This window comes from Girardinichthys multiradiatus, chromosome 7, assembly GCF_021462225.1.
Source record: "Girardinichthys multiradiatus isolate DD_20200921_A chromosome 7, DD_fGirMul_XY1, whole genome shotgun sequence".
Taxonomy (NCBI): Eukaryota; Metazoa; Chordata; class Actinopteri; order Cyprinodontiformes; family Goodeidae; genus Girardinichthys; species Girardinichthys multiradiatus.
This window is the reverse complement of record NC_061800.1, coordinates 31,080,159-31,294,640: the sequence shown is the minus strand read 5'-3', so window position 1 is coordinate 31,294,640 and position 214,482 is coordinate 31,080,159. Positions and strand designations below refer to the sequence as shown.

The following is a 214,482-nucleotide window of genomic DNA, read 5'->3' as shown; positions in this document are numbered from 1 at the left end:
GAAATCTCCTCTCCAATACCCAGTTGTAGGCCTTATCAGGGAGGCTGAGGAGTGTGATCCCCCTATAGTTGGAACAAACCCCCAGGCCACCCTTCTTATGAAGGGGGACCAACATCCCAGTCTACCAGTCCAGAGGCACTGTCAACCATGACAGCCCCACAACATCCAGACTTAAGATACTCAGGGCAGATCTAATCCACCCCCAAAGCCCTGCCACCGTGGAGCTTTTTAAACACCTCGGTGACTTCAGCCTGGGTGATGAAAGAGTCCAACCCAGAGTCCCCAGCCTCTGTGTGGTGGGAATGCATGACGGCAGGATTGAGGAAATCCTCGAAGTACTCCTTCCACCGCCTTAAGGGCTGGCGAAGCATTGGTTCCCCCTCCTGAGGTGCTGGACCTGTTTGCCTTCGAGGCCAACCGGTAGTCCTTCTCCATGGACTCACCGAACTCCTCCCAGGCCTGGGTTTTTGCCTCTGCCACACCCCGGGCCACAGCACGCTTGGTTTTACGGTACCCGTCAGCCGCCTCAGGAGTCCCACAAGCCAACCACAGCTTATAGGACTCCTTCTTCAGCTTGACAGCATCCCTTACTGCCGGTCTCCACCACCACGTTTGGGGATTGCCACCACGACATGCACCGCAGACCTTACGGCCACAGCTACGGGCAGCAGCATCGACAATAAATGCGGAGAACATGGTCCACTCTATGTCTCCAACATCCCCCGGAATCTGGTCAATGCTCTCCCGGAGGTGGGAGTTGAATTCATCCCTGGGCAAGGGCTCTGCCAAACATGCGGCCGAAGGTCTGATGACAAGAAAACAAACTCCTGCCTAGGGTGTCCTGGTGCCAAGTGCACTGATGAACACCCTCCTGCTTGAACACGGTGTTCATTATGGACAATCCGTGACTAGCACAGATGTCCAGTAACAAAACACCACTCGGATTCAGATCGGGGAGGCCATTCCTCCCAATCACGCCTCTCCAGGTGTCACTTTCATTTCTCACGTGGGCGTTGAAGTCCCCCAACAGAATAAAGGAGTACCCCGGGAGGCACTCCTGCTCGTCCCGTAGGCCGAAACGACAGTCAGAGACCTGACTGCCTTCGAGTCCCTAACCCGAAGGCGCAGGGATGCGACCTTCTCATCCACTGTGGTAAACCCCAACACCAGACACAGGCAAACCCACCCCAGCCCGCATTCTCCCCCCGTGGGCCACTCCAGAGTAAAAGCGAGTCCAGCCCCTCTCAAGGAGATGGGTTCCACAGCCCACACTGTGCGGTGAGCCCGACTATTTCTAGTCAATATCTCTCGACCTCCCACACAAGCTCAGACTCCTTCTCCCCCAGCAAGGTGACATTCCACTTCCCTAGAGCCAGCCTAAGCATTCAGAGATCAAGCCGCCGAGGACTCCACCTTCATTCACTGCCCAATCTTCTTTGCAGCAGTCCCTCATGGTTCCCCCTGCAGGTGGTGACCCACTGGGGGATGGGCTCTCGTCTCCCATTCACACTTGGCCCGGATGGGTCCCGCGAGGAGCAACCCAGCCACCAGGCACTCTCCGACGAGTCCTGACCCCAGGCCTTGCTCCAGGGTGGGAACCCGGCTCCACCATACCGGGCAATGTTACGTGGAGACCCTGCCAGGGGCATTTAAGCCCCAGACAACATAGCCTCTAGGATCACTCGAGCACTCAAACCCCTCCACCACGTTAAGGTGGTGGTTCAAGGAGGGGGCATGTCACACTCCTTTCTTGGAAATGATTTGACCATACATGAGATTCATAAAACATCTTCAAACCCATACCATCATTTAATGAACGCCTGCATTATAGATACATTTTGAGTAGATAACTCTTTAAAAACAGGTTTTATTTTTGGGGGGAATGTATTCAAATTACTCAGATGTCAGAGACACCTTGATTTCTTCTGACCTAGGGAGATTTTGGGAGACCTTGGGAGATTTTGATTCTGATTTGCCAGATGTTCAGCCTAGTTGCTTTTAAAAGTGTTGTCTGGGCCATGTATTGTAATTCCTTTTCTATTTTGTATCTGTGTTTTTTTTCTGTTTGTTTTTTTTGTTTGTTTTTGTTTTTCTTTTCTTTTTTGTATGGTTGAAAATTTCACCTAAAAATGTGTATAAAAGTAAAGTATTTAAAAAAGCTGCTCAGCGGTGATAGAAAGGTTTGATTGCTGTAATGCCAATAAAAATGTTTCCATTGAATATTGTAGTAGGGTATAAATAACTTTTAAGATGCCATATTGTATTAAATGTAAATAAATACATAATTGTTTTTCTTTTTTGAAAACGATACCCTTTTTTTAATTTATTATCATTTAAGAGATGCCATTCTCAATTCCTATCAGAAACTGACTACTTGGTTGAATGAAAATAATTTCAAATCCAAATTTGCCAGAGGTATGAGACATTTTTGGCTTAATTCTACATTTATTTGATTCAGGTGTGTTGGTGAAGGGATGCATCTAAATGTTGCAGGATCATAGTTCTCCAGGACTGGAACTGGTCATCCCTGGTTCAGATTATTACCAGACACCTTACTTTTCTTCCAGTGTTATCCATGCAGTCAGTGGATCATTTTCACTGTTCATGTAATACATAAGAATAATATTAAGGTAACTGCAGCATCATGTGAACATGTTGTAAATGTCTAAAGATTTTATACAATTTAAGAAAACGGCTCCATTCTGCATTACAGATCATACACTTTTACAGATTTGAGAGAGAATTCATTGATTCAGTATGTTGGGGAAAATCACTTTAAAAATCATGTCTTCTGCTCATTGTTCTTTAAACCAGCTATCAGGATAAAAATTATGAATTATTTCATCTTTTCGTAGTTCCTGGTCACCGGTGCTGATATGCATAAGCTGAGACCGTAATTCTATGGAAACTGAATGGTCATCATGATTAATATGTCTGAACACTAGAAATGCAATTAGAAATACTCTTCTTCTTGTCAGCTTTATTTCAGTTCTTACTCCAGCTGAAATATTGCCTTTTTAACATACGTTTAAAATTCTCATCTCAACAAGTCTTTAGTTAGTCATTTTAACAAAGTAAGGTAGAAATATGCTGAAAGCTAACCTGAGACTGTAGCTCAGAGATGGCGGCATTGTGTTTTTTGAACTATAGGATACGTTGACATTATCTTTCCATTCTAAACCTAACAGCTATGAACTAAAGTAATTTAAAATAAGTTTCTATAACAATCATATAAATAGAGAGAGCTTTATCAGCATCAGTTTAGATATAAATGTACTAATGATATGGAAGAAATTGTCTATATCTGCCACTAAGTGACACAAACACACTATACCATTTTATACTCATACCTTCTTTCATACAGTGGAGACCAGTCATAGTCTGTGCTCTGGAAATATTATTCACATATCATATGTTGGTATGTTTTACAGCATAGATATACCAACATTTGGATTTGGATGAAAATAAACAAGGTACTGTATTTCCTTACTGTGTCTGCAGATGAGGGTGTCATGACCTTAGATTTGCTTGGATATAGGCTGCTTTTATTGAAGAGAAACAATTGAATATTCCTGTATTGTTATATGACAAACATACTCTGGCCTTTAGAGAAAGAAGGACTTTTTTGGTGAAATATTTGTGACCAACTCAAGCGATCCTTTAATTACTGCACCAACAAATCTTACTGGTCATTGATGAGAAGCATATGCCATATGTTCAGAGGGCAGAAGCATCAGACATTTTAACTTAAAAGTATTTTTTGTGTGTTTTACTTTTATTAACAAATCATGTTATGAAAATAATGACAACTAACCATCATCTTAGACATTTTTATCTTTCTATACATTAACCCAAAACATTGCTCTGAATTCTGCATCATCTGTGCAGTCTCAGAGTACAACTCTTCTCATTGTGCTGGAGTTATAGTCTTTTCATCTTTGAAGTGTCCATTCCCACCATAAAAACCTTTACAAGTGTTCCCATATGGGATAACATCTTTCTACATGAAATTCACAGAAATAGCAGAATTAGTCTTTATTTGGAGCCTCCTGTTCTGTTAATCAAAAATAATTTACACAAAATCTGTACATACTTACAAGGCTGGAGTTTGTCTGTATCATTTGTTAAAAACAAACAAAAAAATGAAACCATGAAAGGTTTGAGGACATTGGATGCTGAATTTATATGGTACGTTTGCAGCTCAAACTCTCATTCAACCTTAGGTTAATACAACACCACCCATACCTACTGGAAATTGTTTCAGCCTATTTCTATACAACCCACTTTCAATCATAGAAATGTTCATGGAGTGTGTTTGCAGGAGCTGATGTTTATATCAAGTATATTTATGCTAACCTAAAACATGAAACGCCTGCAATCAAACCCAACTGCAATCTGCATCATCACACTGCTAACAAACTGAGCTGGAATAGAAACAGGCATCTTAAAAACACTTAAGACTTAATTTATACTGTATCCTTTAGCTCACAGCTAACAGACATCAACAATCATAATCCTATTTCTGTCCGTCGTTTGACTTAAACTGATCAGCACTTAAGTGTGTGGAGTCATTCAAATCTACGTCTTTCACATCACATGTATCGCATGTTAAAACGATACAGTTACTATTTTACTCATTAAGAAGTAGAAAACTATGAGATGGAATCAAGATGCCCTCAACAAACTGTTATTACCTGATGTGAGTTGCTGTTCAATGTAAGTCACACATGGCTAACTGAATCCCAATGTGAGCAGAACATATAATAGTACACTGAGCATGGGACACGGAAACTATTGTGTTGGACCCACATTTGCCTTCAGAACTGCCTTAATTTTGTGTGACATAGAGTCAACACGGTGTCTGAAACATTTCACAAAGATTTCGGTCCATATTTACATGACTGCATCTTGCAGGAACTTCAGATTTGCACATTCCAAGGTGCCCTTATGTATTTGGATCGGGTAACTGCGGTGATTTTAATGTCATGATCGGGGAGCCAGTTTGAGATGATTGGAGCTTCGTAAGGTGGTGCATTATCCTGCCGGAGCTAGCCGTTAGTTGATGGGTATACTGTGATAATAAATGGATGTACATCATAATAGGTAGGCTGCAGCATTTAAACGATGCTCTGTTGGGACTAATGAGTCCAAAACTGTGCCAATAAAATATCACCTGCATCTTTACATCACCTGCAGCAGCCTGAACCATTCATATAAAGCTGAATGGATCCATGCTTTCATGTTATTAATACCAAGTTCAGACCCTACCATCTGAATGAAATAGAAACTTAACAGATCAGGCAATGTTTTTCCAATCTGTTATTGTCCCATTTTGATAAGCCTGTGTGAATTTGAGCTTCAATTTACTGTTCTTAGCTGACAGAAGGTGTGGTAATCGGTGGGGTCATCTGCTTCAAGGATTGGCGTCTTGTGCATTTAGCAACAGTATTCTGTAAACCTTGGTTGTAATGACAGTATGATCTTGAACCTATTCTCTTCTGACCTCTGTTATTAAAATTGGATTTCTATTCCAACTGTTACTCTCTGGATATTTTCTCCATTTATGAGATATAATAATGTGTGAAAATCCCAGCAGATCAGCAGTTCCTGAAATAGCCAGCACTGAATGTATTCTATTTGACACAACCACTCATTGGCAACCTTATAAAGTTGACAATGAGTGTATGTAGATATATGGATCTTAGGTGTAACTACTGCTATTATTCCTAAGTATAAATTGTTGTCTGATGGGGATAACTCATTTACAAAAGTATTTCTAATCATAGGATCAATTAGAATCACATCATTATCCCCTTTTAAAAGCTGTTGGTCCTCAATTTGCACCATTCTTTACTTTTGATATTCATAAAATCCTGATTTAAATTAAATAAGACCCTTTACTGGCTTGGAGGCCCCAAGCAGGAGCTTACGTTGAGTATCTCTGGCAATTGCTGGTGAAATGCTAGGTGAAATGTCAGCTCGTTCCTTAACAGGAAGTAAAAATGTGGTTTCCGCTGTACTATTTTTATGTTTTACCTTCTCTACCCAGAGGTGGTACCAAGTCCTTCTTCTGCAAGTCACAAGTAAGCATCAAGTCTTTCCTGCCAAGTCTCAAGTCCTGTGTAAAGTCCAAGTCCGACACTTTAAATTTTGAATCAGGGGGAAATAATTATTATTGTGAAAAATGTAAAATTTCTTTTAAAAGATGCATTTGTTTGCCAGAATAACCAGCAGGAGGAGGTGAACTTCACCAATTTCAGACAAGACAGTGCTGACGTTGAAACATAACTGAAACAAACAAAACAGCCATTAAACCTCCGTGTTAACAAGCTACAACAGGACACACCCACTTTAACAATATTACATCAGATCATTAGAACAACAAATCGAATTATTTATACAATTGTATAAAAGTGAACTTTCTCTGCAAGTTGATTTTCACAAGACATGATTATGATGCCGCTATCGGTCAACTTGGATGAATTGATTGTGTTTTAGATCACGTTCACCGAGACTGGATGTTAAACTAACATTAACAATCTATTAGTGATTAATAGTCACAAATAGATTGTTAATGTTAGTTTAATTAGTGACTAATAGTCAGTAATTAGTGACTTTTAGCTTGGACTCTTCATTCTTTGTGTAAATTCAAATGTCACGTTATTACATCTCTGTTCATAGTTTTCAGCTCATGTTTTACATAAATTCATTTATTTTTGGTCACCTTCTAAGTTATGGAAGCAAATTATATTCTATGTATTTTTTCTCTTTTAGATGCTCTGCAACATCTCTTCTTGTTTGGATGTTGCTTTCGGCCTGGAGATGTTTTGAAAAATATAAACATTTACCTGATTAAAGAAATGTACTATATACGAAACCCTTGTTTAAAGTAAAAATGTCTTAATGAATTTCAGGAAATTTGTATCCTCAGTACTCAAAATCGTGGTCATTTTCAGCATAATAGTGTGATTATTCCTGAAAAATAATGCTAGAATCCTAGAACCCTGGGAGCATTACCCCACTGGATGCCCACACATTTTGGCACCACTGGCCTCCAGTAAACAAAGCCGACACAACCACTGGGCAGCACTGGCCTATCCGTCTCTAGACTTGAAATTGAGCAGAAATTGGTCCTTGGACACCTACATCTGCCTGTGGTTAAAATGTTTCTAAAAGCAGCTCGACGTTATTGGACAGATTGAGGCTTTGTTTGGGTGATCCCAAGCACAGCTTTTTATGCCATCTTTGCCCACATCTCTTAGATAGAGCTGGAAGAGAGCATCTCTCCACCAAAGTCAGCTTCTTTGCTGTCTTTTTACATTGCAGAAGAAATGTAGGAAAAACGCATTCATTTTTCAGCAGCACATGGAGGAAATATTAAACCACAAAGGTCAAAACTGCACAGCGGGTTGGCTTACACAACAGGTATGTTTCCATTGTAACACACATCAGCATTTTCAAGTCAAAAAGCTCAAGTCCAATTGAAGTCCCAAGTCTCATTTGGTTTCATCAAGTCAAAAGTCATAAATGTGTGACTTGAGTCATGATTCGATTCCAAGACTTAAAACCAAGTCATGACACCTTTGCCTGTCACAACTCACTTGCCTTTATCACAAAGCTATTTTTAAGATAAATATTTAGAATATTTTCCTATTAAAATTGAAAATGTTCTTTGCTCCTGGTTTATTTTTAGTGTAGTTTCTGCTGAGATAAGCTGCTACATCCCCCAGCCACCACAAGGGAGAGCTACAGCCTCCCTCATCATATACAGGTCCTTCTCAAAATATTAGCATATTGTGATAAAGTTAATTATTTTCCATAATGTCATGATGAAAATTTAACATTCATATATTTTAGATTAATTGCACACTAACTGAAATATTTCAGGTCTTTTATTGTCTTAATACGGATGATTTTGGCATACAGCTCATGAAAACCCAAAATTCCTATCTCACAAAATTAGCATATCATTAAAAGGGTCTCTAAACGAGCTATGAACCTAATCATCTGAATCAACGAGTTAACTCTAAACACCTGCAAAAGATTCCTGAGGCCTTTAAAACTCCCAGCCTGGTTCATCACTCAAAACCCCAATCATGGGTAAGACTGCCGACCTGACTGCTGTCCAGAAGGCCACTATTGACACCCTCAAGCAAGAGGGTAAGACACAGAAAGAAATTTCTGAACGAATAGGCTGTTCCCAGAGTGCTGTATCAAGGCACCTCAGTGGGAAGTTTGTGGGAAGGAAAAAGTGTGTCAGAAAACGCTGCACAACGAGAAGAGGTGACCGGACCCAGAGGAAGATTGTGGAGAAGGGCCGATTCCAGACCTTGGGGGACCTGCGGAAGCAGTGGACTGAGTCTGGAGTAGAAACATCCAGAGCCACCGTGCACAGGCGTGTGCAGGAAATGGGCTACAGGTGCCGCATTCCCCAGGTCAAGCCACTTTTGAACCAGAAACAGCGGCAGAAGCACCTGACCTGGGCTACTGAGAAGCAGCACTGGACTGTTGCTCAGTGGTCCAAAGTACTTTTTTCGGATGAAAGCAAATTCTGCATGTCATTCGGAAATCAAGGTGCCAGAGTCTGGAGGAAGACTGGGGAGAAGGAAATGCCAAAATGCCAGAAGTCCAGTGTCAAGTACCCACAGTCAGTGATGGTCTGGGGTGCCGTGTCAGCTGCTGGTGTTGGTCCACTGTGTTTTATCAAGGGCAGGGTCAATGCAGCTAGCTATCAGGAGATTTTGGAGCACTTCATGCTTCCATCTGCTGAAAAGCTTTATGAAGATGAAGATTTTGTTTTTCAGCACGACCTGGCACCTGCTCACAGTGCCAAAACCACTGGTAAATGGTTTACTGACCATGGTATCACTGTGCTCAATTGGCCTGCCAACTCTCCTGACCTGAACCCCATAGAGAATCTGTGGGATATTGTGAAGAGAACGTTGAGAGACTCAAGACCCAACACTCTGGATGAGCTAAAGGCCGCTATCGAAGCATCCTGGGCCTCCATAAGACCTCAGCAGTGCCACAGGCTGATTGCCTCCATGCCACGACGCATTGAAGCAGTCATTTCTGCAAAAGTATTCCCGACCAAGTATTGAGTGCATAACTGTACATGATTATTTGAAGGTTGACGTTTTTTGTATTAAAAACACTTTTCTTTTATTGGTCGGATGAAATATGCTAATTTTGTGAGATAGGAATTTTGGGTTTTCATGAGCTGTATGCCAAAATCATCCGTATTAAGACAATAAAAGACCTGAAATATTTCAGTAGTGTGCAATGAATCTAAAATATATGAATGTTAAATTTTCATCATTACATTATGGAAAATAATGAACTTTATCACAATATGCTAATATTTTGAGAAGGACCTGTATAATGTTAAAAAGTTCTCTTTGATATTTCCTGTTTTTAACAATAAACCAAAGTGTAATTTGTTGTACCACAATCCAATAAAATGACTAGCAAACTGTATATTTGTTGCATAAAAAAGCACAGTGTCTTGGTTTTTATACGTCTATTCATGGTTATGGAGTGTGTAAAACCTCCAGCACAAGTCACATTATGTGTGTTTGACTCACATCGTGCAATAACAGAAAATAACAATCCTAACCCATCCTACCATTGCTGTGTGCTACTTCATCAGTGCATAATCATGGTGTGGACTGAAATTAAGGGTGCAGCTGTAATGTCGGGACCTGCTCGTAAAATGTGTGTTTTCCATGAAAAATGTTGGACCTGTAACATGCAAAGCTCTGAACATAACTGTTGTTTTAATCAGGTTTGGTGCACTGGCACAAACGCACACTGAACATTCATCCTTTTTTAGCGTAACAAAATAAATTACATTTATTGGCACTGTGTAGTATCATACTATAACACTCTTGCTGTGCTGCACTTGGGTTTAAAGAGCCCAGAGTTATGTCATATATTCAAGAGTCACATCAGTAAAAGAAAAATGCCCTATAAAATATTACTTGCTGATACACACAATCCACAAAGGAAACAGATGTGAGATTTCTGTCAGTCTTATACCTGTTGGGCATTTTCTACATTTTTTAGAATTCTTGTATCCATGTTTTGGTCTGTTTCCTTGTGTGCTGAGGAGCAAGACTCTTTCAATCAAGGCCATGCTCATACAAGACATTTCTATCCCGCTGGCTCCAGGAGTGGCAAAAAAACAAAAAAAACAGGAGACGGGGTTTCCCTCCTTTAGACGGACCCTCACATGTTGTAAGCCACATAAATGGGGTCCAGCTGGTCAGCCAGGAATCCATCTCTGAGGTGCATCCGCTGCTTCTCCCCTCTGGAGTTGATGGGGATCACACCAGGGTCCACCACAACCACTACTCCCACGATGAGGTAGTGCTCCTCCAGGACAACGTTTGTCACCAAGGCCACCAGGTCCAGCGCCTCCTGCTCGGATCCCTCCAGCTCCACCACAACAACCAGGAGGTTGGTCCATGTGAACACCGCACTAAAGGGAGGAGGAAGGAGAGAAAACATTTCACTCCATAATAAATATTTGATTTAAGATTATAATGTCAGTACTTGGAGCTGTTGCCGGTTTCTCACCATTCAGCTATGCTCTTGTGGGAACGGATAACTGAGGTCTCAATGTCGATGGGGTGATACCTCATTCCCCTCAGCTCCAGAGTTTCATCAAGAGAGCCCACCACATAGAGGGCATCATGGCGCTCTGACACAAGAACACATATTGAGTTTGAGAATGCATATTTACAGATGTAACAATAGAGATGTACTGACTAATCTTTCCATAGTGAAACATATTAAAACAATACTGATCACACTCACCTCCACTGGCATCAGTGAGGTCAGTGCGTCGCAGGAAGCCCAGATAACCGGTCCTTGCCCAGACCGTCTGGGTGTCTCCAAAGCTAAGCTTGGTGTTAAAGTGGTCAGCATGCAGCACCTCTTCACCATAAACTGTGTAGTAGCCAGTGGCGTTGTGAGGACTGCTCACCCAGATCTGTCACACATATAAATGATGATGGTTACACTAAGGATTGCACATGCTTCTGGTGGACATTTTAGATCTAACGCAGAGCCTCGCTCATTGTATACAATGTCCACTTTTTTAAAGGGTTTTAATTATATCAATACAACAGCAGTGTAACCAATTCTGCTAAAAAGCTGTTTTAGGCCTCGGGTCTGAACAGGCAGAGAACACAGGCATGAAAATGAAGGTGATGGCTCTGGTTTAGTTCACCTCCTGCCAATTTGTACTGTACTTATAATCCAACCCTTTTGTTCCTTCCTTCTTCCCTTTTGTACCTGTAAACAATATGTGCACAACTATTCCATTTTTCTCTCAAGCTAAGAAATTTAGCAAATAATTGAGACATAATGTCTTAAAAATACTCCATCTCACATTAAGTTTAACTGTACATTATTGTTTAAAGATCTTTTATGTATTTTGGATCTGATCCAAGGTGACTTTTATGAAACATGACAGATTATGACTCCAGATCCAACCAAAATCACTCTAAATAAACTCATGGTAGACAATTATATTTATTGGAATCACAGAACCATATTTCAGAACATCCCACTGATGGGAATAATTTGACGCATCGTCAGTAGAAAACCTTACTTAGCAGACTTGGCAGGCTTCATTTTGTAGCTGAAAAAGTTCGGCATTAAACAGACAAAAAAAAAACACAAAAGGTACTAAATGGTGGAATAACTAAATAACATGGATCTATAAAAACACTGAATTTTAAATTTCAATTCTAAAGCAAATAAGGTGATTCACCAACAAAATATCAAAATTTAATGTCATTTCTTTTTGGACCTAGGCTTTAGTAAACTACATTTATGTTAACTGTTCTGGAACTGCAAGTATTCCGGTTAATTTGTCAAACTATAAACATTTATAGTTGTTTTGTATTTTCTTAGAGCTTGATTTTCCATTCCTATCCTGTTTGTTTAATTTAGTACAAGTCTGGGACTCACCTCTCCTAGATGACAGTCTCCTAAAGGTCCTTTGGTCTCTGTGTTGGCAATGATCACTTTCACTCCAGGAAGGATCTACGCAAGCAGACAGCCACACCTCAGTTTTACAGCACAGTTACTGATCAAGAAAAGTAAATCATTCCGACCGCATAAAAATGCCTCCGTTTCTTTTGTGCATTTCATGTTTTACCTTCCCAGACTCCATGAGGGGCAGACTGTGAGGGGATCCTCTCTCAACAAGACGAACCCTGAGGAGGCAAACAAAAAGAAAATAAGCAATTACTTACATTAAATAAATAGCAAAAATATCTTTATTATATTATATTATATTATATTATAATATAATTTGGTTGCTCTGACAGTGTAGCAATGCTGCCTCCTACCTGTCATGTCGTAAAGCTCTCATATCCACATAAACAGTGGTGGGATCTGGTCCAGATGTTCCCTGGAATAAAACAAACAAAACCGGACATTATTAAGCCGGTTCAGTCCTAATATGACCTCTGTGTGCTGTTTGTGTGAGGAGAAGGTGGAAGCTGGATATGAAACAGCTGCAGAAAAAGCCGGGGGCAGCCAGAAGCCGACCAGAAGCAAGGCTACAGGAGTTAGGACTGAACCAGGTACAGGAAAATATTTTCTCCATCAGATCCTCTGACACCAACTATTGTAGGAGGGGTGGAGAAATCTACAGCTGATTTTCCTGGAACTCCACCAGAAAAATATTAATTAGTTTTAGTGAACTCCCTCTTGTAAACGTCTATGAATCTAAAGCTCTGAGAACTATTTGTTGTGATTAAACCCCGCCATGCAGCTGGATTTTAACTGAACCATTATGCCAGCAGAAATGGATCCCATCTGTGGTGGTATTTGTTATCTTAACTGCAGTCAATCCAGCCACAACAAATTATATTTTCCAGTACTCCTTTGCCAATGTATGGGCAGCGCCAAAGCTAGCAGTCACTGTTTAGAGTGAGGTCTGTGAGGTGAAGAAAACGCAGAAAGAGGCTGATTTAGCTCAATGAGTCGTTTGACGCCAATCCATGGAGCATAGCAGCCGTTTCTGCAGCAGATCATTGTTGGAAAATATCAGCGAGACTCAATCAGTGTGTGCCGGGAAACAAAAACCGTTAACACTGTAAATACATCTACATACCATCTACATACCATCTGTATCTGTATCTGTACAATATATAGTTTCTTATTAAGGATCATTTTTCAAAACTATGTTTAAAAGGGTACAAATCCTTTCTTTAGAAAAAAATTACAAAATATTTCCTGTTTAAATTTTTACCACAGTCTGAAAAATACTAGTAAATCCTGCCGTCAATCAGTATAATGTAATGAACCACACCTAATAGAAGGTTGAATGAGAATCCAGTGATACAAGGAAAACTGGCTAAAACAAAAATGAAGCCAAGCCTCATTGCATCAAAAATAAAAGCCAATGAAGACCAATGTGAACCGAAGCAAAGCATGTTCAGACATCATGCAAGAGAACCAACGAATGGCCACATAAACACACAGACTGAGTTGCAGAGCAAACAGCCACTCTCATCCCACAGTACCTGCTCAGCCAGTTTCCCTAACCTGTTGGGCTGACAGGACAGGGCAGGACAGATAGAGATATAGACGCATGTGTTCATATATATATATATATATATGTGGGACAGACACAAATAAACTTTCACAGAAAAACAGGAAAAATTGACCAGGGTTTGAAAAACAAATTTTAATTAGCAACCATACTGAGAAGAAGTGTTTTAAGAAATATTTTATCTTTCTTTACCAAAAAAAATAAATAAATAAAATTAACTCAAAATGTTCTGATTAAACCCATCTTTAGAACTTCGGATTTGAGAGAAAAGTTTTAATTTAATTTAGATCTATGTTTGACATTTACATTAACAATTTTTCATTTAAATAGGAAAAATGAACTTGGTTTCTCCTATTTTAATCTCAATGTTTAACAACTTTTAAATAACACAAAGCTTCTACTGTGGCAATGTGATAAAAGGGTATTTCACAGCTTTATTGGCATCTGAACACACCAACTTAATTGTCTGTAAAATCTGGAATGTATAATCCAAAATTAAATAAAGATTCTTTGAAGCAGAGCTCGTGTTCGGTGGTACTTTTGTTTTGTTTGTACAAAACCCAAAAAATGTTAAGAGTTAGACTAAAATTATCTCAGTAGAGTAAACACATGTTCAGTTCAAAACCAGGATCTTAGGTGGTTAAGGGACCGTAAAAATGTGAAAAGGTCCATTTTCCATTTGACTGAATGGGCATTTATCTGTGGTTTCTGTATTAACATTAAAAATCAAAACTATCAATGAATGTGACAAAAATTGAAGTTGTGATATGGTAAATCAAAGAGAAATGGTTAGGGTTATATTTATTAAAATATAAATCACTGTTAAAGGCACATTTTTCCAGATATTTAGACTTCTATCTTTCAGATAAAAGAATAATTAAGGCTTTAAATTAAAATGTATTTTCATTTAGAATTTTGTTTCTCAGACTTATCCCCACCTGGAAAATGATTAATCAAATTTCATACTTTTCTAGACTTTTGAAGACTGTGTAAGGAACCTCGTTAAATGTCAAATTAAATTCATTCAAAGAACAAAAAAAATTACTGATAATCTGGTAGCATAGCACAAATTAGACCAATTTTATGAATAATGGACTAAAGGTTAATATAAAATAACTTTTATCAGTTTTCTGACTCCAAGTGCATAAACTCTTATAATTTACAGACATTTCATCATTCTTCTGTTCCAATTTACTCTTTTGCTGTAGCATTAAGAGAACAAACGGCAACAAAAATCAAGCAACATGTGCCTAAAAACCCACCAATAGTAAAAACTGAGAAATATTGTTTTTCATGTATTTGGAAGTGTTGTCCTTTAGCTGCTGCTTACCTGCAAACAGATTGCTATGTTCACTCTGCATCCGAAGGTGGTGCTGACGGCTCGTGGTGAGAGCCCCAAGTCTTTGAAGATCTTCGAGAATGACTGAGTGAGGGTGATTCGAGGCCTTTCCTCGGCCACCACCATGCACGTTCGCACACAAGACAGATTCACATTTCGCAACTGGATGAAGGATAAGAAAGAGCAGTGACATTAACATAAGCTATTTACTTAGATAAATGTATTAATGTAAAAACTAAACTGCATGAACTGCATATGAACTAGAATTCAAACTGAAAAATATAACCTTTATGGACTTCATCTTTGCAAAGCAGCAGCATGTTTTACACGGAGCTCTCTGGCAATTCTCATTATTTGATTATTTTTTAGAGCATTTATGTACCTGAAAGCCTCATCAAGGGACAGATCTTGCAAGTTAACTTAAGGTAAAAATATTGTGTGCAGTATTTATCATTAAAAACATGCTCCCTTCACATTACAGACAAGTCATTTATATACCATATGTAGTGCAGGAGTAAACAGCAGTTCATGTCTGAACAGTTTGTAGAGTAAACTGACCCGTAGAGCTTCTGTCTGTGAGCCCAGACCCTTGGTGCACATCTCCATGACTGAATACGAGCAGAAGGTGACGCGGACTTTGTACTGGCTGACAGCAGTGAGCCAGAGAGATGCATTACTCTCCAACTCCAGAGGAGGAACGAGGATTGACTGGTGGCCGGAGTAAACACTAAAACAAAAACACAAAACTGAACCGAGTGGGGTCGCACAGGTGATTGGATTCTCATTCAGCTGGTTAGATCTGCTGGTTTACCTGCACAGGCACCAGAGAGCCAAGCCCAGGCCGCAGTAGGGGTCCAGACAGATGGCGATCTGCCTGGAAGGGTAGAGCTCACACTGCAGCTTAATGGAGCGACACAAGGCACTGGTGGCAGAATGAGACATCTAGGAAAGACAAGACAAAGTGATGAAAATAAGGAAGAAAACTTTGTCAACTTAGAAAGGAGAGAGAAAAGTAAGAGATGGGTATCACCCCAGCACGACATTTGTACTGTAATTAAATCTGTGAAAGTTTTTATGTGCTTCAACATACTTTGACCCCTGCCAGGATCCCAGTTGTGGAAACACTGAAATCCAGGTAAGCCAACATCTCTGGTGTGGGGGGCTTGTACATCTGAGGACACTTTTTCCTGGGGAGGTCATCTGCAGAACCACAGACACATTTTACAGCAGAGAAAACTGATCATGTAGTTAAAGGAAATCGCTTTGTAACAACATGAGAATGCTAACGGAACCACTAAGATAAAACTGAGCGTTTGTTTAAATAATTTACCCGTGTCCATCACTGTGGGCCAGCTCTTGATGTCCACCGCTGCAGTAGCCTCTTTGGATTTCAGTAGCTTCACTATTGCTTGGGAGGTCAGGATACACACCGACTTACTGACCTGCAACCCAGAAAAACTACAATTTGCAACAGAAAGAACATACAACACTACTGACACTATTTGCATAAATTTCTTTAGATAAAAAAAACCAATGCAAGTTAAATTTACCCTCTTTGTGATTTATTTCAATAGGAATCAGTTGGATCACATAAAGGTTTTGGAAGTTTGAGCAGGAAACAAATGGTTTTACCTCAACAATCATTTTGACAGTAGGTAGGGTGGTGGCCAGGTTCTGTGGGTGTGGAGGTCTAACAGTGACAGGGACACACCCAGCATACAGGCAGCCGTAGAAGGTTGCAATCAGGTCGATTCCTGCGCGCACACACACAGGTTGATGAAATGATTAAATGCTGAAGTGAGAAAACATCCACAAAGCTCTGCTGAAATTAACTGAAGAGAAATGTTAATTGGTAGGACATTTTACCCGGTGGGTAGACAAGTGCTACATGGTCCCCGGTGTTGAGGCGTCCCATCAGAGCTGCTGCCACTCGCTCTGCTCGCTTGTGCAGCTGCACGCAGGAAGCTGTGCTGGCCACTGTGCCCTGAAGGGAAATCCCAAATAACTTTAGTCCACGGCATCTTATATCGTTTATTCAGAGTTAAAGAGAGATCTTTAATTAACCCTGATTTTAATAAATTTGAGCTAAACAAATGCAACAGATGCTACAAAATCACTTGGCGTGGCCATGTTGTATGTGGAAAATTTATTTTACATTACATGTAAATATACATAATTCAGAAAACAGTAAAAACAAGATGTTTTAAAAGGGTCTTGTTGCTTTTGCAGTTTTAATAGCAAAGCCTTATTTGACTGTCCACCATAATGTCTATGTGTTTAGCGTGATTAAGCAAACTGAAGCTATTATTCTTAAAAACAGCAAAATGGTCTCCAAACTGAGCAAACTACTTTACCGGGGTTCATACATATTCTTAATTCAAGAATTCAAGACTTTTCCACAGTTCCCAGTTCTTAATATTCATTTTAAATCATGCAATACTAAAGTTAATAATGAATCTATGAGGGATATCTATACAGTGGGCAGGCTTCACATATAGAACATGCAAAAGATTGTCAACAAATAAATAAACAACAACTGCATGATGATTGTAAGGTAGGATGCTTGGGAATAAGGAAAGAGGGAAAAGAGGAAGGACAGAAAAGAATGAAAAAAGGGAACTGAGATGGGACAGAAATAAGGAAAGAAGGTGGAATACAAGGAAGAAAAGACAGAAGGAAAAGAAGGACACAATACAAAAATAGAGGTACAAAGCCAGGAAGGAAAGAAAGAGGAAAATGAGGTAAGACACAAGCAATTAAGGAAAGTATAAAAAAAAAGGAAGGAAGAAAAAGATGTTGGACACAATGATGGAAGAATGGGAAGGAAGCAGACAAAGAATGGAAGAAACAAAAGCAGGAGGAACACAAGGATGCAAGAAAGGAAACAAAGCCTAAAGGAGAGATGCAATGAAGGTAGGAAACATGGAAGAAATGAAGGACAAGAAAGGAATGGTGGAAACAAGCAAGAAAATATAGAAAGAAATTTGAAGGTTTTTATATCACAACATAGCAGTCAACTAAATCTGTTAGATTTATGTAGATTTATGTGTTTCACCGAGTTACTGAAATAAATAAACTTTTCATAAATATTCACATTTATTGAATATGACTGCACAATACTGTCAGAAATCATACAGTTAGTATGATTGGCTTAAGGTGTTTACTTTAGAATTGAGAACGAGGAACAGCGGATGATCTGGAGTGGCCTGAGCTCTCCACTGTAGCACATCCTGGATGTAGAGGAACTGTTGGTAAAACACAGTAACACACATTTAATTTAAACACAGTGGGACTCAGATAATAACTGAAAATAAAGATAAAAATAAACTAGTTTCTTTGGGTTCACCACTATCACAAACTTGTAAAACTCAGGTGCTGGATGATGGCAATGAGTGACAGCAGAACAATCTGAGATATGCAACAAATGCTTGCGTTCTAGCGGGGTAAAGTCATCTTTACTAAAAGTTTACATCCGATTAAATACTCATGTGCAACAGTTTACAGTTGAGGCAAAAGTATTACTCCCCTGCTGCAGCAGCTGAACATCTGAACACCAGCTGATAGCAACATAAAACTAACCTAACATTGTTTGTTATAGCCTCAGGGCTCCAAACTGCAGCTACTTCATAGCAGTTTGTAATGCTCGATTGAGAAGAAGGCAAACAACAATTTGACCCTCCAGAAAAGAATATGTTGAATATGTTGCTCTTAACTTTTTTATTTAAAAATTAAGTGATACCAGTGGAAAAAGTATTGTGAAAAAAAAATCTATGCTTCTCAGCCTTCTTCATTTTATTTTAACCAGTCTTCAGGTGAAGAATTTGAGAAATTTATGCACGGGTGTATATCCCAGATTTTACTCCCTCAGATTGAGCCCTTACCTGTGTGATGAGCAGCATGAATGAAATGAGGGTGACTTTCTACCTTACGTGCCTGGTCATTGTCCTCGAGCTGCCCCAGGTCTCTCCCACAGGCTTGTGCTATCCTCTTTCCTGCCACCAAGTTTCCCACTATCATAGAAGCAGGACCAACCTCTGTCCAGCACAAGCAGTCAATCATAACACAAGTCAGCATAAGTAACCATATGGATATAAATTCAACATCATTGCAGAGGATCTTTAACGTTTTCCTTAGGGTCTAAAGTCGACATAGTTGAGAGGAAAAAAAATGATCTACCTGGTTGTTTTTGTCTCGGTTTGGGTAGGTTGGTGACACATGTATGAGGGCACATAAGGACATTGCAGGGGTGCAGGGCACCCTCCAGGAAGCGCTGCTTGGTCTCAGATATGTGGATGCCACCCAAAGGAGCTTTAGGAAGAGTGTTGGCAGGCACCAGAGCCAGGCAGTAAACCCCAACCTGGTGGATGCTGTCGATGGCCTGAAAAACACACAAGGACTGGTTAAACACATAAAAAAAACTAGACAAACAGAATCGTCTGTTAATTTATTTCAAATTTAAGATGAACCTCAAGCTAAACATAGAAAGACTAAAACATTAATAAAAGGACTACAACATTAATCTACACTCTGATTACATGCAAACCATGTTTTATGGTTGATTTAGCATTTCCCAGAGCGCAAACAAAAAAATCTGGACATGTATTGTATTTTCTGGCATAGTATATTAGTGGTTGTAGCCATAGTCCAGCACATTAGCTGCCAAACAAAATGCAAGCGCAATGTCCAAAATTAGAAACTATAACATCCTTTCCTTACTCATGAAAAAGTGAATTAAACAGATGATGTCTGCACCTGAAGGACACGGCTCATCCACTGGAAGCTGTCCTCCTCTGAGGCATCAGGCCTCTGCTCGGCGACCACAACGATTCTCTCATCGTGCAGGACCGACACTGAAAACACTGCTATCCTGGAGCCAAAAGCACAAAATCAAACGACTGCAGCTACACCAATACGGCCACTGGAGTCGGTAAATGATGCCAGACAGTACAGAAATATGAAATGAAGGGTTTGAACTGCTTCCTCTTTTACCTTCCCCTGTACACAAACTTCATGGGCTCTACAGCCAGTGCCGTGGCAACCACATCATCGGCATTGTGTCTCCGGCCACTGACGACCATGAGGCCATCCATCTTCCCAACAACAAACACAAGGTTGTCCTTAAAAGGAAAATCAGGTGAATATGGTTAAATGGACAGCCAGTGAGAGTGACTTACTTAAAGTTCGCAGGCATGCAACAAGAACTCGGGCACAAAAGTTTAAATTACATTAAGTTATGTAATGTAAAATCACATGCAAACTGAAATAAACAAAAGCAGGTCCAGAACGAGAGGGAAAAAAGTCTTATTTTAGTTTAAGAAAAAAGAAAATTATTCATTATTTTAAATTGGTGCAGAAAACATCAATTAATATTTATTTTTCTTACCGCTTTTTAGTCCTGAAAGAATTCCTCACTGGTTTCTTACAGGTTAAATGTAATTCTTTGTGTCTCTAATTTAAATGCATAGTTATGAACAGCTAACAAAATAACACATAAAATAATTTTCTTTTTTTTCACTGGAAGTATAAACTATGGAAATTGTTAATAAAGAATGAAAACATCTCACAAGCAAGTCAATAGTTTATTGTTTTTCTTCTTTTAAAAAATCATTTCAGGACTAAAACCGAACAAGATATTAATAAGATGATCGATTTTATGATTTGACTTAACTGACTATAATATTGTTCCAAGACATATATTTATGGATAAAAAGATAAATGAACAATACAATCTGTAAGCTACTTATCTAAATATTTGTTTATGGATTAATTATGACAAATACGTATTTAGTTTGAGTTATTTTAACAGTTTTTTGGACTAAGCAAAGATTGAAGTTAAAAAGGCATAACATTCACCCAGTTTAATGATGCAAAACTTACTGGTCCCACAAAGCCAAGCAGTGAGGTTCTGGTGAAAGGCCTGTCACTGATGGGAACGCCAGATGGTTTTACTGGGATAGTCTGCAACAAGACGCTTCAAGTTTATATAAGTGAAACACACACACAAGAAGAGTCATCAGCGTAACAAGAGACATGTAAAATATGATGGTTTGGGAAAGAGTTTGAGTTTTAACTTTCATCAAAACATTTCAAAAGGATTTCTAAAGTCACTGTAATGCTAAAATACATTATGTGCATTTTATGAAGCATTTGAAAAGGGGGTTCCTAACCTCAAAGATGTTCTTGGTCATGCCTGGCAGACCGTAGTACGCTAAACCAGAACTGCCTGAGGTAACGCATATCTCTCCAACCTCATCTGTCTGACAGAGAAAAGGTGTTCCCTCCACTCGCACCACGCAAACAACAGCTGGGGATGGAAAATGGAAACTGAATTAGAAGCTAAAGCATCTTAAGCAAAGAAGATTTTTAAATGTTAGATTCGATGACTCAAACCTATATAATAATAATCACACAGTAAACCAACAAGATTTATAAAATAGCTTTAACGTTTCAGCTCAATATTTAAACACGTACACAGAACAAAATACAAACAATGTATTCTTGTTGTTTTTCAGCAATAGGAAAAATCCTTGCCCTGCTTTACCTTGAGGCATGACCTGTCCTACATCCTGCACTGTGAGGACAGAGAGTTTCTCCTCCGTGTCCACTCGGATCACACTGTGACTCAGCCCGCTCATGGACAACACTGCTTTGCCTGGGGGAGGAACACCCATCTCTGGAGGTCTGTAGAACATGCATAGAAACACGTTACTGTAGGTAAAGAACAATTGCTTCTGACCATAACAAACACACATGGAGAGACTTGAAGAGCCACCAGGACATCCAAAGTTGTAACAGATAAACATGCTCACTTCAAAGCAAGCCTATTAGGCTTGCTTTGCTTTGCTGTGAGTAATTTAATCTCGGCTCAAGCGCTGGTGTTCTGTGAAGGCCTCTGAGATTTGCAAGTGAATATTAGTGCACTTTACAAATCTATTCTTTATGCAAGAATGGTAGGAAGAAAGCCATTATTAAAAGGAAGCCATAAGAAGCTTCAGTTTGCCAGAAGACCTAAAGGAGACACAGCAAACATGTGGAAGAAGATGCTCAAGCCAGATGAGAGCACATTTTTTGGCCAAATTGCAAAAATGCTTCTTGTGAAGCCTGAACACATCATCCCAAGAGCTTAACATGGTGGCAGCATCATGCTGTGGGGATACTCTTCTCCAGAGGGGACAGTGAAGCTGGAGTTGATAAAGGACAATTGTTATGGGCTTCAGAAGACATGGTGAATGAGTGCATCATTCTGTTGGACGACAACCCTAAACATTCAGCCACAGCTACAATATAAAATAGAATAAATGTAGAATAAATAAAAACTTGGTTTTCTTCCAGCAGAATACAACTAATGCCACAGACAGCTCAACTCAGAGGTGACATGCTTTCATTCTGTGTAGTGACGAACATTCACCTCCGGATGGCGACAGTCATTGCTTCTGAGGAGCTGGCACATGGGCAGATCACCTCAGGTCGCAGCCCACGTGCCTGAAACACATTGAGGAAGGCGTCGCAGGAGGATATCGACCCTACGGTAACACACACACAGTCAGTCTGATACATACCCAAACCAACATTAATGTCTCGTAGCTCTGGGACAAATCTGAGCAGATGCACTCACATGGGTTAGCTCCATCAGCCACGATCAGCATCCGCAGTGAGCTCAGACTGATGTCTCTCTGGTCTCTCTGGGCCAGCAGGGACCAGTGCATGTCCCTCGACTTCACCACTGCTACCCGTGCTGGACAGGTGATGCAAACACAAAGAGAATCAGTGGTGCAGGCCCCCCTTTCATCCAACCTGACAGCCAATCGCATGTCATAAAACCTGACAGGAGACCGACTGACGCCAACAGGTAACCCAATAAAGGTCAAATCACAATAGAGGGTTTTTCTTTCATCCATCATCACTGGGAGGATAAAACTAAAGCAACACACTTTACTGAAGTAAAAGTAAACAACAGTAACAGTTTACTTTTATAAGTTAGAAAAATTAGCTAAATCTAGTAGACTGAATTAAGACAAGTTTTAAATTAGATAATACGCTTACCTTTGTACATGTGAACCTTCTGTATCCAGGACAGAGGGTTGACTTTCATCAGGGAGTAGGGAATGCTGATCACGTGCATCCGATTCATGACGCTCTGCCAGGAGAGCAGAATGGCAACAGATAAGCTACAACAAATTTACCAGGTGCATCAAAAATAACTGAAACATGATGTCATTGTAAACACAATTTTATCACTCAAAGCACAAGAACTGTGTGTTGGTGATTGTGCTGCGTCTCAGAAAGAATCCACACGTTGCAGCAAGCCAACTATATATAGAGTGCATGAAACCAATCAAAGCTGTGCCAGTGTGTTAAAGGAAGCAGATTTTTTATGAGATAAGATGGTATTCTCCTTTAGGACTATTAGCCTGAAGTATTTGCATGCTGATAAGGTTCTCAAAGGGCAGTCAGGTGGACATATCACATCTTTCTTTAGAGTTTGAGAAAATACTCATTTTGTTCACCCTTACGCTAAATCTATTATTGCTGATCTATTTTAGAAGCTTAAGAAATTATATTGAAGCAGGTAGGGCCTGTTAGGCTTTAATTTCATGTTGATCAGATGTGAACATGAAGACGAGTGTTTTGCTGTATGAAAAAATCTGATTTGAATGGGCAATCAATATCACTGGACAATGACTGCAAAAGGTTTTTAAGCAGATAAAAACAAAATGTAGTGTCTTTCAGCTAATGAAAATCCAACACTGATTTCATGAGAAAATTAGAATATCACATAAGACCAATAAAGAAAGGTTTTTTAATACAGATACGCTGACCTGTCCAGTGGATGTACTCAGTATTTGGTCTGGGCTAGTTTTGCATGAATTACAGCATCAATGCAGCGTTGCATGGAAGTGATAAACCTGTGGAAATGCTAAGGTGTAATGGAAGCCCAGGTTGCTGTGATAGCGGCCTTCAAATCATCTGTATTAAGGTCGAGTCGAATCTGCTGGCCGGTCAAGCACACCATGGTCATTGAACCAGCTTTTGTACTTTTGGCACTGTGGACAGGTACCGAGTATTGCTGGAAAATGAAATCAGCAATGCCATAAAAACTTATCAGCAGAGGGAAGCACGGAGTGCTCTAAAATCTCCGGATGGACGGTTGCTCTGACTTTAGGATATACACACCTTGGGAATCTCCCCTCTTGAATGGACCATGCTTTACAGTCCTCTCAAGGCTGTGGTTATCTCTGTTACTAGTGCACCTTGTTCAAACAAACATTTTCCTTCCACTCAACTTCCCTTTAATATGCCTGCTTAGAGAACTCTTCCAGCTTCTTTGGTTGCTTACCATCCTTGCGGCGGTTGACAGTGACTATCTGTTGGACAACTGTCAAACAGCAGTCTTTTTCATAATTGTGTAGGTCATAATGTAACACCTCTGTATTAAAATCCTTTTTCAATTACCGAATAAAATATTTTATTTTTTGGAAAACAGAATTTGGTGTTTTCACTAGCTAAAGTTATAGTGATCAAAATTAACAGGAATAAACACCCAAAATATATCAGTATATGTGTACTGAATCTATATAAGAGTTTCCCTTTTTGATTTGAATTACAGAAATAAATTAACTCCTCAATAATATTCTAATTTATTAGGATGCACTACTCATATTTTGTATACATATTTTGTTTTGACATTTTGAAAAACCTTACCGTGAGGACACCATGCCATAATCCTACTTCTCGTTTAAAGTCCAGAACATTGGTAATGGTTTCACCTATAAATCAAAACAATTTAGTCCAAATAATGAGGATAAACAATACTGGTGACATTTAATCTAACATGCTCCCCCTTACATGCATCACAACCAAAAAGTTCTGCAATAAAGAGGAGGTACTGAAACAGAAGAGAGACGAACGAACGGAGGAATTAACTCTGAGAAACAAATCTGGAAAATGACTTCAGGCTACTGGTGTGGTTCTGAGTTATTTAGAGCAAAACTGGGACGCTGGAAGAAAAGGAAATGATTCATGTTCTTGTTTTTTTCAAGCAGACCTGATGCAGGTCTAACAGACTAAAACACAACGAGCTGAAAGCAGCATAAATCAAACTGTAATTACACCACAGAGGGTATGTGAGCTGCTGTATTTGGTATTTTATGATACCAATAATACAATACAATATGTATTCAGTGACTATAATCAGTTATATCTGACCTGCTGTGTCTATAAGAAAAAGGTAGAGCAGTCACAGCCTCCCTACAGCAATCTGCAACTTATTTTTCACAATATTTTCCTTCAACATAATCAGAATTGCTTTAGCTGGTTTCATGGTGTGCTTTTGCACCTCGTGACTCCATTACCTAAAACATCCTTGTCACAGTAATGAATAAATGATAAAGAAAGAAGAGGGACCAAATAAAGCGAAGTAACTCATATTAAGCAGAGTCCTCCCCACCTTCTGTGTAGCCGCAGGCCTGTGTCAGGGCTTGACAATGAGCCAGCATGGCTGAATGGGACACGGTTATTCCCATGGTGCTTCCCTCTTTGCTGGTTTTATACTGGGTTTAGATAAAAAGGAAAAACATTTAGAAATGTGTTGACATTTAGAAAGTATAGTTACTTAAAAATTGTAATTAGTCGCATTATGTAAAAAAAATGTTTTTCAAATACTTCAGGAAATAATAATAATGTGCTAAATCCGTGATATGAGACGTATAAAATGCAATGGCCTCAATTATTTTGTTAACCTGCACTTACTTCTATATAAGCGATATCATTGCTGGCTTCCTGTATTGGCGGGTGCCAGTCTTTTGGAGGCTTCACAACATGTTTCCCATCTGTCACAAACCAAAGCAGCCGCGGCCAGCCTGCAGAGACGGAGACACAAAGAGCTTTTTTGCCAAATGAAACTATCGTCTTAAAGCAAATAGAAACAAGAATAAAACGAGTCGTACCTTTGAAAGTGGCTACCTCCCCTGTTTGTGCTTTGGGCAGACCTTTCTGACAAGCATCAGTGGTCAGTGCTAACGTGACCCCGCAGCTGCCCAACAGAAAGCCAATCTGCTGACTGCCTGCATCCTGGGATAACAAATTGAGAGCTAATTTCCAACAGCTTAGCTTTGCCTAACATTACAATAGACTATTAGGAAAGTCAATGCATCTCAATCTTTGAAAAATTACAGCACATTTTCACATTTCTCATATTAAAACAGTGCATTTCAATGTATTTTATTGGGATTTTATGTGACAGACCAACACAAAAAGATCAAAAATGTAAGAAAAATAAACAAATACAAATAAAACAGAGCAGTGTCCATTAGTACTGAGGCCCCTTTACTCTATTACCCTTAAATAAAATCTAATGCAAACAACTGCCTTGAGAACTCATCTAATTATTAAACAAAGTCCTACTGTGTGTAATTTGATCTCAGGATAACTCCAGCTGTTCTGTGAAATTATCATAAAGACCCAAGGATCACAGTAAAGAGGTCAGTGAGTAAGCTGTAGAGGAGGTTAAAGCAGGGTTAGGTTCTAAAACAAGGTCCCAAACCTTGAACATCTCACAGAGTTCAGGTATTGCACAACTGCAAACCTACCAAGATATAGCTGTCCATCTACACAAATAAGCCAGGCAAGGAAAGTATGAGTCAAGAGAAGCAGCCAAGAGGCTCACCCTAACTGTGGAGGAGCTGCAGCTCGGGTGGGAGAATATTTTAAAAGGGAAAAATTCTAGTAGATAACTTCACAAATTGACCTTATGGGACAGTGGCAAGATAAAAGACGCTGTTGAAAAAGTCATTTGAAGTCCCTTTTGCAGTTTACAACAAGCCATTTGGGGAGTGGTGTCAACATGCTGTGGGGATGGTTTTCTTCAGCAGGGACAGGATTGTTGGCCAGAGTTGATGGGAAAATCGATATAAGCCTGGAAGAAATCCTCCTAGAGGCTCCAAAAGACTTGAGACTGGGGTAGACGTTCACTTTCCAGCAAACACATAGCATGTGAAGTGGTTTAGAACAAAGCTTATTCACATGTTAGAATTTCAAAGTCAAAGTCCAGACCTAAACCCAACACAGAATCTGTGGCAGCGACTTGGAAATGGATCTTCAAAGAAGCTCTGCATTAAATCTGACAGAGATTGAGCACTTTTGCAAAGAAGAAAGATAAAAAAAACTTTCTGTCCCTAGATGTGCAAAGCTGGTAGAGAGATACGCCAAAAGACCTGCAGTTCTAATTACAAAGAAACATGTTTCTACATCTACAGTATTACCGCAGGCAAGTTGAATACATATGCAACTCACTATTTTTCTCTCATTTTGCACTACTTTGTATCAAATAAAATCCCAACAACACAGATTGAAGATGCGGTTTTCTTTCGGCAAAAAAACCCCAAAAAGGTTCAAGAGGTATAAATACTTTGACAAAACATTGCATGCATTAAGCAGAATGCTAAATGTTCCTGAATGGAGGGAAGGGCTTTAACTCAAAAAGAAGAAACCCTAGAACGTCTCACATAAAAACAGCAGCAGGTATGCAGGCAGAGTGACAGCCACTCACCATTAAAAAACCCCACTGCTGTGTATCAGACACAGACTGGGGCAAGAACGAAGCCCGTGATCTGACACACACTTACTCATATTAGATTGGCTCTGCGAATTATCTTAGAGCAAGACTCATGCTGGGGAAACTACACAGCTCAGAGGAGGTGAAGGAGTGGTAGAGAGAGGGAGATATGGAAACGAGAAGAGGGAGGATAATAATCAAAAAAAGAGTGATGACAGAAGAAAACAACGAGAGGAGGAAGAGTGATCGGTGCTGTTACAATGAGCCAATGAGGTTCTGACTCCTGAGAACAGTTAGCCCAGGAACTAATATTTTCACTGTAATTACTTGTCTTCTCACCCTAAGCATCTTCCATTGATTACGGCACAGTGTGTGCCGACAGCATGCTTATAAAAGCAATCAAGAACACCAATTACTATTCAGCCAACGTGACTAATGTGGATGAATTTGGTATGGTATGTGCTGATGAGTCTGCTGAAATGGCAGCGTATTATGGCAATCTGTAAGCAAACATGTCAGACAGCGCTGCTCCTGTGGTGATATAATGATACATAACTATAAACTACATGCTCTTTAGCCGTACTTAATAATCAAATAAATCAGAAATGATTCCTGTGAAGCACTGTAACTGCAGGGCAGTGTACATTAAACTTCTTTATGTCCAGCAGGGGTCAGTGCTGATTCGTAATGATAGAAAGGAAAAACAGAAAGCCAAGAGGTCGGGGTTTGTATTTGGCTTTACCTTTCTGGTCAGCGGTACTTCAATAGGCACAGGTACAAGCTCTGCCAGGAGACAGCCGTAGAAGGCCACCATGAACATCACTGGGTCATTGTTGGGGCAAACGAGTGCAACCTGATGGGGTGTCAAACACGGTGTGGAAAACATGGGAGGGTTAGGGCTTAAATGTACAAGTTATTTAGTATCACCCCATCTGTATCACAGTGCCTTGCTAAAGTATTCACACTCCATTCACTTTTTCAACTTCTGTCACCACAAACCTCAATGAATTTAGTGGAATTTTATTTAAAAGACCAGCACAAAGTACTGCATAATTGTCAAGTGGAAGGAAAATGATACGTGAATTTAATTGTGTTAACAATTTCAAAAGTGTTCAGTACTCCTAAGTCAATAATCTGCAGAGTTAGCTTTTGCTGCAAATTATAGCTTCAAATCTTTTTGGGTATACCTCTGTCAGCTTTGCACATCTAGAGGCTGAAATTTCTGCTCCTTTTTCATGCAGGTTGTCTTCCAGGATTGTCCTGGATTTAGGTCATTCCATCTTATCAAATTTGAACAGAGGCCCTGGTTCCTGGTGAATGATGATGCTGCCACTACTTAATTTCTTGTGTGAAGATGGTGTGTTCAGCATTTGTTTTCCACCACATGGTGTTTTGATGAAGGCTAAAAAGTTAAGTTTTTGCTGTGTTCTTGCCATGGCTTATGGCAAACTGCAAGCAGGACTTATTACTCTTTCAACAAGGGCTTTCTTCTTGCCACTCTTCTATAAAGACCACATTTGTGGCATATCCTACTGACAAATCCTGTCAATAGATTGTCCCACCAGAGCTGGGAATCTCTGCAGCACCTCCAGAGTTACCATGGCCCTCTTGGCTGCATCTCTGATCAATGCTCCCCTTGCCTGGTGGTTTAGGTAGACGGCAGGTAGGTTTGAAGGTGTCCTATACAGTTTCCACTTTCAGATAATCAGTTAAACAGAACTCAATGAAATCATCCAAGCTTGAGATATCATTTAATAACCTAACCCTGCTTTAAACTTTCACAACTTAATCCCTAACCTGTATGCTGTGTTCCTTGGTCTGAATTATGCAGTTATTTCTGCATAACAAACCTCTGAGGCCTTCACATAACAGCTGCATTCATACTGAGTTGACTGTAATGGATTTTATTTAGGGGTAATAAAGTAAAGTGTATGTCACACAGATCTTTCCTATAAAAACACATCTTTTTCCACTTCACAAGTGTGTGCTACTTTGCCTTGACCAATCACCTAAAATCCCAATAAACTTTGGTATTGTCATATGACAAATTTTGAGAAAGTTAAAAGGGGTGTGAATACTTTTGCCAGGCACTGTACAGCACAGACATTTCATCTGTATTTAACAACTGAAATCGACTTGTTTTCTCTCAGCTAAGGAATAGCTGATGTCATAAATTTATAATTTAGATTAGGTTACAGTTGGCAACCGATTTGCTTAGTTAAACACAAAGATTGGAAACAGGAGAGACACCAAACCAGTGTTTTTGTTTTAGGTTTGGCATCTTTTTCTGCCTAAACCCCAGAAATGCTATCTTTCCAACACTACATTCAGTTTGGAGTTTTATAGATGCTGAAATGTGTCTCTGCCTGCAAAGATTAGTCATGACATTTTGAGCATTTTAGGTGCATCTACTACATTAGTTATTTCAAGTAGATGTGATAGGATAAATATCATCACGTCCCATTTAGAAATGTGCAAACACTTGGATCTCATAACTTACTCTGTCTCCAGGCATTAGCAAAGGCTCATTTCTGCTGCTCAGTTTGTTTAGCAAAGTGTAGGCCAGTTTCTGACTGCGGGTCCACAGTTTACCTGCATACATTAATGCACACCATCAAATATATCCAAAGAATCATTTTATAAGAGCTGATACAGTTCTACATTCCCTGTTGCACTGCTGGGCCCACTCTCCGCAGGATTATACCTACCATAAGTGAGTGTGTAGACGGGTTTGCCGGCATTGTCAAGTGCTGTCAGACAGGGGCTCTTTGGATGAGTGGTGCCCCACCTTTGCAGGGCTGCTGGCAAAGAAGTAGGCCAGTTGGTGACCACCCCGAGAGGCTCTCCTTCTAGAGGGCTCATCTGCTGGCCTTCTGGCCTGGGCTGGTTGGGATCTGGCTGCTGGACTAAAAACAGAGAAAGGAGCATCTTTCTGAGTGGGAGGATCAGTGGGTATTCTAAGTATCAGAGCAGAACTAGGCCTTGAGCTGTTTTTAAATCTAACAACCATTTTAAGTGAAAGTGACATAAAAGCAGATGGGATTAAAAGACAATGTGAGGAGGGAATGGAGGATGAGAAGGTTTAATGACCATTTTTCTATCTTCATATGGTTTACTGAAAAACTGCTTAATGAAAAATAGTAATACCAGGTAAATTCAATCTTACTGGCAAGTAAAATTTAGAGCTTTTAAACAGACCTCGCAGGTTAGATTCTTGCCAAATAAAACACTTTTGTTGGGAAGAAAATGTGTTCAGTCTACTGCTGTTTCACCTCTCTGTGTTTTTCTGCTCACAGCAAGCAGACCACCACAGCCTCTGTGCCAGAACCTGCCGGGCTTTACAAAAACCTGCTGATGAGTTGCTGCTCCTGCTACATTTTCAAGACATGTTGATTAAAAATGGCAGAGGACCACCCAAAACACACCATGCCAGGCTGGAATGTAGGAAATAGTTGGACAGGACTGGTCAGCTGTGTTCACTCATTTTTTGCCTAATAAATCCTTTGTGCAGGGTGATCTCAACTGCAAATACAGTCTAAAGACCAGTCAAAAGTCCATCCTGAGCCCTAATTTGAGAGTCATAAGGCATGACTCTACCTCAGAAACCTTTTCCAGAAACTTGGGTAGATTTCCACTGCATCCACCAGGATAAAAAAAATAGAAATAGAATAGAAATTTACCCCAGAAACTGCAGCGGTAAGCAGTAATACTTTTATTGCTACTCTGAAACGTTTGGGTGCAAATCTCTGACAATAACCAGATAACTAATTCTTTCTTTGACAAAAACACCTTTTAACACGAATACTTTATGTTGAATGGATGCATGGCCGCTTTTTGGTGACCAAGAAAAGAATAGAGTGAGCCCTTTTGTTCACAAAAGATAATCTCTGAAGAAAAGGAACAACACAAACCTAAAGGAGAGGGACACAAGATGGTTCATGCCACTACTGGAAGAGATATGTAACTCAAGCAGGGAGTAAACAGCCAGACCACAAAAAGAAGCTGTTTGTGAGCATACGTTTTATAAGGTAAAAAATGCTTTCTTTTACCTTTTGTGTCCTCAATCAATACTAAATCTCTGCTGGTGTCAACAATGTTAAAATAATCCCCCCTCTCTGCAGACAGTCCTGCTTGTTTTGTCATTGCAATTAGCTTCAGCAGCGCAATCTATTTTTTCGTTTCTAAACCAAATGAAGTATGTGTTCGGTGGCAGCTACAGTCTGACTGTAGGTCAGTATTTGTGCCATACAGTTTTGGGGAGGAATGTGCTGATGAATTCCTGTTTACATTAGAGTAACAATGCTGGTCAGAACTGGAGCAGAAATTATGTCTATGTGAATGCCGCCATAATCTTTGTTTGAAATTACAGTTTTTGTCAAAAGTCATCATTTGCCTCTGCTGTGAATTACAGTCAGACCGGGTTAGCAACAGAGCGCTTTTAAATCAGTCCATCGAATGCTGATTTGCAGGGTCTCCAGGCTACTGCTCTACGGCAACATTTCTCCCGACTTCCTGCTTCTCACTGGACAAAAACAATAAAAATCTTCACATTATGAACTATGATTTAAGATGGAGACTTTACTCCAAATACTTTGTCTCCTACATTTTAAGCAGTGATGTCCTAGCTCATCATTTTAAACTCAATGCAACCACTTGTTGCTGCATTTATAGATGTTTTGAGCTAGATTCTTTTCATTCTTTTTATGTATTTCTGCAAGCAGTAGCAACAGGAGGAGCAATGCTCTAAGAGTAATTGGTTCTCAATGGCTCTGAAGGATAAATTGTCAGCGAAGAAGGATGGAAATAAATCTGACGTGAGTTAACTCTGTGAGCTATGGATGCAAAGCTTGAAGAGTTAGAGATTAAGAGTCAAATTAATACGCTGGAAAAAATAGTTTTTCAAGATGATTTGGTTAGTATTGGAAACAATTACTTTTAGGTCATCTTACCATCTAAAAGCTCCTCGAAGTCATCAACAAAGAATTCACGCAATGGTGGACGCTTTGGTCTCTTTAATGTATTGAGCAGCTGCTGGATTTTGTTGGAGACACGACTGTTGACAGGAACACCTATAAAATGAGTTTGGAGGGAGTGAAACGTAAGAAGTGAGCGGAGACATAAACAAGGCAAAAGAGAGATGTGAGGGAGAACAAGCATGAGAAACAAACACGGAGGGCATCACGGTGGATGCGTGTGTAGATGGGGAGATTGATGAGGTAATGAGAAGAGCACAGAAAGGAGAAAAGGTCAGCGTGGTGGTATGGGGCAATTTAGAGGACAATGAGCAGTCACACTGTGGCATGACAACAAAACCAAATAGTCCTCTACAGAAACCTGGAGGTCAGAAATTCAGCCAGGATTCTCTAAAGATCACAAATAAACCTCACAAAAATAAATATGTAAAGAGCGAGCCACCTCGCCTGCTGCCTAGCAACAAAGATGTCCTCTCTGTGGCATGTAAATTATAAAATATCTGCAAAGGTGTCCTTATCACACACACTGAAACAGATCAGAATCAGCAGAGGATAAGATTGTGACTTTAAATATGTATAAATAAATTCACATGCATGCTTTTTCTACTGTATACATGACAGCACATTGCAACATAATGAAAGGGCAGAAAAAGCAGAGAATAAGAGAAACTACAGACAAAAATGAAGACCGATCCTCTCAGATTTCCTTCATACACTGCTTGGTGTCAGACTAGATTTACCAGACAATATATTCACCATTCCATTTCACTCTTAAATTATGAAAAGGGGGCCTTTGTCAGACATTCCAGACAGCCACAGGAGCTGAAAGCCACAGCTGTACGCAGCATGCAACACCTTTTTTATAATAAAAGGCCTGAGTAAGACAGATGCTGCCTCCTTATGTGGGCAAAGATGTACTGGGAGTTAATGTGTGGGGGTCAGCAAACCCTGATTGGCTAATTAGAAAGTCCCTGGACGCTCAAGGGACATAAATCCCATCAATTAATGAGCCCTGATTACTAATATCACAGCCAACTAGGACCCATCTTCTAAAGCACTATAATTAATTGGTATATGATCTTTCCTCTAAGACTGGTTTGGTCTTAAAGTAAAGAAAAATGTCACACATTTTTACAACAAACACACCCAAGGTATAATAAAGATACATTTAAGGAATAAAGCATGTGTTCTGCTATATTTAATTTACTGCTAACAAACCCCAGACCTAAACCAACATGTGTTACTTCCATCTATCAAACTTTCCAAGTTCCTGACCCAGTCTGCGGGTCTGAGCCACAAAACTGTTCCAGCCTCTTCTAACACAAAGATGGCTCATAATCACATAGTTTAATTTTCTCTAAATGTGTTGCTGCAGTTAAGTTGAAGTTGTCACAGTCTATTCAAACAGAAATTGATGTACTTTCGTAGGTGTATTTGATGTAGGCTATTTTCAGCCAAGGATTATAATAATTAGGTTGGACGTTGTACATATTAGAATAACTGCAGTAGTTACAACACATTGTTCTAATTTTGACATTAAGGACAAAAGGAAAATAGCATCAGTTTGTTTGCCAAAAAGGACAGCGCTTAGTTTTCACAAGTTGGGGCACACAAAGAGAGGGATCTTTGAACATTTCACTTAGCACAATCCCTCTGGTTCATCAGGAGTCCTGTCTTCTCTTCAGCTCTCTTCACTGCAGCTCAACCCAGAGGTTTTCTATAGGATTTAGGTATGAGGACCAAGATGGACATGGAAAAAGGTTGATTTTGCACTTTGCTAACCATTTCTGTGTCGTTTTGTCTAAATTTTTTGAGGCATTATTTTACTGCAAGAACCCACATTAATCAATTTTCTGTTTTTTGGCAGGGTACAACAGATTTATATTGAAAATGTCCAGGTATTTCAAACAAGTTTATGAAGCCATGGATTCTAAGGTTTAATAACAGGCCCACAGCATTATATGTTTTCCATGATACTTAACAACAGGGAAGAAGCATTTTTCCATAAAGCTATTTGTTGTTTCAGGCTAACCCATCTGGAGTGTTTGTTGCTGAAAAGATCAAACTTATGGTGTGGATCCTGGTAGCCAGAGCTCTGATCTATGAATGACGTCACACCCAAGTTAAGTCTGTTGTAGTTGTAAGTTGGAAATCCAGAAGATTTGTTGTGGTGCTAAGCATTATCAGTAGTATAGGCTGATTGTGGTATACCAATTTCTTTCAGTATGTGTTAAAGGCCACTGGCTTAACTTAGTATTAACTGCCAGAAGTGCTAATAAACAGTTTAAATCTGCAACTTTCCTTACGTTTTTATATGCACAAGAGCCACTTTGGATTCTGAACCCGAGGCTTTATTTATGACTGGGAGCTGGGAAAATCCGAAGAGAATGCACCGTTAGTCTCTTGTGTCTCAAGCTAATGGTGCCAGTTAATCTCCCAGCAGAACTAAACAAATTTCACATGTTTATGTTTGTGATGTTAGGACGGAAAAGGCTTCTCTCTGGCTTTAGCACCGAACAACGGCCTGGCTCAGATAGCATCTAAAGGTTGTTAATGGAGACTTGGTGATCCAAAGATGCTGCTTTTTGCTGATTTCTCTGATAGTGAGTTGTGAGGATTTTATCTACCTCCCTTATCATCCTGCTCACTGGAACTATAAACATAAATATGGTTCCTCGTCCAGTGTAGTGGTGAATAGAAATGAGACAAAAGTCATATTTAAACCAAAGAGGCACAAAAGCTACTGAAATCTAATGAGTTTCCTAGAAAGTCAACCTAAAAATTAAAGTATATGTGGAAAAACTAAATGCTTGGTAATATTCATAAAAATGGATTATTAGGGGTACTAATAATTGTGCCACATATGATTTCATTCAAAATTATTTTGTGCCACTGAAAACATTTTTTTTTGTTTTAAATGATGCAACTGCAATAAAAGATTGACTTCATTTTTCGCTGTTTACAAATTTTTTTACCAGGGATGCAGACAGATTTGACTGTGTCTGTAGATATAACTCAACTCACTGTGTGACTGGTGAATGAGTCAGTTTTAAAAATGGAAGCAGGGATTGACATCCACCGTCGATGAAGCATCTGTGTAGCTACAGGCTAACCGGTTGGTGTCACAGTGCAGTGAGAAACATAAACTGACAGCTCTGAGTTTTCTCACTTTCAGATTAGAAACAAGAATGTCGACATGTTAAATATTTACAGGGCCAGATGAGCAGTTACACCTGTTTACATTGTCTTCTTCAACAGAAATCAATTCTGTGAACAGTCGGGTTAGACGAGGCCAAAAACACACTCAAGCGAGCAGACTGTATACCTAACATCTCTGTAGGTATTCAAATACTTTTACAAAACAAAGCAGCGAACCTAACAGCAGAGGCGTAGGCAGGACCACAAAAATACACACACACACAAATGCACACGCAGCATAGTGCACAGACACCAGACTGCCACAGAACCAGAGGAACATTTATAAATACCATCAGTTAAAGTCAGGCATCCTTCACCTCCATACTCACAGCCTGGAGGAGAGACATATCAGTGCATCAATGAAACAATCCCACCCAGCTTCTGTGTTTGAATGTGTGAGAAATCTATCAGCTGCTTCACAGAGGTCAGACTGAGTTACCAAACCACAGAAGGAGAAACCATGGCAGCAAATGCATCTTATAAATCCATTGATTGAACAACTGCCTTCACTGTTAAGCGTCAGGTAGGCGGATTGTTTAGTATTTGGTAGCAGATATTCTGCGTCATTACAGATAGGCTCAACTGAGTCTGTGCTGCAGTTTTTTTAGGTTGCCATGTAATTAAAATGTTGATGAATGACTAACGGAAAAAAGAAAATAATGACAGGAGGATGACAGACCCACTTTTACTGTCTGACAGGGTTGGCATTTTCAACAGAAAATCTTGTTTTCAATTTCTAATCTCCTTGCTTTTTTTTTTAAAAGGTGGGTAAACCTAGTTATGTTATATTAATATAAATCCCAAAAACACTAATAACATTAGGTATACCGCTTGCAAATAAAAACAATATTTTATTCATTATAAAGAAACCATTTTAATAGGATCTTTATTGATAGACCAAAGCAAATTAGTGAATAATTGTGCAGTTGAAGAAAAATTATACACTTTTCAATATTTTAACAAACGTAAAAATCTGAAAAATTTGTTAAGTTTTTGTATTCAGCCCCTTTTACTGCTATAACCCTAAAGAAAAACTAGACCAACCAGTTGCCTTCAGAGGTCACCTGATTACTTACAGGGCCCATTGTAATTCTGGAGGAGCTCCAGAGATCCACAACTTAGGTAAGACAATCTACCAGCAGGAAACTACTGGCCATTGTTGAAAGAAAGAAATGAGAATTCCACTATGTACTTTGCTATAATCCATGTAGGCTATGCAAACATATAAATGGAGGTGCTCTGGTCAGATGACACAAAACTTTACAAAACTATACAAAAAAACAATGTGTCTGGTAGAAAACTAGCAAGGCAGACAACCCTGAACAAACCCTCACCATTGTGAAACATAGTGGTGACAGCATCATGCTGTGGGGATGCATTTCTTCTGCATAGACTGAAATGCTGGAAGGAGGGAATGTAGTTAATTCAGGAAGAGAAAATGCCGGAGGCAGCAAGAAGGTCTAGAGCGGGCCGAAGGTTTACCTTCTAGCAGGACAACAACATTCAACCTGCAGCCAGAGTTAAAAAATCTTCAGTCTCCAGTTTGGTAAAAGTGGCTGTACAAAGCATTGACTCAGGGGGGCTGAATGCACGACACACTTTTTAGGTTATTGCGAAAAAAAAAATGATAATAATAATCAGAAAATAATTTATAATTGTTCTTTTACTTCACAATTATGCTCTACTTTATGTGGGTCTGTCATAAATGCTTTTGCATGCCACTGTATATTTATTCAACAAATCTAAAAATTCACATTAACATTGCTTAGTGCACAGAAGACTAATCTGAATAATTACCTACTCTTGTATCATGTTTTTTTTTTTTTTTTAAGCGGTGACTCAATACTAATTGACAAAGACTTTGAACAAAATCCCTTAATTGTTTGTTGAGAGGAATTATTTCCTCCCTCTAATAATCGTAAATACTGTATCTCTGCTGAGTCATTAGGAACAATATTTGCAGGTAAAGACACTGACTTTTTCAGACGGGTTGGAGAGGCTGTTACCATGATAAAGTGAGTGGGTCAATTAGTGGGGTCAGTTGTGTCTGTCAGAAAGGTGATGGATCAAGGACTTGACAGAGTGACAGAAAGCAGGAAGGAGGAGCTTTGTGTGTGTGTGTGTGTGTGTGTGTGTGTGTGTGTGGCTGAGGAGAAGGAAACTCACCATCTGCAGTCTCCATCATGCTGGCGTGGTGGTTGTAGCTGCGGGATATGCCTCGCACCGAGCCCACCTGGGGCCGCTCCAGGTAAATTGAGGAGCGCTCGGACAGCCCTGTCACATCGGGGGGCGCTGAATGGTTATCTCTGATGAGCGGGGTGTCTGGGGTTAAAAGGTCAGGCCTTACTGTGGGCTCTCGTTATAAAAACATTCTGCCCAAAACTTCTTTGGTTTTGATTGGGCCTAGTAGCTATAATGATGATTCACTGCATGTAACATCAGAGAAGATCAAGAGAGGATGACAGCTTTATTGAAGGATTGTTTAATTGAATGTTTAGGCTGAACAGAACACAAAGAACATGAACATTGAATGTTCAACTAACTCTTGTTAACGGATGCCTTATATTCAGTAAACATTTGCTTGACAAAGGACCTCTGATTATGAATATACTGGTGAGTTGTGATGCACCAAGCTGTCAGTCAGTAATTGAAATAGGCCAGTCTTTTCTTGACCAAATCCTGAAAATTCTTTTAATGGGTGTCAACTAAAGGCACCGAAACATAAAACTCCTACTTTATTTTGAGCTGCAAAATCATCAACAGCATGTTGATTGATGTGTCAATCTAAAAACGGAATAAAGGCTAGGGACAGATGCTTTGATGCATAAACGGGGACAGATTTTAAAATGGCTGCATCCCACAAAGAATATGCAGCAAACATTTGTCCTTGTATGGTCAATCTTTGTTACATTACATTACGTTATTGAATCCAAACCCATTAACACCAATGATATTTTAAGTGATGTAGTTCTTAGGGAGAAAAATGCAATCTGCATTTCAGACTTTTATAATCCAGCTACACTATTGTGTATCTAAATTTCAGTGGTTTATGTAGTAATGTCCCGCTATACAACGCAGACACTCTGTCTGCACTGATGAAGGTTCACCAACCTAGGCATGCAGAATGCTTGGAGTGGCTGACATGGCAAGGGGTTGGACAAATTTTCTGATTAACTCTGCAAATAATAATTTGAACATATGAAGGCACTAATATGCTGTGTGTAGAAAACTGAACCTTCAGAATGAGATGATCAGGGGATCATAAAGTATGGACCTACATAACAAGACTTGATGCTTCATAAAATGCACTTCATCTCTTCATATTTAGACCCACGTAAAACCACAGACATGGCAAGATGGGAAACAATGTAACTGTAGCTAAAAGCATTCAGGGAATCTGATTCTGATAACATTCTGAAGCCAAGGGATAAAAGTGGACCCAATTCTATGAGCGCTCCTGTTGACCACATAGGGCCTCGTCTCCTGGTCTTCTCTGTAGATGCATCACATTGGACATTTTCATTACAGAAGCCCATATGTCGTTTAGAGAGTGCGGCTTTTATCTACAGAATAACTTATTTTGTTTTAACGCAGATTCATATTTTACTTTCATTTTATTAATATCTACCTGCCATGATATACCAGATATAAACAAATATACCTAAAACCTAAACCTGTGGACATTGTTATGACCTTAATTTGCTGGTAATTTTGTTAGATTCTACTAGATTCCATTTCAATAAGTTTTGCAGCTTGGTTAACATCACAATACTTTTTACCTAAATAAGTAAACCCAACCGTACCTACTTAAGATGATCGATACAACAAATCTACCACTATTTCTAGGATATTTTAACAACTAGCAGAGAAAAGGCCCTTTAAATATACAGCTTGTAATCTGCTTCCATACCACTGCGTAAATGCTATATCTTTAAAATGTTTTTACACACATGCACAGCAGTCCTGAAACATCTTAAAGATGATCCACAAAGCTGGCATGTGGGAATACACGTGGCTGCGAGATTGTCTCCAGGCCTCTTGTTGGTATTTTCCACCCAACCGCATAGAAAAATGTGTGCAAGATCAGGGGGGATGATGCAACGTGCAAACATAGCAGCAAATCTTCAGAAGAATCTACTGTAGGTGAGCAACAGTTATATGCTGGGAAAAGACACAGCTTCATGCTCTTATCTGCTGACCTATGTAGTCCATTTAGAAAAATTGTCATGAGCCTTCTGTATTTTTTTTTTAAATGAATCTTGTACTGTATCCTCTACATTTTTCTTGCTCTGTGAGGGGTCTTCAGAAGAAAAACCTCCAGCTGATGAATGCATGTGTGGTCAACCACTGCACAAAAAGCACATATCTTGTGGTCTTGTAAGGAAAAGTAGCTTAAAATGTAGTTAAATTAATGTAAGACACCTGAATAAAAAGCAGATTTTTGAGGTTGAAGTGACAAATTAAATCACGTTTTTTTCATGGGCTGTTCCGCTGTAATGAAATAAAAATAAATTGATGGTGAAGTGAATCAGTCCAAAACAACAGCTAACATCCATATTTCTATTGCAAGATGTGCCATTAAACCCACAAATCCTGTTGCTTGCTCATTTCCATCCACACAACCTTCAACTGCTGCCTTTCTATGATGCTATACCAGCAGTAAGTATCTCCTGCAAAGGTCAATGATACACACACTGAGTATTTAAGGGGGCCAAGGAGCAGCGTAACATCGGAGACGTATTTACAGCTTCACACAACAGCAGTCAATGGGGCTAATTTATGGCAACAGCAACCTTGAGATTGGAGAAAACAGCTCTATCCTGATAGGAAAAGGTCGTGCACAGACTAATGTAAGTAGACACACAGACGAGGTCAGAAAGAGACCTGATCACAACAAGACACTCAGTGATAAACAAAGTGAATCTCATTAAACAGCTTGTGACTGTTATAGCAACCAGATTTGACTGAGATAAGACACAGACCTTCCACACATGACTAAATGACAGTGGGCAGACAGTAGCAACTAATAAGAGAATGTGATTTAAAACCGCCACTGGTTTCCTTTGTCACACATTAAATCAAGAGGTTTCATGTATCTGGAGGGAGGTGAGTCCTACGAAGTGTTTGTCATTTAAAAACAGTCTGGAAAAATAATGAGACTTTAACTTTGATATGATTTTAAAAAGTGCTGACTAACTCAACAAACATCCACTGAAAGCAACACATGTAGGGAAAAAAGGGTCCTATTATGCATGTAGAGCTTTGCAAACATATTTAAACTCCTTTCCACATTCAGGTTACAACCACAAATTTCAATATGTTTTGTTGATTTTACTAGGGATTTTTGGAAATACACTAGTCTTGCAAATCTCAGCCATAGGAGAAAGTAAGTTAGATCCACAAGAAGTACCATTAGAGTTTGCCACAAGCCTAGTAGGGGGCATAGCAAACATTTGGAGGAAGGGGATCTGGTCAGATGACACAAAAATCAAACTTTATGACCTACATGTCTTGTGAAAACCCACCAATCCTGTAGTGACACATGATGGTAACAGGATTTGTGAGGGAAGTTGGTCAGAGCTCACAGTAACATGGATGGAGCTAAATACAGAGCATTCATGGAAAGAAAAACTGTTAGAAGCTGTAAGACTGGTGAAGATTCATCTTCCAAAAGTACTACAATCATAAAAATACACCTAAATCTACAATAGACTGGTTTAAATTGAAGCATATTTATGTGTTAGAATTGCTTAGTTGAAGTCCTGGCCTAAATCTAATTTAGAATCTGCAGTAAGTCTTGAAAATAGATTTTCCCAGACGCTCTCCCCCCCCATCTGACTGAGCTTGAGCTATTTTCTCAAGAACAATAGGAAAATATGTTCAGCCCCTAGTTGTGTAGAAACACTCCCATAGACTTTCAAAGGTAACTGCAGCAAAAGTTGGTTCTACAACGTACTGATTTAGAAGAGCAGAATACAAAGGCATGGCATACTTTTCAGATTATAATTTTAATCATGAAAATGTTGAGAAACCTGTTTCATTTCACAGTTATGCATTACTTTGTCTTAGTCTATTGCATAAAATACCAAACAAACACACTAAAGTTTATGGTTGCAACATGAGAGAATGTTTAAAGGTTAAAGCAATACAAATATTTTTGCAATGCATGGTATGTATGAATCACTGCATGGGCAGAAATGAATAAAAAAGCATATGTGATGCCATATGAGACTGACCTAGCCTGGTGTGTGCCATGAGGTCTGCCAGTGCAGTCGCTGCGGCGTTGGCGTTGAGGGCAGCGTGGGCAGTGCTGTTGGTAATGGATCTGCCTCCCGGGTGGGAAGAGGTTGATGAGGCTGAGGAGGAGGTGGACGAGCCCTGGATGACGCGGTTGAACCAGTGTTCGACAGCTGGGTGGCTGTGGCCCTGATAGGGTGTGGACGTGGCTAGACGTCCCTGCCGTCGAAGGGAGCCCTCATCTTCTGATGCTGAGGAGGTGTCTGTGTTGAAGATGTGAAAACAGGGCAGAGTCAGAACAGCAGGCAAGAACAAGACACTGTCTATACAGTGACAATGAGGAAGATGGAAGATTATGCATAAAGAGATACACAGAGAAATTGTTGTGTTTTCTTTAAAATCTGATGGGTTTCTACCAAAAATCTTAAAAACCAGATATAATGGGTCTCTATGTACTGCGGTGTGTAAAGCTGGAGCTCCATGTAACAGAAACAGAAACAGTCCTTTATGCAGCTGTCCTGGGTCTGATTCTTGGCCAGGGCCACTTACTGCTGATCTTTTGCTTGTCTCTATTTTCCGTTTACTGTCAAATCAAAAACCTCTAGTGCCAATAAACAGCTTTCAGAAAAATCGTTTTCCTATTAGTGAGCATTATAAGGTAACAACCTTCCGTGTGAAAGTTGTAACTGTGTAAAGAAGACTCAGTTATCCATTTCCAGTATCAGATAGGTGTGTAACGTAACTTCAGAGTAAGCACAAAGTTGAATATTGTATTTTCTATGACATTTAATGACAAGTGCTTCACCCATGCTGCAAGAGAGCAAGATTTTCAGCAGATAACAGGAAGGCTGAACTGAGTCCCACAAAGTTGCTCTGTTTTACCCCCTTTGATTTTTAAACCTCTTTCCATCATGTGACATGCTGGATGTGGAAACGTTGGCAGCCTTTCGGAAATCTCAGAGTTAAGTTTAGGATCTACATTTTCTAGACCAAGATGGTGTAAATGTGCCTTCACTGTTAGGAAAAAGTATGACTACTCAGAGCAGGAGGACAAGAAAAAATATTTTCAATCCAGTTTTTATATCTTCTAATATTACAGTCTTTATTGGAAAATATGTCTCTCATATATGACTGTTTTAATCTGACCACACAAAGATGGGTATACTGTTCCTATACAGTACAAAGTAGTCACAATAAGAGCAAGGGTTATATTATCTTTCAGGTCTGTCGAACTGCTGTTATGATATGTACAAATACTTCCTGGGGGGGTTTATTTTAAGTGTACCAATGTAGATAAACTTGCAGCACATTGTTAACGCAAAACAGTAACACTTTATTCAATCACTATATTTTTATGTGAATCTAATCAAGTTTTAAAAAAAGCTACAAGCCTTTTATGTACCTTTCGTTAGAAACAATACATTTTTTCTGCACTTCAAGAAGAGAAGGGAAAACTTTGGAAAGATGATGATAATCTTTGTATAAATGGTACATCCAGAAAGCAATCAAGTTATCGTCCAGTTCTGTGCACAAGGTTATACTATGATTAAAACTTTGTTACCATAATACAAGATTTTTCTTGTAATTCCTTAGAGTTGTCTTAATCAATTATTCTTCAGCTTTTTTGAAGGTCTTTCCTACATCCCTACAAAATAAGAAAGTAAACATGTGTTTCCAAGAAAAACATGGGTCAGGTCTTAAGTCAGTAGATGAACAGTATTTGAAAGCCATGTTTTTACAAAGTGCATTTGTGTGAAAATGAATTAAAAAGAAGCCAGAGTCCAAAGAAACGTTCTAAAGACCTTCGCAGGATCCAAAGACCCTTTAAAAATAACAAACAGGCCTGGCTTCATTCAACAGAATAGAACAGAATAAAGCAAAGCTGCTCTGTTTTATCATTTGGAACTTTCAATTTTAGTGTCATGTAACATTGTGAATGTTCATATATTGGCAACATTCTGGAAAAGATGAAGATCTACATTAATAATAATACAAAAATAGACTGCAGTTTTGTAATGTTTGCTGTACTCAATGCAATACTAAAATGAGTTGTTAAAATAAATTTAAAATATATATATTTTTTAAATGAGATTTAAATGAGAGCTCAACTTTTCCCTCCCTCCCTCCATCATACAAATACTACAAATTGGCAATGGAACACAAGATTCTGATCAGTCCCTTTAAAAAACATAATTGTGCAAAACCGGTTTTGCACTGTGCACAGGCAATATACCTGACAATTACATCCACGCACTATGGTTATGTACACCTGTTCAGAGGTTCTGGTTCCAGATATGTGAAGACTTATCAAAGAGTCAGATGTGTAATATTTCACCTCCCCCTTAGTTTGCTTGTTGGACAACTTGAAGATGTAACAATGGAAACAAATTCAGTTGCCTTATGTATCGCTAAGTAAGCTATCCTCATTAATTGGAAAAATAAAAATGTTCTTAGTATTAACCAGTATAAAAACCTTTTGCTGGATTACTTAAGTCTGGAGATAGCCTATGCCTCCACATCAGATCAATCTCAATGGGCTCTTTAATCGGCTCCATAATCCTAGTGGGGGTTGGGGACCTTTGGCTTCGTCCTGTGGGGCGTTGTTGATGATACATGGTTGTCCCTGGGTTTGGGGCATCTGGGGTGTCCCTGGGTTGGGGTCGCTGGAGTTGGGGCCTCATTGAGGGTATGGCTTTGGGCGGCTCTCGGGGGTGACATCTGGTGGCAGCATGCGATGCTTTTGGGGTGCCTACAAGTGCTCTCTCCTTCAAGGAGTGCATTCTGCTGATGGGGCGGAGGGTCTGTGGGAGGGGGTAGGGCGAAGTCAACCTGGGTGTCTAATGTCTTATGTGTTCTGGGAGTTGTTCAAATTTTAGGGTGGGTGTAGGTTTTCTTCTGGGGTGGGGATGGGTGGTTAGCCTTGGGTGGGGATAGGCTTCGTTTGGATCTGGGTGGTTCTGATTTGAATTCTGGTTCCTATTCTTGGTTCGGGTTCCTGACCGTTCTTGGTTCTGATTCTGTCTTTGCTATGGGTGCTAGGTTCTATCCTCGGCTGTATGGCATGCTGTGGTGGTGGTCCTGTACGGTGTGGCTCTGGCCGTCGTGTGTGGGTGCTGTGGGGCGGACGTTGCTGGGCTTAGCGGTTGCATCGGACTTCTCAGCCTTGTACTGGGGTGGAGTTTGCTTGTCTGCTTAGTGGTTCCTGGGGGGTGGGTGCTTGGGGTTGGTGGCTTTTACCATGTCCCTACGGGAATATGGAAGCAAGCATGGCATTGCTATTGCATTGCAGCTCCCCATGAGCCAATAGCAATATTGGCTCATGGGGAGCTGCGTCCTGGCTTGGCTCTATCGTTTTTGCTTGGCTGTCCTAGATGTTGGTGGTTTGCGGTGCGGGCTGTGGCCTTTCTGTGGAGCCCATCGGCTTGCTGGCCCATGGTGTTTCCCATGGTGTTTCCCATGGGCACGGTGGTGGGCGGGGGGTGATTGTGCCTTTGCTGGCTCCGGGTGTGCATTTGGGTGGGCCTGCTTTTTGGGTCGGGTGTGGCTTATTGGCTGCCTCGGTGTTGGTGTGGGGTGTGTTTTGTTGCTCTGCTGGCCTGGTTGTGGCTGTAGTCCAGTGCTGGGCTGGGGAACATCGAGGACTGGGCGCTCTGTTGGCTCTGCCCCGTGTGTTCGGGGGCGATTGGGCATGTTGGTTGTGTGCCCTCCTTAGTGTGGTGTATTCTTTTTGCACTGGGCTGGCTGGTCTGTTCTCTTTTTTGAAGTGGGGCCACACTCTTGGTCATTGCTGCACGCTTCTGGCTGGCTCCTCTTCATTGGTGGTTGGTGGCTTCTTCAGACGGGGGACTGGGTGTCAGGTCTGGGGTTGTTGGTCCCGGTTTTCGTTTGGTTCTTGGGGCCCGGTGCCTGTCCCTAGGCTTGGGCTGGGTGGATATGCCTTTGCCTCCCCCTCCTTTGTTGGAACTCGGCGAACGGGCGTGCCTATTGGGGTCAGCTGCGGAACTGGCTCCCTGGGAGAGCATTTTGCACTTTGTATCCTCTTTTGGATGTAGGGTCACCAGCATTTGATTCGGCTGAGCGGTGACGGTGGAGCTTAGCTGACTGGTGTTGCTCCCTGGGCTGTCGTTGCAGTGGCCATGATGTGGTGTGTTTGTGTGGTTGTGGGGACATGGTTGGGGGATCTGTTGCCGGGTGAGTTTGTCCCGTCTTGGTGTGGGGTCAGGGGGTCCCATTGTGAGCACGGTGCTCAATGGTGTCTGCTCTGTTGCGCTCGTGGGCAGAGGCTGGGGTGACGTTGCGCAGGACCCTTGCTTTGCTGTCCCTGTGCGCTGTGTGATGGGGGACAGGATGCGGGCAGGATGCAGGCAGGATGCAGGCAGGATAGGGCGCTGTGTGGATGTGTCTTCATTGGCTTTTCGAGGGTGGAGGTCATCTGTGGGAGTGTGGCCCTATGGGGAGGGTATTCATGGCATTTGGGTTCGGGGGCATGTGTCCCGGTTGGGGTTGGCCCTGTGGGGAGATTTATGTTGGGGTTCCTACTGATATTTATCATAGTAAAAATATCAATAGGGAAAATTAATAAATTTGTATCTGCTTCAGTAAAAGACTAAATAACTGAAGAAAAACAAGTATCTAAATATGTTCAAAACGCTCATAGGAACTAAAACAATGAAAGAATATCCCACTTTATGTTATTATAATACACATTTATGAACAAATTACAAAATATTATACAAGGTCAGCTTTAAAATAACATACAATGAGTTAAATTAAAGCCAATGTCTCTGTTTAGAGGCTACAGTGAACAGTTGGTCTCATTAAAAATATACCCAACATTAAAACCTTCCAAGCAACATCAGGATAACTCAGAATGAATACATTCATTTTCATCTTCCAAACATGTCTTCGACTGATGTTTAGTGGAGAACTGAGTTCAACTAGAGGATTAAGCAAAAGGGAAAAAAAAGATTTAAAATAAAGGCCAGCCTTTTTCTAGCGACCCATCTGTAAATGTAAAAACAGGCACAGGTTTTAAAGGAAAATAGATGCTACATAAAAGATTTTCAGCCTGCATAACAAAGCTTTAATGAGTTACAAAAACTACCTACAGAGAGTGGGAGACAGACATTAGGAGAACAGAGGGAATTAGAAGACGGATTTCAACCCTGTGTGTGATCAGCACATGCCAGATGGATATTTCCTCTACTAAAACGTCTTCAGATAATTATTCTTTCTAATCACCCCCAATATTAACTAGAGAAGTCCACCAGCTGAGACTATTAAAAACCGCTTCTACTTGCTTTAAGCTGATGTTTGGTTTTGTAGAGGCTGTCAGTGGAGGGATGGAGGAGGTGGAATTAGAATGAACCAATTTGATGTCTGTACGATCGCAGGGCTCATGTGGGTTATCTCACATTTATGATTCTGTTTGTTATCCCTCTGCCCGTCTCCACACTCTCTCAGACTCCAGTAACTTTGACAGTTCTGCGAGCAGGCGAGGGAAGAAGAGGATCAGGGAATAAATTTAAAGTAGAAACAGAGAAGCAGAAGGAAGGCATATATATCACCAGTAGGCATTATGTACAAACAGAAAACTGAGTCTGGGTCAGGTAGACAGGGTCGCGGAGGCAGGCATAAATACATCAGATGAAAAATGAGGTAAAAGCAGACCATAACTGAGACCTCAGTTATCTCTTCAGTGGTATATTTTTCCCAGCAAACAAACAACAGAATAATAAAGCTTCTATCGGGTGGTAAAAAATGACAGAGAGACATAAAACCGCATTTTCATAACCTTAACAAAGTGGGAGCTAGTCTGAAATCATATATGAAAATCAAAATTTTTTCCTATAATGATCAAAAGCAATTAGAAGATCTTGTTGTTATTTTCTTTTTGAAATCATTTAATCCATAATATTTTTAAGCTGTACTGTTAAAGAAGATATTCAAATTAATTCAAATTCATCCCAGAAGAAAATTAAATGTTGTAGAAAGTGGAATGATCTGAATTTCGTTAAGTCACTGCAGATTATTATGATTATTATGCTTGTGTTCAGCTGCACAATGATGCAACAATAGTACTCTGTCAGTAATAAGTAGAGTGAATTTATTTGGGCTGAATTTGTTTTTACTAAAGCGGATTTTCAGGCTTGTAGGTGGCTGCCTTAGATTTGCTAAAGATCAAGAATCTTAGGTTGTCAATGGTATGTTCTATTTTCTGCACAATAAAGTTGTGCATTAAACAGCAGGTGGGCCATGAGAGGGCTCTCTGATATTTTTGATGATCCTTAAATTATTTATATGAGTAAATACGAATTATAGCAAACACATTAAATCTCTCAAATTCATCCAACTATTTCTTATACTTTTCACTGTTTATAAAGTTGTCTGTTTTCTGAATGCTAATATCAATACATGGTAAAATTTCAGATTTTCCTGCCGTAAACTGAAATAATTGTTCAATAAAGCCTTTTAAAGTACTTTCCCAGCTGCAGCAAGAAACCTGCCTGTATACCTCCTTTGTCCCATTCTTTTTTCCTACCTGAAGCTAAATTGTAATGAATATATATACTGTCCTTGGAGTGCATTTCTGTTCTCCATATGTGCACTCTAAGTAGAGGACTTGTTTTTGGAAGACCTGTATATGGTAGGTACATGGGTCATATGCAATGGTGTTTCATGATGGCAGCGATAATGCTGAGTAATCTTGGACGCTAATGATGCTACAGCTGTCTTCCCAGTTGATGGACAGGATCTTACTCAAGAACCTTAGCAGGAATCCAGTTCTGCTCTAGGTGCTCTAGTCATTGCACCATATAGAAGTGGGCCCTGGCAAAAGCATTCAATATGGACAGGAGATCTTATGTGTGGGCTTCAATAATGTTGTCGTCTGTATATGGTAGTTCTGTCACAGATGATTAAGATAGTTTGAATCTATATTTGAAGCGTTTTAAATTCGAAATGCACCAGTAAATCATATAGTGATTTTATTCAGATGATTTTCCCCCTGATTGGCCCTGACATTGACTGGATGATCAGAAACTCAAAAACCTTTTACTGATCAGTTAGGGTACGATGTTAAACCAATAGCAGTCTTTAGTATGAAAGTTGTTATTGAGCAAAGAAGACTCAAAGTTAACCCTTTTCCAAATCAGTAAGCTGTCAAAGGGAAAAATGTCAGGAACTCTCTATAAGAGAAACTATGTTCTGCAAGATCTCCAGACATGTCTGCGGCCTATTCAGGCTTTGAGACAATGAGAGAAAGAGCATGACATAAAACAAATAACAGGAAGGCTAAACAGAGTACAGGAAAGCTGCTTAGTTGTATCCTTTTGAGCTTATACCTCCTTTTCAATGGAAAAAGCTGGAACTGGATATGGTAACAGTATTCCAGAAATCCATGCACAACAATATGCACAAAGAGTGCTGGTTTTTTTATGCTAACTTTACTAATTTAATGTTAAAATAAAGTTGTTAAGGACAGTCTAAAATGTTTTCTCTAAATTATTTTTTTAACACTGATTTCAAATATGAGGAAAAACATTGATATACAGAAACTGCCCTCTCACACAGTGGCATGACGTCACCTCTTCTCCTGATATAAATAACTATTGATCAGTCATGACAGGAAGCCTTAAAAATTAATTGATTATTTTTTGAATTATTATTATTATTAGAGGCTCAGTAGGAAGAGTAGTCGTCTTGCAATCAGAAAATTGTGGGTTCGATTCCAACTTCCTCCTGCCATATGTCGATGTGCCCCTGGGCAAGGCACTTAACCTCATGATGCCTACCGATCTACGTATCGGTGTATGAATGTGTGAGCGTTAATGAGTGCGATTGGGTGAATGTGGCTCTAGTGTAAAGCGCTTTGAGTGGTCTGTATAACTGGAAAAGCGCTATATAAGTTCAGTCCATTTACCATTTACCATTATCAATATTAATAATGCTACCTTGTTTGGATGCAATTTTCACTTCTGAAGACTTCAGACTCACTGCTACGACAGTGGCACAATCTTATAAGAACATTTAAGTGGTACAGTATACCCTTGGTTTTATAGCCTAACCCACATACCTCAGAGCGGACAATAAAAACCCTAGAGTTCAAGAAACTATGAAGACATTCAATCTTTCTTCATTCGAAACCTTGATGTTTAAGGTCTTAATCTGGTTACCTGCTCCTCACCGTGCCCTCCCTTTTAATCCAAACCTTGAGACTCTAGTTCTCCCTCACTCTCTCCACCCATACACAAAAGATAGAGGCATAGCAGCGTTTGAGACATTGTTAAGAAATCAACACAAATTATTAACTGAAGAATCAAATGAACTATAGGTGCCTTGAAAGCAGAAATAAAATTTCTAGAACTCAAATGAAGCAGCCCACACAATACAAACATTTATAAAAGTAGGCAAAAGGTTGACATTTAGAAACAAAATAAAAAATCTGATAACGCCTCCATGATGTGGCACATGTGGGTAGGTCTGCCTGGGAACACAACAAGAACTGAGTCCTTTATAGTTGCGAAGAATGAATACATTCATTAAACTACACACTTTCTTCCCAGAGGCAAATGCTTGGCAACATCTTTAATAATCAGTGAGCATATCAGATTCACAATCCCACACTGCTGTGTTCATGGGAACGTATAAAGCAAACAACAACATGGATCTCAAATGTAAGGAGAAAGCACAGGAAAAGGTGGAGGAGGAGACTTACCTGGTGGGGTGCAGGCCTCGACTGAAGATTGAACTAACACAGATCGTCTTTTAGAGGGCATGGGCATCTTTCTCTCTTTGTACTTTGCCAAAGCAGCTTGGACGGCCTCTGTGTGCAGATCTAAGGAGAGATGCTTGTTTTAGGTAATTGTAGAAGAGGAGCAGTAAATATTTCAAGTTTCTGAGAGACAGAGCTGGTTCTTACCAGATCTGAAGCGCTCATCCCGGGCATTGCCGGTCCGGGACTTGTTGTGTTTGGAAACTGGAACAACTTGGGAGGAGGACTGGATCCTGTTGTCAATTTGCAAGGATGGATCTACACCTGCAGAGAAGCAGAACCAAAGTTAATGGCCAGGAAAAAAAAACCATTATGACTGTATGTTTAGCTGCATTAATTGGTGCAACACAGCTCTTTACAGAATGTGCCTTGGATGTAAATAGGCATGCTAAATATTGCACAACCAGATCTAGTATTTACAAGATCAATGTAATCCTCTAATACTTAGCCTGTTTTCTTTGATTTTAGCAACATGGAAATAAAAGAGTATTCACTTTAATTCAACCAGCCTTTCTTACAGCTTTCTATCTCCTCTATCAAGTTTTCCAAATAAAGAAAATGCAAAAAGAGGTGATTAGGCACCATGAAGGTCAAAAAGATACAGACATTAATTATTTAGTAATTAGCATCAGAGAAGAAACCCAAGACCACCACTCTACCAGCAACCTTCCAGCCACTGGCTTCACGTCTTCTTCTGAACCACGATGGTAATACAAAGCTATGCAAACGCATTCACACTCCTTGAACCTTTTCACGCCTTGCCACACTATAATCACAATTTTAAGTGTATTTTATTGGGATTTCACTTTTATGTACGCATAGTTACACTTGTTGATGTGGAAGAAAAAGGCTAGATGGTTTCTAATTTATTTTTACAAATTAAATCCTGAAAGGTGCAAAATGACTTTAAGTGGCTTAATATGAATGCATGTCTCTACCAGATTTCTACTTCTTAGCCTTTCTAAACAACGCAAGTTCAGTAAAACTGGATGCAAATTGTGAGTAAACATCAATTTTCTAGTTTAAACATGTAGCCCAAAAAGTTTAATTTTGGTATTCTCCGTTCACATGTTTACAGTGTTCCCAACATAACTTGTGGTAAACTTTAAAAACGTTCTTCATGCCACGGTTCCCTAAAGCCCAGATTTGTGAAATTTAAAACTAATAGTTGTCTTGTCGACAGATTCTCCCACCTGAGCTGTGGATCTCTCCTGCTTTTCCAGAGTTACCACAGGGGGTCTAGGCTGCTTCTGATTAATTGTAAATGGCCATTTCTTAGTAGGTTTGCAGTTGTGTCATACTGTTTCCATTTTCAGTAATGGATTATTCTGTTCTCTGTGAGATCCTTAAAGGTTGGAATATTGTACTATAACCTAAACCTACTTTTAATGTCTCCACAGCTTCATCACTGACCTGGTTCTTTATTGTAGGGTTTATTTTTGTAACGCCTTTATAGCACATAGTTGCTCTTCCTTCAAGTAGAAAAACTATGTCACAATTAGTATCAGACACTGTTCTGGTAAACCCTTTAGCCTGCCACAAACCTGGCTGGCCTATCAGTCACCCATCCATCTAGCCAGCTATCTAACAGACAGGCTTTTCAGGGGTAGCTTGGCAAGGATCAATGAGTTTTATACAGTCAGCAACTCTCCAAAAGAGCAGCAGCAGATGTGCAGCTGTGCTGGGCAGCATTAACATAATTCGATTAAATCAACCACATCCCTGATTTCTGCAAATGAGCATTAAACATATCAGATACTGCACTAAATAAAAAAATGGTATATTTATGAGCAGATATTTGCCATGGAGTGCATGCCTTCACACATTAATATATGACGGTCCCCTTCATGGTTCTGACAGTCCAGTCACAACATTCTTCCTGCAGCTCCTGGAGGAAAACAGGTCTATAAAGCAAGCCAGGACAGTAGACCCGGTCGCTGGGCAGAACACGCCACCCAGAAACACAACACTCAGCCAATAAGGGGCCTGCTCGGTCACAACAGATGTCTTTATTGGTTCGCAGGGCACCCTGATGAATTTATATCACCTGTCTGAAGCAAGCACTTGGTTACCGCTGTGAGTCATGATGATGCAAATCTGTGCATCACCACCTACCTAACAAATATGACTGGTTTACAACAAAAAACGAGTGGAAAGTTGCACTCATTAGAAAAACCATCATTGATTAAATCTAAAGTGGTTTATGTAGCTAACTGCAAAGTGACAGTTTTTAAACTGAGCTTGAGCTTACAGTCTGAGTCATAAAGTAAATGTATGCTCATTACAGTTTATTCCTCTGTAATCAAATTGATTATTCAGCTTTATTCATGGTAGTGTCAACAGTTATTGACACCTATGAGTGGCAGGAGGAGAATTAAAAGCATCTTCTACGTCCACTACACACTAGTTTCAACCATTCACAGCTTGTTACAGATTAAAAAAAGCCTTCAGATATTTCTTTGAAATAAGTAAAAGCATATATTTGAAAGTTTTTGCAACTCAAATAGTATTTAATTTTTCAATTTTGTATTTTGTAAACATTGCAAGAGACATTTTTATGCACGCCCCAATACACCCAACATGTTTTTTACTTCAATCAATCAAAACTTTTTTCATTTATAAAGCGCTTCAACATACCACAAGGAGACTATTGGGCTGCACAGCTGAATAAAAAATACGAGAAAATCATACTAAAGAAGCAGTAAACAACACAATACAAAACAATTTAAATAAACAATAAAAGACCGTGCAATTACAGGCCTACTGATCATGCTCTTTGGAGTTAAAAGCCAGTGTAAAAAGATGAGTTTTTAGAGATTTTAAATTCCTTAAGAGTTCTGGCAGACCTCTCAGAAAGACGGAAACCATTCCAGAGTTTAGGAGCTGTGGATGAAAAGGCTCTGTCTCCCCTAGTCCAAAGTCGAGTCCTTGGAACCACCAAGAGCATTTGACCTTCAGATTTCAGAGCTCTACAAGGATGATAACTATGTAGGAGCTCCGAAAGATAAGGTGATACCAGACCATCTAAACATTTAAAGAGCAAGAGTCAAATTTTACAAACAATTCTAAAAGAAACAGGCAACCAGTTAAGAGCATGCATTATCGGGGTAATGTGCTCACATCGTCTAGTGAGACCATGGAGGAGAGACTGGTCAATCACACTATAAAGGGAGTTGCAGTAGTCCAGTCTGGAAAAGATAAAAGCATGAATAACCCTTTTATGGACATCATGAGGAAGATAACGCTTGACTGTGCTAATTAGCCTCATACGATAGAAACTAGACTGGACTATTGCACTGAGCTGTCTGTCAAATTTGAAGTTTTTATCCTGAGGTTAAAAACCCCAAGATTCCTAACAAAAGGAAAGTCAGATGAATCCAAGGCACTAGCACCACTGCTGCATCTTGTCAGCAGGTCACTTTTCCCATACCCAATGATCTCTGCTTTATTTTCATTTAAGCAAAGGAAGTTCAGCTGTATCCATGTTTTAACATCCGGTTAACACTTCCGCAAATTCTAAATACACTGGGTTCCACCAGATTTTAAAAATAAACAATAAATGACATGTTATATATTAACCCCAGTCAAAGCAAACAGAGAGAAATTAAAATAGAGCCTGAAAAGGAGCCATGGGGTATCCCACATTTAAGTGGGGCCTCTGTGAAAGTTGGACAGAAAAAGTTCTATTAGCCAAGTAGGACCCAAACCATTTAAGTGCTGTGCCTGTCACACCAACAGACTGTTCCAGTTATGATAATAAAATGTCATTGTCCATTGTGTAGAAGGCAGCAGAGTCAGTGTTGACCAGTTTAAAATAGCCCAATTTGGCCCTTTAAAGTCTTCCTTCCAAATGTTAAATATGTGCAGTAGCAGCACAAACAGTCATACAGCATGATAAACCTCCTCCGTGTTTTCTATTGGTAGACTGTTGTTTTATCTATGGGCTTTATTTGTCCAAAATGATGCAATGCATTCCCTCTAGTCACAGAAAGTTAGATTTTAAAGACAACGACTTGTTTATGTTATCAATTTCCTTTTGAGCTTTTCTAAAAATAAGTTCTACTTGGTCTTTGCTCATAAAGCAACTCAGATTTGGTTGTACACTGAAACCACCACTCTAGCTTGCTTCTTTCTTACAATTTCTAGCTAAAATCTTACAACATCCTTAAGATATGAGAAAATGATCCAACATAAAAGCTGGAGATTCATCTTGACATAATGGGATTTTTTTTCACGGTATAGCACATCTAAAAATCCCAGAAATTTAAGAAATGGTCGTCTCTCTTCCAGCAAAAGGGGAAGATACATAATATAGTTCACAAATCTGAGCTTTTGTCCCCACCAGCAGAAAAGGAGCAACAGAAGATCAACTTCCTCAGGAAGTTGAAGAATGCTTACTGCCTGTATCACATGCTGATAAACTTCTATTGGTCAGTAACAACAGAGTGTCCTGACAGCAGTTCGAACAGGAAGGTCCTGCAGTGTGTTGGTTAAGTCAGCAGAAAGTGATATCCAAACAAAGGCGGCCTCCCGTCAACCTATTTACATTGGGAAACATTAAAAGAAAACCAGCTATATTTTAAAAGCATCTAACTCATCCTGGACCCCATTTGGTAAAATATAAAAATTGGATTTGCAAAGCTTACAAAACAGCTTCTCTACAAATCAAGATAAATTCACTTCTTTCACTAAAGTAGATTTTGACCCCTAAAACTCCTGTGCATCCTTATAACCACACCGCTCTGAAAAAGTGTTTGCCCCCTTACAGAATTTGGCCAGTGTTGTTACAGTGATCTGGTGCCTAACATCTGCAGTCACTGGAAAAAAGGCAGGGTACGCTGTCCATGTATGCAAGGGGAGGAACATGCAAACTCCATGCCGAGAGATCCCAGGCCCAGATATGAACTCAGGACCTTCTTACAGCAAGGCAGCACTGCAGCCCATTTTTTTAAATTATAATATATTTTTTTTTAAGGGGCAAAAGCTATCCAAACCTACCTGGCGCTATGTGAAGAAGTTATACCCCAAAACCTGCTTTCCTTGGTGACAACAACCGCCATCATGTTTGCTGTTTTGCCATTTTTGCCCACTGTCTTCTTTATTGTTGAGGTATGATGACTAACTCTAACTGAGGCAAGTGAGGCCTGCAGTGCTTCAGATGTTGTTCTGGGTTCTTCTGTGACCTCCTGGATAAATCAACCATGCACTTTTTCTGTAATGTTGGTAGATGGATTGCTCCTGAGAAGGTTCATCCTTGTTTCATATTTTCTCCATTTGTAAACAATGGCTTTCACTGTCGTCCCAAAGCCCCTAAAAAATGTCAGATTTCGATCTCTTCTTGATTTTCTTTAGATCAGGTCATGTGTTTGTTTTTGAAATCTTTCAGCTTATGATTTTGTGTTGTCAGAGAGGCTCTGTTGAAGTGATTCCTTGATTCTTGATTTTATAAATCTGACAGTAATCAGGGTTTGGGTGTGGCTGGTGAAAATGAAATCATTTTTTTTAAATGCCTTTTGTATTTTTTAAGGTGTCTTTTTTGTTTAATATTAAAATGTGCCTGATCTGAAAAATGTACATGACAAAAAAGCCAAAACAGAAGAAATCTGTAAGGCAGCATATACATTTTCACAGCATTGTTATAGTTTTATATTACTACTTTTATTCTGTTTTTTTTCTGAATCCTCTCAGTTTTTTAAACCTTATTTTTTTCTCTAAACTGTTCTTGTTTTGTAGTTGTTTATGAATGTGTTTAGTTAGCAATCTACAAAAAAATAAAAGCTCGTTTAGTCAAGATTTCTGGTCTTATAAAACCATTCCTTTTGTAACAGACTTTCAGCTTATCTAAGATGGCTCTTCTTTTTTGCACACATGTTTTAAGACGTGATGTGTTTTCTTTTTATTTAAAACATTTAAATTAGAAGGTACTATCTATAACTACATTTTCCCTAAATGAATTCTTTTTTTCTAATTGATTTTGCATAATATATTAAAACTTAAAGGATTTATTTGGACAAATTTCTGAAAACTTGCTTTGTAAATGGATACAGAGCAACTATCTACACAAAAAATCCAAACACTGAAATATTGAAGCATAATAACATAGATCCAAAGTTAGAGCAGAACACCTTATGAGATTTTAGGAGCTTACATTATCCTGAATGTTCTCACTCTACAGCTTTTAAATCTTAACCAGATTTCTTGTGCTGAAAGCATTTCTCAAGAAATCTGAAACGTGTGCAAAGTTTTAGGACACATGCTGCTGACTTTAATTTAAACCGACTGGTTTTGGACTCAAAAGATTAAATAAAGAATCACACAAAAACAACAAAATGTGACGGAATGGGAAAATGAAGGAAATGATCCGCCCAAGCTAAATAACAGTCCTGCTAATTCCAGTGGGAAGCCTGCAGCCAGAAGCCCACAGTAAACTATGCTTTCCACTCACACCTCTGGGATCAGGCTGAACTGAAAACTATGGGGAGCAGATGGAAGATGGAGCAGCGGCAACGTTCTAGGTGTTCACTTCAAATGTTGGCAGAATCTACAAAGACTGACTGCCTCCAGCATTGAGGATAAAAATGCACTTCACTAATATATAAACACTGTGCATATTTATTATACTGACTGTGGCTACAAATCAGATATTCAACTCAAACTCAAATGTATTTCTGATTTAACTTCTTAGCATTCTGCAGGAAAAGAGAACTTACCAAATGACGTATAATTTACTTCAATAAAGCTTAACTTGTGTATTATGAAAGCTGGTGGAAATCCCTTTAAATACATAATTAGATTACATGTCAGCGAATGAAAGAAAAGCATTCTCTACCTAACACTAACTTCACCAATCATGTTTTCTTTTTAGGCATGCAAGCTCCCAAAACTCTCCTTCTGATTAAGTCATCTAATTTAAAGTGTGTTCATGAAAGACAATGAAGGTCCATCCCATATGCCAACATGTTATTTAAAAGCAAAGCACAAATGTATACTGCAGCACCAAGCTTATGGAGTCTGGATGAAACCTAAAAACATGAGCCCAACATGGACAGAACCATTTGAACCTTTCAGTTTTCAAAGTAGAAATGCTACACAACAAACAGCTTCAGTGAATTTCAAAAACACTTCGAATTTGTTGCTAATTTTCTGCAGTTCAAACAGGGTCCAAATTCCACATAAAAGTTCAAATACATACATAAACTCCCGCTAATATTTGGTTAAGTGTTTCTTAGCAAGCTGCAAATAAAAGCACAATCTTTTTTGTAGCCATTAACAAGCTTGTAGCATCAGTCTAGAGGGATTTTTGACACCTCTTTTCAGAAATGGTATTGTTTGAATAATGTAGTTAGTTTCCTGCCAAAGACCTGCTTTTTAAGAATACTTAACCTGCCTTACCTGAAGCCTGATTTGTCTACTATAAAACCAGCTTTGATGTGTCTTTAGGATCCCTGTGATGTCGGAGGACCTATTTGTGTCCATGTTTCAATCATCTCTCCCTACTTGCCACTCTGACATGAAAGGAACTTGCTTAGAATCTAAAGAAAGCACCCAGCCTCAAGGCTATCAGCTTTTGGGATGCCCCTGATACTGATACTGTCCAAAGTGAGGCAATGAAGACCCTGCTCCAAAAATCGACACCAGCATATCAGATTTATTTTGCAGCTAAATATTTTCTGGGAAAGGATTCAGCGGACAAAGACTGAAGTATTTGGCCACACTGATGAGACACATCTTGGAAGGGGTCAAGGCGAGACTTTAAAACAGCAACAACCGAGGAGCAGGGTGGTGGTATCATCATGTTAAGGGTCTGATTTGCTACCAGTTTTAGCAGTACATTTCAAAAAGTGAATAGGATAAGAAAGAACCTAACTCCAAATCCTTCATCTTCATTTCAAATCATCAACATAATGTTTGAAACTGAGCCAAATGGGGTGTTCCAACAGGACAATGATTCCAAACCCACATCTAAACTGGTTTTGGAATGGATAACACAGGCTATCATTAAGCTTCTGGAATGGTCCTTACCTCATCCCCATTGAAAATGAGTAGACTGTGGTTTAAAGCCAACCAGTTTACATGAGCTCCATCAATTCCTCCATGAAGAGTGGCCGATTACCCAGGCAAAAGCTTGCTGATGGTGACAAAGTGTGTGGTTTCTCTGCGGGCACTTAGAATTGCCAAATTATTATGACATCCATGCCAATGAAGAGGACATAAATGTTTCACAAACAGTGTAATTGCAATGCAAGCATCCCTTTGAAATATTTATATTTTATTTACCAAAACCACAATTAAATTCTGAACAAATTATGCAGCTTTCCCTTTATTTTTTAATTAGTAACACTGTTATCTCACTATTGGAGGAAATGAAGCCTCTCCGACACAGACAGACTTACAGGAAAACATGAGAAAAGCATAATTATGTTAGAATCCCCTTTATGACAAATTTAGTAGCATGTACCGTTCTATGGCTTTTGTTTGAAACAGTTTTGCATTTAGGATGCCCTTTCTCTTCACGTTACTTCATTTTTCCCCCCTAATTTTTTTAAACGGTTTGGAAAATAAAATATGTAAAACTGGTTTTGTTTTTCCAAATTTGATCAGTTACCGCGTCCCACCTGTTATTCACACATGCAGTCTGAAATTAGGTCCTTATCAAGACAGAATCCATTCAACAGGTTGGAAAGGCTTACCTTGTATCTGTGGGATGTAAGGAGCCAGCAGCTTGCTTCTTTTTTTCTCATAGCCCTTCTGAGTGATGTCTCCTGTACAGCCAGAGAAGGACGAATAGAGGAACAGACAGAGAGAGAAAAGCGAAAAAGAGACATGGAGGGGGGCAGAGAGAGAGATGAGTCATTAGCTTGGCCGTAGCTTGGTGTTCTGATTGTGTTAGTGCGCATAACGGCCTCAGGATCACGCTGCCAGGCTGGTTAGACTGGCACCACAGGGCACCAGATCCAGGTTCTGGTTAGGAAATGCTAGTGGTCTCAGACATGCACACAAACACAAGTTCTGAAGCTTTTCATTCACTTATATTCACCAGCTTTAAAAGAAACAACACTTTTTGTATGTTAGTTAACGTAGACAATATTTGAATAATGACATCAGCTGAGCAAGTTGTGTTTAAAGATAGTGTATCTTCTGTATCTGGAATAATATCCAAAAGTATAAATAGTGATGTCAGCGTGCCACAGTTGTCTCCCCACACGTGAATAAAAGACAAAAAGTTATACAAGATCCGACCAATCAAAGAATACGCTTTTAGAAATGTGTGTAAAATAAATAAAGACAGACAAAAATTAAGGAAGCATGAGGGAGTTGTGTTAAGAAAGACATATGGGCTAAAATAAGTAAGGTAAAGGCAGAGTTGTTCATAATAAATGTCAAACCTCAGGCCAGTTCACAAGACAGACGGTCAGTGAGTTCGTTGAAGGCTGGATAATACTAGATAATTCAAATTCAAAAATACTTTTTTAATGCCAAAGTATTTTCCTTTTTTGTAAAATACAATACACTTTTTATTTAAAAAGTAGTTTTCATTTTGAGTCTTGTTTCAAGCCAAAGTATGAGCATACTGTTTTTAATACACAGTATCCCCTGTAACTGTAGCTCTAACAGCGTCTAGATGGATCTACACAAAAATACTGAGATGCGAGAAGCTTTGTGGCAAAGATCTCAGCTTTTAGGAGAATCCACCACTTGATGCAGCTTTCTGCTTCAGTGTTGCTTACAGCTTCTAGAAGAAAGTTCAACCCAGTATCATGAAATCCAGCATTTATTTTCCTTTCTGAGGCCTCAGTGGGGTTCATGAGAGTTGATACAATATCACACAGAAAATAAATATACGTCAAGATTCGATTAATTTTCTCCCAGCTGACCATCTGAGAGGCATCAAATCTTTAATCAAATATATTTTTTAATTCCATTTCATACAGCGAATTCATGCCCGTTCAAAAGTTTCAGGTTTTATATCCTACAACTACTCATTTCAAGTAATTTTGGCAGGATTTTCTAATCAGCCAACAAGGAAAGAAAGAAGATGCGTGGTTTTCAATATTTTTTTTAAAGAAGACTCTGACAAGTGCAGTGTCCATTGCTTTGTAATACATTTAAGAACCATCTTTCGCTACAATTATAGCTGCAAGTCTGCTGGATTATGTCTCTGTCTGTCTCTAAAGACTGAACATTTTTCCCATTCTTCATTCTGAAGAATCTACATGGACATCAATTTTCAAGTCTTGCTTCTCTGATTAATGCCCTCCATGCCTGGCCTACTACCACCAAGTTACACCATGGGGATGGTGTGTTCAAGGTGCAGTGTTTGTTATCACGCACAAAGAGTTTTGCATGTGGACCAGGAAGTCTAATTCGGGATTCATCTGACCAGATGTTTGCTGGGTCCACATGGCTTGTAGCAGACTTTCTTTTAACAGCACATGACCTATGAAACCTCTAAATTACATACAGGTTGACAGATTGGATGATATCTGAAAGTAGATGGTTGCACTGGATTTTTTCTAAGGGTTTCAAGGTAAAGGGGGCTAAATACAAATGTACTCCACATTTTTCAGATTTTTATTTGTAAAACATTTGTGTAACCAGGTATTCTTTGTCCTCTTCTATCCTCACTCCACTTTACAATTATGCACTATTTAATGTTGTTTTTTCACATAAAGGCTCAGTAAAATGAAAGGTTTTGGTTGTAATGTAACTAAATATTTTGCAAGCCACTTTAAATGATTCTACAATCCTTCTCACAACATATATCGGGTGCGTTTTTGCTTGTTCTTTGCTCTTTAAGCCTCTTGAGCACAAAAGTGTGATAATGTGAAGGCAGGTGTTGTTTGCAGTGCAGCCCACTGGTCCTGAGTCACCAGTATCAACTGAATGCTTGCACTGTTAAATGTCCAAGAGAGATGGAGGCCAGCAACAATGTAATGCTGTCCACAGGCTAAGCCGGCTGACCTGACACTGACTCGTTCGGGTGATAAATTCTCTGTTTGTGTGTGTGTGTGAACATCAGTGAATGTTTGTGTGCGCGCCAGCGTGCCTGTTTGCACACCGCAGCAGCCGGCCAGTTTGACAAACACACAATAGAGGCCCACTACTCTCTGCGACAGCTCCAAATTCTGGCCCGTGGCCTGCGAGGCCGGGCCGCCCGGAGAACACAATGATCCATGGAATTATGTCTCTTTAAAACTAATCTTCTGATCTGAGAACAAACAGCTTTGTCATAAAATATTATGGAATAGGTTTGAATGTTACACCTCGTCACCCCTTACTCTGAGACCCTGGCTACACTACTCTAAATATTTTGCTCCCAACAGATAACTTCTCCTCAGTTTAAATAAAAAAACAAGGGTTTGTAATACATATTCTATGCCAGAAGATGGCAAAAAAATTGTATAGAAATTACAATTTTGCCAATTTGGCAACTTAGCAGCTATATTTAGCTACTTTTCAGACCTTCATAGAGCCATTTTTAACAAAAAATAAAGAAAAAAGACTCAAGGTCAAATCTAGCAACTTTTTTGGTGCCACTGAAGACTTTTGGAGACTCTGGTGAGAGAATACATGCTGTTCCTACTCTTTCTCAGCAAGCAATGGGAGCTGCCATTAACCACTCCTCAGGCCAAAAGCAATCCCAGTCCTCGCCCATCAGTCCCTCTCAGCTGCAGTCAGAGCAGGATATGTTTCCCCTCTTCCTCCAGACTACAAATGAATCAGGGCAGGATGGTTGTTGTAACTTAGAAGTACACAGAAAGGTTAAAACCAAAATCCGATTTATGAAAACTAAAATAAATAAAATATTTTATAAAATAAGTACCGGTAGATATGCTAGAGTGACTCCAAGCTTGTATAAAATAATTTAAAAAAAAGAAACTGCAGACAGGACCTAAAACGTACAGCAAAGGATTGCAAAATTTTCAATGGGAAATGTGCACATTCTTGTAAAACGGTTTGCAGATAAATGGTGTGTATCTGTGCATTACTTACTGACTAAATATTTTTCCTCTCTCTTTGAGGTTTATGTACCTCCATAAGAGAAAAACTGGAAGATTCAAAGGTCAATATATGCCCTGCCAATCAGGGAATAACGGAGGGGGTTGCTGGGAACTGTGTTGAGGGCACAGATGAAAAGATAGGTTGAGAACAACTTTGCAGTTATGGTACATTGCACAGAGAGAATTGAATGAAATTTGCAACATTTGACCACTTTTACCCATGAGCCATGTACAGAAAACTCTTTAAATCACACACTTTAGAAGATTGTAAACGCAGTACAACAAGGCGGAGAATGAATGTGGCAGAATTGGAGATCCACAAACCCTTGATAAAGCCCAAAGGGACTTTCTCATATCATCAGAGAGAATTACCAGGAGGGGCTCAGCTGAAGGACTGCATCTTCTCTCAGTTAGCATCCATCTTAATCATAAGCCTGCTTCTTTGTTCTGTTTATCCTTCCACTCAAACCTCTTTCTCCATCATCCCAGCCACTAAGTCCTCGCTGACAACACATAGCAGCCCTCCTGTCATCCACTGACCCCTAGACACTTTCTCTCTTTTCAATCACCTTCAATGTGACGAGCAGAGAAAACAAAAACAAAAGAAAAATCTCCTGTCTAACGTCTACTTCCATCCCATTCATCTGAAGTGAAAGCATCTTATTTAACAGAGGCTGGAAAAACGTTTTATTCCAGACAGTCATTTTATGTTGTTACAACCTTCTGTAATTCAGCCTTGAATTTAAATTTCCTAAACATTAAGATCAATCTTGTGACAACAGTAGATTCTTCTGTCTTCTGCTGATGCTTATTGACTCTGAAAAGGTCTGATTGCTGGTTTACTGACTGAGGCTGTTCTTCCAATGAGGTCCATTACATAATTACACTTAACACAGACCTTCAATCACAGGACAGATACTGAAACACAGCACATTCCTCTGCCAGTCAGCCCAAACACATTATTGAAAGGTAGTGACTACAGGACATAACATCTACATTTACTTTTAGACACATCAAACTAGAGTACCGAATTGTCACCTCTACTTTCCCCATTAGCACCACATGAAGCTCCAAGCAAATTTGCTAACATTAGAGGTAGAAACTAGCAGCAGTGGGTGTGTAGTATTGCAATCATATAAAGCCCTCCATCTGCGTGCATCATCTTGTACTCGTGACCAATTACAAGAGCAGAACCTGCAGGCAGAGTAGATCTGCATGCAAAAGTGTGTGTAAAGCTTGGTGTGCACATCTGATTGGCAGCAACAGATCAAAGTTGTAATACATGACAAATAATAATCCAGTTATATTAAGCTCTCACGCGAACTATATTCCAAATGTTAAAAAGGAGCGTCTTAAAAGGATTTTTTTCATAGTTACTATTCTCAAGTGGTTAATTAAAAGTCTGTTCTACATAAAAAATTGAAAGTCAAAAATCTCTTCCTGATCAGTGAACATACCATAATAATCACTGCCAGATTACAACACTCTGAAGCAGATGCTCCTACTGAGTAAAGAGACACACTTAGCCGTTTATATTATCAGTATGGTGTCGCTAATGAAGTCAAGGGATGTACAAGGATGTAAGAAACTGTATTTGTTGACATAAGAATCATGAGGTTCATTCAGGCTGTGAGAAAGCGAAAGAGAGCAAGACTTCCAGCAGATAAAAGAAGGGCTCAAGAGGGAACAATAAAGTTGTTTTATTCTTTTGATCCTTCAACTTCTGTCTGTCATGAAATATGATGGATTTGGCAGCATCTACAATCTTTAAGGAATACACCCAAAGACATAGGTTTCAGTAATGTTAGCTGTGCTAACTACATTAATTGCTAAAATAAGATGCTAAAAGGAAGTTTAAATGTTGAACTTCATATTCATTTGATCTTTGTTTTAAAATGTCCTAATACAAATTATTGACTGCTCATGGCAGTGAGGCTTTAAAAATAAACGCTGTTCTTAAATGTTTTTAATCCACAGTTATTCATCAGAAATCAGAGTCAGCTAACCTTGGCATCGAGACCAGAAATGAGCCACAAAGTACTGATTGTTGCGTCTCTAGTATTCCCTAAAGAAGTAACATCGGAATGTAAAAAAATATGTATTTAAAAAAATAGCAAATTAATTTGCCATGAACTGATGCCATAGTCTGTCATGTTCTGGGTGTGGTTCTGTTCTTTGTTTTCTTAATTTGCTTGAGTTCACCATATTATTTGACGTTTAATCTTTGTTTTGTTTCGACTTTGTTCCAAGCTTTATGTTCAGACATTATTTCTCTAGTTTCCTGTTTTATTTAGAAAGCCTAGTACCTAATCTTAAGCTTGTTTATCTTTCATGTCTTTGTTTCACACACGTTTTGTTACTGATTGCCACTCAGAGGTCTAATTGTCATCAGCTTTTCAGTATGAGTCCTGCAAAGATTATTTAGCTTTCTGCTAATTCACTGTGTTAGTTCTCTTTCTGTTTTGTTCCACATTCACCATTCTAGATACCTGCTACTTTGAAATTTCTGGATTTGCTGTTGGTGTGTTTAATTTTCAATCTCCTGTGAGTTTTATATTTAGGTCCTCTTTGTCCATGGCTCCACCTCATGAAAACTGAAGCATAAAAGGAACAATTAGTAAAACAATTTTTAGTAACTCCAATTTCCCCTCAAAAATACATAAATTGTTTCATAAAAACATATGTTGTTGCAATTATTGCAATTATAAATGTGTTCCTCTTCTGCATCCAACTGCAGCAAAGTCCCCTGAAATAAAACCTTCATGTCTGCACCAGACTCCAGCCCCCTCCTCTTGAATGACCACCAGCCAGAAAGATGGCCCCACCCTTTGTACAATGTCAGATCAAGTGCCAGTCTGACCCACAAATGTGCCAACTCCACTGCTGAGCCAGCAATCAAACTGTCTGCCCTTCAGACACAGAAAACCACAACTAAATATTTAGGCCGGGGGAGAAACTACTCTCTGGGCTTGTGCATTAATAGCAGCAGAAAAACAGATGTGACCAGCTGTCTGTCAGCATTAGCTCTGCTGCACATTTGGCAGAGCTAATGCTGTCATTTGAATCTTTGAATTTTTAGGAAAAATTTTTCAGGAAAGGAATATTGGGATACAAAGGGATCTAATTTTAGGATGCAAAGTGTTTTTCAGATTTGACCTTAACTGGATATACCTGTGCATTCACCCCTGACAAGCAGGAAAAGCAAAAATAAGAATACGAGAGAAAGGCACAACTCCAGAGGGAGAGTGTTTTTAGTCTATCTATGAACTAAAATGCTTTAATAATTAATAGCATTTTGTAAAATTGACAGAGACAAGACCTGTAAGAAACTATAAAGATAGCCATACTCACTCACAGAAGCCAGAGGATGCTGCCGAGCAGTGATGAGATGTGCTCAGCACACAGAGCTGTGATGGAAGAATGTTCAGAAGAAGAGGCTGTCAGGTCACTAGAGAATAACCGGCTAAAACAGTCTAACAAGTCCTGCTGTCATAAATCAGGACACTGCATTCTTTATTTCCTTTTAAAGTCAGAGCAGGAAAATGAACAAACCCCATCTCGCTCATCCTCCCCTCCCTCTCCCTTTAACCCACCATTCACAGCAAACCCTCTACTATCAACCTCCCCCTCCCCAACATCCTCCCACCCCTCTCTCTCTCTCTTTCTTTCACCATTTCCATCCGTCCCTTGTTCAATCCCCTCCCAGCAAAGGTCTCCACAAAGCCAAGCTTGGCTGCAGGATTAGGGTGTCAAAGCAGACCCCTGCCCCCCACCTTTCCCACATACCGATCCCACACAGCACTTACACTGTACAACTGTGAAGAGCCTTCATTAGCTTGTTACAACACATTCACACGAGTCAAGTTACAGCGTACTACGACAGCTTGTTACAAAGCAAAGTAACAAAAATAAAATCCTGAAAATTAATAAAAAAAGGAATCAGAAACATCAAGTGATAACTTTAAGATTAGTGGTGTAATTCTCCACCAATATCTACCTAAAAACGGCTTTCTTAGGAAACAGTTGAGCCTGAGGAAGCTACTGAAGGGTGAGATTAGTCTACCTTTGATGTTGAGGAAAATCCTCCCCTGTATTTAGACTGACTGGAGATAGAGTACCCCAGGAGTCCCACGGGTTTCCTCAGCCTCCTCCTCCTCCGAAGAAGGGATGGATGTCTGCGTGTGTCTGAGCAATAGAGCATCTGCATTTTATTTTAGAAATTAGCCATCTATTTGTCCTGTGGCACACACTTTCAGTGAATACTTGCATATGATTAAGCTAATTAATGATTGGGAGCACAAACGCTAATGAATATAGCCAAGCATCTCCCCAACCACGGTCAGAGAAAAAAGAACATCCTGTTTCCTTCTTTAGACCTTTCACTGCTAGGCTAATCACCTTTTATGAGCTGGTTTATGTGGAAAATCCTGTGTAATATAATGGAGTTCAATATGTTAAAAATTGGTAAATTAATAATAACCGTGTCTTTTATGGAAGAAAATACAAAGCTTTTGTGGATTTCAGCCTTGTATGTGAATAGGATGGCAAAAAGACAGATCAAAAATTATTCATACCTCTGGCAGATTTAGATTTTCATTCATGATTACTTATAATGCTGCAAGTCTCTGACTGGATGCAATCTGCTGGGTTTCCTTAGACAGAAAACCTTTTTATGCAATTTGAATAAATAACTAACTCTGACTGCACTGTTCAATGGTTAGGATTAATTGGAACGTATGTACCTGACTGTTGTGAAATGACTTGAGACGACAGATGTTGTGAATTGGCGCTTTATAAATAAACTGAATTGAATTATAGGAAATGACTCCTGAAGGAAAACAAGAAAAAGTATAAGAGGTATCATTGTTGTATATAAAATAATCTGTTTCCATTAACAGTTTAATATAAAATATCATGTCAAAAATTATTTTAAAGATTGTTAACAATCAAACCCTTCTATAATTCCTGACCAGTCTTTCGCATGTCTCTACTGGCGTTGTTTTACCATTTATCTTTAGTGATGGGCTGTTTGAGGTTGCAAGGGCCCCTTGCCATCACCCTAATTTTTAGCTCCCTCCACAGATACTACATCAGGAACATGTCTAGATTCTGGCTGGGCCACTTCAGAACGTTAATTACCTTCAATCAGAAGAAACATGGAAGTAAAATTGAAGGATCACTTTAAAATTAAACCTGCCAGGGTGTGAATCATTTCTAGCCTAACTGAGAATTGCTCAAATTAATCAAGCAAATTAAATCAGCAGATAGCATGCAAAAGGCTTGTTTCCTTTTTGAATGTTTTATTGCTAAAAAGTAGAATGAGAGCACAGTTGCATGATTTTATGAAAACATACAGTCATGAGATTATAGATAAATATTGCAGTGGAAATATCGGTGACAATTTTTCCGTAATCTTCTCTTCCTTAACTATGTCGTACCGACACCTTTGTGACCTAAACCGTGTAGATAACTAAAATCTTCATCAGATGTGGGCATCAAGGGCATAAAGTCCATCTAACTGATCAAATATATTTTTGCATGCAAGAATGCAAGGTACTTAAAAAAAATATTGTATCTCACAAAATACTCCATCCAAGCAGTCATTTGCAATTGCAATGTTGCACATGTTGATATTCTGATAACGAGTGTGATTCGATATTTTCTGCAACTCTGCATGGAAGCAATTAAACATTTAAAAAGGATCACTTTGTTTATGTCCTTATTGTCATGTGGAGCCTATATGGAAGTAAGTATGAGGATTTTACAGACATTTCAGTTAAAACGGGAATAAGAATAAAATAAATATGGATAACTCCCGTGTTTTGTTTATGCAAAATGTTATGCAATGAAAAGAGGGGGAACATTCTGATCACTGTGTTAAACGGTGCCTGTCCTAATGACATGTTAAAGAGGATGTCTGAAATACACAGGACACATTGTTGAGTCTAAACTGCTGCCTGTAAATTGCTGAAGAACAGCTTTTGGAGGGTGATGGAGCTGTGCAGAGTTAGGCATGTCATTGGAGCTGTCAGGAAGGCGCCTACAGTCCTTGCTGTTTTGCTGACTTTGCCCACAGCACCTCAGGTATGTTCACCAGCGAAATCAGGCATCCAAAAAAAACCATGCCTATGCCTGTGTTAAACTCGCATGGTCAACTTACCAGTTAGGAAATATTTATTTTCAGTCATTTACAGAAACATTCTGGCTCCTCTGGACTGGTCGGTTACAGTAATAGGCTGATATTTCTGGTTTCATGTAGGAAGACAGTATATTGAAGTGTTTAACAGTATATGATGCTTATTACACTTATGATTGAACATGGATTCCAATATAGATCAAACATGAAGGTAAAAACTAACAAATCAACCAAAATACTTGCTCAAACAAATTTGTTATTTTCCCAGTAGGACATATTAATCAGTCAGTCAGTTAATAACAGATACTCTGACCTTCAGCTTGTTTGGAGCAAAAAGCACACATCACCCCAGCCATGGGCAGAAGAAAGGAGCTGTGAAAGGACATCAGGGACAAGGTAGTAGATCTGACAAGAGTGAAAAGGGCTACAAGATCGTCACAAAGAAGCTTGGTGAAAGGTTGACAACCATTGGTGCATTTATTCATCATCCAAATGACCCTTAGTAGTCCTAAATCTGGAGCTCCAGTCTAGATCTTCACAGTTAAGATATGGGATCACATCAGCCCTCTATTAATGATCCCATAGCAGCTGCGACCACAGTCAACAAAAACCCCATTGATAACACACTGAGCTGTCGTGGATTGAAATGTTGCAGCTCCCTGGTATAGAGGACACATGTCCAGTACACACTTGTCTCAAGTTTACCTGTGAACATTCAAAACAGCAGCTCCAAAACTTTTTAGCTTTGGACCATCGTTAACAGCCGATAACTAAAACAAACTACTAAAGCACCAAAGCAGTGACAAAAGAAGAATCACATGGAGACACAGAGTGTCCTGTGAAGCGAGTTAAAGTTATAATGTGCCAAGGCCCCATTTAGGAAATCTAAAGGATGTAGAGAGTTTCTGTAGACTCTGGGACCAAATCCCTCCTGAGGCAAGCTGGTGACCAGCTACAAGAGGCATCTTACCACTGTGCTTAGCAACATAGCTTATTCTACAAAGTTGTAATTCATGTTTTTTAGTGGATCTTTGGTTTTTGGGACATTTGTTTGTTGATCTCTAGATTAAATCTCTAGATTAAAATAAAGCTACAGTTCAAAATTCTAGACTGTTTATTTGTAGGAGAACAAAAAGAAATTGCTTAGTTATAGGCTATTTCTAGTAATACCTTTGTGGTCTATCAGAAGAAAAGTATAGCTCCAGTTCTGACACACCCAGTCAACGAAGAGTTAGGTAAAAAAGAACAGAAACAGAGCCTTGAAGTAAACTATAGAGCTAAAATAAATGTGCAAACGTCAAAGTTTCATTCACCTCCAACGCATTCACATATGAGTACAGCAATCCAGTACTAGATTCAAGGCCAAAACCCTTTAGATCACATGCTGAATGTAGTGTTCTGCTTCACAAAGCAGTGCAGTGATTTTCAAAACAGGCCAAACAAATCTGGCATAATCAAGGCTACAAGAAACAAGTCTGTTTTTGCAAAGTTGAACAGAATGACATAAAGATGCATTGATGGATCATTTAAGTGACAAAAAAACAGGAGAAAGAGGGGTAAGTGTCGCAGAAAAGAGGGGTTGATTGCAGCTGATGGTGAGACTGAAACTGGGAGGCAGCTGGAGAAACGTCAGGAGGTGGAGCTCATTGGGAGAATTTCAGGCACGAAGGGAAGAAATGAGGAGAAAAAGAGGAATAAGAGGACATGATTAAAAGGTAATGACTTCCTCTTCCTCTCAATAGAAGAGTGTGCTGCTAACTCACACACACACACACACACACACACACACAAACACACACATACACAAATGCATATTATCTGATAACTCTGATCCTGAAGCGCCCTGGCGTCCTTCGGTCTCCATCCATCAACAGCTCCAATCACAGCGTTGCATCGCTTTTAATTAAGTAGTGCCAACGAATTAAGAGACTGAAGTAACCCTTCATTACTACTCTGCTAATACATAACCCCCTCATCACACACACACAAACACACACACACACACACACACAGCATGAAATCTTCTCTCTGTCCCTCAGGCTCAGTATGGCTGGTGAACAGACAGCGTGAATAATAAGACATTAAATGCAGCGTTGCTTTACACTAGGGAGCGTGCAGCTGTGCACTGTTTCAAAAAGCGAACGAGAGGGGCAGCCATAATTAACAGTCGCAAATCAACACTGTTAACATGTGCTTACATATCCGATAAACCCACACACTACTTACATCGGTTCTGGAGAGACAAAAGAGCAACATCACACAGACACAAGTGCAAGTATGCATTAAAGTGAAAACCATAAAACAAATTAAAAGTATGTGGCCTTTAAGGTAACAGGAGGAGCCGATGACCTCAGTTATTCTTTATCATTTACAGCTCCTTGCAAAAGTATTCCTTCCCCATTGAACCTTCTCAGATTTTCTAGGAACAACCTCAAATCACAATGTAATTTACTAAGATATTAGAATTAACGGAAAGGAATGTAAAATTATGAAGTGGAAGAAAAATGATACATGGGTTACATTTCTTGCTAAAAATCTGATAACACAATTCAGTACAACTAACTGTCATCCACTTGAACTGACACAACGGGAAAAGATAGCATTATTCAAAGATGTAACAAAGAGTATGGCAACTCTGGAGGAGCTGCAGAGCTCCACAGCTCATGTGGAAAAACATGTCGACAGGACAAGTCTTAGTTCTGCCCTCCACAAATCTGGCATTCATGGAAGACTGGCAAGAAGAAAGTCATTGTTGAAAGAAAGCTCTGAGAAGTAATGTTTACAGCCAATGTATGGGACACAACATACCTGTGGAAGATGAGACCAAAATACAACTTTTTTGCACATCAGCCTGAACACACAGGAGTACAGGTCCTTCTCAAAATATTAGCATATTGTGATAAAGTTCATTATTTTTCCATAATGTCATGATGAAAATTTAACATTCATATATTTTAGATTCATTGCACACTAACTGAAATATATCAGGTCTTTTATTGTCTTAATACGGATGATTTTGGCATACAGCTCATGAAAACCCAAAATTCCTATCTCACAAAATTAGCATATTATTAAAAGGGTCTCTAAACGAGCTATGAACCTAATCATCTGAATCAACAAGTTAACTCTAAACACCTGCAAAAGATTCCTGAGGCCTTTAAAACTCCCAGCCTGGTTCATCACTCAAAACCCCAATCATGGGTAAGACTGCCGACCTGACTGCTGTCCAGAAGGCCACTATTGACACCCTCAAGCAAGAGGGTAAGACACAGAAAGAAATTTCTGAAGGAATAGGCTGTTCCCAGAGTGCTGTATCAAGGCACCTCAGTGGGAAGTCTGTGGGAAGGAAAAAGTGTGGCAGAAAACGCTGCACAACGAGAAGAGGTGATCGGACCCTGAGGAAGATTGTGGAGAAGGGCCGATTCCAGACCTTGGGGGACCTGCGGAAGCAGTGGACTGAGTCTGGAGTAGAAACATCCAGAGCCACCGTGCACAGGCGTGTGCAGGAAATGGGCTACAGGTGCCGCATTCCCCAGGTCAAGCCACTTTTGAACCAGAAACAGCGGCAGAAGCGCCTGACCTGGGCTACTGAGAAGCAGCACTGGACTGTTTTTCGGATTAAAGCAAATTCTGCATGTCATTCGGAAATCAAGGTGCCAGAGTCTGGAGGAAGACTAGGGAGAAGGAAATGCCAAAATGCCAGAAGTCCAGTGTCAAGTACCCACAGTCAGTGATGGTCTGGGGTGCCGTGTCAGCTGCTGGTGTTGGTCCACTGTGTTTTATCAAGGGCAGGGTCAATGCAGCTAGCTATCAGGAGATTTTGGAGCACTTCATGCTTCCATCTGCTGAAAAGCTTTATGGAGATGAAGATTTCATTTTTCAGCACGACCTGGCACCTGCTCACAGTGCCAAAACCACTGGTAAATGGTTTACTGACCATGGTATCACTGTGCTCAATTGGCCCACCAACTCTCCTGACCTGAACCCCATAGAGAATCTGTGGGATATTGTGAAGAGAACGTTGAGAGACTCAAGACCCAACACTCTGGATGAGCTAAAGGCCGCTATTGAAGCATCCTGGGCCTCCATAAGACCTCAGCAGTGCCACAGGCTGATTGCCTCCATGCCACGCCGCATTGAAGCAGTCATTTCTGCAAAAGGATTCCCGACCAAGTATTGAGTGCATAACTGTACATGATTATTTGAAGGTTGACGTTTTTTGTATTAAAAACACTTTTCTTTTATTGGTCGGATGAAATATGCTAATTTTGTGAGATAGGAATTTTGGGTTTTCATGAGCTGTATGCCAAAGTCATCCGTATTAAGACAATAAAAGACCTGAAATATTTCATTTAGTGTGCAATGAATCTAAAATATATGAATGTTAAATTTTCATCATTACATTATGGAAAATAATGAACTTTATCACAATATGCTAATATTTTGAGAAGGACCTGTACACTGGACAGAGAAGTTGGTCAAAGTTGTTGATAAAATGGATGGAGCTAAATACAAGGTAATCATAGAAGAAAACATGTTAGGGGCTTCGGCAGACAAGGATAGATGTTCACCCTCCAGCAGGACACATCCCTGAACCTAAAGCCAGAGCTACAGTGGAATTGTTTAGATCAAATTATCTTCATAAATTAAAGTTGCCAAAGTGCAGAAATAAATTAAATCAAGAATTTGAAGAAAGACCTAAAAACTACTGTTCACTGATGCTGTCCGTCCAGTCTGACTGCACTTGAACTATGTTGTAAAGAAGAATGTGGAAAACATTCAGTCCTTTAGATCTGCAATGCTGATATACCGCAAAAGACTTGCAGCTGCAATTCCTGTAAAAGGTGATTCAACAAGGAAACTTACGGCAGAGTAGAACACAAATGCCCCAACACACTTTTTGTATTTTTTTATGTTAAAATGTCTAATTTTTCAGTCACTTTACATGGTTCAAATTTAAACTGTAACTTAAAAAAAAAACCCAAAAAAAACAAAGATTTAACATAAAGCTACTCAAATAAATGGTTTGGAATCAGGTTTGTAGTGAAGAAGGTTACAACAGGATAGAAAAACTGTCCTCGAGTATGTAAATGATGTTAACCGTTTATGCATGTGTGTCGCAATGGCCTGGCTCCGGTCCAACAGCATTCAGCTCGGTTCTATTTACACATACGACTCACAGAATGCACTGAGCTGCAGAGTAACCGCGCTGTGCTGCTATTCTGGCCCTCAGCCAGAGCTTCACAATGTGGAAACGCGTCTCACCTACATGAACAGCAGCAGCAGAGATGGCGCTAAACAATATTACACAGCACCACTGAGGGCTTTCAGAAACCACAGGAGCAATATGCAGACTTTAATTTCATACCTATTAAAAAATGATAAAATAATGACATTTTTATTGCATCTACTCGGCTAGGTTCACATTCTAATAGAAATTAAAAACAGAAAGTGAAATAATATTACTTTGAAAAACAAGACCGTCTCATTGTCTGCGTGTCTTCATGCTGCCTGTGGGGTTAGCGTGTGTTCATGTGCGTGATTTGTGGAGCGAGACATCTGTGTGACAAGCGTGACCACTGCAGGAGCCTCAGCTTTAACACACTGCCCTGAAATAGAAGAATACATTCAAAGTTGGAGAGCAGCATTCAGTCCTCAGCTGCACTGAAGTAAAATAAAGTACTCTACTCGCTTAGAGCTGCAGTGCCAAACTTGCTGGAAATTTCAGTCGTCCAGTAACATGCTTACAACGCAGCTCTGACAGTGGAGACAGCTACCAGGATCAGTCCTCAGCGGCATAAAATTGTCCAGGCCTGTGCATCTCCACTGACGCTGTTTTTACTCTGGAGGCTGAGACTAAAGAACTAAAATATGCCCAACAATGTGGAAGCTTCAGGCTTCCATGAGAAACTTCTAACGTGTTACTTTTGACATCATCAGTCCTCCCAGAAAATGACAAAAACATCCAGTAGGATTAGTTCAGGACTCAATTTGAAAATAACGGCACTACAACATGTATTGAGACATCTATAAAAACAGTAAATTATAAGTAAGTTATGTTTCAGTTAACAGGAACACGATCTGAAAGTAATTGTTCAAAAAAAGTAGAAGTCATATCACCTGATTTTAGTCCGCTTTCCTAAGACAGAAGCATTTCCATTAACTCCATCTCCCACCTACTTGGCAGAGGCACCTTGCAGCAGCTCTAGCATGCACCTCAACGAACAGAAGCCCTGCATCCCTGTACTCAGAGACATGAGTCGGCTGCTGACCCATCCGAAGCTTCCAGATCTGTGGCTTCTGCTCGCCCCTCTGCGCGGTCTCAGAGGACATGAAGCAATTTATTGTCTTTTTTCGCTGGGTTATTACCATATGAATGGTCATGTTTCGCCGGCTTGACACAAGCTCAGCCATTAAGCTCCTTGCAGATACACACACACAAACATTTCTTTTTTTTTTGTTTTTTTGCTTTAGTGAGGCACAGCAGGGTGGGGTTTTTTTGTGTGCACAAACAAAACGCTGAACATCTACACACGGACATCATGGCATTTCAGTTAACGAATGCAATCACAGATACACTTAGTTAGAGTTAGGGATGTAATGTGGATGTGTTTGTCCTTATACAGTCATGTTTTTGGACTGTGGAAGGAAGACGGAGTACCCGGTGAGAACCCACGCATGCACGGGAAGAACATGCACACTCCATGCAGAAAGACCCCCAGCCGGGAGTCAAACCCAGGAACTTCTACCTGCTACCAACTGCTCCACCGTGCAGCCTTTAAATAATTGATTAAGGTAAATTCCTGGGTCACTAATCATGTCCTGTTTTTTCTAGCACCCAGAAATATTCTCATTTTGTATATGTGCCATTAGCAGCCTTTATCAGATAGTTGCAAGACAGGGAAACAGGGCAGAGACAAAAAGGGTATAATATGCAGCAAACCTTGGCAGGGAATGTAACACAGAAGAGCAACGTTGAGGCTTTTAGCGAGCACCTGGTGCCCCCAGTCTACCCACTGACACATACTCCACATACACCTTTTTGAAACATTAACATAGAGATCATCAAATATCTACTAGGCTGGGGCTCCTTTTTGGTTAATCTAACGATATTAAAAGAAAAATTGTGTGTCGACTGCAAGATATAAGGCTGGAAGTTTTCCAAATTAACAATTCCTTACTAGTCAAATATTACAGCCTCTAGTTGTTATTCTGCTATCAATAAATAAATCACATTACCCAATTTCAGTCATTTCACCTAAACCACAAGAACGTTTCTTTGTGTTTACTCCAAGATTTACTTTCTGCTGGACAGGACGACCACAAGCTTCACCTCATTTCACACGCCATCTGTTCCTCATTTACATCTCCTGTCCTCTAATCATAAAGCTATTATTCCAACAACTAGTAATATATACAAAAGGTGTCACAAACACTTATCTAAATGCAGATTTATTACCTAAATGTCAAAGTTTACACTTTCCCTGGTTTGTTTTTATGCTTCAACTTCCAAGCTGGCAATTAAACTCAACCCTTGTTTCATTTTTAAGTACAGTACAATGCTATGCAAAAGTACTCATACTCTTTGATTTTTGACGCTTTTTTAATGTCTGACACAGGTTGAAGGAGGTGCTCTAGTAAGAATAGACAAAATTAAACTTGTCTACATGCAAAACACTATGAATGGTAGAAAACAAACAACCTGAACACACCAACCCTACCATGAAACACGGTGGTGCTAACATCATACTGTGGGGATGCTTTTCTTCAGTATGGTTGTTGGGAAGGTGGATGAAGCAAAATATAGGGTGATGCTTGAGGAAAACATGTTAGATGCTACAAAACACTTGAGACCGGGGTGAAGGTTCACCTTTCAGCTGGACAATGACCTTAAAACATTCCGCCAGAGCTACAATGGAATAAAATGGTATATCTGTCCTGTCGGGCTGAGCTTGTACTATTTTTAAATAGTGAGCAAAAAAAGAAAACGAATGTGCAAAACTGGACATATCTCAAAAGACTTATAGCTCTAATTTCAGTCAAAGGTGGTTCTACATAATATCAAATGTGAATACAAATTCATGCCAGATTCTTCTTCTTTTGCTGCAACAGTGCTAAGTTTGAATCCCAGCCAGGATTCAAACTTCTGCATGGAGTTTGCATGATCTCTATGTGCATGCGTGGGTTCTCTCCAAGTTCGCCAGCTTCCTCCCACAGTCCAAAAACATGACTGTTTGGTTAATTGGTCTCTCTAAATTGCCCCTAGGTATGAATGGATGTTTGTCCCGTGTCTTAGTGTTGCCTGTGATGGGCAGGCAGGTGACCTGTCCAGGGTGCTTCCCACCTCTCGCCCAATGACCCAATGAATGAGATAAGCACCAGCTCCCCCATGACTCTGTACAGATAAGCAGGTATACACAATGGATGGATTTTTTTACTCAATTCAGAATTTTCTCTATTATACACTATTTGTATTGGTCAATCACATAGAATGTTATTAAATAAATTGAAGTTTGTGGTTGCAACTTGACAAAAACGTATATAAGTTCAAGAAAAAAACTGTACATATGTAACTATCCAGAGGATAAAAGTTTAATACTTGTACTGTTTATCGCTTTCTCTTTCCCCTCCTTTTGTCCTTCATTGTTTCACCTTCCCAAATTATTTCTTGGATCAGTCTCTCCTAAATACTTTACATATTGTCCTGTATACCTTCTATTTCTCATCTATAATATTGCATGGTGGCTTTCTTTACTTCCTTTACAACAGAACCAGCTGAACTTTGCTCCTCTGGCTGCTCCCAATTAATTAGAATGGGCAGCAATGGTGCTCTCAAGGTCAGACTTGAGCCTTTAAAATTCTAACAACACGAATCATCAATGTTCCAGCCGATGTTTACAAGCCTATGAGTTGGCAGGAAAACATCTGGTCGCCCTCGGAGAATAGCAAAAGATTTTTTCTCTATACTGTACATTTACAGTAAGTACATTTTGGTTTTATATCAGCCAGGTGCTGAGTTCTTTAAACAAGTTGGAAAGTGAGAGTAAAGTATCTCACACAAGCACAGCACACCGTTGGCACACCTACATTCAAACGTAACCAAATTAGAGGGCAACCTCAGTCACCTACCTACGTACTCAGTGAGCTGAACATTAATGAGAGCAGAGGCTGTGAGAAGACAGCCCAGCTGGAGCACATGTGCACAGCTCCTGTTCTAATGAGTCCATTAGTCAGAGGCAAAACGGCCACAAATGCTACCGCACACAGGCTGCTGTACTCATGTTTAATGCGCACATTTTAACACATTCACATGCTCTGCTCCTCAGACACAGTCGGACCTACAGTAACATGGAACATCAGATGTGCTCTGATGAACGGATGTGGCACTCAGCCTGAAAACAGAGAGGGCAGCGTTCCTGTCAGACGGGTTTATCGTGTTACATGATATCATCATGCATGCCGAGTTAAACACTGGTTGGGCTTTTGACCAATCTGTCCAACAGAGGGCGCTGGAGAGGTGTGCAGCTTGAAGCTCTAACACTATCACTGGCCGATTTTTATTTACCAAGTTTCTTCATCAATATCTTTTCTCCGCTTTTTATCATAGCAATGAGTTTTTATGCCAACTGCAAACTGAGCAACCTTTTTTTCTTTTTGTTGTCTTTATGAGTTCATTATCCTTAATTTTGTGATCGCATCTAATTTCACGTTTGCTCTCCGAGTTAAAAATAAAAAAGCATTTCTCAGTTGCTGGAGACTAACTCTGAAACTGATGGATAATAACCCATTAGACCATTTTTTCTGCCTGTTAACAGCATATTTCTACTATAGCCTGGGGCAGATTTGGTCTCATTAATGAGGGTCTGAGATACAAGGTGCAGAATCCAAGCTCTGCAGCTTGCAGACAGACACAGAAAGGCTGGGCTGTATCACAGCATGTGAGTAAACCTGGTTTTTGAGAATCTGTCCATGAATCTGTGTGAAATGGCAGGACTTGGCCAGTGCTTATCGATCACAAAGGTTTGGCCTGTGTGTTTCCTAATGAGTGCGCTTTTAATGATGCTGAGCTCTGTGTAATCTGCTCTACTCAGCAAAGGACAACAGTGGGAAAAAAAGCAATCACTTTAACCCAGCTGCAGAAGCAAAGAGCGGCTCTTACAGTAAATAACAGCCTCTTGCCATGGACAGTAGTTGTAGCCGGGATCTGTGTGTCTACAGCTGGGTTGCACTTAAGTATTATAACAGTCTATTATTTCAAAGATATAATGGGTTAATGGCTCAGTAATCCGCAGAACGCACAGGGTATATAATTTTGTGCAAAGGTGAGCTACCAGCTAAAACTACACTACGATCATTGAGGATTTTATTCTGTTTTAGCATATTCAATTGAAAACATTTTAAAAGACTACCACGGATGATTATAAATGGTTGAGATGCACCAATTAGAATTTTTTGTTTCTGATTTCCATATTCAGTTTGTCATTATTTTTTACCTTCTGATACCTTTATAAGCCAATTCCATTTTCTCCTTAAGAACTAGTGTGATACAAGAAGACCATTCAAAAATGGTTGTTTTTGGCTTTTCTGTATAAGCAGTCATTAATGATTCGGAGTAGAAGCAATGTCATGCTATGTGTAAATCACTTTTTATGGTTTCTAAACAAAAACAACATAATTCGAAGGTCACATTTAAACTATAGCTTTATATATATATATATATATATATATATATATATATATATATATATATATCAGCAATTAGCATGGTATGTATTCCTAACTGTAAACATGAGTATCCATGTGTATTCCTGGAAAGTATAGATCCTTACCTTAACTTTGAGCTTCCCAAATAGGCTGCCAACATTCCCATATCCGTCATGTTTCATAAGAGTTTGAAAGCTCAAAAAGACGCAACAGGGCAACTAGTAGACTTCTTGTTACCTGTTAAAAATTGTAGTCTCTCTCACTTTCTTGCAACCCAAATGAACCACAGACATGTCTTAAAATACAGTTAAATAACTTTTTTAATCTCTGTGCTTTCTCTGAAATCATTGAAGGCTTTCTACACATCTTTAGCAGTGGTGCCAATACGTCTAGAGGTTGCTGTATGAAAACATCCCATTATAGTTTTTATTGCATATTATAGATTTAAAACTGTGCTTAATGTTTTTATATTTATATATACACAGATTTATAAAGCTAACATTTCCTTTTATTGATCAAAACAAAAATCCTGTCCACCTCTCAAAACGGGAGCAGTTGCTGATGCAGTTAGTTAAGCAGTTCTCAAGAAATAAGCCATATCTCTTTATACGCTACCAGGGTGCTGGGAATGCAGATGTGAAGCAGTGAGAACAGAAGGAGGGGTGGAAAAGAGGGAGGTGAGGAGGTAAGGGGAGTTTTGTAAGAGGGTGGCAGGGGAGGGTTGTAAAGGTGAGTGACAGATGTCTTCACATTGCTGTATCTACGTGAGGGCAATGCCAGCCTGTGACCGATCCTCAAAGACATTTTTAATGGTTATGCCACTGCAGAGCTTCCTTCTTGCAGTTTTCCTTCTACGTCTGAGACTGAAGGTCACCGCTAACTTAGTGTGGAAAAGAGCACTCTACCTCAGTGGATCTGTGAGAAGGTTTACTCACATATTTCTGAGTGTTTCAATGCTGTCATCAGTGAACCAGTGCACGGCAGACAAATGGACAAAATTACATACAGTTAAGAGCAACAGTGTGCAATTACTGTACCAGTTTATCGTCTATTTTGGGTTATGCTTAAAAAGGAAATTAGTTTTTTGTTGTTTTTTTTTAAATGAAAAACCGGTTTGTTAAAGCCATCTATTTTGGCTTCTGAGTGGTTCCACTTGTTTGAACTTGAGGAAGGTTTGACAAAGACGACCGAGTAGCAGAACAGGAAATTTGATAATAGTGTCATGTCATAGTAAACACCCATGGTCTAGTCTTTCAAATGAGGGATTAAAATAGATGTCTTTCAAAGCTTTTGTGTAAACATTGTGGTTTGACAGCAGTCTTTATGGTGTTTCCTTAAAAAGGAGGCACGTCTAAGAAAAAATAAGATGGAAAGTTAGAAACAGAAAGAATTATTTTATATGTCACTTCCTTGTTTGCACTTCACCAACTTTTGTTTGTACATCTATTTACACACGATAAGAGTCCCTAATATGGATATTCACCTTTCCCAGCTTCGTTTGTTATCAGATAAAGTGCAGTGTTTGGAAATGTTCTTGATACTTTTGCAAGGCACTGTATGACATACTGCCTATTTGGATCTGGACTCTTTTAGGCACTTTATCAGATAAAGTGCAGAGGGGTTTCACTCAGTTCTAGTCACTCCCTTGAGGGCACCGGGCCTTGGCATTAAGCCCACCAGCCTGCCTGGGTAAACCACTGTAACAAGAGGGGCAGACATGCCTTTGATGTCTCTGGACTGGTGGGAGGCATGTAAAGAAAGATGCTGGTGAGACTAAAAAGGGAAGGAGTGAGGGAAAGTGAAGGTGATAAGGGAGAGACAGAGAAAGACAAAGAGAAGAAGGGGGATGGGGGGCTATATTGATTGAACAACAGAAAGAGGAGCAAATAGAAATAAAGGAAGGGAGGGATTTAGAAGGTAGGGAGGAAAAACAGGAGGGTGCACGCACTTTGAAGTTATGAGCTGAGCACAGATCTGTCTCCCTTAAGTAACAGCAGGGGAGGGTTGGAGCCTGAAATCATAAGGAGTGGATCATTAAAGGGAAAAAGAGAGAGCTGATGGATTGGGATGTTGGACGAGAATTATAGTGGACCTCTGTACTCTCATTTCTCATTTGTTTTGGCCCAAAAAAATATACAGAACTGAAAAAAAACTGGAGCAAAGTCAAAGCTAAGCCTACTTCTTTGAGGTGTTTTCTGTCATTCAGCTGCTTGACCATCTGCATTACTGCTGCTCTCTTTTTGTTGTTTTATTTCCTGTAAAAGGACCTCTCCACTGCATTTTGCCAGACCAGACATGGTTAGTTAAAGGCTTTCAGAAACAGCGGTGCTTGTCCCCTGCTGTCCAACTTTGTCCCTTACAAGCAAAGGTCACCATGGTGGCAGAAGTGTTCTTATGTCTTCTGACATGCAAAGACAGAGTACTACTTAAGTTAAAAACTGAGCTAGAGTACCTTGCAAAACTATTCACACCTCTTGAACATTTCTGCAAAGCTACAACCACAACCTTTAATCTATTCTATAAAGATGTTATGCAATGGAGCAAAACAAATTTAAAAGGGCGGTGTGTATTGGTGTTCATCCCCCCAAATCAACACTTTGTTGAACCACCTTGCTCATTGGTCCATTGGGGTTCGTTTGTACCAGCATTGAACACCTAGATACTAAACATTTTGCCCATTCTTCTTTGCAAAACAGCTTCAGCTCAGTCAGATTGGATAGAGATCAATTTTTAAACCTTGCCACAATTTCTCAACTGGATTTAGTTTTGGACTTTGACTATGCTGTTCTAACACAAGCTTTGATCTAAACAATTCTTTCGCAGCTCTAGCTGTGTGCTTAGGGACATTGTCTTGCTGGAAGGTGCACTTTGGCCCCAGTCTCAAGCCTTTTTCAGCCCCTAGCAGGTTTTTTTCAGGATTGCCCTGTTCCATCAACTCTGACCACCATCCCTGTTCTTGCCGATGGGGAGCATTCCCCAAAGGATATTGTCAGCACCGTGTTTTAGGCATGGTTTGGTCATGGTGATGTACAGGGTGAGTTATTTTCCACACATATTATTTTGCATGTTTAATAAAAAGTGATATTTTTCCCCTACATAGCTTGTGGCAAACAGGTCCTTTTATGGCTTTGTATTAACAATAATGTTCTTCAGCCTGCTCCTCATAACGATAAGATTTGTGGAGGTTAGCTGTCCTGTAGACAGATTCTCCCACCTGAGCTGTGGTTCTCTGCAGCTTGTGAGGAGTTTACCTTGGGCCTAAGTGAGAGACTTCTGCATGACAACATTAGCATTTTTTTTTTATGCAATGGCTGGGATGCTTGTTTGATACTGGGGACTGGATTCGTTATCCCTCATTGGGACATTTAAATAAGAGAAGATGCCCTGCAAAAGTAAAAATTTATCATTTTCCTCTTCGGTATTATGAACTACATTGTGTTGGTCTATCACATTAAATCCCACTAAGATACATTGAAATTTGTGGTTTTAACAAACAAAATGTGACATAGCTCAAGAGGTATACATACTTTTACATAGTACTTCTTACATTTAAACTCCAGGAAAACTGTCTTAGAAATATGGAAGAGAAGGGATGTGCTTCATTGTGTTACAGGATGCCACAACAAGCAAATGAACAAAAGTGCGAGAAGCCCTGACAGATAATGTGATGGAAAATGACCTGGAAGGAGGAGCGAACACACAACACCTAATAGGACGGAGAGAGCACTTTATCATCCCTTCACACTCCCCGGCCTTCTTCACAGCTGCCAGGGTCTTCCTGCTCCATTGTGAAAAGCTCGGCCTGTATGTGTACAGGAAGTGGGCTCTTTTGTTTCCTCTCTCCTTCCTGATGGTGTCGAGCACAGCGAAGGGAGGAAAGACTGTGGATCTGGGAGGGAAGGACAACACACGGCGTGTTTGCAAGTAACCAGGAAGGATCTATTAGAGCAAACCCGTTTGGTTTTAAAAACACAGAAGTGGAATGAGGGGCGTCCCTTAAAAAATGCCATATAAAGAAGGGGGGTAGATTTAAAAGATGCACAGATGGGATACATGCGTTTAGTGCAGGCACGCATTCAGAGAAAATACCAAACATTAACCCTCCTCTGATTAGACACCTGATCCCTGACGATTATCTGATCAGTTTATTGACTCTTTAGGGAATGAACTCAATCATGAGTGGCAGACGTTTAACAACAACATATGTCATGTCAGCCAACACCATTTAATGTTCTTTATAGTTTCACACATACACAATCAGTGGTGGAAATGTGGAGCTCTTTCTAGCTTCAGATCTCTAATCTCTGCTCCATGACTGACAAAACAGGGAGTTTAAAAAGTCGTTTCATGAAAAAAAAAATAAATAAAACAATGTTTTCACCTTTCTCTCACTGGAAAGTTAAATGAATTGTTATGGGTTCAGATCTTGTTTGGTAGACCAGGATAACTTTTTTTCCATATTTTAATTATTAATCTGTGAAAACCAAAAATAACTATGAGGTTCCCAAGGGTCTATTCTTGGGCCACCTTAATATCTATATGATTTCCTATGTTCAGATTACGACAACTTCTCTCATTAAATGTATACTGATGACACATAACGTTATATCTCTGTCACTGAATGACCACAGTATACTGCAGTCACTTAGTCAGCGCGTTCATAATATCCATTACTGCATGATTCAGAAGTTTAAGACAGACGTCATTGATTTTGGTCCCAAAAATGTAAGGATGGAGAACAGCTCTCAGCTAGATTCAATAGGATCACCGATGACAGAACTTTCAAGGAACATTGGAGTTGTTTTGGACTGAGACCTAAATAATCTATAACTAAATCAGTTTAATATCATCTTGAAAACGTTGCCAGAATAACTGGTTTCCTGTCAAAACAGGATGCAAAAAAACTTGATTGTTGTAACTGTGTTATTACAAGTCTCTGTAAAAAATAAAAATCAATCAGGCAACTGCAGCTCATTCAAACTGCTGATGCCAGAGTCCTAACCAACACCAGGGAAATGCATCATATTATATCATTTCCTAAATCACTGCAATGGCTCCCTGTTTGTCAAAGGATAGAGATAGATTTTACTCGGTGTCCCCATAACAAGAACTTAACAAGGTGAGGCAGGATTTAATTTCAATGCTCCTCAGCTCTGGGACAAACTCCCTGAAAACTTGAGTGGTACAGAAATTGTTGGCTCCTTTAAATCAGCACCGAAACGTTTCTTTACAGAAGCTTTGGAATCTCTCAGTCTTCCTAATTACTGGTGAGTGACTGAAGCAAAAGATTGAAGATTAACTTTACATTTGCATTTTATGCAATGCTTTTAAGGGATTGTCATACTGAGCTATCTTTTTAAGCAGAGGTGAAAGATTTTTGTAATTTTAACACCTTTTCTTTTATTTCCTGGAAAGGACTTTGAATTGCCATGTGTACGAATGGTATAAATAACCTGCAGCATATAATGCATCAGTTGGGAACCCTTGAAGCAGTTTTCAGATTTGCATCTAGGAGTAACACACAAACATTTTCCAAAACCGCCTCTATAATCAAAATTTCCCCCGTTCCGACAACAGAAGAGACTGGTTCAAATGGTCAGATGGGTCAATGAAAGAAGCAGCACAGAGGCAGGGAAGATAGGGAAGCGTGGAGCTCAGAGAGAGAGCGAGAGAGCCAGCAGCTGCTGTGAAGATTAATTTAAGGAGAGCCGAGTAACGACAGCCGGGCATCATCCAATCAGACCCTTGTTGCACATGGCTGCTAGAGCAGGGACAGAGTGTGTTTCAGTTTGCATAGTAAGTTCTCTGAGGACAGAAACAAAAAAAACAACAACAAAAAAAGAGGGACATAAGAGGCAGTGAGAGGAAACCGTCAGTGTGATGTTGTTCTGTCAGATAACTGTGTGAGTTCGAGGATCTGTCACATCAAAGAGCAGCAATGAAGGAGGACATAGAGAGAGGCACTAAGTCCTAAATACAGCAATGTTTAAAAAGAAAAACACATAAGATGGGTTCTCTGTCAGTTTCAGCTGATTATTCTGGATTAAGAAGTTTAAAACTGAAGTTATTCTGAAGTTTGGAAATCCCCTAAAAGTAGAGCTCATGTTACAACAGACCTCCATGTATTTAACTGGGATTTTATGTGCGACAGATAGCACAAAATAGTCCAGTGGAAAGAAAAGGATGCATAGCTTTTAATATTTTCAAATAAAAGTAAAAACCTAAGAGGTATCCTTGTGCTAGGTATTTGTAGTTACCCAAATGAGTAAACTGTGGAACAACCTATGACTGCAATACAGCTGTTTAGGATTTTTCCTTATTAGCTTCATTAGCTAAGATTTGTACCCATTCTAATTTGCAACTAACCTCAACGTTTAGGGTTCCTTGGCTGTGAAACTCCACCCAGGTCTCAAGTCTGCAGCATCTAACAGGTTTGCCTCCAGGATTGTCCTGAGTTTAACTCCATCCATTTTCCATCTGGCCTTATCAGCTGCTCTTAAAAAATGGTCCCTACAACACGAGGCTGTCATGGCCATGTTTCCCATTGAGTACGGTGTTTTCAGGGTGATGTGTATTTGTGCACTTTTGCATGGAGTCAAAATGTCGTCTCATTTCACCAGAGAACCTTCTTCTACACTTGCTCAGTATAAACAAGACAGATGAAGAAAGACATTTTTGAAAGAAAGACATTAATCTTTAGGCTTTCTTCCTTCTACTTCAAAAATACGTGCTACACTGTGTTATTCAATTATATGAAATCCCGATGAAGTACATGAAAGTTTGATTTTGTAATATGACAGACTTAAAAAATTTTCAAGGGGTATAAATAATTTTGGAAAGCATTGTACTGCCTGATGTTGAGTTCTTGTTTTACTTGAGGTCTTACCTGTATTCCAATATTGACTCATTTCAAATTCCTACATAAAAGCTCTTTGGTATAAATAATGTTTTAAATGTTTAAAAATTAAACAAACATTGACCATAAAAGGAAAATAAGTGCTATTGATCAATTTTCCCTAGAAAGTAAAATTTATCAGCTTTGGTGCATTTCATCAACCCTTTTCAAAAGTACTTGTCCTGCTGATCATCAGTCAGAGAAAAGTCAGTCGAGAGAAAACAGTCCAGTTTTGATTGGCTGATTATTTATTTTATTACTTCATAAACATTGTATGAAGTAGATTATATGACTTCCCTAATATCTGAAAACTAGTAGATCTTAAATCATTTCAAGGGACACAGTAATACTCTCAATAAGACACTCCTATCATTGTCTGCATTACAATGCATGCAGTACATGTGCTATGTTTGATTGTCCTAGAAATCCAATGAGATTGGCAATAATCAGTAACATACAGCAATTACTTGATGAAGCTACTAGTCAGGTACAACATAAATCGCCTCAGATCACACTTATACTTTCTACTTTTAACAAAACTCGTCAAAATTGTCAAGATTGTGTAAGGTATCTGTATGTTTCTCCTTTAGATGAAATACTTGACACTTCCTGCTTAGTTTCAAACACTACATTAGTGCAAGTAAATGTATCACAAGTGCTCCGACCAGTCTAAAATGAGGACTTCCTTACTAACAATACAAAACAATTTCTATTTTGAATCTGTAACTGGTCAGTGATTGCACTCTTCAAAATGGGAAACACAAAAGTACAATCTTCAGCAAAGACTGTCATCTGGCTGACCAAGTCTTCATAAAAGTGTTTTACATTTTTTTAATCAGGCGTGCCAATAATTGTTGAGGGCGCTGTAAATCCACTGACCAATTCACTCAAAGAAACATCAATATTATACTTAAATGTTGTTTTTTAGCAAGTGAAATGTTCAGGTTTGTGTTAGGCTCAAAAACAAACACAACCCTAACCTGCATGACGATCTCCCTGGACTGTGTACATGTGTGTTCATGTCAGTACATGTGCTCATACTCCAAGCTGAGGCAGAAGAGTTTAATGATGAGGAGGCTGCAGGTTAGACCCACTCAGGAGACAGCTGGGGTCTTCACCTCTTGGCTATCAAAACCATTCATTGAAGTTTAATGGAGAGTGATAATATAGGCAACTAATCTGAGGAGCTGACAGGAGGTCAAGTGATCCTGATTGACTCGGGGTCAATGTGAGAAGAAAAACAGGGAGCCTGTGTGGGTGTGTGTGATGTGGGAAACACCATAAAGGCGAGGACAGAAGCACTTTGTAAATGATATCCCAGCAGAAGAGGAAAATGATCTGTAACAAAGTAAAAGCAGATCAGATACTAATGTGGCGAGTGCTGATAAAGCATGCCATTGAATATAAAAGACAACAGTCAGCTTTAGTTTACAAAAAATGCAGATGAAAAATAATTACACATATAGCAGTATCAAATACATCTCTGAGGATATGTGAGTCTTTGCCCACAAGCACAACCCATTCTGACAGCACTGACTTGGGAAACTAACCATACTGCACATCTCCACTCTTTGTAAGCTTAATTTAATCCTCAGTCCCCTACCTCTCTTTGTCCTGTTTACTGTCTTTAAATCTCTTTTTCTCTACTTGACAAGGGACACAGAATAAGTACATTTTGGTACGCAGATTCATTATCTTAATTTTAGTCAAGTCATTTTCACTATATTCTAACCGCATTGCATCTATTTTCCAGTCAAATTAACTGCATCGATCAAGCTACTTGCCTGGCTGGCTTAATACTAATAGTTAATTACATTTGATGACAGATGTCAACTACTTGTATATCTGACAAATTAATTTATTCTTCTATATTATTAAATAAGATTAAGTCCAGCTAACACAATGTTCTTAAAGTAGGTCTTTACAAACACACCTAAAACTGCAGTGTTCGTTTCTGTCAGGGCAGTTCAGAAGGATTTTAAGGACACCAACGTGTTCTCATTTTGGAGCTGTGTGGAGGGTTCCTGTGAGATAAGCAAAGCTAACCGCTGCTCAGAACAGCCACAAGAAAAGCAAAGCTTTTTGCCATCTAAAACAACTCAAACCTTGAAGTTTTTATTGCAGTTTGAGGGAAGCCTATGTTATGGATTTTTCCATGTCGTCATTTTCCATAACAGTGTTAGATGAACTGGTAAAGGTCCAGAGGACTCCATTACAACACAGATTTTTTTGAGTTGAGTTAAAAGCAATTAGATGCAAAAGAAATGTGAAAAAAAAAACTGTTGTGTTGGCCGGAGCTTTCTCTTGAAGTAAAGAGAATCGAGTGAGGTAGCACTCCTCACCTGTTGCTGCACACTGCCTGTCAGCTGTGTAAAAGAAAGCCACAGTACATTTCTCTAATTTACAAGAATGAAAAAAATGTATCTGTTGGGACATATGTTCAGTCACAATAAACAAACAGTCACAACATAGAAACTAACAGAGCACCACCCATAACTAACACCAATTAAGCTAACAGTGCTGCATGTTCTACCTAATCAAATAGCTCAACTAATAAACACGCTAAAATGAACTTGCTATACTTGTTTTTGTCTATAAACTCCAAAAAGGGATCATATTCTGTGCAGCAAGAATATGAAACCAATTCATTTCTATAATTAATTTTTTACCAAATAATCAATATGTCAGGTTGTTTTAGTAGCTGTAGAAATATTTTTTATTTTTCCAGTTAAAAGAAAAGGGAAGACACTGACAACTCTAAGCTCTTTCACAACCCCACCTAAATACTTTAAACATCTTTTAAACCTAAAACCCAAAACATTTCTCTACACACTCCATTGTAGTTGTGATCTTTCTAAATGTATCAAACATATTTTTACACTATTGACTCCAGACTGTAAATTCCCAGAAGTGCAGGATTGCCAGCTGAGTCCTGGAGCTGAAATCTATAACCCGTGTGAACTGACAGTGCAGGGTGTGGGAGTTAATCAGCAGTTGTTAAAATGAGGAAATCCTCCGATTTCCCAGCTGCCACCTGTTAGTCCACCTGACACCTGCACCGCTGGCTATGTCTCTCTGATTTCTGCCTAAACACACACATGATTTGGAGCACGCCTGTACAAAGGTCTATCCCGTATGGCAGCCTGTTTGCATATTAAACACATAGTGGGAAAGAAATACAAATAGTTTAATACACATGTACAAAGACTTTGAGCAAAGTAGCTGTCTGAACATGCTGTTAACCATGCAACACTTCAGCATTAAAAGGGATATAAAGCAAGATTACTAAATGAACACTTTAATAGACCAACACTCTTTGGGACTCTTTAGGACCTCACACACTGCAACAACTTCTATGTGACCCTAATATCTGCATGCATGACAAAAAATTGATTTTAGAAAGAGAAAGTGCAAAAATTTCAGGTAAATTTGAAATAGACACTTCTGTTTGTAGCAATACAATGATATCAAGCACATCATAGCTCTTTCAACAAAGAGGACAAACTCATTCATGCCCTGTGTACAGTCATGTTCAAAAAAATTTGAATATATCTTCCAATGAGGAATATTTGTCAGATTAAGATTATTTTTTGAAAATAATCTTTAAGCAGATATAAAACATACCTTTCAAAAAGCCCACATTTCTGTATTAAAGTTGTTTTTATTGGTCGGATGTAATATTCTAATCCTAAATGTCGTGTTTTCATTAGGCTGTAAGCATAAAATCATAATTAGCAGAAATAAAGGCTTGAAAACAGGAGTTATTGTGCAGTTAGTCAATATGTGTTTCACTTAATGAGCCAAGTTACTGAAATAAACTGAACTTTTTGACAGTACACTAATTTACAGAATGGGTCTGTACATCTGGGCAGATCTCCAGATGTACACAACTGAAAGGCTACATTTAAGGTAAACACCCATTCTCTCACCTTCTGTAACTCCCAAATACACATACCTAAAAAGTCCTAGTCCTTTGTTTCAGGTTTTCAAAATACATCCTGCACTAATCCTAATGTAGAACAATAACTCACAACCCATTTCCTTTCTTACACATTACATGAGCACTGTGTGCCATTTTTACATTGTAGCTATTCACTGACTCAGAATATCTGTGGTTTGAGCGTGTGAATCTGCAAAAGCCACATGCTTCTGCTGAAGTCTTTAAATCTGATTATTTAGAAAGTAAAATCACCAGAGTTGGAGTAGTTTAGTCTTATTTGTTGCTAAACACTAAAGTGCTTTGCAAAAGTATTCCAACTCCTTAAACATTTACATTTTGTAACATTACAACCACAACATACCCTTTTACTCTGATACCCCTAAATAAAACCAAGTGCAACTCACTGCATTCAGTAATCCAACAATTAGCAAACACAGCCCTTTAATGTGAATTAATGTGTGATTTAATCTTAGTATAAACACAGCTGTTCTGGGGACACCTTAGAGGTTTTTTAGAGAACATTGCTAAACAAACACCCATAGAAAGACCAGGAAACACAACAGACAGGTCAGTGCTCATAAAGCACTGCTCGATGCATCATCTGAAAACAGAATAGTATGGCACAACTGAAAACCTATGAAGACACAGCCATCCACCGAAACTGCCAGGCTAGGAGAACAACAATTTAGTGACCCATGGTGACTCTGGAGGAGCTGCAGACATCCATCTCAGGTGGGACAAAATACTGACATGGCAATTAGTAGTTGTGCACTCCACAAACCTGGTCTTTAGTGAAGAGAGGCAAGAGGGAAGCTATTTTTGAAAGAAACCCATCAGAAGTGTCTTTTGGAATTTGCAACCAGCTATGATATAGACACATAAAACATGTGGAAGATGGTTCTCTGGTCAGAAGAAACCAAAGTAGAATGTTCTGGTCTACATGTATCAATGTGTGGAGGAAAAATCCCTTTGATCACCTTGAACACACAATGAAACCACTGTGAAACATGGTGGGGGGAGCATCATGCTGTGGGGATTGTTTTTCTTTAGTAGGGCCAGGTAAGTTGATCAGAACTGATTGGAAGATGAATAGGAGAAAATACAGGGCAATTCTCGAAGAAAACATGGTAGAGGCTGCAAAAGGCTTGAAGCTGACCCTAAACAGGCGTTGACATTAAAACATGTTAAAACGGCCTAAAGTCCAGATATTCATCCAATTAAGAATTCGTGGCAAGATTTGAATACTGATTTTCAAAAATGTTTGTGAGCTAAAAGAATTAGGTAAATGTTATTTTACAAAAGTAGTCATTCGGTGAGGCATTTTTAGATCTTCCATTCATCAATTAAATGGTGCCCATCACCAGCAGTCACTGGGCGAGAGGTGGGATTCACCCTGGACCAGTTGCTAGTCCATCAGAGGTTATTTTAGATTTTTATTTGTACAAAACCTTCTAAAGCATGTATCAATTACCTTCTACCTCATAATTGTATACTACTTTGTATTGATGTGTCACATAAATGGCAAATAAAAGAAAATAGAGTTTGTGTTGTAATATCACAAAGAGTAAGTAAGGTCTTGAAGTATGAATGCTTTTGCAAGACTTTGTGTACTGTTGTAGAAGGAATATTTTACAATAAAATTGGGTTTCTGCATGCAGATAGTCTATGCAAACAGCTGGATGATAGTTTATCTTACTTAGATGAAAGTTATCGAATACATGAGTGTCCACCATAAGTGCCCAGTGCACACAAATACACACTATAAACAAGCATATAATAGGTAATCCTAATCCCAAAAGAACCTAGATTCTCATGATATGTAGACATAACCTAAATCATGTGCAGCTTATTGTGCTAGGATCCAATCATAAACTGGCATTGTTGGCAATAAGCTGGTATTATCTCTTGTCCAGAACAATATCCAGGTCTAATGAGAGAGGTGGTTAGCATAAAGCCATTGTAATGTAGGGATTAGTAATGCAAACATGTGCTCTGAGGACAAGTTCTACGAGCACTACTCATAGCCCTGATTATATTGTCTTTCTGTCCTTGTCTTTCAACACATTTTGATAAGTTTTAGAAGTTTTAAAAACATAAACTCAAAAAGTTTGTTTTAAAGATATTATGGCAACAACTCACTGATTTACAGTACAAGTCAGCATCAGAGAATGAATACAAAAGCTTTCTTATTAGGTCTTGCCTATTTCCCACATAGTTGCAAAAAAAAAAATCTTAATAGATAAGATAGTACAGGGAGGCACTGCAATAAATCCCCCACAAAAGAAATCTTCAACGTAGCTACGGCATTTTGGATGATTTTGGAGTGCAGTGATGCATCAAGTCCGATGACGGGGGGTATGAAGAAAGAGGTACAAGTAAAACGGCCATGGGTAAACTGAAGAGATAAAGAAAAATAAACTACAAGTAAAGGACAAAGCATCAAGTTTTACACATTAAGACGGAAGGTGGTAGGTGATGTTAAAGACAGTGGCGTAAGACATGTCATTTAAACTTTTCTGTGATGAGAATAAAACAAATCAGCTAGAAAGAAACACAAAAGCCTGAAAGTTCTTGAGTAAAATACCGATATAGAATTAGGCTGAAACTGGCAAACACAACAAATAAAAGCTTAAACTCATGTATACAGAGAACATGGAAAGAGCTAAAAATCAAATTTTAAAAGTGTACGTTAGAGACAGATGCTATATAAAATTAGGTTTGCCTGACAGCTAGAACATCAGCAGCAACACAATCATTTTTTGTCATAAGATCTCAAGTTGCATTTCTTTGCAGGTTTATTTTGCTGAAGTAAGCTATACTTGTTACTGAAGGTAAGACGATGCAAGTTTTGTGGTTTAAGCAGCCTTTAAAAACCGGACTTCCCTCAAGAGGAAAAACAGACAAAATCTTGAAGGTCTGATATAAAGCACACACATCTAAAAAGTGTTTTGTTCCACCTCGTTTTATTGTTGAGTAACAAGTCGTTGTGACCATGTATGGTGAAAATGGCTCTACAAAAAGAAAAGAAAAAAAAAAACACTACATCATTGGATAGTTTTGTGAGCCGGTCATCTGGTTGCCATATCGCAAAAACCGAAGGGCAAGATGTGAGGTGAAATCAAAAATATGTTGGATGACATCAGGGAAAATGCAGGTTGGAGATCTGCCACATACAACTTTACACAAAAGATGGGGAATGCTGGAGTTCTCCACATGTCTTGTGATCTGTCTTTCCTTATACTTATCTTCCAGCTTGTCATTTCCTTATCATTGGCCTTCATTGTGTTTCTCTTTTACATCTTTCTCAGGTAAAAACCACTGCTGATGGTGTCCTGAGGTGATAATGTCATAGCTCTGTATCATCTCCCGGTCTCCATCACAGTATACTCCAGCTAGAGGAGGGAAAACAGAAACCTTCTTTTGTTTGGGTTACATGACTCCTGAGAAAAGGGCTGAAAGATAAAGTGGAGAAAGTTAACAGCCTATGACACAATCCCAATTATTGGTCACTCTGCCTGGCAAAACCTGTGTTTATATCCCTTCAGTTTTTCACTTTTTTTAACAACTAAAAATCTAAAATGTGAGCAAAAGAGGACTATGTGAACTTTGGAGGAACTGCAAAGATCTACAGGTCAGATGGAGCAATCTTTCAACAAGGAAATTTGTCTTTCTTGCACTCCACAAGCTTGGCATTTATGGAATAGTGCTAAGAAGAAATCCCTTTTGAAAGAAAGACCTGAGAAGGACAACTAAATAACCCTGAAATTACCATCTCAACTGTAAAACATGGTAGTGGTAGTATTATGCTGTGGGGATGCTATTCGTCAGTAGAAGCCAGGGAAACTGGTCAAAGTCGATAGGATGCTGGATGGAGCTGAATACAGAACAATCATGATAAAAAAAACCTGGAACTTGGGTGGAGTTTCATCTTCCAGCAGCACCATGACCCCACCATGACCCCTAAAACATTTTCTTTCCACTTCACAATTATGCACTTATTTGTGTTGGTCTATCCCAACAAAGTTTATGCATGTGGCGTGATAAATTGTCAAAAGGTTCAAAGGGTAGGAACTCTTTTGTAAGGCATTGTAAGTGGAGAACACAATAATAGTTTTCCAGTCCTGATGCCAGTGAAACATTGGTTCCAATATCATCTTCCACCAGGATTTGTTGGCAATTTATGGAAGTTTTAGACCTTCTGTCCATTTGAGACACAAAACATAGTAGGAAATGAAGTCCGGTGTCTGCCAGAGGTGTGAAATCACTGACCTTTGGTAAATGTCACTGCTGCAAAGCTGCAACAGCTCATAAGTGACTATTTAAGCCTTTATCGAACAAGCTCTGACAAGACATGTGGCATGCAGCTCCCAGCTAGGAGAAGTTGTGTTGGAAAAACCAAAAAAAAAGGACTTAGCCTCTGGGTCTTTTAAAGCTAGCCCCCCTGACAAGGTTTTTTTTTTCTGTTACATATGACCTTAGCATTTAAAATATAACAGCCATCTGTAAGACACAATCTGAATCCAAGCAACCTGGCTGACACAATAGGATAACAGTAATTAATCTATAACAGTAATATTCTCAAATTCTCTACACCTTCCAATGTAACTAACTACACGCTGTTTGTATAAAAAAAAAAACTTAACTTTTGTCCATTTTAATAACATCTGTCCAGCATCCAGGCCACGGAAATGCCCCTGAGAAGGACAGCTGAGGTTTGATCTCTCGGGTGTTGATAGATACTTCCTTCTGCTCCCTGCCTGATAACAATGTGTACACAGCAAACCTCACAATCCAAAAAGATCTTCACTGCACCACCGGCCTCCTAACAGAAATCTGATAAATTCAGCCACAGCACAGGCTTGAGTTTTTTCAGCCACACAAACCTGAGCAGAGACAGCTGCTGTACTTTAGAGTGCAGAGAGTTCAATGCGGTACATGCAAGCAGACGATGAACATTTGAAGGATTTGGAATTTAATTAGGAAACTTGTGGATCTTGTTTGGGCCTCAGGACAGTTTCTTTGCTTGACTGAACTCTATGTAGCAAACAGAGCTCTGTGCTGTAAAAGGTGATTTATCCTCCATCATATGAGAACAGAGATGGAAAGAAAACACATCAAACATCAACTAACTGGGAACACTTTAGTTTTGAGTACTCTAAAAGTATTCGTTCCTCTTGCAGTTTTCACTTTTTGCACCTGACACCCACAAGCTTTAAAGTGTTTTATTTAGATTTAATGTGATGTATCCATTGCATTTATATTTATTGATATCCATAAATAAAATGCAGTCCAACCAAATGCCTTCAGAAATCACGCAATTAGTAAAATGACCAATGTAATGTCAGTATTAATAGAGCAGTGAAGGCTTCAGAGGGCTGCTAGAGAACCTAAATGAACAAACAGCATCTCATGGAACACTGTTCGACCCATCATCCAAAAACTGAAAGAGTAAAGATCAAATGCAAATCCACAAGTGGACAGGATGAGTAAAGAGAGCATTTCAAGAAACCCATAATTAGCCTGGAGGAGCTCAGATGCTCACTATCCTATTAGACTGCACTTAAGCTATTTTGCAAGTTTGGCCCAATATTATGTATTTTACTGGTGATCCTAACCCAGAAAAGGGCCCTGGTGAGTATCTCTGACAGCCCAACAACAGTCCTTTAGTATTTACAGGATGTATTTTTACTCCACACTGATTCTTTAAATTGAGGTATTGCTTTTTTGCTTCGAGAATGACTTATCTGGAAAACCATAATATAAATTCTTATTTTGCAAGTAGGTGCAGAAAAGCCAAAAAATATAGTTGGAAACACACTCTAACATTGAAATTTAATAGATAATTTATCCATAAAGACAAAGCAGCAGTGTCACCAAAAAACTTTATTGAAACACCGAATTATCAGCCAATCAGCTTTGAACACATTGAAGGTTCATGTGAATCCACTGCAGCATATTTATAACTTAAGCTGTCCCCTTTGTAGGCAAGTTCCCTAGTTCCTGGAGAGATACAGTCGGGGATGCGAGTAAAGAGGTGGGGGGTGGCTGGGTTGGGTTGACTGACTCAGGCACTTGCTGACCCATGATTGTCTTTTGCTGCAACACGCATTCCAGCTGCAATCACAGGATACACATCACCCTCATTCACTCAGGCAGACATGTTTAAATGCTTGCACACATGCTAAAATTGCAGACAGCTCATGTGCAGCTAGGTGAGCAAGGAGAGCAAGCAGATAGATGTTACAAGATAGGCAAGCTTGGCTGCTCTGCCACAGTTCCAAACACTGAGTTAGAGCTGCTTCAGAAGCCCTTATCTGAAGATAGGAAGCTCACAAATTGCTCAAATGACCCCTTTTTACAGGAGTTAAAGTGGAGAACTTTAGTGTTCCCCTGTGACCTGAAGGATTATAACATGAAGTGTTGAATAAGAACTGTGGGATTGATAATGCTGAGCAATGAGACCAAGTATGCACTTTACCTTGCCTTAAAACAATGGCATTAGTTTAAATAGTTTGTGCTTGAAAAAAAAAAAAAATTTTCTTTAATGGTGCATTTATAGCAAACACTGGAAATGAATCACACTGCATATATGCATGTTGTGTAATTTGTTTGTTTTATTCTGGCTTATTAGAGGTCAATAGTTTATACCCAATATCCACTGAGGAAAAAACACCCTATTCACAGTAGATTAAATAGAAAATTTTAGACTGCAATGATGTTGATGTCCAACTGTCTAAACCAACTTAAAAGTTGCTTCCTAATAATGAAGACAAAAGAAGTAACATTTTAAAGACAACTCTGCAGCCGTCAAGTCTAACAAAGGAAAACACATAGAAGCATTTTTACAAATTATTATGAAACATAAAACGTTATGTTTCCATAAGGGCATTAGAAGCTGCTTTGTCTTAAGGTGTCAGTTTAAAGTTTTGTTCAGTTGGGGATCTGCACAAGAAATGTTTAGGTTCATTTTGTGCTTCAAGTTCAAGTCAGTGCTTGTGTGGTACCAAAGATATAACAAAAGATCTATTTGAAAATTCTCAGCATGACTTAAAGGAAAACTGTTTTCTTTCACATCTGGGTGCAGGCAAAGTAAAAAATGTCTACAAAAACAAGTGCCCATGGTCATAAAGTACTATTCAAACCAGTTTTTTGTCAGTTATGATGCAGACGTTTACCCTTGGCTGTGCTTTGTGTGGACGGAACACAAGACTGTAATGTTTGTTTAGATTGTTTTCAGAGCTGATTGTACCTGATGTTCTCATTGTATTTGAAATACCCTGTGTCAGTCACATAAGAATCTGAACTGTCCCATGTTTACTCACTTTTACATAGCGCTTAGGCGATGGGTGCTTTAAAACTGTGGAGAAACACACGCCGACAACTCCCATCAAGTCAGTAAGTGTTTTACTATGGTCCAATTTTTTCAGGTTAAAACATTTAGAGGGAAATTCGCTAAGCACTGTTCTGCATTTTGCACCGTATGTAGAACACAGATTACACCAAAGCACCAAAAACCCAAATCAAGTATAGCAGAGTCTGGACAATTTGAACACGTTGTTGTAACAGATCGATGTATTATATTGTAAATTCTTATATAAAGTCTGCACTATCTAAAATATATACTGTCCTAATTTGTAATATAGTGTAAGAGTAAAAAATTATTTTGTTTTCCTGAGATTCATCACAACCTGTTTTACTTATCGAAATAAAAAAGTATTTTTGGTTTCCATGTTGGTTTTCTGGCTGTCCACTCACTCGCCACCTTCTTCTCCATTATATCAAATTTTCTTCTTCTGCATCTAAATTACCAGCATACCAGGTAGTGTTTTCAGATATGCACGACTCAAACAGCACTGTGTCAGTGTCTTTGCTGTGACACTGAGCTCTGTGACATCACAAAGCATTTATGCACATTTTATGTTTTTAGAGTCTAGAGTTAGACTTATCAAGGGTTTTGTAGCAAAGATCCCCACAAATAGGGTGCATGGGAGTGTGTTTATTAGTAAATTTACAAAAGCATCAGTATATTTACTGATGATGATGTTGTTGACAGATTACTGTGTGACATCACCACGTAGTTTTTAGCCTAAAAACGTAAGAAGAACTGATCTGTTTGTTAACATCAGGTGGACCAGCCTGTCTTAAAGCGGTCTACTTAAATCTAAATCAGCCACAGTGCATTTCAGTGCTGGGTATGGTCCTCACAACCCTCCAAATCTGTGTTGTTTTTTGAAACCCCAGATTTCACTCATTTGTCTTCAACCTTTACATTTAAATTAGGAAAACCTTGTACAATCCGATCAATTGCGCAGAACACAATCTAGAAATAAATTTAAACTAGAAATTCAACAGACAGAGTTACATTTAATTGATTTGCACCTTGAACATCATCCCAATTAAAGATTATTTAAATTTACGTTTGCACACCTCGCAAACTTAAAATAAGATAAATTACAATGACCTGCAGCTTATTAAAATGTTTAGAAAAATTGATACTACAAAACACAAATGTAAAAGTTTTCTTTTTACTCTCCCCTTTCTCTGTTGTCTTCTTCTAACTCGTTTTTTCATCCACATCCTCATTTGATCTTTTTCGATCCTCCAGCACCTCGATCAATATCCTCCCCACAGAAACGTCTAGGATTACTGTCAGTGGCGAAACGCCTGACTGAGAATATCCACGAGGAATCTGACAGCCAGACAGTATGCACTGAAAACCCAGACAAAAATAAAAAAATAAAAATAAGATAAATTCCAGCCTGAGGTGAACTCAGGTGAGCTACGTGAACTTAAAAGCAAAACACAGAAAAGAGAGATCAACAAGCAGATGGCCCTTAACATCTGCGTTGCAAATAGCTGGAGTAACCCCACATGTTCCGCAGTTAAATTGGATGTAAACCATCTTTCTGACAAATGGGATGCCTTAAAGCCCTGAAGTATATCGTCAAAAAAAAAAAAGAACATTCTGAAGAGAGGCATTCCTACAGATGTAGGGCAAATAATGGTAAGGCAAACAAAAAAACAGAACAGCATCCAGTACAGGAGCATGTTTACTTGTTTCATGGTCAAACAGACCATGACATGAAATTTATAGTCTTTTTGAATTTTGTTCACAGGGTAAACAACTGATTAATACAATTTTTGTACAGTGCCTTTTAAACGTCTTAACTGCCTATTTTTTTCCAGCTTCACATTCTACAAACAGCCACAGCAGTAAGTGAGGACACCCTCCAGTATAAAGCAAAGATGTAAAGGCAACATAGCTTCATCTTGGCAAAAATCCACAGTTTTTCATGTGGAAGTGCACATACTCAATTGAACCTTTTCACATTTTGTTGCATTACAACCTGAAATGTCATTGTATTTTTGTTAATTTTCTGTAAAAACAATGTAGTGAATAACTTTGAAATGTGAAAAAAAAAAGAATACAAAGTTTTCCATTTTGGTTACAAATAAAGATCTTGAAAGCATTGCATACACTATGTTCTTCCTCCCTGAGTCAATGTTTTGTAAAACCACCTTTCTCAAAAATCATTGCTACAAATCTTTTCTGGCTTGTCTTCATCTGATGCACACATCTACAGGCTGAGATTCTTGCCTATTTTTCTTAGCAAAATAGCTCGAGGTCAGTCCAATTGGATTTAGAGCATCTGTACATGAATTTCCAAGAGATGCCACGGATTCTCAATTGGATTTCAGGCCATTCTAACACATTAATATTTGTTTATCTAAATCTTTCCACGGTAGCATTAGCATCCTCCCAAGTTCTGCAGCCTCTAACAGATTTTCTTCCAGTATTGGCCTGTATTTGGCTCTATCCTTCTTCCCAATTAACTTTGACCAGCTTACCTGTCCCCACAGCATGATGCTGCCACCACAATGTTTCGCTGTGAGCATGGTGACTTCAGGTTGATGTGCAGGGTGATGTTTTTTTCAAGCAATCTGTCAACAGATTCTAACACCTGAGCTGTGGATTCCTGCATCTCCTCCAGAGTTACCATGGCACTATTTTCCCACTTCTTTGACAAATGCTCTTCTTGACCATAGGGTATGGTTTTATACACTAAACCTGCTATAAACTTCTCCACAGTTTTATCCCTGACTTGTTTGCTAAGCTTTTTTGGTCCGCTGGATGCTTTTTGTTGACTAATGCTCTGTAACAAACCTGCAGGAGCTTTGAAGGAAATAGGTTATACTGAATATTATCTAGGGGTCTCAAAGTAAAAGGGGCTGAATCCAAAAAACACCTCTTTTCAGATTACTAGTTGTAAAAAAAAATGGAACAATTGAAACAATAAGTAAACAATTGTTAAAGTCTGTAGATTCCAAAGCAGCACAAGTTGTGCACTAAAAAGTTTAAATCTAAGCATCTGACATTATTGACCATTCCTAACAATAAAGGAAAAAATACTTTTCTACTCCACAGGAATGCATGATCCCTCTGAAACACACTGTATTAAAATAAACAGCTCAGAGTGCAATTATTAAATATCGGTCCACTGCAACAGACAAAATATCCCTTATTTATGGAGCCAGTGTTGGATTTCTATGGGTGGGGTTGAACTAGTGAACTGATACTTCAAAAATGAGTGTCGCTGATTCCAGCACGAAAACAAACTCTTATCCAGGCTTATTCTTACAACAGTATTTTTCCCCAAGAAAGGCAGACAGTGCTTAGACCCTCCACCATCAATTTCAGGGAGAAAAGAAAGAAAGAAAGAAAGAAGAAAAACAGGGAAGAAGAATGAACGGTCAGTTCCAGAGAGACGCAGACTGGGCGGTCAGTACAAGATCTGCTTTAACATTTATCGCCCCACACACACACACACGTATGCAGAGGCCAAGTTCTGTCTAAATGAAAAAACACACTGTATCACATAAGCAACAGAGGAGGAAATGTCTGCGTGAGTTCATCTATGGACACATATGCACGTGCAAGACTTGTAAACAGCGAAAATATGTGCAGAGTGTTGTTTTTTGTTGTTCTGTGAAGAACATAAATATTAAATCCTTGCCTATAATTTGTCTTCTGTGGCCTAAAGGGGGTTGGAGAATTCATTATAATGCATGATCAATAATAATAGGTCAGGGGGTCAAGGATTATGAAGAATACAGCTGACACCTCCCTGTTTAGGGACAATTAAATTGATTGGAGATTCAGATGTTGCATTTTAGCATGTTCAGTTATTTCTATCATGCAGTCACTGGCCATTGTATTAGGTAGACCTGGTCTGCACTGAACAGGCAAATAAAAGGCAGATGAAATCATGCAGATACACATAAAGGTGAAAAATCTAAACACAGAAAATAAGGGCGTGGTGCTCGTGGTGTAGGGGTTAAGCGCGCAACGATGTGCAGTGGCTATAGTCCTTGGTGCGGCTATCCCAGGTTCAAGTCCCTGACCCGGCGACCTTTGCCGAATGTTTCCCCCTCTCTTTGCCCTCTTTCCTGTCTGCCTATTATCGAAAAATAAAAAATAAAGGCTTCTACTGCCACAAACAGAAGAAAACAAGAATAATAGACTGTACAGGAAAAATACTGAATAGTTATTAACAATAGCATACTCGGATTAAAAGAAATGTGCAACTGAGTAGGGTAATTTAAAAATGTACAAAATGTGCAGACAACAGATTTTTTACAAGAAATGGAAAAACAGTTTGGTTCATCTAACTCCAATGGCCTCCACAGTCACAAGATCTCCCTCCAGAAGAGATAATATAACAGGAGAGATGCCTCGAGGATGTGCAGCGAACAAATCTAAAGCAACTGCATGATGGACCAAAGTTATTTATTTAGATTAGACACAACAAGAAATCAGCTGTTTGTTGGAATCATCTTATTTTCAGCATGGTCTGCCCAGACCAACTGGAAACTCTAATATCCAATCTTTTTCCAGTCAGTAAATTAATAAATAATTAGGTGCCATAAAGTCACACTGACAACAACACTTGATTTAGAGGCTATTACCGAATGAAGACTCAAAGTGTTTAAGAAAGCTGTCAGAGGAAGTACAAAGAAAAGGAAACTTTATGATCTAAGACATTTCAAGGTAATGCATTTCTGTGATTCGGGTTGAGAGAGAGAGGGAGAGAGAGAGCAAGTATTTCAGCAGATAACAGGAAGGCTTAACTGAGTGCAGAAAGGTGTATCTGTTTTATCCTTCAAAGCTTTTAACATCACGCTGCCATGGAACATGATGGATCAGGAAATTTTAGCAGCCTTTTGAAAAGCTTACAGTTAAGCTAAGGAACCTTCTGACATTAGTCATGCTAGTTCATCATAATCTAAGATGCTAAATAAATAAAAATGTCAACACAATAATTTTCTTTTTGTTTTACAATATTAGCAAAACATTGTTTTACAGCGACTTCCTTTACAGATGTCATGATGTTAACTCTGCTCCTAATATAAATAAACATCGATGACAGTTCATGGCAGAAGGGCTAGAAATAAAAATGTTGAGTGCTGTTCATATGTCATAGTTCCTAAAGAGAAATCGGAGTCTGATAACATTTAGTATTGGCAGACAGGAAAACAAACATCTCAGTTAAATAAATTGGTGTTCTATGTTCCTAAAGACAAATGTTTTAAAAAGCAGGTGGTTGAGAAAAAGGTGCAGCCCCACATCTAAGTTCAAGTCTTACTACAACCAAGAAAACCAGAGAAAGGAATCTGCCAGTTTCTGTGCCAGAGCATTCATGTCTTGTGTAAACAAGTTAAAAATAAAATATTTGAAGCATTAGGAATTAATGATTTCCATAAGCTCTGACATTCTCCAGCTGTGTCTGTCAGGAGAATCTAAATCCAGGCCTCATTATTCCTCCCACTCTTGCCTTCTTACTCCCATTTTTCTCCTCCATCAGCTGGCCCTTTGAACAAAATCATGTAAATACAACTCCCTTTACAGCCTTGCCTTGGATAGTCCAGATTTACTTTCAGAAGACCACACCAAACTGCAACACTGAACTTGTTGATCATATATTACAAGTTTTTATTTTTTATTTCAATCATGTTTAATTTAGTTGAAAGCAAGGGAGTTTGAAGTGAGAGGCCATTTGTAGACCCTGAAATGATATTTTACAGTCCCTGACCACAATTTAAAAATGGTACAAATTGGAACAAGTAAAAAGGAAACAACCGACCCCATCAAAATAAGGAAACTGTGCCTTTCCTTTAATAAAGCAAAAGCATAAGGCCCTTTTTATGTTTTGGATCTGCAGTGATTTATAGAACCTTTCTCTACAAAAGTCAGACTACTTTCTTAGTGTCAATAAATGTTAGTTTACTGTTGAGCTGGTAAAACAAAATTCACAGAAAACTTAATCTATCATTTTTATTTTCATGAGGAATTTGTTTTTGTTTTTTTGTGGCCCACACCAATGGTTTGAACAAAGGCCAATAAGAAATTCTCCTGATCTTATTACTCTCCTATTTCTGTAGAAAGTAAAGACACCAGGTCATCAGAGTGCAATGACTTCATGTCCTGGTGGCTAAAATTAAGAGTAGCCTGACCATGTCAACAGCAAAATAGAATCTGACTTCTATTGAATGTTAAAAACAAGTAGAAAGCGAAAAACAACTATGTCTTGAGTTACCCTACTGATTTTAAGGAAACAAGGTTGACTGTCAAATGCGTTCACACATTTATGAATGAAGGCTGCAGAGGAGGATCTCAAGGGAAAGTTTGCATTAAAGCATGATGTCACAACAAAGCTTTCTGTCACTTGCTAATGTAGTGACGGGTAGGGTGCCGTCATTATGTTCTGCAATATTTGGGGTCTCTGCAGTTGATATTGAGAATTTCTGAAAGTGACGAGTCATGCAACAACAGATCTCACAATTGTTTTGATTGCTGTGGATGGGAGAAACAGATGAACAAATGTTTGATTGCACTGAGAAAAAAACACCCTCAGCGCAACATGTAAAACCACAATATCTGAAGATGTAGCAAATGAAAGCAAGATATGACAACAATCTCAGTTTCCACTGTGAATTTTCTTTCCCAGATCCAGCTAACTTTCCTGAGATGCTTCGTCTAAAAAGGCAGAACTAACGGATGTGATAGGGTCTCATGCTTTGCTATTCAATGAATGCCTTGACCAGTGGTCAGAGGAGACAATGGATGGGAAACTTTCACAGATCAACAGCTGGGCTGCACTGGTCACCATGAAGTGAGTGTGCGACCACAGGCGTAAACATCACCCACAAGCTGCTCCACACTCTGATCTCTATGTCAAGAATGTTGCAAGAAAGAGCACATAGTCATGGCATGGGTGTGTAAAAGTATGCCTGTGTGTTTTATTAGATTAGTGGTCAGTTGTATGTGAGTCATTGTGTGTCCAGACATGCCTGAAATTCCACATGAAACCCTTACTAAGAAGAAAGTTGCTCAAAATGTCCAGAGTGAACTCATGAGCGGCAAAACTGGGCTTAAAGCAGCAGGAAAAATATGGAATCTTAATAAAATCTCAGTTATTGGCTCAGAAAATATTCTCAGCTGCAGATCAGAGTAAAAGCCCTCAGCACCACTCTTCGGTCCAAGCTTCCTGTCAGTGAAAAATCTCAATTACTGTCAGCGAAAGGATCACAGTGATAATTTTAGACTTTGGACCAATGCTTAATGAGAGACACAATCAGTCTGAAATGGGCCTCTAAAGATCCTATGTCCTACCCAACAACCAAAACAAACTTCAGTTTTTCATATTTACACAAAAAGTAATGATAAATACAGAGAGCAGTGATATTTAATCTGTGTGCTGCTGAAGGCAGGAGATGATTCATTTTTAGGAGGCAGATAAAATGCTAAAGATAGATGGAATGGTTATCTTTGCATGGCACCATAACCTTCCATGTGCATTTATTTCAAAGCTAAAGCAGTCCTTTACAAAAGAGGCTGCAGAGTAGAAATTATACAACAGAGTACATCAGACCTGCTGACACTGATGATGACAATGATTGATGATTGATTCTCATTGAGGTGCTAAATATAAGTTGATTGAAAGTTTGTTTGTTAAAATAGAAGCTGGGGCTCTTATGCTGCCATCTTATTTCAACCTTTGTCCATTTGTTGTCTGTCAACAAACCATTTTTTAACCATGTTTGTTTTTCTTTGTATGCAGTTATTTACAAGGAAAGGCTCATAACTCACACTGACTTCTACTGCGTCTTATTTTTGGAAGATCTTATAGTATACCCTTTTTATTTCGAGCACTGTTGACTCACAAAATGACACTTTATGACAACCTAAATGAAGTCTAAGCAACGTTTGGCGGGTATATCTCATTTCCTGGAGCCAAACAATTACAGGCGACTATGAACATCATGGCAACATCCAGCCATCATACTGTTCAGGAAGGAGGCAAATTCTATTAGAGAAACTAGTCCTGTACCGACCTGGGCTAAAAGGCCACTCAATAAAGAAAAGACCATTACCCAAAAAGTATCATAAAAACACCAGATTGAAATTTCAAATGCACCAAGGAATAAACACCATAACTTTTTTTGTGGCGCTCATGGCCTTTATTTTATTTTATTTTTTTTTTTAAGTATTCAGACAGGAAGAGGGGTGGAGACACGGGGGAGACATGCAGCACAGGCCTCCAGGGTCATGACTCAAACAAAGGACAGCTGCATTGAGGACTCAAGCCTCAGTATATGGGTCGCGGGCTCCAACGCTACACCATGCGCTGTAGCCCACCATAACCTTTTTAAGGAAGGAAGTTTTAACTTGGCCACAAAGCTTGGGTCAACCAATTTCACCAGGCATACCTCCAGAATCGGTCGAAGTAGCTTAAGGACAACAAAGTCTATGATATGGGGTGGCCTTTACAAAGCCATGATTTCAGTCCTATCAAAATGTTGTGAGCAGAGCTGAAAAGCTGTGTTCAAGTAAGGCGACCAACCAACCTGACCCAGTTACACCAGTTCTGTCAGGAGGAGTGGGCCAAAACTCTAGTTCACTAGTGTGAGAAACTTGTAGAAAGACTTCTTAAGTAACTGACCCAAGTCAGACAGTTTAAAAGCAATTCTAGCAGATACTACCAGAAGAAAATGTATGTAAACTTCTGGCTTTGAAGAAAGTTTCTCTCACTCCCATTATAGTAGTGTTTTGCAAATAGGAATCATTTTATTAATTGTATTAATCTTTATGAAAACTGTCCGAACACTTGTAAACAATTAGTCTGACTTGATATCAGACGAGGTAGGAAAATAGTTGTGTGTTAGTAAATGTAATAATAATAAATGTACCCTCATGTCATTCAATGTATCCCATATATAAAGATACAACACAAATAACGTACATTTATTTGGGAGAAACAACCATACAATAAAGATCTCACAAAGTGGCTGTGTGTTAAATCAGAATCAGAAAAGCTTTATTGCCAAGTACGTTTTTGGACATACAAGGAATTTGTTTTGGCGTAGTCGGTGAAATGCTGTGGCAACCTTTAAAGATGAAAAAAAATACTTGTTAAACAATGATCAGGTAGATTTAAAGTGCAGTTGAACAGACCTTCATCAGCATATATACTGATTAGATTATCAAGTCAGTATTTTAGGAAGTAAACTTTAAAGCATGACCTTAAAGTACCAGCCCTTAGTTCTTCTTACACAAAGCAAAACTATCTCCTCTTCAGAAAGTTACATAGTTTGGGTGAAATCTCCTGAATCTGACCAAACAGGAATTAGATTTTGTCTCTGTTTCTGTTCTTGCCCTTTCTGAGATAAAGTCCTTGCTTCAGCAACTCTTATGCTCATATTTTTCATGTTTTGATAGAATTACCTGATTAAGTTACTCCAGGTGTACCTCCACATTTGCTAGAAGCTGACTTGTTCTGGTTGGAACAGGATTTATTTTTTTCTTCCTATCAAGGGAATGGAATACAAAAGCACCAATATGGGCATTTAGGAAAAATTAGGATGTTTATTAAGACGATTTATTAAAAACTGTCAACAGAAATCAATAGTCTGAAGAGTTTTTCCGTGGTGCTTTAAAGGTTTAAATGCAGTCCTAACTTGCCCTTGCTTTGCATCTCTGTTTTTCTCCCTCATTGCAAGTTGAATAACACACAGGGGGAATGTTTGCCTGCACAGAGCGCACAAGCTGAACACACTTTTTCTGGTATGTGGGTTGTGTCTGCCAAATGAAGCTGTACATCTAAAGGGGAAGAAAACTGCCTTTTTACACACAATGATAAAAAAAGAAACCAGCATACGCAGTTCTCCTTTCCCATAATCTGCTGGGACGTTCAAGGGTATGAAATAAAGAAGAGAGAATGAAGTGGTTCTTTTTCTTTAAAAATGCAGAGAAAATATAACATGCAATCTGCCGTTCTGTTGCATGCTGCCGTGGCCTCCAGTAGTGGAAAGCACTCTGCTCACGCTTAAGTTCATAGGTCACAGCACATTCCAGATGCTTGTTTTTCCACCAGGAAGGTTCACAATCCAGCCTGCTGTATTTGTTTATAACACCTGTGTAGACTCTCACATTGATTGAGCAAAGCAAAAAATAAATAATAAAAAATTAAAACAGGATTATGTGTTTCCAGGCACCTATTTGGCCTCCTTATGCAGTTCTTAGAGGAGCTCCAAACTTAATCTTGCAGTTTAAGATAGGTTTTGGAAATTCTTGGCCTGATACATGATCAGAAGGTAAGGAAAACATGCTTTTCTTAAGACTGCCTTTATCCAGTGATATTTTTTGTTGTCCAAGTTAAATAGATTCTATATCCGTCAGGCATGCTGTGCAGGTTGAACTCTGCAAGCCCCCCCATTAAAAAAGGTCACAGGAAATCAGTAAGTGTTGGCAGCTCTGACCAGGACAAGATGAACTCCAGTCATTTTTATTAATGGGAAATTAAAAATGCTACAAAAGACCCATTACATCTGTAAGGGATCATTTAACATGTGATAATAATAAAAGAGCTCTATTGTTCAATGAAGGTTGTAACACTGTCACAACATCTCTGCTTTTTTATTATTGTCAGGATATAGAGTATCATCACCTGACACATCAAACGTCCTTACTTGCTCACAAGGTATTTCAGAAATAAATGTACCAACAAGATGCAGTACTTATAAAAGTCAGTGAATGCTATTTAAAAGACTTGGTTATGTAATCCTACAAAGTGAAACTGTAAAGCGTCATTTAGGTTATTTGTTAGTAAGAATCCAGTGTACCACATCCTGCCTGGAAGCAGTGATACTAAAATCTACTTTCAGAATATTATGGAGTCCTGCTCCTCAAGATGTGTTAACTGAACTTAAAGGTAAAATGGTTCTGTTTTTTAAAAAAAAGACATTTTTCAGGCTTAACATCCTGTTAAATAAAGAAAATAGATATTATTCATCTTTCCCACAATCTTATTTCTAAAAGATAAATATTTACAGTAAGATAATACAAAGGTTTAATTTATCAACAGGGACGGGCTGGTTACAGTTGTTAAGGTGTAGCATAATATTTGAAAGTATTGGTTTCAAAACTACATAGTAGAGTTCTTGCAATAAGACACCAACAAAACTGCCAGTCACCAGTAGTAATGGTAGTTTTCTCTGGTTGGATGGAATATTGAATAATACCGAACCCTCCCTCCTCCACATGCTGCTGTGCACTGCTCGGTCAGCTGGCTGAAGGAAAGCTCCAACACTTTTCCTTCCATTGTAAGAAAGGCAAATTTGGAGTCATTTCCGGTGGCAGAAAACATGGACAGTGTGTGCAAAATGAAGAAGTGAAACACAGGAAGTCTTATTAGTGCTATTGAAACTTTAGCTGGGAACCCACTAACTGCATGTTTCTTGAGCAGACGACTGAAATTCGGCTACCCCAGCAGATTACCTGACTAATTAACCAGTTAATATTAACTTGTCATACCTGTGTTACAATATAGAATGTAGAGCATCAAAAATATATAAAATTTCGCAAAATGAGTGCTGTTAAAATAATGGTGAGGTTACCCATGTGGCCCTGAGGGAAATTTAAATGGTCATCCCTGCAATATGCCATAAGTAAAAAAGTAAAACATTAGGCAAGGGTGTTTAGGATCAAGTATCACACTATAACAACTGATGTTGAGTGAAAGATTAATGTATTTACTTTGGCCTCTAAGGAATATCTATACAGTATGATATCTCTCCACACTTCTTAATACCCTCAGCCCTTTGCATCTTGATATGACTGCACTGTTTAAGGTGTTAATTTCCTGTGCTGATGTAGGAAATACCCTAAATTCACAGCATTCACATAGAAATGCACTGCCCAATGAGTATGGAGTATTTCATATTTTTTAACTCTCTTTCAATGCTTTAAGGACATCACTAGTTTTTAGCAGGTGAGAGATCATCACACAGATGTTGTATATCTATGTGTAGGTGAAAGGGCAATAAACATTTAAGTCTGTAACGCTCACTGAAACTAGGAGTATGGAGCATGAAATTTACAGTGTCCTTGAAGTGGACAATTAAGCCTATTTGGTCATGAAATCCACCTGGTGCTGGTGCCTGCTGAAATATTTACGGTACTTTTACCCATCAACAAAAAAGGTGGTGAGCAACATATTAAATTAGACATTTTATGAAAAATTGTTAAAGCACTCTGCAGAGGTCATCACAGCCAGATGATGAAGAACTGGCATCATATCACCGTGGACACTTAAGGCTTCCTATTCTAAGATACAATAAGACAGTTTAATGGATTGATTTCTTATTATATCCACTAAATTGTTGTACATATTTGTGGCAAGTTTAAGTATCAAAAATCAACCTTTTATGTAGTATAATCTCAGTTCTCTATCCACGGTTAGGCTTTATATATAAAATATTCAACGGACGGACGGACTGCACAGGAGCCCTGCAGCAAAGCAGGAAGGGGAGAGGAAAAAGGCTTCCACTTTTAAGCTGATTTCGAGATCTGAGACTAAAACCCTGAGAATACATCCACAAATAACCATAACATGACCATTTAAGCTAGTTTATTAGTTTTCCTTTTTTTAAATTTAACAAAAATGCTAAATAATTTTTTTTGATGCCTTAATATATTTTATCATTGGTTCAACTCACAATGATGCAAATAATAAGAGCATAAACAGGCAATTCAAACAAAATATAAACCTTTCTCTTGTGAAAATGTTAAACCGAGCTGTGCTTGGCCTGGGTCGGGTGGTTAGCCCAGCCTGGTTATCCAGCTGGGACATATTTCTCTCACAAGGACGGGGAGGGGTTGTAGCATGTGGTGTTCGGGGGGTTGTGTCCTCCTTTTGGATGTGTGGTCACCAGCATTTGAGTCAGCTGAGTGGTGACGGTGGAACTGAGCTGGTTGGTGTTTTTCCCTGGGCTGTCATTGCAGTGGCGGTGATGTGGTGTGTTTGTGTAGTTGCAGGGGCATGGTGGGGGCCGGTGGCCCCAGGTGCGTGCTGCCGGCCAGGGACCTCTTATCGGGTGAGAGGCTGGGGTGGCATTGTGCAGTACCCTTGCCTGGCCATCTGTGTGGTGGAGGACAGGATGTGGTGGGGGTGCTTGGAGTGGGGCTGTGTGTGGAGCTTGCACTGCGTGGATGTGTCTTAATCTGCTTTTCGGGGGTGGAGCTCTTCTGTGGCATTGTGCCCCTGTGGGGAAGGGATTCATGGAGTTTGGATTCAGGGGCATGTGTATGATATCTGTGTCCTGGTTGGGGGTGATCCTGTGGGGAGATTCTCGTTGGGGTTCATGGGGGGTGGGGGGCTCATGGGGTTGAGTTTTGGAATTCATTGGGGGGTTGGGACGGCTCTGGTTGGCGGACCCATTTGTACAAAAGAGGGGTCTACCTCGTCCAAATGGGTCCGCCAACCCATTTGTACAAAAGAGGGGTCTACCTCGTCCAAATGGGTCCGCCAAATGGGTTGGCGGACCCATTTGGACGAGGTAGACCCCTCTTTTGTACATGGACCCCTCTCCGGACAGGGATGGGGGTCATTGGGGGCTGGGGTCCGAGAAGGGGGTCAGCATCTGGGCCGGGGTTGCTCTGGTTCGGGCAGTCCAGAGAAGGTCTCAGGAAGGGGGCCACCTCCTGGGTCCAGGGGCTGGTTGTCCCTCTGAGGTATCGGTACCTGGACCTAGGAGTATATAGTATGTATGGAGAGTGCGAGTGAGCGTACAACAACTATTGTTGTGTGTCTTTATGTGGGTGTAAGTGTTTTTATGGTCTGCGGCCTAATATATGTTACCACTAAATACATCTTGGATTTATTAGTACCGTGCACTTTTTGGTAACAATGTTGTTATACATGTTTCTGCAGGTGTAGAAGTAGTCTTCTAGGGTGTTATCTTGAATTCTCTTCACGCTTTTTTCTCTATTCTTTTCTCCTTCTCTCCCTTTTTCCTTTTTGCCCCACCTCTCTCTTTTGCTTCTTTTTTTTCCTTTTCGTTTACGTCTCCGTGTCCATTGCAATTAAAATAATCCCAATTTAATAAAGTTTATTTTATAAATATCAAGGTATTATGGCTAACGCTATAATGCTCCACTTGTGAAAGTAAATCTGTTGGGCTTCTTCTTGAGTGCTACTCTGCCGGACAGGACACGGTAAAAAAAAAAATATATATATATAAAACCTATGTAGACTCAGCAAGAGTTGAATAAACAAAGAGAAAAAACATATTTCAGATATTACTTTGACTCAGTGCAGTCCGTAAAATATTCATGGCACCTATAGTACAATGACAATCAGGATGTAGAGGAGTGCTTAAAAAAACAAGAGGCAAGGACTCATAGCAGAGAGCAAGGCAAGCAGGAAAAACAATAGCATCTACTGTAGGTCATTGGTGGGTTTAAACAAAACAAAGCTATGTGATATGTAACCAATAAATGGGAAGGACTGGCTCGACAAAGCACCCAGAGTCACAAACAAAAGTAAATAAAATCAGGCAAACATGCACAACACAGTTACTTGAGCACAAGTTGGCATTGAGAAAAAGGCAAGTTTGTTTGAGAGCATCACAAGGATCTGGAGCATTACTTTCATCTGGAGCGCACCCTTGAAATATGTATGAGGCTCCCCTTTCTAACCTATTACAGAGGCGAACCAGAGCAGCTTCTGTATCTCCATACTGGACTTCTGAACAGCTACAGCAGTCAGATTGCAGGCTGCAAGACTCAACGTTCTTCTCTTTTGAATCCTACAGAGAATAAGAGTAATGCTGAAAGCTCCTTCAGTAATCATCCTAAATCCACTACAATTCCTTCAAGCTCCTACTACAGAATCTAAGTCTATATTCATTAATTGTTTGGTCTCAAACAAAAGGCTAAACTCCCAACAGGAGGCCCAGTAGAATCGTTTTTTGTTTTTTTTTCCATGTTCTGTTGGACAGTAGAGACCACAGAATGATTGGGTATCTCTAAACAGCAGTCAACAGAATGGTCTTTTCCTAACAAACTCTGGACTCCAGCTCATTGGGGTTTCCTGAACAGTCATACTTTCCAAAGAGAAGGGTTACAAAGAGCTGACCACCAAAGCTACTAACCACACCCTCCCTCAGGTTCAGATGGAAAATATAGCCTGACAAAGAAATGTAGGGCTTTATACTTTTAAAGCCTATACAATGAAGCTAAGGTTGTCCTTCAACTAGACAAGTATTCATATCCCTTTAACCTTTTCAATTCTTCAAATTTCAAATACTGAAATAGTTTGCATTGTTGTTACAAATATGAAAAGTGTCATGCAATTGTTTGTGCAGTGTTAGCTTTGCGCTACACATTGTGTTTTGCTTGAAGCCCCAAAATGTTCATCTAAACAGAGCACCTTCTTCCATGTTTGCTGGTTCCCCTACCTGGCTTGTGGCAAACTAAAAATGAGACTTCTGATGGCTTTTTTCTTGCCACTCTTCCACAAAGGCAAGAATTGTCCAAATGCACATCTAATAATTGTCCTGTCGACAAATTCTCCCACCTGAGCTGTAGACCTCTTCTGCTCCTCCAGAGTTATATCATGGACTTCTTAACTGCCTGGCTGAAGCTCTCCTTTTCCGGCCCGTCAGTTTAGGTGGTAGGTCTGCAGTTCTGTCAGACTGTTTTTTTTATTTTCAGATGACAGAGTAACAGTGGCCTGAATGTCAGTGTCTGGGATGTTTTATTATCCAACCTTCAGACTCCTTTTGGTTGCACTAGATTTTATTTAGGGGATATCACAGTAAAGGCGGCTGAATAAATATCTGCACCTTTTTATTATAATAAAAAAAGAATTAGACCCTGAATCAATTTTCCCTTACTTCACAAATATGAATGACTTCCCAAATAAATAAATGAAAACTACTTTACAAAATGTAGTTCAAGGGATATGAATACTTTTGCATTGTACTGTAGTTACAATGAAATGTTTGCTGAATGGGAGCAGTAGAAAACAAGCCAATTGACAGCTCAAAGCTTTGTCATTTACCCATGCAAACTTCAGCAGCTCAGAACTAAAACTGACTTTGTAATCAGAGGGTTTAGAAAGCAAATAAAGGAGGAGACCAGAAAAACCAGGGAATGATGGACTAAGCCCTATGAATTGCACAGCAGACACGTCTCATTCCATACTTCTTCCCTGCAGGAGATAATGGGGATCATCAATCTTCTTAGCCTCCTTTATGCCCCAACTTTTTGCCATCGTCTGCATTTAGGTCAGCTGAGAGATAATTTGTTCTTTCTGATAGCCACACAGCTAAAATTTTAACTGTAGAAGAACTCTGTTTCTGAAAGTTATCTGGATGAGAATTATAAAACACAGAAGACATAAAACACTCTGGCTCATTAAAGTACCTGCAGGAGAATTATTTATCATTTTAGGGACTTTCCTCGCTGAGACTTTGGGGCATTATATTAAAAAAATGACTGGACATCTGACAGCCAGATTTCTCAACATCTTTTAAACACTTCCGCTTTAAAATAAAAACAAAACACGTGAATTTGAAAATGAAATTATCCCCTGAGGGAAACCTACATATTATTGAAGCAATAAGATTGTGCGGATTGTTTATTTCACACATCAGCAGGCCTTAGCTGCTGACACTGGAATATTATCTATATGTGCTGCTGGACAACCTCAAACTGATACTACTAAGACAAATCCTGCTGATAGACTGCATAAGTTTGGATCACACCATTTGTGAAAAAAAAAAAAACAATGTTTCATGACACTCACACATTGAATGATTCAATCAAGCACATGAAAGAAACTGAAATATGCTTCTCAGTTTTGCGCAGATGTATCTTGATTTTTAATCTTAGGCAGAAGGGATAATTTACAAGCATAGAAACTCTGTAGGACTTGCAGGTTTTCATTTTCTTTTAATGAAATAAGTCACCTAAAGTATTCTGTCCTCAGACACGATGCAAGGGGGAATGCAAACTTAAGAGCATCTTTTCAGGGTGAAAAGTTCACAGCAGCAGACAGGAATAATCAGCGAGGGAGCAGCAAAAAACGAAGTTGTCTCTTTAGCCTGCAGAACATGACATTCCTTTCTTTGATCAGAGACGAAATATAGGAAATATGGAGGCGGCGAGGCCTGGAGACAAACAGGGAACAGGAGAGTAGATTTGGAAAGGGACAACTTAGTATGTCAGTGGTAGAAAAGCCAGGAGATAGTGCTATCAGAGTTGCAACAAGGCAGGATGTGACATGCGGAGAGCAGGAAGAGGAAACTGGACAGATTGATTAGTCTGGTCGCCACTCTTGAAAACATGTGTATTCCATTAGTCTTTCAGGGCGGTTAATGTGGTTATCAAAGCGTATACACCTTGGGTTTACTTCTAACCTGGGATTCTGCAGCAAAGAAACCAACCCCAACAAGAAAAAATTAAATCCAAAATGTGACTGAAGGCCTGACATCTTCATAAAATAGAAAAAAAAACCTAAAGGGGTCAAATGACAAATCTAATCAGAATTAATGTAAGTCATTAATTAGCAAGACTTTCTTGCAGCTTAGCTCATTTTACCAGATAATAGGACAGAGTTCAACAATGAGTCTCACTGAATTAACCCAAAAACCAACAGAAGCCCTTTGTGGACAAAAACAGGCACTTCTTTCTTTTTGTTCACGAGCACCCGATTGGTGCATTCTGAGGATTTCTGCTCACCAGCAGCCATTGAGCCCAATGTAAGAAGCTGATTTACAACAACTTAAAATTAAATCTTGTGATTAGCAAGATGAAGAAATGTAATGAGGATCAAGCAGGAAGGACTCATGCAAACTGGGCAAAATACAGGAAAAACTGTACTGAGGTGGCTTGCATGTTGAGCAACATTTTTGTCTGTTGCATTGATTTTGTGGTTACATATTTATAGCTAATGTGCAAAAAGATGTATTTAATCAAAGATAAACACCCGGTAATAGATTGTAATCCGTGATATTGATAAATGAATGAATGCTGCATATTAGAATGCCCGGGGACTGCTCTGCGCTCAGTTTCATTATTTGAGGTAGCTTTCCAAGTATAGAAAAATCTGACATTGAGTATAATTCTTATTGCTATTTTTGCAATTAATACAGTGGTTGTAAGTAACTTTTAGAAGTGTTTCCCTAGACCTCCGCATTGCAAACGTAAAAACAACAGTCTTTTATAATCATAATTTCAGAGGTGATCAGATTCAAATCTGGCTGCAAATTCTCACCAAAGCCCAAGATATTTGAGTCCAACACAAATAAAACAAATCACAAATCAGACATTTTGAGCCCTGTGGTACACCACAAACAATTTACAACAATCAAATCTATGCACCCATCTCCTCAGGTTCCCTTTTAAATAAATAATTTCTCCATCTTATTTAACAGATTTTCCATTTATTTCATAATTTTGTGGTTACTTGTGTGAAATGCTTTTTTGGGATCAACAAATACCCAAACTGTAAATTGTTTCTTCTTCATGGAATTTATAATTTTAAATGTTGATCAATACAATTTGCCTTCATTAATTTGGTAGTATTGTATGCTAGCATGCTTTGAGGTCTCTGTTGGCAGAGTTTTGATTCATGCTTGGTTTGTACAGCAATCCCATAAGTATGTGAGATGTATTTTATGAGTTAATAAAATTTGATGAACACTGAATTCAAAAATGAAAGCATTTTGCATTCAAAATATTTTTTTTATTTATTATTTCTACGTTTTTTGAGACATTGGGGTACATAAATTTTGTTTTTTTATAAATATATATTTTTACAAATGAGGTAATTCAGCAGTTTTTGCTTTGCCCATGATATCCAAGTGCATCTGTTCATGAAGTTAAAATAAAACAAACAAGTGAGAGATCAGATTATTAATAATCAGCTGGATATTTGGTAAAACTTCACAAAGATACTAAAGCTACCTGCTGGGCATCAGTGAAACCATTTCACTTTAACATGAATAATCAGTTATAGCTGACAAAATAAAAACTGCGAATCTGTAATTTTAGCAATAACTGAAAGTTGCTGTGAAAACACAGTTGAAAGGTGGTTGTTCTTACTGATTATCATCAAACAGAAGAGGCCCTCTGAGGAACAGAACAGCAGTATCATGGGTGTGTCAGTGTAGTTGTTGGGTTGAAGCCATTGATCAGCTATGTTTGGAGTGTGATCTATTGTAAAACTTCAGGACAAAACAACTAAAAACCTATTCACTGTAAATCGTGACCTCCTGACCTCTAAGTCCCTGTCATGAGAGGAAACAACAACACATAAGTTCATTTTGGGGACCTCTCTTCAAAAATAAAAGGAATAGAGAGGGCTTACAGTGATGGTGGCAGGTTTTCAAACAGGGGACAAACAAAGTCAAAATAAAGGGCGGTGGTCCTCAGAGATGTCATACGCAGGAGTAATAATGCTAAAACAAAGACCACAATCGAGACACATTGGCCTGCAGTCACAGCCTAACTTACCTTCAGACAGCTCCAGCTCCAGCTCCGCCAGCTTCTCCCGGACCTCCGCCGGAAGGGTCATCGCGACCGCCGGCGTGGGTTCCAGCATCATTGAGAGCAACCCGGCGGAGGTTCTCTCAGCCATGGTGGTGCAGTACCAAGAGGTCCGCTGAGGCGATGGTGGACAATGCAACCAAACGCGACTAATAACAATGAAAAATAAATAAATAAACCGGAGTGCACAGAAGCTCCTGCCTGTGTTTCTGCTCAGAGCGAACTGGGTGTTGGTGCCTCTCCTGCCTCGCTGCTGCTACGTCTCGCAGAGGTGTGTTAAAATCCCTCCAACCTTCATGACAGGGCTATCTGCGAGGCTAGCGAGCACACCTGGCGCCGAGTTTCCATGCACAGAGTCCGGACAGGCATCTGTCGGTGTCTCCGTGGCTGTCGGCTCTCCTCCGGAACTGTCTGCGGCTGCTTCTCTTCAACTGTGGAGGAAACTCATTCAACTCATCGCTCGCTTCCCACGGCGCAGTCGCCATTGCATCATAGCAACAGCAGACCTCGCAGTGCGCGTTCACGAGGGAAGTGTGTGTGTGTGTGTGTGTGTGCGTGTGAACTCTGGTAGAGCTTCTTGTACAACTTGCCCGCCTCCTACCGTCACATTTTTGAGTCACTGACAACATTCAGAGATTTAGAAAACAATCCTGTGCTGTCGACCATGTCACTTACACGTAAAGAAAACCATTTGAAACAAACCATTAACAACAAATTAGAACATGTTAGAAAAAAGTACATATTTAGCAAATATTACGAAAGTTGAGTGGAAGGAAAAAATGCGGTGTATTTTTTATTTAGGGACTGCATACATTAGTAGACAAATAAACAAGTGTAATTTAAATGTATCCAAGTTAAATACATTTTATGATGGGTGAAGTTTTTTTTTTGAAAAGCTGTAAATAAGTTATAAAAGTTATAAAGATTTCGTTATCTATCTTACTTTTTTATTTGCTGTCAGTCATATTCTCTGAACAGTGTTTCAATACCGACTCAATAAAGTGGGGAAGGAGGGCCAAGTTTAACTTGTGCTTCTAAGCTCATAGGGGAAATTTTCAATCACTTGCTGAGATCTATTTTTTTATGCACACAGTAAATTATGAAATTTAACCCCACAGGCAGCAGACGTTATTAAACATAAATATATTTTATTGGAATTTTATGTGAAAGACCAACAAAAAGTGGTATACAATTGTGAAGTGGAAAGAAAATTATACATGATTTCATTTTTTAACAAATAAAAAACTGAGAAGTGCGGTGTGAAAAAGAATTCAGCCCCCCTGAGTCGATACTTTGTGGAACCATATTTTGCTGCAATTACAGTTGCAAGTCTTTTAGGGTATGTCTCTACCAGCTTTGCACATCTAGTGAATGACATTTTTGCTCATTCTTCTTTGTAAAACTGCTCAAGCACAGTCAGATTAGATGGAGAGTGTTTGTGAACAGCGGTTTTCAGATCTTGCCACAGATTCTTGATTGGGTTTAGGTTTGGACTTTGACTGGGCCATTCTAACACATGCATATGTTTTGTTTTAAACCATTCCATTGTAGGCCTGGCTTTATGTTTTGGGTCTTTGTCCTGCTGGGAGGTGAACCTCCACCCCAGTCTCAAGTCCTTAAAAGACTCAAACAGGTTTTCTTCCAAGATTGCCCTGTATTTGGCTCCATCCATCTTCCCATCAAATCTGAGCAACTTCCCTGTCCCTGCAGAAGAGAAGCACCCCCAGAGCATGATACTGCCACCACCATATTTCACAGTGGGGATGGTGTTCAGAGTGATGTCCAGTGTTAGTTCTCCGCCACACATGGTGTTTTGCATTTTGGGCAAAAAGTTCAATTTTGGCCCCTTCTTCTACATGTTTGCTGTTTACCCAAACATGGCTTCTGGCAAATTGCAAACAGGACTTCTTTTGGTTTTCTTTTAACAATGGCTTTCTTCTTGCCACTCTTCCATGAAGACCACATTTGTGCAGTGCAAGACTAATAGTTGTTCTGTGGACAGATTCGCCTACCTGAGCTGTGGATCTCTGCCGTTCATCCAGAGTCACTGTGGGCCTCTTGGCTGCATTTCTGATCAGTGCTCTCCTTATTCGGCCTGTAAGTTTAGGTAGACGGCCTTGTCTTGGTAGGCTTACAGTTGTGCCGTACTGTTTTCATTTCCGGATGATGGATTGAACACTATTCCGTGAGATGTTCAAAGTTTGGGAAATCTTTTTATAGCCTAAGGCTGCTTTAAACTTGTCCACAACTTTATCCTTGAGCTGTCTGATGTGTTCCTTGGAATATTGCTCCCCAATATTCTCTTAACCAGCCTCTGAGGCCGTCACAGAGCAGCTGTAGTTGTACTGAGATTAGATTACACACAGGTGGACTCTATTTAGTCATTAGCAATCATCAGGCCACTTCTGAAGGCAATTGGTTGCACTCAGAGTAAAATGGGCTGAATACGGTTGCACACCGCATTTTTCAGTTTTTTATCATGTATAATTTTCATTCCACTTCACATTTGTATATCACTTTGTGTTGGTCTTTCACATAAAATTCCAATAAAATATATTTATGTTTGTGGTTGTAATGTGACAATATGTGGAAATGTTCAAGGGGTATGAATACTTTTACAAGCCACTGTATTTGCAATAACTTGCAATGAGTCTTTTATAGCACTGTGAAAGGAATTTTGGCCCACTTATCTTTGTAGGATTGTTGTAATTCAGCCACATTGGAGGGTTTTCAAGCGTGAATGGCCTTTTTAAGGTCATGCCACTGCATCTCAATAGGATTCAGGTAAGGACTTTCACTGGGCCACTCAAAAGTCTTCATTTTGTTTTTCTGGAGCCATTTTGTTTTTCTGCAGGTGGACTTGCTGGTGTGTTTTGGATTCAACGTCCTGCTGCAGAACCCAACTTCATTTCAGCTTGAGGTCACGAACAGATGGTCAGACATTCTCCTTTAGGATCATTTGGTAGACAGCAGTATTCATGGTTTCATTTATCACAGCAAGTCTTCCAGGTCCTGAAGCAGCAAAACAGGTCCAGACCATCACACTACCACCACCATAGTTTACTGTTGATAAAAGTTCGGTTTTTGCCTCGTCAGTCCACCGAGTATTTTCTCAAAAGTCTTGGGAATTATCAAAATGTTTTCTGGAAAAATTTAGACGAGCCTTAATGTTCTTTTTGCTGAGCAATGGTTTTTGTCTTGGAACTCCACTTGTACTGTCATGCAGGTACACTTGAATGTCCAGTGAAGCAAAGCCCCTTTAAGATTTTGGGGGAGATTCACATGGTGTAGACTTTTTGCTGAAGTCAGTGCTTCCTGAGCTCAGAGGTTTGACCCTTTGTCAGAGAGTTGACGTAAAGATTAAATCCCATTTCCTAGAGTCACCCATACTTCTGATGGAGAAATCTGTTTCAAATCACTATGTAAAAATATGATGTGGGTATAAAAACGTTGGCTAAAAAGCGAATATGATAATTATTTTTCATTTTATGTATGTGGATATGTTTGAGTATCATGTAACTATATATACATATTATGTTCAATATTCAACTAATATACTATGTATCTATATCATTTCTGAAATTATGATTGTAATTTATATAGAAAACAAAAGGACAGGGTGTAGAGGATGCAGGATAAAGAAGTGAGGATAATATAAGTTTATACTTCTACCCACTTCTTTGCTAGGGTAATAGGTTTTCTTACAGTGTGTGTATGTTATTGTTACTTGCATGCCTGTTCAAAAAATAAATAAATCTAAATTATTTATTTTGCTTGTCAAGCTGAAATAAATTTGAATACCAAATGTAATACATTTCAATACAATGGATTTGTTTTTGTTCTTGCAACAGTATTTCAAATGATAAGTATGCCCATGAATACACTCAGTTTTAATGGTTAGATGCCATTTTCCTTAGCCTTCCTCCTGCACCACATAAACAACTGGCATAAACTCTAGGCTTAAGGACTAAGAATAAACAACAAAGGATAAAATAGGATTCAGTCAAAGACTTATTTAACAAGCCGTTCTTCTGCTTCTTGAAAGCTTTAACATTATTTGTTTGAAATTTAACAAGTCCACCTGAATTAATTTCATAAAACATATCCTTCTTTTATGACTTATGGAGGTTACAATGTGGTATTCATCCTGACAAAATTGACATTTGCTCCATTATTTGAGCATGTCATTATAAAAGCTATTTTCAAATATCAGGATTGCTCTAAATCGTTGCAGTATAAAAATCTGTTGATGATGAAATTGGGCTTTAATTAAGGCACAACTTTTTTTACCTCGTATTTTAGAAAAACCATTACATATAAAAATTAACGAAACATAAAAACAAGAGAAAACATTGTAAAACGATAAAAAGAACAGCAAGTTACATAAAAAAAATCTGTAAACCAAAAACATGTTGTTTGTTGTGCGAGATGTTTCCAGCTTAGTTACATTTTCTAACCAATTCCAATGTTTTGCTTTGTTTTCTAATTATTTTAGTTGAGTTTTTCTCATGTGTTGTAGTGCTTTGCATGTTTGGCCCACCTTGGATTTACATCCCATTTCTCTAACTTCTTTCTCCCTGCGCCATCCTATACCAGTGGCCATAACAACACATTGGCATGATGGTTTAACATATATTACACATTCACTAAAAAGCCCATTGAGAATAAGAGACACTAAAATGATTTAAACCTCCAAGTATGATCAAAATTAAAAGTGTTCCCCAAATGTATGTCTCAGGTACTTTGTTTGTTTATTGGCTACTCAAATAGGCCTTCAAACTGCTAAAATGATTATCCCAACGTAGGCTTGCATGCGAGTTCCATCCACTTCATTCCAACTATCCACATACTTGCACCTAGCCTCTAAATATGTCATCTCAAGTATATCCTTCTCAACTGATGGTGTTACGTAGAGCTAATTTCATGTCTTGGACATGGCTGACAGCGTATCTTGTGGTCTGGAACTACAGGTCCTTCTCAAAATATGTGATAAAGTTCATTATTTTCCATAATGTAATGATGAAAATTTAACATTCATATATTTTAGATTCATTGCACACTAACTGAAATATTTCAGGTCTTTTATTGTCTTAATACGGATGATTTTGGCATACAGCTCATGAAAACCCAAAATTCCTATCTCACAAAATTAGCATATTTCATCCGACCAATAAAAGAAAAGTGTTTTTAATACAAAAAACGTCAACCTTCAGATAATCATGTACAGTTATGCACTCAATACTTGGTCGGGAATCCTTTTGCAGAAATGACTGCTTCAATGCGGCGTGGCATGGAGGCAATCAGCCTGTGGCACTGCTGAGGTCTTATGGAGGCCCAGGATGCTTCGATAGCGGCCTTTAGCTCATCCAGAGTGTTGGGTCTTGAGTCTCTCAACGTTCTCTTCACAATATCCCACAGATTCTCTATGGGCTTCAGGTCAGGAGAGTTGGCAGGCCAATTGAGCACAGTGATACCATGGTCAGTAAACCATTTACCAGTGGTTTTGACACTGTGAGCAGGTGCCAGGTCGTGCTGAAAAATGAAATCTTCATCTCCATAAAGCTTTTCAGCAGATGGAAGCATGAAGTGCACCAAAATCTCCTGATAGCTAGCTGCATTGACCCTGCCCTTGATAAAACACAGTGGACCAACACCAGCAGCTGACACGGCATCCCAGACCATCACTGACTGTGGGTACTTGACACTGGACTTCTGGCATTTTGGCATTTCCTTCTCCCCAGTCTTCCTCCAGACTCTGGCACCTTGATTTCCGAATGACATGCAGAATTTGCTTTCATCCGAAAAACGTACTTTGGACCTGTAGCCCAGGTCAGGCGCTTCTGCCGCTGTTTCTGGTTCAAAAGTGGCATGACCTGGGGAATGCGGCACCTGTAGCCCATTTCCTGCACACGCCTGTGCACGGTGGCTCTGGATGTTTCTACTCCAGACTCAGTCCACTGCTTCCACAGGTCCCCCAAGGTCTGGAATCGGCCCTTCTCTACAATCTTCCTCAGGGTCCGGTCACCTCTTCTCGTTGTGCAGCGTTTTCTGCCACACTTTTTCCTTCACACAGACTTCCCACTGAGGTGCTTTGATACAGCACTCTGGGAACAGCCTATTCGTTCATAAATTTCTTTCTGTGTCTTACCCTCTTGCTTGAGGGTGTCAATAGTGGCCTTCTGGACAGCAGTCAGGTCGGCAGTCTTACCCATGATTGGGGTTTTGAGTGATGAACCAGGCTGGGAGTTTTAAAGGCCTCGGGAATCTTTTGCAGGTGTTTAGAGTTAACTCGTTGATTCAGATGATTAGGTTCATAGCTCGTTTAGAGACCCTTTTAATGATATGCTAATTTTGTGAGATAGGAATTTTGGGTTTTCATGAGCTGTATGCCAAAATCATCCGTATTAAGACAATAAAAGACCTGAAATATTACAGTTAGCGTGCAATGAATCTAAAATATGTGAATGTTAAATTTTCATCATGACATTATGGAAAATAATGAACTTTATCATGATATGCTAATATTTTGAGAAGGACCTGTATTTGGATGATGTTAGAGTACTAAGTCTACCCTGTTGTGGAAGTGGGGAGACAGACCATAATAATTTTACATTTTTGGAAAGCAGAGTGTTTGCTGGAAGTTGAGAGAGTACAGGAAGGTCAATGCTGATTCATTCTTATCAGAGAATGATGCCTCATTATCTGCAATGCTTTCCTCTGTCTCAGACACGTTCTCCTCTATGTCACCTTCAGGGTCAAAGAGTTTGACAACATCTCATTTACAGAAAACCTTTTCTTAGAAGTCATTTTCAGTGGAGAGCAGAAAGGGAAAGCACACCAAGCACCAAAAGACACTGCTCAGAAGGTTGCTCCACCCCTAAGTTGTGTGAAGTATCACAGGAAGAGTATTTTCCCACCCCCACAGCATGGGAAATATCTAACTTTTCACAGTATTTCCCCTTCTCCATGTTGTGTGAGACATGTGGTTCACACCCTGGTATAGTTATGGTTACGTAGGGTTAGGTCACTCAAGTTTTTTGAATATTAGAAAATTTCATGTTTTGGCGACATCAATATTATCCAAAACATATGTGTGTAAAATATTGATATTTCTTATATGTTTTAAACAGCCAAAACAGCCTAGGGTCACATTGACCCCAAAGAACACCGATGCATACAACATGTGCACAGGACATTGACAAAATATTGTCATGTTAATTTTATGTTTTTGTCCCCATAAAATTAGAAAAAGACATTAAATATGAAGCCAAAAAAATTATGTGAAATATTTATTTAAAGGTGTAAACACTTAAGTGTTGACACTTAGGTGTCAACATTTTTGACACCTAAGTGTCAAAAATGTTGATTTCAGTTAGTTTTACCATAATATGTCCAACCTGGAGATAAGAGTAATTAGAAGTGACTTTTACAAATAGCTTGCTGTTAAGCTGTTTCAACAGCTTTTAAATTATTTGAAAGGCAACAATTAAATGTGTCAAACTGACATACAAATGTCATTAATTAATAGAAATAGACTTCAACATGTTTTATATAGATATATCTATAGATATTTATACAGATTTATATATAAAAGGTTAGATATTAAAAGCAGAAGTGGCTTTATAACATGGGCTTCATCACATGCTCAACAACAATGAATTTACATAAAAAAGGAATGACTGGAGACCTCAGGAAGAGTAGCAAAGCTTGAACTGACGTGATCTGAACTCCTTTCCTGTTAATCTTCGCTCACCGTCTTAGCTGCACATCATGACATGGATATAAATTTACACTTAAAGGAAAAACACAGCAGGGTATGATGGTAGCTTAGTGTAGGATCAGTTTTTTTGTTTGTTTTTTTACATTTTTAATTTGGATTCTATGTTTGTTTGTTTTTTGCTGAAGTCATGAGCTGCCAAATGATAGCATTTACATAAAAATTAAATTTTAATGCAATTTACTGTTTCTTATAAAAGGTTTTCAGTTAATTAAACAAAAAAATGTAACCAGTGAATGGCTGAAGTACTTTGTTTATCACAGCAAGTTTAATGTGATGTGACACACGTCAAAAATAGGTCATAAGTTCATTGACCTTTTTTACATTTATTTACACATCCATTTAGTTTTAAATGCTTAAACCTGACTTGATGTTAATTTAAATATTTCAAAAGGGCACTTTTGTTAGAAATGTTCAGCTTTTCTGTTAATCAACTGCAAAAAAAAGGTTTTCAGACTGGTATGAAGTGTATGTAGTATATGCGTAGGAAAAAAAGTTGAAATAAATAAATAAATACATAAATAAAAGTCTAGTGTATTATACAGGTGTCTCTCAGTAAATACGGCTATCATGGAAATAAATTAATTAATTTCAGTAATTTCATTGAAAAAGTTAAATTATGTGGATACAAATTTTAATAATTATGGCTTACAACTAATGAAAACTCAAAATTCAGTTTCCAGAAAATTACATCAGAGCAAAACAGGGATGTTTCAATACAGAAATGTTATGGTTTACACAATCATGCTGACTTAACAGGTGTCCAGCAGCTACTGACAGCCTCCACAAAGAGCAGAAGCCACGAGTGTCCTTGCTAAAGCTGGCTGTTCATAGCTTGCTGTATCCAATGGAAATCGACTAATGGAAAGTTTACTGGAAGGAATAGTGTTATAGAGTGTTGCACAGACGGTTGTGAAGCATTCAAGGTTTGGGGGAAGAATCACAAGGCACTGGTCAGTGCTTGAAGAGCCACCACATACAGATGTTTCTAGGACATAGGCTACAGGTGTTGCATTCTTTGCTCTAAGCCAGTCCAGAACCAACGCCTTCTTTTCAGATGTAAGTACATTTTGTATTTAAATTGGAAATTAAGGTCACAAAGTCTAGAAGAAAAGTGGAAAGGCCAAAAAAATCAAACTTTTCACAGTAAGGGATGATTGGAGGAGTCATGTCATCTGCTGGTGTTGGTCCACTGTGTTTTATGAAGTCCAAAGTCAGTACAGCCATCTACCAGGAAATGTTAGAGCACATCATGCTTCCTTCTGCTGATAGGCTTTATGGAGATGCTGATTTCATTTTTGCAGCATGACTTGGCACTTTCTCATACTGTTAAAAGTACTAATCAGTGGTTTAATGACCATGGTGTCACTGTGCTTGCATAGCCAGCAAACTGGCCAGACCTAAACCACATGGAGAATCTATGGAATATTGTCATGAGAAAGATGAGAACACCAACAATGCAGATGAGCTGAAGGCCACTAAAAAGCAACCTGGGCTTCCATAACAATTCAGCGGAATCATAGCCTGATCACCTCCATGCTACGCTGCACTGAAACAGTAACTCATGAAAAAGGAGCCCCAACCATGTACTGACTGCACATACTCTACAGTACAAGGACATACCTTTCAGCATGTTGATATCTCTGTGTTAAGCATCCATTTTTATTAGTGGCGTAATTGTCTGAGAAACTGAAGTTTGAGTTTTCATTAACTGTAAGCCACAATTATCAAAATTACCAGAAATAAACACTGGAAATATATAAACATGTGCGTAATAAGTCTATAATAAATGGGTTTCCCTTTTTGAATTAAATTACTGAAAAAATAAACGTTGAGTTTACTCTAATTCAATATATTGCTCCCTTAGAGTGTCTTCTTTCATGCTAACCAGTAGGGGTCAGTGTACACACAGAAAACATGTTCTTCATAAGGCAAAGTTTAGTGAGTTTAGTCCGACGGCGCTTAGGGTCTTAGTAAAAGTAATAATGTTTCTTTCACTTTTCTATTATAGATAAAGATTTTTTCTCAGAGTATGTTTTACTTCACAACGGTAATTTGCTTCAGGATTTCTTTTGTTATGATCATAGATGGCCCCATTCACCTCCGTATGAACATCAAGTAGACCCATTTTCCTGTGAAGACAAGAACACAAAACAGTTTATATGAACAGAACAACATGCTGCTGGGCATAGAATAAATGTATCGGTGAGTGTTTGCTGCTACCATCTCTGGGATTTGCTTAAGCCATCAGCCAGTGCTTTCAGGTAAACGGAGTGATGTTGCTTTTGTTGCAGCTGTCTTTCATCTGTCCAGCACTGACTCCAGAATATGTCTGCTTCTTTGGGGATGTAATTATACATGGGTGGGCTATGACAGCCGTCTGTCTCCAAGTACCCCACCTGGCACTCCCTTCTGCCCAAATGATCAAACTCTGGAATGTCGTAGCTTTGGATGAAGAAGAGCTTTGGCTTGCCGGCCAGCATGGGGCAAGAGTCTGGTAATAACAGATGTCTGACCGAGTCCATAGAAAGACTGCTGCCGCGCACGCTTGTACCCAGAAAATTGTTAGCCATGCTGCGGCTAATGATGCAGCAGACAAAAGCATCCCCTCTGTGGTTCTCTCTGTGCTTGGAGATATCTTTGAGAGCTGCAAAAATCTCGTCAGCTCCCAGCATGGAGTAGAGGAGAACTTTGAAGTGGAGAGCCTCAAACACCTTTGATAACATTTCTGAGGAGTAAAGAAAAGATGACATGAAATTATAAAAACATTCTGACAAGATGCTGGAAAATCATTTTGGATTTCACTTTATATAGATATGGTAAAGATTTCTAAAAAACCTTTAAAATAATGTTATTATTTTATTGTGATAGCATAACATCACAATGGAATTTTTTTTTTTAAATACAAGTTATTTCATATTGAGAGGATATTTTAAAAAATGCCTACAATAAAAAAATAAATGTTAAAAACAAACTCACCTGTAGCACAACTACTTTTACCCCTGCTGTTAACAGTTTGTAAAGAGCTATTCCTGATCAACAGCATTTTATCTTACATTTCACAAGGTTCAGAGCATAGGGCATCACTCATCATCCACCATATCTAACAGTGGCCATAAGGGACCTTTCCGCATCACATTTCGAACTCATGAAAACAGAAAGTCCTGGATTAAAAAAGAGAATTTTGTAGTAAATCTGATCAATTTAGAAAGAATATAATGATTTAAAAAGAGCTTCTTTTATATTTGTTTAAAGGGGTTGTTGTTGGTACCAGTAATTGGGCCACCAGTGATTTAGTTAAAAGTAATTATTTCTTAACATGCAGTTTTAAATTAAATTATATTAAATTAATTAATTAATAAAAACTTGGATTTTTAAAAACTTTTTCAAGAATGAGATTATGGTATAGCAATAAAAGATAGGTTTATTTTAAGGCTTTTCATACATCCTTACCAGGCGCAGCCAAAAGGGTTTCTGCAACTGTATGTTCTAAATAACATGTTCAGAAACTTCACAAAACTTCATATGTTGTTTTCTTGTGGGTTGGGGTAGTTTTTCATAAATAATACATTAGAGACATACTCAGGACATGAGAGATGAATCATCCTTTATGTCTGTTGTTGATTCATTTCATAAATCTTTGCAACTAATGTAGATGTTTAATTGTAATTTCATACAAAAAAACTCCCACATAAGCAGAATCTCTCAACAGATACAGATCTGTCATATTAATTTCCCAGGAAAAGGTTTTTATTTAACTTTTTGGTTTAAACTGGAAACCCCATTAAAATGAAACTCTTCATATCATATGAATATTATTAATGCTAAAAATTGCCTGCTTTGTAATTGTGAAACTTCAACATTTTTTACGAATGCGGCCTTTTGGATGAATACCAAAGTTTATAACGTTGTTGTTTTGGTACTTTTCCTTAAACAAATGTTTGTGTCTCACCTCCATCTTTACCCACACAGTCAAAAATAACACAGACTCCTCTTGGATTGGCTGTAAAGTTGTACTGCTCTAGCTGAACCTGAAATGTAAAAGAAAAAGCAAATTTGTGTTTTATAAATGTGTCATTACAAGCTCCTCGCAGTAATAAAGTTGCAGTTAGACGCTTACATACACTCATCGGGACAAAGCAGTCAAATTAATTTGGGGGTTTTAATGATTGATTTCATTTTTTGTCAATGAACTAGATGAGTACGATAAATATTTTATTCCTCATTAAATGAAAAATATTGAAGAGAGATGAAATTCGATCTTATTTAATCTTAATTGGGTAGAAAGAACAGGATGAAAAGTAGCCATCGACATGTAATATAAGATTGTCTCAAACAAAAAAAGTACATATGTCGGTGTACTCCAAAATACAATCTTATCTTGATTCCATTGTAAACTGGGATAAATATTGCAGAAAAAAGGTGTGAAGCAATTATTTCCACTAAAGATCTAAGAGGCCCTAAAACATGTTTTACTTGTAGTAAATAGTAGTAGGATTTCATTGATTTAAATGAGAATGACTACAGATGGCTTACATGTGACCAAACCTAATTTAAATTGTGCTCAGGGGCTGATTTTGACAGGTATTTTGTTTCAGGTTTGAAGGATTATGCATACATAACTGCAACTTTTTAAAGTTTAAAGTTATTGTAGTTGTAATTTAATACAGACAGACTCCAAATTTTGTACACAAGCTCAAATATGCTACTAAATCATCATAAAGATTTAGTATAACATAATGTAATATAATAATAGCTAGTTAATTTAAATTAGCTAGTCTTACTCCTTATGTTACCACCACTATGCTGGATATTTGGTTCAGTTTGATTCCTTTAAAGATCTTTCTTGTCTTTGTGGCCAAACAGCTTATTCTTTGCATCAACATTTCTCCAGAAGGTATTTGGCTTGTCCCGCAACCATTGATGCAACCTACTCCAACACGCCTGAACCAAATAAACGGCATGTTACCAGGTCGCTGCAGAGACATGCTGGTGACAGTATTCAGACACTTGATTCAGGTGTGTTGGAGAAGGGATGCATCCAAAAGTTTCAGTAACTCTTGAGGACTGGACTTGGGCACCCCTGTTTAGGACTAGCCCAGACAGACTTCTCCTCTGAGAAGTCCATGGTCCAGTCTTCCAGACTTTTGCAAAGTAGTGACACATCTAAAGAACTTCTGTATGATTGCTCATTGATCTTGCAATCAGTAGATGTTTAAAAATAGCTTAAAATATGCTTCCCTACATCAAAATCATAAATTTCCCTAGTTAAACCTCATCTGAGTTTCTTGAATTATTGGCAAATGCAATGATTGTAGTTATACAAGTCTTTTATATACTGGCAAAACATTCTTCAGAAGTAGTTAATCATGATCATTGACCAGAAGTAAACAGACACTGGCTGTGTCAAGCTAAAATACACTCCAGTCTAGAACTTTAAGCACCAGTTATTAGAGCATTTAGGTGAATGTATGAATATATTTGAATCTGCATAGATAATTATGACTTTATGAACTTTTGGTTCTTGAAGTTTATTTTTTTATAACTTAGGTTTCATGCTGTAAATTCAAACCATCCTGGAAAAGAATGGCCAAAATAATTTATAACATTCATGCTTCTGATGAGTGTATGTAAAGGTCTGACCACAACAGTGTGTTTGCACTATGAATGAGTAAAATTTACCCTACTGCTTGGCTCTCTGCATACAGGCAATGACATCTTTACACTGGCTGCTGAAAAAGAGCAATATGGCACAATGCACAACAAGGTAAAACACCAGAGTGTCTAGTGGGGGCTTTTCAACTGTTACTTGGTAACCGTAACGTCCCATGTGACAAAACAAATCATCTGCTGCAGAGGGCGGAAAGGGGATTTTGCAGAAAAAGACAAGCATATCTGTATCGTAGCTTTACATATGTAGGTTGTCTTACCAAAGTGTTGGGTGTATTTTTGTTCAGTTGCCTAGATGGAGCAGAAGAGAAGAAGATGGTTATCAAAACAACTCCACTTGCAAAAAACAGGGAAGTTATGACCTTTGTCAACAGTGCTTTACTCACAGCAGCTCGATAACTTAGTCGTGGAGGTGGACCGCGTTCAGAAGACACAGCTACAAGATGCACAGAGAGCGACCGGGACAGAGGCATGACACACAATTACAGTTCACTGTTATTAAAACTTAACAGGGGGGCATAATACATTTAAAATGTTTTTATTGTCTTACCAGTGTCCCAGGGCTGCACATGACTAGTTGCCTACATAAAACAAAAGAGAAGAAGTTTGTTAAAGAAAAAAACAAAACTGTTTAATTCAAAAATTAAACAGAATTGACTTATTCTTTAAAAACATTTTACCTCAGCAATAGAACTTTGCTGTTGAATCAAATGCCTTCCAGGGGTTTGAACTGCAAAGGACACAAATAAATCCAAGTAAAGAAGTATGAAGTCATATGTAAACAACCGTTTGCTGTTATTTATTTAATCTAATATATGGCTTTTCTCTAATGGAAAACTACATGATAATGTCATTATTTCTCACACACAGCGGCTAAAAAATCAGTTTGGGGATTAGTTTTTGTTCAGTTGTTTCTCCACCGTCTATGTGGTCTTTTTTCCCCACAAACCAGACATAAAGTACTGTGCAAAAGTCTTGAGCCAGCACTTGTTCCTTGTACTTTTCTCCTGAGGAGCCAGATATTTTGATATTTGGGGAGCAAATAAGGCAACTGAAACAAAAATGCTTTTTAAATTAAGTTGTGCACCATATAGACACAAGATTTAGTCACCTCTTGAGATAGTGTTTGTTTAATGCTTGTATGACTCATAGATCAGTTTTAAATTGCTTAAAGAACACATTTATTTGAAAAAGAAAACAACCTAAAACACCTTCACAATACTTCAAGAACAATCGCTAACTCCAACTTTGAGCAATTAATTGATGCTAAAATGTTCTCTAATTGACCTTAAAAATCCCCAATATTCCTACAATTAGCTTGGATAAACTTGATCCCACTCACCACAACTGAAAAAACAAATTGAACGAACAAATACTTCTTTGAAAAGCAATGAAATATCTTTCAAAATCTTTGTTTTTCAGTTAGTCTTATAGATTTTAATTGAAGCTGTAAACAATGCATAGGCCTTAACAAACAGAGGTTTGTAAATTATGGTGATGAAACAGAACAAAATAATATTAAAATGTAGTACATTATATCATTTGATAAGTTCTGGGTTATTTTACTGATATGATTGTTAAATCTTGAGCTTAGAGATTTGCTTTCAGCAGTATAACTTGAGAGTTTGGCACCAGCCAGAATTCTTTTAAATTATTTTTTTAAATGCCAAGGAGAAATTGTATCCGGTAACCAACATAGATCAAGCATAGCATTATTAATTGTGTGTTGGTCCCCCTTTTGCTTCCAAAACAGCCCTGACCCATTTAAGTCCATTGGACCCCTGAAGGTGTGCAGTGGTATCTGGTTCCAAGATGTTAGCAGCAGATTGTTTAAGTCCTGTATGTTGGAAGCTGGGGCCTCTATTGATCGGACTTGTTAGTCCAGACATCTCACAGATCCTAAATTTGATTAATTTATCGAGGATTTGGAGGCCAGGTCTACACCTCAAACCTGTCGTTGTGCTCCTCTAAACCAATCCTAAGCCATTTCTCCTTTGTGGCAGGGCACATTATCCTGCTGAAGGAGGCCACAGCCATCAGGTAATACTGTTCCCATGTACATAGTCTACAACAATGCTGAGGGAAGTGGTACGTTTCAGAATAACATCCACATATATGGCAGAACTTAAGGTTTCCTGGCAGAACATTGCCTAAAATGTCCTACATCCACTGGATTTGCCTTTTTGTAATAGTGCATCCTGGTGCCACATGTTCCCCAGATAAGAGGCCCACACACACTCAGCTTTAATGTTAATGATTTATCAGACCAGGCCACCTTCATGAATTGCTCCATGGTCCAGTTCTGCTGCTCATTTGGGCACTGCTGTTGTTTCCAAAGGTGGACTGGGGTCAGTATGCGCCTCTTGACAGGTCTGCAGCTCTATGAACAGCAAAGTTTAATTCACCATTCTATCAAAACTACCGCAAAATTATTCAGTAGATTTAGCTACAGCAGCTCCCAAGTTATAACGGAGCACACAGCACAATAATCCCCTAACACATGTGTCAGGAAGCCTTGGCCACCCATGACCCTCTTACCAGTTCACCACCGTTCCTTCCTTGGACCCCTTTTGATAAATAATGACTAATGCAGACCGGGAATTTCCCACAAGAGCTGCTGTTTCAAACAGTTTCATATCCTTAAGCTCACCTTATTGTCCTACTCTGTCATATCAACTTAAAATGTCCTACAAATAGGTGCCAAGATGAACCAGTGTTTTTCACCTCACCTGTCAGGGGTCATAATCTTATGCCTCACCATAGCATATAAAGTATCAATTTAGATTTGCCTGAACAGGCTTCAACCACAGGACCTTTCTTAGGTTGCGGTGCCATCATTAAAAAACATATGTTGTATTTTTCTCCTCAGTCTCATACTAATCTAATGACTAATTAGCTGTTTCAGTCAGCTGAAAATCGTTTTCTCAGTCGTGAATAATTTGGGCAATTTAAATACTACCTCTACCATTCATATTCTCACCCGACATCTTGTAAGCAGTCACTTTTTTGACCAGATCAAGCCGGCCGATGTGGTGTAAACACTCCTCTACGATCTCTACTCTTTCGGGCGAAACGGAATCCAGCTTCTCCAGTTCAATCACCACATCCAAAAAGGTCTGTAACAGATGGTCTGTGTTATTTTTCTGCCAGTCAATGTGAAACCTTTCCATTGCCTAAAGCACGCAGTCACGTGAATTGATATCCCACCCACCCACGCACACACCCACTCAACATGAAAGCAAAAGTTTATATTACCTTGGAATTTTCTATTTTTTCCCGAGTTAGAGTCTTACTCAAGAGAAATTTGATTTGCTCCACGTCAGTCATTGCCAGATCATCGCTTATCGTCACCATAAGTACTCTGTATTAAGAAAAAACACGTTACTGATCAAAACATCAACCCTTGAGTTTTAAAAAAGTAAGATCACCAGGCGCATTTTACCTGAATCTCGGGAGAACTTGTCCATATATATGGATCTGCTGCTCTATGTCGTTTCTCCCGACTTTATACAACTTCCTCAGTATGTCGTACCGCCCTAACTGCCACAGGACGGACATAATAAACACTCGAGGGTCTCCATCGTTGTCCACTTTATATCTTAATGTCTCCCTGACAAGATCCACGCTGCTGTCAGCAACCAAGCTCCCGCAGAGGTAGATGGCCTTCTTGCGGTCCCCGCTGCTCAGATCATCCGCTACAACACTGATCGCCAGGAGGTGACGGTCTTCCGAAGGCGACATGTTTTTGTTGATAGAAGTAGGTCCACGGCGACTATGTTTCAAGTAAAATAAAAACATTAACCAACCAGTCCAAAAATTAAAGTCAACCCGGGGTTCGCGATCGCAAAGAGTCGTTTTTTTTTTTTTTTTTTCCTGTTGCTGTCACTAATGAGTTTACACAGAACAACCCACCTTACAGGTTTTTAATAAGCAGATTATGGTGGAAAAACGACGCAATGATGACGCACTTCTTTAGAAACCTCCGATGTGGGGTAGTGCCCTACCTCACTACCGCTGAGACGACAGGAGACCGGCTGTTGTACAAACAGGAAAGACACGTTTCAGGAAAGAAATAATTATAAACCCTTCAAAAGAAACCCCGACTTTCATGACCGCCGCAAGAGATCCAGTAAAGCGAAAGTGAAACAAGAGCTGGTTTCCGGTGGAGACCCTTTCCGGCGAGATTTTTCTGCGTGATGACATCAAACTTCTGTTTTATTGGAAAAGCAGAAGCGAAAGTTTTATTTTAAAAGGTCCTAATTATACGTAATTTGTTTGACGGGTCACAATGGAACCTTGAACAGGAACTAGATATTTACATATAACACATAACAAGCCATTTTAACCATTTTTAGAGTTGTCTGACGCAGTTCTAGTAGTAGGCTACTGCCCTGACCTTCTCCACCCTCAAACCCCACCACCCCCAACACACACACGCACACACACACACACACACACACATTTGTTTTAGCATAATTTGTATTCGTTTTCTAATTTACCCAAACAATTAAAGGCAGGCAAGGTCAGCTAGTTTAATTTTAGGTCTTTATACTTTATCAATAGTTTTTAATATTGGAAGTTAATTTATATGATGTCATAATTGTGAGATTTAGTGATACAGTTTACAGCCACAGGGCTCCACAAATGTCCAGTTTGGAGAATGAAGACAATTAATTTCTAACTGTCCCATTTAAACGTCGCCCCTACTAATGTTATTAAGGTTTTCAGTTTCTATCACAAAGCCTAGCATCAAGTCATCCTCGTTTGTCATAAAACCTGCCAATACTTACTTCTACTCCACCAAACATCACCAATCTGACCTTTAAAGCTCAAGGTTAATATTTTACAAAGTACACAACAAACAAATGCCACCTTAATCTGAGCTGTTTTATTGTTTGGGAGACCCCCTCCCCCTCACAGCCTCCACTGATGCAGAACTCCTTCCTGCTTCACTTAAAGCTGCACATCGGTCAGAAGGTCACGACTAGCAACAGACAGGTTGCCGGGCCATGCTGTTTCACGTGAGCGCTACATTTTCTTCTCTCCAAATTGTTGCTTCCATGATACAAACATGCACAGAAATGATCCCAGGTTGTGAGGACATAATTTCCGCAAATGTCCTGGTTGCACCCAGTTGCTCACTTGACATAGCAGATGGGCTCTCAGGGAAATGCTTCGCAGGTCACTGCTGGGACTTTTTCTCTTTGTCAGCAGCAAACTGGGTGTGGCTACTCAACACAGAGGGGTGGGAACTCCTCACTGACTGTACATGTAAAAATGCAATACAAAACCCATTCACTGACCCAACTTAGAGATAAAAAAAGCGTTTTTTGTTTTTTTTACATGGGCACTCGTACACCCTCCTTCTAATGCTGTCTTGGGCAACTGCTCTGAGATTATTCATTCATTCATCTTCTATACCACTTATTCCATAGTGGGTCATAGGGGAGCCTATCTTCATGCCTATTTTCAGCAGTCTACGGGCGAGAAGCAGGGTACACCCTGGACAGGTTGCCAATCCATCGCAGGGCAACACAGAGACATGCAGGACAAACAACCATGCACACACTCATTCACGCCGAAGGGCAAGTTAGAGAGACCAATTAACCTAACAATCATGTTTTTGGACTGTGAGAGGAACCTGGAGTACCCCCTGAGAACCCACATATGCACAAGGAGAACATGCAAACTCCATGCAGAAAGATCCACAGCCAGTGCTAACTGTGCAAGATTAAATCAGACAAAAATCTTTGGTCATAATAAAGGCAGGATGATGAGAGAGAATTGTCTTAAATATTTTACTTCTTCTTCAAAGCCATAAATTTACTAAAGTTTCTGTAGTATTAGGTAGAATTGCCTTGTAAGCTATTTGACTTGAGTCACACATCTTTGGTATCCTTCTACATGCTTCTCACAATAGTTTGCTGCAGCAGAACATCCTCACAACATGATGCTACCACCCCTGTACTTCCCAGTAGGGATGGTGTTCTTGGGCTTGCAACCTTCTGCCTTTTTTGCAAGCATTATGGCCAAATTTATGACATAACTATAATAACTATTGTTACATAACATTCAAATACCAAAAAACAAGACAGAAATAGGCACTGTTTGTCTGCACATCTCAAATGTGTTGTCCCATGTATTTTTTTTTCTTTTTTCTTACAAAGCTAACACATTTCATAACATTTTGATGAGTTTGAACAAGGATAAGCATTAAAAAAAATAAGCAAAGGCATATTTTGTATGTAGACCAAAAAGTTTAATCAACCCTTATCATTGCTTTGTTTTGGCAATCCCTATCATGTCGATATTCAGTAACGGCTAGATTTGTGGAATGCATGACTAATATCAACAGATTGTTCCACCTGAGCTGGGGATCTCTGCAGCTCCTCACAAAGCTACCATGGGACTCTTGGTTACTTGACATGATGGATTGAACTGTGTTCTGTGAGATGTTCCTGTCTTGGGATTGTTTTTATAACCTCTCTCTGCTTTTAACTTCTTCTCAACTTTATCTCTGACCTGTGTAGTCCGCCCCTTTTTTTTCATGTTGCTGTTTGTTCTCTAATGTAAATAACAAACCTTCAGGGCCTTCACTGAACAGCTGTCGTTATACTTTATAAATATTGAACTACACACGTAAACTCTGTTTACTAATTAGGTGACTTCTAAAGGCAGTTAGTTTTACTGGATTTCATTTTAGGGTAAAGGGGGCTGAATAGTTTATGCATAGTTTTCAGATTTGTATTTGTACAAAAATGCTGACCAAATGTAGGCTATTATTCTTTTAATAATTAACAACTATGTGCTATTGCGTGTTCCTATGTGTTTATCCCATAGCATTCCAATAAGTGAATTATGGTTTTGTTGTAAACTGCAAGGAAATTAGTGGTACTTGAGTGGTACACAATATTGTTTTCCTTCATGTCAGGCAATGTGTTGTTTTAGTAATTTTTTGTCTAAAAATCAACTTCGTGAGTTTTCCTACTCCCATGAATGCATCACTGCTACTCCCCCTGCAGGTTACTGAGTTCCGCTCAGTCCAGCCAATCGTGTTGCACTGTCTTTCAGCACCGTTGCAGTGTGGAGACAACTAGTCATTTGAATCTCTGAGACACAGGGATCATTGAGAGGAACAGTACCCGACCTGAGTGACCGCCCTGGGCAAACACCTCCTCTGCCTCCCTGTTACACAATCAATGTGTTACGTCTCCATTACCATTCTGCAGCCCAAGTGAGTATTAATCTACGCTCGAACTGGGATAAAAAAACTGAAACAAATTTTACAGGTAGTCAGTCATTCAGGGGTGGGTTGCTGGTGACTTGGAACATCATCAGCGCTGTTGTGGATGTTAACCCGCAGCCAGCCAGGGGGCTTCCTCCGCGTCAGGTTGTGCCAGGACGAGTAGCTGGGGACCACACACACAGTAGCAGATGCTCCCGGTGTTGGAGCCTGCCTGGCTGCCAGCAGTCAGCCTCAGTTAACCGAGCCTCGGCCTGGTCACGACTGATGAAAAGCGAGGAGGTCCACCAGCTGCTGACAAGAAGAGGCATGCTAACGGTATGCGAGCTGAGCTAAGCCAGCTAACACTGGTGTTTAGGCTCAGGTTGTCGTGGCACTTTTTTTTTTTAAACAAACGTTAGCTAACAGTTAACTAACTGGCTAACGGAGCTGCTTGTCTCTCAACCGCCTGCTTGGTTAGCTTCAGTGTTTTAGGTAAAACAGCGTATGTGTTGATAGTTAAGTCGTATCATTACACATTTCATCTTGAATGTTTGCAGTGTATATATTTCTTGTCCGTTTTTTGGGAGGTGAACTCCACGAACGGGACAGTTAGCTGCCTTATTTTGAAAAATATGTGCGGAAGCTTGGATTTCCTCTCATTTCACCTGATGAATAACCTGTTCTATACAAAATTCATGCCTGAGATGACTACAGTACTCGTTTGTGATTATGTTAGCTGAATTAACAGAGTTAGTGCTTAGTGAATCTCTGCCTTGGTGAATAACATTAGCCCACAGGCGTGTAAAGTTAGTACCCCTCCGTATTTCGTCTCCTGCAGGAAAAACATGCTTTATTGTGTGATTTGGATGCTTCCCAGAGATTTGCCACCTATCTAAACATTCCTTCTGGCGAACCGGGATTCCAGTGCAGTCTGGCAAGGTGAAGAATTTCCTAGTTTTCCAGTAGTTTTTACGTCTGAAAAAGAAATTAGTGTTGAAAATATTTGTATTTCCAAATTTGTTTTTTACGTGTCCTCATTTCTACAAATTATTTCCACCCAACCATCTACCTTTCCATCCAATTATCCATGTGTTTCCCCATTAACCATCATTTCAACCATCCATCTGACCATCCATCCACCTTTGTAAATCATTTATCCATCTCTTCATCCGCCCATCCACGTGGCTGTCCATCAATCGATCAAAATATCCACCAACCTACCCATCTAACTATCTGTCTCATCCACTCAAAATCCATCCATCTGCTTGTCCATTCATCCACTTTCCATCCTTCACTCTGTCCGTTGATTTTCTTTTTTATCTAGCCATTCATCTACCCATCTTTCAATCGTTCAGCTATTCTTCCTCACATCCATCCACTCGTCCGTCAATCTAACCATGCATTCCTCTGTCCATCTGTCCAGCTAAAGTATCCATCAGTCATTTCATCTGTTCCCCTAATGTAGATATATTTGTTTCTTCTATCTATTTGTGTATCATCCATCCTTCTGTCATTTGTCTGAGCATCTGTCCGACCACCCATTCATCTACCCATCCATCCATTATTTATTCTTCTGTCCATCGTCTCTTGTACCTAGAAATTATGGAATTTTAACTGATGCTTTGGAAAATATTCAGAAACCATGGGCTAATCACAGCTCAGTCATGGCTACAGTTTCTTGTTACAAGAGCAACCACATCCGTAACCAGGGCACAAGTGAGCTGGACATCTACTAAAGCCTCTTAAAGAATGCTTGTTTCCATCAGTGAGCGATAGTCAGGGTTAGAAACCTCTATCATTGTTCATTTATGGAATGGAAGATAAGATACTAGCAAAAGCATTGGCTGGAATGACTGTAACTAACCCTTCGTGTTGTTCAGCCAACCTTCCAAACCTCTTTACAGATCAAGCCCAGTTAACCCACCATAGAATCCACAGTGGATCAATTGCCAGCATCCCAGTACTGGACACCTAAAGGCACAAAATTATTGATTACTATTTTACATTTTGTCAAATCACAACCTTGACCTTCACTGTGTTTTTTGGAGGATTTTTATGTTATAGACCAACACGAAGTATCTGGCAGTACTAGTTGTAAAGTGGGAGGATATGAATGCTGCACGTCACCTTGAACCAATTATTTCCATGGTGAAACATGGTATTATCAGCATCATGCTTTGGGGAAGCTTGTTTTTAAGCAGGGTCAGGAAAGTGGTCAGAGAGAAAGGGAAGACAGACGGTGCTAAATACTGAGCAATTCTGGACCTTTTTAGAGGCAGCAGAATAACTTGAGACTGGGACAGAGATTCACCTTCCAGAAAGACGACAGACCTAAACAAATAGCCACAACTACAATGGAGTGGTTCAAATGAAAGGATATTCATGTGTTAAAATGACCCAGTCAACGTCCAGACACAAATCCAACAGGGAATCTGATGCAGGATTTTAAAATTGATGTTCGTAGATGCTCTCCATCTGATCTGAGTAAGCTTGAGATATTTTGCGAAGAAGTGAGAGAAATCGTTGGTCTCTAGATGTACAGAGTTGGTATAGACACACACCAAAAGACCTGAAGTTGAATTTGCAGGTAGGGAAAGTGGTATAAACAAGTCCACACCACACCAGATATGTTTTTGTGGAAAAAAAAGAAATCTATTCAGTCAATTTCATATTTATTTACATGTGTTGGTCTATCTCATAAACTCTCAAGAAAACCTTTTGCTTTTAACACAATAAAATGTAGGGGGGGGGGGAATAAGTCAAAGGTTATAAATACTTTTGTACAACATTATATTTGTTCTGGTGACCAGGCAGACCCCAACCGTTTGCAAAGGGACCTTCAAGCAACACTCCTTTCAACAGAAATTCATCATGTTCACTCCTATTGGTATACTTTACCCAAATTGTTCCATGTTGTACTTAAACATGCATTTATTTATCCTCCCATTTATTTATTTATTACCACTAAACCAGTGAATTAATTAAACGTGACTTGACGTTGCTCTACATTGATAAGCTGCCATTAAAATAATCATGTAATGGGCAAAAGATGTAGAGCTGAAGATCTAGATAATTCTACGCCATCTGCTGCTCATCCTCAGCCACCTTCCTCCTCCTCCGTCTCCTCCTCCTCCCTCGCTGCATCTCTGCTACCATGTGTTTTGGGACTGAGCTATCATCAGAGCTGCGGTCTATTTTAGACAGAAATTCTCATTTACCCACTTAATCCGTGTCCCCGTCTGCAGGAGTTAAGTTTCCTGTGCTGCTCGGTGCTGTAATCCATTCAACCCAACATCTTTAAGGAGGGTAAATTCATTAAAATACACTTATTTGTTGAATGTGTTGACTTGGGAACTGCAGCAATAGGACCTTGCACTGTATAAATGACTCAAGTAAACTTTGTTTAAAAGAAGGTGTATTATGTATTTAATCTGACTAATAATAGTCAGGTTAATTTGTTAGTATGCCCTCTGCTCCAGTTGCGAGCATATTGAGGTTTGTCTACAGTAAAACATCTCTTGCTGTATTGAACCCTCACAGTTCGTTAGCTCCCTGCCACCACTGGTAATGCACACACACAGAGGATCAAAGCTGTAATTAGCCTGGCATGGATTAGCAGTGGGGACTATTTTCCACTGTACAGTGCTCCCTCCGACAGAGTCACACAGGCAGACACGGGGCCCCCCTGCCTTTCCTCTTCTTCGAACAGTAAAACGACGACTTACCATGTTGTTGCACACCATGAGGTTAAACATGTGAGAAACCCTACAGTTCCCCTTAGCGTGGAGATAAAACGTTTGTTTTGGATCCTCAGGGAACTCCATTTGAGCATCCAAGTTGGTTTCTAGATTTGCTTAGAAGTCATTAAAGGCCATTTGGTTGCTGTTGCATCCTGTAAGCTGGAGATGTGGTTGGGATGCAGGGAGAGCAATGTTGACTCATTGCACTGCCAGATATGAGGGGTGTGTGTGTTGGCTTTCTCCGAGATATACATGCTTCTCTTTGAGCCAAACAGGAGTTTACAGGGGGAAGAACAGCAGGATGTGTGTTGTCTCCTGCAGCAAGGACTTCCACTACAAGTTACTGTTTAATTTTCAGTTTCTATGATTTAAAGCAATTTTCTTCCATTTTTCCATCTGTAAAGAAACGTAGTTCTGTGACACCCATAAATGTTTATTAGCTAAAAGTCAATCAGGAGTTATTTAGGCTTGATTGTGGGTCAAAATTTATTTAATTAGAATCAGGTGCCACAGTCAATAATGTATTGTACAAGTCAGTGGAATCAAGGTGTAGTATAAAGTCTTCAAGGAAATAAAATATAGTTTATTTCATTTATAATATTTTAGCATTTGTGGGCTTATTTGACTACATCCCTAATCAAAAATACCTAATTACCAATAGAATTAACCTAATGTACAATGCTTAAGTACATGGGTACAAAATAGTTTACCTTTTAAGTCCAAGATGGAAGTAAGAACGGACGAAATGGCCAAGCGTGGGTGTGAACTGTTGGGCCCAGAATCTGGAACCCAGGCACAAATTACAGGTTCTTGTGGTAGCAAAGTAATATGTTTGTTGTTGTTCTGTGGTGTAGTTCAAGTGCTTCATTGTGCCCCAGGCTTTTCATCTACCTTAGTACATGTCGGTCAGCACTGCGTTTGCATCTCCATTATTCATGCAGTTCTGTGTTGTTGGATCAAGTGGTTTAACTTTAGTCCACTTCTCTGCCCATTCACCAAATAGACAACCCTCAATAGGTGTTTTCTTCATGAGCAAAGTTGTCCAATACATTATTGACGATAAATGTAAAATATATATTTTTGAATGTCTTTACCATTCATTTCCTGTGACTGCTTTTGTCTGAAATGATTTGATTAGTCTTTGGTTTGAACTTTACAAGCAGATATAGAGCACAAACATTTATGCACTAATTCGTCTGCTTTTCTGTTTTTCTGTATTTCTTTCTTTATTCACAAAGCTGATATTTACGACAAATTATGAGTACTGCTTCTCAAAAATCTGTCACATCGTGTCGGTGCATAAAGTCATCTTCGTCAAGCTGGGTCCTGTCCCCCTTGGTGATTAACACAGACCAAACAGAGGAAACTCGGCATCACATCGATGAGTGCTCACAGAAAACAAACTGGCGTCATGGAATCAGCTGAGGGTCAACAGGATAAATGGTCAGAGAGGCATTTTCCACTATTCATGTTGTCCCTTACACGCACAGACCGCTTCAGTTCAACCATTTCCACCATGTGTGAGACACTGTTTTATTTTTTGAAAGTATTTTAGCAAAGTGTCGAGATGTTTGTTGTCCTGCGACCCCACCTTGAGGGTGTGTTGGATCACTGGATTAACTGTAATTTCATCGTTAGACAGAGGAAGCTGTGTTCTAAATGTAAAATTGTTCAGATGCTGCAGCGCACCTTGCTCTGTGTGCTGTAATTAAAATTGGCCATGGTGGTGTTGACTGGCTCGACTGGACCAGTCATCAGGATGTCTGCCAGGTGATTGTTCTTGGCAGTTGTCGCTTTGCAAGTCCTTGCAACATAGATTTTGGGTAGTTATAGATCAAATGTATGAAAAATGCTCTAACGGATTAAACAGAAACTTGATGATTATTGTGTAAAATGAGTTAATGAAATGTTTCTAAGTTATAGAAAAAAGCATTTCTCTCCTCTCTTATTCAAGCGAGAAAGGAACGAGTTTTATGATAAAACCCAAAATTTAAAATGTTATTTTTGTTAAACAGCTTTGCCTACATAGAAACAAAAAAAAACAACATGTAGATTTTTATACTACACATTGAGAAGTTTCACGTAATGCTTACATTACAGCACTCGTGCAAAGGAAGACCAAACACATTACTGTCGGCCTTATCCCACGTTAAATGATAAAACCGAAACATGGTGCAACCATCCCCTGCTCACCTCCACTTTTGTCATATCTGATGCCGTGTGTATGTGGAGGGGAACATGGGCTCTGTATGTATTGTTATGACAGAGTCCAGTAAGGCTACTATAAGGGGATCATCATCCTCTAAGAATCTCTGCTCCCCGCTGGGCTTTACCTTCCCGCTGGTCAGCTTTCTGTTTTCCTGCTCAGTTTGCCGGTCACGACTCAGTCTCCTTCTGTATTTGACCAGCTGCCAAAGCCGGACTGGGTCCAAAGAGTCTTTGAATTAGTGCCAGCTATTTGTTTTTGTGATGTGATGGTAAAGAAAGGGAAGGAAAGTTGGAGGCGTTCAGCGGAGAGATGCCCGCAAAGGTTTGTTACCTATCAGTCAAATGTAGAAGAGAGACCCAGGATGTTGAAGATATTTTATTAATTCCATAATTTTTAGATGTCTGGCATTTTAATGCCTGCACTGATTGAGTGTTTTATTAGGAAGAAAACGTCTGGCCAAACCTCGCTGGCTAATGCACATTTGCTTGGCTGCAGTTGCTTGCAGAACTCTGTCTTTGTCCTCCTAATGTAATTTCTTTGCCTTATTCCAGTGCAATGACTGGAGCCAAATGTAGCCTACTCTGTTGTTCTTTTCCATATACCTTTTAATTAGTTTAATGTTTGTAAAGCATATAATCAGTGAAAGGAACATAATGTTCTCTGGCTGGATTGGAGACCTCACAGCATCCAGGATGTTACAGTTCTCCTTCCTTCCCTCCTAGTTGATACTTTTGCTGTGATCTTGGCCTGTGTTGAATGTCTCTACATGCCAAAAAAACCTCAAGGTGGCCCATTGTTAGCTGTGTTGAGCAGCTTATGTAGCAGTTCTTTCCTCATTTTCTTTTCCTGGGGTACAAGACGTCATGCACACTTAGTCAGCAGTAGGGCTGAACACTGCAGGATTAGCAGTCATGCGCCTGGTGTTATGATTTCTATCAACTTTAAAAAATCCCTCAGCCACAAGACTCAGTTCATTTGTTTAAAGGGGAGTGTAGCATCCAATTCAAAATGATTCATATTTTCTAATTTAAAGAAAACAAAAAAATCTGTAAAACAAATTCCTTTAGTTACCTTTCAGTAGTTTGGTGGTTGATGTTCAGTCTCTTGTGAGGTGCTTTGTATGCAAATACTGTGTGTATTACCTCCAAAAAGCATTGTTGGTAACATAATATCCAGATGCAAATGATTTCAATGAGTACACTGTCCTGAGAGTGAATGAATGGCTCGTTACCAGGCCTCTGCAGAGCTGAATAACATGCTGATGGGAGAATCCAGACATTTTATTTGGTGTGTTGGAGAAGGGATGCATCCTGAAGAATGCAGGTCTGGCTTGGGCATCCCTGTTCTAGCAGGTTTTCTTCTAGGTCTGTTTTGTTCAATGCGATGTGCGGCGTTAGTTCTTTCGCCACACCTATGGGTATTTTGGTGTCATTTAACCTGAGCACCTGCTTCCACATGTGTGCTGTCATTTACATGATTTGTGTCAAACTGTAAGCAGGGGTTCTTATGAGTTTCTTTCAACAATATCTGTTGTCTTGCCGCTCCTCCACAAAGGCCAGATTTGGGGAGTGCATGACTGATTGTCTTTCAGCGGAATCGTCCACCTCAGTTGTGGATCTTTGCAGCTCCTCCAGACTTACCATGAGCCCCTTGGGTGCTTCTCTGATTAACTGTATAAACATGCATGCCACACCTTTTTCTTTCTTATTTGCAAACAAACTGATGAAAACCATGTGCCATTTTCCATCCACCTCAAATATGTTGATGTTTGTTGTTGTGACATGAAGAAGTTTAGAGGGTGTGAATACTTTTGCAAAGCACTGCATCTTTAGCTGGGTGTGAATGCACGCAGCATTTGCATTAGAAGCATCTGCATGCCTCATTTTTCAGATCAGTAGAGTCAGGGGAACAGGCTGTTGTTAGCAGTCACCTGTACTGTTTCTGACCCAGTCTAATTGGTGGAACTGTGTGTGTGTGTTTATTTGAATGTGCTTGGCTGCAGCACAGCCCATCCCAACACTTCTGTCCCTCCAGCTGCAGCAGAGCTAATTTTAGCCCTGGATGTGCGTACGCCTCAGTTCCCAGAGCCTGGCCTATGAGGGATGGGGATAGCATGGAGGAGGCACAGCAGCCAAGTTCATTCTGTACATCTACCTAGATAATCATCCTTATTAAAGATTATAACCCTGTTCAGGTTCTGACATGCATGTGTGCAGAGAAGTTTTCCATGTCTTTGTCCGTGTGTCCTTTGGATAACAGTATTGATTTGCTCAGGGGCGTATTGACTTCAGTCACAGTGGCCTGACAGTTGTTGACCTTTACTCTCAAAGTCTTTTACTCAGTGTTTTACAGAGGTATTTGAGTACCTATCTGCCCCCTCTATCTTTCTAGCTGTTCGTCATCATTATTCCTTTAGGAAGATTTGACTCTCGTATAATTTTCCAGTGCTTTTTTTTTTTTTCTATTTATACACCCTGTTCTATTTCAGTGCAGGACGCCTGCAGGTGAATGGCGGTTGTTGTTACTATCGAGAGAAGCACAACCGATTACACCAGACTGAGTCACTGTATTCAGGTATTAGAGTTAATCATTTTGCCTAGGAAAGGTGTCTGGCTGATGTGTGTATGTAGGTGTGTCAGGGTGCCCATAAACGGTTAAGGTAAATTCCCGTTTGGATGTAACATGGGAATGAGATGACTGCATGCTTTGTTTTTGATTCACTCTGGCTGGTTAGCTCGGCTACAAATCTCTATGCAAACCTGATGATGACTAACCTTTTTGCTGCAGTGCAACACCATATTAGTGCAAAAATAGCCTGACCCGAAAGACGCGTGTGTTGATGCTGAAAATAGGAGTCAAGTATGACAGTTAATCAATGTGCCCTGTGTGTAGTGGTGTCGTTTTCCTACAACATAATCCTAGTGGAAAGAAATGTCACAGACACTTGTTCACGTTTTGTTTTCAACACAAAGAAGTGCATAATTCATCGATTTTAAAAGGTTTTACTAATTAAAATCTGGAAATTGTGGCTTGTATTGATATTCAGCCCTCCTGTGTCAACACCATGGAGAACCACCTTTCACTGCAACTCTATGGCTGCATGTTTTTTGTGCTACATCTGTACCAGATTTGTACACACAAATGTTTTTATTTTCTCCATTTGCTCTTCTTACCTCAGAATTATAAACTTGATGTGAGTCAGGAGTTTATGTGAACTTTTCTATCTCATGGAAACACGTTGATTTAAAACAACTTATGTAGCTCTATCTGTATGTTTCAGGTCTTGTATTTAGCTCCATACATCTCCACGTTACCACTGACCAGCTTCTCCACAGCATGATACTGCCACCACCATGTTTTATAGTGTGCACTATGTAATTTTAGCTTTCTGTCACACATAGCCTCGTCCATATAGGCCAGAAAGTTAAACTGTGGTGCCATCTGGCAAAAGGACTCTATTCGACATGTTAGCTGTATCCCATTGAGTGCATGGAGATTGTCTGTGACCACTGCTTTCCAAATTTTGCCACAGGTTTTCAGTTCTAGTGTGTTTCTTGGTCTTCATGGTGTTTGAGTTGAAATTACAAGCAGGTAGAACAATAAGCAGTCTTCTAAAGGGAATTGGTTGCACTAGATTTTAAGAGCTATCAGAGTAAAAGGGAAAGCCTTTTCTTTTTGATTTGCCACTCTATTACACATTAGCATTTAGTTTTTTTTAAAGTCTGCAGGAAAATAAAATGAGATAAAAGCAAAGGAATGAAGGATTTTGGCTGAAGAGCTGGTCCTAAGAATCAGGCTGCAGAGCTTGCACGGGTTTAATAATTTATGGCAGACTGAGCTAAGCTGACCTTGAAAAATCCCTGGCTCTCTCCCTAAACGGGCTCTGCTCATTCAGGCCAAGAAGAGAAGACGATGAGGCATGCTCATGCAAACCCACACATTTAATGCATTAAAAACCTTGTTCTTGTTGTGGTGTCTCTCTGCAAACATGTTTCAGTTCTTCTCATATAACTCATTGCTTTTTGTAAGAAAAAAATGGGTTCTGTTTTACTAGTGCCAGTCATTTACTACTAAGAAAAGAAAGCACCTTGCCTTTAAAATAACTGTCAACAGAAATTTCATACCATACTAACTGCATAGTAATACGTTATTACTGGATTTTCCACCTAAAGTTTAAAAAGGGGGATGCATAGGCACAAACAATATGATCTCACAATTATATTTGCTTTCACTCGACTCGCTGATATTTTACCAGGTTTTTAACTGACAGCAAAGGACGGCAGTTGTAATTGTAGCTGCCGGTTCACATGAAGTTTGAAATACCTCGGCACTGAAAGCAGTTTAAGCTGTGGTAATGATGAAAGCAACTGCAGGTGTGACCTCAGCCTGTTTGGGCGTCTCTGTCTGGGATTTTCTTTTTTAATTGTTTTTGCATTTTCCGTTCTGACAGACTACATTTGCATCTGTCGTCATAATATTTTACTCTTTTCCTGCACTAATGCTCCTGTGCTGCAATATATGCTTGTTGAATTTGACTAAGATACGTTTTGACCTATGCTCATAGATAGTTGTGATTTTTCAGATTTCCTGATTCACAGAATCCTTTTTATGGTGAAGTCTCTGTTGTTTCTTGCTAATCAGCAGTGAATCATTGAATAGCAACAACAACAGAACTGTCAACACAGTCTGGGAAAACGTGGAGCCGTGGACACGGCATAGACCCGAACACTGATACAAGTTCAGATTGAGTTGATTCATTTATCTTTGTTTGTACAAATCAGACAAAGTCTGTTTAGACTGAAGCAGAGGATTACCTCATCGACCCTGCCCTGGGTGCTCCAGAGGTAAAGAGCAAAAGTACTTTGCTGGGCCCTAACTGTGTGTTTGTTTACTCTGGCTTAATGAGTCCATTAGCCATGGATATGATTCATCTCTGCTGAATGATCAGTATTGTGAGGCGTATGAGGAAATCCTCTGTCAGCACTTACTTGGGTTCTTCACATCTATTCTGTGTATTGTTGCTTGTGTCACCTTTATTTTCAGTAGATTTCCAGCGACTTTATTTTATATTTACATCCCTGTCGAGATCTTTTCGTCCCCACTAACAGTAAACCCAAACACAAAGGAGGGTTTTGTTTTAGTCATTTAAGTTTTAAGTTAAACCATAAAGCTGTCATCACATTTATTATTTGTCTAAAAAGTTTCTGTGTTTTTGTCGCCATGCTACAGCTGCCATGTTTGTATTATGTGCGCAGGTGGTCGGTCCAGGAGAGCAGACTCTGTGGGTGAGCGTGAAAATGTGGTACACCCACACACAGCCTGCACATACGTGTTTTGCTTTTGTTTGGAATATGGCATGTATTTGTTCATTGCATTAAGAAATCTATCATCCCCCTTATTAGCCAGGCAAAAGCATTACTTGTTGAGTCTTGGGGCTGCTAATGCCTGGTTTGCACGGCAGGATTTTTATGCCGATTTTTGACCCGATCTTGCCCTTTCGACATGCCCTGATCATCATGATGGCTCTTAAGATAATCTTATGAGATATTCCTGCAGTGTGTGGTGTGTTAAGAGTGATCTAGTTGTCGGGATTGCTCCTACCTCAAATTGGGGATATTCAACATGTTTGACCCGATATTCTATTGTGTGGGGTGTTCCCAGATGACAAACAAGCATGCAGCCTGTTGAATGTGACGTGTAGCCAATCAGAAAGCGAGGTGACAGAAGGGATTTACTCTGAACTCACGTTTGATTTCAAGAGGTTTTGTGAGATTTCACATCTGAAATTTAAATGTTTGTGAGTAAAGTCGCAATTTTTAAATCTTGCCGTGGGAACCAGGCATAAGGGTTAAGCATGATTCAATAAAAAGCTTACTGAACTATCTGCGTAAGGCCCCTTTCAGGAAACTTGTCTTTTTTTACAATTGGTAATATAATTTAAAAAAAAAATTTCCAGTATGAAAGATAGCTTATGCAACCTTATAAACACACAAAGTGCCCTTTACACTAATGGCACCCTCACTTAATATTAATGCCAATAAAACTGACCTCTTACCACAGTTGCATAGTCACACACTGAAACTTTCAGAGAAATCCAACCTTCCTCTGCTAGATTATTACTATTATTACAGGGTAATTATCCCCCTCAAAAAGCAATAAAAAAAGGGTTCACCAGATAGAAAATGAACCTTCTTTCATGGCCGTCTCAGTTTCCAGACCTAAATCATGCCATTTGCGTGGTAATATGAAGAGAAGAGGAGAGAGCTTAGAAGTGGACCCAGGATTCTGGATAATCTAGAGAGATTGTGCTAAGAATAATGGTCAGACATCCTTCTCTCTGTACGCTCCAACCTTGTGAAATGTTATAGTAGAACCATAAGTAGTCATTGAAAATGGTTGAAGAAGGCTTTTATGTGGCTTGAATGAATCACAATGGGTCACATTGTTTCAAACCATTTAAACTATTTTCAAACAAAGTACGCACATTTCACTTTCGAGCTTTGCTTCTAACCTTGTGCACTCAGTCAATAGTGTGTTGAGTGGAGTAATTGTGATCTGGGATTTGAAGCGCCGTAAACAGGATGGGCTGGCACTCTCCTATTCCCTTGTGAAATCCACCACAGGACAATGAGCAGGTCCTGCGTAGAGGAAAAGCAGCCCTCGGAGGAAAGTTTGCTTATTGTCTTTCACCGAGCCTCATGGACATATTTAGCAAACAGTGACGGCTGACTGGCGGATTCTGCTGACACCTAGATACTGAGATGAGATGGTTGCAGAGCAGGGAGGACTGGGCTGTCAATCCCAAGTAACTTCCAGCTAATTAGGAGTGGTTGGATCCAGATGGAAGGTCAGTATTACCATTTTTTTCTCTGGTGTTTCTACCTGTAGCTGTTTCTGGAATTATTTTCATCCTAATTAGCCTATAATGATTTGGCTGAATAATTAATCTGAGGGCTCTGTTTAAAACTGAGTAAACCCTTGACTACAGCTACAGGCCTATTTACAAACCACTCATTATTAATACTACTACAACTACTTTTAGTCAGAGTTCTAGAAACTCCCGTCAGTTTTAAACTTTAGGGAGTTTCTTGTTCTAGTGATATTTTACCTCAGTTTCAATATGGCTTCAGGAAAAGAGAAACCAAAACAATAACAGCAGCAGTTAAAAAGAATCACTAAACATTTTGATGACAAACAACAATGCACAGTATTTTTCCTTGACGGCAGCATTTGACTCTGTAAAGAACGCATTGTTGAAACAGACGTACCAATTAATCAGTCTAAAGTACTGTTGTAAGGGTTTGGTTCCATGGTGTTGCTTTGTTTTATGTCTATCGTTTTCTCACAAAACACAGTGCATACAGACAGATGGTTTAACTTTCAGTTCACTTCCTTTAGCTAATGGTGTCCCTCAGGGGCCAGTCTTTGAACCATACTTTTCCTTTTCTATATCAATAATGTTAAAACTAACATCAGTACTGCAAATTACCATTTCTACACTGATGAAACAGTTATGCATACCTTAATGTCCATCATTACATCTTAAAAGCAACATGCTTATAGCTTGCCACCCGCTTATGGCAAGTTGTTTGAACATTTAATAGCCAGTGAGGTTCTTTAATCTTAATATCTGCAAATCTGTATTTTTTGGTAAAAACGTGCATGTTAGATATGCAGAATGTTATCTTTCCTATTCATAACAAAGCTATCTCAAATAAATGTCACATTTTTGATTAATGTGTATTGGGTTTGTAGCTATACCTATCCTAGGTGTACACCATGTTACGGAAACACGTGATAAGCAATAATACTGGTAAATGTTCAGATAACTAAGTTACTTGCGACAATTAAAGTAGTATTTAAACAGTGCTGATTTCTTTGTGCTTTGTGTCCATAATGAGTAGTGTACCCAGGTAAAGAAATATAGAAAGAATAAAGAAATAATTGAATATTTTCATCTCAACAGCGAAAGGTTTTTTTGAAAAAAGCTGACTTTGACTAGTCTCCGGTCTTGGCATTGGAACAACTTAAGTGTTGTTTCTTATTGACTTGACCAACTGAGCAGCTCTTTAGCTTCTAAAACATTTTATGATGTATTAAACTACAAGTGTCAGAGGTTGTCAGTGCATGGTACTTAAATAATTAGCAAACACTTATTGCAGGCCAGTCAGTTCTTCGTGTGTAGGATATTGCATCTTGTGTATTGCAGTAGTGATACATTTGTGATGAATTTTGAAGCCCCAACCTATTCACAAATACATTCTGTCAGTGTAGAATGAACATCGTGGAAAGCTGAAACTGAATTCTTACAAGGAGAAACTGTCATTTCTGTGATTCAAATGGGAGACCGAGATAGGTGTGCTTTTGATTAAATATTATAACTTGATTGGGGCTCATACATGACAGCTTTCCTTAATGGCACCCCGAACTAGCAGCTGTTACAACGGCATGATAATGCCATAGCGGTTTTGTTGGTTTTCAGAAGTGCAGGTCTTTTTTTTTTTTCAAATTCCTGTTATCCTTATGAGGTCAAAAGAGGCTTGTTGCTCCTACATTTGCCTGTAGTGGATTATGGTGAGGTGATTTATACACAGACAGTAAAGCCTGCATTAACTGGATGCTGTTGTTTGTGTAATTGAGGTTCATTACTTGACTTGTCAACTCAAGACAGTAATGTATTTGAATTAATATATATTTATATTCTTGGCTTCATATCTTCAGACCTCTGTCAGAAAACCTGAGGTGACTGTAGTCCTTGGCCCAATGATGTCCTCATGTTGTCAGTACCCAAGATCCATACAGAAAACAGGCATTTATTTATACAGAACCAGATCCCTGGAATTGCTTGAAAAATAAACTAGAATATTATATTAAGAATATTGCCTCTGTAAACATCTAAATAAGTTGGGCCAAACAAAGTTTTAGATCCAGCTTGTCCCTTTTTCTGTGTTTTTACTCAGCCTGAAGCCACTGTTACTCTCTGCTTTGATGAGTCATAGAGAGTGATAAATGAATCCGGCAATAGAAAGTAAACACACAGTCTACAGCCTTCAGTAGGTAGAGAAGATAAACACATAATTTCAAACACATTTATCTTCTGCTTGATGTTTTTGATGGATTGCTGGTGTCAAATAAACACACAGCTGTGTTCAAATCGCTTTACTGTTGAAACTCTACTCAGTAAAGTGACAATCTGCACATCAGGCATTGTTTTTAAATCATGCACGTCTTATGTCTTGTGTGTCTGTGAAGCCTTGATGTTTGGTTCGGGCCAGTACTGTACATCATGTGGGTGTGGATCCCAAAGATGCATTTCCAGCCAGCCAGGACACAAGTTCGTCAGCTGACTGTTGCTATGCAACAATGGGGAACTTGCAAATTGACTCCCTCTTCTGTGACACAAAGTAACCTGCAAAGCAGTGTTTTCTGGAGGAAAAACAGTGCTTTCTCTGAGAAAGACTGCTTGCATAGGAAACGAAAACATTATTCTTTTCATAAATAATGTTTCACATAAGATCAGGGAGACATTATAGCAGGAGTGGGGGACTTTTTCTCTCTCGGGGAATTAAATTATTTGGGGACTACACTCGATTTGTAATCCCTTATGATGCAACAGTTGAAAATGAATAAAATGACAGCTATCAGTTATGTTTTGCACGTTTGTTTTTGCAAACCTCTGTAACCTCTGTCAGTTTGTACATTTGTTTTTCTCTCTTTTTTTTTTACACTTTTTCTGGCCCAAAAAGTAAACTTTCTTCTTTTGAATATGAATGGAACTCATGAACTCATCTAGTGTCATGGTTGGAGATGGTATTCCTTAGCCAGGCGTCTGACTTTTAGAGAGAACGTTTTCACAGTGGTATGTTGTCCCAAACAGATACAAACTTGAGGACATGCCTCACCGGGTTGGGACAATTCTCAGTACTGACCTACAGTTAGAAGTCCAGCAAGTGGGGGGTTGATCTACAGGGGTTGGACAATGAAACTGAAACACCTGGTTTTAGACCACAATAATTTATTAGTATGGTGTAGGGCCTCCTTTTGCGGCCAATACAGCATCAATTCGTCTTGGGAATGACATATACAAGTCCTGCACAGTGGTCAGGGATTTTAAGCCATTCTTCTTGCAAGATAGTGGCCAGGTCACTATGTGATACTGGTGGAGGAAAACGTTTCCTGACTCGCTCCTCCAAAACACCCCAAAGTGGCTCAATAATATTTAGATCTGGTGACTGTGTAGGCCATGGGAGATGTTCAACTTCACTTTCATGTTCATCAAACCAATCTTTCACCAGTCTTGCTGTGTGTGTTGGTGCATTGTCATCCTGATACACGGCAGCGCCTTCAGGATACAATGTTTGAACCATTGAATGCACATGGTCCTCAAGAATGGTTCGGTAGTCCTTGGCAGTGACGCGCCCATCTAGCACAGGTATTGGGCCAAGGGAATGCCATGATATGGCAGCCCAAACCATCACTGATCCACCACCATGCTTCACTCTGGGCATGCAACAGTCTGGGTGGTACGCTTCTTTGGGGCTTCTCCACACCGTAACTCTCCCGGATGTGGGGAAAACAGTAAAGGTGGACTCATCAGAGAACAATACATGTTTCACATTGTCCACAGCTCAAGATTTGCGCTCCTTGCACCACTGAAACCGACCTTTGGCATTGGCATGAGTGACCAAAGGTTTGGCTATAGCAGCCCGGCCGTGTATATTGACCCTGTGGAGCTCCCGACGGACAGTTCTGGTGGAAACAGGAGAGTTGAGGTGCACATTTAATTCTGCCGTGATTTGGGCAGCCGTGGTTTTATGTTTTTTGGATACAATCCGGGTTAGACCCGAACATCCCTTTCAGACAGCTTCCTCTTGCGTCCACAGTTAATCCTGTTGGATGTGGTTCGTCCTTCTTGGTTGTATGCTGACATTACCATGGATACCGTGGCTCTTGATACATCACAAAGACTTGCTGTCTTGGTCACAGAAGTGCCAGCAAGACGTGCACCAATGATTTGTCTTCTTTTGAACTCTGGTATGTCACCCATAATGTTGTGTGCATTTCAATATTTTGAGCAAAACTGTGCTCTTACCCTGCTAATTGAACCTTCACACTCTGCTCTTACTGGTGCAATGTGCAATCAATGAAGACTGGCTACCAGGCTGGTCCAATTTAGCCATGAAACCTCCCACACTAAAATGACAGGTGTTTCAGTTTCCTTGTCCAACCCCTGTATTTGGCTTTGAAGATCATTGATTTCCAGTTAGGGTTTGTCCGGCACATTGGATGGTTCCACATTAAATGGGGTTACAACCATGTTGACTTCCTTTTTGGTTAATTTTTCCATCATGAAATGGTTCAAATGCCTGGATAACTTTAGCTCCTGCACCAGCATTTTAAATTGTTGGAGCAGGCTTTTGCTCTTGAAGAGTAGGTAAGCACAAAGCGTTGTCGCTATGCAACTGATTTTCCTCAGTCTTAACCACAAATGTCTTCACATGTGAGAACAGGGAATCTAGTTGGGATCTTCCAGCATTATGTAATGTATATTAGGTAATTAGTTATGTCCATCAAGAATGGCAAATCATAAAGCCAATGGTTATCACTGAGTTCCACACCAGGTTTCCCCTTAAACGCTAGATGCTGTTAAACTTTTTCCCTCAGACAATAGAATCACTAAAGCATCTTGGCATTGTATTTCATACCAGATCTTGATAGTCTTGACTCCAGTTAGCTGAGAAGCTCCCTGAACAGACGGCTATTAAGCCCTCGAATTTTCATGAAGTTTACAATGTAAACACAACAGCTTGGTCATCCTCCTGGGAATTAGCACTCAGGTTCACTTGATGCAGGCACCAGTGACATGTGACTAAATCACTAGGATTGAGACCAGGGCTGCCTCATGTTGGTGCTCTAGCCTGTACCAAGTCCACTCAGCTTTGCATACGGCAGTTCGAACAGATCCTCCATTTTGGTTGTTTCATGCAAAGACTCTTTTGTATCAGTTGGCTGTACCCGGCGCACAAAAAAAGGCTAGCTGTGCAGTATTGGTGATATCTGTCTCATCACAGGCATGAGAACAATACTCCAGATCTCGTGCATTGTCCCGTAGCATTTTAATATTTACTATATCAGTGATCCTGCCTGCAACTATTCTTGTAGACCGATTTTTTTCAGAAGATTTATTTTTATCAGGACTAAGCAGCTCTGCAGCGCAATAATTGTTATGCAACCAACCTTTTCGGTCTGCATCTGCCTTGTCAGCTCCTCCAGTTTCACTTGCTTACCTCAGTAATGCTGCTCCTGTTTGGCTACATTCATCATTGCCAGATCCCTTCCTACAAATTAAACACACGTTATTAGCTTTTTATTTCGACAACAGAATTTATTTGTCTATCTTGTAAAAATGCAGCATTCAGAATCCATTTCTCTCTTTTTTGCAGTTGTGCCAAACTGCTCTGCCGCGCTGTTGCTAGATCACTAATAATGTGTTCACTGACCCTGATCCTGGCTCGGATATATGCATTAAAGACTTTATCGCAAAAATGCCCTTTGCTATCGTTTTAAATCACATTTAATTTTTTTAATTATTGTTTGATAATTAGGTTCCCAGGGTTGCATGACAAAAACCATTTGCTGTGTGAAACGATTTCTGGATTTCCTTCGTTTATTAGCTCTGTTCATTGGCAATTTTTTTTATCTGCTTCCCACTGAAAATTCATGAACAAAACTTACATAATATTTCTCCAATTCTTTTTATAGAATACTATCCAGGACTTCTGGAACCACTTTTAAAGATGTGTTAAAAGGCCTTAAATTAAATTAATCTCATTCTCACAAAAACGGATAAATCCAACTTTTACTTTACGTCTTGTTTTGGTGATATGTGTGTTTTTAAGATTTTCCTGCTGAAAGGCCAAATAAAATCTGACCTTCAGATCTTTGCCACAGGACACCAGACCTAAAATGTCCTGGTATTTCAGTATACTATGCACTCTAACAAGGTTTCCACCCAGGGTCCTTTGGAGGAGAAACAGGTCCACAACATCACACATCCTCCACCGTACTTAATAGTGCACATGAGGTGCTTTTCCACATTTTCTTCCTTACCTTAATAAAAGCCAAATACACCTGGAGTATTTATTGGTGAAAAGCTCATTCTTATCTCTCTTTAGGCGGAGTTTAGCAAATTCCACAAAGTTTTTTTTGGGATTGTGGGACAGAAATGGCTTTTCCATTCATGTGTCTTAAACAACCATTCGGCATGTAGATGGTGCCTAAAGAGACCTGGTGACACCAGGTCTGTTTTTGCTGCAGTTCTGTAACCGTGAGCTTCGGAGCCGTAACTGTAACTGTTCATATATTATTCAAGAGGCACAGATGGTGAAATGTAAGATTGAGTTATTTTGTGGTGGTTCATAACTGTACTCTGAGATATATATATTTTTAAATAAAGCATTCAATCCTTGGTCTCAATGTGGTGAGGATTATTATTTTAAAACTCACATATTGAAAAATCAGGCTGACCCTACAGCATATTTTAGCTACTTTCAGGTTTAACGATTGGAATCTTATGTTGAGAAACATTTGTTCCAATATACTGATCAATAGTCTCTATTAATGTTTTAAAAATATACCTTTTTAACAACTGTTAAAATAAAGATGGACAACCTCGTTCATGATGTGTCCATGATAGAACGTTGTCCTCTTTTGGGTCAGTAAACGCTGCGTTTTTGGTTCGGGATTTGGTGGAGCTGTTGTTGTGTGCTGTTTCAGTACAGCTGCAAGTAGCTGAGTGTAGCTGTTGTACTGAAGAAGACTATATTATAATAGGTATAGTTTATTTTAGCATGGTTTTTGTTTCATTATGGCTGACTGTATGCAGCTGCTCATCCCTTATCTGAACTGCAGTTGGACTTTCTTTATTAATCTATTTTTAAACAGGGTTAGAATTTAAACTGATTCTGAGCTGTTAAACTTTTTGACTGCAGGATTTAGTTGTACAATAGATGGTTAAAGTATTCAAAGTCAAAAACTGGCTACATAGCAGTAGAGTTATCCCACCAAAGCAAGTTCCTCTCCTGTTCAACTAGATGCTCCTCTGTTGTTCAGCAGTTTAACTGATCCTAAATAGGTGTAGAGGACCATTTTCCTCTGATCTCATTGGGGCTTTGTTTTTATCCCTTGTTGTTGCAGGTGAGCCTCAGAGAGTGACAGATGTGTGCCTCTGTGGAGAACCATTTGCATCTCCCTGCGGAGATTTGAGTTCTGGGACGCTCAGGTAGGTAAACTGAAGTCTTTAGCTATTGTATCTTGTGTATTTTATGTTCCTTTTATGTTATTCATATCTTCTATTTATCAGCTTTTTCCATATTTGCAGTTGCAGGTTCATCTTAATAAATGAGAATATCACTAAGATGTTATTTTCTTTTAGTAATTGAATTCGAAAAATTAAACTCGTGTTATATTGATCAATTACACACAGTGTCTTCACACAGAGTGATTTTTAATGTACTATAAATGTAAATGTTAAGGTATGGCCAATTAGTCAGGAGACATTTATTGCAATCCCTCTTCTAGGAGGATGCACCAGAAAAGATCATTAATACATAAGCCAGCTGACTACACTGTGCTTTATGCAAGCATATTAGTAGAAAGTTGAATGGAAGGAAAATATTTTGTCCTTGGATAAATGATTCTTTAAAACAAAGCCCCCAACTAAACCTCTGGGTAAATTACCCGTTTTCATTGTTTAAATCACTAAAGCTTTAAATTACATGATTTTTACCTTAATGTTGAACATTTGACATGTTTGATTTATTTTAATAAGACCCTTCCTTATTTATTTTAGGCTTAGATATGGGTAAAAAAAAATATTAGGCCAAAAATCATGTATTGTGTCCCCGGGTTAGGGAGAAAACAGACTGGACAGTTGCTCTGTGGTCCAGAGTCCTCTTTTCCAATTAAAGCAGTTTTTTAATCAGCTAAAGAAATGCTTAATATATATGTAATAAATATATATAGGATATGAACTTAACTTTTTGAACTGAACTAATTGGTGAATTAAAATTACTAAAATGAACTAACTCTTTGAAGATATTCCTATTTATTGAGATACATCTGGTAGCATCAAGGTAGTATGGAGTAAAATGTCAGCAAACTATTACACTCTGTTTGAATGGATAGTGCTCATTCTTCTATATGTGAAAATATAGATATATTGTAAGTTTTTGTAAATTAGTAAAATTTGTAGTTCTGGTATATATGGTATATTTTTTTCAGCAATATAACTGCTAAAAGGAAGATGGCTTTCCATCTGCCCTTCCTAATTACTGGGTTCTACATCTGAGAGTGATTTAATCTAAATTGTTTTAACGAAATGAACAGTTGCCGCTGCTGAACGTGCGTCTGAGTCATTTGACTGTTGTTCTCATGGTGACTGATAAACCCGCAATGTCGTCTGCGAATTTCATCTCTGTGAGCTTCTGACAGCTTGACAGGCCAGAGGAAATTAATGAGTCAGCCTTCCATGAAGACCGGAACACGCTGACTAAATGGATGCTTGCAATTCACAGACTCTGAATTTAGGAAGTGTACTCACACAAGAAAGATTCCAGTTCTTATCAACGTCATCTTTATGCTGGTCCAGCTCCTCTGAGCTTCTTTTCTAACATTTTCCTGCTTATCTGCACCCTGTCGAGGTTTGCATAATTTATGATATTTGGTTTGAGCTTTAACTTCTGCTGATCTTCAGTGTGTGTTAAATATTTGCTCTAGGATGTGAATTTAAATTTGCATTAGTTCACCCACAGTTTATTTAGGAACAAAGGCCAACGTGTCTGGCGGATGTTAAACCAAGATATATAACTACTGTACATACTGTACTGTAGCTTGTGTCAGAAATAAGACTCCCAAAAACCAGACTATTTAACAGGAAACATGTAAAAATAGTTTTTTTTTTTATGTAACGACAATTGTCCAGACAGTCACTGACACCCTCCACAAGGAGGGCAAGCCACAACAGATTATATCCAGAGAACCTGGATGTTCAGACCGTGGTATCCAAGCATATTCATAAGAAGTTTAGTGGAAGGAAAAGATGTGGTAGAAAGTGGTTTATAATCCAGGGATAACAACAGCTTAGAGAAGAGGGAGAAAGGAAAGCCAGTTTGAGAGTTCAGGCTTTAGGTGCCTGACACAGACATATCTAGGACTTGGGCTACAACTGTCTGGTTCTGTGTGAAGCTACTCCTGAACCAGAAAATACATCTGACATGTCTACATGGACTAAGGGAAAAGTGGGGAGGCACAGAGCCCAAGTTCCCTAAAGGTCCAATGTGAAGATTCCAGAGTCAGTGCTGGAGTTTTATTAAATCCAGAGAATCTGTCAGGAACTTTTAGAGCACTTCATCCTTTGATTTGCAGACAACTTTATGGAGATACTTCATTTTCCAGCAGAACCTGGGACCTGCCCACACTGCCAAAAGTACCAATACCTGGTTTAATGACCAGGGTATCACTGTGCTTGACTGGCCAGCAAACTCAGCCACCTATTGATCTATTACAAAAATCAGATTTTCTGAGAATTAATTCTGGGATTTTCATTAGCTGTAAGCTAATTTATAAAATGAATAAAAGCTTGAAATATATATAATGAATTTCTTTTTAATTAAATTGCTGAAATAAATAAGCATTTACATGATATTTGAATTAAAGTAAGATGCACCTGTGCATGTGAATACAAGTTCTCACAGTAGTTTTGATCTAACCGTTTCACAAGGTCTGCTCTTAGTCGTCATTTTTAACCACAGAAAGTTCGGGGGTTTACATGTAATACGTGACTCTCATTTCATATAGATGGAAAGCTTTAAGCATTTCTTCCTGTTTCAGTCCCATATGTGAGAAATGTAATATTTTTCTCATCATCATAATTTTTAAAGCAAGCCTGTTAGCCCTGTCTTTCAGTGGATGGTTAAAACATCTTTGGTAGCAAAAGCAGCCTCTGGTCAGACCATGTTCCTGTCAGCTTATTTTTCTCTTGAACTCAGTCATGTTGATTGGGTGAACATCAAGGGGCAGTTATATTCTAGACTTTTAAAGCTACGAGGCCAGACATTAGCTGAGTCATTCATGTACTTTCACAAGCTGTTCCCAAAGACACTTGTTTGTTTTCTGGGTGGTATTCTTTCATGTTGAAATGGAAACCTTCACTCCTGAGATCCTGAGTGCTCTGTAAAAAAGCTCCATCTTCATGATTACTTTGTATTTTCTGCTACCGTTTTTTTTTCCTCTGTCCTAACTCGTCCTACAGCCCACACAGACAGATAAAGCTGTAAACTTTCCACGCTTTTCTTCACACATTCATATATGATTAAGCTTCTTACCCAGATTGGCCAGGCAGGCAGATGTGCTGACGGCTCTGTGTGTAGGTCTGAAACATTAAGTCCACTGATGCATGTGCAGAGAGCCCTCAGAGATTTACTACATTTTCTGGGCTATGGCAATTTGGCTTTACCAAATGAGGTTTAACAGGCATGTTTTTATGTCATAGCTTAAAGTGGGAGTTTGCAGTTTTATAATGTTTAAGGCAGGAATATGCATTTTTACTGGCTTTAGATTATGCATTTGCTAGAAATGTAACAAAAACTGCAAGAGTCTATTTATAACAGTCCCCTGCTGCACGCTGAGCCCATTTCCTTGCTTCGCATTTCTTAAATTAGAGGCCTGTTTGTTTTGTTCCTGTTTTCACTAAAGAAAATAACTTGCAGTGGTATTAGATTCTCACCGTATAATGACTTTTAATAAAAACACCATATGCATGCTATTTACACAAAAGATGAAAACTAAATTGCATAACATTTAATGTCTTTTATTTAACACAGAAAAGCAAAAAATATTCCTGCAGCTGCCTAAATGTTGTAATATTTATTAATATTACAGTTTAAATTATTAATGTTTATGTAACATTTATTTATTGCTATTTTGATTTTTATACACAGAATAAAGCAAAAATGTATAGTAAACTACACAATATTAAATGTTTTTCTGATGTTGAGCTATATAATTTGTCTTCCGCCAGACTTGCCACTCATAGCTTGCCAACTCTAGTTTATAAACATGGTTACCTTTATAAGCATTAAGGGTGTTGCTTCTTTTGCTTTTACACCTTAGGAGTCTGTGTTTCCCCAAACAGCAAGATTTGTTTTCTGCAAATCTCATTTTCTGCAAATGAGCTATAAAAGTCTTCTTTTAGCCAGGTGACCATGAAGTGCACAGCAATAGGTGGGGCTCACATGCCACTACTCTGTGCTAAATCTGGTCAGTCCATCACTTTCTGACTTGTCATTAAAATAAAATATTCTTGTCTGTTCTGAAATCCTTTAAAATCTTAATGTCCTTTGGTCCTGTTGTAGTGCATAGAACACCTGACAATTACATATAAAAATCCTTAAATGAATGATCTTATTTAGCTAATTTAAAATTTTGCGAATCTTTAAAAAAATTTATAATTTGTCATAGGTTTAGATGTTGATTAATGCATTAAACCTTTGTTACCCAGCTTTTTACTCTGTAGAATCACTACATGTTTAAAGCCTTAAATATGGCTGCAGTCCAAACCTTATGTGAAGAGTTAGTTTGTTGCTATTGTTTTTCAATTTAGTTCAAGAAATGTTACTTAGAAAAAATAATAGTCAATTTTTCTAATGTCTAGCACACCGTGGCTCGCACGTTTCCCATTGTCCGTCTCTGATTGGCTAATCGTCTTCTTGACTAGTTCAGACGTTGTTGGCTCTCAAGATGCTGAGTCTCAAACTGAGAACACAGAACCAGGGAAGCAGCCTGACTTGTCGAGACTTGCGATAAATGTTTTTGTTTGCATTGTGTTATGCTACATTCTTTAAATTCGCAGAAGATGTTTTTATTTTACTTCATGTCACCTGGTTATAATTCATAATTGAGAATCGGTTAAGACACAAAACACAATTCAGTCAGACCTGAGAGCCATAAAGTCTGCTGAAACAACAGCTGTTTGTGTTGAGATTTCCCCAACCACCTCCTCAGAACAATTTACAATTATAACTATAATTAGGTGTTGAGCCCTTTTTTATGGACTCCAGAGAGACAGAGAAATGTGTAATACAACTTCAAATTATTAGTCCCCTGTAGTTTTCCTTATAATCCTTAGGTAAGTGTAATCATTCTTTACTGATGTAAATACATCTCAATTTGCGATATATGCGGATATCTCCTTGCTGCTTTAAATTTTCTAATGTTGAATTCATCCTTCAGACACTTTACTGATTATGAAACTATTTACGTATGTTTGTAAAGTTTAATGTATTGTATCCATGCTCCACAGGTAATCAGCCCATCCTTAATTATTGTATAACCAAAAGTGTTATGAGATTTACCAATAGTAAGGAATCATTTTTAGAGAGAGTCCATGCCATGGCCGTAGAACGTCTTACAGCCTACCAAAGAGTCTAATGCCTGAAATCTGAAGTGACAATGTTCAGAGTTGAGTTTAATGGATAATCCAGTCAAATTAAACTGACTGCGTTTTTCTGTGAAAAACCGTTTCTGAAAGAGTAAAGAATCTACCCTTCTTACTTCAAACTGGACCAATGCCTGAGGTAAGAAGGACAGAAAGGTTTGGGAGTTTTTCCAACTTCACCTTCAACTTAATATGATGGGACTTAATATGTTAAGTACTGACTTCTGTTTGAAGAAAATAATAATATGACTTTCTGAACACAAATACTTTGTCAGTTAGGGCAATATTATCTGAAATTACTCTATTTTTTCTGCTGTGTGTAATTCTTGGTTAAAAAACTAGCAGTTTACATTTTAGATTTAAATTATTTTAGCAGTTTCATATGAGGATTTTGGACTATCAGAAACAGTTTACCCTACATGCTTTTTGCTTTGGACAAATGGTAATTGTACAACAAAATGAGTTGTTGATGGGTAATGTAGTCCTGTAGCATCACTGGTCATCTGCCATTACATAATCAAGTATTTTGTGTCTATTGTTGGGCTCATTGGATCATCACCTTTAGTCTGGATTCTGTCATATAAACCTGTGAAAGGTCAGGGTCAGTGCTTACCTCCTCGGTCCAGTCGTCTACACAGACACCCACACACTGGGTTTTCCTTTCTGGGCTTTAGGTTATTTTCATTTGATTTAAATGATTTAATCTTGGACTTCATTTGATGAGTCAATAAGACAGGAACTGTCAAGTAAAATCTTAAATTAGCGTCTCTGCTTCGTTTCTTCACCTGTTCATCGTGGCATGTTTGTGTGTTGATGTGGCCTGTTAAATAACAGTGTGTTGTCCATCAACAGTCTCAAGACAACCCAGCTATTACCATTATAACCTCTGTTATTGTTTCTTTCTTTTTAAGTTATATGGATTTGTTTGAAATTAGTCACAATTTAAAACGATTATTTATTGACAGTTCACTTTTATTTACTTTAGTTAATTTTTAGTCATCCACTATGGCAGGTGTATTATAATCACAGTCAGAAAGATTTCCTGTAGTGCTGGACTACAATGGGATTATACACCACTAACAGGTACCTGAAATCCTGGATAATATTTCTCCTTTATGAATCTGTGTCTCTGAGAGCTCTTTGATTCTTTCCAAGTGAAGCTCTGCTCTGTGGTGGCTAAGTGAATTAAAACAGTCCTCTAAGTCTTCACTTGGATTGCAAATACTATTGCATCTTTCCCAGTGGTGAAATAAGAGACTAAAAACGCAACTACATCTTCCGAAGATGGCGTGGAGTTTTATCTCATTTGTCGCCTTCACTCCTTTTTTGTGACTTTTTTCCAACCTCTGCCTCTCTCTCTCCACCAGGCATCCAGGAGGGGGGTCTCCGAGAAAGATGCTGGGTTCAGAGCGAGGTGTTGTGGAAGAATGGCTCTCCGAATTCAAGGTAAAAACCTCCTCCTCTTTGTCGTATCTTGTGAGTCATGATAAAATGCGTCCTTCAGGCTGTTTCCCAGAGACACCGTAAGATGTAATACCTGAGATTAGAGTGTAAAGATCAGATATACACTATACTGCCGAAAGTATTCACTCACCCATCCAAATAATTGAAATTGGGAGCGGGGGCAGCGGATGCTGACGTACATAGTGTGGAGACGTTGCCTACTATCTGCAGAACCAGTTGCTACAGACCTGTAAACTTCATGTGGCCTTCAGATTAACCAAAGAACAGTATGTAGAGAGCTTCATGGAGTAGCTGCCTCCGAGACATACATCACCAAGTGCACGCCGCCACTGGACTATAGAGCAGTGGAGACGCCCCCTTGAGTGATGAATCGTGCTTCTCCATCTGATGGACAAGTCTAAGTTTGGTGGTGGCCAGGAGAACTGATTATTGTGCCAACTGTAAAGTGTGGTGGAGTTATGCTGTGGGGTTCTTTTTCATGAGCTGTACTTGGCCCCTTAGTTCCAGTGAAAGGAACTCTGAATGCTTCACCACATCAAGAGATTTTGGACAATTTCATTCTCCCAACTTTGTGGGAACAGTTTGGGGACGGCCCCTTCCTCTTCCAACATGACTGCACAAAGCAAGGTCCATAAAGACATGGATGAGAGAGTTTGGTGTGGATGAGCTGGCCTGCACAGAGTCCTGACCTCAACCCGACAAAACACCTATGCCCTTGTATGGAAGCTCGTATGGGCCAAATCTCTTAATTTATCTGGCACTGTAGGCGCAGGTTTTATGAGTCAACTTCAATTTAAGCACGTCTTTATTTGAATAAAAAAAATATGTTTAAACGAGCCAGTCTTTTGAATGGTCCTGACAGAGACGAAGGCAGGATTTCAAAATAAAATACGGCTTCTACTCTCTGTCATTTACATGTTAAACACGTGCATCAGTGAACAAATTTAACTCGAACTGAATATCAGAGACTGTCCTTTAGTTCAGACTTCGTCCTTTATTCATTTGCTGTGGTTCCTTATTCAGTTGTTTATTTAAACATCTAATTAACCATTAAGCCATAATAAATGTGTATTTACTTCAGAATATTGCAGTTAATGAGCATCTTATTTGTTTGAATTATTTGCAAACCAAATGTTATTACACTTTTGTTGATATTGAAGTACTTTCAAAGTAAATAAGTCCACAAACAACTTTTGAATTAATTACTGAACTTTGGACATAACAGTGCAATTAATCCTGATTACGAATTTTAATAGTTGCCCATTTATATTTAACTGTATTTCTTTCATAGAAAATCAAAATTCAATGCAGAATATGTGCAGGTGTTTGTCATTAAAGGACAAATGTGTAAGAGGTAAATATCTTTTTTTAACTTAAGTAAAAGCAGTTGTTGTGAACTCTAACTTAAATGCCAGCACTTTAAAATTTATATATTCTGCACTAATATTTTGACATAAGGTATCATGAAATATAATAAACAATAAACAATCTAGACTAAGATCATCCTTTTGACTTTTACTTTTGTCCACTGTTAATTTGAGTTTGACCCTCTCGGTTTGGGGCATCAAAATAAAACATTCTTATCGACATCATCCACTGCCGTCTCCATCATCAAGAATGAGTAACTATTTTTTATTTAAAAAGTCGAAGGATGTCTGAATTGTAACTTGCTGGAACTGTGGGAGCAGACATGCACATTAACAATTCAGGTAGATTTGTATTTGCAGTAGATTTCAGACATGGAGCTTCCTCACAAACAAACTTGAAAAAATTTGAAATTCAGTAAATGTACTATAGAGTTTAGCAGGGCTACAGTTGAAAGACAAGTGACAACTTTACTAAACTGTAAAATTATCCTCAAAATTGCAAAGACTTCATGAAGGTACACTCTGTGAAAGAGGCGAGCACAAAATTATACATGGTCTATGGATTGATGGGACTCCTGGGGTGAGTGGTCATCATGAGGACAACAGGACTTGTCTGCACCAAAGTGCCATGCCGAGAGGACATCAATGCGCCTGTCATCTGCAGACAATGCTCGGTCTCCACTGCTTCCCGCCCCAGGATACTCTGTCCGTGACAGACGCCATGAATCTGGAGCTTTTTAAAGTGATTTTTGTCAAAAGCTGTTACTCCACGTCAAGATCTATTTAGACTTCAACAGCCTTTACAGACTCTGCCCGTCACTGAGGTTACCACTCGGTTTTTATGCCACCTGAGAGACTTTCATAGTTCGCAGCTATTTTTTAAAAGATATTGTTTCGGCACTAGTGGCCCCATTTTTTTAAATTTTTTGACAGTAGGCAGACAGGAAAGAGGGGGAGACATTCGGCAAATGTCGCCGGGTCCGGGACTCGAACCTGGGACGGCCGCTTCGAGGACTGTAGCTTCCGTATATGGTCGCTTAACCCCTACACCATCAGCGCCGTGCCCCACAGTTCACAGCTTTAACAGCATGTGTACATGCGTAGTGTCAAAGGTTAATGTTGCAGCTTTAGCATAATGGTTCTAGTATAGTCACCTTCAGGTTTTCTCTAGTTCATTGCCATAACTGACCTCTTTGATACACACGCAGCACCTTGCAAATGTGTTTGTATACCTTGAATTTCTTTTATTTTAGTACATTACAACGACAAACTTTGGCATATTTTTGTGGGATTTTATGTGCTAGACCAACACAAATTAGTGTCTAATTATAAATGGTTTTAGAGCTGCACAAAATATCAAATGACAATTGCCAGTATTTCAAGTACCCTGCATCTAAACTGCATGCCAGTAAAATATCTGGTCAGTTGGAGGAACTCTAACTGCCCTTGAAACGTACACCTGGTGCATATTTTAGTAGCAGAGATGCTTAAGCTCAGAAAAGAGCTTTTAAAAAAGGTGTTCCCTGTCGTTCAGCCCTATGTGTTTTTAAAAATGTTTTACAAATAAAAAGCTGAGTCAGTACTTTGTAGAATCATCTTTTTTAAGTCTTGTGGGATGTCTCTACCAGTGCTGCTCATCTGGAATAGAGGCTGAAGACTTTGCCTATTCTTCTTTGCGAAATAAGTCAGTCAGAGAGCATCTGTGAAAATCAAATTTCATCTCTTGCCACAGATTTTCAGTCATATTGCACATTGAATCTTCCTAAAAGTCAACAATGATTTAGTCGTGCCATTGTAGCTCTGGCTGTATTTTTAGGGCTGTTGTCCTAATGGAAAGTGAACTTCATTCTCAAGCCATGTGCTGCTCCTGGATTTCTTCCAGAATTGTTCTGAATTTACCTCAGTCTAGCTTTTCATCAACTCTGACCTGATTCTCTATCCCTGCTGAAGAAGAACATCCCCAATAGCATGGTGCTGCCACCTACATGTCTCATAATGGGAATGTGTTTAGGGTTAACGGCAGTGTTAGTTTTTTGGAACACATAGTAGGTCAGAAAGTCTCGATTTGAGCTCGCCTGACCAGAGCACCTTCTTCCACGTGTGTGCTGTGTCCTCTGCAATGCAAATGGGACTTATGATGTTCTTTCAACAATTACTGTCTTCTTGCTCTTATAAAAAATGCCAGATTTGTTGACTGTATAGAATATCAAAAGATTCTCCGAGCTGATCTGTGGATCTCTGCAACTCCTCCAGAGTTACTATTGACCTCTTGGCTGTTTTCGTCTTGCTTGGACTGTCAGTTTAGGTGGATGGCCATGTCTCAGTGGGATTGCAGTTGTCCAATACTCTTTCCTTTCTGGAAAAATAAATTCAGTGTTCACAGTGCTCTGTGGGATGTTCAAGGCTTGGGATGTGGTTATATAACCTAATCCTGCTTTAAACTTCCCCACAACCGTATCCCTGACCTGTCAGCTGTGTTCCTCGGTCCTCATGATGCAGTCTGTTACCTACTCTTCTCTAACAAACCTCTGAGATCTTCACAGAACCACTGGATTCATATTAAGATGAAATTAAATAAAGCTGAGCTTTATTTGTGATTAGATGATTTCTAAAAGGAATTGCTTATTGGGTTTTATTTAGGGGTCAATCACAGAAAGTCCTAACAATAAAGTGGTTATGTGACAAATGCCTGAATTGTCTCAAATGGGTTTTATTCTGTTTGTCTCAGTCCTTACCAGAAACCCAAATCCCAAGGTATGCCGGCAGCCTGCATCTAAAGAAGTCTCTGGTACCAGCGCTCTACAGAGTTATCCAGGACCCCAACAACGAGGTGAGGCACACACACACACACGCACACACACACACACAGAGTCCATGTTTTTTTTTTTTATATCTCTGTGCTTCTTGTAACTCACATCATGATGTCTGGGTTGGTGCTGAGAAACAGACTGACACACAGCAGTTTTGCAGGATAAACATACACACTAAAGCACAAGCATGTACTGTTCTTGTGCGAGATTATGATTAAAGGGCACAGTGGCAATGGCTGCAGCTTCACCTGCGAGATAGTACACGGCGTTCCCTGTATGCTGTATGCACACTCACAGCGACATGGTAGTACACGCACACAGTGGGCTTCAAAAAACAAACTAAAGCATCTGCTGCCCACACCAGAGAAGGAACATCCTCAGTAACACTGCTGTATGTCAGTGTTTTCTTACAGCGTCACACACCTGCACATTAAAACTAGCTTTTTTTAAATTTTAGTTTAAGACCTCATAGCACAGATTTAAAGCAGAAGTAGTCTGGAAGGCTGGCTTTCTCTTTCTCTGCTACCATTCCCCCTCTATTTCATGGTCAAATTTAAGAGTCCAGGGATCTAAATTCCATCAGTGCCATCAGTCTTGCTTCACAATCCCATTAATGATGAGACGCCTAATCCGGGGTGTGTGTGTGTGTGTGTTTGATAGAAAGAGAGGGAAAGATTGCATCGTGTTTTCTGCTGATGCCATGGAGAGCCACGGTGTTGCCAAGTTCATTAATGAGTTGCTGCTTATTTCTCTGTCACACAATGTGCACCTAACACACACATACACAACCGCATTGCGTGGACACTTATTTCATCGACCCTTGAACAGAATAAACACACAGCCTCAGTGGACTCCCCTGACAGTACATGACCACCCCTCCAACCCTCTGCTTCCAGAAGCTCCTAAAGGTTCCCTCTATTTGTTTGTCCCTTCAGGTCAAGGTCAAATTTATTCATGGTTTAGTATAAGAGCATATTTATAAGAGTATATTTCAGAATAAATGCTTCGAAAGAGAAGTATCCCAAAACCTGCCTCCCCTGTGAATGCTTTTATTTTTACATAAAATGTTGTTCATTTTTAATTAATCAAATAAATACTTGGTGATACTTACAGGTTTTATTGTCCTCATAAACCACACACTATTTTACAAACAGGATTCCTGTACAGTCTGGAAAAGTTTGGAATTTGATTTCGTCCGTCCGATAAAATCATTGAGAACATCTGGGTTCTCTCTTAATAAGCACTGAATATTAGACAGACACACCATGCACCCCTAGAATGAACTGATGAAACAGATCCATTTTAAGGGACTTAAAGAATGCTTCACTAAGGTGTTTTTTCCCCTACCTGCTTTCTAGCTGCTGGAACCGGTGTGTCATCAGCTGTTTGAGCTGTACCGGAGCTCTGAAGACCGCCTGCGACGTTTCACCCTGCAGTTCCTGCCTGAACTCATGTGGGTTTATCTGCGGATCACTGCCAGCAGGGATCGCCAGAGCAATGGCTGCATTGAGGCCCTCCTCTTGGGTATCTACAACCTGGTAGGTGTCACTCCTGTGGTCAGAGAAGGTGGTGTTAGAGGCATGCTGTAAGATCAATTACCCACTACAAGGTTATATTAATAGGTGAGTCCATTAGTAATTTGGCATGTCAGATATCTTTAGGCTTTCCTGTGGGGGCACCTCAAATTCCTAGCTGCTTCTCTTCTCCTCCTCGGAGTCCATGTTGACGTTAAACTTTCTTCACTGTCGGCAGTGAAGAAAGAGATTATGTGGACTTTTAGGTCGGAGTTAATCGCCCAGTTTTAGAGAGACTTTACAGACACTAAAGTAAAAACAAATTTTGGAAGGTTTTTTTAGCGGAAAATTCCAGAATTAATGTAAATCATCAGTTAACTTTAAAACTAACAAAGGATGGAAATTTGTCAGGTTTTGCTGTCGTTAAACTTTCAAGGTGACCTGTAAGGAAAACATTGCTAAATGGATCGTCCTGAAGGAAGTTGCATCACCAGGAAACACCCTTGAGGAAATGTGCTAAGAGCAAAAGATACCCAAAGACCCAGCTCCATGTCAGCCAGGGCTGCTAAGGGGCATATTCATGAATAATTTATTCCTCTGTGTCTGTACCTCTCAACACACACATACAGACGTGCAGCACATGCTCACAGATGTCTCCATTGACGGGCGCGTCCTGATAAGCAGCCTTGCTCTCAGCAGTTCTGTCAGATGTCCAGAGATAGACTGTTAGCCAGCGAAGGGCAGCACAAGTAACCTACAGTCCAGTCAAGGAGAACTTGAGATGTTAACATGATAAGGACTACTTAAATTGTTAAGGAGGAACATAAATGGGAAATACTTCAATTGCAAAGTGGTGAGAAACTGCTGCTTCAATAAAACACATTCAGCTTTTCTCTAGCATATAGTTTTACACTTTTGCGATGGAAGGGAAGCATGGGTACAAGCTAACTTTTTCCTGTTTCTAAAACACAACGTTGTATATCAAAATGAATAAGGTTTATTTTTTTTGCTGGGATTGTGTCTGGTGGAGATAATGATGCATAACTTTTCAAAATTACATTATTTTGAGGACTACCATAGGCTTTATCGCACATTAATCATATAAAACTACAGCAGACAAAATGCTGGCAGATATTTGATTTGGTATAGTTCATTAAATCCAGCAGTAGAATGATTATACACTGCTCAAAAAAGTGAAGGGAACACTTAAACAACACAATATAACTCCAAGTAAATCAAACTGTCCACTTAGGAAGCAACACTGATTGACGATCAATTTCACAGCTGCTGTGCAAATGGAAAAGACAACAGGGGGAAATCTTTGGTGATTAGCAAGAAACACTCAATAAAGGAGTGGTTCTGCAGGTGGGGACCACAGACCACTTCTCAGTACCTATGCTTTCTGGCTGATGTTTTGGTCACGTTTGAATGTTGGTGGTGTTTTCACACTTGTGGTAGCATGAGACGGACTCTACAACCCACACAAGTGGCTCAGGTAGTGCAGCTCATCCAGGATGGCACATCAATGTGAGCTGTGGCAAGAAGGTTTGCTGTGTCTGTCAGCGTAGTGTCCAGAACCTGGAGGCGCTACCAGGAGACAGGCCAGTACACCAGGAGACGTGGAGGAGGCTGTAGGAGGGCAACAACCCAGCAGCAGGACCGCTACCTCCGCCTTTGTGCAAGGAGGAACAGGAGGAGCACTGCCAGAGCCCTGCAAAATGACCTCCAGCAGGCCACAAATGTGCATGTGTCTGCACAAACGGTTAGAAACCGACTCCATGAGGATGGTATGAGGGCCCGACGTCCACAAATGGGGGTTTTGGTCACAGCCCAACATCGTGCAGGACGCTTGGCATTTGCCAGAGAACACCAGGATTGGCAAATTTGCCACTGGCGCCCTGTGCTCTTCACAGATGAAAGCAGGTTCACACTGAGCACATGTGACAGACGTGACAGAGTCTGGAGACACCGTGGAGAGCGATTTGCTGCCTGCAACATCATTCAGCATGACCAGTTTGGCAGTGGGTCAGTAATGGTGTGGGGTGACATTTCTTTGGAGGACCGCATGGCCCTCCATGTGCTCGCCAGAGGTAGCCTGACTGCCATTAGGTACCGAGATGAGATCCTGAGACCCCTTGTGAGACCATATGCTGGTGCGGTTGGCCCTGGGTTCCTCCTAATGCAGGACAATGCTAGACCTCATGTGGTTGGAGTGTGTCAGCAGTTCCTGCAAGATGAAGACATTGAAGCTATGGACTGGCCCACCTGTTACCCAGACCTGAATCCGATTGAGTACAACTGGGACATCATGTCTCGCTCCATCCACCAACATCACGTTGCACCACAGACTGTCCAGGAGTTGGCGGATGCTTTAGTCCAGGTCTGGAAGGAGATCCCTCAGGAGACCGTCCACCGTCTCATCAGGAGCATGCCCAGGTGTTGTAGGGAGGTCATACAGGCACGTGGAGGCCACACACAATACTGAGCCTCATTTTGACTTGTTTTAAGGACATTACATCAAAGTTGGATCAGCCTGTAGTGTGTTTTTCCACTTTAATTTTGTGTGTGACTCCAAATCCAGGCCTCCTTTGGTTAATAAATTTGATTTCCATTGATGATTTTTGTGTGATTTGGTTGTCAGCACATTCAGCTTTGTACAGAACAAAGTATTCAATGAGAATATTTCATTCATTCAGATTTGGGTTTTTAAACTTCAGGACAGTTGAGCTTCTGAAAATGTTTAAAACTTTAGTAAGTTGAATTATTTGACAGTGAGGAGGATGCTTTATCCATTTGTTTTGAGACTGTAGCCCAGATGAACAGTTGTAACTCTTGCTAAAAAGTTTTAGTAAATAAAAATTAAACAAAAAGAAAAAAGATCGATGTTTTGTTGTTATAGTCGACAAGCTATGGCATCCCTGCTTGACACTGACAGACGTCTTTTGCGTTTATCTTAATTTTGTTTTAATTTAAAGAAGAGATTATAAAAGAAGCTTTTTTTTTTTTTTTGTTCAATTTTTCCACACAGGAAATTGTTGACAAAGACGGCAACAGCAAACTTCTTTCCTTCACAATCCCATCTCTGTCGAAACCGTCAGTATATCATGAGGTAAGACTCCGGCTTGTCCCTGTTCTGTCTATATTAGGAACCACCTTTCCTATATTGATGGTACTCCTCTCTTTTGATACTGGCTCAACTAGGACTCTGTACCCTCATTTCATACACACTTTGTTTGTCCCTTGTTCTTTCCTTTCTCCATTTAATACCCTTGTACTTAAACTATTGCATCAGTTCCTTTTTTTTTTTTTGTAGTTAAGTATTTTCATAAACTTTGAAGGTAAATACATATCATTTAATTGTGTCCTGTATCAACTTAATTTTGTCTCTGCTCTTGGGCCAATTGACTCTAATGAAATACAAAAGAATATGACTTGTGATCAAATCGGAATAACTCTGAAGCCACTACTCCACACTGACCACAAACAACACAAATTCATCAGGATTCTTTGAATTTTGCAACTTTTCTGGTGCAATTTGTGACGCCCTAAGATTCAGTTACAACACAGGTATGATAGAAAAAGAGAAATCGTGAGATTTGCCTTGATTCCCACAAATATTGTCAAGAATTCAGTACAATTTACAACAAAACATCGTAGGCAGGGATGAACTGATGCATAGTTGGCACGAAATGTCCCATTACAGAAGGCTCTGTGTCGTAAACTAGTTTCTGTTTTCCTCATCTGCAAAGTTACTGAATGGCTGAGTTGTGAAATGATAAGCAAATGTTCACTTTCTCTGCATCCTTTATGTCTTATCTCTTCACCTTCTGAGTGTCCCAATGCTTTTAAACAAAAGTAAGAAAATATAAAAATAAAATATAAAACATGTTTGTTTATTAATTTGAATCTGAAAGTAGAGACCTTTGACAGGTTTATTAACTGACTGACTGATTCAACTTTTAGATCAGCTAACAGGTCGTAGAAGTTCAATAACACAAAGTTTAACAGAACATGTTGACCCAGGATTATTTAGGGCTATTGACCAAGCTTTCTGTCCTTTTTTATCAACCTAAGAACACAGTGAATGTTTTTCACGCAGTATGTGTCTGTGATTGTGTGTGATTCGTGCAAAAGGCAATTTATTGTAGTAATTACAAGCTTCTGAAGCTCCTCCTTCCATAACAAGAGAATGAAGAAACCATCGAGGAATGTGGAAACAGATGAAGGATCTGCATGAATCACAACAAGACTCAGATTATAGTGCTGGTCTGAATGTCATGTGCCCTGATCCATGTGCCAGGACTCCATTAGCATGTTACTCATCTGTCCTCTCTTGTCTTGTACAGAAACACAAGACACTCAGTGTAGCTCATCATCTGCATACCTCCAGTATAAAGTGGTTTATCACGCATTTCTATCACACAGTCATCACGTGCGTCTCTTCCTCTTTCCGTTGCCGTCATGAAGCAAACATTTAAAACTGGCCAATTTTTTCCCCTCAGTGCATAGTAACAATATGTAGTCTTTGTGGAGGTCACTGTGGTGGAGATGAAGGTCAGGTCTATACATGCATGGCTTGTAACACACGGCGGTAGGAGGAAATAACCCACCAGCATCCTGCCTCAGCACCTGTATAATTGACTCATGACTCCAAAGGCTATCCTAAATATTTAATTGAATGTATCTTAGCCTCATTACAGCACTGTCCTGCATCGGTAAACACATTAGTAAAGCTGGATGGAAGCAGGCAAAGTTAAATGTTTCATGGAGGAATCAGTAAAGGGAACCCTTAGTTAGATGAATGAAACTTAATGATGCTGTCAAAACGTATACTGGGCAGATTTTCCCAGCAGTCCGGCTTAAAGGAAACGCAAAGTTCTTGTTTAATGCTGTGTCATAAAGAGACAACATTGTGGGAGAATAAGGATGTTAAGTAAAAGTTGAATGCACCCATTACCAGTGGCATCTGATTTAATTGAAACTACCTTCTTTTTCCTGTTCAGCCTTCTAGCCTGGGGTCCATGGCTCTGACTGAGGGAGCGCTCTGTCAGCATGACCTGATCAGAGTGGTTTACAGCGGCCTCCACCCTCAGAGAGAAACTTTCACTGCACAGAACAGGTTAGGAACTAAAAGGAAGCAGCTTCTAAGGCCAGAAGAACCACGTCTGGAGAATGTTAGTTTAGATTTGCACAGCTTATCCTAATTTAACTTTTTGTTGTTTAGTTTAGCTTGATTTATTTTAGCTTAGCTGAGTTTATTGTCTTAAATCAATTTATAAATGTTGAATGTTCAGATGTTGAATGAAACATCTCTGAAATGATAACCTGATTATAGTGCACTAGTTTACAAACTGTGGACTCTTTTGTTCTCTGGTCATCTTAAGTAAACATGTTGCGACAACAAATCCTGTCCAATTTCAAATGTTAAATTCAGTATTTTAAAAAAAATGTTTGTACTTTATTTAATCAAATATTGTTCTTCAATAAAGCCCCTTTTAAGATGATCAGATCATAATTCTGGATGCCCATTCAGCCTCTTTATCGCAGCACTCTGTAAATGTAAGATCATTTTTGGCCGTTGCATGCTTTCTGCTGTTATGGATGAATATTAATCTCACTGATATATACGAGTAATCCTGCCAAAAACGAGTTCACCGCTGCACTCAACGGAGCAAAGAAACATTTGTGACTCTATGCTAAGAGACAAACAAATGCAGAGATGACCGTGTTAGAGCAGTACAAATAAAACTGGCTGACCAGCATGGTGTGACTACAAAGAACATAGTGTGACAAACATAATGAATATATTTGAGCAAGGGCTGGTCTCTTGGCTTCTTTAATTATCCATGTGTTTGAGCAGGCCTGAGATACACAGCTCTCGAGGAGTGTCTGTTCCTTAATTCAGTCTCATTGCTTCTCTGCAAAGCCCTTTCCTGTTTCTTTATGTAAAAGCCAATAATTAGAACTTGATGGGTTTTAATTTTCCTTTGTGTATTTTATCCTAAGCTCTCAGTAACATTGTTCTCCTCTCATAACCATTCTAAACTCCGCAGCCTCTGCAGATGTTAGAGTTAAGTGGCGGCTTGGAAAGGAGCTTCACACACACTTCTAAATCCTGTACAAGTGTTGTGCAGATTTAATGTTAAACTGTTTAATAAAGCAGCATCCTTGTTTGCACACATAGTTGACCTTTATAATGCAACAACACTCCAGTTGCATGTTTTTTTCTTTTATCTTTATACCAAATATTGCAACAATTAACAACAGATACACACTTTGTTCTGATTGTGCACCTCTCCTATTGTGCGTGTGTTGACAATTAAAAGGAGATAACTGTAGTTTTAAAACCATGTTTCTAGAAATGATTCACTTGATGATAATTAACCACTAAAGTAGCAGTTTGTTTGGTGTTCAATTTAACGGCTCATTAAGTTCATAGATTGCTGTAGCAACCTGGCATATTGAAATAATTTGAATATCTTTTTTAAAAAGATTCAGTATTTTTATGCTTCTGTCTCTTGTCGTTGCAGGTTTGAGGTCTTGTGTTTCCTTATGCTCTGCTACAACTCTGCTGTGGTCTACATGCCCCTTTCTTCCTATCAGGCCATCTGCAGGATGAGTTCACGGTAAGAAAACCATCTGGAATTCATGCTCCTCTTGTTCTTTCTTTACTCAGTTATTAACCGTAGGGTTCAGTCTCCTCCCTTTCATTGCAGTCATTAATTTTCCTCTGTTTCTAGCTACAGAAGTTAGAGAAACTTTATGAAGTCAGGAAAAACATCTGTGCTGTATTTACCATCTTAGTCCAATCCCTCCCCAGGGTGTGTGTATGTGGCTTCCCCCGGCAACAACAGAAGCTTTGGAGAGAACCTTGCAACCGTGTCCTACTGGACCCCGAGTTCATGGTGCAGATGCTCACTGCCGTTTACCACGCTATGTACGTATCTGTACAATTTGTTACATATTCATCAGTAAAAATTGCAAACAGTTACACACATTTAGTTACCGTGATGCGTCAAAGTTGCTAAGTAGATCCTGGCTTAAATTCAACATTAGTCTATGTTTGGACTCCTGGCAAACTGAAAGTCAGTTTTGTTTGCTCTGTTGGAGCTTAATGTTAAATCCTGATGGACATATTTTGTTTTTTAGTAGCAGATCATTCAGCAGGTTATCAACATTTATCTATTATGTATTTGGTAATCAGCAAGTAGAGTTACATAGATGTTCAGCCACAGCTAGCATAAGAGCAGAAGAGTTTCTTATCTTCCAGAGTTTAAACACATTTTCCAAAAATTAAGAAAATAAAATAAAATAATAGTTCTGTTTACATTCATTCTTATGGTGATTTCTACTCTAAAACTTTTAGATGTTTTCCTTCTCCAACACAGAGGCCTGTTTATTTCATTCAAGTTGAATCTGGATTATTGAAGCAAGGAAACATAAAACATGGGAGTTTAGTGTCTCTCAGAGACTTATGCTGGAAAACCCTAAACTACTGATCCTGCTTTCTTAAGATTTTTGTTTGTTGACATAAATTTAGGAGTGTAAAAAATATTTACACATGTGTATAGCCTTGTTTTAAAGCTGAACACATGCAGAATGTCTATGGGTAGAACTACGTGCACAGACCTAAGGTCCATTGTGCAACTTTAGAAAGTGACACCAAAAGAGACTCTTAGATATCACTAAAGTCTGCTATTTAAGGAAGGTTAAGGTTCCTTATTCAGCTACAGTGACCATGGAGAAAGACAAAAGGACAAAGGTTTGTCAGCATTTTTCAACACTTAACTCAATAACTCACCTGGAACAGTTTCAAGCTGAATGTAAACACCTATGGTACTGGAGAACATTTAGCTATGGTCAGAATTAGCTTTATCAGCCAAGATTGTGTGCACAAACAAGGAATTAAACATTGGTTTCAAGCTCTCCCATCGTACAGACATTTAGAACAAAAATAGTATCTTTAGAGGAAATAAAGTATAAATAAAGGAAATAAAACTAATGAAAAAAGAAACAAAAATGTTTCTTTTGACTTTAAAACCGAGGTACGTACTGAACCGTGACTTTTATGTCCCGTTACACCCCTATCAAAATGCAGGTGGCTCAAATAAACACCAGAGGCTTGCAAAAGAGTGACATAGAAGTCAAGAAGATGTGGGTTTATTGCAAGAAATAGCTAAATATTCATTAATAATATTGCAATCCCAAGATTTTCCAGTCTTGTGCAGCCATACATGTAACGTTTAATTTGATCAGAAAAGTTGGAGGTGAGATTTATTCTCAGTTGGACACAAATTGAACTTGAACAAATGCTCTGGGCCCCGTTTTATTGATTGAAAGGAAAGAACAATGCCTGTTCTCTTCGTTAGGCACTTCCCCGTTAGGCATAACTTCAGTAGACAGGAATGAGTTTTTAACATAAAAAGCAGGAAGGGCAGAGAATTTCGGACAGCGGTCTGGCCGGCTATAGACGTGACCCAGGGTTATGCAGCCTCAACCAACCTTAGACGGCGTACTTTACAATTAGCAACTGACAGACAGTGGAGATGCTCGGCTGTCTTGTTTAAAACTGATCTGCCAGGTTGTTTTTCATGCAGAATGTACCAGAAAATGTAGCACAGGACGTTACATGCTCGCATCGTACTATGACAAGTGAACACTGTTTACCTGTATCCCACTTACACTCACCAGCCACTTTATTAGGTACAACTGCTCGTTAATGCAAATTTCTACTCAGCCAATCACATGGCAGCAACTCAATGCATTTAGGCATGTAGACATGGTCAAGAGGATATGCTGTAGTTGAAACCGAGCATCAGAATGGGGAAGAAAGGTGATTTAAGTGACTTTGAACATGGAATGGTTGTTGGTGCTAGACGGGTTGGTCTGAGTATTTCAGAAACTGCTGATCTACTGGGATTTTCACGCACTACCATCTCTAGGGTTTACAGAGTTGGGTCTGAAAACGAGAAAATATCCAGTGAGCGGCAGTTCTGTGGGCGCAAATGCCTTGTTGATGCCAGAGGTCAGAGGAGAATGACCAGACTGGTTGAGCTGATAGAAAGGCAACAGTAACTCAAATAACCACTCGTTACAACCAAGGCAAGCAGAAGAGCATCTCTGAACGCAAAACATGTAGAACCTTGTGGCAGATGGGCTACAGCAGCAGAAGACCACACCAGGTGTTACTTCTGTCAGCTAAGAACAGGAAACTGAGGCTACAATTCACACAGGCTCACCAAAATTGGACAATAGAAGATTGGAGAAACATTGCCTGGTCTTAAGAGTCTCGATTTCTGCTGTGACATTCAGATGGTAGGGTCAGAATCTGGCATCAGCAACATGAAAGCATGGATCCATCCTGTCTTGTATCAACGGTTCAGGCTGGTGGTGGTGTAATGGTGAGGGCGATATTTTCTTGTCACACTTTGGGTCCCTTAGTACCAATTCAGCATCGTGTCAACGCCACAGCCCACCTGAGTATTGTTGCTGTCCATCCCTTTATGACCACAGTGTACCCATCTTCTGATGGTTACTTCCAGCAGGATAACGCACCATGTCATAAAGCACGAATCATCTCAGACTAATTTCTTGAACATGACAATGAGTTCACTGGACTCAAATAGCCTCCACAGTCACCACATCTCAATCCAAAAGAGCACCTTTGGGATGTGGTGGAATGGGAGATTCGCATCATGGATGTGCAGCCGACAAATCTGCAGCATCTGTGTGATGCTATCATGTCAATATGGACCAAACTCTGAGGACTTTCCAGTACCTTCTTGAATCTATGCCACAAAGGCAGTTCTGAAGGCAAAAGGTGGTCCAACCCAGTACTAGCAAAGTTTACCTAATAAAGTGGCCTGTGAGTGTATGTTGTCATTGACACCAGCAACCTCTAACTCTAATAGCTAGCGGTCGACCAAGGACAAATGTTTTCTGCTGTACAAATAGAAATTCACAGAGCAGGTGAGCTTTTCCCCCTACGGCCACAACTGTTAAAAAGCTGATTACAGCTCCTCAAGATGACAGGTGGTCCTTGCAAACGCCCCCCTTGATATAAGGGCTGGATGTTCGGTAGCACTGGGGTGGAAGGAGAGTGATTTCTGCCTGGTCACCCCTGTGGGGTTTCACATCAGGAACCAAAAGATCAGAGCTGTCCATACCACTAAAAGTAAAGTTAACAGGATTTTATGTATGCATGTGTGAATGAGCGGCTCTCCATGCTGTGGCTCACCACTGTGCCATCCAGAGCTCAGCGGCGCATGGAGGGCAGATAAGCCTGAATCCATTGCTCCACATGCAGAGGGACCTTGGCACACACTGAGGACACTGTAGGATTTAGGATGATATGTTTGCTAATGCTTTGCAACAGTGATGCTACGTGAGAAGAGAATGAAAGATCTGCAGGGATATCAGATCATCAGGGTTTAAAATAAAAGGAACAAGCATTGTTTTTGTATGAGATTGAATTTGTTTTCTGGCCCCTTTTCAGCCGTGACTACATCAGACAGTCTGTTCCTACCTGCCCATTCTTTCCCATTCATTTGATCTCCAGTTTAAAGGAAGGCCCCTAAGCATTTATTCCTCTCATTGTGATTGTTGCTCTTACAGGATCGGATCAAAGACTTCAGCTGCTCCTCACTTATTTATCCTTTTTTTTTTCATGTGTTTTGCATCTGATTTGTAACATAATTACAACAGTGTTTTTAGTTTGTTGTGCATTTTTCTCTCATTTCTCTCAACACAATTCGAAAAATTATCATATTCTCCAAAGCTATCGACAGCTCCTCATCTTTGTAAAATAAACAGTGCTTCATTAATTTAGCCTATTAAGAAACAATCTCTTAGGAGATTTTATTTAGCATGGCCTTGAGGGGGGGAAATCCCCTTCCTCTGTTTTTGTAGTAAATCAGTAATGACAGACTGTAACCTTGCTCACATGCTTAATCTGCAGGAAACTATAAATAACGAATAAAAGTTCAGGGGATGTGAGACAGACATAAAAGCGAACATGTGAGAGTCTCTTGTTTCCTCTAATGAATGTACAGCAAGATGTTAAACGACCATGTTGGTGTTTTTGATGTGCAGATACAATGGAGAGTGGGAGATGGGGCGAGAAGCTCTGGAGGATATTGTATACAGGGCCCAGCTGGAGCTTTATTCCCAGCCTCTCTTGGTAAGTCTGTCTCAATACAATTTACTTTGTTATCCCAAGACAAACAGGTTCCGTTTAAATACAATTCTATCACATCCATTTTGATCCGTATTAAATCAAGATGCTATTACAACCTTCAGTCCAGATTAAAATCCATACTATTCTATTTAATTTGATAATTTAAGGGGACTTTGCAGCGATCCTTCATTCTGGGCACACATTTGGTGATAATTTGAAAGGAACCACTCCCTTTTCACAGGAAAACAAACCTTGAGAAGAATCAGGTCAGTATGAGTAAACCGAAGGGGGTTGAGGGGACAGGAGTCACAGAAAAAAGCAACAGAATCACTGGGTCAGAAGTACTTTCTAGGAGAAAACCTGGAGCGAAAACGCAAAGCTAATAGCAGCAATAGGTTTGATAATGGGTTTTCTAGGAAGGAAACACAGCTGAACACAGAAGCACAGACCCAAGAGTATTTTCTATCAAAAGTACTATTTTACCTGAAAAATACAAAGTTAATGGAGGTAATGGCTCAATCAGTGGCTGTGCCTGGGGAAATATTACAGATACACACAGGATCACTGGGCTAGGAATACTTTCTATGGGGGGGACCCCAAAATCTACAAAAGTATGGGCAGCAATGGCTCCATCAATGGTTTTATCTCAGAAAGAAACACAGCGAACTCAATCACTTGAGCCGAGAGAACTTTCTGTACGGAAAAAAGCAGCCAAAAACCCACAAAGTTAAGTGTTTCAAAAGCTTCCTAAATTGCTTTTTCTGGGATGGAGACACAGAAAAAAAGAAAAAAAACCACTGGCCCAAGAGTACTTTCTATGGAAAGAAGTAGTTAGCAATAGTTGACTTTGTCTTAGAAAGAAACCCAGCTGAAGACAGAAGAACTGGACCAGACGTACCTTCGATGGGAAAAGAAAACAAAGTGTACCTTTAGTTAAAGTCAACTTCATAAATGCTGTTTTATTAGGAAAGAAATAGAAGCATTGGGCTGAGAACACTCTCTATGAAAAGGGAAAACAGCCCAAAATAACATTTATTCAATGTAAATCCATAGGTGTAAAGTATTATTTTTTGCATTTCTTTGTAAAGCATTGCTCAAATTGGCACCGGTATAGTTGTATGTTTGTGTGTCCACCTCAGCTGGGGAACGCCATGAAAAACTCTCTGCCAGATAGCGCTCCCGAAGCGCCGCGGGGATGCAAGGTGCTTCAGGTGGAGGTGACCCCCACCATCAGCCGTATATCCATCTCTGCGATCACCACGGCCTCCATACGGCGCCACCGCTGGAAGAGAGAGGGTAAGACTAAAGCCTTGGGAGCTGTAGGGAAACCTGAACACATTGAAGAAAGCTGCAGGAGAAACCTCAGTACTTGGCACAGCAGAACAGATCTAGCTTTAAAAGGAGCACATTCGGTCATGATCAAGCTGTGAGCTTACAGTCTGTCACTTCCTTCCGATTTACGGAAGGCCGCATGAGGGGACTGTTTGGTGAGAAATGACTTCTCTGGTTTTTCTCCTCTTCAGAGAAGTAAATTTTTCCTCTGTAAACTGGTCGCACCATTAGAGTAATTTTAATGGTGTTTTGTGTAGTTATTGTTTGTAGTTGTGCTCATATAGTCTATGTTGAAGTGCTTGTGTTTCTCATTGCTCTCTTGCTTTTTTTCTGTTTTTTCTTTGCTTATTTGTCTTGTCAACAGCCAGAAAATGGTGATAAGTTCCTGATTTTCTTTATTTAAAAACAAAATTAGAAAACTAAGACTTCATCTGTGCCCCGGAGGGGACCCGCCTGAGCTGAAGGTTGCTGCTAATAAAGACACACATCTCCTCATCTGTGTTGTTGACTCCCAGATTGTTTTGACTACTCAACCGATGCAGAGTTGACCGTCACCGTCAGTCCTCCTATCCTCGTCCAACACCACCATCTCCACGACCCCCCCAGGGAACCGGCAGCTAAAGAGGATAGAGGAGGGCGGCATCAGAGCCTCCACGGCAGCAGCAGCATCATTCCCCCCATCACACTCGAGGGTAGGGGACAGGGCAGCCACTGTTAGGATAGAGGGTCTCTGGAAGAGGTGGCCCCTGTGATCTTCATCCTCCTGATCTTCCTCCTCTTCCCACTACCCCTCCTCCGCTCGAGGCGGTTAACTCTGCCGTTCCTGTCGTTGCTATCACCTCACTTCCCCAGAGTATACTAACTCATCCAGCCTATAAGACCTTCCGTCAAAAAACCTGCTACTACCAGACCTCTACTTTCTGCTGCATTTACTTGTGGAAGAGTTGCCTATTCTGGGGTTGAAGGAAGTGTTGCTACTGGCCGTTTTGCATGGGCCCTTCATCATGTTGCACTATTTCTCCTCATCATTCCTTCAACTTCAGGCTGCTCCCCTTGTCACTCACTGAGCCAGCAGCTCGAAACCTCGTCTCAGGGCTGTCTAAGCTCTCTACCTCTGATAATTGGTCCTTTTAGTAAATGCTTTCTGCTGTTTATGAATATATACATATGAGGTGTTTTTTTTTTTTTTTTTTTAACTGGCACTTAGGCCTTGACATCTTGTGTCTGTTCTGCCCCTTACTGAGTCTGAAAACCCCAAATGCATTGAGTTTCAGGCCAGCAGCAGCAGCCATCTGTTATCTGTGTTCCTCAGCTCAGTGAGTGAGAAAGAGCTCTGCATGCACACATCTCAGTAAGCTTCAGTAATTTCAGCTAAAACACTAAACCTTTACATCCCCGACTTGGCCAAATTAATTAATATCGTCTACTATTTAAAAAGACAAAGATGAATCCAAAGCCAGAATCTTACGGCCCGTTTTGTCTCATCATGTGTGTCCATCTTCCTTCCTGGTCTATTTTAAATAGCTTGAAACCTCAGTCAGACCACTTCCTTGCTCAAGGTCAGTTTTTGTCTGAGCGCCATCTAGTGTTCTTCCAGTGATCTTTCACTGAACTCAGTGCATCTTTGGGGAAAAATAATCCTGTAACATATTTCATTGTTTGGAAATCTGATGAGCCACCGTCTGTGTGTAATCACTGGACATTTCCTTGCATTATTTACTTTGGGGCTGCAGTGCTTCTATGTTGGAAACTATTCCTGATTTTGCACGTTTGCATTCATTTTGTACCACATCTTGTCATTTGTGTTTTGATTGTCAGTCAAATTAGATTTATTTGTCTTCAAAGCAAGCTCAAAGCATATTTGGGTTACTTCATCTGTTGTTGAAAGGGTGCACTTCTACATCTCTTAAATGACGGTGGGCTTTCAGGTTTAAATCTAGAATCAGATTTCAATTAGAACTGTAACAAAACATTCCTAGCTATTCCTTGCAAAAGTATTCACACCCCTCGACCATTGATGCTCACAGATGCTCTCCATCCTCTCTGAATGAGTTTGAGTGGAAAATGTCTCCAGTTTCTAGACATACAAAGCTGGTAGACGCCTCCACCTAAAGAATCACAGCTGTGATTGCAACAGAAGCTGGATATACAAACCTTTGACTCAGAGGGACTGAATACAAATGAACTATAATCCCATTATTCGTCTTAGAATGAACATTTTTCTTCTTTTGATGGTCACATTAAATCCTGATACAAATACATTCAACTTTGTGTTTGTGATGTGATTAAATGTGAACAGAACAAGGGGTATGAATTATTTTCCAGTGTGCTGTAGGTAATAAACACGGCTGTGAAAAACTAAAAAATATTTGTCAGAACCGCGAGGAAATCTTTTCACAGTGCTCTTCGTTTCATGACTTGATTCAGCATTTAGCGATGAAGCACGTTAAAAATAAATACATTGGAACATGAGTTTAAGAATGAAATATAACCATCTTGATCTGTAGCCCCAGCAAACTGTTAGAGGGTAGAAATAGTCCAAATGTTGTTTATGGAGCTTATACTCCAGAACCTTTTACTTTGGGTTTAGGTCGGCCTGTGGAGTGCTTTCTGTAGGTCTTGTGGGCTGTCAGATCTGACTGGAGGCCTATTGTGTTCGGGCTCACCTCAGGGCTCTCTACGTGTTGGCAGGTTCTGCTCGGCTCTGCCCGGCCAACCGCAATGATGCTGTGGAAGAAACGAGGGATGGGGAGAGCATGCGTCTTCGACCTCATGTTATGTGCATGCCAATCCAGACCTTTTTCTTCTCAGCTTTCCTTTTCTTTTTTGTGCTGTCTGCGGTTCCCCCCGTTGTCCAGTTCTGCTTGTTCCAGTGATGCATGATGGAGAGAGAGAGACAACCAGTCTCGTATGTTTGACAGGCTTTACCCTGCATACTGTATTGCCAATAATGTGCTTGGTTTTCTAACACGGTTTATTTGTTTTTGTTGTTGCTTCTTTTTTTTCTTTCCTTTTCAGCTTTCATTGTTGGGACGTAAATGGATTATTGATGTTTTACTTTATAAATGTCTTCAATTCGATATTGCCTTTTTAAACTTATCAGAAGTAATTAACTGAGGGCACAAACTGTAGATCAGATCTGAGCTCAAACATTCTGTCACATTAAAGTTAGTTCTGCAATGAAAAATAGACAATGCTTTGAAAAACCCCTTTATTTAGTTAATAGAGGGACTAAACCCCAAATCAAATGTGTATATACAGATAAACTGTATATACTGGGTCCCAGGTGTGCTATCTTTGTTACTATGCTATTTTTTTGTTTTTTTTGTTTATTTCATGTAAACTTGTTTAATTTTGCAATATTAGTTCTAAAACTGTCTTAGTATGTACCAGGTGTAGGAGAGTTAGCCCTGCTGCTGCTCGCAGGAGAGGAAATGCTGTCATAAATATGAAATTCTCCACTTTTAAAAACCGCAGATATCCTTGCCTTCTTTCCAGGTTTTAGCCGCATGTATGATTCGGTGACGTAGAGTATAAGGAGAAGACAATTTTAGCAACTTAAACATTTAAACTGAGAAGTTTTAACTTGTGTAAAATACATGCTTATAGATTTGAGGTCGGTAGTTAGGAGCAGGGGCATGTTTGCTGATCTGTTGCTTGACTTCAAAAGAAAATAATCTGTTAGTGGAAACTGAGGAGGTCATCTCAAAATGAATGTGTTTAATGTATCTGCAAGACATTTCTGTGCCTCTATACTTTAGACCACGCCTGCACACAATGTTGGGTTCCGTGTTTTCTTTTTCATATCACAGAAGGTTTTTTTCCCCTCATTCTAAATAAACTTAAGCCCTTAAAATACCAGTAAATTGATGCTTCATGAATCTGAACATGGAGCTTTCATCTTTTGATAACGAAAGCTTTTGCACCAAAGAAGCAGCCGATTTTAGAACAATTACTGACTTCATGTTGCAATTTTTACAACAAATTTGGGTTGTAGGGCATTTTTGTTTTTGTGTGCAGAAAACAATTTAGTCTGAGAATCTTTTAATATTAGGCCGTACTAATGATCCAGTTTCCAAATTATTTGTAGTTTTTTTTCTCATCTTCTCCAGAGTAGCCAACGCCACATTAATTAAACGTTTAAAGCCGTTTTTTTTGTAAAGCTTCTGCCTGCAGATACCACTTTCAGATGATTGAGATTTTTCTTCTTCTCTAGAACTAGGAATTTATTAGCTCCTAATTGAAGATGTTTTTGATATCCTCCCTGCCATGAGCAGGTATTAATTGTTGAAATTAGAGGGCAATGTTACACTGTGCCTGTTGGAGAGCAGTTGCTGTAAAACAGGATCAAACTGTTTCCACCCAAAGACTAAATTATTATATTATTACAGAATTTACTACCTATATTAGTGACCAGTGCGGTTAGCATTACTAAAACAGCATTATCGTTGTGTGTTCCCTAGAGGAATTAGATCAGAAATTCCCAGAAGGCTGTCAACATTTCCACATCCAACAGAGGCTGTGGAAACTTAAAAAAGATGAAACAGCAACTTTGTTGTACTCTATTCACCCTTCCTGTTATCTGTTGGTAGTGTTGCCCTCTAGCAGGCTGACTGAACCGCAAACATGTTTCCCAGTGGAACCTCTGACCTCTTCAGTCAGTAGCTGGTTCTACACTGAAGTGTTGACAGCACACCTGTCAGGGATGATGAGTTCACTGTTCAGAAAAAGATTGGGTTTTTAAGTTTTAAAACAGACAGACCAACAATTTCTTGGTGCACATTCAGTTTTCCCATCTTAACTTTAACATGAACCTCACTAATTCTGCCTTTTAAAACGTAAAATTATTTTCAAAGATTCACCTTCTCTGATTGCTTGTTTTTTACTTTTTTGAATTACTTGGTAAAATTACATTCCTATCTTTGCATTTCATCATTTACATATTTTACAGTGTACCAGCCAGCATTAGGAGGATTTTAGCCAGCAGGATAATGTTAAGTAAAAGTCTTGTTAGAACATTCTTCCTTTCTTGACATCTCTCACATTTCTATTTTTTCTGTCCTGCCCTCTTTTCTGCATCGTGGCTTTTGACCTCAGATGCTGACGGCATGAGCGGCGGGGAGGATTCCTTCAACATCAACGATCCAGACGAAGGCTTCTCCTCCGGGGCGTCCAACAGCAGCCAGCCCAGCGGCACCAAGACCGGTGGCAGCGTGGGGCCGAGGGGCGGCAGCCTGAACAGCAGCAGTAGCAGCATCAAGAAAGCCATCACAGCTCGCCTGTCCAGGGATAAGGAGAAGGAAAGGGTGCGAGAGAGGGAGGCAGAGAAACAGGAACTGTGTTTGGATCAGCAGGCTGCGGGGACGAGGCTTCGCCAGAGGCAGCAGTCCCCCCCGGGCAGCATCAGCTTGGACGCCATCCATCTGAGCCCCATAAAGAAGCACCTGAGCTTCCCTGCGGGGCACCCACTGGTGCGGACTGGCAGCGCCTCCTCTAGCAAGTCCTTCGACTGCATGAATCTGAACTTAAACGGGGGTGAGGACGAGCGAGAGGAGGCGGCAGGAGGCTCCGACAAGGAAACTGGGCCCTTACTGGGGGGCTCCCACCACCACTCCACTGTCAGCCTGCAGGAGGAGCACCTGAACAGGCCGGAGGAGTCCCAGGCCCTCCTCTCCCCCGGAGCCCCTCTCACTAAGCAGTCACGCTCTCCCAGCTTCAACATGCAGATCATATCGCAGGTCTAATGTCCAGCGCAGGGAATAAGAAAAACACACAAATAATTTATTCAGTTTCCTCCACAACCTCTATTATGGCAACCTGGTCTGTTTCTGTGTTTATGAGGTGGAAAAAAAAGATCTCCAGATCTCTGGAGCTTTGTCTCTACCCTTCCAACATCTAATAAAGCTTGACTCGCTGTCACAGTTGGTCGGTCCCTGAGAAAACATGAAAGGATGTTGATGACTTCTCCATCACTGTAATTACAGTCCCTCAAAACAAGCTGAGCTTTCCACACACAAACTGTCCTAATAGGGAGGTGATAAGAAGGATTTTAGAGGTAAAATCTCATAACATTTCAGATTATTTGAGTTTCTGACTGAATCAGTCAAATCAATCAGCAATAACATGTCGCTCATGTGGAGAAAAGTGGGAATTATTCCCCTTTTTTTGTTCCCCTTTCATTCCTGGGCTCCTGTGCAATCATTCCTGCTGACTTCAGTCATAAACGGTTTAAACAATCTCATTTCTGTTCCTTTTCTAATCAGTTTAAATAAAGAAACTTTTAAGATTGTTCTTAAACCAAACTTTAATGTGGTATAAAAGGTTTGAATTGTCTCACGTTTTTTAACTGGACAAACCTGAAGAAATCCTTTCTGTGCAGCTACACGAGCAGAGACTTCAGTCTGGTGTGACTTCATTTTTAAATCTGAAGCTGAATCTTGCAGGTTTGTGTGCAACAGTAAAGACAATGACTGTCTTTTAAGTTGGTTTCACAACTTCATCTGAATAGCAACTAGTTTCCTCTTTGTTGTGACTTTTGTGCTGGTTGTTTGCTGCCCTCTGGAGGCTTGTAGCAGTCACTGCGTTTCCTTGTCGTCATTAGCATTGTCTCGTTTTTGTTCTACCTCATTGTGTGCTGAAATACACGTCTGCCAGTCAGATGCAGGATTTATCCACTGAAGCTGATCTGACCAAAATGGTTTCCCATTTCGACTCTAAATGTGTGTAATCATGAGGGTTTGTGTCTGAATTTCTTGTCTTTCTGTTCCAGCTCAGCTGCAATACAGGCCACAGTTAGACTTCAGGTGTTCCTTTACATTAAGCAGATTAGTTTAATTCCTTTTTTCTGTTTTATGTAGTTGTTTTAAGTGCAATTGGTTTTCTGATCCTTGTGCTGGGGAGTTTTTCTCTGCTGTGAAATGCCTGCATCTGCGCATTGTGCTTTTCTAGCCTTGTGTAGTGTTTCCTGCCCAAGCAGAGTGATTTTTATTTCACTTTTTTAACCTGGTGTGCTTGCCTCTGCATGCGTAGTGCCCTGCAAGCCACCGCTTTTTCAGATGCACGAAGCAGCCAGCGAGCGAGCCAAACCCGAATCTTGTCCTTGTCTTAGCCAGATGTGCCATTACGCATCCTCTCCTAACAGATATATATATTTTTGTTGTTGCTTCCCAGGTGTCTTATATCAAATGCCTGATTGTTTTTCTGTTTACTGGTCTTATTTTAAAGTCGGGGTTCATACACTTGGCTCGGTGTGACCTTAGATGCAGCTACTTTTTTTATTTTTATTATTATTTTAGAAGCGAGTCTTGGTCAGTACCTGCAGGACCTTGCAAAGGTATTTTTACCCCTTGAACCTTTTCACATTTTGTGTTACAAACTCAAATATCAATCTCTCTAAATAGTTTTTTTTTTGTTGAAATACAAAAGTAGAGTATAATTGTGAAATGGGAGGAAAATTATAGCTTTTAACAATCTTCACAGTGAAATTCTGAAAGGTGCGGTGTGCATTTGTATTCAGTCCCTATCTGGGTTGATTTTCAGAACCACAATTTTGTAAAGTGTATAAGTGTACCTACAAGCTTGGTGCATCTAGAGACTGAACGTTTTTCGTCAGATTTCTGTTGGATTTAGGTCTGGACTTGAACTAGACCATTCTAACACACACCTTCGCCTCAGCCTTTTTCAGCCTCTAACAGGTCTTCTTTCAGTATTGCATTTAGCTGCTTCCATCTTCCCATCAACTCTTGCCAGTTTCCCTGCTGCGGCTGAAAAAAGCATCCCCACAGCATGATGCTGCCACCAACATGTGTCACTGTGGGACGGATGTTAACAAAATTCACAATTATGCCCTATGTTGTGTTGGTCTGTCACATAAAATCCCACTTACAATAATTGAAGTTTGTGGTTTAAAATGTGAAAAAGCTCAAGGTGTTTGAACGCTTCTGCATGGCGTTGTATATCTGCTGTGGATGTAAGCTGTTGTATAGCCTGAGGATTGACTGGTCATTGTATATAAATCTCTCACATCGATGCTCCTGGTGTGCTTGAAGTCCTCACAGTTGCTCGTCCTACGTGTGCGTTGTCCATATAGAGCCTCAGCTCTCGGCTGTTCTCGTGGAAGAATAGGACTCTGTGCTTTTTCACCTGCGTGGGTAAGCTGTCATTCCCGTGACGTGTGACCCAGGCCCCCATTTTTGCTGTATTTTCGGCGTGAGTCCAGTGGCACCATTTTTGCTGTTTTTAAAACCAGTGATGTGTTCACGTCTTTAACGAGTGTCGAGGTTACCCTCAGTCATGGTGGGGCTGTACGTGTTGACTTAGAGTAACAAATATCCCTCAGTGTGTGGTGTTATTTGCATGTGATCAGGATGGAAAATGAACACCAGCTCGGGACTGTCAGTAAGGTCCATAAGCTTCAATAAGTCCAGGTGCATTTCCAATAAAACCTCCTTTCTGTGTTTAAAAAATAACTCATTAGTTTATTGATCAGTCCCCGCTGCTGGATGAGAAAGTTCATTTTCCTTCCTGCATGTGATAACTGTGGGCTTTGTGTTCATACAGTTCAATGCACTTTAACACATCCAACTCTCTGAAGATAGTTATTGAGATGACATATATAGATGTGCAAAATGTGTATACACTCAGTGCAGGGTTTTAGTCTCTTGAAAGTAGTACTTCTATGGGATTCCTCATCCAACACAAGGCTATTTTTGTTAAAGTCTGAGGGTACAGCTATTTATTCTATATTTTTTGTTTTAAAACCAAAAGAAATGTAAAAAAAAAAAAAAGAGGTTGCGGGGACTTGGAAAGATCTCAGTAATTTCTAAAAAATAAAAAGCCACAATAAAAAAAAAAAAAATAGCGGCACCAAAATTTCTGTTCTTGACGTCAGAATTGATTCTATGCAACATTTTTCCCCCTTTTTTTCTTAGTTATATTTTGTTGTTCAGGCTCTTACTGATCTGTATCCTGTTACCTCTCGAGGACCATCCCTGCAGAGAGAAAAGCCACAGCCGGATGGTGGGTTGAGCTTTCCTGTCAGCCTGCTGCTCTGTGGCTCGGGTCGGTTTATAAAACGATTAGTGATGATGAATTGTATCCACACGCTTCAATGGAGGCCTCTGGATAACATTGTAGTAATTATGATGTACAAATGGAGAGAAAAAGACTTATTTTAAAAATCTTGTAAATAGAAAAATGTATAAAGGTTAAAGCAAGATAAATATAAATATAAGTCATGTAGACAGAGATGAATCTGTATATTGTTGAATAAATATTGTGCTGTAAACAAAATGTGTCGGCTTTTTGTGTCAGCAGTAAAATATTGTCTCCCAGTTTTATAAAGCAGTTGACGTCCCTGAACCAACTTCTCCATTTAAGTGTCACTCCACAAAGGAAAGATATTGCAAACAGCTGCTTCACTGCTAAAAGGGAACGCAACATCCTCCATGTTTTTTGGCAAAGAGGTGTTAAATTAATAAATTAATTTAAGAGGTGTCCATACACCTCTTAAATTAAAATACCATTGAAAGTTAATGTATTTCAGTAAATCAGGTTAAATAGTGAAACTCATTAGATTTATTATTTGTTCATAGTGTTGTATCCAAGCATATTAATGTAAGGTTAATTGGAAAAGTATAGAAAAAGGTGCACAATCAGCAGGCATAACCACAACTGAGACAATTGTAAAGCTCGCAAGAGCCACAACACACAGACATATCCAGGACCTGGGCTTCAACTGTTTCATTCAAAAGGGTCTCCTTACCAGAGACACTGTCAGAAGCATCTTCTCTGGGGACGTTGGTCTAAAGTTCTCTTTTCAGATGAGATGGCATGACTGTGATTGATTGTCCAGCAAACTGGCCTTACTTAAACCACAAAGAGAATCTATGGAGTGTTTTTAAGAGGAGGACCTGAGACACCAGAGCCAACAATGTAGAAGACGTGTAGCAACCTGGGCTTTCTGAACACCTCATTAGAACCACAGGCTGGTCACTTCCATGCCATTTCATGTCAAGAGGATCTGCTGCAGTTGAAACCGAGCATCAGAATGGGGAAGAAAGGTGATTTAAGCAACTTTGAACGTGGCATGGTTGTTGGTGCCAGACGAGCTGGTCTGAGTATTTCAGAAGCTGCTGATCTACTGGGATTTTCATGCACTACCATCTCTAGGGTTTACAGAGAATGGTCAGAAAACGAGAAAATATCCAGTGAGCGGCAGTTCTGTGGGCACAAATGCCTTGTTGATGCCAGAGGTCAGAGGAGAATGACCAGACTGGTTGAGCTGATAGAAAGGCAACAGTAACTCAAATAACCACTCGTTACAACCAAGGCATGCAGAAGAGCATCTCTGAACGCACAACATGTAGAACCTTGTGGCAGATGGGCTACAGCAGCAGAAGACCACACCAGGTGCCACTCCTGTCAGCTAAGAACAGGAAACTGAGGCTACAATTCACACAGGCTCACCAAAATCGGACAATAGAAGATTGGAAAAACGTTGCCTGGTCTGATGAGTCTCGATTTCTGTTGTGACATTCAGATGGTAGGGTCAGAATTAGGCGTCAACAACATGAAAGCATGGATCCATCCTGCCTTGTATCAACGGTTCAGGCTGGTGGTGGTGGTGTAATGGTGTGGGCGATATTTTCTGGGCACACTTTGGGTCCCTTAGTACCAATTGAGCATCATGTCGACGCCACCGCCTACCTGAGTATTGTTGCTGACCATGTCCATCCCTTTATGACCACAGTTTACCCATCTTCTGATGGTTACTTTCAGCAGAATAACGCACCATGTCATAAAGCACAAATTATCTCAGACTGATTTCTTGAACATGACAATAAGTTCACTGTCCTCAAATAGCCTCCACAGTCACCACATCTCAATCCAATAGAGCACCTTTGGGATGTGATGGAACGGGAGATTCGCATCATGGATGTGCAGCCGACAAATCTGCAGCATCTGTGTGATGCTATCATGTCAATATGGACCAAACTCTCTGAGGAATGTTTCCCGTAACTTATTGAATTTATGCCACAAAGGATTAAGGCAGTTCTGAAGGCAAAAGGGTGTCCAGTACTAGCAAGGTGTAACTAATAAAGTGACCAGAGAGTGTAGATAGATGTCTGGGGCTTAAATACCCCTGTTAGGGTCTGGGTGACGGATCAGACAAAAAGCGGTTCAAGACACCTTCATGAGGACCACAAAAGCGAGGCACATGACGTCGCCCGGTACAGCGGAGCTGGGGCGCAGCATCTGATCCTGATTTTCCTGATCACCCTTAATCCTGCTGTGGGGCTGTTTTCACCTTTATCGCCTTCAAAATGTTTGCTTGATATGTTGTTTCCCTCAAGAAATGTCAGTTGTACAAAAAAAAACACGTAACATTCCACAATTTCATTACTTATTCATCAAAGATGAGCCCAAAAATAGCAAAGCTGTGTGTGAAAAATTGGCCTGGATGTTGGTGGTTCTGCATCTCAGAAGGAGGTGTGGTCTCTTTGTAGAGCAGGCTATAGCCTTTCTGTGGCACTCTTCAGTTTCCTGGGCCAGCGTCTCCATTGGGCACCATGGTGGGCAGGGTGGTGCATTGTGGGGTCTGCTTGGCTGCCTAGCTGGCACTAGCGGTTTTGGTTTGTTTGTCTATAGAAGGGAGCATGTGCCTATAGTAAGCTTGCTGGGGGTTTGCATTTGGGTCCATTTGGGTCCCTCAATGTTGGTGTGGGGCATATTTTGTTGCTCTGCAGGCCTGGTTGTGGCTGTGATTTATTGCCGCGCTGGGGATGTTGGGGACTGGGCGCTCTGTTGGTTCTGCGGCGTGGGTTCGGGGGTATTTGGGCATGTTGATCATGTGTCCTCTCTTGTGCCCTATTCTGGTTGTGCTGGTTCAGCTGGTTCCTCTTCATTGGAGATCAGTGGCTTCTTAAGTCGGCGGGCAAGGTGCCGGGGCTGGGAATTGGTGTTTGAGAGGGTTTGGGTGGTTCCGAGGGGGCTGGCAGTGTTGGTCCGAGTTTTCAGTCAGTTCTAGGGGCTCGGTCCCCATCCCTAGCCTTGCGCTCGGTGGATGTGCCGGTGCCTTCCTCCTGTGGCGGAACTTAGCAAACGTGGGGTCAGCTGTGGAGCTGGCTCCGTGGGAGAGCATGTTGCCCCCCAGTCTTTTCTATCCATCCCTGGACACCTCCTTCTGCCTGCTCCATCACACTACCACTCAAGTAGGACCTTGTGGTGCAGGTGTGTCATTGGAGTGCGGGGAAGGTTTTCCATCTCCGCAGTCCCATGGCAGCCTGGGCCCCAATTTTATTGTATAGCTTAGACTCAAACTTATTACATTTTCTTGACATGCACATGCATGTTAATGCTGTCTGGCGAGGGAGTGGCTGTGCCGGCCCACCTTTTTGTTTTGTTTTTTCTAAATGCACTCTTCAACAACATGCATCAACACCACTGTCTGGAGGGTGGCGTGAAGGGATCTCGTGTCTCTGGGTCATGGCTGACGGCGGGCAGATCTGGGGCTCCTCACATCCGCTATTGAATATTATTATTATATATTTTTTTTTAAAGAATTTCTTTTGGCACTAGAGGCCTTTATTTTTGATAATAGGCAGACAGGAAGGAGGGGGAGACATTCGGCAAAGGTCGGCGGGTCCGGGACTCAAACCCGGGACGGACGCTTCGAGGACTATAGGCTCTATACAGGTCCTTCTCAAAATATTAGCATATTGTGATAAAGTTAATTATTTTCCATAATGTAATGATGAAAATTTAACATTCATATATTTTAGATTCATTGCACACTAACTGAAATATTTCAGGTCTTTTATTGTCTTAATACGGATGATTTTGGCATACAGCTCATGAAAACCCAAAATTCCTATCTCACAAAATTAGCATATCATTAAAAGGGTCTCTAAACGAGCTATGAACCTAATCATCTGAATCAACGAGTTAACTCTAAACACCTGCAAAAGATTCCTGAGGCCTTTAAAACTCCCAGCCTGGTTCATCACTCAAAACCCCAATCATGGGTAAGACTGCCGACCTGACTGCTGTCCAGAAGGCTACTATTGACACCCTCAAGCAAGAGTGTAAGACACAGAAAGAAATTTCTGAACAAATAGGCTGTTCCCAGAGTGCTGTATCAAGGCACCTCAGTGGGAAGTCTGTGGGAAGGAAAAAGTGTGGCAGAAAACGCTGCACAACGAGAAGAGGTGACCGGACCCTGAGGAAGATTGTGGAGAAGGGCCAATTCCAGACCTTGGGGGACCTGCGGAAGCAGTGGACTGAGTCTGGAGTAGAAACATCCAGAGCCACCGTGCACAGGCATGTGCAGGAAATGGGCTACAGGTGCCGCATTCCCCAGACCTGGGCTACAGAGAAGCAGCACTGGACTGTTGCTCCGTGGTCCAAAGTACTTTTTTCGGATGAAAGCAAATTCTGCATGTCATTCGGAAATCAAGGTGCCAGAGTCTGGAGGAAGACTGGGGAGAAGGAAATGCCAAAATGCCAGAAGTCCAGTGTCAAGTACCCACAGTCAGTGATGGTCTGGGGTGCCGTGTCAGCTGCTGGTGTTGGTCCACTGTGTTTTATCAAGGGCAGGGTCAATGCAGCTAGCTATCAGGAGATTTTGGAGCACTTCATGCTTCCATCTGCTGAAAAGCTTTATGGAGATGAAGATTTCATTTTTCAGCACGACCTGGCACCTGCTCACAGTGTCAAAACCACTGGTAAATGGTTTACTGACCATGGTATCACTGTGCTCAATTGGCCCGCCAACTCTCCTGACCTGAACCCCATAGAGAATCTGTGGGATATTGTGAAGAGAACGTTGAGAGACTCAAGACCCAACACTCTGGATGAGCTAAAGGCTGCTATCGAAGCATCCTGGGCCTCCGTAAGACCTCAGCAGTGCCACAGGCTGATTGCCTCCATGCCACGCCGCATTGAAGCAGTCATTTCTGCAAAAGGATTCCCGACCAAGTATTGAGTGCATAACTGTACATGATTATTTGAAGGTTGAAGTTTTTTGTATTAAAAACACTTTTATTTTATTGGTCGGATGAAATATGCTAATTTTGTGAGATAGGAATTTTGGGTTTTCATGAGCTGTATGCCACAATCATCCGTATTAAGACAATAAAAGACCTGAAATATTTCAGTTAGTGTGCAATGAATCTAAAATATATGAATGTTAAATTTTCATCATGACATTATGGAAAATAATGAACTTTATCACAATATGCTAATATTTTGAGAAGGACCTGTATGTGTTCGCGCGGTTAACCCCTACACCACCAGCGCCGCACCCTACTATTGAATAATTTAATGGTGAAATTGTATATGCACAAGTGTATGTGTGAGCGTCACACATACAGCCACAAGTGTTTAGATTCAGGTGTTAACAGATACACGGATATATTCCATCTTCAGCTGCAGTTGCCACAAAATACATCTCGCTTTCATTACTGCCATTTTTTTCGGTAACGTTGTTAAATATGCGTTTTTGCAGGAGGAGAAGCAGTCTCCTAGGTTATCGTGTATTCTCTTTAGCCTTCTTTCTCTCTATCCTTTTGTCCTTCCCTCCCTTTATCCTTTTTGCCCCACCTCTCTCTCTTACTTGCTTCTTTTTTTTCCTCTTTCATTTACGTCTCCTTGTCCAGAGCGTGGGCTCTGGAACTCATCTCCTCGAGAGGGGCTGGACTCTCTTCTACTCTGGAGTGGCCCAGGGGAGAGGCGGCGGTCTGGGGTGGGTTTGCTTGTTGCCCCCCAGCTCAGCCGTCTCGTGTTGGGGTTTACCCCGGTGGATGAGAGGACCGCATCCCTGCGCCTTCGGGTTGGGGAGAGGTCTCTGACTATCATTTCAGCCTACGGGCCGAGTGGTAGTGTGGAGTACCGGCCTTCATGGTGTTCCTGTTGGGGGTGCTGCATGGTGCCCCTCCCGGGGACTCCATTATTCTGCTGGGGGACTTCAACGCCCACGTGGGAAACGACAGTGACACCTGGAGAGGCGTGATCGGGAGGAATGGCCTTCCCGATCTGAATCCGAGCGGTGTTTTGTTATTGGACTTCTGTACTAGTCACGGATTGTCCATAATGAACACCATGTTCAAACATAAGGGTGTCCATCAGTGCACTTGGCACCAGGACACCCTAGGCAGGCGGTCAATGTTCAACTTTGTTGTCGTATCATCAGACCTTCGGCTGCATGTTTTGGACACTCGGGTGAAGAGAGGGGCTGAGCTGTCCACTGATCACCACTTGGTGGTGAGTTGGATCCGCTGGAGGAGGAGAAAGCCGGACAGAGTTTGCCGGCCCAAGCGCATAGTGAGGGTCTGCTGGGAACATCTGGCAGAGCCCTTGGCCAGGGATGTATTTAACTCCCACCTCCGGGAGAGCTTTAACCAGATTCCGGGGGATGTTGGAGGCATAGAGTCCGAGTGGACCATGTTCTCCGCATCTATTGTCGATGCTGCCGCCCGTAGCTGTGGCCGTAAGGTCTGCGGTGCCTGTTGCAGCAGTAATCCCCGAACCTGGTGGTGGACACCGGCAGTAAGGGATGCTGTCAAGCTGAAGAAGGAGTCCTATCGGCTGTGGTTGGCTTGTGGGACTCCTGAGGCGGCTGACGGGTACCGTTGGGCCAAGCGTGCCACAGCCCGGGCAGAAGTAGAAGCAAAAACTCGGGCCTGGGAGGAGCTCGGTGAGGCCATGGTGAAGGACTACTGGTTGGCCTCGAAGCGATTCTGGCAAACCGTCCGGTGCCTCAGGAGGGGGAAGCAGTGCTTTGCCAAGACTGTTTACAGTGGGGGTGGGGAGCTGCTGACCTTGACTGGGGACATTATCGGGCGGTGGAAGGAGTACTTCGAGGATCTCCTCAACCCTGCCATCACGCATTCCCTGGTGGAAACAGAGGCTGGGGACTCGGGGTTGGACTCTTTCATCACCCAGGCTGAAGTCATCGTGGTGGTTAAAAAGCTCCGCGGTGGCAAGGCTTCGGGGTTGGATGAGATCCGCCCTGAGTACCTCAAGTCTCTGGATGTTGTGGGGCTGTCATGGTTGACACGCCTCTTCAACATTGCGTGGCAGTCGGGGACAGTGCCTCTGGACTGGCGGACTGGGGTGGTGGTCCCCCTTCATAAGAAGGGTGACTGGAGGGTGTGTTCCAACTGCCTCTCTGGTAAGGCCTACGCCAGGGTATTGGAGAAGAGAGTCCGGCCGATAGTCGAACCTCGGCTTCAGGAGGAGCAATGTGGTTTTCGTCCCGGCCGTGGAACACTGGACCAGCTCTATACCCTCTACAGGGTACTCGAGGGTCCATGGGAGTTTGCCCAACTGGACCACATGTGTTTTGTGGAACTGGAAAAAGCATTTGACTGTGTCCCTCATGATGCCCTGTGGGGGGTGCTCGAGGAGTATGGAATTGGGGGCACTTTACTATGGGCCATCCAGTTTCTGTACAAGCGAAGCAGGAGTTTGGTCCGCATTGCCGGCACTAAGTCGGACCTGTTCCTGTGCATGTTGGACTCCGGCAGGGCAGCCCTTTGTCACTGGTCCTGTTCATAACTTTTATGGACAGGATTTCTAGGCGCAGCCAAGGGCGGGGGAGGTCTGGTTTGGGGACCAGAGGATTTCGTCTCTTCTTTTTGCACATTACGTGGTCCTGCTGGCCCCCTCTAACCAAGACCTACAGCATGCGCTGGGGCAGTTCGCAGCCAAGTGTGAAGCAGCTGGGATGAGGATCAGCTCCTCCAAGTCTGAGGCCATGGTTCTCAACCCGAAAAGGGTGGCTTGTCCTCTTCAGGTTGGAGGGGAGTTCCTGCCTCAAGTGGAGGAGTTTAAGTATCTCGGGGTCTTGTTCACGAGTGAGGGGCTCCCCCCAGAGGAGCTGGAGGAGGTGTCTGGGGAGAGGGAAGTCTGGGTGTCGTAGATAAAGCGGAAGACGACGAGTACGAGTACAACTTGTATAAAATTGCTGTTTCTTTTATCATCCACCAGCTTCATCTGTGCCCTCTGAAGGAGGAACTAGTTCGCATTAACTAGTGTTCACTCTCACCGCTGTTGCCCTGGGTTGTATTCCTAGTTGGGGACTAAAGCTTAATTAGTCTATCTTGGACAACGTTTTAATTTCAACCGTTTTACCAAATGGAGTGGAACACTAACCTTAGTTGACACACACAAAATAAACACAAATGCTGTCTAACAAAATTAATATAATGTGAAGCTTCCTCTTATTTGGCTATGCATTTCGCTAGCAGCCGTCGGCTGACTGAATGGTAGAATCATGCCACTTAGACACCACAAAGAGAATGGCTTAGTTTTGAGCCCACTAATACTGCTCTTGACGAACTGATCTGAGACAAAAGGGTAATAAAAGTCCAAGCGGGAACCAGTGTGAGAACAAAGGGCCATAAACCGATGAGACACTGGGATAGTTAGCCTTGTTTCACTTCGAAGTCCATTTTAATGCCAACTGATTCAGAACTGAGTTGATCCAAAAAGCCGGTGAACACACTGACATTCAAATTTTATTGTGCACAGCCACGCTTCACAGTCCACCAATATCAAAACAGCAGAAAATTAGTTCATTAGTATTCATCCACATACAAGTTAATACCTTGGATTAAATGTGGCGACCCTCGGCCTTAATTTCTTACCTGAATTTTTTTAGAACTTCACTCCTCCTGGGGATAGGTATGAAGAAAAGGTGTTTGCTTCCTCCTAGGAAGATATGAAGTTGCGAATGTTGTGCATCCGCAAGCCACTCTAAACAGTCCTTTGTCCAAAACAGGGAAACATATGATAAACCGTTGGCAGTCGACTGAAACACACAAGGAGAAAGATTCGTCTCCTTGTGGAAAACCTCTGTGGGTTTTAATATGACCTGGGTAGGTTCTTTTCAGGTCTCAGATCGGTATATAAGTCTTCTTATCTTCTTATATCAGCAATATTTCCAGCTTTGTCAAGCTGGGAATTGGCCAGTGTGGAGATGAAAATTAAACCCGCCCGCAAGCTCCTGTTTCTCCAGAGATCGCTTACTTTGCATTAGACCAGTGCTGGTTTACACTGGAATAGCCGCTAGCATTAGCTTGAGCTAGCTACTTATAACCTCTGCCAGTGACGTCAGAGCTGTCATGCATGCTGAGAGGCAGTTAATTCATTTACCTTACAGGATGGACAGTGGCCCAACACCATAAGTAACTCATCACCACCCTTTCCCATGTTTGTTTCCGCCTTTCCTTTTGATCCCGCTATTGTATCATAAAAACACACCATATTGAGACCATATTCGGAATTAATTGGTATCACAAACACCACCATTTATTTATTCAATTTAAAGATTTACACAAGAAATTCATGTCATTATAATCATCCCGTCTATTTTATATTCATTGTCCACTTGATGGCACAGGACAGCAAATGAAGGATCTTGATGCCTCGGCTCATGAGTTGAGCAATTGGATGGAAAGCCTCAGTGCTTCAAGAGGCTTCGTCTCGCCATACCTTGTTGACCTCAACCTGTGTTTTCTGGTCTGTTCTGTTCAGTAAATCATGTTTTTCGCACAGCTTCTGCCACCCTTGTATCTGCATTTGGATGCCCAACAACACCAACATTTGACAGTGTTTGGCTTATTCCAAACATTTCAACTTTTGTTTTATCTGTCCAAAGGACATTGTTTCAGAGATCTAGTGGTTCATCCAGAAGCAATTCTGCAGCCTAAGTCTTGGTTTTCATTTTTTCATTTTCGCAGAGAGGGCATTTTCTGGTGGCAACTCTTCTAAACAAGCCATACTTGTTCTGTCATGTTCTAATTGTCCTGTCATAAATTTTAATATTCAACTTTCCTTTGATGCCCGTATAGCGTGACACTTCACTCTGTTCTTTGTAATTTCACTAAATATTACTCAGTGTGATCTTTGGGTGAATTTCTTCAGACATTCAAATCCTAGAAAAACTGGCAGCTAACTCTATCAAATGTTTTACAAGTGTAAATGTTTTTCGTCACTCTAGAATGAGGGATTTCAATTGTGCATTCAGGTGTGTATTTCGGTTCCAATGAAAAAACAATTCTCAAGTACACAAGCACAGACAAGTAAACATGCTTTAGAAGAGCCATGATGTGACTTGTTTCTTTAGAAGGACTTCTGAGGAAACAAATCATAAGTAACACAACCGCTGAAAAAAACACAAATAGAAAAGGCAGTTGAAAACCAAAAGCTGAAACGGTGCCAGAAGCAGTAACACAATATGAAATGACTTACAAGGCATCTTTCAACAGGGCTTAAATGTTTTATTACAGACAAAAGTGATAATGGGAACTGAAAGAAAAGTACTGGTCCAAATCAAGGCACCCACTTTCAAAGCTAATCTGTCAGCTACTGAGTGAGAAACTTTTCCAGCCAAAGAGTTTAACCAGAAATAAAAACAAGATGTAAAGATACAAAGTTTATCGCACCTTTTATTTATTTATTTTATTTGGTTTTTGGGTGTATTTTACTGTGTCAAAACATTTATCTGTTAGCTACAATACTATAATTAAACTTTTTGTCTCTTAAAGACTAGAAAATTGATGAACAACCTTATTAGGTTGTGATTTGATTTTTATTGATTACCAGTGTCCAAACACAACTTCTTATTGTTATTTAACAGCAGAACACGAGTCAATTAAATGGGAAGACATCTGGTTGACACATTTATTGGTACAGGCAATATAGTTTTTGAATTCTGAACTTAGCAAGACTCAACCCCACAAAACCCTGTTTCATTCAGGAGTAGATCAGCTGCTGCAAAATGAAAAACTCTAAGAACAAACTTTATTGTCCCCACACTGAAATGAGTCTTCAAATTTGTGGAGAACAGGATCTGGTGGTATACAGGGTTCACAGTTTCTGACTTTTCTTGTGGACTACAAAAAATTTAACTGCTGGTGCAATAACCACAAACATGTTGTCTTCACATAGGTGTTGGCTTTTAGAGATGTTTCATTAAAGGTGGCTTACAGAGATAGACTGCTAAACCTTGGTGAGGCAGATCCCAACCTTAATCTTCAAAAAGACTTTTGCCAATTTATGCTGTCTTGGAACTATGCTGATTAAATAAGTTTATTTAAAGAATTTTAAGTTTGATTTAGTTAGAAAACAGTTACTGGGATGCCTCCTACTACAAATGGGAGCAGTAGACACAGACTTCATGACACCTGGCTGTCTTTCCATGTTGCTGCGGCACACTGAGAGGCCCAAACAGTCTTCATCTGCATAAAGTACCCTTCTACTGTGCTTTACCTGATTTACAGTGAGTGAAAGAGATGCAGCAAAGTTCATCTACTTTTCCTGTCAATGGTTGTCTCACTGTACAGATCATATTAAGATTAAACAACTTTTATTTCCAAATCTGACTGTGTTGCATGGGGTGGGCTTGACCGAACCAACTCAGATTTGAATGGGGTTGGGACTAAAATGTTCAATTACCTAATATGTATTTATAGTTTGCGATAAAAAAAAAGGAATAACAATTTCTAGAGTTTGTAAATTTACAAGACATATTAGAGTGGGTAATCAGATTTTCGCGAGAGAAATATGAGGTAGCAAAAACATCAGTTTGCAGCAGAACTTTTAAAAATGGGGGAGCAGTTGCGATACTTGCTCCATTGTAAATGGCCTGCACTTGTATAGTGCTTTATCTAGTCTGAGGGCTTTACACATTCCCACAAAGTGTCATGATGTAGGGTTGTTTGGTTTTTGGTTTCGGGTTTCTTCTTATGTTTTTCACAGTTAAGGTTTTGACTCGTTCTTTTGTTATTATTCTTCTTAGATTTTGAATCATGCTTCTGTTATTTTCCTGGTCATGCTTTAGTTTTGTCGTCTTGTTCATGTTTTGTCAAGTTTGGTTTTTGAATCTGGTTATGCTTTAGCTTCATGTTTTTCTAGTTTGTTTATTAGAGTCTCTGTTTTTGCCGCAGCCACGTTTTGTTCTGTCAGTCAATTAAGTTTATTCGGCTCACCTGTCCAAGTTAATCTGTCCCCTTGCTCCACCTGGTTTTCACGCCATATATTCACACCTGCTCTGTTAGTCTTCGCAGAAACATCTTTCACTCTCATGCTCATGTCTAGCTCTCATGCCTAGTTCTCTAACCAAGTCTTGTTTTTTGTTTTGATCATGCCATGCCTGTCTTGCCTGCCCGTTTGTTTTGTTCCTGCCTCCTGCTGAGTGTGAGTTTTTGTTATTAAACCTTTTGTTTTTCACTTACTATCACGCTGCCTGCTCGTCTGCATTCTGGGGTCCAATTCCAAGAAAACCGTGACAGAACCGTGACACAAAGACAGTGGTAGCTACATTGTAGCAACAGCTGCCCTGGGCCAGACTGACAGAAGCGAGGCTGCCATACAATCGGCGCCACCGAGCCATCTGACACCTTCACTGTTCAGGTGCCTATGTCAGTGAGTAAGTAAGTAGTATTCAAGTACCTAACTAAGGTTTTCTTTTTCGTAGTAAGTAAATTGTAAGTACATTAGGGTTTACTTATATTAGTAATTAACTAAATAATTAAGTAAATAGGCAGGTTATTTAAGGTTGTAAGTAAGTAAGGTTTATTTATATAACATGTTAGTAGTGTTATGGAAAAAAATTATATTTACCAAAGAAGAAGATCGATGATCATCACTCAATCAGCTTTATTAATTTAGCCTCATAAGGGAGACAGTTTCCAGCATCAACCATGTGTTGCTACGCTGAGCCAAACTGTTCTGACCACCACAAAGAACATCACTTCCTTATATTAGTATTTTAAAAACCCCATGTGGCCTGGCACAAATATTGCATTGCCAAAAGGATTATGATGTCTTTGTTAAAACAATGTTATTCAACCACCTCTTCAACCACCTGCCGGTGATCAGCTTAAAGTTCTTTGTCTTGTGGTGGTCTGCTGTCCTTACACTGTTAGGCAGTTGATGATCCAGTTGAAGGATCTCCAGCGTCTGGACTTCCAGTGTTTTCTTTTGAACTCTCTGACCAGAACCCAGCCACCTGGAACAAAGAAGTGGAGGGAGGAAGTGGCTGTCTCATGTAATGCAGCCTTCACGGTCTGCGAAACTTGAGAAAGCACAGTGAGGAGGTTTTGACAGTAAAACAAAATCCCATCTTCTCACAAAGATGTGGAGGGCAGTGATCTTGGCAATATCACCATTCCTAAATTAGGAGGCCTGCCAAACAGCACTTCAAAAGAACTGAGGTTTGCTCATGCTCTTTGTCTCATTGTCATATTAGTGAGAACAATAGGAAGAGCCTTCACAACACTTGGCTAATTTTAATGTCAAAGTCACAGTTTTACACTCCACTGCCTCACCACTCTGTGGGTTATATGCAGAGTGTGTTCGTGGGTCAAACCCCAAAAACCTATTTCCCCCATTGCTGCAGCCACAGAGAAACCACAATAATTCTGTGGCATTCAACAGCAAAAGAAAACTGACAACAATCACTATGTGCCTTCACTACACCAACAAAATTAAGCCTATGCCTATCTTTCTGGATTTTGCAATGTAAATGCAGTGGTTCATTATTACCCTAGGTGCCTAATTACATGGAACTTCATCAAACAAAATCCAACAAAAGCAAAGAGAAGTAATCTTCTGACCTCACCTGGTTACTAGCAGTGACCATCAGCTAAATATTCTGAATATAACAAATGGGTCATATAATGTTTGTGGAAGGCCTGATTACTGGTCATTATTTCCATAGTTTCAGAATACAGAAGAGAAATTTCAAAATCATCTAATCTGTGGAGATGTATAATTTCTCAAAAGAATCAACACCGTACATTCAGAGAGGTTTTCAGAATGTGGACTGGGGTAGCTGGGCACCAGTTATATAAAACAAAGTACAAAGCATCTTACTGGAGATATGAGCTACCCTTTTTCCCCACAAGTGCTAAAACGTTTGTAACCCAGTGCTACTTTATTCTGACATTCCCCTCTTCTGGCACAGGGTTCAACCCATGTGGCAATTCAGCAAAATGTTTGAAAAATGTTCTAGTAACCAGGATCGCATTACATGAAACCAAAGATATCCATTCTGACATAATATGCCACTATGAAATAACCGAAAGCAACATAAAGAAAATCCAATAGTTTTTAACTGCAGTTCGGTTTTATTAACAGCAAAAAACACAAACTTCAGTCATTGTGCAGTTCATCAATATCTCACTTAGAATTAAGTCACATATCATCCTGATTTGTCTTGTATAAAGATGAGTTACTAGATTAATGGAAATCTTTTGCAATTTTGATGCATAAACCTACAAATTGAATCCAATCATTAAGTCCCATCAAGTATGAAGTCATGACTCAGATTCTTTATCAAAAATATATTCCTTACTTTTGGCAAATCTTGAACTATCAGCTAGTTTAATGGCACCAGGGAAAACCTTCAATCTAATAAATCACCAATGATTCTGCATGTAAAACTAATTCTTTAAAGATGTTTAAACTATTTCATTAACCTTTAAAAACAGCATTTTAAAACACATAAATCTAAATGTCATACCTTATCCTTACTCTATTATATAAACATGGTTTTAGCACAGCAAACACAACAAGTCTTTTGATTCACTTGTCTCTTAAACAGTATTAAAACTTAGAAGGGAGGTGCTGAGCATTTCCATGGAGGCTAAGGCGTGTACCTTAAACGTCAAAACTGTTAACATGCACCTACCTCAGAAACAAACTGCTTCTTAACTCTCCTGAAAACTCAAGGTTTTAATCAATCAGGGGTTAGGAAATGTTATTCTAAACATGAATTATTGTGTCTTGCAACACATGAACAAACATTCATTCATTCCAACAAAAAACAAAGACAAAACATCACAGACAGAGACAAAAATGGCCAAAATTTCATCTTTGATCTAATTGTAAATAGCAAATTTACTCAGTGACCTACTGAAGCTTCAGGAACAAAAATAAATTTTTAACAATCTCTTTTCAACATATGTTTTCTCAGTGATATCTCTTAATGCTTTAATGGATCAGTTTTGTTTTGATAATCGTTAGCATCCTGTTTAAAATGAGTGCACATAAGTCAAAGAGATCTCACATAATTTAGAAGCACAGCAACAGTCTTCTCATACATAAACAGACACTGGAACTCTGCTAATTCTTTGTACTGTAACTCTGTAATAACAGCAATTATAATTCTGAGACTTACTGTTAAAATTCTCTCTTAGTTAGGTTTAATTTAATCGCAGCTGTATTCAAGAATTTCTCTGCTCAGGTTAAAAGCAGTATTTTAAATATTTTAAACCAGTGTTGACATTTTTATGGTATACCTAAACACTGAAACAAAACAAAAACAGCAGAGTTAAACTTAACCAGAAATTAAGCTAAAGAAGCTTGACTCTAGACTAGATTTTGTTCCCACATAGCGCTTTACAAGGAGATCCAATATCATTTTCTCATGATTTTCTTAAAATCAGGCTATTTTTATTTATTTGAATAGTTGGGAAGAAAATAATTTATAGGACGTCTCTTTTACAATTCAAATGCTGATAAATGTTCCAATATTTTATTTCCTAGTAATTCGCAATTATCTTGTGTACCTTTGTACCAGATATGCTTTTAACCTTTAAACCCTATACAATTAAACATTTATTTGAAAAACTTCAAACTCATCCAAGTTGTAGCCAATCATTGGCTTAGATCTGTTATTTAATAGGTAATAGGTCTACCCTAAGTGTCATAACGTTATTGATGTATTGCAATATTTCTCATGGACCCACAATCTTTGGCACACAGAACTCGGGAGTCCAGGAACCACAGATTGAGGGCCACTGCTTTGAACAAGCGTTCTGCAGAGATTGAAAGATTGAAGTACAGGGGTTGGACAAGGAAACTGAAACACCTGTCATTTTAGTGTGGGAGGTTTCATGGCTAAATTGGACCAGCCTGGTAGCCAGTCTTCATTGATTGCACATTGCACCAGTAAGAGCAGAGTGTGAAGGTTCAATTAGCAGGGTAAGAGCACAGTTTTGCTCAAAATATTGAAATGCACACAACATTATGGGTGACATACCAGAGTTCAAAAGAGGACAAATTGTTGGTGCACGTCTTGCTGGCGCATCTGTGACCAAGACAGCAAGTCTTTGTGATGTATCAAGAAGCACGGTATCCAGGGTAATGTCAGCATACCACCAAGAAGGACGAACCACATCCAACAGGATTAACTCTGGACGCAAGAGGAAGCTGTCTGAAAGGGATGTTTGGGTGCTAACCTGGATTGTATCCAAAAAAACATAAAACCACGGCTGCCCAAATCACGGCAGAATTAAATGTGCACCTCAACTTGTTATGGTATGACATCCTTGGACTTGGTTTGTGATTTTGTGTTAACTGTGCTTAGGTCTATGTTTTCCTTTATTGTTAATTAGTTCCACCTGTCCCTTATGCCTCCATGTCTCCTTGCCACACCTGTTCTTAGTTCTTGTGATTACCTGCCTTTCTTTTCTCCCTGTATATTAGTTGGTCTGTGTTCTTTGTTCCCCGCTGGTTCCTCCGTCACTATTCCTCGTTCACTACCCCAGTTTATGCTCAGTTTTGCTACGTTACAGAACTGTGAACACATGTAAGTTTTTGGCTCGACTCATGTTTGTTCATGCTGGATTATGTTACGTTTTGGAGACCTTTTATTAAAGAGAAGCCTTTTTCTCATCATGCGGCTGCCAAGCTCTTATCTGCACTTTGGTCCGATCCAAACCCAGAACGTGATACAACTCTCCTGTTTCCACCAGAACTGTCCGTCGGGAGCTCCACAGGGTCAATATACACGGCCGGACTGCTATAGCCAAACCTTTGGTCACTCATGCCAATGCCAAACGTCGGTTTCAATGGTGCTAGGAGCGCAAATCTTGGGCTGTGGACAATGTGAAACATGTATTGTTCTCTGATGAGTCCACCTTTACTGTTTTCCCCACATCCGGGAGAGTTACGGTGTGGAGAAGCCCCAAAGAAGCGTACCACCCAGACTGTTGCATGCCCAGAGTGAAGCATGGGGTTGGATCAGTGATGGTTTGGGCTGCCATATCATGGCATTCCCTTGGCCCAATACTTGTGCTAGATGGGCGCGTCACTGCCAAGGACTACCGAACCATTCTTGAGGACCATGTGCATCCAATGGTTCAAACATTGTATCCTGAAGGCGGTGCCGTGTATCAGGATGGCAATGCACCAATACACACAGCAAGACTGGTGAAAGATTGGTTTGATGAACATGAAAGTGAAGTTGAACATCTCCCATGGCCTCCACAGTCACCAGATCTAAATATTATTGAGCCACTTTGGGGTGTTTTGGAGGAGCGAGTCAGGAAACATTTTCCTCCATCAGTATCACGTAGTGACCTGGCCACTATCCTGCAAGAAGAATGACTTAAAATCCCTCTGACCACTGTGCAGGACTTGTATATGTCATTCCCAAGACAAATTGATGCTGTATTGGCCACAAAAGGAGGCCCTACACCATACTAATAAATTATTGTGGTCTAAAACCAGGTGTTTCAGTTTCATTGTCCAACCCCTGTAAGTATCTTTAGGCTTAAGAGTTTCATTTCTGGCATGAACAATAATCAGATTTAGGGGTGGCAATTACTTACTAAGAAGCTTCAGACAACATTATAAACACAGATCTGTTTTAGATGAAAGGAAAAGCATGCTTCTTGGTACTTGGTGAGAAATGATTCCACAGCTGATTTAGATTTTATTTCTTTTCCTAGAGAAAAGAAAAAACAGTGTTGTTTTTTTTTAAACCAAGCCTTTCACAAATATTGTCAGGACCTGATATAAGATACAGTGTAAATCAGCAGACAGCATAAAATTAGAATAGAGGGAAAAACAGCTAACCTAACCATTTTCCAGCAGCTGCTGTGAAAACAATGAATTTGTACCTTCCATAAGCGCAAGTTAGCGCTTGTGGACAAAACTGCACCCCACTGTAATTACTGTCAAAGACTGTACGGTGACCTTCTGCAATAAGCCTAAACCTTTCAGGAGGTATCTACCCATTAGTTACGGGATACAAACTCTGACAACAGAAAACACATGGTGTTACACATGCGATGGGTTTTGAAAATGCTCCTCCATGGTCTTGACCTGAGGCTGACATAGAAACACATGGTTACCACTGTGGAGTTGTAAAAACTTCTTCTGCCTTCTAATAATTTTCAGTTAATAAAATGGTTAACTCTGAATGTACCATGATGACAGAGAGAACTTGCTTCTCTAAAGCAATTAAATGTAAAATGTCAGATGAGCATAAGTTATCACCCTTTTGTGGATAATTCTCTAACCCTAATATAATAATTTAACCCGCTTCGTCTGTCAACGTCAATCACATGAGCAGCAATTAATAAGCTTTTTTCCTTGCAGAAAACAGAAAAGATATATGTAAATGTATTAGTTTTACACAGCTCAGGTGAGGGGCAGGATGGCTCGTTGCCCTAGGTGTACTAAGCAGAACTCACAGGAGTGTAACCACTGCTTTCCATGTGGAGAAGCAGGGCACAGAGCAGTGGGATGTTTGAAGTGAGGTGCATGGAAACAGGACTATGTCTCTGCTGAGGGACACTCAGAGACCGGCCTAGTTTCAGTCCCGAGCAGTAGATCAAGCACACACCTATCAGCCAGAGTACAGTCACCGCTAAAGCACCCCTAGTTGGAAAGAAAAGCCCACTGAAATACCTGCTTGGTGGCTACCTAACTACAGCCCTATTTGAATCAGGATCGCAAGTGAGTATAATTGACCAAGAATGTGCTGCCACTCACATCTCAAATCATACAGAGAGACCCCTTTCTGAGCGATTGGAGGAGGAATTCTTTGTCTATGCAGTTACTGGCCATGCAGTACCATACAGTAGATGGGTTGAGCTCACTGTTAATCTCGCAGGAAATTATGATCCCAACCTGACCATACAGGCTCCTTTCCTTGTCAGTCAGGTGCCACTGCCCCAGCCCTTTCTCAGAGCCAATGTACTGGAGGAGGTTATCAGAATGAAGGAGTCCTCGGGTGAAGCAGTTAGCACAGTGGTCAGTCTCCTCCGCGATGCATTTAATATAGAGAAGGAACAGGTGGAGGCTATTGTGAGTTTCATCCAGGTGCTGCCCAGGACATATGATGATCCTGTCACAATAAGAGTGGGTAGAGACCATACTATTATCCCACCTGGGAGGACAGTTCACATGTGATTTAGGGTACCCCCAAACTTTAACGTCTCTGAACCTTTTGTCCTATATGAGCCTGCTGAGGGGAGCACTGCCTTAGGACACCTGGGTCTTGGGGAAAGCCTCTTAAAAGTCAATGATGCCAGGCGACCTTATGTTAAAAAACCCATCTCCAATCACTCAAACATGAGGTCACCTTACCCAGGAGAACTCCCCTGGGAACCATCCAGCATGTCATAAAGGTCCTGGAGACCGACGCTCCAGAGTCACCCCAAAAAGAAGTGGCTGCAGTTAAGGCTAATGGTGTTACATCCTCCAGCATTTCTCCACCTGAGTCCTGGCTTCCTCTTGTTGATGTCATTTACCTAAGCCCTGAACAACAACAGGTAGTGCTCCACGAGGAGTGTGGAGGCTTCTCCCGCAACAGTGACGACATTGGATGCGTCCCTTCTCTGCAGATGGAGATCAGGAGGACCACATCCCTGTCCAAAGGGCCTACGCATCCATTCCAAAGCCACTCTACAAAGAAGTTAAGGAGTACATTCAGGAACATCTGGTTAAAGGGTGGATTGTGAAGTCTCAGTCACCATATACAGCCCCTGTCATTTGCGTAAGAAAGAAGGATGGGTACTTACAACTATGTGTTGACTACCGGCTCCTCAACAACAAAACCGTGCCAGACCGGCAACCCTCCCTAGAATCCAAGACCTCACTGACTCCCTGGGAGGATGTACTCGGTTCTCGATTCTGGACCAAGGGAAGGCGTACCATCAAGGCTTTATTGCCGAGGGATCAAGGTAACTGACCGCATTCACAACCCCATGGGGGCTGTGCGAGTGGGTCCAAATACCATTTGGGTTGTCGAACACACTGGCAGCTTTTCAAAGAAGCATGGAGGGGATGCTTAATGAGCTGAGAGATGAGTGCTGCATCCTTTACCTTGATGATATTTTGTGCTTCTCCAGATCATTTGGCGAGCATGTACAGGTGTTACGCAGAGTCCTCCAAGCCCTGCAGCGCCACGGTGTAAAGTTGAAGCCAGAGAAATGTGAGCTCTTCCGCAAAAAAAGGTTAGATAAGTTGGCTGGTTCGTGTCAGCGGACAGAGTAAGAATGGACCTCAAAGATCTTGAAGCAGTACAAGCACTGAAACACAACACACCACAAACAGTTGGGGACATCAGGCAATTGCTCGGGTTCCTGGGCTATTATAGAACATCCGCCCCTCCCAACTCACTCCGTTCTGCCCCTCCCAGCTCACTTCGTTCTGCCCCTCCCAGCTCACTCCTTTCCGCCCCTCCCAGCTCACTCCGTTCTGCCCCTCCCAGCTCACTCCGTTCTGCCCCTCCCAGCTCACTCCTTTCCGCCCCTCCCAGCTCACTCCGTTCCGCCCCTCCCAGCTCACTCCGTTCTGCCCCTCCCAGCTCACTCCTTTCCGCCCCTCCCAGCTCACTCCGTTCCGCCCCTCCCAGCTCACTCCGTTCCGCCCCTCCCAGCTCACTCCTTTCCGCCCCTCCCAGCTCACTCCGTTCTGCCACTCCCGTGAGGTAGCACACGAACATTCTGTGAATTTGCTTTTTTTTGAAAAATGTTTTCTGATCTCTTAGCCTGCCCCTGTGTGGTTTGATTTAATGCATTTTGGCCTTAGGCTAAAGTGGCAATTGGAAAATCAACTTGAAGAAGTGTGTCATTTAACAACTTTTATAGTTGCCTTTGTCGGTGGACTGGACTCTGAAGGTGGATTGTTTAAGCTTAAAAGAGACTGAGGCCTTTACAATAACTTCATACAAGGCAAATTATATTTTTACAAGTTTGAAGTAAATCAACAGATGATAAAATAAAAGTATAAAATTACAGTAAGTCATTCTTTTAGTGCACATATTGGTAAAAAGGTTATGCAGCTGTTTATTTAATTGATTTACTGAATAATAAAAGAGCACCTTGAGTAGAAACATACTTTATTTTATTTTTTTTTAGACTTAGGAGCTCATACCATAAAAATAAACACAACCCAATATGTTCCTTATGCCTCTGTGGACTGGTTGTTCGGATTGGTCACTGAAAGAGCGCTGAAAGGAGAACCACTAGGTGACAACGAGAACCCAGCGACATACAGTACATCTGTAAACGATTGGAAAGATGGAAACAGGATGCGGAACAGGACATTGACAGGAGCCCTCTACTCACAACCTTATTTCGGAATACCATCGTTGAGAGTATGCCAACAACTGTGCGGAAGAAACTTGAAGATGTTGTTGCTCTGACATCAATGCCACACAAAGAGTTTTGAGATCATGTGGTGCACAATATAGGAAAATATAGAAAAGATGAGCAGAAGCTCAATGAACAAGATACAAAAATACAAAGAAAGCTGGCTCAATTGCAGCTCGAAGAGCTTCGGGGAAAAGTTAACACCAAAACACAGGCAGTAATGGTGAAAGGGGAAGAATGTACCTACACCTAATCTACAACACCTACAGCACCTTTTCCTAATGTGGTATGTCCATCACAGGTAGGTCCTCCAAATTACCATACAGCCCCGTCACCGCAACCGGTAGTAAATGTTTATCCTACGCTGTGGAATTCCCGACCATTTGTTGGTCTCCCACATCATAATTTCTCTCGGGTGGATTGTATCTGCAGGAGAAAAAGGCAAAGGGTGAAGTTTGCCATCAGAGTCAGAAACTTAGCACAGCCCCATCTCCAATGTCGGATGCATCAACTTGTAGTGTGAATCTTTTGACTGGTTTGGATGAATGAGAATGGGGGCTTGAGAGAAACTATGCCTTGAGGTTATGAAAAGCAGCATCTGCCTGTGGAGTCCACTCAAAAGGGTGCTTTGTGGAAGTCAGAGCGTTAATGGGGCTGTAGTTTGACTGTAGTTTCTGATGAATCTTCTATAAAAATTGGCAAAGCCCAAAAACCGTTGAACCTGTTTATGTGAGTCAGGAGTGGGCCATTCGAGTACAGCCTTAATCTTGTCTGGATCTGAACGAACCTGCCCACCCTCTAGGATGAATCCGAGGAAGGTCACAGAGGTCTTGTGAAACTAACATTTTTAAACTTTTACATATAGATGGTTCTCTAGGAGGCATTGAAGGACCGAGCATACGTGTTGTTGATCCTCTGAGAGGTTTTTTGAGTAAATGAGGATGTCATCTAAATTCACAAAAACGAAACGATCGATGAAGTCCCTCAGAACATCATTCACTAGGGCCTGAAATATGGCCGGGTGTTACAGAGGCCGAAAGGCATAACCAGATACTCAAAATGTCCTAAAGGGGTCTTAAAAGCTGTTTT

General features: G+C 39.9%; 3 protein-coding genes across 13 annotated transcripts; 1 reads left to right on the top strand and 2 right to left on the bottom strand.

Moving 5' to 3' along the window:
• Positions 1 to 9,757: 9,757 nt before the first annotated feature.
• dip2a (disco-interacting protein 2 homolog A) lies at positions 9,758 to 117,743 on the bottom strand. 6 transcript variants are annotated; one of them, XM_047370977.1, is made up of 39 exons: positions 117,184 to 117,743; positions 59,337 to 59,408; positions 50,794 to 50,910; positions 50,590 to 50,709; positions 41,873 to 42,136; positions 37,803 to 37,958; positions 35,927 to 35,968; positions 32,415 to 32,534; positions 30,174 to 30,371; positions 29,966 to 30,057; positions 28,208 to 28,318; positions 25,859 to 25,982; positions 25,662 to 25,771; positions 25,360 to 25,462; positions 24,615 to 24,679; positions 22,956 to 23,049; positions 22,528 to 22,647; positions 22,321 to 22,435; positions 21,454 to 21,593; positions 21,080 to 21,216; positions 20,790 to 20,870; positions 19,902 to 20,029; positions 19,665 to 19,779; positions 19,089 to 19,290; positions 18,837 to 18,946; positions 18,077 to 18,157; positions 16,779 to 16,896; positions 16,545 to 16,666; positions 16,243 to 16,354; positions 16,003 to 16,112; positions 15,724 to 15,854; positions 15,471 to 15,639; positions 14,904 to 15,074; positions 12,363 to 12,424; positions 12,170 to 12,227; positions 11,980 to 12,054; positions 10,819 to 10,993; positions 10,579 to 10,702; positions 9,758 to 10,480 (listed from the first exon to the last, which is right to left on the bottom strand). In XM_047370977.1, the coding sequence occupies exons 1-39, from the start codon at positions 117,305 to 117,307 to the stop codon at positions 10,228 to 10,230; spliced, it is 4,821 nt and encodes a 1,606-aa protein (XP_047226933.1). In that variant the 5' UTR covers positions 117,308 to 117,743; the 3' UTR covers positions 9,758 to 10,227. The 6 variants fall into 6 exon arrangements, with proteins under 6 accessions (XP_047226933.1, XP_047226934.1, XP_047226939.1 ...); XM_047370978.1 differs by having other exon boundaries at positions 18,846 to 18,946; positions 117,184 to 117,742; XM_047370983.1 differs by lacking the exon at positions 117,184 to 117,743 and adding an exon at positions 74,905 to 75,626.
• Positions 117,744 to 124,494: 6,751 nt separating this feature from the next.
• Positions 124,495 to 134,839, bottom strand: LOC124870920 (CASP8 and FADD-like apoptosis regulator). 2 transcript variants are annotated; one of them, XM_047369783.1, is made up of 11 exons: positions 134,106 to 134,839; positions 133,919 to 134,024; positions 133,644 to 133,779; positions 131,344 to 131,393; positions 131,214 to 131,244; positions 131,050 to 131,099; positions 130,924 to 130,954; positions 130,676 to 130,722; positions 128,946 to 129,024; positions 127,217 to 127,721; positions 124,495 to 127,125 (listed from the first exon to the last, which is right to left on the bottom strand). In XM_047369783.1, the coding sequence occupies exons 1-11, from the start codon at positions 134,459 to 134,461 to the stop codon at positions 126,999 to 127,001; spliced, it is 1,518 nt and encodes a 505-aa protein (XP_047225739.1). In that variant the 5' UTR covers positions 134,462 to 134,839; the 3' UTR covers positions 124,495 to 126,998. The 2 variants fall into 2 exon arrangements, with proteins under 2 accessions (XP_047225739.1, XP_047225738.1); XM_047369782.1 differs by having other exon boundaries at positions 130,676 to 130,725; positions 134,106 to 134,837.
• Positions 133,761 to 192,281, top strand: LOC124870919 (protein FAM126B-like). Of its 5 annotated transcripts, XM_047369777.1 has the most exons (17): positions 133,761 to 133,777; positions 137,735 to 137,897; positions 138,027 to 138,224; positions 149,093 to 149,122; positions 150,461 to 150,684; positions 158,034 to 158,118; positions 164,700 to 164,778; positions 168,892 to 168,993; positions 170,332 to 170,511; positions 173,516 to 173,596; positions 175,491 to 175,606; positions 177,018 to 177,113; positions 177,308 to 177,424; positions 181,579 to 181,666; positions 182,803 to 182,959; positions 183,511 to 183,687; positions 188,093 to 192,281. In XM_047369777.1, the coding sequence occupies exons 5-17, from the start codon at positions 150,678 to 150,680 to the stop codon at positions 188,737 to 188,739; spliced, it is 1,932 nt and encodes a 643-aa protein (XP_047225733.1). In that variant the 5' UTR covers positions 133,761 to 133,777; positions 137,735 to 137,897; positions 138,027 to 138,224; positions 149,093 to 149,122; positions 150,461 to 150,677; the 3' UTR covers positions 188,740 to 192,281. The 5 variants fall into 5 exon arrangements, with proteins under 5 accessions (XP_047225733.1, XP_047225736.1, XP_047225735.1 ...); XM_047369780.1 differs by lacking the exons at positions 149,093 to 149,122; positions 150,461 to 150,684 and adding an exon at positions 138,727 to 138,827; XM_047369779.1 differs by lacking the exons at positions 149,093 to 149,122; positions 150,461 to 150,684.
• The last annotated feature ends 22,201 nt before the right edge of the window (positions 192,282 to 214,482 follow it).

What these genes read in the sequence shown, in the direction of transcription:
- LOC124870920 (XM_047369782.1), bottom strand. Translation starts at nt 134,461, where the DNA reads ATGTTTTTATTTTACTTGAAACATAGTCGCCGTGGACCTACTTCTATC. An exon ending in CAAGTTCTCCCGAGATTCAG is followed by an intron (nt 134,025 to 134,105) that starts GTAAAATGCGCC and finishes TTCTTAATACAG; the next exon opens with AGTACTTATGGTGACGATAA. An exon ending in GACTGCTTACAAGATGTCGG is followed by an intron (nt 131,394 to 133,643) that starts GTGAGAATATGA and finishes TGTCCTTTGCAG; the next exon opens with TTCAAACCCCTGGAAGGCAT.
- LOC124870919 (XM_047369777.1), top strand. An exon ending in AATGGCTCTCCGAATTCAAG is followed by an intron (nt 164,779 to 168,891) that starts GTAAAAACCTCC and finishes TGTTTGTCTCAG; the next exon opens with TCCTTACCAGAAACCCAAAT. An exon ending in TCTTGGGTATCTACAACCTG is followed by an intron (nt 170,512 to 173,515) that starts GTAGGTGTCACT and finishes TTTTCCACACAG; the next exon opens with GAAATTGTTGACAAAGACGG.
- dip2a (XM_047370977.1), bottom strand. Translation starts at nt 117,307, where the DNA reads ATGGCTGAGAGAACCTCCGCCGGGTTGCTCTCAATGATGCTGGAACCC. An exon ending in GGATGAGCCGTGTCCTTCAG is followed by an intron (nt 19,291 to 19,664) that starts GTGCAGACATCA and finishes TGTGTTTTTCAG; the next exon opens with GCCATCGACAGCATCCACCA. An exon ending in GCTCTCTGGTGCCTGTGCAG is followed by an intron (nt 15,640 to 15,723) that starts GTAAACCAGCAG and finishes TTTTTGTTTTAG; the next exon opens with TGTTTACTCCGGCCACCAGT.